Source organism: Cnephaeus nilssonii (assembly GCF_951640355.1).
Source record: "Cnephaeus nilssonii genome assembly, chromosome: 9".
Classification (NCBI taxonomy): Eukaryota; Metazoa; Chordata; class Mammalia; order Chiroptera; family Vespertilionidae; genus Cnephaeus; species Cnephaeus nilssonii.
The window spans coordinates 80,902,367-81,133,336 of record NC_137080.1 but is presented as its reverse complement, the minus strand read 5'-3'; the positions used below and the strand labels follow the sequence as shown (position 1 = coordinate 81,133,336).

General features: G+C 41.4%; 2 protein-coding genes and 3 pseudogenes across 6 annotated transcripts; 2 read left to right on the top strand and 3 right to left on the bottom strand.

The window, feature by feature from the left end:
* Nucleotides 1-24,275: 24,275 nt before the first annotated feature.
* Nucleotides 24,276-26,312, bottom strand: LOC307105734 (EEF1A lysine methyltransferase 2-like; annotated as a pseudogene). The gene is made up of 2 exons: nucleotides 26,290-26,312; nucleotides 24,276-24,960 (listed from the first exon to the last, which is right to left on the bottom strand). The product of its transcript is annotated as an EEF1A lysine methyltransferase 2-like (transcript).
* Nucleotides 26,313-46,876: 20,564 nt separating this feature from the next.
* Nucleotides 46,877-47,348, top strand: LOC307105804 (large ribosomal subunit protein uL15-like; annotated as a pseudogene). The gene has a single exon. The product of its transcript is annotated as a large ribosomal subunit protein uL15-like (transcript).
* A 26,069-nt stretch (nucleotides 47,349-73,417) lies between these two features.
* Nucleotides 73,418-183,021, top strand: CD2AP (CD2 associated protein). The gene is made up of 18 exons (XM_079780212.1): nucleotides 73,418-73,914; nucleotides 89,934-90,094; nucleotides 101,040-101,193; nucleotides 119,414-119,514; nucleotides 122,424-122,544; nucleotides 129,888-130,075; nucleotides 136,337-136,415; nucleotides 136,807-136,901; nucleotides 137,905-138,009; nucleotides 139,980-140,016; nucleotides 141,715-141,777; nucleotides 156,002-156,167; nucleotides 156,533-156,675; nucleotides 164,274-164,386; nucleotides 165,084-165,185; nucleotides 167,456-167,637; nucleotides 172,412-172,475; nucleotides 177,674-183,021. Exons 1-18 carry the CDS (start codon nucleotides 73,911-73,913, stop codon nucleotides 177,713-177,715), a joined length of 1,920 nt encoding a protein of 639 aa, XP_079636338.1. The 5' UTR covers nucleotides 73,418-73,910; the 3' UTR covers nucleotides 177,716-183,021.
* Nucleotides 77,999-82,487, bottom strand: LOC307105386 (small ribosomal subunit protein eS10-like; annotated as a pseudogene). The gene is made up of 2 exons: nucleotides 82,473-82,487; nucleotides 77,999-81,764 (listed from the first exon to the last, which is right to left on the bottom strand). The product of its transcript is annotated as a small ribosomal subunit protein eS10-like (transcript).
* A 24,691-nt stretch (nucleotides 183,022-207,712) lies between the features above and the next one.
* On the bottom strand, nucleotides 207,713-213,489 carry LOC307104931 (uncharacterized protein C6orf141). Of its 2 annotated transcripts, none has more exons than XM_079780215.1 (2): nucleotides 210,456-213,489; nucleotides 207,713-208,122 (listed from the first exon to the last, which is right to left on the bottom strand). In XM_079780215.1, exon 1 carries the CDS (start codon nucleotides 213,010-213,012, stop codon nucleotides 212,338-212,340), a length of 675 nt encoding a protein of 224 aa, XP_079636341.1. In that variant the 5' UTR covers nucleotides 213,013-213,489; the 3' UTR covers nucleotides 207,713-208,122; nucleotides 210,456-212,337. The 2 variants fall into 2 exon arrangements, with proteins under 2 accessions (XP_079636341.1, XP_079636342.1); XM_079780216.1 differs by having other exon boundaries at nucleotides 212,157-213,489.
* Between the last annotated feature and the right edge of the window lie 17,481 nt (nucleotides 213,490-230,970).

The window sequence follows — 230,970 nt, the reverse complement described above, 5'->3', positions numbered from 1 at the left end:
CTTGGATTAGGCAAGCAGAAATTAATGAAGCTTACTGACGTCAAAGGTATAGTCCTGTGGGAAGGTGTGGTGCTCTCACGCCCATTTCACAGACCAGGCAAACAGAGGACTAGGGAAAGAACCAGACCTACTCAAAACAAATAGGTGGGAAGATGAGCCTAATACTTTGTCTCATTGCCTCATCATTATACCTGTTCACATAGATTACCTTTGAGATAATGTTATTATTCTAAAACTTGATATCTAGAGGTACATTTCAGAACTTTTCCAGAAGGGCCTGAGTATGTGCCCTGACCGGGTATTGAACCTGACCTCCTGGTTCATAGGTCCATGCTCACCCACTGAGCTACACCGGTTGGGCACATGTTTCATTATTCATTGTTTCAACAAATGTTTGTTGAGTCTCTGCTATGTACAACGTACTCCATTGCAAGATGAGGATTCAGCAGAGAATAGGTTAGACAGTCCCTGCCTTTATGGAGCTTATAGTCCAGGTGAGATTACAGATACTATTCAAGTCATTACTGGGACATTAACTTTGACTTGACTTGGGGTGGTGAACACACAACACAGTGTGCAGATGATATATTGCAGAATTGTGCACCAGAAACCTGTATCATTTTGTTGACCAGTGTCACCCAATAAATCCAATTTAAAAAAATAATATAAAATTTAATTTTTAAAAAGAAACGCTAAGATAGCCACACCTGGTTGAATTGGAGTGGAGGGGTGTTATAATCATTTAGAAAAAAAACAAGAATGTTGAGAGCCACAAATCTAGAAAATCTAATTGACCTGGACTTGATCTAGATTTTTAGACATCTGCATCCAATGCTGTGTCCAAATGTGGGAAAATTAGGTTCAATTTATATAATCTTAATTGATAGGCTGTGTGAAGAATGTAGCTACAAAATACATGAAAGAGCTGGGCTATTAATTTGTTGTGTTGGGTCAGGACTCCAGGGCCTGCTCAGAGTGGCAGAGCACAGCTGAGCTCAGTAGGTGAAGGGAACAGCACATGCCACTTAACCTGACAGCCGAACACCGTGCTTACCCTTCTCACTTCCTATCTGCTGAGGTAATTAAGTGGTGCCCATCTGCCACTCTCCAGCCACTCAGAAAAAGACGGTAAACAGAATGAAAATATGGGATAGAAACTCCACCTAGACTTGCTTCTTCTATTTTCTACTCTGAAAATATGGGATAGAAACTCCACCTAGACTTGCCTCTTCTATTTTCTACCCAGTGGGCCTCCTAACCTTAGGCATAGCTTGACTGAGTGAAGCGTTTCCTGGCACCCTACCAAATGAATTTGGCTATGAAAGTGACTCAGATCATAAACCACCTAAGTCCTAGAATGCTCTAATCCAATCCTGGTCTATCTTTCAGAACACAGACCAAGTATTTCCTTGTAGACTTTTCTGACTATTCTACCAAGTCCACGTTGATCTCTTCGAATTCATAATCCTTCCAATGAGTTCAGGTGAGTCCTTTATTCTGACTTTCCATTTATGAATTGGTCAAGGAAGCAAAAGTGGTCATAATTTGTCAGTATTTGCTAAGGGTGGATCATTAGGATCGTTTTTATAAAATTAATCCTCACCCTGACTGGCAGCTAGACAACCGCCCACATCACAAACAATAGCCGTTGATGAATGAGGATCTGGCAGGGCACTACCAGTTTACAATGGAGGAAAATAAGATTAACAATAATGACAAAATCAGAATAAAAAGCTGATTAGAATACCAAAAGATTAAGAAAGGCCCTTAAAGCCCGGACAGTGTGCTCAGTGGTTGAGCGTTGACCTATGAGCGAGGAGGTCATAGTTAGATTCTCAGTCAGGCACATGCCCGGGTTGTGGGCTCGATCCCCAGGAGGGGGTGTGCAGGAGGCAGCCGATCAATGATTCTCTCTCATCAATGATGTTTCTATCTCTCTCTCCCTCTTCCTTCCTCTCTGCAATCAATATATATATATATATTTTTTAAGTCCTTAACAAAATTGTGGCAACTCAATTATTTTTTTAAAAAGAGACTCTAGTGAGTGCATTAGTTTCCTATGGCTGCTGTAACAACCCACCACAAGCTGGGTATCTTTAAATAACAGATATTTATTTTCTCATTGCTCTGTAGGCAAGAAACCTGAAATCAAGGTGTCTGCAGGGCCACATTCTTCCAGCAACTATACGGCAGAATTTGTTCTTTGTCTTTTCCAACTTGGAGTAGCTGTCGGCATTTCTTGACTTGTGACCACACCACTCATTGACTTCTTGGTTATCTGTGTCTTCTCTTCCGTGTTTTTCTCTTATAAGAGTATGTGTGACTGCATTTAGGATTCAATTGGCTAATGCATGATAAGCTCCCCTTTCAAGATCCTTAACTTAATCACATCTTTTGCCATATAAGATAATAATCATAGGCTCTAAGGATTAGGACATAGACGTATCTCTTGGGGCCCACCATTCAATTTACTATAGCAGAGATTTTCAATCGGTGTGCTGCAATAATTTTTTAAAATATATTTTTACTGACTTCAGAGAGGAAGGAAGAGGGAGAGAGATATAAAAACATCAATGATGAGAGAGATTCATCGAACAGCTGCCTCCTGCACACCCCTTACTGGGGATCAAGCCTGCAACCAGGGTATGTGCCCTTGACCAGAATCAAACCTGGGACCATTCAGTCCGCGGGCAGAAATTCTATCCACTTAGCCAAACCGGCTGGGGCTGCAAGCATTTTTAAAACATGCATTATCTGACTATTTAATCAGGGGCACTGACCTCTTTCCCCTTAGATTGTTAAATTTTAAAAAATGACATCAGCCAAACAACAATAGCCATCCAGCGTGAATGCCCTGTCTTGCTTGAACCATAAATATATAGGTCATATAATAGAGTTTCATCATATTGGTCACATCAATTCTTGATACCAGAAATCTTTATATACAAGAATAGATACCTGATTTTTTAAAAAGTCACTTTGGAGCAAAAAGGTAATTACTATTATTATTATATTTGTAAGTCAATCAAATGTATATGTATTTTTTGTCAGATCAGCAAAAAATATATAATTTATTCTTTGGTGTGCTGCAGAATTTCACTGATTAGTTTACATGTGCCATGAAATAGTTATATATATCATGAAGATACAGAGGACAGCAAGATGAACAAGATCATTTCCCTCATGGATTTATAGTTTTATATCTGGTAACCAGTAATTACATTATGGTAACTAGTAACCATTTTTTTTCCCCAACATAACATAAATAATCAACAATTCAGGGGGTCCATGTTTCCATCATCTGCTGTAAATCCCCTTACAAGGTTCTGTTAATCTTGCCTATGTTTAGTGATCTATGGTTGTAAAGTTTATATAATGAATTAGCTGAGCCATGCTTGGAGGCCTTCAAAGTCTAGCATACTATGTAGCCAAACTTCTAACTAGTCCTTTAAATCATGACTAGTCAATTGCTTGGATGGAAATAACAAAAGCTGATTAGACAAAGATATGTGTTAATTATCAAAAGGAAATTGAAAACGTAAAACACAAATGAAGGCAAAGCTTTCTTGGCCCTAGAGAAACGCGTCATTTAAATCACAAAGAACACATGCAGGAGTACCAACCTAGAACTCCAGCTCTGATGAAAAATATACAATTAAGAGTGAAAGGCAGAAGTCAACAAATATTTAGTTGGAGCTCATTCAATGCCAGTTTTTGTTCTAGGCACAGAGGATAATGCAATGAACTAGGCCATGTCCCTGCCCTTGTGAGTCTTATGTCCCCATGCGAGACAGAGACAATGAGCAAATTAGCAAATACACATGGAATACAATGCCAGGTGCTGTGATGGAAAATCAAGTAGGGTAAAGGAATATAATTGGCTGGGGGTACTATCTTATATAAGGAAGCCAGGAAAGAAGGGAGCAATGAAGTATGAAGTATGACGCATGAGAATATCTGGGAGAAGAGAGTTCCAAGGGGAGACACAGGCAATAAAGCATAGTTGGCATTCCAAGGACCAGGACTAAGGCATTGAGAACAGAGGGGAGTGAAAGGGGAGCATTTGCTATGAGGCCAGATTTTGTAGGGATTCCATCTGAAGGCCACCAGACACCAGGAGCGGCATGTGGGAGGCCTGGTTCCCTTGCATCCCTTCTCCAGTTCTTCCAAAAGGTATTGTTTTGACAGTCAGTCTGAGGAAAGAGCAGACATCAAACACATGGATCATAGTCTACCATTAATGGAGTTAATTACAGGAGCACCACTGGAGAGTTTGGTTTCCAAGTGTGGATATTATCCTCCCCCACTTTCTTGTCTCCAAACACCTGCACTGGTAGGCGGCGGAACAGAGACAGACATCAACCTTGCTGAGTTTTCCTTCTGTTCCAAGTTCCTACTTCTCAGTAGGCAATTAATATCTAGGGCTATTCTCATAATTCATTTACTTGGGGATTTAGATTAATTTTAAACAACAGTGACTTGCTGTATGACATTCCTATTTGTTTTTATTCTTATAAGCATTTAATTGAGCCAAACTAATGACATATGCTGGAGATTAAGATCTCAGATGCTCCAGAGATGGACAGTTTTGCTGTTTCTTGTCTGCATTTGACATTAAGGAGGGAACATAAGGAAGACTGGAGAAAGCAAGGCAGGGGATTGGATTGCAGGATAGTTAACAGGGTCATGTGCTATCTTGAGGGTGGTTACAGTTTATTTCAAAGGTGTGTTAACCTAGGTGCACAGAAACAATGGACAGGGCTTGCTTGAGACGAAGATAATAAACCTTTTACTAAAAAGTTATATGTCTGGGGTGTGACTAACCACCATGACCTGCCTAGTTAGGAATTTAGATCAGATCACATTGTCAGGGTACTTTCTGTAGAACCCTATTTTCATCCACATTACCATTTGACATTCCCATTTGAAAGATAGGAAAATTAAGTTTCAGAGAAGCTGGTCACCATGTCCACTGCCAACTAACAGGACTATGGAAAAGAAGTCTCGCTTCACAGTATTCATAGTTCCCATCCCAGGAGCTCCAGACACCTCTCCAAGACACTGCCAGGAGTTACAGTAGATCTACGCATGCTTCACTCAGGGAGAGGCTGACAACTGGAATTACTTTAGGAAATGCTGATGAAATAGAAAATTCACTCAAAAGAAGTTTTGAGAAAAACGTCTTAGGGTTTCTTTTTATATATAAGTGAGTTTTCACCCTATCAGACCCAACAACCTCCTTTTAGAATAAATATTATGTAATGTCTTTTTCCCTACTCTAAAATGAAATTCACAGATGATATAACCTGCAGGTTGTTTGTAAAATAGAGATATGTTCTAGAACCAATAATTATAAACAGATTTTTCAGCTACAACAATGTCCTTGGGGACGTATGCAAGCTGGGTAGGACTTTGAAAATTTGTTATAAAACATGGGTCAGCTCCTCTTAATGAGGAAATATACTACACAGTGAGCATCCCAGATCCTTGCCCACTCTGCCAGTAAGTAGTGTATCGTTCATTATTACTTCCAAATTTCCAAAACTCCCACTAGGAAGCATACTATTTCACACCAAAGTCCTTACCTTTTGAACATTAGCATATTTGATCTATACAAGAAAGCTGGGATATTTACCATTAGCTATCTGTAGTGTCGATTAAATGGTAGCCCCTCAAAGATGTGTCAGTGTCCTAACCCCTCAAGCCTGTAATGTGAGTTTATTTGGAAAAGGAATCTTTGCTGATGTAATTAAATTAGGGACCTTGATTTGACGTCACTCTGGGCTATATACGTGGGGCCCTAAATCCAATGACAACTGTGCTTATGAGGGACAGCAAAGGACACAGATAGGAGGAGAAGGCCATGTGACAACAGGCAGAGATTGGAGCTATGCTGCCACAAGTCAAGGAATGCCAAGAGACAAGTATGGATTCTATCTTAGCGTCCTTAGAGGAAACACAGCCTGTTAACACCTTGATTTTACACTTCTGGCCTCCTGAACTGTGGAGAACAAATTTCTGTTGTTATAAGCCACAAAGTTTGTGGTAATTTGCTATAGCAGCTCTAGGAAACTAATATCTTATGGGTACCTCTTCTTTGGAGATAGGTCCTAAAAATAACTTTAGAGTGTTAGATTCTGAGACTGGACAACGAATTCACATTCTTTATTCTCCAGAAGGACCTCCTGTGCTGCTTCAGCAATAAATAATTCCTCCTATAGAATTGTGTAGCAATGGGAAGGGTTGAAAACTTCTCTCGTCTCATTTCACAGATGAGGAAGCTGAGGCCCAGAATGGCAAAGGTCATGCAGCTGTTGATGGCTGAGCAGCGAATGGAAGCAAGTTCCTTTGACTTCCAGAACACAGCTCCATCTGCAGCACCAGCCTGCCTTCTCCGCGGAAAGCTGGCTACTGTTGATGTCAGACATTTGGCACTTAGCCCTGCTCTCTCACAGCCTGTGCTCAGAACCCTGCTCTGTAACTTCAATTCAGGCTCACTGGGCGCGCATCCTTCTTTTGTATCTCCTTTACCAACACAGTGGTCTAAACATGCTATCATTAAGACATCACTTTGATTGAAGACTTTCTGTTCTCTGGATCCCTACCCCTTTCCAGCATCCTCTTGCATCACTTTCTTCCTCACACCATGTGCTCTATGACCACCAACCTTCTCTTTATTCCTCTACCGTGCCACATTTATCCTTTTCTCGGAGCCTTAATGTGAACAGATTTATCGGTGCCTTTCCCAAGTGGAGGTTTCAATCAGCATCCTAGAAAAAGTATGACAGGAACCAAGCAAAGGGAAACAGAGGGGAGAAAACAGTAATTCCCAGAGCTAACTTCATAAAGCCCTGGCTACTCAGGCTTTATTCATAGGAACTCAAGCTTATCCTCACACCTGCCAAGGAGGTTGACACATCTCTCCTATTTAAAATGTGAGAAAATTAAGGCAGAAAGGTTAAATAACATGTCCTGAGTAAATAGTCAGGAGGAAAGAGACCTGGGATTCAAATGCCTGTGGTCCAGCCTGTTCTTAGGGTACGTGAAAATTTGCCCTCAGTGCAACTGCAGCCACAATAGGAACAACCGATCATATCTTATATGCATTAGGGGTTTTGTAGTTATACCTAGAGAACTGATGCAGGAAGATTCATGCAAGAATGGGCCTTACTGTGGCCCGGAGCCGCCTTTCCGCCTTCCCACGCTGCCCAGAGGAACGGAGCGACTGGGGTGGTGTGGAATGCCTGCATCGTCGCCATGGTCATGATGCAAGCGTCCCGCCCCGCCTCCAGCTGCTTGGCGCCTGCATATGCAAATTAACCCTCCATCTTTGTTGGGTTAATTTGCATACTCACTCTTGATTGGCTGGTGGGCGTCCCGAAGGTATGGTCAATTTGCTTCTTACTCTTTTATTAGTGTAGATAGTTATAATCTCAAATTATCAAAATTTGTGCAAAAATAAATGTAATCATCCTCTTTCTACAGATGAAGAAACTGAGGGTTTGAAATGGCTTGCTTTAAGCCACCCCACTGGTAAATGGTATAATTGACATTCCTAATCTGACCTCTAGTTGCTGCCAACTTTGCTTATCAAGTCAAGCTGATAAATCACTAAGTGGGAACATGAAGGGCTGTGCTTATACTATTCTATGTGTGGCACTCAGGTCCCATAACCAGGAACAGAGCATGCCATGTAGACAGTGTGTGTGTGGGGCGGTGTGATTAGCAAGTAAAAGCTCAAATACACTGTGACCCCTTTACAGAATCACCTGTACAACATAAGACAAAGCTCCCACGCCTTTGATTCTCCCTTTGAAGTCTTGGTTTCCTCTTTACTAAAGCCAGAACCATGGAAGAGGCTGTCAACTTGATGGTGATCATGGTGGTGGTGGTGGTAGTGGTGGTGGTGGTGATGACAATGATGTCAATACGTTTAAGAATCTCATTTGGAAAAAATCTTTCACACTTAGCCCATTGGCACAAAGCTCTCTGGCTTGTAGAATTGGCATCTGCAAGATTAAATGGGAAGAAATTAATACAGGATTAGTCCTATTGAATTTCTTCAACTTCAACCTCCAAAAGGCACTTGTCTATATCATGTAAATAATAAAAAACTAAAGAATGTCATTAGAGAATTGATTAAGGCTATGTTTTGTAAGGATTATTCTGTAGTCAATATAGATTACAGGAGTGCCATAAACTTTGGTAACTTCATGCAAACACTCCCAAATTAATCTTTCTTAAGCACAGATCCAAAAAAAGGAGCACTCATTGAAAATGTGAAGGTCATCAAGGAGAGAAGGTAGAGGGAGCAGAGCAAAGGGCTGAGATAAGAACCTTGAAAAATGCGAGCCTTTAAAGGGTTGGGGGAATAAGAGCCAGGTGGGGTGAGAAACAGAAAAGTCCAGGCTCATAGATTCCCAGGGTGTTAAGAATTTTCAAGAAGGAGGCTATGGTCAGTACATGGAATTCAGGAATGTGTAGGTGGTATTTAGAAGTTGGAAGGTGACAGTGACAAAGTTGGAAAGAAGTTGATGACCTGATACCCTGTATGTCAGGGGACAAAGATTATCAACCACAAAGGTAGAAGTTAGTACAACAATTATCCGGAAATAGCACTAAAGAATAACAAAAATCAGAGCCTTTTTTCTGGATTCAGAAGTTTAGGATAAAAGAACAAAGAAACAACAACTACTTGAGGGGGTTATAAGATAGAAGAAATAAGGTTTAAAATAACATAAAAAAATAGAAAGGGGAAGCAATAGAGACTGATCAGATCAAAGTGTAAAGGATTTACTGATAATAGTTTTAGGGTTGCAGAAATTACAAAGCAAATAGCTGGCATTCACTGAATAAATTACCTTTGAGTCAAGTCAACCCAAAGGAGATACAAAAGTTACTATATGTCATCGGTTATTATCTGCCAGCAGAGAAAATCTAGCATATGTATGAATATATAAATATCAGGTCTGTTTATCTTTCCATATCAAAGTTAATTTAATGTTTCAAGTCATCTTCAGTTATTGCTTTGTTTCCCAAACTTTGGGCATTTGCATGTCACCAGTATAGACTATTATACAATTGACTTCTATATATGCTATAAATTATACACTGTAATTATAAAATTTACAGTGTACATTGTTATAATTATAATATATAGTAAATATGTTATCTATATGTTATAACATGTACATTATCATTATACATTTACAATATGCATTGTTGTCTACAATTGCTTTATACAATTTACCGCTACATGTGTTATAACCTATAGTATTGTTAGTTTTTAAAAAATTTTTAATGAGAAAAAATAGTTATATTTACTCACATATTTACCATTTCTAAATGTTTCATTTCAACTCCTCAGAGAAAGAGAAGAAGGAAAATAAAAAAGATAAGACTGAAATCAATAAAACAGAACAGTGGAAAAAATCAATAAGACAAAAAAAGGTAACTCTTTGGAAAGTTCAATAAAATTAATAAACTTGAAGCCTAATGAGGAATAAAAGAGAAGTAAATTATTAATATCAAAAAAATGAGAGGAAACATAGTGACAGATTCTATAGATTTTAAAATGATAATAAAGATAATATTAATGCAACATTATGGCAATACATTTTACAGCTTTGATAAAATGGACACATTTATTGGAAGATATATGCTGCTTAAGCTTAATCAAGAAGAAATATATTACCTGAATAGCCTATATTAAAGATATTGTACTTGCAATGAAAAACTTTCCTACATTCTTCACCAAAGAAGATATACAGATGGCAAATAAACATATGAAAAGGTTCTCCACATCATATGTCATCAGAGAAATGTAAATTAAAACAATGAGATATCACTACACACCTACTAGAATAGCCAAAATCCAGAATACTGATAATTCCAAATGCTAGCAAGAATGTGGAGCAATAGGAACTTATTCATTGCTGGTGAAGATGCAAAATGATACAGCCACTTTGGAAGACAGTTTGGCAGTTTCTTACAAAACTAAAGATACTCTTATCATACATTTCAGCAATTGCGCTTCTTGATAATTAACCCAAAGGAGTTACAAAAGTTATGTCCACACAAAAACCTGCACATGAGTGTTTATAGCAGCTTTATTCATAATTGCCAAAGTTTGGAAGCAACCAAGATGTCCTTCAATAGGTGAATGGATAATGATACATGATACATCCAGATAATAAAATATTATTCAACACTAAAAACATATGAGCTATCAGGCTATAAGAAGACATGGAGGAACCATAAGTACATATTTCTAAGTGAAAGAAGTCCATATGAAAATGCTACATACTGTTTGATTCCACCTATAAGACATTCTGGAAAAGGCAAAACTATAGAGACAGTAAAAAAATCAGCGGTTGCCAGGGGTTAGAGGGAGAGCAGGTGAATAGATCAAAAGAGCTCTTTCTCACAATAAAGGACTTAGGTTTGCTGAAGTGAATATAAAGAGACATAAAACATAGTTCTGCCCAAACTGGTTTGGCTCAATGGATAGAGTGTCTGCCTGTGGACTGAAGGGTCCGGGTTTGATTCCGGTCAAGGGCACATGCCCATGCCAGGTTGCGGGCTCGATTCCCTGTAGGAGGAGTGCAAGAGGCAGCCAATCAATGATTCTCTTTCATCATTATGTTTCTATCTCTGTCTCCTTCTCCCTTTCTCTCTGAAATCAATAATATATATATATATATATATATATATATATATATATATATATATATATATATATCTTTTTCTGCCATTATGAGATTTATTTTCTAATCATGGAAAAAGGAAAAATATTCAGCCCTAGCCTGGTGGCTCAGTTGATTGGAGTGTCAGCCATACACCAAAAGGTTGCAGGTTTGATTCCCAGTCAGGGCACTTACCTCGGTTTTGGGGTCAATCCCAGTTTAGGCACATAAGGGAGGCAACCAATTGATGTTTCTCTCTCACATCAATGTTTTTCTCTCTCTTTCTTTCTTTCCTTCTCTCTCTCTCTCTCTCTCTCTCTCTCTCTCTCTCTCTCTCTCCCTTCCTCTCTCTAAAAATAAATAAAAACATATGCTCAGGTGAGGGTTTAAAAATAAAAAGGAAAAATACTAAATATGATAGATATATTTATACATGCACACAACAGTATGTAACAGCATCTACTGTGCAATGGTTAATTTTATGGTCAACTGGATCATGGGATGCCTAGATATTCAGCTAAACATTATGTCCGAGTGTGTGTGAGAGGGTATTTCCAGATCAAATTAGTATCTGAGTTAGTGGACTCAGTAAATTGGTTTGCCCTCCCCAGGGTGGGTGGGCATCACCTAATCTGCTGAGGGCCTGAACAGAACAGAGAGGTGGAGAAAGGATTTAATTCGTCTTTTCCTGCCCAATTGAGCTGGAACATCAATCTTCTCATGCCCTTGGTTGTCCTGGTTTTCAGGCCTTCGAACTCAGACCAAATTGTACCACTGGCTTTCCTGGGTCTCTGGCTTGCAGACTGTGAGACTTCTCAGACCCCATGGGCCAATTCCTTACAACAAATCTACTCCTGTAGATAGCCTATTGATTTTGTTTCTCAGGAGGACCCTAACTAATATCCACTAATAGCCAAGTAGTTTGTTTAGATGCTAAGTGCAAAACTGGTTCAGAGGGTGAACATTACAATGAATTGAGTTGTACAAGAAGGGCTACCAGATTCTAAAAATTAACAGAAGAGTGAATTTTTAGGAATTTTGTTCAGTGAGAATTTTGTGTCTCCTATGTGACAGATTATAACTAAGTCTGCTAGTAAGTGGTGAAGCCCAGATTTAAGTTCATGGTTGTCTGATTCCCTTGTTTATGCCCTTTTACATAAGCAGAGTTATTTAAACTCATCTATGTCCTTTCTAGTCCATTCTATGCCCTTTCTACTCCATATTGGATATTCTTTTGTTTTAAATATATATTTCACTCTTTAAAACTCCCATATTCACTTAACAGTAGACCACATCACCCCCAAATGGGGAAGTAATTGTTCTTCAGAGCATACCCTATTCACATCCGTGGGCCGCTGCAGAGGATGCCGGAGGCCAGCTCCCCCTAGAACATGTTGGCAGTAAGTGTCCAGCTGTCGGCCTGGACGCTCGCCAGGTCCTGCCTCCTTGATCTCTGTAGCCTGTTCCCATCCATATTATGGTGAGAGGATGGCCCCTGGGCATGTTCTCCCTCACAGCTAAAAATCAAAGTCACTGTGGTTCCTCTGGATTCCAGCTTCCCACACTGCTATCCACCTGGATAAAAGCAAAAGAAGTTGCTAGGATAACAGGAAATGAGCAGAGGCATCTACGAGTGGGAGTATGGCGTGCCATCATGGCCGTATTTTTAGGTTGGTAACTTAATGCTAAAAGGGATATCCTCTTGAGCTATGTTGCTTGTACCGACACCAGGAAAACAGTCATGGTCTGGGTAAGCACCTGGAGAAACAGGAATCTTTGCCATGGACGTGGTTTGCTCGAGCTGAAAATTTTGGCATAATTAAAACAAAAACAGAACTTTATTTAAAAATAGCTAACTTCATCAAGTATTACTAAGTTATACTAAGTCTGTTGACCAAAGTTTAAGAATAGAAACAACTAGACTCAGCCAGGTTGTTGTCCTGAATAACAAAAAGGTTGTAGGTTTGATTCCCAACCAATGAACATATCTAGGTTTTGGGTTTGATCACCAATCACTGGAGGCAACCGCTTTCTCTCTCCCTTCCTCTCTCTCTAAATTAATAAACATATCCTCAGGTGATAATTGGAAAAAAAAGAATAGAAACAAATACTTATTTGTACCCAGCCAGTGTGGCTCAGTGGTTGATCATGGACCCATGAACCAGGAGGTCACAGTTCGATTCCCAGTCAGGACACATACCTGGTTTGTGGACTCGATCCCCAGTCAGGGAGTGCAGGAGGCAGTTGATCTATGATTCTCTCTCATTATTGATGTTTCTATCTCTCTCTTCCTCTTCCTTCCTCTCTCTGTAGTCAATAAAAATATATTAAAAAAACATTTACTTGGTCTTTTATTCACTTATTCTTACTAAATTCTTATGATCCTAAATCATTTTGCCCAGTCTTCTTTTCTCCGTAGTTTCCAAAGAGAAACCCTTAAACTTTTGTTGTCACTCACTTGACTCCATTCTCAGAATTTTGTCTGTTCATCCTTCAACTCTGTGGAAATTGGGGAGTAAAAACTCAGATTCTATGGAGAATGGCAATAAGCCAGACCTCCATCTCTTCCTCCCTTAGCCGGCAGGAAACTTGCTGGGATAAAGACATTGCCTCTTTATGTGCCTCTGTCTTATCCTGTTCTTCGTGTTCCTTTTAATGACAGAAGGTTAAGAGCTAATAGACACGTGGAACCTGTAATGGAATGCATTAGATCATCTTCCCTCTCCAAGATTTCCTGACAGTGGCACTTTGGGAAGAATCAAATGACTTCTCTTGCCTTAGATTTCTAGATGCCATTAAGAGTTTATTGGTCATATAAATACTATATGTTCCTTTGCTGACAAGTTTGGGCCTAGCAACCTACTTTCACATATCAACAAATATAGTTACTGTTTTATTATTATCACTAATGACCCAGTGCACGAAATTTGTGCATGGGAGGGGGGTTCCCTCAGCCCAGCCTGCACCCTCTCCAATTGGGGACCCCTTGGGAATCCCTTGTGGGATCAAGCCTAAACTGGCAGTCAGACATCCTCTCACAATCTGGGACCACTGGCTCCTAACCACTCACCTGCCTGCCTGATCACCCCTAACTGCCTCTGCCTGCCTGCTTGATTGCCCCTAACCCCTCTGCCTGCCTGCCTGATGGCCCCTAACCTCTCTGCCTGCCTGCCTGATCTCCCCTAACTGCCTCTGCCTGCCTGCCTGATTGCCCCTAACTGCCCTTCCCTGCTGGCCTGATCTCGCCCCCAACTGCCCTCCCCTGCCGACCTGGTTGCCCCTAACTGCCTCTGCCTGCCTGAACTCACCCCCAACTGCCCTCTTCTGCCAGTCAATTTGGTTCTGATTGGTCAGTTTCTATGCCAGTCAATGTCAAAAGCTCTGCCTCCTAGGCAGCCATTGGCTCCTCACAGTTCACCCAGATTTGGTTCTGATTGGTCAGTTTCTATGCCAGTCAGTGTCTCCGGGCCTATCTCTGGGCCTGATCAGAGAGGCGGGGCTGATCAGCAGCCCCCGTGGAGGCCCAGAGAGAAACTGAGGTTCAGCTGCTGACGAAGCCCTAAAGAAAGAAAGAGGCAACAGCTGATCAACATGGGGGCTGCAGATCAGACCCTGCCTCTCTCTCTTGGCCTCTATCCAGGCCTGATCTGCAGCCCCCTCGGCAGTCAGTGCTGGGTCACTGCGCCTGCATCAGCGGTAGTCAGTGCTGGGTCATCACGGCAACCAAGCATGGACTGTAGGGATAACTTACAGTGTCCAGCTGAGCCTTCGGTAATTTGGGACATTACGGACCCTGGGTTTTTATGTATTAGGAATTATTATTATTTTAATCTTCACCTGAGGATTTTTTCCCCCCATTGATTTTTAGAGAGAGTGGAAGGGGGGGGGAGGGGGAGAGAGAGAGAAACATTGACGTGAGAGAGACACATCAATTGGTTGCCTCCCACACTCACCCCAGCCAGGGCTGGGATTGAACCTGCCACTGAGGTAAATGCCCTTGACCAGGAATTAAACCTGTGACTCTTTGGTCCAAGGGCCGACACCCTAACCACTGAACAAACTGGCCAGGGATAAAATCAAGTTGACACCAGGGATACCCTTTTAGAAGATAATTGAAGTAAAGTTTAACAAAGTGTCTTTAAAAAAAAAAAAAAGTAACAGAGATGTCAGGAGTTTCTTTTTGCTGCCAAGTAGTTCCTTAGTAAATTGCCCTGAATTGTAAATCTGCATGCATATATGCAAGAATTAAGTAATATTTCCCCAGATTCCCTGAGTTTATGCTCTCCACCAACATCCACCCATATGTTTCCACACAAATGTCATTCATACCCAAACATTCAGTGACTCCAGAAACTATAAGCAAGGCCACATGGTGAACTGTGAAGATGACCAGTTCAACAGGACAGATCTCACGCTATACGGAAACCTGTACCAGCTGCTGGGAAAATAAATATCCTGCAACTCACTGTAAAAGTGGAGAGGTTCCATGATGAGAGTGTCTGGGTATGTCTGTGTGAAAGGAGCCTTAAGGCTCCTTTGTTAGACTGGATTACTTAGATAATAGGGTGTGTCTTCTTCTGGCTGTGAAACATTACATGAAATATGCAAATATACTTCTAGGAGTATTTAAACATGTTTTTGGAAAAGACCAGGCTATTGAGACATTGGTGCAGATTATCTTAGCTGTCCCTTTGGAAAGAGGGGAGAAGAGGCTGAGAAAGGGCAGCAGAAGAGACGGGGTCAGCTACGGAAGGTCTGGAAGAGAGGGATTTAGAATCATCTGAAAACTGGACTCTTCACAGAAAGGCCAGGCAACGATGAGGCAGGAAGGGATGCCTGTATTAGCCAGGTCCCCAGAGACAGGCACCCAACTCAATTTAGTTTAAGAGGGGAAATAAAAGGGAAATGTATTAGCTTTGTTACCACATTGTGGCATATCTGACGCTCTTTGGTGTTCAATAAATGCTGCCTTCAGAGTTAATGCTCTCTTATTGATGTCTCTGGTTGCTATAGAGCCTTTACTCCAGAGTTCTGTGTAAGACTATGGGCATTATACCTTGTTCATAATTAGATTATGCTCTAGGGACCTATGGATGAAAGTAAGCCTGTCTCAAATGTCATGTTTCAGAATCCTAACTATAAAAATCTATAATTGACTGCCTCCTTAGGAACAAAGAGAATGATGGCTTGTCTGCCCCAAGAAGGATATGCTAGAGGAACACAAAGAATTGTTGCTGCTGGGAAATGAGATTTTTTTTCAATGAGCTGGGGAAAACTGATGGTATGGCTCATGGGAGTAAACTCTGTGAATATAAAAACCAAGCTGGGGACGAGGCCAATCAGTGCTTATACAGAGCACTCTGAAACTAATGTTGGCTCCCTCAGGATGCTGGGAAGTTTGAAGGTAATTACCTGTGACACTCAGCCTTTCCTTGGGACACAATTTTAAACAACTGACCTAATTTCTGAGTTGAGTGAATGCCAACATTGAATTTCTGCTCAGTTGGAACCAATTTCATTTCTAGCCATCTCTCAAGTGAGTTGGCAGTACTTGCTTCGAATTCTTTATTCTACTTATGCAGAAGTAATTTGGGGTCATGTTTAAGTCTTTCTCCTTTGGGCTGGGAAGTGGTGAGGGAGGCAGTGTATGGCATTGAGGTCCCTATTTACCTCTTTGGCTACGTGGCTGCTTGGGTTTCTTCTTCCACTGAAGTCCTGTTCACTTAATATGGTGAACAAGTCTGTACTTGGGTTCACCTCAATTCCATGAGCAGTTGTTGAGGAATCATCATGGGTTTGGGTACTCTGTTAAATGCTGGAGTGGCAGGTCTGGAGGAGGAACAGTATGGTTTAAAGAGAATGTGTGATTCCCCTGGCTGGTTTGGCTCAGTGGATAGAGCGTCAGCCCTCAGACTGAAGGGACCTGGGTTATATTTTGGTCAAGAGCAAATACCTCAGTTGCAGGCTCAATCCCCGATCCTGGTTGGGACATGGGTGGGAGGCAACCAATTTATGTGTCTCTCTTACATTGATGTTTCTCTCTCTCTGTCTCTCCTCCTCCATCCCACTCTCCCTAAAAATTAATGGAAAATATCCAAAGGTGAGGATTTAAAAGAATTCTCTCTGAAAAGAGTGTGTGATGGAGGAAAGATTCCTGGCACTGGAGTCAGACTGTCTTCTAGCCCTGGCTTCCCTACCTACCAGGAAGAAGAACTTGGGCAAGTTATATACACACTGTGAAGTCAGGGTCATAATTCCAAATTTGAGAAAATTGTATCTTTAAACAAACTCAAAATCATATATCCTATCTAATAAAGAGGAACTATGCTAATTGACCCTCAAACCATCACAAAGATGGCGGCGCCTACGGCCAATAAGGAGGGAATATGCTAATTGACTGTCCCACCCTCAAAGATGGCGGCTCCCACAGCCAATAAGGAGGGAATATGCTAATTGACTGCCATGCCCTCAAAGATGGCGGCATCCACAGCCACAAGATGGTGGTGCCCAACCACCCAGGGCTGGCCCGAGGTGCAGGCAAGCCTCGGGTGGCAGCTGCCCAGCCGCCCAGGGCCACCCGAAGCTCAGGTAACCAGGGCCAGCCGTGGCTTGTGCTACTGGCAGTGACAGCATCAGAGGTTTGATGGGGCGTCGCCTTCCCCTGATCACCGGGTGGCCTCCTGCCCTTGAGGGCTCCCAGACTGTGAGAGGGGGCAGGCCTGGCTGAGGGACACCTCCTCCAGTGCATGAATTTTCATGCACCGGGCCTCTAGTATTTCTATAATAGCAGAGCCTATAATCTTTAAAAAATTTTTAAAAGCACATCACAATGCCTGCCTAGATGTTCCCATCATCTATCATCCAAGCCTCGGTGCTCACCTAATTAGGAAATGTGGGGTGTTTGGTTCTCTCTGTGGTGCCTAGTTTAAATTCCACTGCATTCTAGCCCACATGAAATCAACATAAAAATTGAGAGCTGTTTGAATCTCTGAGATGAGGCAACTGTGGCTTTTCTATTTGAAGGAACAGTGTCATTGCTCCTCTATTAAATACCAAAAAAAGGAAAGTTTTCCCCCCTCTCCCTCATGAATTATGAAATCAAAAGGGAAAGCCATGCCCAAAATTTGACAGGTGAATAGTCTGTTTTCCTAATACAATTGCTCCTAGTAGTTGTAATAATAAATAGATGTGCATGCAATAGTAATACACACATATATAATTTATATGTATGTATATGTAAAAAAGGAATATGTGTGTGTAATGGTATACTGACATAGCAACCATAATCAGTGGCCAATCTATGTCACTTCTAGAGAATAGCTTTTTGTGCCTGGAAGGTCTTCTAAGGTCAGTGATCCTCTAAATATAAAACAGAGCACGTGAAACCCCACCTAGGGTTGTTCCCAGCTCCAGGAAACAGGTGACATGGGAGGGAAACTAAGATATTTAAGGCATCCACTGTCCTCCACAAGTGAGCATTTCTGGTTTTCTGAGTTGAAGATGTGGATATTTTCAACCTTTTAATTCTAGGCTGCCTTGCGCCTGTCTCCTCTGGTGGGGCCTGTTTTATCCCAGGAAAACAGTCTTTGACAGGCCACTTCCTCACAGCTCACCTGATGCACACCAGTTGGCCTGTCTTTGCCTGATGTCAACACATTTAAAGGTGCACAAATGGCCATTTTACTCCTAAAGTGTCCATTGAAGACTAATTTTATCTTAATTTGATAATACCAGTCTCTTTTAAAACCAGTTTCTGGCCAGTGAAACACTTGAGTCAAACAACTGTGTAATCAAATTCTTCCCATATCCGGCAAGCATAGCTTGATGATTTTAATGAGTGATAATTTTGTTGATCTTAATCCTCTCACCTGGAGATATTTTTCCATTGCCTTTTTTTTTTTTTAGAGAGAGAGAGAGAATGGAAGGGAGCGGGGGAGACAGAGAGAGAGAAACATCAATGTGAGAAAGACACATCGATTGGTTGCAGGGCCCGGGATAGAGCCTGAAACCGATGCTCCCTTTTTAAGGAAGTAGATTAATTGAAGGTGGGGAAAGTGTGGGTGTATAACCAGAAAATTGCCCTTGACTGGAATCAAACCTGGGACCCTTGGGTCCAAAGGTCGACGCTCTATCCAATGAACCAAACCAGCTAGGGCTGATCATTTTTTTAACTATTTCATACAGACAGATTTTTTCCCCCCTAAGTCATTTACGATGCCAAGATTTCAGATAGATATTGATCCTCCCAGCAGCTTTGGCAGACCATACATTTCCTTTCCAAGGCGAGCTTATGTTGGCTATATTTTCATAGTGTTGCTGATACAATGCTCCCTTTTTAAGGAAGTAGATTAATTGAAGGTGGGAAAAGTGTGGGTGTGTAACCAGAAAGTTGTTCTCTTTTTATAGAACTATTGAGTCATTTGGAAGACACTGTAGAAAGCATCTAGGTCTCCTCTGTAAAAGGAGGGGCTGAATTGGATTCCCCTTGTGTCTTCCCCCACTTTAGCATCCTGTGAGTCTATCACCCACTCGACTTTGAACTCCTGGAGAACACCACCAGGCCTTAATCACCTCCGTATTTCCAAAGGCCTAACACCCAAAAGGGCCTCTTTACTTATTTGTTAATGGATTAATTATCTTGCCTTTTTATGTGGTTCATTCTAATACCTTCTGAACAGAGCAAGAATCAAATATTTCCAGGAATGGCTCACAATATAAGATTTTCCCATTTTGTATTTTGTTCCTATGCTGTAAGGCACATACACATATACCACTATCAGTGATGGTGATTTTGGTTGAGGTGAGTCAGTTCATTAACTCACACAAAAATATTTGCAGAACACCTACCAGGTACTGGGACCAAGGTGCTGAACTAGACTCAGTTCCCTCCTTCCTGGCACGTAGAGTATGATGAAGAAGACAGGCAGGTAAGTGTAAAATAATACAAGTGCTATGAAGGCTAAGCACAAGGAGCTGTGGGAACAGAGGAATGCAGGGAAGGTTTCCCAGAGGAAATAATAAACAAAATCAACCCTTACCGTTAAATAGGAGTTAGCCAAGTACAAGTGAGGAGAAGGGGGGGTGGCACTGGAGGAACTGAGAACTATTGGTTGCTGAGATAGTGTTTATTTAGACGACAATAAAGGACTTTGGAAAGAGTTCAAGCAGAGGCGTGATATGACCGGAATTGTGTTTTAATTGCACTTAGAGAATTAGAAAGGGACAAGATCCGGAGCTAGACATGTAGGAAGCTTTGGGAGGAGTGGCAGTGAAGGTGAAGAGAGTGGCCGTGGATGTGAAAAGAATTAAATGAATTCTGGAAATAACCAGGAAGATAGAGAATGGAGGTATATTTGTGCGTGTTGGAGGGTGATGTAGGAAATAAGGAGTCGAGTCTGATTCTTGCTTGGAGAACCGGGTGGATGGTGTGCCCCTCACGGGAGTAGACACGCCTGCTAAGGCTGCCGCACTCTGGGAGGGGAGGGAGGGGATGATGAATTCCACGGGCTAGCCAAGGGACATCCCACAGGAGAGGCCTGCTAGCCTGTGCGTTATGTGGAACTAAACCTCAGGAGAGAGTTCTGGGTTGAAATTATAGAATTGATAATCATCAATACATGGATAGAATCTGAAGGTATTAGAATGAATATCCTGGGGAGGAGAAGAGGTGCTGAGGAACCCCAAGAAATGCCAGGCTTTAAGGCATTTATTTTGCTTGCTGATTAGTATCACCTGCTTAGTCCTCACTGCTAAGGGCCAGGTTCAGTCTAGGTCATAAAGGACCCCACAAGGCCCTTTCCACTGTGGCCCCAACCAGGAGCTCTGTGGAGGGCAAAGCCAGGCCCTGAGCACTCAAGGACGCCTCACATAAATTATCAAGTTCGCAGTCAAAATGATTTGCAAATATTGCTTGCTCATGTGGGTGTGGAGAAGAGGAAATATGATTATGAAGTATACGGGAGCTAAGGCATGTTCCTGAGCTTAATGTAAGAATGCTTTTTGTAGATTGCATTGAGCATGACAGACAGAAGGTCCGATGTCATAAAAATCCATCCAGGATGGAGATCCCCGTGTTCGTCACTGAGCTACCCCTGGGGAGGGGTGTGGAGCAGAAGCAACACAAGTCTCTGCTTTCACCATCTTCCCAAATCACAGGCACAACTTGATCAAGGACGAGGAGCAGATGGAGCAGAGGGCAGCTGTGATGGTATTGGCAAGAAGGAGGTCTGCAAAGAGCCACAACCCAAAGGAGCACTTGCATCCTTGATAACAAACGAAATCAAGAGCTTTCGGCATAGTACCTGAGTCACACAGTTGGCCCTCTGTACCCGTGGGTTTCACATCAGCTGATTCAACCAACTGCAGATCCAAAATATTAGGCTTAGATGTTGCTGTACCAAAAATGTACAGACTTTATTTTTTTGTCACTATTCCCTAAACAATACTGTGTAACAACTATTTTCATATCATTTACATTGTATTTGGTGTTATAAGCAATCTAGAGATGATTTCAGTATATGGGAGGATGTGTATAGGTTACATGTGAAAACTATGCCAGCTTATTTAAGGGACTTGAGCATCTGCAGATTTTGGCATCCGTGGGAAGTTGTGGAACAATTCCCGGTGGATACTGAGGAACAACTATAGACGTATGATGTCCCAGCCATCATAAGTGCTGGTCTCATAAGTATGTCTGTAAACTAACTGGTTTAGGCAGAAATCCATAACTAAGCAAATAGTCGTTTATTTTATAATTTTATAAAACCCTGGAAAGATTATAGTTATTTTTTAAATTTCTTTTTGTTTTGTTTTGTTTCACATAAACTGACGTATCCCAGAGCTATTTAAAAATCCCATCTGTTGAAACCTTCCAAGCTGGTTGTCTACTTCAGGACAAATATTTTGATTTACTAAGGAGCTTAAATCAGATAAGACATCCTGGGGGATGTGGAACCATCTAAAAATTGTTATCTTAAGAGATTTAGTTATTTTTTTAGCCTTACATCTGCTACAAACTTCATGTCTTAAAAACTTAACTTTTTGCAGGCACTCCAGTTCTGAGGATACAGTGAATCCCTGGGATTAGACCTCTTGGTAAAAATAGACATGTGGATTAGTGGCAGATAACAGGGTACCCAAAATGAAATCACACATCCTGCTTAAAATCCTACCAACACTGTGGACTCTCTGAACTTTGACAGGAAACTGGATATTATACATTGGCCCAAGATGACTTTATGAACAAAAATCCACCAGTTTTCATTTCCTTTGTAGTGGGGTGTTTTAACTAAAGGGAATCTCTATTTTGTTTAAATTATTTTTATTGTGGTATAATTGACATATAACATTGTATTTGCTTTAGGTGTACAACGATGATTTGATAGTTGTGCATTTTGCAAAATGATGACCACAATAAGTCTAGTTAACATCTGCCACCCTACATAGCTGCAAATAATTTCTTTCATGTGATGAGCACTTTTAAGATCTATTCTTTTAGCAACTTCCGGAAAAGCAATCCAGCATTGTTACCTATGGTCATCATGCTCCACATTACATTCCCATGGCTTATCAGTTTTATAACTGGATGTCTGCACCTTTTGACCTCCACCCATGTTGCCCACCCCTCACCCCACCCCTACCTCTGCCTCCAGCAACCACCAGTCTGTTCTCTGTATCAATGAGTATTGGATGTTTGTTATAGTTCAAGCACTTTACATCTATCAACTCATCCAATCCTCACAACAGATCTAGAAAATGAGCACCATGGCCCTGGACAGCAGCACAGTGGTTAGAGCGCCGGCAGGTTTGATTCCCAGTCAAGGGCACTACCTGGGTTGGAGGTTCCATCCTCACACACCCCGCCCCCCCCCCCCCCCCCCCCCGGATGCATGCAGGAGGCAACCAATTGATTTGTCTCTCTCACATCGATGTTTCTCTCTCTTTCCTTCCCCTCCTCCCCCTTTCCTTCCACTCTTTCTAAAAATCAATGGAAAACATATCTTCGGGTGAGGATTAACAACAACAAAAAGACCCAATTCCTAAGGGAAAACTAACCCTCCAAGCTCTGTCTTACAGGTGGCCCGTCTTCCTTTCCCTTGGGGGCAGGGTGGGAAAGGAGAGTTACTTCAAATAAAGGCCAAGTTTCTTTGGGGCCTGATTGAAACATTCTAGAATGAGATTGTGGTGATGGTTGAATAACTTTGTAAATTTACTAAAAATCATTGACTTGTGCACTTAAATGAGTGAGTTTTATTTCTGTAAATTTCAATAAATTTGTTTTAATAAAAAACAAACCTACAATCAGCAAAGTCTCTCTATTCCTGCACTGAGCTCTGATCTCTCTCATCCCTTACAGAAGTCATTTGTGTTAGTTCTTGGTTTATCTTACCAGTTTTCCGTTGACAAATATCAGCAAACACATCTGTATAAGTAATATTTTAATTGATTTTAAAATGTTGCCTTAAATACTGGTGATGGAGGAAAACAAATCTAATCTAATCCCTTTAAAGCTTATGGGGATTCTGAAAGAAGGGCAATTCTGGGCGCCACAAAAGTTTTAGACTTTGTTACATTGGTTTCAGTGTGTCTAATAATGCCTGAAAAATACAAATTTTATTAACTTTAGTGAGAGGTTCACAGATTAAGGGGGAGGGGGAATGAAAAAAGAGAGATTTTGGAAATGACAAAACTGCGTTGTGGGAAAACAGAAAGAATAGCAATAGTTGGAGGTTGCTGTAGTAAAGGTAGGGGGTGGGAGGAGAGAGAGAGAGAGAGAGAGAGAGAGAGAGAGAGAGAGAGAGAGAGAGAGAGAGATTATCTTTAGTGGCATTTGCTGAGCAGTGAGTTGTGAATATCTGAAAGCAAGTCTGGTATATTACAAGTTTTCCTGACTGAAAAAGAAGGCAGTCTTGCGTTTGGTAGTTCCCCAAGATAGCCACTAGGTGGCAAAATCGATCCAAGACAGTTGTCGTCTGTAAAAGGAACTGCTGAGCAGGAGGTATAAGTGTACAATAGTTAAACATACAATACACTTTTAAAATATATATGTGTTTTTATTGATTTTTTTAGAGAGAGAGGAAGGGAAAGGGAGAGAAGATAGAAACATCGATAATAGAGAAACATTGATGGGCTGCCTCCTGCATACCTCCTACTGGGGATTGAGCCCCCAACAGGGCATATGCCCTGGTGGGAAATCAAACAAACAACCTCTTGGTGCATTGAAAGATGCTCAATCCACTGAGCCACGCTGGCCAAGCCACTTTTTAAAAAATATATACTTTAATTTTTATTTATTTATTTATTTATTTATTTTCTGTAGATCCATTTACTGCTTTAAAGTTGTCAACTGTTCGGCAGGTACAAGAAAGTGTTTTTAATCAAGAAGAAAAATATTTACATTGCTAATACAAAGAACATTTGGAATTACTCCTGGCTGGCCTCAGGCCTGCCGCCCACACACCCAGGACCTGTGTCCGCACCATGTGCATCCTGTGTACTGACTGAGCAGTTAGCTGCACCTGCATTTTCTGCCGCTTTTACTTTGATGTGGGGTTTCTTTAAAAGCGCTCTGAGTTTGTCCAGCGAAAAACCTCACGTTTTTTGGAAAACCAATGCAGCCACACTGTTTTCCAGACCGGCCTCCAAAGCTGAACGTGGGTGTTGGCAACACTTCGAAAAGTTCAAATCCTTCATGGAACTGGAACTCGTTCAGCAGCTCTTCCTTGGTCCAATTACAGGAGGTTATTAGAAAAAAGCCTTTCACTTTCAACACCCTGGAGAGAGAGTTCACATATTCCTTCCTCTTCTCAACGGCACTGTCAGGATTCAGGCTTATAGCGTCAAAAGTCCCTTTGTCAATGCAGACGTGAAAGTCAGACAGCTCTGTGGGAAGATTCAGGAAGTCTCCTACCTTCAACGTAATGTTAGATAACCCTTCTTTCTCTATAATACTTCTTTCTCTATAACACTTCCTGAAAGCTGTATTGCAGAAGGCGAGTAATCAATGCCAGTAATATTGGAGAAACCGAGCTTTGCAAGTTCAACCAGGAGAGCACCATTTCCGGTTCCAATATCAAGCACCGAAGCATCCAGTGGCATCTTGTGTTTCTGCATCCACCTTACGAGTCGATTCATACTCTCCTCCCCAAACCAGATTTCTTCTGTGTCTCCATATTCTTGGAAAGTGTGCAGTTCTCGCTCATACACAGCATCCCAATGCTCTCGGGTCGACCCGGCGAAGCCGCCCGCTCCGGGACTGCCCTCCCAGGATGGCGCCCTACTTTAATTTTTAAAGCAATTTTAGGTTCACAGCAATATTGAGCAGAGGTAGATAGATTTCCCATATAACCTGTGTCCCTACGCATGCACTGCCTTGCCTGTCGCCAACATCCCCCCTCAGAATGATGTCTGTTAAAACTGGTGAATCTATATTGGAACATCATTATCACCCAAAGTCCTTACTTACATTAGGGTTCACTCTTGGTGTTGAACATTCTATGGGTTTGGACAAATGTATAACGACGTATATATACTATTATAATACATACAGTAGTCTCACTGCCCTAAAAATCCCTGTGTTCTGCCCATTCATCCCTCCCCACTCCCACCCCAAACCCTTGGCAACCACTGATCACTTTACTGTCTCCATAGTTTTGCCTTTTCCAGAATATCATATTTGGGATCATACAGTCTGTAGTCTTTCCAGGTTGGCTTCTTGCACTTAGTAATATGCATCTAAGTTTCCTCCACGTCTTTTCATGGCTTAACAGCTCATACAGTATCCTTCTAAGCCAAGTATTCATGCCGCAGGAAGGGCAAGTGTACATTTATGCATGTATAAATCCAAGAATACAAGCCAGGCAGGTAACTGAAAAGCAAAATTTCCTCAATGGGTAACATTCATGTCTCCTCTCACTAACTCTTCCAGCTGAGGAATTCCTTTACATAAAAATGGGTTTGGGCCTGACCAGTGTGACTCAGTGGTTGAACCTATGAACCAGGAGGTTGTGGTTCAATTCCTGGTCAGGGCACATGCCCAGGTTAAGGGCTCGATCCCCAGCGGAGGGCATGCAGGAGGAAGTGATCACTGATTCTCTCTCATCATTGATGTTTCTATCTGTCTCCCTTCCTCTCTGAAATCAATAAAAATATATATTTTTTACAAATGGGTTTGGCCCTGACCGGTTTGGCTCAGTGGATAGAGCATTGGCCTGCAGACTGAAGGGTCCCAGGTTTGATTCCAGTCAAGGTCATGTACCTTGGTTGCGGGCACATCCCCAGTAGGAGGTGTGCAGGAGGCAGCTGATCGATGTTTCTCTCTCGTCGATGTTTCTAACTCTGTAAAAATAAGTAAATAAATAAATAAAATGTATTTTTTTTTAAAGAAATGGGTTTGGCCCCCCAAGGGAGAAATGGTAAAACATTAGATCTTCAGACAAAACCTATTTAAACTGTACATTTACTGTCAGCATCTCAGAACCCAGCTCTCACATTTAAAAGTGTTTCCAGGTTTTGATTTCAACTTAATATCCCAAGAGACTTCTTGTCTCCCCACTTTCTCAGATAGCGATGATTTCTTCAGCTTTAAGCCAGCGAGGCCACTTACTGTGGATGTTGTGGCTCCTTCATGCATCCCATCTCATTGGGACGGGACCATCTTCAGTGGTGTCTCCTGGAAGATTCTAATCCTGCCAGTGTCCCACACACCAGAAAAATTTATTTGACCCATAACCACCTTGAAATCACACAACCTTTTGAAGGTTTTCCAAGGACTTTTTGTTTAGTGAGGTTTGGTTTTACCGTTAAATGTAACAGGAAACAGGAAAGGGATGGAAACAGCAAAGAGAGAAAGTTGCAAAGTTGCAAACAATTCCACACACACACACACACAAAGTCTCACAAGGAGAGTTGTCCCTGGTGGTCATTGAAACATAAATGAAATTAAGCTTTGACCATTCTCTAGACAACTTAGCTTTGTCCTCCAAGAGATTTTTTCACTATCTTTGCCTCCCCTTCCTCCCACAGGAAGAGCTGGAGATACATGTGGACATTTTCGGATATAAAAATAACTACATGAGATTTAAGAGCATTCAGAAGAACACTGCGATTTTTCACCCAAGTTTTCCTTCTGTAGAAGGCTGTTGGGTGCTCTTCCGTACTTGAGCAGGGGATGAGGAGCAAATTGGGAAGCGAAGACTTGGACTGACGCTAAGGATGTAGACAGTTCAAAGTCAGAGTTACAGGGGCTGCTGGGGTGCCTGGTAAATGCTTCCCACCCAGTAAGTCCTAAAGTATGTTATTAAACATCTTCCTAATCAAGAAACCTCTTCCAATTCAAATGAATTAATGTAATCCCATTTGAATTAGTAATAAAAGTCTGAATTAAATACATTGAGGCAGATACTGTCAGTGCCTCAGCCTTCACTATGTCCGGCTGCCAGCATTAGGGTCCCTTTGCCCAAGGACTTTATCTAGACACTGGAGCTCACTCTGCTGCACCTGGCTCACATAGACATCTAGGGAGCAGGCCTTAAAAATGACTGATGGAAACTGGGAGAACAATATTCCATTGCTTCACTTCATCAGGGAGTTGGCTCTGAAGTTTGTGTTATACTGGATCCCAAGTCCCCAGCTGGATTAAGTCCCAGTTGTTCATAGTGGTAACTGTATCGATAACACAAATCATCTGGATTGCTTTTTCTTCCTGGCCTCTCTCTCTTTTCTTAATATAATTTTGTACTTATTTCAGAGAAGAAGGGAGAGAGAGGTAGAAACATCAATGGTGAGAGAGAATCTTTGTCAGCTGCCTCCTACACACCCCACGCTGGGGATCGAGCTCACAACCCGGCACGTGCCCCGACCAGGAATCGAGCCGTGACCTTCTGGTTCATAGGTCGATGCTCAACCACTGAGCCAGGCCAATCAAGCTTCCTTGCCTCTCTTCCCCACTTACTAATATTTCTTAGTTTCCCAAGTAAACCACATACACTTTTTGGTTATTGTTGACACTATTACAGATTTCCACCACCACCCCTTTGCCCACCTCCACCCAGCCCTTGCCCCACCCTGGCCTGCCCACACTGCTGTCTGTGTCCGTGGGCTATGTATATATGTTCATTGGCTAACCTCTTCACCTTCTTTCATCCAGTACCTCCTGTCCCCTCCCTTCTGAGATCTGTCAGGCTGTTCCATGCGTCCGTGTCTTTGGACCTATTTTGTTCATCAGTTTATTTTGTTCATTAGATTCCACATATTAGTGAGATCATATGGTATCTGTCTTTCTCTGGCTGGCTTATTTCACTTAGCACCATGGTTGGCAAACTGCGGCTCGCGAGCCACATGCGGCTCTTTGGCCCCTGGAGTGTGGCTCTTCCACAAAATACCACGGCCTGGGCAAGTCTATTTTGAAGAAGTGGCGTTAGAAGAAGTTTAAGTTTAAAATATTTGGCTCTCAAGAGAAATTTCAATCGTTGTACTGTTGATATTTGGCTCTGTTGACTAATGAGTTTGCCGACCACTGACTTAGCATAACAATCTCCAAGTCCATTCATGCCATTGCAAAGGGTAAGAGTTTCTTCTTTTTTATAGTCAAGTAGTATTCCATTGTGTAAACATACCACAGCTTTTTAAAATATATATATATGTATTTTTTATTGATTTCAGAAAGGAAGGAGAGATAGAAACATCAATTATGAGAGATAATAACCAATCAGCTGCCTCTTGCACGCCCCTTACTGGGGATTGAGCCCTCAACCCAGGTATGTCACCTAACCCGGAATTGAACTGTGACCTCCTGGTTCATAGGTTGTTGTTCAACCACTAAGCCATGCCTGGCAGGTATACCACAGCTTTTCTATCCACTCAACTGCTGATGGGCACTTGGGCTGTTTCCAGATCTTGGTTATTATAAATTAGCTTCTATGAAGATAGAAGTGTATATATATTTTCTGATTGGTATTTTGGGATTCTTAGGATGTATTCCCACAAGTGTTATCACTGGGTCAAAAGCAGTTCATTTTTAATTTTTTGAGGAAACTCCATACCATTTTCCACAGTGGCTGCACCAGTCTGCATTCCCACCAGCAGTGTACCAGGGTTCCTTTTTCTCCACATCCTCTCCAGTACTTGTTGTTTGTTGACTTATTTATTTATTTATCCATTCTGGCAGGTGTGAGGTACTGCCTCATTGTACTTTTAATTTGTATCTCTCTGATTATTAGTGATGTTGAGCATTATTTCACATATCTACTGGCCATCTCTGTGTCCTCTTTGGAGAAGTGTCTACTCATAAGGTTCTTTGCCCATTTTTTAATTGGATTGTTTGTCTTCCTGGTGTTGAGTTATATAAGTTCTTTATATATTTTGGAGATTAATTCCCTATCAGATGTATCATTGGCGAGTATGTTCTTCCATACAGTGGGCTCCCTTTTCATTTTGTTGGTTTCTTTTGCTGTAGAGAAGCTTTTTAGTTTGATGTAATAAAAAACATAGTGTTATAGTTTTATGTTTAGGTCTTTGATTAATTTTTAGTTAAGTTCTTAAAAGTACATATTTAAAAGTTTTTTTTAAATGATTTTTTAGAGAAAGAAAGGAAGGGAGAGAGAGAGAGTTAGAGAAACATCGATTTGTTGTTCCACTTACCTATGCATTCATTGGTTGACGCATATGTGCCCTGACCAGAGATCAAAACTATAATCTTGGCCTATCGGGACAATGCTTTAACCAACTGAGCTATTCAGCCAGGGAGTTATTTCACTGTATTTTTTTATGTAGTATAGGTAAGGGTCTAACTTAATTTTTTGATAAATAATGTGGTAAATATTTTTAAAAATAAGTCTCAATTATTATGAATTAATATGAATAGTTTTACTAAAGGAAAGGGAGGACCATTTATTATCTTTAATAGTCCTCCTAAATTCTGTTTACATTGTGGATTTCTGGTCAATTGCCCATAATTGTAAGAGAACTAATTCAATGGCCAGTACAGAGAGATAATTCTGAACTCTAGGTATTTGTTTGTTTGTTTAACATTTTTATTGTTTTCAGAGAGGAAGGGAGAGGGAGAGAGCAATAGAAACATCAATGATGAGAGAAAAATTATTAATTGGCTGCCTCCTACATGCCCCCCGACTGGGGATCGAGCCCACAACCCGGTCATGTGCCCTGACTGGGAATCGAACTGTAACCTCCTGGTTCATAGATCAATGCTCAACCATTAAGACCCACTGGCTGGGATCTGACTGGTACACAAATGAGTGGTTAACGTCAATATCTCTTTTCTGACTTTAGACGGGCAAATTGATTGTGATATTAAAGAAATAAGGACATACTTTATAAAAGATAGAAAGAAGCCAAATTAGATGACATCCATTCCCAGTTGAAAGCAGGCTTAACAATAACTTGAGATCAACAGAAGCATCCAGACAGAACCTGTTTCATCCCATTACATACACAAATGTACCCAATTTTATCCCAAATAGAATACTTCAGGCTACCAACAGAACCGCTGGCAGAGTCCCTCGTGGTATGCCAGTGTGTGAGGTAGGTTCTCAGGGAGTCACCAGGTATGGGTGAGTGGTGTTCACAGAGTTGATACGATTCAAATCCAGCTCCAGTGCTGGGTCTACGGCCTCTCAGGAGAAGTCTCAGGGTGCCCCAGGGCCAGCGCCATCCTCCTGGTGCCTACAGACCTTTGTGGCGGAGAGGGGCCCCAGGGAGTCATCAAGGTGAGGCCAGTAGTATTCATTAGGCCAGTGGTTGGCAAACTCATTAGTCAACAGAGCCAAATATCAACAGTACAATGATTGAAATTTCTTTTGAGAGCCAAATTTTTTAAACTTAAACTTCTTCTAACGTCACTTCTTCAAAATAGACTCGCCCAGGCCGTGGTATTTTGTAGAAGAGCCACACTCAAGGGGCCAAAGAGCCGCATGTGGCTCGCGAGCCGCAGTTTGCCGACCACGGCATTAGGCTAAAACAGACTGAGATGTGGCCATGTGGAGGGATGGTGCTGCACAGCCACCGTGGTGCCCAGTTGTGGTGCACGGAGTAGGGGGGCGGGGGGGAGAATGGTCCTTGCTCTAGAGCCACACAACTCAGTCTCTCCCTGTGCATCTCTGTCACCCCCTGAGTCTGCCTGGTCCTCATCAAGAGCCTTCCAAGAAAGGCTGCAATGGGCGCTGGCCCAAAGATCAAAGTTGTCTCGGATTTGATTCCCAATCAAGGGCCCTGGTCAGGGTGCATGTGGGAAGCAACCAATCCATTTGTCTCTCTCACACCTATGTTTTCTCTCTCTCCCCCCTCCCTTCCACTCTTTCTAAGCATCCATGGAAAAAATATCCTCAGGTGAAGATTAACAACATCAAAAAAGACTGCCCAGGCTTCCCATGGCTAGTTGATGCCTCGACAGATCACAAGCTTGGCAGAGCCAGCCACAGGGTGTGGGATGGGGTCTGTGGATCTCTGAGGCCGACTCAATGTAGAGGCGAGTGCTTGAACCCAGGAAGATGGCCATCTGGGGGCAGCTTGGGAGAGGGACTCAGCACAGGGGCAATGGTGCTGTCCCCCTAGGCCTCTCTCGAAGCCATGCCACCCAATGTCTCCCTGTATGACTCTAGTCTGTTCTGAGCCACTGTCCTTTAGGGTGAGTGCCCGGGAACACGATTTTCTGTGCTGGCCCTTTAGGAGGGCACCTGGGTCTCTGGCAGACTCCTCTCTCTCCCTGGTGGGCAGGATCCCCGCTGATTTTCACAGCCAGATGGTATGTGAGCTCCTCTTCCGGGGGCTGGTGTTGCGGGCTGGGGAGCCCAGCAGGGGGTTGAAATCCCAGGCTCCTCCAGGGGAACCTTTGCAGCTGGGATATCCCTCCAGACTCTCACTAACCACATGTGGGTGCTAGGCCAGCCTTTTTCTCATCTCCACCCTTCCTGCCAGTCTTGACATGGCTTCTTCCATATGTTCTTAATGGTAATGCTTCTGTTCAGCTCGTCTTCAGCTGGTTATTCAGGTTGATTCTTCTATAGCTTAGTTGTCATTCTGAGTTGGTCCTAGGAGAAGGTGAGAGTAACGTCCACCTACTCCTCTGACACCTTGGATTCCCCCCAAACCACCTTATTTTAAACTTCAAATCATTCCTATGTCTTGTGAAAAACAAAACAAAACACTATAAAACACATTTAATTTTTAGAACTTTGGGAAAAGAGCTTTACAAAACTAGTTTGGTTTTTTAAATCCTAAAGAAGGGAACAAAAAGCTTAGAAAACTGCCTTTCTGCATTAATAGGAAATACTAAAATATGTTTTCTAAGCCTAAGGTACCTTATGAAAAATGTGTATTACAACGAATCACTAACAGGAAGATAACAATTTTAAAAATTTAAGTAGAAGGTCAAAAATAAACATTTCAGAACTGCACATGTTTAGTTTAACCAAAGTTGTCTCCTCATTAGCCGTTCTCTCAGTTCAAAAAGTTAAGAACAATAACGTTTCCTGCAAAGGAAATAAAGGGACAGGTCCATGAAGGCAATTCACTTTTTAAGCGTCTTTTCTACATTAAGTATTACTAGGCTTTGCATCCAATTAAAGAAGAGGAAATCCCCCAATTATCAGGGTCTTTGAAAGCACTTTGGCTGTTATTGTTTCTTGTGCTGAAATAGTTTGGGTCTGAATAAGCCTGGAAAACCCTCCTTCCCAGTGGGTAATCATTAACCAGCTTATCAAATCCCAATCATTTACAGTTAGATCACACGGACTCTCCCTTCCCAGAACCACAGCAAGTGGGGGGAAAAACGGAAGGAGGCAAATACTAGTAAAAAGCAAACTTAATTTCTTCTCATTTTCTAGAACTGGATAACTTCAGCTTTCTTCATCTTTTTCAAGAAATAGCCCAAATGATTGTACAATTAGGAATCACACTATTTTTAAACAATAATAAGCTTCTCTTAGAGATCCTATGCCCAAATTGGATAAAAGACAGAACAAAAATAAACCAACACATATGTATTAGCTATGGTACTTAGTATAGTATGCTCAACTATGTTGCCAAAATTTTATACTCTGTTAGCTGCATTTGGCTCAAAGCTTTGTACAGTACAGCTCAGCTTCAGTATCTCCCGCTTTTGATCTTTGCAAATATTTTATCAACAAGCTGAAAAAACAAACAGCATCCCTGCCTCCAGCCCTCATCTTTCTCCTTCGTGTTTTGTCTGCTTTGCTCTGTCCTGTTAACGAGCAAGCAGGTGAGATTCTTGACCTCTCCTTCTCCACCTCCACCCTCCACCAGCCCCGAAGCTGGAGGGCAGGTAGGAAGCAGCGTAGCTTCCAGGTATGATATCCGGTGCTCAATTAATCAGAACATCGGGATTAAAATATTTAGAATCGCCTGGAAATCACTTGTGTGTGGCTGAGACACCAACCTTATGAATTCTGAGTCATCTGGCTGGAATGGAATCCAGGGCAAATATGTTCACACCCACCCAATTTATCTCCACCTCTGGAAATTATCTTGAATAAAGCAGGCATTTTTCACTACATTGGCCCTTGGGCTTGCCCTCCTGGGAACAAATCTTTCTCGGTGGGAAGGATCAGACGTATTTGCCAAGAAAGCCGCACCACCAGGAAGCCTGAAGGCAGGCCCGGTGCTCCTGCAGTCCACCCACTCTGTCGTAGGAAACATGTAGTAGCTAAGCTCTAACTTAGAGTCTCTTTCAACCTGTTCAGCTGAATTGCAAAATGTAAGCTATGTTTCTTGGTGAGGAATTGACATACAGGAAGCTGGCATGCATAACTAACGCGCTATTATTTATGTGCAGAAACCTGCTTACTCTGACATTTCCGTAGCCCTTGGGCCCTGGTGAGAACAGCCCTCTACCATTTTATTTCTGAACCGTCTCTCGGTGGCATAACTGAACGTGTGCTCAAGGAATAAAATGCATTATAATGTTCATTTGAATGAGTAAAATAACATATATAATAGAATTATACTAAAAGCAAAGCCTATGCATTATTTATCATTATTTTAAAATTGCTTCCTCCATTGAGTTCATTGCCTGTCAATTTAAATATATGTATGTACACTTAGCAACTACTTTTACTGATTCTTACCCTTAGTTTGGTATTACTATCTCAGTTCTAAGAGGTATTTAAATTAAAGGGGGGGAAAAGTGTGTGTGAAGGTAAAAAGATCAATGAAATTATACAAATAATCCATTATACAGGACCAAAACTGGAATATGTTTTCCTCCTTCATTTTGCTTCTTAGCACAAACTAATCAAGGTAATTCATTACCCAAAGTACAATAAAACCACACACTCCATTCAAGGGGCATTTACTATTCTCCATTGCTGGTTATGCTCTCCCTCATCCCTCCCCAAAATGTAACATCGCTGTCATTCATATGGCATTTCTTTGCATTTTTAAAAATTTATTTATTGTCTAAAGTTTTACATATGTCTCTTTTTTCCCCGCTTGACCCTCCCCCTCCAGCCCCCACCGCCCCAGTGTCTGTGTCCATTGATTATGCTAATATGCATGCATACAAGTCCTTTGGTTGCTTTCTAACCACCCCCCTCCCCTGCCATTTGTCTCTGGATTTATTCTTGTTCATCAAATTATGTTGATCATTATATCCCACATATGAGTGAGATCATGTGATATTTATTTTTCTCTGACTGGCTTATTTTGCTTAGCATAATGCTCTCCAGTTCCATCCATGCTGTTGTAAATGGTAAAAGTTCCTTCCTTTTTATAGTGGCATAGTATTCCATTGTGTAGATGTACCACAGTTTTTTAATCCACTCATCTGCTGATGGGCATTTCTTTGCATTTGATAGCTGGGCCTGATTGGCTTCGCACATGGTTTTCTCTTCATGTTTACACAGTGGCAGCCTGGGAAAAATCCTTATTGTTAATGCTATTAAACTACACTGGAGCTTACTGCAAGGTGGCTTTGGGTCTGATGAAAGTCCGTGTATCATGTGTTCTGTACCAAGACCCATTGTTGAAAGACCTCGCTACATGTAGCTCAGCGTGTGCCCGAAGAACATATTAAAGAGAAGTTCCCTGAACGACTTATAAACTCATTTTGAGAACTGAATGTGCACCTCACCTAACCTCATCATGGAAAGGGAAGCAAAACTTTGCTAGGTATAAATTTCCTCATTTGTCACATAAGGGAGCTGGGCTAAATGACCTTAAGGTCATTTGAGCTCTGTGAATGCTTATTCTTACTCTGTCATATTTTAAGACCTTACAGCCACTGAATGGGATATATCTTTAGAGATTTATTTTACATATTTGCTCCTAATGAGATTTCTCCCTTTCAGAGAGCTTTTTTTGTTTTGCTTTTTGTTTTTTTAATCCTCTCCAGAGGATATTTTTCCCATTGATTTTTAGAGAGAGTTGGTGCGGTGGTGGGGGGAGAGAAACATCAACATGAGAGACACACATTGATTGGTTGCCTCCCACATGCACCCTGACCTGGGCCGGCAGGGAACCAGAAACCCAGGTACGTGCCTTTGATCGGAAATCAAAACCGAGACTCTTCGTTGCACGGCCCAATGCTCTAACCACTGAACAACACTAACCAGGACTTCAGAAGAGCTTTTAATTTCTCACCTCTCAACCTTCTTACCAAGGTTAGTTAGGAATTGCTTTACATTAAGTAGATGGTGGGACAGCTCATTTATTATAAGATAAAATAGAACCCAGGCCCAGAAGTTAAATGTCTTTCTTTGGCCCTAGCCAGTTTGGCTCAGTGGATAGATTGGCCCTAGCTGTTTTGGCTCAGTGAATAGAGCGTCGGCCTGCAGACTGAAGGGTTCCAGGTTCGATTTCAGTCAAGGGCATATGCCCAGGTTGCAGGCTTGATCCCCAATATAGGGGGTGCAGGAGGCAGCTGATCAATGACTCTATCTTATCATTGATGTTTCTATCTCTCCCTCTCTGTTCCTCTCTGAAATCAATAAAAATATATTTTTTTAAAAAAATGTCTTTTTTTGGCCTTCTGAAAAGGTCAGTTACAGTCCAAATGTGCAATAGATTCCAAGTCCAGTGTGGGAGGTTCTGTTTTTATTAGGAAATACGCTGCTCAGATAATTATTCTCCTTTATTTAGTGACTAGTGAACTGGATCCGGCTGGTCATTTCTATTTCCTGTTAAATGAAAATGCAAGAACTATGCCCCAGCATGAGTCAGTCTAAAATGTTTACTGAGTAAAAAATAGCTACAGCTCTCAAAGGCAGGAGTATGAGGAAATAGGGTGGAAATAAAAGATACATATCTCTTCTGGGCAACTTTCAATCTTATAGAAAAAAATAGAGATACATACTTTGGTTTCCTCTGAACTTTTGAAATTCACACAAAGCATAGTATTGACATTATACAAAACCAATACTGTGTGGCTGTGTGTGGTTATTGAGTAAGTGAGACAGGTTGTGGTGAGGAAGAACCCTTTTTCTGGAGCAGAATGAGTTTTCAAGTGAGGGAAGGACATGGTTCGGTGGGAGAAGGATGAGCCATCTGGGGCAGAACGATGGTACGTGTTACGGCTCCTCCATAGTGAGAGCAGGCAAAGAATAATAGGCAATTCAATTTAAAAGAGATAATAACTTTGCCTTCCCATACTTGGTATCTTAGTAACTCTCATTCAGGTACTCATATAGGAAGTATGGAGTGGCTATGACATAACATTCTTTGTGCTGGGTATTATATAATCCTATCTAATAATAGAGTAACATGTAAATTACCATCACTCCGCTATGCCTACGATTGGGCGGCGGGAGGCGGGGGGGCGGGACTCGGGGTGGCCTATCTGGCCATTGAGAGGCACGGATCCGCTGCCACTGAGGGGGGCTACCCTGCTGTTGAGAGGTGCAGGGGGCAGGACTCCCGCCCCCTGTGCCTCTCAACGGCCAGATCCGCGGCCACTAAGGGGGCCTGCCTCGGACACCCAGCTGCGCCTCTCAACGGCAGGGTAGCCAGCTGTCCGCGGCAGCCCCCCTCAGCGGCTGTTGAGAGGCACAGGGGGCAGGAGTCCCACCCCCTGCGCCTCTCAACAGCAGGGTAGCCCCCCTCAGTGGCAGCGGATCCGTGCCTCTCAACAGCAGGATAGCCCCCCTCGGCAGCCGCGGACCATCAAAAGTGGGGGAGCTGGGTGCCTGTCTGCTCTGGCACCAGCGGACAGGCACCCAGCTCCACCGCAAAAAGCAAAAGCGTGTAGGGGACCCTACACGTGCATGATTCAATCATGCACTGGGCCTCTAGTTACATATAAATGTCACTACTATGATGATGAGCTCCAAATAAGTACCCTCCCTTTCCAACACTTCCAAGCTCTTTTTATGAGGCCAGCATTATCCTAATTCCAAAACCAGATAAAGACACAACAAAAAAAGAGAGAGAATTACAAGCCAATATCCCTGATGATTATAGATACTAAAATCCTCAACAAAATATTAGCAAATCAGATCCAGCAATATATTAAAAAGATCATCCACCATGACCACGTGGGATTTATCCCAGGTATGTAAGTACCCTCCCTGTCCAGCTCCATTCTTGTCATTTCGCTGCACATTGGCTTAACCGATGCACCATGCCACCGAGGGGGAGCAGAGTTTGCTTCCCCCAAATATGCCTTTTGGGGGGTATTGGTTATTTTAAGCTGGTTACTTTCAAGAAACGGAAGACGCAGGAGAAACCTTTGACCTTTCCCCTAACTGCCTTGAAGAACTCAGCTAGAGGACCTTCTCCGGGAAGGGTGCTGCCGTCAGAGGTCACTGGACTTGCATGTGAACTACTCTGTGATAGACAGGGAGACTTAGCAAGGCCCCTTCCATCAAAGCCCTCTGGGTCCCACTGTTAGAGCTGGCTCAGCAAACGTTTGTTTACCAAACATTTGGTTTTCCAGCTCCAGGTTTATAACCTTTCTCCCCTTTGAAGTCCAAACCACAATGCCCTTTTCTTCTTAGCTCAACACGGCTTATGAACCTTAACTGCCTGACTTGTCCCAGGGGCCCCATATTCTTATGGAACCTGCACATGTACATACGTCATTAAATTTGGTTCTTTTCTCTGGTTAATCTGTCACAGGTCATTTTGATTATTAGACCAGTCAGAAGACGTAGGAGGGAAAAGAGGGGCCATTTTCCCCACACACACCCCAACCACCACCACTGTATCAGTCTTTCCGGTGTAATTCCTCCCAGAATCCCAGGGAATGGCTAATTAGCACTTCAGGTTCAGGTCTGCTGTTCTAAGCCTGGAGATTGAAGTTACTTCTTTAGGCCATTGTTTTCACCATTCTCCCCTCTTGTGTATACAATGTGAGGCTTGTGTTCTGGAATCTCAAGGTGTACTCCAAGTCTATCCCCTATCTCAAAAGACAGCATCCTTCAACTACTGCTCTTCATTTTTTTTGTGTGCCATTTCTGCCCTCTCACACATGGTCTCACAGTTCCTTTTAACCCTTTAGCTCCTATATAAGTTAGGGGATGTGCTCAAATGTATACAACAAAAACCCAGGGCCCTGGCCAAGTAGCTCAGTTGGTTAGAGAATCGTCCAGTATATCCAAGTTGCAGGTTAGATCCCCAGTTAGGGCACATTGAAGAAGCAACCAAATGATTACATAAATACATGGAAAAAACAAATTGATATCTCTCTCCACCACTCTTCCTCTCTCTCTCTCTTTTCAAATCAATTTTTTAAAAAACAATCCGTACATGAATATTTTGTTTAGTTAATCCTCATCAGAGGATGTTTCTTTCCATTGATTTTTTTTAGAGAGTGTGGAAGGGAGGGAGGGTGAGAGAGACAACTAGATTGGTTGCCTCAGATGGATTGTTTGCCTCCCACGCATTCCCCAACCTGCAACACAGGTACGTGCCCTTGACTGGAATGGAACCTGATACTCTTCTCAATCGTTGCTCTAACCACTTAGCAACACAGGCCAAGGCTGTGCATGAGTGTTTTAGTAGGTCTATTCCTAATAACCACAAACTGAAAACAATCCAAAAGTCCTTCAATGAGTGAATGTCTCAAGAAGCTGTGGTACATCCACAAAATAAAATAATACAGCAACTGCCGAAACCGGTTTGGCCCAGTGGATAGAGCATCGGCCTGCAGACTGAAGGGTCCCAGGTTCGATTCCGGTCAAGGGCATGTACCTTGGTTGCGGGCACATCCCCAGTAGGGGGTGTGCAGGAGGCAGCTAATCGATGTTTCTCTCTCATCGATGTTTCTAACTCTCTATCCCTCTCCCTTCCTCTCTGTAAAAAATCAATAAAATATATTTTTAAAAATAATACAGCAACATAAAGGAATAAACTATTGAAACATGCAGCAATTTGGATGAATCTCAACAGCAGCATGCTAGATGAAAAAAAAAAAGCCAGTTTTAAAAGCTTATGGACTATACAAACACATTTATATCTTTCTCAAAAGGATAAAACTATGCAGTTGAAGGATAGATCAGGAATTGCCAGTATAGAGATGGGAGGTGATATAACTATGAAAGAATAGCATGGGAAACTTTTGGGGGATAATGAAACTTTTCTGTATCTTAATTATGGTGGTGGTTATACTAATCTGTACAATATGTCAAAATTCATACAACTGTACACTTAAAAAGTTTATTTTTAATATGTCATTACTGTAACAAATACTCTTAACACAGACAATTCAATGGATGGGAGTAGAAAGTAGTGAATTAGCCATAAGCAATTTGCATGACAGAATGCCATGGGCATCTGCCAGGATGTCACAATGAGAATGGAGAAGTTTGGCTGGCCTAGAGAGTTGGGTCAGTGGAGGTCTAAGAGATCCTCTACTGTACTTTCATAATTTCACTCTTTCTTTAATAAATCTATTCTGGTTGTTTGAAATCTCTAAATTAAAAAACGTCAGTGTAAATGTTCTTTTTTTTTTTTAAGTTACATGATTAAGCATGTTTTCTCCCTCTTGTGTTTTTGTTTTGTTTTTATCAATCCTCACCCAAGAATATTTTTTCCATTGATTTTCAGAGAGAATAAAAGGAAGGGGGAGAGACAGAGAAAGAGGAACATCGATGTGAGAGAGACACATCGATTAGTTGCCTCTGGCACATGCCCCAACCAGGGCTGGGGATTGAGCTTGCAACCGAGGTAGGGGCGTGCCCTTGGCCAGAATCGAACCTATAACCCTTCAGTCCATGGGCCAATGCTGTAGCCACTGAGCCAAATCAGCTGGGGCTCCTTCTCCTTTTGATTACTGAAAATCAAAAACACTTTTTCCGAGCACATGAACTTTCATATGTACTTTCCACAAGAGCTATCTCAAAGTTCTCAGTTCCTCTTCACTACCCTCACTTAACGTGGGTGACCTCTCTTACCCTCCTCAGGGAGGATGGCATCTGTAGTGTTAGGATGACTAAGATCTCCATTGACTGGGAGCAACCTGCCAACCCTGATGGTCACTCTCACAGGGGCTCGCTGATTTCACAAATGGATGACACACGACAGAATGAAATAGTAAATCTGTGGGAGCATTCACTTGCACTCAAAACATAATTTTGGATACAGGCTCTGCTGAGGCCAGACCTTGAGAATGTTCCTTTTGAGACAAATCAAGAGATACCTGTCATTGAAACTCTAGCTAACTTTCCACCTCAATATTTCCCTGAGTCCATCATCTTTTCCTTCTACAAAAATCTCAAAGAAAACGTGGACCCTTCTTAAAGGATAATAACCCCCCTCTGTTGTGATTCTATGAAGTTCTTGTAGTCAAATCTCCTTCTTTTTTCAATGGAACACATTTTTCTATGCTCCAAAACCAGTTATTCTTCTTTAATCATTTCTATGATCATTTAGATCATCTTATTGAGAAATATGGGGATATATTTTCATACCTCATCTGTAGACATCTGTTTAATCATTCTATTCCTTATAGTTGTTACTAGAAGCCCGGTGCACGAAATTCGTGCACGGCGGGGGTTGTCCCTCAGCCCAGCCTGTACCCTCTCCAATCTGGGACTCCTGGAGGGATGTCCGACTGCCTGTTTAGGCCGGGCCTAAACAGGCAGTCGGACATCCCTCTCACAATCCAGGACTGCTGGCTCCCAACTGCTTGCCTGCCTGCCTTCCTGATTGCCCCTAACCGCTTCTGCCTGCCAGCCTGATCACCCCCTAACCACTCCGCTGCCAGCCTGGTTGATGCTTAACTGCTCCCCTGCCAGCCTGTTTGCCCCCAACTTCCCTCCTCTGCCGGCCTGGTCACCCCTAACTGCCCTCTCCTGCAGGGTTGATCACCTCCAACTGCCCTCCCTTGAAAGCCTGGTCCCTCTCAACTGCCCTCCCTTGCAGGCTGGGTGCCTCCCAACTGCCCTCTCCTGCTGGCCATCTTGTGGTGGCCATCTTGTGTCCACATGGGGGCAGGATCTTTAACCACATGGAGGCAGCTATATTGTGTGTTGCAGTGATGATCAATCTGTATATTACTCTTTTCTTAGATAGGATAGAGGCCTGGTGCACGGGTGGGGGCCAGCTGGTTTGCCCTGAAGGGTGTCCCGGATCAGGGTGGGGTTCCCTTGGGGCGTGGATCGGCCTGAGCGAGGGGCCTGTGGTGGTTTGCAGGCCGGCCACGCCCCTTGGCAACCCAAGCAGAGGCCCTGGTATCTGGAATTTATTTTCCTTCTACAATTGAAACTTTGTAGCCTTAAGCAGGTGAGCCCGGCCAGGGTGTGCGGAAAGCTTTGCTTCCCCTGTTGCCGCCAGCAACCCTGGCCTGCTCTCTCAAGCTCCATTCTGCCGCCATTTGTTTGAATTTGTTTACCTTCTATATTTGAAACTTTGTAGCTTGAGTGGAGGCTTAGGCCTGCAACGGCTATGGAAAGCTTGGCTTGCTCTGTTACCTGGGAAACCGTGCTCACTGTGGCTGTAGCCATCTTGGATTGGGGTTAATTTGCATACTCGCTCTGATTGGCTGGTGGGCGTGGTTTGGCTGGTGGGTGTGGCTTATGTAGCAGAGTGATGGTTAATTTGCATATTACCATTTTATTAGAGAGGATTGCTTTACCTGGAAACTTTTCTGATCAATAGGTAGCAATCCCATCTAGGTCGAATGTGCTATTAAGAGTGTTTCTGTCTACATAAACCAACACATGGGAATCTTGTGCCATTTGAGATATATAGAAGAGGAGAACAAGGTATACAGAACACAGTGCAGCGTGAAATGCCCCTGAAGATCCTCGTATTGAAAGTTTCCTCGCAGGACCATGGTACTTAAAGCATAAGGTTGAGAAATCAGTGAGCACCAGAGCATGACCGTGGCATTTCTTCTTTTTCTGTAGAACCATTTGAGGTTGTGACCCTTCATGAGAGGAAGCCACAGGAAAAAGTCTTGGGCTGGGGAAATAGAAAGAGGCCACAAGAAATGCCCACTGTCTTAACGATTTTCAGCTGTCCCAAGTCTGGCCTAAAAGGAACCCAATATTAGTCTGTTAGGAGGTCAGACATGGAGCCTGTCTGGCCACAGATGGATCCTATGAAATGACTGAAAGCCACCGAACCTGTCTTCTCCCACACTTTACACCCACTCAAAAGCTCTCCTTGGCTGTCAGGGCCTTGAGCTGCTCAGATTCAAGTCTGAGTTCATGCAGAAGATATAACATTACCTAAAGAAGGACATCGGGTAAATAACATGAGAATAACAAGAAAATTCTGATGTACATGCTATGTGCCAGTTTTTATATTAGGCATATTTCACAGAGATAGCTAAATGTCAACACTAGCTAACTGTAACGGAACAGCTTTCTGAAAAATAGAGAAGGTAACTTTGCTTCTGAGTGGTGACCTTGATAATTTACATATGTATTCTTACCCCCACTTGCCAAGCTTCCTTCAGAAAAAAATTTCTTCTACATAATTCCCTTTCTTCAACTCTCCTTCCCCCTTCTTTAAAGGAATGACAGCACTATGTGGACCGTGACTGTCATGACTAAGGCAAATGAAGGGTTGATTCCTCAAAATACTTCTTATGCCTGTTCTTGGGACTACACATCGCTAGACACTAGGGCTACAATCTACAAGGATCTGCAGGTCCTGTCCTTCTGAAGCTCAACTCCTATAATAGTCCTTTTCTACCTTTTTTCGTTATTCCCCTCCATCAATGAAACTTTTTAGTGTTTTTACTTAACCACCTCCACCATGAAATGTTAATACCACAGACATACTGTGTATCTGTTTGTGTACTGTCTATGTATATATATATATTAAAAAACTAAGATTTTTTTTTTCCCTTTCAAGAACCATGTTGTATCCTATTGGGGGTGATATTATCCTTGTGAAAAATGCACGCTCTAGGAGAAAGACAGATAATTAGCAAATAAGTAAGAAAAGTAATTGTGATAAATAAAATGAAGGAAAATAAAGGGGCTAAAAACTGGGGCATGCTTACTTTGTACCCAGTTGCTTGCACCACTGACGGAGAAAAAGGAAACAGTTTATCTGCAGCCTCTCCTTATCTCTATTTCTTCTCTATCTCAGTTGTTCTGGGAACACAGGGCTGCGTCCTTGCACCTGTGCAACCACATGCCTGCAGGCAAGCTCCCGAGGCCCGTCTTGCCTGGAGCCCAGCTGCTTAAGTCCCCCATCTGAAAAACTTGAAAGGGAAAGCACGGCTGAATGTACTCCATGGTGTAAAAATAATTTCTCTCTTGCAATTTTTCAGACAAATTCCGGTGAAGTGGTGCTGCCTCCCTTAAACAAGCTCTGCCAGGAATCCAAGCTGCTTGGTCATTTGTTTCTGTGCAACTCTGAATGGGCCATTGTTCCTTCGCGTGGGGTGAGACTATCAACGATAAATTTAACTTGCCATGGTGGTGGGGGAACAAAGCATACATCTCTGCACCATGCTCTCTCAAAGAGGTGTGCTTCAGCAAAAATAATGAAGGCAGGATAGCTGAATGCTGGAAAGCAACATAATGCTCTGGTTTTAGAGTCCAGACCACTGTTGGTGAGTTGACAGGCAATTGAAACACGCTGAGACTCAGTTTACCCATGTTCGTTGCAGCATGATTCACAGTAGCCAAGACGTGGAAACAACCTAAGTGTCCTTCAGTGGATGGCAGAAGGAGATGAGACTATGGGTGAGCACACAATGCAACATACAGATGATGTACAATGCTATGTATATAATTTAATTTAAAAAAGAGTCTACCCATATGTAAGAGGAGAATAATGACACTAACGTATTGGGTTGTAATAAGGACTAATGAAAGTAATATGTATAAACAATTTGGCATAATACTTAGAGCATAGTAAGCCCTCTATAAATAGTTGCTCTTGTTATAACTGTTTCTGTAGGCCAACCATATTTTTTGTTTTGGTAATCATTCCTTCTTTTTGCTATTTTTGAGAATGAAAAGTTAAAATTGGGTTAAAATCAAAGCAAGATCTCTGGTATTTAGTGTGGTATTTATAGGCATTGGCCTAACATGCCTCTCAGATACACTTGCCCTTCAGTTATATTTGTCGATACTCTTCTAAGTCAATTTATTACTTTATTTTCCTACTTTGGCTGTTAAATTACACTTTATAAATGTAATTTTTGCTACCCTTCATCCAGCACAATGAGATGGTGAATTAACAGTGGTAGATCTGCTAACTTTAGTTTTTACAGAGACTTATTCTGTAAAAATTTTAGTCCTAGAAAGTTCAAAAGCACAGTTCCTCCTTGAACCTGTATCAGCTTCGAGATCTCTACCTTGATTATGAGCATCGCATTCCTGATCATTATCTATGCTAATCCTCAGACTCTCTTCTCATGCACAGTCCAGTTTCTTAACACATCCAGGCAATATTTCTGTTCTGTGTTCCTGCCTTTTCATTCCTTTTCCAAAACCTATCAAATTATATTTCCTCAAGAGAGGTGTTGTTCCCACAGGCCAGACAAATGCTCAAGCACTGTGGAAGGGACATTCATCATGTCTGGGGCCACCCCACATGTTTAAACACCCTTTTGATGTTTCGGGAATTTCCCATAGCTCTTAGCCTGTTTAGCAAGGGCTCATGGATTTGGCCAGGAGCAAAACCTGGTTGTGTGGGGCTTGAAGCTAATACAATTATGGGACTCTTTAAGAAAAAAAGCAACAAAATTATAAATTTAAAATTAGGTTACAAATTAAGTACTTATTTAGATTTAGAAAAAAATAAAACAAATTATAAATTTTTAAAAGCTGACCAGTATTACAACCATCACAAACCTAGGGGGGGAAAAAGTAATGTTAAGCCCGGTTGGCTTGGATCAGTGATTGAGCATCGAACCTATGAACCAAGAGGTCACTGGTTTGATTCCCAGTCAGGGCACGTGCCTGGGTTGTGGCCTCAATCCCCAATGGGGGGTGTGCAGGAGGCAGCCAATCAATGATTCTCTCCTCAGTGATGTTTCAATCTCTCCATCTCCCTTCCTCTGAAAATCAATTTAAAAAATATATTTTTTAAGGTAATGTTAAAAGTAATTATCTAATACGCCTCTTTAATACTTTCCTTTTTTATTTTAGCTGTGTACTCTCTGTGTCTTCACATACAATGATTTTGTATTATTTTTTAAAATTCTTTATTGTTTAAAGTATTACATATTTCTCCTTTTCTCCCCCATTGACCTCTCCCCGGACACTCCCACTCCCCAGCACAGTAATATTTTTTATTAAAAAAATATATATATGCTTTCTTCTTTCCTTTAACAAGGTTGGTCTTTTTTATATATATATATATTATTGATACCAGTAGTTTAGTAAAGTTTCTTTAAACTTTCACAGCTTATGATTGATAATATGTAAATTTAGTAAGTGGGACAGGGAAGGCGGATTTGTAGTTATAGTATCTTTTGTAAATTTTCCCAAACTTATGACATTTCTAGGACTCTTCCAGGTCTGGGGGGGAAGGGGTATGCAATTGAGGGGTCCTGAAGCTCCCCCTTCATTAGCTCTATGGCACCTCCATCTCTGCATGCACTTAGCCTTCACCAATCATTCATAACCATAAAGATTCCACACCAGAGTGGAATAACTGGGGAAGCAGGAGCCCTTACAATCTTCCATTAAAAGAATTTTTTAACCCTGGCCAGTGAGCTCAATGGTTAGAGCATTGACCCATGTGCTGAAGGTCTCATGTTCAATTCCCAGTCAAGGGCACATACCTCAGTTGCAGGTTCGGTCCCTGCCCTGGTTGGGCCCGTGGGGGCGGCAACCAATGGATGTCTCTCTCTCTCTCTCTCTCTCTCACATCGATGTTTCTTTCTTTTGCTCTCTCTCTCCTCCCCCCGCCCCTAGCCCTCATTTCCACTCTCTCTAAAAAGCAATGGGAAAAAAAAATCCTCTGGTGAGGATTTTAAAAATAATTTTTAAAGAGTTTTTATTGATTTTTTTTTTTCTTGAGAGAAAGAGAGAAGGGGAGAGGGGGAGAGAGAAACAACAACGTGAGAGCAAAACATTGATCAGCTGCTTCCTGCACCACCCCCACCAGGGATCGAACCCGCAACCTGGACATGTGCTCCAACCAGGAATCGAACCCGCAACTCCTCAGTGCACAGGACAAGACCCAACGAACTGAGCCACACAGACCAGGGCCTTACAAACTTCCATTTCACAAGAATGACCACAGGGGCTCACTCTTCCAGAACCTCCTTGGGGACATTTCTTGGGTCCAGTCCCCCCAGTCGCTGGCCGGGGCTGTGGCGCCGTGCTGAGCCCCAGTGCTGCTCTCTCCCCTCCGCAGCCCTCACAGCATGATGGGGGCGTGATCCTGGCTGCAGAGCCTCTCGCCTGACTCCCCAGCCCTCGTGGAGATTCCAGGAGATACCAGACGTCCTTTATTAAATTAAAATTTTGTTTTCCTGCCAAAACTGGCTAGAGTAGTTTCTGTTTGCAACCGCGAACCCTCGCTGATACATGTGGGAGTGGCTCTGGGACTCGACAGGGCTAAGGCCCGGGCTGAGGCATCGGGAGATGGTGGAATAACCCAAGGATGGAAACGTGAATCAGAGCGGAGTGCACGGGAGAAAACTAGGGTCCAAACACCAGAGAAGTAAGGATGAAGGCCAAATGCTTGGGGCCCGGAGTTGAAGGTAAAAGTCAGGGAGCCAAGAATCTTAATTGATGAGAAGAGGTGAGGCAAAGGAGATTGGGGGCGGGGAAGCAAAGAGGTCTTGCATCTGGGCCACAATCATGCCATCCAGACTGAGGAAGACCGGGAAACTTCTGGGCCACGTGAGCCACAGCCATGGCCTCATCGCAAGCACGGGAAGGGGGGTGAGGGGGGTGAGGGGGGTGGGAGGGGGGGCAGGTAATGCTGGTGGCTTGCATCATCACAGGATGAACTTCGACAAATATCACCCAGGCTACTTTGGGGAAGCTGGTGGGAGGCATCACCGCTTACTAGTAAAGAGGAAACAGAGCTTCTGCCCAACTGTCAACCTTGATAAACTGTGCACCCTGGTCAGTGAGCAGACACGGGTAAATGCTGCCAAAAACAAGACTGGAGCCGCTCCTTCCATGGATGTGGTGCCATCGGCAACTACAAAGTTCTGGGCAAGGGAAAGCTCCAAGGCAGCCTGTCATTGTGAAGGCCAAGTTCTTCAGCAGAAGAGCTGAGGAGAAGATTAAGGGTGTTGGTGGGGCCTGTGTGCTGGTAGCTTGAAGCCACATGGAGGGAAGTTCATTAAAATGCCCACAAGTTAAAAAAAAAAAAAAAAGGCAAAGAAGGGTAGGTCAAGATTCCATTTGCTGGGCTGGAAGAGAGACCAAAGTGAGAGGAAAGGCTTGGCATGCTCCAGTTAAAGAGAGAGAGCAGGTGTGGGGTTCCTATCTTACGGGCTTTTATCTGGAAGTTTCAGGGGAGTATTTCAATAGAATATTCATCGGCCTCCCAGGTGTGCCACCTCAAGGTCGTGGTCCACACTGATTGGTTGGCACCAGAATAGGGGGGTCATTAGTCAGTGCAGCTGGTCTGTCAGCCATGGCATAGCTCTGTCTGATTTTGCTGCTTCTCAGGGTCTGGAGCTGAAACACAGGGGTTAACGCTTAGGGAGTGGTCATGCAAGGGCTTGTCCTTTTGCCTGTTGCTAGGCATCTGGAGCTCTCTGCCCTGGTAACCCTCTGCACCTGACTTATCCTTCCTACTCTGCTCACGCCTATCTGACTACCTACTACAACAGGGTATCTCAAGTGTGACCTGACCAGTTCATAGCACAGTGAGAATATTACTTGGCATGATCTGGAACCTATACTTCTATTTTTACAGTACAGGATAGCCATATCAGACTTTGACTAATTTTAAGCTTGTGATTAACTAAAATCTTCAGAGTTTTTGAAGAACAACCTACCTTCAGGTCACAAGTTCCTTTCATACTCGAAGCTAAATGCAAATGCTTACACTTCTCTCTGTTATGTTTCAACTAATTTATTTAAGCCCAGAATTTTACTTTACCAAAACAACTTTCGGCCTTGGTTTTAATAATTTTTAAAAAGACACGGGGGAGGGGAGGGGAAGTGGTGGAGGGGTGGTGGAGGGGGAGGGAAGGAGAGTAATGGGAGTGACCCTATGCAATAACTTCAGAACATTCTCCTTAATCTTATTTAATTGCAAAATAAACACCTCCCACAGTGGTCTCTAATGCAGGCCAACATTTGTGAGTATGTGGAGAAAAAAAATTAACTTTTATACTTTGCCTCTGCTAATCATAGCCATGTAAGTAATTAAACTTCAACAAAGTAATTGAATAATAGAAATATATTTTTTAGAGGTCAACTTAAGGAAAATGAAAAAGATGGCATTCCTTTAATCTCTCAAATAGAAGAAATTCTCCTGTGTTTTAATTAAACACTGTATTCTTCCACCATCAGCACTGCCCCAAAACTTGATTATCAACAATATTCTTGCTCAATTGCACAAATTTAAGAAATTTAAAATTTCAGAGTTTGTGCAGATAAAATTATATTTTTCTTTGAGAACATGTAAAATAAACAAAACAATATAAGTTTAAAACCTTTAACTGAGGTTCTTCTGGAAAACTGCTCCATAGAGAAGCCATTAGTAATGTTTTTATTATTGGAAATTTATAGGAAATATTCTTGGGAGGCTTCCATTTTCCCTTATCAATGTAAATCCTACATACACCAAATGTATGTTTAGAGGGAAAGATATTAAAAATAAAGGGAAACTTCTTCAACGCTATTTCTATAAAGTAAAATAACTTTAGTAGAGTGAAGAAGAAAAATTCTGATAAAATTTATTTTGAAATCTCTGCCACATTTTACAAGGAAATGAGATTAAAGTCTAAACCAACAAGAATATTATAAGAAGCTTACGCGATTCATGGAGTCTAGGGCCAATATTTTTTTAACATTAAGGACTATCTGGGACATTGAATTTATACTTAAAATAGGTTTTAAAACATTCTAACCCAAGGTCCAAACAAAAATAACCCATGAAATCAGTCTTGGGATTTCAATGCCAATAAAGTTAGAAGATAGGGAAGGTGGGACTGGGCATTGAAATGGGACCCATTTGAGCCAAGGAGAGAGGGTTTTTGGTAACCTCTAGGAAAAGAATAGTTCTTGTCTAAAGAGAGCAGCAGGAGAGATACTCTTTTTTCTTCTGGAAAACAGGGATGTGAAGCTTGTACATTCTGCATCCATTCTGTCATCAAGAGGGATGCTACCTTGAGAATGAGCCAGTACTCAGAGATGAGCATAGCCAGGAGGATTGTGAAAACAGGAGCTGCAGTTACTTAATTAAACCAACCTCAGAGCCTGCTCAACCTCTGAACTTCAGTTGTGTGAGCCAATAAATCTGAGCTATGTTACCCACCCCTTCATTTTACCGAGAGAGACTGCATCCTCTTTGAATTTAAGTGACTTGTCTGATGAAGCAGAGCACAGATTAGAAGGCCTGGGGTGGGGAGGAAGGGATGGGAGTGGACTGGAGGGAGTCGATGGGGGAAAAAGCGGGACATATGTAATATTTTCAACAATAAAGAATTTAAAGAAGAAGAAAAAAGAACATAAATTAAATAACTCAAAACAATTTTCTTTCCTTACCTCAGCCAGATTAAATATTGAGGGTACATACATAATTGATAGGAACATTAAGAAGTATACAAGTGAAGTGTTTCATGATCAGGATGAAGAAAACATTCCCACTTATCTGATCAATCCAGGAAAACTAAAGAGAGAATGGGAAGTATCGGAAAGGAGAAGAGATCTAAAAATGAGCCTTTTGCCCTAGCTGGTTTGGCTCAGTGCATAGAGCGTCAGCCCACGAACTGAAGGGTCCCAGGTGTGATTCCGGTCCAGAGCACATACCTTTGGATGCCAGCTCTATCCCAGCCCTGGTCGGGGCGCTTGCAGGAGCCAACCAATCAATGTGTCTCTCACACTGATATTTCTCTCTGTGTCTCTCCCCGTCCCTTACACTCTCTCTAAAAATCAACGGAAAAATATCCTCGGATGAGGATTAACCAAAAAATAAAAATAAATAAAAACGAGCCTTTTTTTATTAGTAAGTCAACTCTTATGTCTCAACTTTAGTCTCTTTAGTAGGCACTCTGCCCTACCCAACATTTACCCCCTCTATTTCTTTCATTGCCCTCCTGATTATGGGTCTCAAGATTTCTGTGCTGCTCCAAACATTTTTCCACCTGGGCATAACCCACCTGCACCTCTGCCCAGTTTTGAATACCTGAGCTCCTATATTTGTATCCTCTCCTATAATCTGTAAATGATAATTACATTTTCAAAGTAGCTTCCATATTTTTAAGTGGTTAAGACATATGTTTTATGAAAATGCACTGTGTTAATTTTCTATATAAAGAAATCTCATTAACCAGTTGATAAGCAGAAACTGTACCATATTTGGCCCCTTTAAATTTTATTTTGTTGGAGAGAGAGAGAGAGAGAGAGAGAGAGAGAGAGAGAGAGAGAGAGAAACATCGATTTGTTGTTTCACTTATTTATGCATTCATTGGTTGCTTCTTGTATGTTCCCTGACTGAGGATAGAACCCGAAAGCTTGGTGTATTGGGATGAAGCTCTAACCAACTGAGCTATCCAGCCAGGGCCATATTTGGCCACTTTAAACTTCGTGGCAGTTTCAAGCCTCTCTATCTCACTGAGAATAACATTTCTATTCCAGAAAGTGGGTAATGTCACACTGAGATACTATCAATTTATACATTCTAGGTCATGCTTTTGTGATTAAAGTTTTTTTCTTTTAAGTCTTGGCAAATTAAATTATGAATTGGGATGATCAATCAAATTTAAATTTTATTTTTAACAAGCATACTATAATTATAATGAGAGCAGGAAAATCTCTTCAGAGCTTAGAACTGTGCCTGGCATATAGTACATGACAAATAAATATTCACTGAATAAATATTTGAATGAATGATTTCTTTTTGTTCCTTTTGTTTTTGTTTCTAATTTTTGTGTTCGCTTGTGTGTTTACTCCCTTGACCCAAATGAACGATTTTGACACAATTTTGTGATATATTTATGCATTTCAAGTTACTGAATAATTTTATTTTAAAAATTACCTCTTGGGTCATTTTAATATCAAATCTTTAAAGTTTCACATCAATATATATGCTAGGAAATGGTAAGCTGTGCTATCAAGTTGTTGGGCTATACATGTGATGTTGTTATTTGAACCTGTCGATTAGTAATAGAGTTGGACAGACATCACAGAGAGCCTTGACTTAACGGGATATGCTTATGCAAGGAACCATAGAAGGTAGCCTTTCCTCCCTGGGAGGGTGCATAACAATTAGTGTTACAATTCATCTACTAGTAAATTGCTACATGTCCTCATCCACACGTGGGTATGTCACTTTCTTGCCACCCATCCGTATGCTGTAGCTCAAATCAATAACATCAATCTTGGTTTTTATACTTGTCATGGATAGAGCATGATACCTTTGTCTTCTGAATGTTTCCAAGTTTGCTGTGGGGTAACACTATTGAGTATTTAAGGAAAGCAGAAGTTGAAAGTACAGTTCTACACTAGAAAAATATGAGAAATTTTGTTTGTCTTTTAATAAATCGGGCATAGTCCAAATCCTGCTGCTGTTTTCATTTTGATAGTTTATATTCTTCCCATGGTTAATTCTTTTTGTTGTTGTTCTTCTTCTTTTAATGATTTCAAATTTTAAATTGCTTGTTACCTTAAAGTACAATTGGCATTATATCTAAATGTATGGCCATATCCTCATTATTCAGGAAAAATGGAAAAGGTATCATTTTATTCGTGTCCAATTATACCTTTCTAGAAACTATAGTCCAGTGGTCGGCAAACTCATTAGTCAACAGAGCCAAATATCAACAGTACAATGATTGAAATTTCTTTTGAGAGCCAAATTTTTTAAACTTAAACTTCTTCTAATGCCACTTCTTCAGAATAGACTCTCCCAGGCCGTGGTATTTTGTGGAAGAGCCACACTTAAGGGGCCAAAGAGCCGCATGTGGCTCGCGAGCCGCGGTTTGCCGACCACTGCTCTAGTCTAAAACTTGGGTATGAATATCCTAGAAATTATGGTCCAGAATTTCTTCATTCATAATTTAAAATCCTAAGTATCCAGAACACCAACCTTTGAAGTAAGCCATGAGTAGTCACTGATGCACAAGTTGATTTTGTATTTTAACATACTTTGCCTTCTTTTTTCATGAAAGAAACAAAATCATTCCTGAAACAAATGTTAACCACTTGATCAAAGGCTGAAAAGGAAAATGCATCTAAGTCTCATTCAACAGTGTCCATGCTTCATTGCCCCTAGCTCTGCCTGCTTTCCCTAATTTTGTGTATCCAGGACCACATTTGCACAGATATTTGAAGACAAGGTTTACAAAGAACGTATCCTGTTTTTTAAGAGAAGCTAGCAAGGATTAAAAAGCGTGCCACTTGGCAGCCGATCACCTATCATTTTTCCCCCTTCATGCTCAGTGTTCACATAACAAGGTGAATTTAATCTCCTAGCCAAGTTTTACTAACTGCGGTGGTGAGCTCTTTCTGACCTTTGCTGTTCTAAGAACTATAGTCATGGAATCATTTCCTTACTAAATTACATGGTAAACAAGTTATCTTCCGTTTTAGGCTATCAAGGAGACTGACAAGTTATTATGTATTCCACTTGTTTTCCCAGGGCAATGATTTTCTGCTCAAACCACCATTGTTGTTTCTGATCACTGAGCTCCAAGATGTTAAATGAGACCAGAAGAGTGTCAATGACATTTGGGAACCCAACAACGGGCCACTAGAAGCCCTTGAAAGTGGGTATTAATTTTCCTATAGACTAGAAAATAGCACTTGAAAAGAAATTTCTATCCAGGAGCATGAAAACACAAGCAAACAACTTTTCATTTGTGGCCTCCTTACTGGCTGCCGATTTAGGATTGAGTGAACATGCCAGAAGCTGCCAGCCAGGTCTTATGACTCACAGACACATGATGCTTCTGCTTGGGAGCACCGACAGGTGGATACAGACCTCACCTGTTCACCAACTTTGTTCTGAGATTTCAAATAGGTCGCCCACTAGTTGGTGGAAAATGATTCCATCTGCATTTTTTTTTTTCAACAAATGCTTGAAGACTCCAAGTAACTTTGAAAAAGGAAGAGAACAAACCTTAAAATCAAATAAGTTGTGTGACGGCAGCCTTAGTGTGAAGATTTTTCTTTTAGGGGTGATTTAGGTCATAGTTCTTACCTTCTTTGTACCTCAAAATGGAGTATTCCTACAACAAACTGCTGCTGGGCTCCATCCCTAGAGACTCTAAATCATTGATCCAACAATCCCACTTCTAGAAGGGAGGCAGAAGAGATTTCACTTTCATTTTGTAACTTTTATATACTGTTCGAGTGTTTCCATGCTTATATCGATTTTTTTTATTTTAAAACTTAATTTGAAAAGCATTTGTGCTCAATGTGGCCTTTCCTGGCCAAACCCCACTGCTAGTGGTTCTAGTTCTTCTAGGTACTAAAAATACCTACCCAGACAAACATCTATCTGTAGCTTTCAATACATTGGACTGGCGTTCTAAATTCTTACAATAAAAAGAATGGATTTGAAAGTCTGGCTCTGCCAATGAATAAATTTAGGCAAGGTCTATAACCTCTGAGCCTCAGATGGATCGACTGTGTGATGGGTACTTTGATTCTGTACTTAGTTCTCAAGGTTGAGTGGATATTAAATGATACGATGCATGTAAATCAGTTTTATGTAGTAGGTGTTCAATAATGGTTTCTAGCCATTATCCACCCTAACCCCCATTCCCACCCCAACAATAAAAGGTAGTTTATGAATTCATTGATTCAGGTCATTTTTTCTTTTCTTTTTTTAAAAAACCCTTCCTTTTATTTATTTAGTTAGTTTTATTGAGTTCAGAGAGAGAGGAAGGGAGAGGGAGAGAGAGATAGAAACATCAATGATGAAAGAGAATCATTGATCAGCTGCCGCCTGCATGCCCAACCCGGGCGTGTGCCCTGACCAGGAATTGAACCCTGACCTCCTAGTTCATAGGTCGATGCTCAACCACTAGCCACACTGGCCCGGCACATATGGCTCTTTTAATTACAAGTGTAGAAAATACACAAACATTTCTTAAACAGAGTATCCCGTCTGAACCCAAAGGCAAATATGAGTTATTATATAAGATTTTTTCCCCAGTTATAAAATGCTCTCTGATTCCTTTCTGTTAGCTTTTCCTCATCACCTGCCATTTGTAGACCTATCTTTTTTCATTGGTGTTTGTTTACATACAACCCCAGCTTTTACAGCTTCACAAAACCCAAGTAATGTTTCCGCGGGTGGTGTGTTTTTAGATAGGGGACAGATGGATTTGGGGTATGAATGAGTCTTTGTTTTGTGGTGTTGATAGGAGCGTTTCATGCCTGCCAGGTAGACACACAGTTCAGGGACTGAAATGAAACAAGGAAACAGATAGGTTATACTAACATACTATGTGGTCTGTATCTGGGGCTTTATAGTTTTCCCCTATACTTTCCCTCATGGAACCAGTTTAATGTTGTTATTCCCCATTCTCCCCCCGTGGGGTGGACCAGCATCGGCATCACCTGGACGCTTGGTAGAAATGCAGAATCTCAGCTGCCCCTCCCCCAGTTGCTGAGTCAGAATCTGCGTTTCAGTAATAGCCCCACGAGTACTTTTTACTTTTATACTGGGCATTACAGTCACCCTCTACGCATAGTCCCACGGCGCCATTTCTCTGGTCTCCCCTGAGAAAAGGCCTGAGCCATCTGCAGGTCTGGACGCCTCGGTCCCCGGTGAGCGGCCCTTCTCCTGTTTCCCACAGTTCTTCCTGCTAAACGTTTGAGATCGCATCTGACAGTGTGTGCAATGTTGTCCTTGGTGGAATCAGATTTCTGGTCACAGGTCAGCTCACTGCTTGGAGCAGTTTCTTCCGCCACACCCAGTGAATTCTCCAGGGAGTCGGTGCGGGGTGGAGGGGCCATGCAGATTTCTGGGGCCCGCCTGCTTGTATTGGTAATAACGAGAGCAGCAGAGAATTGTCTTCCTGGTTCTAGTCAGTGATTAACTTTCTTTCTTTCTTTCTTTCTTTTTTTTTATTTTTTTTTTTGTAGTGATTAACATTTGAAGGCAACTCTTCTACCGCTAGCCTAAGTGTGTGAGTGGTGTGTGTGTGTGTGTGTGAGTGTGTGTGTGTGTGTGTGTGTGTGTGTGTAAGCCATAGAGGACCTGCTTTAAGTGTTTTCACACAGAGTTACACTCCCCTTTTCCTTATCAATCAATGGCCCAGTTTCAAAGGGTTGTGACTACTATCATTGAGTCAGTAGTAATATGAGTAAATTCCAGGGATCTTCTGTACAAATTAGTGCCTGTGTTGTTAACAATAAGGTATTGTGTACTTAAAAATGTGTTGAGACGATAGATGTTACCACAAGAAAGAAAAAAAAAAAAAAGGAGGGACAGGGACATAAGGAAACTTTTGGAGGCAATTCATATGTGTATTACCTGGATTGTGGTGATGATAACACGAGTGTGTACGTATGTCCAGACTCACCATTAAATTATATACGAGTATTATGTGCAGGTTTTTTTTGTGTGTGTGTTTTTTGGTTTTTGGTTTTTTGTATGCCAATTATACCTCCATAAAGCTGGGAGTGGGGAAATAATAAAGTCCTGTTCTCTCAGAAATCTCTCAATTGCCATAGAAGGGAAATTGGCCTACGGTTTCCCTGATGGGGCCCTGTAGTGATGTAGGGCTGACTAAACTTATCTGTGTAGCCTGTGGGAGTCCACAGGCCAATACAGTGGGAAGTGCCCAGAGGGTTCAACAATCTGATTGCAGTTATGCCCGTCTGCCACATTTCTAAGAGAGGAAGCCTCAGGTTACCATATCTACTCACTTCCTTTTGAAGTCATATGTGTTCCTTTAATATTACTAAGAATGAGCACAGATCACTATGTATGTTGGAAACCTGTTTTCAACAGATTTCATCAAGACCTTCATAATGGTTTGGGTGATTATTGAATGCATATGTCCAGCAGGCTTGCCCTCTCTTAAATTTCAGTTCTTCATTTCAACAGACTGCCCAGACTCTGCTACTTGAAAGACCATCTCCAACTACCAACCCCAGTGCTGTATAAATCAACTCATTTTTCTTCCCCAGATAAAATACCACTTCCTCTGGATTCCCCATTTTGGTCCCCACTTCTTTAAATAAATCCTTTTTATACTCTTTCAAGCTCAGCATTATATGTAATTTACTCCTCAAAACATTTTTATAAAAGTTTAATAGATTTTATTTTTGTAAGATGATCCTATAGAACTAGAGAACTGTTCGGTTTTGGCATCATGCCTGTAATCTTTTACAGGTACTAACAGTGGAATTGTGGTTCTTGGCTATGGAGTTCAGCCCAAATGGTTAGCCTTATTCAAGTGATGGGTAACTGAAAGTAAGTCTTTTGTGTATATCTTTGTTAACGAGTCACACTAAGAAAGGGGTAAGTAACAAGTGAGAGCAAAATGCAAGGTCAATAAAATATATAGAGATTACTTTTTACCTATCACTCATGTAAAAAAAAATATAAAACTAAATTCCAATAATGATCAATTATTGCTTCACCTATGTTCTTCCTCCACTAGACCAAATAGAAAATATTTATTTCACCAAGTACTGGTGTGGTTACCCTGGTCTGTGGACCAGCTGTATCAGCATGATTGGAGATATTTTTATTTATTTTTAAGTTTACTTGGCTTCATTTTGCCCTATACCATTTAAAATTTATTTAATTGTGAATAACCAACATGTGCAAAGTACCAACTTCAGTGGTTACAAAGGATATACAATAGATATAAAGTGTCCCTCCCATCCCATCCTGCAGCCACTCAGCTGCCCTCCTGAGCTACATCCACTATACCAGCTTCTTGTGTTTCCTTACAGAAATATACCAGTGTGCTTCCAGCAGATATTTGGTTCATTTGTTTAATATCCATTCTCAACTTCCTGTCGGTATGCCTTCTGGTGTTGCAGACACTAGAAAGCTAAAAATAACATCTCCCAGACTCCACTATAACCAGAGTTCCTGCAGTGATTTAGGTTCCTCTAAACAGATACACTGTATGACACTCGATTTTGAAACGGAGCTATATGAGTAGAGAGACAGGGCAAGCGACAACCACTTTGCTGGTAGGATCATGGCAGACGCTGCAAGATCAGCAGTGCAGTCTGGATTCCCAATTTAGCAGAGGCAGCTTTCTAATTGTAGTGGAGCTGATAGCTTTTACAGACAACGACCCCACCCACAGCTTCCAGATTCCATAGACACGTGTACCTGATTACATGTCAGCTCTCTGGTGGCCTAGTTCTGCACTGTGCTCTTTGGAAATGACTCCTGGAAGTTTAAATGAAGTCTAGTTAGTTATTCAACCAACAGTTCTAATGCCATCGAAACAGGTTCTTTTCTGCTTAACCTAGCTAGAGTAGATTATGCTCTCTGCAACTGAATGTTGATTTGTAACATGTCCGTAAATGTATATGCTGCAGTAGGCAGAATAATGGCCCATCCAAAATGTCCATGTCCTAATCCTTGGCACCTGTGCATAGACCAAAGGGAATTGGATGGAATTAATGTTGCTAATCAACTGATGCTAAAATAGGGAGAGTGTTTTAAATTTATTCAGTGGGCCCAATGTAATTACAAGGATTTTTAAAAGTAAGAGAGGCAAAGAAAATAGTCAGAGGAGGTATGACTACTGAAGAATGATCAGAGAGATGCAAAGTTGCTGGATTTGAGGATAGAGACAGGAGCCACTAGTCAAGGAATGAACTAACTTGAGAGTAAAAATTAATATCAAGAAAGACTTTGGGCCCTGGCCGGTTTGGCTCAGTGGATCAAGCGTCGGCCTGTGGACTGAAGGGTCCCACGTTCGATGCCAAACAAGGACATGTACCTTGGTTGCAGGCTCGATTCCTGGCCTTCATTGCGGCCCAACACAATTAATGTGTCTCTCTCGCATCCATGTTTCTCTCTCTCTGTCTCTCTCCCTCCCTTCAAATCTCTTTTAAAATCAATGGGAAAAATATCCTTGGGTAAGGATTAACAACAACCACCATATATATATATATAATGAAAGCCTTTGGGAAGAAGGCTTTTATGGCACACTGTATCCTTTGTGTGCCATAAATGTTTATAAAGTTTTAAATAGCAATAGAAGGAATAAAAAAGAGATAGTCTTTTTAAATTACAATTTTTGTAGAAGTGTTGGAAATGCTGACAGTCACAGCATTAAAGAAAATGTTTATGAAGTATATTAATTTTTTTTTTTTGCTGGTCATTTACTATTTGCCTTTATTATTATTTTTTAATTTCTTTATTGATTAAGGTGTCACATATTTGTCCTCATCCCCCCATTCCCATCCCACACCTCTCCCCATGGATGCTCCAACCCCCTGTTGAACTTAACCATTGGTTAGGCTCATATGCATGCACACAAGACCTTTGGTTGATCTCTCCCCACTCCCCCCACCCTCCCCTATCCTCCCTCTGAGGCCCGATAGTCCGATCGATGCCTCCTTGTTTCTGGTTCTGTTCTTGTTCATCAGTCTATGTTGTTCATCATTTCCCCTAGATGAGCGAAATCATGTGTCACTAGAGATATACTTATAAGAACTGAATGTGAGACGAGCAATAATAGTTATGCTGACAGGCAAATGAATCAGTCTGTAGTGAGTTTCTTTCTGGACCAACAGTTCTTTTGAGACCCAATATCAATGTCCACCAGTTCCTTATGTGTACATGTCGGCATTGACCCCTCAGCTCTGGATGGTGGACAAATGGTGGTAATGTAGGTCCGACTCCCTCTGGTTTGGTCTCGGCCGGACCCAGGGGCACGGCTTCACCCGGACCCAGGGGCACGTGGCCTCACCCGGACCCAGGGGGTGCGTGGCCTCACCTGGACCCAGGTGCGCGTGGCTTCACCCGGACCCGGGACCCAGCCTCACCCGGATCCAGGGGCACACGGCCTCACCCGGACCCGGGATCCAGCTTCACCCGGACCCAGGGGCGAGTGGCCTCTTCCAGACCCAGGGGCGCGTGGCCTCACCCGGACCTAGGTGTGCGCGGCCTCACCCGGACCCGGGATCCAGCTTCACCCGGACCCAGGGGCGCGTGGCCTTACCCGGACCCAGGGGCGCGTGGTCTCACCCGGGCCCGGGACCCAGCCTCACCCGGATCCAGGGGCACCTGGCCTCACCCGGACCCGGGATCTAGCTTCCCCCGGACCCAGGGGCGCGTGGCCTCACCCGGACCCAGGGGCCCGTGGCCTCTCCCAGACCCAGGGTGAAGTATATTAATTTTTTTTATTCATTTACAATTAAACAATTGATCTTTCAAGATAAATTCTCTTTTTAAAAATATATTTTATTGAATTTTTACAGAGAGGAAGGGAGAAGGAGAGAGAGTTAGAAACATCGATCAGCTGCCTCCTGCACACTCCCTACTGGGGATGTGCCCGCAACCAAGGTACATGCCCTTGACCGGAATCAAACCTGGGACCCTTCAGTCCACAGGCTGACGCTCTATCCACTGAGTCAAACTGGTTAGGGCACAAGATAAATTATTGTTTGGGAATTCTTTCCATTTTGTGAAAATAAATTAAAGTCAGGCTGTCAATTCCACCATTTCAATATTCTATGAAGAGGAAAAACTTCAAAATCACATACAATGGTATCCATATTAAATTATCTTCATTCAGACATAGTGAAGACTTTGAAAAAAATGAAAAATAACAAACACAATTTTACCACTAATCAAACAATAAAACAAGATTTTAAAAATGCTCTGAGGAGATAATTCCATATACTTTAAAGCTATGGAGACATTGTCCTAGTCCATTACCAATGGAGAAGGAAGAAAACTTGAAAACTTTGTGGTTGGCTAAAAGTAACTTGCCTACCCACTGATTACTGTTAAAATGAGCATATATTTAGCATCATAAAATATGCATAACAATGACCACAGGAGCAACTGAGCTGGCACGAGCACTGGTACATTATTGTTCCTTCTCTATAAGGTCAAACTTAAAAATCTGACTTCTAAATTTTTAAATAAGATAATAATTTTTAATGAAAAATTCAGATTTATTCTTGTATGCCAGAAATTCAGTCTGTGACCAGCTCTGATCACGAGTTCTGATAACGATTGATTTTAATACTCAATCAGTTGGAATTTAGCTAAAATGTGCATTTGGTGTACTTTTTTCTGCTCAGCCAGGTTTAGAAACCACTTATTCACTTAATGTTTACATGTACCAAGTCCTGACTAAATGGGCAATAGAAAGATAAATATCTGAATAGAGTTACACAAGACAATTTATTAACTATGTTAGCCGGTCTGGAGCTTGTGTTTGATATTGACTCATTCTTGCAGGGGCAAAGCCCTTCTGTAAACATTTAAAACAGTTCACATTCTGAGGCTGTGTAACTAGGGTAAGGGGGGTTATTTAGCACAATTTTACAATAAAACATTAAGAATTAGTGAACTAGGCCCAGCTGGTGTGGCTCAGTGGTTGAGTGTTGACCCATAAACCAAGAGATCATCGGTTCAATTCCTGGTCAGGCCACATGCTTGGGTTTCAGGCTCAATCCTCACTAGGGGGCCTGCAGGAGGCAGTCAATTGAGACTGATGTTTCTCTATCATCAATGTTTCTATTTCTCTATTCCTCTCCCTTTCTCTCTCTCTAAAAATCAATAAAAACATATTTTAATAAAATAAATAGTGAAATACTAACATAGGTAAGATAGATCAGAGTCCAGAAATTGATCAAATACATGCAGAATTAAGATTTGATAAAGATGGCATTGCAAATCCATAGGAGAAATATAGCTGACTGATCTCAATTATGAATAGCTAATTATTGAAGGAAAAATGAATCTGAATTTCAATCTTACTCTATACACCCCAAATCAATATCACTCTAAATATAAAATGTGAACTTATAACATGACTAGAAATTTATAGTTTATAAAAATTCAGGCCCTGATCAGTTTGGCTCAGTGGATAGAGTGTCGGCCTGCAGACTCAAGGGTCCCAGGTTCGATTCCAGTCAAGGGCATGTACCTTGGTTGTGGGCACAACCCCAGTGCGGGGTGTGCAGGAGGCAGCTGATTGATGTTTCTCTCTCATCAATGTTTCTAACTCTCTCTCCCTCTCCCTTCCTCTCTGTAAAAACATCAATAAAATATATATATTTTTTAATTCAGCAAGCAGAACACCTCTGATACATACTTTTGTGATTGTATATTATTTATCAGTAAACATTTTAAAACTATTTAAAAGTTAAATTACATGCAAATTTAAACTTCCAGAATGGCATAAAAGCACCATAAAAACACACACACAAAAGCCCGGCTGGTGTGGTTCAGTGGTTGAGCATCAACCTATGAACCAGAAGATCACAGTTTGATTCCCCATCAGGGCGCCTGCTCAGGTTTCTGGCTCAATCCCCAGTGTAGGGCATACAGGAGGCAGCCGATTAATGATTCTCTCTCATCATTGATATTTCTTTCTCTCTATCTCCCTCTCCCATCCTCTCTGAAATCAATCAAAATATATTTTTAAAAAAGAAAAGAAAAGGAAAGAAAGGAAAGGAAAGGAAAGGAAAGGAAAGGAAAGGAAAGGAAAGGAAAGGAAAGGAAAGGAAAGGAAAGGAAAGGAAAGGAAAGGAAATTCATCCTGAGTCATGGTTAAAAATTCTCCTTCCTAAATGAATGAATGAATGAGTAAATAGAGATTTTTCCCTCAGCCTCTTGTGGCTGGCATTTCTCTCAATAAATTTGTTTCGAAAGTTCCTCTTTCTCAGGGTTCTCCCCCCACAGATGAAACTGTCCCTATGTGCTTTCAATTCCTGTCTCTACAGTGTCTCTCATGAAGTTCCTTTCCCTTTCATTCCTTTGGTTTAAGTGGTATTCAAATGCAATCATTAATTAATACTTTCATTTGGGAAAGAGATCTGTATGTGAGCTTATATTAGAAACTAGAAGCCTGGTGCACGAAATTCGTGCACGGCGGGGGGTTGTCCCTCAGCCCAGCCTGTACCCTCTCCAATCTGGGACTCCTGGAGGGATGTCCGACTGCCCGTTTAGGCCCGATCCCACCGGGATCGGGCCTAAATGGGCAGTCGGACATCCCTCTCACAATCCAGGACTGCTGGCTCCCAACTGCTTGCCTGCCTGCCTTCCTGATTGCCCCTAACCGCTTCCCCGGTGGGATCGGGCCTAAACGGGCAGTCGGACATCCCTCTCACAATCCAGGACTGCTGGCTCCCAACTGCTTGCCTGCCTGCCTTCCTGATTGCCCCTAACCGCTTCTGCCTGCCAGCCTGATCACCCCCTAACCACTCCGCTGCCAGCCTGGTTGATGCTTAACTGCTCCCCTGCCAGCCTGTTTGCCCCCAACTTCCCTCCTCTGCCAGCCTGGTCACCCCTAACTGCCCTCTCCTGCAGGGTTGATCACCTCCAACTGCCCTCCCTTGCAGGCTTGGTCCCTCTCAACTGCCCTCCCTTGCAGGCCGGGTGCCTCCCAACTGCCCTCTCCTGCTGGCCATCTTGTAGTGGCCATGTTGTGTCCACATGGGGGCAGGATCTTTGACCACATGGGGGCAGCTATATTGTGTGTTGCAGTGATGATCAATCTGTATATTACTCTTTTATTAGATAGGATAGAGGCCTGGTACAGGGGTGGGGGCCAGCTGGTTTGCCCTGAAGGGTGTCACAGATAAAGGTGGGGGTTCCCTTGGGGTGTGGGGCGGCCTGAGCGAGGGGCCTGTGGTGGTTTGCAGGCCGGCCACGCCCCCTGGCAACCCAAGCAGAGGCCCTGGTATCTGGAATTTATTTTTCTTCTACAATTGAAACTTTGTAGCCTGGGGCGGCAGCCATTTCTGGGGTGGCAGCCATTTCTGTGGCAGTTAATTCATCTTCTACAATTGAAACTTTGTAGCCTTAAGTGGGTGAGCCTGGCCAGGGTGTGCAGAAAGCTTTGCTTCCCCTGTTGCCACCGGCAACCCTGGCCTGCTCTCTCAAGCTCCATTCTGCCGCCATTTGTTTGAATTTGTTTACCTTCTATAATTGAAACTTTGTAGCTTGAGTGGAGGCTTAGGCCTGCAACGGCTATGGAAAGCTTGGCTTACTCTGTTACCTGGGAAACCTTGCTCTCTGTGGCTGTAGCCATCTTGGATTGGGGTTAATTTGAATACGCGCCCTGATTGGCTGGTGGGCGTGGCTTGGCTGGTGGGTGTGGCTTATGTAGCGGAGTGATGGCTAATTTGCATATTACCATTTTATTAGAGAGGATGGTAATTCCTCTAAGACTGTTTTTCTTGGCAAAGTATCCCTTTCCTGGGCCTTAGAAACCTGCTGGCCTTTTAACAAAACTGCTGTGTGGTGATCACAGCATCTTTCTCTTTTGCAAATGTTTTACTTAATTGTTTAATCGGATTCTGAAACATTGAACTCATCTCTTAATCCTGGATTCTCGTTTGTTACCTGATCTGAGGTAAAACGGTGCACACGGGTGAGTGACTAATTTCCTTACCAGCAAGTCATGACTCTTTAATATGTTTTGAGCACAACTTTTTAGTGTTATAATAACCTGGAGTTCTACATCCTTTATATACTTTTTAAGGGTGGGAGGTGACATTTGAAGAACAAGGGGGGATTCCACGGTGGAAAGAGAGCATGTACATGTGTAGAAACACTAGGATGTGTCTATGCTGAGGTCGGACCCTGACATTTTTAGGCTAGAACTGATTATAAATCTTTTATCTTTTCTTTTCTTTTTAATCCTCACCTGAGGATTAAACTGAGGCATTACCTGTCAGGAGTGGCTGCTCTGATGTGGACCGTAAAATAGATGATTGTTCCAGCATTTCTTTCTATCAGCATTTATTTCACTACTTTCTCCCACCTCCTACCCCATAATTCTTAGAAAAAAATATGATGTAATAAATGAATGTGTTTCTCTAAACATATTTCTTCAGATTTTTTGACATGATATTTCTAATAAAATTCAGGTATGCAAAAATGAACTTAAAATTATTATTTAATTGTTTAGGAAGATCTGTCTTCACTATAAAAGATAAGGGGGCATTTAGCTAAGCATATGTCTTAGGTAATCTTGGCTTACCACTCCAAGAAGAGTTTACCACAAGGTGACAAATATTTCATTTATAAGACAGTATTCATAAGAAGAATCTGATCCAAGCACTGAAATAATATTCTTTGATTTGAAATCTTGAGGATACAGAAATAATTTTACAGTGTCTTTCTATTGATAAATGTGATACATAATTATTGAGAGCCTCCTACATGTTAATAACTGGCAAAAATGCAAAGATAGGGAGGACATAGTCCCAATTTTCAAGGCCATCACTATCATGACAGGAAATGAAAGTTGTATGAAAATGACTATACTACATGAGAAAATACATCAAATGTCCTAGGAGAGGTATAAACACAGTGTTTATGAGGAAATGAGCCAAAGAAGGCATGTGAGAAATAACAGAGATGATTTATATTGTGTACTTGAGAAATACAACTTCCTCCTTTAGACCATAAGCTTCATGAAGGTAGGGAGCATGTCTCCTTCATACACCCATCTTCTACAGTACCTGGCACAGAGTAGGTCCTCGATGAATGCTTAATGGTGGGAAAGAAATTAGCCTCAAGTATCTACTCTGTGTTAGGTCTTTTTCTGGTTGATCTTCATAACAAGCCACTGAAGGAGAATTCCTTTAGGTGCTCCTCCTACCCCTTTCTCTCTTTTCCCCACCTTCTCTTTAAACAAAATGAGGAGGGAGCTGAAATCATGGCTCAAGGAGCAAATGGACTTGAGTTCGGCTGGAACATTAGCTGTAGAATTAGTGCTGCATTCAAGCATAGGCTCTGCTACTTAATAGTTATGTGATCTTAGGCAGGGTAATTACTGGTTTCAGTTTCCTGCTCTTTAAAAAGTCGTTTAAAAAAACCCACAATAACACAAAAAACGACTCATAGAATTGTAATGAGGATCATATTAGATGAGGTCTATGAAGTGTGTAGTTCAGTGCTCAAGACTTAAAATGGTCAGATCGTGTTAGCTGTTAATCACGCTGCTTTGATGCTAATGTAAAACAAGAAGTAGTATGAGCTACTTCACTGATTTACTTTAAGGACTACATTGAGATTATGTGCTATTAATGTGTAAAAACCTTTGTTACCTTATAATAGATTCAGTAAGGTCCAAGATTATTCTGTGAGAAGATTTGTGGTGGTGAAGGAGAGTTAGGAGATCAAAGAGGCTGCAAGTGTAGAGGTTACTAGACCGGGCAAACTGGATTGAGGATCAAAGGACAGTGTTAAAGAGTAGAGACATGCTGTAAGATAGCGAAAAAGGGTGGGAAGGAAGAATGAAAAAAGGAGGAAGAGGATACAATCTAGGAAATTAAGAGTGAAGAAAAGGAATAAAGTATAACGTATAAAGTTATGAGGATCCAAATAAGAGATATGACTGTTCAGAGAACAAAAGGAGCCATCTTGAGGTTGAAGAAGAATCAATTGTGTAGACCAGGTGTGGGGAGCGTCCGGCCTGAGGACCGTATAATCATTTGGTCTGGCCCTGCCAAGGCATTAGGGGCGAGTTAATTAAATATTTGATCAAATATAGCAGGCTAACTTTTAAGTTGATAAATTTGTATGGACCTTGAATGTTGTTATAAATATTCAAATGGCCCTTGGCAGAAAGAAAGGTTCCCCATCCCTGGTGTAGACAGAGTATGCAGAAGATCATTTAGAATGCCTCCATTTACCCGGTTGTAAACTGGAGGTATTAGCATAAGCTTCAGGAATAAGGAAGTTGTACTGTACTAGGTTTCACTTGAATTCACCCTCAGATATTTAAGGAGATCAGAGAAAAGGCAAAACTGGGCAAGGAGGTGTGGGCTGACAAGGAGGTTGAGGAGACCTGCTTAGGAGCCACATATACAATGTGGTACACAGTAGGGAGAGGGGTGAGATGTGGCCCGGAACCAGCAGAACGGAATGTGAAGTCTCAGGAATATGCAGAGAAGAACATCTTGGGTTATGAGCTTCTTTTGCTTTGGCAGGCATTTGATTTGAGGCATCAAAATAGTGGCAGAGCACGCAGTTTAAAGGCTCCAGTGTCAGATGGGACATAACCCACATTGTCATCTGTGCAGTTGAGGGAGTTACAGGGTTTGTAATAAAGTTTCCACTTCTTGTTTCAGAAGCACAGAAATATAATAATTTGAGGAGTGCCTTTTGGTGTCACATTAGGCCAGATGTAGAAATGATAGTATAGTGCCCAAAGGATAATGATTATAGATGGAATCCTCTGTTGAGTATTCTCTTGGGTTATTTTTTATTTATTTCTTTTTTTGTCATCTGTACAAATTCACAAAGGAAGAAAACACACATTACTAATATTTTTGTTTTTAAAAAGGCTATTTTGGGCTATTAACTTGTGATATGTTCAAGTATCTTCTGAATATTGGGCAACAGGTCATTTGTATTTACAGCTTAAAATTTGCAAAGTGATCTAAATAAGAATAGCGAAAATTCATGACTAAAATGAGAATGTGCCTAGTTTGGTAGTTGTGCCATGATGATTCTAAATGCAGACTCTCTGCATGAGGTGAATTTTACTTCAATAAGCATAAGTTCAGCCCTAACCAGTTTGGCTCAGTGGATAGAGCATTGGCCTGCGGACTGAAGGGTCCTGGGTTCGATTCCTGTCAAGGGCATGTACCTGGGTTGCGGGCACATCCCCAGTGGGAGGTGTGCAGGAGGCAGCTGATCGATTTTTCTCTCTCATCGATGTTTCTAGCTCACTATCCCTCTCCCTTCCTCTCTGTAAAAAAATCAATAAAATATATTTTTAAAAATAAGCGTAAGTTCAAAACAGTTAATCATATCTTAAACTTCTTAGCTGGAAATCACATTCCTTAAAAGCAGAGGTTGTGTTTGCTGTGTTGAATCTCAGAATACATAGTGCCTTGTATATTATATTAGCTTAAATATTTTTATATTAGTAAAAACATATTTACTAATTGATCAAGAGTATGGGTGTTTAGTCAATGCTTATTGAACCAAATGTTTCATAACTACATTTTTGAAAGGTATGATTTTTTTTCCTGTGACTGTAGACATGGTTGAAAGAGCAAATCCATTACCTACTTAAAATTTTTCATTAACTACCTATAACTTCTAGAATAACATCACAAATCATTCCCATAACACCTGGGGCCCTCTGTGTTAGACTCTCATTCCCTGAGCCTGGCCCCCCAAAAGGCATCCTAGGGCTTTGATGGTACACCTGCCTGTTGTCCTGGCTGTCTGAATACACTTCCTTATCCTTATTGGGCAACTCCAATGTCCCTCAAAGACTCTCCAATACTTCCTGTTTTGGAGGCAGGGACTGTATTTTCTATCTCTATATTTATCACCGAGCAGGTGCTGATCTATACTGGGTGATCAGTTAATGTTTGTGGAGTTGAATGAATGTGTATGCATGACTGGAAATTCTTTACATAATATTGTGTGTATCATTGAATTGCCTGATATTTGAAAACGCAAATGTATTTGAGATTGCTTAAAATACTGACACTTCATCAGAGTCTAGCTTTAACATTTTGAAAAAGTAATCCTTCTTGAAAGAGACTCTCCTTGAGAACCTACAAAGCTCTGTGACTTACCTGTCATATATCAACTCTATAATGACACTACAATCAGAATAAAGTGCCAATACCATTATTAAAAAGGTCCTTTCAGTTGGCAAAATGGTGAGACATTTGGCTGGCCTCATCATGTTTTTAATTAAACGTTTTCTTAATGTGCAATAATGAAAAGTGCTGGGAGTGGTTATCTGTTTGAGCACATCCACAAAATTGCTAGCAGAGTAGCAGGATTTTGTTCCAAGATGATGGGTCAGTCTGAGTGGGGCTATTTTCCAGCTTTAATGACACCACAGTATAGGCATTGTGTTTGAGATTATTATTTTCTGCAATTGGTTTCTAAAGAATGATTCTTTAAATTCAGATTATACATTGATGTAATTTGTGCTTAAGTACAGTATACCATAAACTAGCCAAGCCAAAACAAGATAATTAAAAAAAATGTCTAGGAAATATCATACTGTGAAACTAAGAATAAAGACACAAAAAACAATTAGTTACCTGTATATAGTTATAAGATTTGAGCTAAAAGAGTGTTTTAAAAATAACACATTTGAATTGATATTTAATTGAATTTTCTTCAGAATGATCTTCCTGGTTAGAATAGTTTTTACCAGAAGGAAAGAAAGTAGACAATGTTTTCAATATATTTATCTTCTGATAAATGTCTAAGGAAATATTAGTAAGAAATGATGGCAGTTTAACATGATTAGGTTGGTGTGAAATTGTATCATTTTCACAGAGATTGTAATATTCTCTTTGATACCAGATTGACACATTAGCAGATTTTTTTAAAAAAGAGAGAGTATTTGTCTATTTGTCTGGGAATACAAAGAAGATTGAGGCCAGATGAATGGAAAAAAATCTAATCTATACTAATAATAGAGGGATATGCAAATTGTCTGGGATGCCATCACAGTAACAGTAATGACCAGCAGGCTGCCTGGGGCAACCAGGCTGGCAGGGGGGGTTAGTGAGGGACAACCAAACAGCTGAACAGCAGGCTGTGTGGGGCAACCAGGCCAGCAGAGGGGGGCGTTTGGGGGTGACCAAGCCAGCAGGGGGGGGGGCAGTAAGGGGCAACCAGGCTGGCAGGCAGAGGTGGTTAGGGGTGATCAGGCTGGTGTGTGTGTGGGAGGCAGTTAGGGGCAATTAGGAAGGCAGGCAGGTGAGCAGTTAGCAGCCAGCAGTCCCAGATTGTGAGAGGGATGTCCGAGGGGTCCTGGATTCGAGAGGGTACAGGCTGGGCTGAGGGGACCCCCCACCCCCCGTGCACGAATTTTGTGTACCGGGCCTCTAGTTCATTATAAGATAACAATAAAGGAAATAAAGGCCAAAGGAAAAATAAACTGTTTTTAGCTGAAAGGAATTTGAGGTTAAATCTAAAATGTGTGATAAATATGAGATTATCTTCTCACCATATTTTCTGATAGTTATTGCTGAGGAAACCAGCATTTTGAGCTTAATAAAGTGCTAGCTATATAAAAGTGTATAAAATACTAGAGGCCTGGTGCATGGATTCGTGCACTGGTGGGGTCCCTTGGTGTGGCCTGTGGGGATCGGGCAAGACTGGCAGTCCAACGCTGCCTGCTGCTCTTGTCTGCTGCTCCCACTCCCACTCCCGCTCACGCTGACCCCACTGCACCTGCTGTGTGCTGGTGCCCATCAGTCCCGATCCAGAGGCTCGCACTGCTGCAGCAGCACTCACCAGCCGTGAGCCCTGCATCTGGCACCCGTTGGTCAGCTGAGCAGCGTTCCACTGTGGGAGTGCACTGACCACCAGGGGGCAGCTCCTGCATTGAGCGTCTGCTCCCTGGTGGTCAGTGCGCATCATAGCAACCGGTCGTTCGGTCATTCGGTCGCTTAGGCTTTTATATATATAGGTAGTGCATACTTTGTAGATCTCATTGGGGAGGTAAGACAAGATGAAAAGAACTCCATGGAGTAATTAATAGGTAATATTTGCCTGAAACTTGGAATTTGTAATGTAGTTTTACATACCATTTTGTAAATTTAAAAAATACATTTCTGATTTCATTCTTCTTTTGGCGTTTCCTTTGGCTTTACCTGTAGAAGATAGGATTAACTCTAGGATTGTGATTATTTTATAGCTTTACTTCAGTTTTTTTTTTTTAATTTTCATTTATTTATTTTTTCTGTTAATCCTCACCCGAGGATATTTTACCATTGATTTTTTAATTTTTTTTATTTTTTTTTTTAGGGAGAGTGGAAGAAAGAGGGAAAGACAGAGAGAAACGTGGATGTGAGAGAAACACATTGATTGGTTGCCTCCTGCAGGTGTTCCAACAAGGCCAGGGCCAGGCCAGGGAGGAGCCCGCAACCCGGCTAGGGCACTTTACTTCAGTTTTCTCAACCTTTCTTATGGGTCCTATTCCCCTGATCCTGACAATTCTTTTATGATCCAATATTTCAGCAATACCTCCTGGGATACTGTCCTCTGAATTTGCAATGATTTTGCTTATTTTAATTTTCTAACATCTAAAGTACATGACTTATTATGGAAATAATACAGATTCTGACATTTCTAGGCTAGAACTGATTGTAAATGTTTTATCTTTTCTTTTCTTTTTTAAATCCTCACCCAAGGATATGCTTTAGAGAGAGAGAGAGAGAGAGAGAGAGAGAGAGAGAGAGAGAGAGAGAGAGGAAGAGAGATTAGTTGCCCCTTGAACACACCCCAACTGAGGATTGAACCTGAAACCTAGGTATGTGCCCTGACTGGGAATCGAACCAACCACCTTTTGTTCTACAGGAGACACTTCGCCAGGGCTAAATGTTTTTTGTTAAAAAATATTTTCATTGAGCCAAAACCGGTTTGGCTCAGTGGATGGAGCGTCGGCCTGCGGACTGAAGGGTCCCAGGTTCGATTCCGGTCAGGGGCATGTACATTGGTTGCGGGCACATCCCACGCAGGGCGTGTGCAGGAGGCAGCTGGTTGATGTTTCTCTCTCATCGATGTTTCTAGCTTTCTATCCCTCTCCCTTCCTCTCTGTAAAAAATCAATAAAATATATTTAAAAAAATATTTTCATTGATTTCAGAGAGGAAGGAAGAGGGAGAGAGATAGAAACATCAATGATGAGAGAGAATCATTGATCAGCTGCCTTCTGCATGTCCCACACTGGGGATCCAGCCCGCAACCCGGGCATCAGAATCCAACTGTTACCTCCTGGGTTCATAAGTCAATGCTTAACTACTGAGCCACGCCAGCTGGGGGCAGGGCTAAATGTTTTATCTGGTTGTCAGATCATATGACCTGACTTCTGGTTAAGAAAATATGGTCACCTTATCTCTTTGTGGCCTCCACTCCTTACCTCTCATTTAGTCACTAAAACCTTTAACTGACTTTTAACTTTTCTGTTACATATTCTATATATTCAGAATATATAGTTATATATTATATTCTGAAATTACACTTTTAAAGGTAACCTTATTGTCAAATCTAGTGGTCTTTTTTCCAGAGGTTAGTTTTCATTAACCTCTATTCAATTCTATTCATTTGCCTTTCTTCTTGAAATGTCTAGGATTCTAGAGACCTGGGAATTTAGTTCTTTTCCAATATACTATTATTCTTTGTCTCCTTTCATGAATTTTCTTTTGCCTCCCACCATCCCATTCTTCTAAATCTGAAATTGTTTACTTTCTTATGGGCAGCTGGAGCCGCATAGATTTCTTTAAGGCTCAGGAATATTCTTTTTGTATGTCCACTTCGTCTTACTTCTAGGACTCCTCCAGGCCGAAATTATTGCCTTCTCCCAAGCTTTAGTTCTATTTATACCTTCTTCCTGAAACTTGCCTTGCCCATAGTAATTTATTTTCCTTTAAATTCTCAGGCATTTGACCCTCCCTACCCCATACTATTAATAAACTGTGTTAATGTGTCACTTCCTAGTTAGAGTGCAAAATCTTTGAGGATAAGGGCTGTACTTCAGGTTTTGTTTTGTTTTGTTTTTGGTTTGCTTGGTAGAGGACAATGAACATAATTCTCAAATATTTGATTGAAAAAGGCACAATACTTTCTATGGTTTCAATACAACACAACTAACACGTACATCTTGTTTAGGTGTGCATATTAAATTATTTTCTTTTCTTCTTTCTGGCTTCTGATTATAACTGGCAATTCTTTTTATAAAGGTACCATATGCAACATTTTAGAAGTCATAACGGAATTAAAAGTTCGCAAAAGCCGGCCTATAGGAGACAGCGGGAATGGATATTTACAAGGCTGCTACATTGTGCCAGACACTGCTTTGCATTGTGAATATTTTTTTCAAAAGACTCAAGAAACTGAAGTCCAGGGAGGTTAGTTAATTTATCCAAGATTCCACAAAAAGTAAATGGCTGTGCTGAGTTTCAGAAACCTAGGTCTGTCTGGTTTCAAAGGGCAAGGCAGTTTTACTATTGGATGATTGTTAGAATTAAATGACATTCTTTTTTTAAAAAAAACTATGCACAGTAGTTGGCATTCAACAAATGTTGCTGTCACACACTTCTGTCTGGGGGTTGGGTATACTTAAACAAGAAGGGGAAAAAGTTGGCTGAATTAATTATACTTTCCCCCTCCTGTTAGTTTTCCTTAACCTCTATTGAGAGTTTCTAATTCTAAGAAAGATTGTTTGAGCCCAGCCTCTGTGGCTCTGTAGTTGAGCGTGGACCCATGCACCAGGTTAGTCAGAGGTTGTGCTTGGATTCTGGTGAGGGCACATGCCGGCTGGATTCCCTGTTGGGGGCATGCAGGAGGCAGCCAATGGGTGTTTCTCTCTTTCCCTTACTCTCTCTGAAATCAATAAAAATTTTCCATAAACACAAAAACAAACAAAAAAACACACTGGGATTTAGTGAAGGTGTAACTGCAACCAATGTTTCATTAAAAAAAAAAAAAGAAACACTATTTGATTACAATAATCTTTTGCCCTTCTTCATGCTGCGGATAGAAAAATATACCTGGCAATATTTCAAATTATGAATATCATGTAACAAATTATACTTATAAAAGAAAAAAGGGATTTAAAAATTGTCTTATAGGAAGCCACTCAATTATTCCTGTAAAATATAATTTATTTTGTGCTTCGGGTTTTTTTTTCCCCCATGAAGAAATGCGGCTTCGCAAGGAACTTTGCAAGGTAAATTGCGGAGTCCTGGTAGCAGCCGGGCCTGGGAAGGTGGAAAGCCAGGGGATCGCTACCTCGCCGCCTCTTTTCCTTGAGGTCCCCCAGAGCCTCAGCTCTGCAGCCCCGCCTCGCCGCCGCGGAAAGTGGGGCAACCAGGCTCACTTTGCCGGTCAGCAAACTCTTTGTATTCATCCGAGGCGCCCAACCAAACCAAACCCCTCCCAGCTGTCCCCAACTTGAGCGCGGAGGGTTAACCGCAGTCCCTCCGGCTTCCTCCGACATCCGCCCGCCGCACCTGGATGCGGGCGGCGCGCGACCTCCGGCCGTGACGTCACCGCACCTGGCACGGGCCCGCGGGCCGGGTGGCGAGCCGGCACCCGGCGGGGCGGGAGGGCCAGGGAGTGCGAGGGAATCTCGCGAGATTTGCCTCCTCCCGGGCCCAGCTCCCGACACCTTCCCGGCCTCGGTCCGCGTCTCCACCTCAGTCTTGGGCGTCGCGCTCGCACTGAACGGCGCGCATTGAAGGGGAGGCGCGGGGCGGGCTCCTCGGCTCGGCGGGTAGGAGCCAGCGGCCTAGAGGAGCCGGCCGGTCCCATCCCCCGGCGGGAGCCACGCCGGGTGGGAAAGCCGCTGTGTGGGCGGGCGGGGGCGGGCCAGGCGCCAGGAGCCGCCGCCGCCTCCCCCTCGCCGGCCGCGCCGACGGGACTGTCCGGGGAGCGCCGCGGGCAGATGGAGGCACCTCCTCGCCCCGCCTGAGCTCAGGAGGGGCAAGAGCGGGGCGCAGGGCCCGCCTCCGGCCGCCAGAGCGGCGGCGCGAGCAGCTGGAGGAGGAGCGGCAGCGCCGGGCTTCTCCCCGCGGGGGCCCCCAGCATGGGTAAGAAACGGGGGCGCTCCCCACCGGCCGCCGGCCCAGCCCGGCCCGGCCCATTCGGGAGGGCGGTGTCCCGGCTTGGTCTCCGCGCGGAAGGGACGGGGGGCGGCCACACCGAGCCTTCCCCCCGCCCCTGCGTCCTGCCGGCCACCTTGCTCTCCCCGGGGAGAGGGTAGTCGGAGGGCTCGCGGGTGCGCCTCGCGCCCCCCTTCCCGCCTTTTCCTGCTCGGGGAAAGGTGAGGGGGGAACGGGGCGCCCGGGCGCGTCTCCTCGCCCACCACCCCGCTTGGCTCAGCTCGAGCTGCCCTCTCCCCCCGGTCCCTTCCTCTCCCCCCAGGGGGAAGGGTGATCGAAAAACCGGACAAAGTTACCCTTTCAACTTCTTGATCTTCTGCGAGGCTTTTACAGTTCACTTTTGGTTGGGAAAGGCAATCCCCTCGGTTAAAAACTCGCCAGGGATGCCTCAGGGACCGGGAAGCTTGAGTATTTGCTCCGTGTCTACCTAAGCGAGCCTGTTGGCATTTAAATATTAAATCCCCGAGGACTGGGTTGGTTGGGGTTTGGTAGGATTTGTGTGTTGAGCCCTTTGAGAAGCAGTTTCCTGTTTGGGAATCTAGACTTCCTTGCTAGAGGAGGGAAAAGGACAAGGCCTTATATGTTACTTACTGTATGCTTTCAAAGTTTTGTTCGGATCTAGGGAGAGCAGTGCGCGGTGCAGCCGGGTGTGAAAGGGAGTGTTGCTGAGCTGTGGAGCAACTCTGCTGATAACCAAGTGCCGCGATCTCCCTCGGTCCTTTAAAAATCAAAAACAGTTTGAAAGAGAACTGCTTTAAAAAAAAAGAAAATCAAAGTGTGCCACCTTAAAGCATACGTTGGCGTCACCATAAGGCATAAGCATATTCTGCTGTCAGCGTAATCTTGATTTGGGTCTTGGACAGTAAATGAAAGAGAGTGCTGTCACTTCTTGCTGTTGAGGAGAGTTGGAAACTGCTTCCTACGGACACACTATTAACCTAAGTGAATAATTTATGAAACTAACAAATGATTTAGAAGCAGGACATCTACAAAATCCTGCTGATGTGGCTCCTCCTTGCCCACACATTGCTTTGTGGGAAATGCTCGAAGCATAGTGTTGATAGGCACTCACCTTGCTCTTCTGTGTTTTCCGAGGCCTGCCACTTTCATGTTCCCCCACCTCCCTCTAACTTTCAGGTGACTTTTGTACACAAAGTGCTCTTAAACCCAGAAACAGTAAAACCTTTGGTATTTGGAACTTTCAGATGAATTCCTTTCTAATGGTTTGGTTGAGCTTATTGGGTCATTGAGGGATTATTCCTTTAAGCACCAAATTATAAAATCACTTTAATTGCTTTGAATGAAAATCATACTGAAATCAAATATGTCATTCTTTTCTGTCTTGAGTGGGAGATGCAGAATGTAATTAATCTTCTTGATGACTTAGGGTCATAGTTTCAGGTCTGTCAGGTACTGTCATGCCTTGAGTATCTGTTGATTGTATATAGGCGTGTTGATCAGATTCCTTTACATTTTGATGTTATTTAAGTACTTTTCTGCTTTGCTGTTGGGTGTGCTTGTCAGTGAGATCAATGTCCCCCGTCCCAACTCTGTTCTCTTAAATTTTCTACAAGTGTGGAGATCATGCTCATATTTGTAGTTCTGTATAAAGGAAAAATAAAGTAGACCCTTAGGTAGTGTGTGAGATCCTCTCTTGAGAAAAGGAAATGAGTATCAATACTTGGGTATTGGAGTATCTATTTTGATTGTCCAGAGGTCTTTTCTTAGTGACTTTTTCATTGTGTTCTGGTTAGATGAGTTGCCAAATTATCTTGGTAAAGTGAGATTGCTGCATACTTTCACTTTGACAACCCAGAATGTGTTTCTGGAAGGTTGATTTATTGGGGCATATGTCGTTAATTTTTAAAGGTATTTGCCAGACATTTCCATATGAATGTATACTTTAAATTTATTGGTCCTGTAGTAATCATATTAAAATTATTAAAATCATTTAAAGGGCGCTTCCTCTTATAATAGAAATCTCATTTGCTTGGTTATCAGCAATCTTTTTTTATTCCTCAGGCTTTAGGATATTTTTTACATTAATTCTAAAGAGGGTGGAAGGGAGGGGGAGGGGGAAAAGAGAGAGAAGGGAGGGAGAGAGAGAAACATTGATGTGACAGAGATATGTCCATTGGCTGCCTTCCACATGTGCCTCCTGCACACCCTGATTGGGGCGGGATTGGACCTGCAACCCAGGTACGTGCCCTTGATGGGAAAGTGAACCCTCGGGTGTGCAGGCTGGTGCTCTAACCTTTGAACATGCCCACTAGGGTAGCAGTCTTTATTTCTTAAGCTTTCAGATGACAGCTTAAAATATTTACATGGTATTTTATTTGGTTTGTCACAAAATGAAAAAATCTTTAATTTCTTTGTTTTGAATTTGAAAACATTTAATATAAAAAAATTATAAAACATGGATTGCTTTTGGTTCATTCCATATTACCAATCAAAAATACGTACAAGCCCTAGCATGTGTGGCTCAGCTGGTTGAGTGTCATCCCATGCACCAAGATGCATGCGTCCAGGAAGCAGCCCATCGATGTTTTTCTCATGGAATTCTCTCTCTTTTTCCCTTCCTCTCTAAAATTAATCAAAACATATTTTAAAAAATAAAACAATGCCAGTGTTCTAAAAAATTTTTTAAAAAATAATACAGCATGTGTTGTTGTTTTTTAAAAAATACCTTCAAATTTTTATTGCTACATAATCCAAATTTGTTATTTTTTTCTCCCTTCCTTAATCATGGAACATCCTCCCCTATTAATTGTATTTTAAGTGTGATAACTGTTTAATTTTCTAATGTATATGAAGAAATGGTGTTTTGTCAAGGGCCTGAAGGTAGGCAAGGAAAGAGCTGTAATGATTCTTGATTTGGATGAAAATAGGACAGAACTGCAAATCTGCTTCCTAGGTAAACTGGTAAAGCAAGTTGTGAGAGATCTGAAAGTTTTAGTTTGTGTTCTGAAAAGAAAGGGTGAATAAAACCTAATATATGACTGAAAGTTAGGTAAATTGGGTAATCATGATGATTGAGCTATGACTTGCTTAGTTGAAGAATTTGATATCCACTACTACTAGGCAGATTGACCTCAAATAGAACTTACGTCTTTTTAGATGGGGGAGAAAACTGGTCTGGAAAGTCTGGATGGAGGTTCGTCCATATATATCTACTGCGGGGGCCTGATGCGGCGGGGGCCAGGCATGGCGGGGATCTCCCTTTTCCGCGTCCCGCGCAGAAAGAGAGATGAACGAACCGGTTCTAAGTGGAGGCGGGCAGGGATTGAGAAATATTAGAAATAAAGAGAGGAGACACAGAGATAGATTTGAAAGCTGGGGCTGGGTGGATCTTTCTGTGCCTGGCTGAGGCCACAGAACAGATCCAGACTGCAAAGCTGAGGCTTTATTTATAATCAGGGACAAACAAGGCAATTAACAATGTTCTTGTAAGTTTCACTTGTTTTGGCAGCACTTGCTGCCCCTCCCACAGCCCACTAGCTACCCAGGAAGGATCTAGGGATCAGTTACAGGATCAGGCTTAATTATGCTGGGAGGGTTCTGCCTTCCAAAGGAACTTGTTTGTGACCCTGCCACAGGTCAGTCAGAGGCTTAACCCTATAACCGCTCCCTACATCTACAGTCAGCTTGTCAGCATGAGGGATATGTGTAGCAAAAGGTAGTGTGTAGACAGATAGATGGAGCAGGACAGCTTGGTGAGGGAGTGGGGTGGTTGTTGGTAGCAGGCACTAAGTAGCAGTTCAGATTGGTATCTTGGGGGAAAGGGAAGGATGTGGGGTTTGGTAGTATATAGGCCTTGAAGACCTAGCCACAGGGAAGCAAAACCAGAGAGAGTCCAGGTTTCTTGTGAGAGATACAAGGTAGATATTTGTTTCCAGGATGAGCTTGGTTATTGGAATTATTTAAGATAGAGGCACGGTGCACGAATTCTTGCACCAGTGGGGTCCCTCGGCCTGGCCTGCAGGATTAGGCTGAAACCGGCTCTCTGACATCCCCCGAGAGGTCCCAGATTGTGAGAGGGCGCAGGCCAGGCCGAGGGACCCCATGGGTGCATGATCAGGGTCAGGGAGGGATGCAGGAGGTTGGCCAACAAGGGAGGGACCGCGGGAGGGCTCCAGGGCCTGTCCGGCACATCTCACTCAGTCCCGATCGGCCAGACCCCAGCAGCAAGCTAACCTACCGGTCGAAGCGTCTGCCCCCTGGTGGTCAGTGCATGTTGTATCGAGCTGTTGAGTGGCCTTAGCATATCATTAGCATATTATGCTTTGATTGGTTGAACCGACAACCAGACACTTAGCATATTAGGCTTTTATTATATAGGATGAGCCAAGCAGTAAAACTGACAGGATGTTGGACTCCTGTATTTTTTGTCTTGGGACCACATTAGTTGTCTATTAGTAGTTGGATCTATAAACATGATATAAATGGTCCTAGATAAGTGGAATGAAATGAGATCATCTATCTAAATGTTTGAGGATATTCCCTGGTCACAATTTAGCATTCCCTTTGTGCATTTGGTCCCAGGACTTAATGCCTGCTTTTTCTTTGCTGCTGTCTATTTTTCACATGAGTCAACTCCTTTCAGACCCAGTGCAAAGCAGATTACAAAGTTTCAGCATACCCTTCCGTTTCAGAAATAAGCACACAATCTTTAATAGTGTCAAGTATTCATAACTGCCAACATAATAAACAAGCAAGTAGGCATAAGAAACTTGAAAGTACTAATTGTTGTTCCCTTGATTTCACTGAAGTGGTGTTGACTGGGTATTAGAAAGACCTATTTGGTGTTTTTTTTGGTAGTATGTGCTTGTCCTTTTCAGTCCTTCCCCACGTCATTTCTTCCAGCTTTCTTTAGGTTTATGTTAAATGTTCAAACTTAATAGAGTAATTTATTACCATTATTAAGCAGATAGAATCTCTTTCATAATCTTACTGGGGCTTTTCTGTCCTGAGACCTTGCTATATGTAATACTTATATTTTTCAGTCATAACTTTGGCTTTTAGCCCAAGTGAGGTAGGCCTTTTCCTTTGGGCTTCAAATGTTTCCTCCTTTGGAGTAAATTGACATTACTTCTGGTTTGTTTTGGATTTTGTTTTAATTTCTGAAGGTCTCAGGTGTCTGGGTGTTCCACTCTCTCACCGTTTTCATTCAGCCAAAAATATAACTTACTAGTTGTTTGTATATAAAGGAGCTATTACTCTAAGAAGAAACTCTCCTTTTAAAAAAGTAATTATTCTAAATTTATATCTAGCCTAAGATGTTGATCTAGTGTCAGATATGGCAGTGTTATGGATTCATTCTTTCCTAAAACCTACTTGTGCTATGTCAGTCCTTCCCAATGCCTCCAAGTAGACTTTCATCTCATAATCTTTCAATTTTTTTATACTTTGTTAAACTTCCCATCATGATCACATTCTATTTCTCAACTTATTTATAAGACAGATGACTGAGATGGAATCCTAAATTCCAGTGTCTATTTTAGTGCCACTTAGTTCAGGTTCTTTTTTGATGGTTCAGTGTTCAGGTAATTGCAAGAGAGTGACTGTGTGGCATCTAACCACTAGGAGTTTCTAGTAGAAAAATACTTTAAGCATAGTAACATAACAAACAGTTACCACCAACACTGAGAGAAAGTTTCTATCACATCATTAAGGAAAGGAGCATTCGATGAGAGATTAATGAAGAAGAATTTGTGTTGTTATGAGCAATGTGATTAATGCCATGCTAGACATTAAGGGACTTAGGACAAATTTAAATTTTTGGTGCATCAAATGGTTTACAGAAGTATTGGGGGGTTGGGTATATTATTAGAATAATCTAGATTTTTAAAAAAATTTTCCACAACCCCTGAAAACTGATATAAATGCTTTTGCCTCTCTTTCCCTCCATTTGTTGATGAGTGTCATGAATGTACGGGGATAGTTTACAGTGTTGAGATAGGAATAAAACTTAACAGGTGAATCATTAGAAATCCAAACAAGAGAGGAAATATATGGTACATTAACATATGCCAAGTCAGATATGTTAAAATGTACTAGGAGTAACATAAGGAAGATGAGGATATAGATTCCTACATTGAAAGATAAGTAGGATTTGTTCATCTCTCTTTAGTTTGACCAGCCACATAGTGAGTACTTGGCATAGCCAAGATATCTTTTTTTTTCTACTCCTGTCACTGAATCTCTAGAGTGAAGCATACCTTTAGTTGAACTGATGTCTTTAAGATCCTTATACTTAACTATTCAAACTGTCTTAACTTTCTTAGTATCCATCAGTGCCCCAGAACTGAAGCCAAAAATTTACCCAACATCTAGACTGACTTTATTAACTATAACAATGTCATTCCTAGAGTATTAATTTATCATGATCATTATAATAATCAAGTGCCAAATTATTTGTTTTGGATCATAAGTTTAGAAGTTTATATATTTGTGAAATTAAGACTACATATTCATAATGTTTTTAGGAAACATTTAAAGTTGGTCTTTCAAATGTATAATCTTTCTGTATTTTGTAACTTAATTTATTGAGAAATGTGTTTTACTGATATCAAAGTTTTTGTATTAGATTTCCATTAAAATTTCTGCTCTGCTGCAGTGGGTTGTGCTCTGATGAGTATTTTATCTTGCTATATTGGAGTGTGTATGTGTGTTTGTGCACTTGTATGTGCTATTTAAGATGAAGATTCCATTTTACTTACCTACTAATTAGACCATTCTTATCAAGCACACTTTCTGAAGCAATTTAAGAAAATTACTTTAAATAATGAAAATAGGTCTGTTGAGAGTTCAGAATTTTCAGAATGAATGTCAAATGGAAATGTAAAACCTTTGCCAAGAAAATTTCCTAAATTTCTTATCCTGTATAATCCCATATAATAAAAGGCTAATATGCTAAGTGTCCGACCATCTGATCAACCAGTTGCTATGATGGGCACTGACCACCAGGGAGCAGATGATCTGACCAATAGGTTAGCTTGCTGCTGGGGTCCGGCCAATCCGGACTGGGCGAGACAGGCCGGACATGCCCTGGAGCCCTCCCGCAGTCCCTTCCCCGCCCCAATTGTGCACCAGTGGGGTCCCTTGGCCTGGCCTGCGCCCTCTCACAATCTGGACCCCTCAGGGGATGTCGAAGAGCCAGTTCCGGCCTGATCCCCGCAGGCCAGGTAGAGGGACCCCACCGATGCACGAATTTGTGCACCGGGTGCACTGGGCCTCTAATAGTCTATAAAATTCAGTTGAACTTACTTATTTTTAAATTTTATTTATTTTTTAAAATTTTTAAATATTCAACACAAAATAATCCCTCCAACTTACTGAGGTGATTGACCACGTCCACAACGAAATCCTGGAATTTGGCTGCTAACCCAGCCCCAGCCTCAGCTTTCTTGTTAGCACCAGCAGGCACAGCACTCCTTCTGTAGTCTGTAGATGTCTCTGTTGGCTTCCTCTCATGTGACTCTTGCAGGTTGCATATCCTCCAGACCTTTGAGTCTTGGCCTGTGAGTCTCAGGCCAGCTATAGGCAAAGTGGCAGGCAAAATCTCGGGGCAGGGTGGAGATAACCAGGGAAATACTGGATGCCCTCATTGGTAAGGTAGCAGTAATAGTGTCTCCAGGCAAACATTGTGATTTGAGAGACTGCATGACCTTCATGACATGAAGATTAGGCACATTCTTGTCTGCAAGCTGGGAGTATTTAAGCATGTGAACATCATTCTTCGCCACCATCACTTCCTCCTTAAAAAGGAGTTCATAGTCCTAGCCGGTTTGGCTCAGTGGATAGAGTGTTGTTGGCCTGTGCACTGAAGTTTCCTGAGTTGGATTCCTGTTAAGGGCACGTACCTCGGTTGCAGGCTTCTCCCCAGCCCAGCCCTGGTTGGGGCGCGTGCAGGAGGCAACCAATTGATGTGTTTCTCTCACATCGATATTTCTCTCTCTCTCTTTCCCTCTCTGTTCCACTCTCCCTAAAAATCAATGGGAAAAATATCCTCAGGTGAGGGTAAAAAAAAAAAAATATATATATAAAATAAATATATTTTTTTAAAAAAGGAGTTCATAAATGGCAATCTGGTTTTTTTGGGCATTAACTTTGCAATGACTGTAGTGTCTGGGGCCAGAGCTGAAAAGAAAGGGACCAAAAACCCAATTGAATTTATAATTTAGAAGCTCATAGTTTAAAGCCAAAATAAAAACTCTTTTTTTAAAAATATTTTTTTATTGATTTCAGAGGAAGGGAGAGGGAGAGAGACATAGAAACATCAGTGATGAGAGAGAATCATTGATCGGCTGCCTCCTGCACGCTCCACACTGGGGATTGAGTCCTGCAACCCGGGCATGTACCCTGACCAGGAATTGGGAATCCGTGACCTCCTGGTCCATAGGTCAATGCTCAACCACTGAGCCATGCCAGCCAGGCTAAAATCAAAACTCTTATTGTTCTCTTTATTTCATATGTAATGACCTTACTTGCTCTGAGCTCATTGATGCCAGAAACTACATCACTTGTTTTATTCTATTTAAAAAATTTAACACCCTTAATAAATAACAAAAAATTGAGAGCCTACTATGTGTTCACTAAGTCAATATTACTTTCACTAATTTCAATAGTACTTTAATTTGAAATAGTTGGGAAGAGGGGATCAATTTAATGAATAATACAAAATTTAAATATATCGAAATATGTCCACCTAAACCAGATTAACAGAATGCTGCCTAAGTGGAGCTCCTGTTTCAAGTTGGTGGATGAGGTGTATCATTTTAAAAAGAAACTCTTTAATCCTTTCTGTCTGACTCACTGTGGCTCTTTAGTCCTTTTAGTAGAAAGTCAGTGATCTGGGACAGTGGTCAGCAAACCGCGGCTCGCGAGCCACATGCGGCTCTTTGGCCCCTTGAGTGTTGCTCTTCCACAAAATACCACGGCCTGGGTGAGTCTATTTTGAAGTGGCGTTAGAAGAAGTTTAAGTTTAAAAAATTTGGCTCTCAAAAGAAATTTCAATCGTACTGTTGATACTTGGCTCTGTTGACTAATGAGTTTGCCGACCACTAATCTGGGATATTAAGCATCTTGTAAGGTGGATCTGCTGATTGCCTACTCCATGTATGTTACATTGATGTTACATCTAGTAAGTAAAGTAAAAATTACTGATTTTGCAGATGAGACATTTCTATATGACTATTTTATCATGTTAAACAAATTTAGGCATAAGAATTAATTTGCTTAAAAATGTTTGTCTAATAACTTGAACAGTGTTGGTTGAACTGTAAAATTATATTATCTTCAGTGGGTGCTGCAAAGCAAGTGTACATATGTTCTTTGAAGTATACTGAATTGATAAATTACATACCAATAAGTTTGCTAGTAGCTATGTTAAACAAAAAGGAATAGGTGAAATTAGTACATTATTTCAAAATATATGTAATATGTTATTAATGAGATAGTTTACTTTTTTTCCCCTGGTTTTGAAATCTGGTGTGTATTTTATAAAACATCTTGGTTTGGACTATTCACAGTTCAGGTACTCAGTATACACCTGTGCTCGTGGTTAGCAGCTGAACAGTGCAGTTTTAGTTTTAGAGTGTAAACTTTATAGATTTGTGTGAATCTAAGAAGCATTTATGAAAATATTTTTAAAGTATTATACAATTTTAAATTATTATAAGGAATTGTACTGTTTTATGGTTTGTTAATGATAAGCCGTTTTTGTCCTTATTTGATTAATCCTGCATTAAATATTTAATTAATGATAATTTATTATAATTAAATAGCAAGTATATTTTGTAATGGAAAAAATGTTCAATTTAGTGTATTACATATAATAGGCCTGGAGTTTATTTCATTCTGTTTTCTAAATAAAATGTGGTTTTGGGCACTTGGCCTATTTGTGTGAGAGAATTTGAGGCCTTTGAATGGCATTTGGATTGTTACTTGAAAGTATAATTTGGCCTTAATAATAAGAGAGCTGTTCTTTCAGTTTAGAATGCTTATCTTTAGAAATAAGTAAGATTAAGAGTCACATTTTACAAATAAATGAATGCTGTTGGCCAAAAGCTCAAAAGGAGAACACAAATAATTATTGGAGTATGTTAGTCCTCAGAAATGATATGGGAAAACATTCAGAAGCCTGTCAGTTGTAAACATAAAATTTTGGCCCAGCCAGCATGGCTCAGTGGTTGAGTGTTGACCTATGACCAGGAGGTCACAGTTCGATTTCGGTCAGGATAAATGCCCAGGTTGCGGGCTCGATCCCCATTGTGGGGTGTGCAGGAGCAGCAGATCTATGGTTCTCTCTCTTCATTGATGTTTCTCTCCCTTACCCTACCTCTCTAAAATCAATAAAAGTATATTTAAAAATTTTTGAACAGATCTTTCTGATGGAATTGTTACAGCTAAAGGGTTTGTATCTTTTATTAGCTTTTCAGTGAGCTCTATGATATGAAAAAATTCTGAAGGACTGTTAATAGCTATTACGTGATTTCTTCCCCACAATCAAACATTTCTACTTCTTTTTAATCAGTCATAGCCCATATTAATTGTATTTTCCCCAGAAAAATAGTTAGAATTTTATCTTCTTAGTAAATACTTTGGTTTAAATTTGGTAAATGTTTCTTTAAGTCTTTATCAGCAAAGACAAAAGCACTCAAAATAAAAAGGTGGGCAAGATTCTTGAAGAACTTCTATTAATATTTCTTTCATGGCAGGTCTGCTGGCAATGAGTTCTTGTTTTTGTTTGAGTAAAATATTTATTTCTCTTTCACTTTTGAAGGCTAATTTCACTGGAAATAAGCTAAATTTGTAGTTATTTTTCTTTCAATGCTTTAAATAGTTTACTTCACTCCCTTCTTGCTTGAGTGTCTGAAGAGAAAGAAGCTGATGGAATTTTTATCCTTGTTCCTCTCTAGGCTTTTATCTTGCGGTTTCTTTCAAGATTTTTCTCTGTCTTGGATTTTCTGTAGTTTGAATATGGAATACATAGGTGTAGACTTTCCTACATTTATCCTATTTTGTGTTCTCTGAGCTTCCTGGATATGTAGCTTGGTGTATGTTATTAATTTTGGAAATTTTTCTGGTATTCCAATTACAGATATGTTATATCTTTTGAAATAACTTTACAGTTCTTGGATGTTCTGTTGTTGTTTTTTTGCTATTGTAGTTGTTTGTTTTTTATTTTATTTTTTGCTATTGTAGTTGTTTGTTTGCTATTGTAGTTGTTTGTTTTTTTAATTACTTTTTTCTCTTTGCATTTTTTGGGGAAATTTCTATTGACCTATCTTCAAGCTTACTGATTCTGTCCATGACAGTGTCTAGTCTGCTGTTGAACCTACCAATGACATCCTTTATTTCAGTTACAGAGTTTTTTATTTCTTGTATTTCCTCGTGATTATTCATCTGCTTACCTTACTAACTGTGCTTGCATATTGTTGTTTTTTCCATTTTCACTAGTAACATAATAGCATAGTTGTATTACATTCCCTGTCTGGCTTTGGCTGGTGTGGCTCAGTTGGTTGAGTGTCATCCCATGCACCAACAGGCTGCTGTTTGGATTTCTGGTCAGGACACATTCCCAAGTTTTGGGTTTGATCCCCAGTAGGGGGCGTGCAGGAGGCAGCCGATCGATGTTTCTCTCTCATTGATTTTTCTCTCTCCCTTTCCCTTCCTCTCTCTAAAATCAACAAAAACATATTAAAAATAATAATAAATCCCCTGTCTGATTCCAAAAAATATTTGAGTCCAGCTCTGATGCTTGCTTTGCATTTGTGTCTTTTCTTGCCTTTTAAACGAATGATGTGGCACGACAAGTATGGCTCAGTGGTTGAGTGTCTACCTCTGAACCAGGAGGTCACGGTTCAATCCCCGTCAGGTCCCATGCCCAGGTTATGGGTTCGATCCCCAGTGTGGGGCATGCAGGAGCAGCCAAACAATGATTCTCTCTCATCATTGATGTTTCTATCTCTCTCTCTCCCCCTCTCCCTTCCTTTGAATTCAATAAAAAATAAATAAAAGCATGATGTGTAATTTTTTGTTGACAGTTGGACATGATGTATTAGGCAGTAGTTGCTGAGGTAAATAGGTCTTTAGTGTAAGGCTTTATATTAATTTAGCTAGGGATTGTACTTTAATATTTGCTCTAGCTATAGGTGCCAGAGGCTTCACATTCCTTTAGTGTCCTTGTTATTGTCTCTCTTGCTGTATTTGGGTTTTTCTAAGAACTCTTTCTAGATAGTATCTGCATTGTGCAGCTCTTTCAGCATTAATTAACTCTTATACTGGAACTCCATTGGTATGGTGGTAAGGTGTAGGAGAGAGGAAGCATCCTATAATCTTAGAATTAAATCTCAAACTTAGTGGATCTGTGTCCTGGGACAGTGACCATTACAAGCCTTTCTTTAGTTTTCTTCCCTTCTACCCCCAACACAGAAGAGAAGGGACTGGAATCTGAGAAATGCCCTTTCCACAGGTGGGAAAGTCCCTGATAAGATCTTTTCCTTGGAGCATAGGTCTTTGTTATGGAGAATGCTCTGGTTCTTGGTTATTACACAGTGATTACTTTTTCCTTCCCCTTTGCCAGAACTACAAAGACATATCTATGGGCTCTTCAGGGTGAAAACAGGATGGGGTTCCTGGAAGTAAAGCCCACAAAAGTGTGGGGTTCTCCTAAGACTACAGTCCTCAGAAGTTTCCCACTCTCATGATATTCCACACCAGCCTCCAGGAATTCATTGAAATTACCATTAAAGTATTTGTGATGGATTGACTTTTTGTCCCTCAAACAGTAATGGTCAAGTTCTAATTCTTGGTAAGTATGAATGCGACATTATTAGAAAGTAGAATCTTTGAAGATGTAACTAAGGATCTGAACATGATGTCATCCTAGGTTTAGGATTGGCCATTAATCCAAAGACTGATGCCCTTATTAAGAGTAAGGAGAGGGAGATCTCAGACAGAGATATATTAGGGGAAGGCCATATGCAGATGGAGGCAGAGGTTGGAATTAGGCAAACCAAGGAATTCCAGAGATTGCTGGCAGCTCCCAGAAGCCACGATAGAGGTATGGAGCAGTTCTTCCATGGAGTCTTAAGAAAGTTCCAGCCCTGCTGGATAACCTGATTTTGTGCTCTGGCCTCCAGAGCAGTAATTGAGAGAACAGTGTTGTATTTTAACTCACCTAGTTTGTGTCACTTTGTTACAACAGCTTTGGGAGACTGGTAACAGTGTTTCTCCCAGTTTATGGCTCTAGTGGTTTCTACTGGATGTGATCTAGTAGGTGATGGCTGTGACTCTCTGAATATGTCTATCTTTCCATATCTTGAAGTGGTGGTTTGCTCTGTGTCCTCATTTCTCTGATGGGTTCAAAGAAAGTCATTGATTTTCAGTTTGTTTAGCTTTTTTCCTTGTAAGGATGAGAAGGATGAGAGTGACAACTTCCAAGCTTTTTACATGTTGGAGCTAAATTAAGTCACGTATTTTTTAAAAATATATTTATTGACTTAGGAAGGGAGAGAGAGAAAGAGACATTGATGTGAGAGAGAAACATCTATCAGTTGCCTTCTGTATGCACCCCTACTGGGAATTGGACCTGCAACCTTTTGGTGCACAGGATGATGTTCCAACCAACCAAGCCACATTGGCCAGGGCCATCTTAGAATACTTTTTCTCCTGATTTTTGTACTGCTGCTGTTATTTTAATCTTTTTATATTTTAATTTTCTTTCTATTATTATGTTATATGTCATAACATATTTCAGTTGTACATGATTCGATATTTGTATATATTGCAAAATAACCACCACAGTAAGTCTAGGGTAAACATTTGTTACCTATATACGTAGTTACAAATTTTTTTCTTGTAATGAGAATTTTTAAGTTTTACTCTCTTAGCATCTTTCAGATATGCAGTACAGTATTACTTTAGTCACCATGCTGTATATCATTTAATTATTTTATAATTGGAAATTTGTACCTTTTGACCACCTTCACCCATTCCCTCTTCTCCCAGCAACCACCAATCTGTTCTCCATCTGTGAGTTATTTTTTAAAAATTATTTTTTATTTTTTAAGATTTCTCATGTGAGATCTTACGATATTTGGGTATTTTATCTTTCTCTGTCTGACTTATCTCACTTAGCATAATGCCCTCAAGTTCCATCCATGTTGATGCAGATAGCAATATATCCTTCTGTTTATGGTTGAATAGTATTCTGTTGTGTATATATATCACTTTAAAAAAATCCATTTATTCAATGGAAGGTTAGGTTGTTTTTATATCTCTGCTATTGTAAATAATGCTGCATTGAACATGGTTGTGCATATATCTCTTCAAGTTAGTTTTTTGTCTTCTTTGGATAAATTCCCAAAAGTGGATTTGTTCAATCATATGATAGGTAGTTCTGTATTTAATTTTTGAGGAACTCTATATTGTTTTCCATAGTAGCTGTACCAATTTATATTCCTACCAACAGTGCACAATTTGGATTGCTTTCTTCACACTTTAAAAATAAACTGAACCTGGCCAGTATGGCTCAGTGGTTGACCAGGATCTGAAGGCTGAGAGTAGAGGAGGCTGCAGAAGAAAAGTTTGATGCTAGCAGCGGTTCATGAGGTTTAAGGAAAGAAGCCATCTGATGTAGAAGCTTCAGCAATTTATCCAGAGATCTAGCTAAGATAATTAATGAAGGGTGGTTATATAAACAACAGATTTTTAATGTACATGAAGCAGCCTTGTATTGGAAGAAGATGCTATCTAGGATTTTAATAGCTAGAGAGGAGAAGTCCTTGCCTGGCTTTAAAGGACTGACTTATTAGGGGCTAACAGTAGCTGGTAACTTTAAGTTGAATCAGTGCTCATTTACTACTATGAAAATGCTAGGGCCCCTAAGAATTATGCCAAATCTATTCTGTCCATGCTGTATAAAAGGAACAACAAAACCTGGATGACAGCATATCTTTTTACAATATGTTTTACTGAATATTTTTAGCCCACTGCTGAAACTTACTGCTCAGAAAAAAAAGATTCCTTTTAAACTATTGACAATGCACCTCATCACCCAAGACTTCTGATGGAGATGTATGAAGACATTAATGTTTTTATGCCTCTCGATACAACATACATCCTGTAGCCTGTGGGTCAAGGAGTCATTTTGACTTTCAAGTCTTATTATTTAAAAATGGCTATAGCTGCCATGGATAGTGATTCCTCTGATGGAACTGGGCAAAGGAATTTTAAAACCTTTTGGAAAGGATTCACCATTTTAGATGTCATTCTTCAAAGGATAGGGTACAGAAGCATTGTCAGTTTGGGGAATAGCCTACAGCTTTCAGGTGTTTGGCTAACAGGGGGCAATAAAATGCCCTGAGCTGTCTGGCAGCAAGCGATTATCCTATTCAGGTTTGGGGGAAGTGCCGTTTAGCCATTTCCAACAGGTAAACTACATATGTGGCTCAGCCATTGTTGAGTCCACCAAGCTTCACCAACCTTTTGATGAAACTCTTGTAATTATTACATTCTGAAATTGGTTCCCAGCAAGGGAGCCCGATTCTGGACTGTGTCACCTGAGAACCACCTTGTCGCAATCTGGGACCTCTCAGGGGATGTCAGAGAGCCAGTTTCAGCCCGATCCCTGCAGGCCAGGCCAAGGGACCCCACCGGTGCACAAGTCCATGCACCAGGCCTCTAGTCTGACTAAAAGAACAACTGATGGCATGAATTATACATTGTATTGAATCTACTACTTAAAACTCATACTATGTTTTATATAAGGTAATCAAGAAATTTACGAATATAGCCAAATATTTAAAACCACCAAGGTAAGCCTTAATGATATCTTTGTAATATTCATTATTGTTGCTAAACAGGTTCCTTAGTTTAGTAATAGGTTTAATAGTATTTTATGAATTAAGTTTTAGACATTAATCTATTGTTTCTTTTTTTAGTTGACTATATTGTGGAGTATGACTATGATGCTGTACATGATGATGAATTAACTATTCGAGTTGGGGAGATCATCAGGAATGTGAAAAAACTACAGGAGGAAGGATGGCTAGAAGGAGAACTAAATGGGAGAAGAGGAATGTTTCCTGATAATTTTGTTAAGGTAAGTATTTTCAGTTAAAACATCTATCTTTTGCTTTATAGAATTTAACCTTTAGCATTATATCTTAACTAGAGGCCTGGTGCACAAATTCGTGCACTGGTGGGGTCCCTCAGCCTGGCCTGCGTCCTCTTGGCAATCCGGGACCCCTCGGGGGATGTCAGACTGCTGGTTTCAGCCTGATCCCCAGCATTCCAACATCCCCTGAGGGATGTAGTAGTGTGTCAAGTGGCAGGCAGCTGGGGAGGAGCCGGAGCCCAGGCCGGGTGCTGTGCCGCTCCCGCTCATCCCAGCTCTGCTGTGCCTGCTGCTGCTGCTGCTCAGTAAGCTTGCTCTTTTGTTGAATGTCTGCCCCCTGGTGGTCAGTGCGCATCATAGTGACCAGTTAATCAGTCGACCGGTTGAACAGTCAATATGTAAAAGTTGCTTAGGCTTTTATATATATAGATGTTACATATAAGTATAACCACAATGTTTTAGATAAATTTTTACTCTGCAGAATTTAAAAAACAAGTACCTCTGTAATGGATGTCATTGTTTCTTAGTGTCTTGGTAGATAACAAGACTGTGTTTTTCTGTATGTCTGTATGTATCTACCTGTCTGTCTTTTTAAATAAATAGTAGTTTGCATTTGGGTAGCACTTCATAATTTACAAAGAAGTGTTACCGTGAAATTCTTATTTGAGCCTTCAAAAGTCTTGTGAAATAAGTGGGATATAATAAAGAGGTAATATGCAGATTAACCCTCATGCCCTCACAAGATGGCTGCCTAGGACCAGGCCAGCAGGGGGGTTATTGAGGGATGACCAAACAACTGAAAAAGCAGGCTGCGTGGGGCGACCAGGCTGACAGGGGGATTAGTGAGGGACGACCAAACACTGAACAGCAGGCTGTGTGGGGCAACCAGGCCGGCAGGTGGGCTGTCAGAGGCGACCAGGTCGGCGGGGGTGGGCAGTTGGGGGCGATCAGGCCAGCAGGGGGGTGCAGTTAAGGACAACCAGGCAGGCGAGCAATTAGGAGCCAGCGGTCCAGGATTGTGAGAGGGATGTCCGACTGCTGTCCGGCAGTCAGACATCTCCCGAGGGGTCCCGGATTGGAGAGGGTGCAGGCTGGGCTGAGGGGATCCCCACACCCCCCCCCCCCTGCACAAATTTCGTGCACCGGGCCACTAGTTTTTCATAACAAGACACTGTGGTTGGGCCACAGAAATATTTGTTGTGGGCCACATGCAACCCGCGGGCCATGAGTTTGACATGGTTGCTCTAGAGCATTCATTTCTTCCTATGTAAGAGTGTGATATTCCACCTGTTTGGGTTATTGGTAGGAATTTGATTATGTGTCTTGCATGTAGATATATGATGGAATTTATTATTTCATCCATTTTGGAAAGGGGAAATGGGAGAAGAAAATCAGCTAAATTGTTAATTTAATCAACATATATGTAGTTTTTTTTGTGTGTTCTTTTTAGTGCCTGTAATAGTCCAGGTACTATTAAATGTTAATAATAAAAATAGGTAAATGAGGTAGAACTTTACTAATTGCCCTTTAGAAAAAGTGAATAGTTTTAAAGGAAGGACAAAAATAATGAAGAAAGTAATTAAAATGAGAAAATATGGAACAAGCAGTTAGCCTGGTTAGCCTATGTGCCTAGGGCCTTGGTCAGCAAACTGCGGCTCGCGAGCCACATGTGGCTCTTTGGCCCCTTGAGTGTGGCTCTTCCACAAAATACCACGGCCTGGGCGAGTCTATTTTGAAGAAGTGGTGTTAGAAGAAGTTTAAGTTTAAAAAATTTGGCTCTCAAAAGAAATTTCAATCGTTGTACTATTGATATCTGGCTCTGTTGACTAATGAGTTTGCTGACCACTGGCTTAGGGAAATCATCTTGTCTCGGTGGTGGTAGTAGCGATAGAACAGATTAAGTTTATTTAAAAGTGGACCAAGTGGATGAAAAACTAGACACTAAAAAAAGCTTTTGGTGTGTTAGGATTTGGGTAAGCTCTAGTTCCTTAGGATAACACTAATTGTGACAGGTCTTTTCTGTGTAGCTAGTCTTATATTTATAGAAAAATAACCTGGTGGAAATTATCTTTTTTTGTTGTTATTGAGTCCTTTGGGGGAAAAAAGTTTGTTTTTTGAAGATGAGGGGGCTAAGATAAAATGCCTTTAGAAGGTTGCCTCAGTTATAAGAAGAGAAAGCAGACATCGGTGGTAAAAATATTTTTAAAAAAATCAGAATATTGGTTGAGGACCTGGGATCAAAATCTAAACTTTATTTAACTAAAGGAGAACCTGTGCTGGGGAAAAAAAAAGTTACCTCCAATTCCAATTCCCTACTTGGTCTCCATTGACACTTGGAGCGGGAGGAGCTTCTTGTTAATTCTGAGTGAGCAGGAGTTCAGGCTCTAGTAGCCTCTACTGATACCCTCCTTGCTGGAGGGGCAGGTGTGCCTCAGTGTTGCCTTGTGGCCTGCCTTCACAGTAGGTGGGAGAGGAGGGCTCATTCCTACCTGGTTGGGAGGGGAATTCTGGCTCTCCATTTGGCCTTCTCTGATACTACCCTGGCTGGGGATATGGGGGAGGGGTGATAGTTGGGGTATCTCATTACAGCCTGCTAAGGATGGAAATGTAGGCTCCCTACTTGGCCTTTGCTGGTATGGGTGAGGAAGGGGCTGTATTTTTTTCCCCTGTGATTATTTGACTGCAGTGTAGTGGCTATTGTCTAAGAGCTTTCTGTCTTGCTAGACTATCCTTTCCTTGGTCCTTTGGCTAAAGAGAGAAAGCTTTTCTTGGAGTTTTTTTTTCTCTCTGCCTATTGGCATTTCCAGGTTGCCAGCTTCTCCAGTACTCAGTCTGGAATATATGAGGCAAAAAGAAAATCCAGTGAACTCAGCAGGTTCAGAGGAACCTGGTCTCTTTGGCTTGTGTTACCTTCTTTCCTCCACTTTTCACAATACTTTTATCTATTTTTAAAAATATGTAATATCTAGAGTTTTTAACTGTACTTAATTGGAAGAATAGGGAAAAATACATCTATCTGTAAGGGGAAAGCAAGATGATGATGCCTTTAGGTAGAGATTGTAATGTACATCCTTAACAGTCTAAAATCTCACAATCTAGAAGAGTTTCTTCTTTTTGAAGTGGTGTAGGAGTAGTGTTTTCTTAAGCCATTGTTATAAAGTGCTAAGAAAGATGTAATATTAGCTATTAACACAAGAATAGACTAGCATTCAGTAAAAAGGTAATAAGCATAGTTGATACCTTTATTTTCTTTTATGACTTGCTTCTGAAGATTAAGATAACACATGAAAGTAGGTGATAGTGCAGTTGACTATAGGCATTTAATAAATGTTAGTGAACTCTGCTCCTTGAGTTTCATATATGATAGAGTGCATAGTCTGATGACCTGAGTAAATGAGTCAGAGGAAGCTGGGGAGGGAAGAGGGTTGGGCATCAATGTAGAAGGCACATTGGGTAGTTTTACAAGTATTGGAACACAGAAGGTCATGGGGGAAAGCAGAGAAATATCAGTGAAATAAGATATCAAAAGAAGTCAGCAGAAACATTAGTTGTATTTAAAGCGTGTTAGGACAGTAGTTTTGGATTGGGCATGCCAGCTTCCAAGCAGCTTTCTTGTGGGCTTTATACTGATCTTGGAGGTGCTACAAGTTTTTATAGGATCTGTTACTGTTATGGTGATTTTACTTTAGTGTTTTAAAAAACAAGTGGATATGTTTACAGAAGATGTCTCAGGTGTTGGTAAGTGAATTATTATATTTAACATTTTTAAATGCAAGTTTGATCCCCTTTGAAGAGTCCTTGGAACTTTATAAAGTATTTTAGGCTTTTTAATATAATAAGAAACAAAAGTCATTCACATGTGCTACAGGAAGCTGACAAGTAAATAAAAATCATTTGGATATGTTTTGACCTAAATTTCTAGCAGGTTTTTTTTTTTTCACATTTAGGAAAAAGATTTAAATTATCGAATCTGCTTTTTTTAAGATTAAAAAATAGGCAGTTTGACAACTTATCTTGCATTTTAAAATGTTATTTTATTTCTAGATTATATAGGTTACAGATGTATTTAAAAATCTTTTAAAAGGCTTCCTTCAAAATACTAAGTAGCAAAATGGGGAATAAGGTGATCTGATATACATGGCTACTTTGGAAAGGGTCTTAAAGATTTTTTTGTTTTTTAAATACAACTTCTTTTTCTGGAAGAGTGCTGATATTGTGTTTTAATCTTATGGTATTCCACTGTTTCAACAAGAGGAATTATTATTTGAGTGAAGGAAGTGACAATTTTATTTTATTTTTTAAATCCCTTACTTTGTGAAAACTATTAATTTGCTTAGATAAACCTCAGTGATCTTGTTGAGCAGTACGAGATTTGTTGGTAGCTTTAATAAAATAGTTCAGAAAGCTAGCTTTAAATCAGGAGAAGAACACTTGGTGTTTGATTTATTTTCATAAATCAGAAACACAGGAGAGGAGAAAACAACTCTGTAGATGATAGAATATTAAATGGAAGACAATTTTTATTTGCTTATTGGGAATTACAATAAAAATAGCAGATATAATGCAAAAGTTGTGTATAGTTATTCATGACACTTCATAGTACATTTTCTGTTACATATTGTAAAACATTAACTATACTTTACACACTGATTAGAGCAATTTGTTTTGTGACTTGGGTTACTTTTGATAATATTTTGAATCCCATATGTACTATATTTACTGAGAGAAATAGTTTAATACAGGTAAGTGTTAGGAAAAGAGGTATAAGGATTTAGATTTTGTAATGTGTGTTCACACACCTAAGATCTTTCTAAATGCTCTAAAACAATTTGACTTACAGTGCTATTATTTGTGGGCACACCAAGTTTTTTTTTAATTAAAAACTAGAGACCCGGTGCATGAAATTCATGCACAGATAGGGTCCCTAGGCCTGGCCAGCGATCAGGGCAAATCAGTTTCCCCGCCTCCTCCTTCCCTCGCCGCCCACGTGCTGCCACCACGCGGTTCCCTGCCTCCCGAGCTCCCTGCCTGCTCCTTTCCTCGCTCCCTCAGTGCCCTGCCACTGCTGCTGGTCACCTGCCATGTTCCGCGCCAACTCCCTGGTGGTCAGCGCACATCATAGCGAGCAATTGAACTCCCAGTCTGCCAGTAGAACTCCTGAGGGGACAATTTGCATATTAGTTTTTTATTATATAGGATAAGTAATACAGCCCTAGTTGGTTTGGCTCAGTGGATAGAGCGTTGGCCTATAGACTGAAGGGTCTCAGATTCGATTCCGGCCAAGGGCACATGCCTGGGTTGCGGGCTCAATCCCCAGTGGGAGGCAGGAGGCAGCCAATCAATGATTCTCATCATTGATGTTTCTCTCTCTCTCTCCCCCTCTCCCTTCCTTTCTGAAATCAATAAAAGAAATTACTTTTGAAATAAAATAAGTAATACATGCTGAAACAAAATTCAAGCAGTATGGAAGTATTTATTGGGAAAAAATACATTTCTTAAAACCCTCCTTTAAAAACCTCCTTTTACATTTAGGAATTTGGTAGATATTTATTTTATAGACTGTTATCTCCTATTTTTCACACCATAAATTTCAAGTTGAGACATTGTGATATAAATCATGTTAGTGTTTACCAGGGACTTACCTGGAAAGTTAAAATCTAAGTTTTTTCCCTTAAACAGTTAATATATTTTGTTTCTGCAAAAAGTATTTCAAGCTGTAATGATTTAAACCAGGAAAGTTTGATTGGCAGAACGTGGGCTTCTGGGATATCTCCTGGTTTTGCTTTTTATTAGGTCAGTACTCATTGCCTGCTTGTCACTGTCATCTGTGGCCTCAAGGGAGTCTAGGAGCCTTGAGAGAAGGATCTACATGTAGGCTTGGTGTCTTTTGAGTCATAGACTAGCCCTCATCCCCTGCTGTTCTTATCCTAAAACTCCTTTATCCTAGTGCTGAAAACACAAATAGCATTTTTTTAAACAAATAGCACTTTTTTAAAAAATTAATAAAAAGGGTGACCATTATAAACTATTGAGGTATTTTCAGTTCATTTCGATCAGTGTGGTATGTCTGAAAGAATATGGGTAGGAGAAGAGTGCTTTATTTAGTGTTTTTTCTAATCTACTTCACTTGGCTGTCATTAGCATTCTTGTGATAGGAAAAGGAAAGGAGTAGGATGCCAATAAGTGTACATAAGTCCTCCCACCCCTTTTCCTACTCTTCCCTTTTACAAATGGGGGAGGGACAGTTGAAATAGGGAGGCCCTTTGTCCAAATTGAAGAGACAATGGTTTCATGGAGAATAGCTTATTTGGGGAAGGAGAAAAGTAAGTTTAGAAACTTTCAAAATGGCCTTCCTACATTATATTTTTACTGTTTTTCTTGATAATTCTGATATGCTAGCATTCAGAAGTACAAATAGATTTCATAGTAAGATTTTTAAGAATGGGGTTAATTATCTTGGTAGCTTGAACAGCATATGGTACCAAATAAACATTTAATGTTATTTTCCTTATTATTAATGTCACTTTTCCATACATTCTGATTTATGCTTCAGTAAAGTTAGAGGTCACATTCAGGATTTCCAACACTTTTTGCAAATCCTGAATGTAAACTTTAAAATAATTATGTATATTCCTTAATTTAATTTTATTTATTATTTATTTATTTATTTATTATTATTTTTTAAATTTCTGTATTGATTAAGGTATCACATATTTGTCCTCATCCCCCCATTCCCATCCCACACCCCTCCCCATGCATGCCCCCACCCCCCTGTTGTCCTTAACCAGTGGTTAAGCTCATATACATGTACACAAGTCCTTTGGTTGATCTCTCCCCTATATCCCCACCCTCCCCTCCCCTCCCTCTGAGGCCCGACAGTCTGATCCATTCCTCCTTGTTTCTGGGTCTGTTCTTGTTCATCAGTCTATGTTGTTCATCATTTCCCCTAGATGAGTGAGATCATGTGCTACTAGAAATACACTTATAAGAACCAAAAATGAGACAAGCAATAATGGTTATGCTGAAAGGCAAATGAATCAGTGTGTAGTGAGTTTCTTTCTGGGCCAACAGTTCTTTTGAGACCCAATTTCAATGTCAAACAGTTCCTTATGTGCTCATGTCAGCAATGATATTTCAGTTCTGGATGCTGGACAAATGGTGGTAATGCAGGTCCGACCCTCTCTGGTTTGGTCCTGGGCAACCTGCAGTGACGCACAGCTGCTGACTGCTAGTATGGCAATGCGACGTCAGCGTCTTCCATCTCTGGACTGCTTCTCTTCTGTCTTCATGGCTGGAGTAGTCCTGTCAATTCCTCTCTGTTGCCGGAATCCACATGGTCTCGGAGTTGTTTTCTGAAAATATACAAACATATTCTCGACCAAAAGTTAATAAAGGAATATTTCCTGTAAATTTGACTTGGGATCCTTTTTCATTTTTTGCCCAAATGATTTTCCTCTGGCTTGTTTTGACACCATGTGTGTTTTTCATGGGTGTCTTGCTTTTAGCCTTACAATTAATTTTCTAAAGTACAAATTTTCTAGATGTAATTTACTTACAGGATATTTTTCCTTACATGATATTCTTCTACTGTCCCCCCTTTTTTTGATTTAAATATTAGGAGGCTTTTGAAAATTTTTAAATGTAGTCTTGATAGCTTTTAAATTTTATTTTTTGCACTATAATATGACTGCTTTAGGTTCATTACATGTTATGCAATTTTATCATGAGATGAACTACCAATAAAAATTTTAGTTAACACTTTAGGAACTGTTTTTTGTCCACTACTATTAATTTTTCTAGAATATTCACTTGTTTCAATTAACCAATTTAAATTAGCCTGAAAACTTGACTACTATTTTACTGTCAAATTTATTACTCTAACAACAATCTTATTTTACCCTATAAATATTAGTGGAAAGGATTATTTGCCTTCTTGAGTAGGCCCTGAGCATTCCTGGTGGTAGGCTGGATTTAGATATCAAAAACCCACTTCCTCTCACAATGGGTTCAAGACAACTCAAACAATTCTTGTTGCAGTGAGAGGGCAGCTGCTGTCCGCCAAGTCTCTGTCTGTTACCCGGGTCCCGATTTGAGCTGGGCATGGGACGTTAAGTAGCCATTGGGGCAGGAGACTTCCTTCAGAAGGGGTGAGGGTTCAGGCCCCTGCTAAGTTAGGGGGGTGAGGGTCTGTGCCCCACCTCTGTTGACCCCCAAGTTCTCTCCTGATGGCCCCTCTGCGACTGTGCCTGTCTTAGGTTGTTCCTTCCCTGAGGAATCTTACCCGTCTTTGGCTAACCATATTCCTTAATTTTAATTAACATAAACACATCTGTAACTGTATAGGAATTTAGTGATTAGATATCCTCTCTTTCATTTAAGAAAAAAGAAGCTCTTACCTAGTTTTTATTCTTTGTGACCTTTGATTTTATAATATGGAACTTAAGTGATTTCTATTTTCAAATCATGATCATGGCACTGGCCATGATCAGAAAACCAACTTATTGTATAGATATACTAGAAGCCCGGTGCACGAAATTCGTGCACGGCGGGGGGTTGTCCCTCAGCCCAGCCTGTACCCTCTCCAATCTGGGACTCCTGGAGGGATGTCCGACTGCCCGTTTAGGCCCGATCCTGGTGGGATCGGGCCTAAACGGGCAGTCGGACATCCCTCTCACAATCCAGGACTGCTGGCTCCCAACTGTTTGCCTGCCTGCCTTCCTGATTGCCCCTAACCGCTTCTGCCTGCCAGCCTGATCACCCCCTAACCACTCTGCTGCCAGCCTGGTTGATGCTTAACTGCTCCCCTGCCAGCCTGTTTGCCCCCAACTTCCCTCCTCTGCCAGCCTGGTCACCCCTAACTGCCCTCTCCTGCAGGGTTGATCACCTCCAACTACCCTTCCTTGCAAGCCTGGTCCCTCTCAACTGCCCTCCCTTGCAGGCCGGGTGCCTCCCAACTGCCCTCCCCTGCTGGCCATCTTGTGGTGGCCATCTTGTGTCCACATGGGGGCAGGATCTTTGACCACATGGGGGCAGCTATATTGTGTGTTGCAGTGATGATCAATCTGTATATTACTCTTTTATTAGATAAGATAGAGGCCTGGTGCACAGGTGGGGGCTAGCTGGTTTGCCGTGAAGGGTGTCCCGGATCAGGGTGGGGTTCCCTTGGGGTGTGGGGCGGCCTGAGCGAGGGGCCTGTGGTGGTTTGCAGGCCAGCCACACCCCCTGGCAACGCAAGCGGAGGCCCTGGTATCTGGAATTTATTTTCCTTCTACAATTGAAACTTTGTAGCCTGGAGCAGAGCCAAGCCTAGGGCTCCCTCCGAGGCCTGAAGCCATTTGTGTTGGGGTTATAATTGAAACTTTGTTGCCTTAAGCGGGTGGGCCCGGCCAGGGTGTGCGGAAAGCTTTGCTTCCCCTGTTGCCGCTGGCAACCCTGGCCTGTTCTCTCAAGCTCCATTCTGCCGCCATTTGTTTGAATTTGTTTACCTTCTATAATTGAAACTTTGTAGCTTGAGTGGAGGCTTAGGCCTGCAACGGCTATGGAAAGCTTGGCTTAGTCTGTTACCTGGGAAACCTTGCTCTCTGTGGCTGTAGCCATCTTGGTTTGGGTTAATTTGCATACTCACCCTGATTGGCTGGTGGGCGTGGCTTGGCCTGGCTGATGGGCATGGCTTATGTAGTGGAGTGATGGTTAATTTGCATATTACCATTTTATTAGAGAGGATTGCAACATGAAGGAGAGGTTGTGAATTTTGGATTGATAATCTTTCAAGTTACCTGGTTTTGCTTAGTGCAGTCACAGTTAAGTATCTTTGATTACCTTAATAGGTGAAGAATAACTATATTCTCTCCCATCTTTTTAGCTTCCTCATTTGCTTATATTTCTCATGTTCCTTTAGTTCTACTTTTTACTTCCTTTAATTTTTACTTTTTACCCCTTATGAAATAAAATAAATCAGTATAATACATTCTTATCTGAAATTATCCCTATCGTGTATTTTTTCTTGGCCAATTTTGGATTGAAAAAATTGGATTACTTGTTATGTAAGAGGCTTTCCTCATTTGTGGAATGAGATTCAGAGTTTTTCTGAGTGTACTTTGTCAAGACATGATACTCTCTGAGTGAGGACTTTTTTTTTTTACTGGATCTCCTGAAGTCATTTTCAAAATCAGGAAAAAAAGTGAAGTTGGTAGAGAATGGATGCTATGGGATTAATATGTATTTTATTTACTGGCTAATTAAGTAAAGGCAGTAAAGGGAAAAGAAGGAAGAAACACTAGAAGCCTTACTAATAAATAAATACTCAATAAAACCGCTGTTGAAGATGATAGCCAAAGAGTAATTTGGGGGCACTAGGTGTCCAGGAACTAGAAAAGAGAGTTAGGTTAGTACAGTAGTCGGCAAACCACGGCTCGCGAGCCACATGCGGCTCTTTGGCCCCTTGAGTGTGGCTCTTCCACAAAATACTCTGCCTGCCTGCCTGATTGCCCCTAACCACTCTGCCTGCCTGATCACCCCTAATTGCTTGCCGGCCTACCTGACCACCCCTAACTGCTCACCTGCCTGCCTGATTGCCCCTAACCACTCTGCCTGCCTACCTGATTGCCTCTAACTGCTCGCCTGCCTGCCTGATCGCCCCTAACCACTCTGCCTGCCTGCCTGATCACCCCTAACTACTCTGCCTGCCTGATCACCCCTAACCACTTGCCTGCCTGCCTGATCGCCCCTAACCATTTTGACTGCCTGACTCAGCCCCTGCTGGGGCAGTTTCGTCCGGAAGGACGTCCGGAAAGTCATTTGGCTGTCCAGTCTAATCAGCATATTACACTTTTATTATTATAGATCACTTACCTGTGTTTTGGCATTTTACAATAGAGAATTTAATAAAATATAACTTAATTTGCCTATTTCCTAATTTTCCCTTTTATAGGAAATTAAGAGAGAAACAGAATCCAAGGATGACAATTTGCCCATCAGACGGGAAAGGCATGGGAATGTAGCAAGTCTTGTACAACGAATAAGCACCTATGGACTTCCAGCTGGAGGAATTCAGCCACATCCACCAACTAAAAACATTAAAAAAAGTATGTACATAATTCCTTTACTTTTAAATTGAATCAAAATAGAAGGATGTCTTGTAGCTGTTCATAAATTATGTTATGAAAAATTAGCTCAGTCTTTTGCAGCTGAGTGGAGAAACTTCCCACTTACTCTCATGTTACCAGTTACTGGCCCATGTATATTCAGTTCTTTATATCAGTTGCTGACAACTATGTGTGGGAGTTGTTTTCTTATTATTGTTATAGGCTCTGTTGACTTGTTAACACTTTGCCTTAAATTTATTTTAATATCATTTATTTACTGAAATGCTTAAGTGTCTGCTTATCCTTAAGCAGTATAGGTAGATGCAAGAATTTTGATAGTATGTTTCTTTAGTGGTTAGACATCTGAACATAAATATTCAGTTTTCCAAGGTGATTGCCCCAAGAGAGTGCCTTTTAAATATTTGGTACTCTGCAAATGTTAGAACAGTTTAGCATAGAGGGACAGCACCACATTTGAAATCAGACATGAGTTGGAGTCCATCTTATTACCTTAGAATAGATCATTTAAACCAGTGGTGGGGAACCTTTTTTCTGCCAAGGGCCATTTGGATATTTATAATATTATTTGCAGGCCATACAAAATTATCAACTTAAAAATCAGCCTGCTATATTTGGTCAAACATTTAATTAATTCACCCCTAATGCCTTGGCAGGGCCAGACCAAGTGATTTCTTGGGCCTTATACAGCCCAAGATGTTCCCCACCCTGAAACTCTTGAGTTTTATTTTGTTGCTGGTGAGAAAGTGTTAGAAAAAGATGGATAATATTGCTGTTCTCAAAGAGCTTGACATCTTGAGAAAGACTGTACCAAAAAGTATTAAACATGTACAAAGAAGTGCAACATTTATGGGAGCAGATAACATTTTAACGTAGTAAAACCGGAAACTCCTTGAGAGATTGATTACTAATTACTTTGTTCAATTTAATTTAATAAGTAGTAAATTAGTGTTCAACCACATTTATCTTAGTGTCTTTGATATTGTGGTCTTCAAATCTCTTGCAGTACCAAGTACTCTACTGTAAACAAATTATATTTACATACATTTCACAAATGTAAGAGAAATGTATGACTTTTATAGTCTCCTTATATCTCAACTTTTTACTTTCTATGCTACTGTCTGAAGTTTAGAGAAACCTGTACTTTCTGGGTTATATTACCCTTTGATTACTTTCATAAAATAAAACCAAATTTTCATAAAAATGCAACAGATTTTATGACACTGAGACAGATCAATAAAAGGGTTCTATGTGTTCTTTGTATCCCAGTAAATGCAACGTACAAACCATGTTTAGATATCACCTGTACTCTTTTCAGTGCACTAGCTGAAGATGGAGAGTTTCAGTAGTTTTAATTGTCCTGAATTCTGAAATTCTGTTTGTTTGGAGATTGAGGACAATTAACGGAGTGTCCACATCCTACAGGTGAAGCTCTATGTAGAATTTCTGTGCACAAGGAGAATTTTCAGGCCCACAGAAGGACTATTTATAACTTAAGCCTACTCTAAAATTCACTTACCACTTTCTTTAGCTTTACTGAGCTATAAAGAGACAAGTTTCTTCTTAAGTGAAGGCTAAACAAAGGGCTTTAAAGTTATGAGTATTTTATTTTATCTGCTAATAGGAAAAGACACACTAAGTTTTATCTTCCTCATATGGGTCGTAATTCCTTTTTTTTTTTTTTTTGTAAGAAAGAAAAAAACACACATTATGTCATTGGTGCCAGGAAGCTTAGGTTTTTTCCTAAGGATCTTCTATAACTAGTTTTTAAGTTCCTGTGCCAGAAGGACTAAATTGGTCATTTGGTGCTAGCTAACATTTAAAACAGGATGCAGGTTATTTTTGCTTTCAGATTACTTTTCCAGGAAAAGCAAGCTTATGTGTGTGTTTTTTTTAAATCTGATTTTTGTTATTGTTAGTTTGCATCAATCACAAAATAGACTAGTTTTAAAAAGTGGTTCATTGCAATCTATATATATATATAAAAGCTTAAGCAACTATTACGGCTGAATGACCGAACAACCAGAACGACTGGTTGCTATGACTCACACTGACCACCCCGATTGCCTGATCAGGGCCTGCTGGCCAACCTCCTGATGGGGAATGGGGAATCAGGGGTGGGTGGCAGGAGGCACCAGGCTAAGGTGGGTGCGGCCGGGGGGCAGGGCCAGCAGCTGGCAGCCAGGGGAAGGATGGCCCTGGCCAGCTAACCTCCTGGTCCCTGAAGGCTTTTAAAAAACCTCTTTCTGGGGAGGCTTTTCTTTTCTCCCAGAAGCATGCAATTTAAAGGTGCTAGCCGTGGAGCTGCCTGCTGCAGAGCCACCCAATCTCTCCCTACACCCAGTTGGATTGAGTCTGGCGCAGCGGGGCAGAACACCTTGAACTGCTGCCCACAGGCTGCCTCGGAGCTGGACCACCCGGCCCCCAGCACGCTCTCCACCTGGAGGCGTCCAGCTGCAGACCTCCGACCCCATTAACTGGATTAATGGTGGGGTGGAAAGCAACCCAGGAGGGTGAGGAAATGAAATTTGGGGCGATACCACGGGTGCAGTCCCCATGACCTTCCCCTCCCAGGATAATGCTGTGCTCCCTAACTTCCCATGCGCCAAGAGATAAATGTGGATTCACAAAGAGGCAAGCCCCCAAGGAGCTTCAGCTGGGGGGATGAGAGGAGTTACTCACTTCTTACACCCCCACCCTTTGCTTTAAGGCTGCATTCTTCTTCCCTAATACATGTTGCTTGAAGTACATGATGGTTTGTGTTTAGACATGTGATAAATATGGGGAAAGCTAAGTTTTGTGCTTTAGAACAAAAGAGTCTGGAGTCTTTGGGGGTGTGTGTGTGTCTCACACACACACACACACACTCACACAGTCGCTCCTTCCTCCCCTCTTCCCTGGCATGGCAAATCTTCACGCAGAAAGTTAACCCTAGCTCCTCAGAACCCACCCTTGCTGGAGTGGCCTCTGTTTTGTTTTGTTTTTTTTTCTCTCACAAGGTTTTTTTTTCTAACCTCTAAACTGGCCATTGGACATCCCCTGAGGGGTACCGGATTGCGAGAAGGCACAGGCCGGGCTGAGGGACACCCCCCTCCTGCTCCCCTCCTACACACACACACACACACGAATTTCGTGCACTGGGCCTCTAGTGTTAAATAACAGTTTACACTGCTAACCAATAAAATGTAATTAAAAAAAAATCACACCTTAAGCCCTGGCCACTGTGGCTAAATGGTTAGAGTGTTGACCTGCACACCAAAGAGTCGCGGGTTTGATTCCCGGTCAAGGGCACATACCTGGGTTGTGGGTTCACTCTCCACCTCTGGTCTGGGCATATGCAAGAGGCAACCAGTTGCTCTGTCTCTCTCACATCGATGTTTCTCTCCCTGCACTTCTCCCCTTCACTCTCTGAAAAGCAATGGAACCCTGGTCGGTTTGGCTCAGTGGATAGTTGACCTGCGCACCAAAGGGTCAAAGGTTTGATTCTAGTTAAGGGCCCGTACCTCATTTGCAGGCTAGAATCCTGGCCTTGGTCAGGGCGTATTTGGGAAGCAACCAATCAATGTGTCTCTTTCACTTGAATGTTTCTCTCTCTCTTCCTCTCCTTCTTCCCCTCCCCCTCCCTTCCACTCTCTCTGAAAATCAATGGAAAAGTATCCGCGGGTGAGCATTAACAACAACAACAAGAAAAATCGATGGAAAAAATATCCTCACGTGAGGATAACAAAAAAAACCACAACCCTTAAAACCAATTTGTAAAAGTTTATAGTGATAAACATTGCAGAGTGAATATTCTATTTAAATCTTGTGTGCCAAGACAAGTGAATTGGATGTGTTGAATTTTGAATAAGCAACTAAGGACAAGCTCAAATAGATAATATGATGTTAAATATCTGGAAGCTACTTGTTAGCTACTTTTTTAAATAGTCTCTAAAGCCAAAAAAGTATTGGCTTTTTTGTGAAGTCTAGTCATGAAGCTATTGAAACTTTTCTTTGTGCCCTGCCTGGTGTGGCTCAGTTGGTTGAGTGTCATCTTATGCACCAAGAGGTTGCCAGTTTTGTTTTGTTTTTTAATATATTTTATTGATTTTTTACAGAGAGGAAGGGAGAGGGATAGAGGGTTAGAAATATCGATGGGAGAGAAACATCGATCAGCTGCCTCCTGCACACTCCCCACTGGGTGTGTGCCCGCAACCAAGGTACATGCCCTTGACCGGAATCAAACCTGGGAGCCTTCAGTCCGCAGGCCGACGCTCTATCCACTGAGCCAATCTGGTTAGGGCAAGAGGTTGCCAGTTTGATTCTGGTCATGGCACATGTCAGGGTTGTGGGCTCCATCCCCAGTAGGGGCCTGCAGAAGGCAGCTGATTGATGTTTCTCTCTCATCAATGTTTCTCTGTGTGTCTCCCTCTCCCTCTAAAAAAAAAAAAAAAAATCAATAAAAACATATTTAAAAATAGAAAAAGAAACTGCGTGTAAGTTAAGCATGATAACTTCTTCAGTCAAACAAACAGGTATTTTCTAGAACTAGTATTGAATAATGTTTTCCAGGACAAAGTTGACTGTTATAAGTTGCTGAAGTTATAGAAGAGCAAAACAGATACAAGTCTCACATTACTTCTGAGATCCTTGTAAAATCAGGCACAAAGATAGTGGATGGTGTAGAGTATTTTACTTAGAGAGTAAAGATTTGACATCTTTCAGCATCACAACTCTGTCTAACATTAATTGTGGAATATTAGTAGATATTTCACTTTATATGTGGAAGAAATGGGTGTCAGATGAGAATCTACACTTAGCATGTGTGAGGGAAGGTTATCAGTGCTTGTAAATTTCTATTCCTTATTAATGGGAACTCATGCTACAGAAGTGCTTTTTTTGCATGTAAACAGATACATTGAGGTTGATAGTGATAGATCACTAGTAGCTGTGCTGAAAGAAATGATGTTGCTACATGAAAAATTAGTTGACTAGAATGCCAATCTACACATTGTTTCATTCCCAGTAAACAGTTGGTAGTAAATGGTATGCCTCCTGATTTTGAGTAAGCACTGGAGAAAGTAATGAAAATTCTGAATACTATCAAAATATGGTCACTGACAATACATCTTGCAGTTTACATTTTTAAAAAAATGAGCATATTAGTTCAGGCTCTGCTCTTTGACACTAAAATATTCTGACTCATAAGGAGAAAAAGACCCATTCAGATGACTCCTCCCCATCTACAGCCTCTCAGACGAATGGGGTAGGGTGTTCTGTCTCTTTTTTTACATCATATTTTATTTATCTCTCATTGAACCCTTCCACCCTGCTCTTACCTGCTTCCCAGGCCTTCACTGCACTGTCGTCTGTGTCCATGAGTTATGTTGCACTATTATCTGGTCCATGGGTTATGCATATCCTATCTAATAAAAGAGTAATATGCAAATTAACCATCACCCCGCTATACCCACAAGCCACGCCCACCAGCCAATCAGAGCGAGTATGCAAATTAACCTCAACCAAGATGGCTGCGGCCACAGAGAGCAGGAGGAAGGCTTGGGTTTCCCTGGCAATGGAGGAAGCCAAGCTTTCCACACACCCTGGTGGGCCCAGGCCTCCACTCAAGGGTACAAAGTTTCAATTATAGAAGGTAAATAAATTCCAACAGAAATGGCGGCAGCCACGGAGCTGGAAGAGCAGGAGGCTAGGGTTGCCCTGGGTGATGGAGGAAGCCAAGCTTCTGTAGCCTTGGCCGGCTCAGGCCTTCACTCCAGGCTACAAAGTTTCAATAATAGAAGATACATAAATTCCAACATAAATGGCTGCTGCCATGGAGCGAGCAGGAGGCTTGGCTCCGCTCCAGGCTACAAAGTTTCAATTGTAGAAGATAAATAAATTCCAGATACCAGGGCCTCCGCTTGGGTCACCTGGGGGCGTGGCTGGCCTGAAAACCACCACAGGCCCCTCACCCAGGCCGCCCCACGCCCCAAGGGAACCCCCACCCTGATCCGGGACACCCTTCAGGGCAAACCAGCTGGCCTTCCACCCATGCATCAGGCCTCTATCCTATCTAATAAAAGGGTAATATGCAGATTGACCATCATTCCAACTCACAAGATGGCTGCCCTCATGTGGTCAAAGATCCTGCCCCCATGTGGACACAAGATGGCCACCACAAGATGGCCAGCAGAGGAGGGCAGTTGGGAGGCACCAGGCCTGCAAGGGAGGACAGTTGGGGGCGATCAAGCCTGCAGGGAAGGGCAGTTAGGAGTGACCAGGCCAGCAGAGGAGGCAAGTTGGGGGCAAACAGGCTGGCAGGGGAGCAGTTAGACATCAATCAGGCTGGCATGGGAGTGGTTAGGGGGTGATCAGGCTGGCAGGCAGAAGTGGTTAGGGGCAATCAGGAAGGCAGGCAGGCGAGCAGTTGGGAGCCAGCAGTCCTGTATTGTGAGAGGGATCCCAGATTGGAGAGGGTGCAGGCTGGGCTGAGGGACACCCCACCCCCCAACCCGTGCACGAATTTCGTGCACTGGGCCTCTAGTATGCATATAAGTTGTTTGGTTAATCTTTTCCCTACCCTCCCTCCCAACTTTCTATTTTATTTTGAAAATTTTAAAATTTTATGGAAACGTTGAAAGAATAATTGTGCAGTGAACATGGTATGCTCTGCACCTAAATTTGCTGTTTACATTTTGTCAAATTAGCTTTATATCTGTATGTATAAATAAACAAATACCTATTTTCAGCTGAGTCAGTTGAAAGTATATTGTAGACATGATACTGCATCCCTAATCATAAGAGTTTTTGCTTCATAATGGTGATAATGATAATATTTTATAAGATTTTGATTGTCTCAAATAAGGTGGTATATCTCAGCAATATAGCTAGAATCTTGAACAGCTTGAATCTTTCTTTAATGGCCTAGGTCAGTGGTCGGCAAACTGCGGCTTGCAAGCCACATGCGGCTCTTTGGCCCCTTGAGTGTGGCTCTTCCACAAAATACCACGGCCTGGGCGAGTCTATTTTGAAGAAGTGGCGTTAGAAGAAGTTTAAGTTTAAAAAATTTGGCTCTCAAAAGAAATTTCAATTGTTGTACTGTTGATATTTGGCTCTGTTGACTAATGAGTTTGCTGACCACTGGCCTAGGTGTTGTGATTTTTTATTAGATGAGGGTAAGAAAGAATTTTGCAGAAGATTCACCATATACATAACAAATAACTCAATCCATGTGTTTCTTAACTTTTGATGGTTTTCTTTGGGGGTTATGGAGTTCCAGGTAGAATTGCTACCTTTGTTAGACCGCTGGAGAGAAGCAAGTACATAGTATTTTCAGTGAATGAGGACCCAACATGACTGGACTGCATGAACTATGTTAAAGAACTGTTGTCTGTAAAGAAGACAACATAATGATATAGTAGAAAGATAAAAGACTTGAGTCAGAACTAGATGTAATTCTAGTTTTGCCTCTCTTTAGCTCTGCGGTCTTGGACAGGTTAATCTCTGAGTTTCTGTTTCTCATTGGTAAAATGATGATAATACATTTTCTTTCTTCTTCTTCTTTTTTTTTTTTTAATCCTCACCCGAGGACACTATCCATTGATTTTTAGAGAGAGTGGGAGAAAGAGGGAAGGACAGAGAGAAACATCGATGTGAGAGAAACACATCGACTGGTTGCCTCCTACACATGCCCCAACCAGGGCTCAGGCCACGGAGGAACCTGCGACCGAGGTACATGCCTTCGAACGGAATCGAACCTGAGACCCTGCACTCCGCAGGCCATTGCTCTATCCACTGAGCCAAACTGGCCAGGGCTGATAATACATTTTTCATGGTCTGCTGTGTGGAAGATGTTTGTGAAAGACTTAGAATAGTAGTGGTACATAAAAGTCATGGAATATGTCCCTGCCTTTGTTGTATCGCCTTTATTCTCTTCCTTGTTAATAGTTTTATTTATTAACTAGTGAGTAAGCACTGGATTAATTAGAGGAAATAATTTAATATTGCTATTTTCCCTTTCTCTATAATAGAAGTGTCAGAGATGAAAGAAAATTAGTAAAATGTATATGAAAACCTTCCTCCTGTCATAGTCTGGGGCTCACAATGGGACCCAGAGTCAAGTCCCCGCCCACCCACATGTACCTCAAAATCACGTGAGATGCAGACCTGGCCGGCCCCCCTCCCCTCATTGGGCTAGATCCAGACCTGGCCAGTCCCACCCTTGTCAAGCCCCGCCAGGTAGCGGGGCACAGCCTCAGGCCCCCGGCCCAGCACCGGCAGGGGGGTGCAGCCTCAGGTCCCCCGTCACGCCCTTCTGGGCGGGGGCGCGGCCTGAGTTCCCCTGACCTAGCACTGGGGGTGCACCTTGAGGTCCCCTGTCAAGCCCCACCTGGTGGGGGGCGCGGCCTGAGGTCCCCCGGCCTGCCGCTGGGGCGGGGGGAGCAGCCTGAGGTCCCCTAGCCCAGCACCAGGATGGGAAGCGCACCTTGAGGTCCCACGCCAAGCCCTGCTGGGCGGGGGGCATGGCCTCAGGTCCCCTGGCCTGGCACTGGGGCGGGGGAGTGCGGCCTGAGGTCCCCCAGCCTGATGCCAGGGCCGGGGGCGCAGCCTGAGGTTCCCTGTCAAGCCCCACCGGGTAAGGGAGGGCATAGCCTCAGGTCCCTGCTGATTGCTTGTTAAGGCTCCTTATGGGAACATGGCCTCAGCTGTGGGTACAGCCATCTTTGTGACAGATTTATGGTCAATTAGCATATTCCCTCTTTATTAGATAGGATTGTCAATTTAAAAAACTTTCTTGACATTGTAGATATGAAAAGCTATGTGGAAATAACTTGTGATAAGAAAATACTGGTTACTACTTTCAGATAGTATTATGCAAAGTAAAATAAGCCAGTTAAAGAAAGAAAAGTACCATATGATATCACTTATATGTAGAATCTAATGAACAAAATAAACTAAGAAAGTGGAGACAAACTCATGTATACAGAAAACAGACTGGCAGCTCCCAGAGGCGAGTGGTTGGGGGCTGGGTGAGAAGTGCCAGGGGATTAAGCAAAGCAAAAAATAAGAAGGAAGACTCATGGACACAGACAACAGTATAGAGAGGGAAGTGGGGGAGAAAGGAGGTAAAAGAGGGTAAAGGGGGTATAAATGATGATGAAAGGAGACTTGACTTGGCATGGTAAACACACACAACAGTATACAAATTAATGTATAATTGTCTACCTGAAACCTATCTAATTTCACTAACAATGTCACCCCAATAAATTCATTTAAAAAAGAGAGCACTGGCTGGTTAGCTCAGTTGGTTATAGTGTTGCCCCGATATGCCAAGATTGCTGGTTTGATCCCTGGTCATAATACATATAAGAATCCGCCAGTGGGAATTCCAAGATGGAGCAGATTAAGTGGAAGCTACACTGACATTCCCCCCGCCCCCCCACTCCCAGTACCAAACTGGAATTACAACTGAAATATAGAAAAACCATCCTGAATTACCAATTGAAGCCTAGCTGGGAAGAACCCTTATAACCAAATATGGAAAGTGGAGACCGCATAAAGACTGGTAGGAAGGGCAGAGGCGTTTGAGGGCTGGCTGGGCTTCAGTAGACAGCAGCTGAAATTTCGGCAGGATATCTCAGCTGCAGGGGGCTGAGGGATTCCCTATTGAGAACTCTGGGGTCTAAACCCCAAGATGGGCCCAGAACACCAGAACTGAGAAATGTGCCCACATAACATCTGGTTGTGAAAAGCAGCAGGGTTTCTATCTGCCAGGGAGAGATGGCTAGAAATGCAGACACCCTCTTAAAGGGCCAGTGTACAAAATTTTGTGTGCAGCCACTCACCTTGGGTTCCAGCAGATGGAGGATAGAGTGGACTAGAGCTGTGTAAGGAGAATTTACAGTTGGTGGCTCTGGGAATATTCTATATATATAAAAGGCTAAGTTGACGTGCGAATGCGCGATACATATAAAGCTCTCACTGGCACCAATCGCACGCATGTGTTTCAATCTGTCATTGTCCATTGTGAATTTGGTTGACACTTCTATTATAGAGAAAGGATGAGTAGTGATATTAAAATATTTCTTCTAATTAATTTCCTTTCAATGTGCACAAATTCATGCACCGGGCCTCTAGTCAATAATAGCCTTACATGTAAATGGATTAAATGCTCCAATCAAAAGACATAGAGCAGCTAAGTGGATACAAAAACATGACCCAGTTATATGCCGTCTACAAGAGACTCACCTCAGAACAGCAGAACAAAAGACTCATACAGGATGAGAAAATGTGCCATGCAGATGGAAAAGAAAAAAAAAGCTGGGGTAGTAATACTCATATCTGACAAAATAGACTTCAAAATGAAGGCCATCAGAAGAGACAATAAAGGTCACTACATAATAGTAAAGGGATTGATCCAAGGGAATGTAAACCTGGTAAACATATATGCACCCAATATAAGAGCACCTAAATATATTTAAAACAAACTTCTGGAGGACTTTAAGGGAGAGATTCACAGCAATACAGTCATAGTAGGGGACTTTTAACACCCCACTGACTTCACTAGATCTTCCAGACAAAGCATCAACAAGACAACAGTGACTTTAAATGACATACTAGGTCAGATGGATGTAATTGACATTTACAGAACATTTCATCCCAAATCTGCAGAATAAACATTCTTCTCAAGTGCTCATGGGACATTTTCAATGATAGACCACATGTTAGAACCAAAAAAAGTCTCTACAAGTTCAAGAGAATTGAAATTATATCAGGTGTCTTCATGGATCACAATGGCATAAAATTAGAAATCAACTACAGTAAAAACAGTCAAAAACATTCAAACAAATGGAGGCTAAATAGCATGTTATTAAACAATGAATGGGTTACCAATGAGATCAAGAAAGAAATTTAAAAAATTCCTGGAAACAAATGAAAATGAAGATACAACCCAAAATCTCTGGGAACACAGTAAAAGCAGTCCTGAGAGGCAAGTTTATAGCACTACAGGCCTACCTCAAAAAACAAGAAGAAAAAAAAAGTAGTTAACCCTACAACTTAAAGAATTAGAGAATAAGAAAAGCACAGAGTAAGTAGAAGGAAGGAAATAGTAACATCACAGTGGAAATAACATCGAGACTAAACAAGAACAATATAAAAGATCAATGAAACGAAGAGCTGGTTCTTGAAAAGACAAACAAAATTGATGAACCTTTAGCCAGACTCATCAAGAAACAAAGGGGGCAAAAAAGAAAGAAACAGAGAGGACCCAAATAAAATCAGAAACAAAAGAGGTGTAGTAACAGCTGACATCACAGAAATATAAAGGATTGTAAGAAAATACTATGAACAACTATATACCAACAAGATGGACACATGGGCGAAATGGACAAATTCTGAGAAAAATACAATCTTCCAAAATTGAATCAGAAGAAGCAGAAAGCCTGAGTAGGCCAGTAATAACAGATGAAAGGGAAGCAGTAATAAAAAAACAAAAACACACACAAAAAAAAACTCCTAGCAAAGAAAAGCCCTGATCCGGATGGCTTCATTAGGGGAATTTTACCAAACATTCAAAGAATTAATACATATCCTCCTCAAACTATTCAAAAAGATCCAAGTGAAGGGAGCTCTTTTTATGAGGCCACATTATCCTAATTCCAAAACCAGAAAAAGACACTACAAAGAAAGAATTATAGGCCAATATCCCTGATAAATATAGATGCTAAAATCCTGAATAAAATGTTAGTAAATTGGATCCAGCAAATATTAAAAAGATCATACACCATGACCAAGTGGGATTTATTCTAGTGATGCAAGCTAGTACAATATTTGCAAATCAATAAATGTGATACATCACATAAACAACTTGAAAGACAAATCACATTATATCAATAGATGCAGAAAAAGCATTCGACAAAATTCAACACCCATTTTTGATAAAGCTCTCAGCAAAATGGGAATAGAGGGATCATACCTCAGTATAATAAAGGCCAGGTACTTGCAAGAAAACCCTAAAGATTCCACCAAAAAACTAAACTTACAGCCAACATCCTACTCAATAGGCAAAAACTAAAATCATTTCTCCTAAGAGCAGGAATGAGACAAGGATGTCTGCTTTCACCACACTTATTCAACATGGTTGTGGAAGTCCTGGCCACAGTGATCAGACAAGAAGAAAATGTAAAAAGCATCTAAATTGAAAAGGAGGAAGTAAAACTCATTATTCACAGATGACATGGTATTTTACATAGAAAACCCTAAAGATTCCACCAAAAAACTAAAGATTTAATAAATGAATTTAGCAATGTTGCAGGATACAAAATTTCCCCCCAGAAACCGATGGCATTTAAAAATTATATATATATATATATATATATATATATATATATATATATATATATATATATATTTTATTGATTTTTACAGAGAGGAATGGAGAGGGCTAGAGAGTTAGAAACATCGATGAGAGAGCAAGATTGATCAGCTTCCTCCTGCACACCGCCTACTGGGGATGTGCCCCAAACCAAGGTACATGCCCTTGACCGGAATTGAACCTGGGACCCTTCAGTCCGCAGGCTGACGCTCTATCCACTGAGCCAAACCGGTTAGGGCTCGATGGCATTTTTATATACTAATAATATACTCTCAGAATAAAAACTAAAAAAAAAAAAATCCCATTTACCATTGCAACAACAACAACAAAAAGATTTTTAGGAATAAACTTAACCAAGTAGGTAGAAGACCTCTATTGGGAAAACTACAGGATGTTGAAAAAGGGGATAGAGGAAGATACAAACTAATGGAAAAATTACTGTGTTTTTGGATTGGTAGAATTAACATGATTAAAATGACCATACTACCCAAAGCAGTCTATAGATTCAATGCAATTCTGATTCAAATACCAACAGCATATTTCACAGATTGGGAACAAATACTCCAAAAATTTACCTGGAACTGAAAAAGACTTCCAGTAGCCACAGCAATCTTAAGAAAGAAGAGCAAAGTTTGGAATCACAATACCAGATACCAAGTTTTACTACAGAACCACTGTAATCTAAACAGCCTGGTATTGGCCCAAGAAAAGGCATCATATAGATTAGTGGAGCAGAACAGAGAACCCATAAGTTGACCCTAGCTATTATGCTCAATTAATATTTGACGAAGCAAGAGCACACAATGGAGTAAAGATAATCTCTTCAATAAATGATGCTGGGAAAATTGGCAGGTACATGCAAAAAAAAAAAAAAAAGAAGAAGAAGAAAGAAAGAAACTAGTCCACCAACTTACACCATACACAAGAATAAGCTCAAAATGGAGAAAAGACTTAAATGTTGGTCATGAATCAAAAATCCTAGAAGGAACCATAGGCAGGAAAATTTCAGACATCTCTTGCAGCACTGTGTTTGCCAGTACATCTCCTAGGGCAAGGGAAACTAAGAGGAAATAAATTGTACTACATCAAAATAAAAAGCTTCTGCACTACAAAAGAAACCATCAACAAAATGAAAAGGGAGTCCTAACTTGTTTGGCTCAGTGAATAGGGCGTCAGCCTGCGTACTGAAGGGTCAAACAGTTGAATTTAAAAATGGGCAAAGGACCTACTAAATAGACACTTGTCCAAAGAGGGCATACAGATAGATGACCAAGAGACATTTAAAAAAATGCTCAGTTACTAATCATCAAAGATGCAAATTAAAACAACAATGAAGTATCATATGTGTCAGAATGGCTACCATCAACAAATGATGTGTCATTGGAAACCAAGACTAAGATCACCCACACTCTCATATTCCCACTTACTATCTACAAATATGAAAGTTGGACAGTGAAAAGGGCGGAGAGAAAATTAAATCAATTCTTTTGAAATATGATGTTGCAGGAGAGCTGTATAATACCCTGAACCACCAGAAAGATGAACATGTGGCTCCTAGATCAAATTAAGCCTGAAACATTGCTGGGGTCAAAAATGACAAAACTGAAGCTGTACTATTTTGGGCACATCATAAGAAGGCAGTTACTTCAGCTCTGACATTCTGTGGATCTATGAAATTATCAACACAGGACATTTGAAAAAGACATAGGAAGATATTAATAAGTGGAAGAATATACTGTGTTCATGGAACGGTAGAATTAACATCAATGAAATGTCCACACTGTCCAAGGCAATCTATAGATTCAATGCAATCCCTCTTAAAATACCAACAGCACATTTCACAGATCTAGAACAAATACTCCAAAAATTTATGTGGAACCAAAAAAAGTCCCTGAATAGCCACAGCGATCTTGAGAAAGAAGAACAAAGTTAGAGGGATCACAATACCACATAAGTTATTCTACAAAGCCACTGTATTCTGAACAGCCTGGCAATGGCATAATAACAGGCATATAGATCAATGGAACAGAACAGAGAACCTAGAAATCAATCCAAGTCATTACACTCAATATTTGACAAAGGAGGCAAGAGCATACAGTGGAGTAAAGTCAGTCTCGTCAATAAATGGTGCTAGGAAATTGTACAGGTACATGCATAAAAATGAAACTAGACCACCAACTTACACCATATACAAGAATAAACTCAAAATAGATAAAAGACTTAAATGTAAGTTGTGAAACCATAAAAATCTAGAAGAAACCATAGGCAGTCAAATCTCAGACATCTCTCGTTGCAGATTTTTTACTGTAAATGCTAGGCTCGTTATAAAAGTAAGATCAGTTTAAAAATGATTTTTGTTGTTATCCTCACCTGAGGATATTTTTTCCTTATTTTTTAGAAAGAGTGGAAGGGAGGGGGAGAGACAGAAACATCGATGTGAGAGAGACACATCAATTGGTTGCCTCCCATATGGGACAGGGATTGATCTTGCAACCAAGCTACGTGCTCTTGATTGGAATCAAACCCACGAACCTTCATTCCGCAGGCTGACTCTCTAACCACTGAGTAAACTAGCCAGGGCTAAAAATGTTTTGTCATGAAAAGAACCATTCCTTTAGGAAAGGGGAAAACTATTCCTGAAATGTAACTGTTTCTTTTTTTTTTTTTTAATTCTTTATTGTTTAACCCTTTGCACTCGCTTGCTTTTTCCTCGATTCCTTTATTCTACTCGGGATTTAATTTTTTAAATGCCCCAGATTTTACAAAGCGCGGCAGTAGAATAAAAAACTGGAGTTTCTTTTCATACAAACTTATTTATTTGGATTTTTTTATATTTCAAATTATTGATACATTCAATACAATTCTACATACGAGCTGCTACCTATGCTAACCGTGTCGAGTCACACTCGACATCCGAGTGCAAAATTAAAGTATTACATAAGTCTCCTTTTTCCCTCATTGACCTCTTCCCAGCCGCCCCCACCCCCCAGACATGCTCTCATCCCCCTACTGTCTGTGTCCATTGGTTATGCTCATATGCATGCATACAAGTCCTTTGGTTGTTCTCTTACTCCCTCATCCCCCGCCTTCCCTCATGTGTTGGACAGTCTGTTCGATGCTTCTATGACACTTGTTCTATTTTTGTTCATCAGTTTATGTTGTTCATTATATTCCACAAATTAGTGAGATCACGTGATATTTATCTTTCTCTGACTGGCTTATTTCGCTTAGCATAATGCTCTCCAGTTCCATCCATGCTGTTGCAAATGGTAAGAATTCCTTCTTTTTTTACAGCAGTATAGTATTCCATTGTGTAGATGTACCACAGTTTTCTGATCCACTCATCTGCTGATGGGCACTTAGGCTGTTTCCAAATCTTAGCTATTGTAAATTGTGCTGCTATGAATATAGGGGTGCATATATCCTTTCTGTTTCTGTTTTCTTGGGATATATTCCTAGAAGTGGGATTACTGGGTCAAATGGAAGTTTCATTTTTAATTTTTTGAGGAAATGCCATACTGTTTTCCACAATGGCTGCACCAGTCTGCATTCCCACCAGCAGTGCAAGAGGGTTCCTTTTCCTCCGCATCCTCGCCAGCACTTGTGGTCGTAACTGTTTCTTATTTGATATTATAGATTCTTCTATCTACCTGATTGTCATGTCTGTTTTGCACCTCTTCACAGTGTTGGTTATGATGTTCTTTTGTTGTTTTGATGGTTCAATTGGATTTACTTTTTGTGTTGATAATTTCATAGATACATAGAATGTGAGAGCTAAAGTAACTGCCTTCTCATGATGTGCCCAAAGTAGTACAGCTTCAGCTTTGTTGTTTTTGCCCCCAGCATAGTAATCCATGGTGTAAATGTACCACAGCTTTTTTATCCACTCATCTGCTGATGGACACGTGGGCTGTTTCCAGTCTTAACTCTTGCACATTGCGCTGCTATGAACATAGAGGTGTGCATGTATTCTGTCTGATTGGTGTTTCGGGTTTCTTAGGATATATTTCTAGAAGTAGGACCACTGGGTCAAATGCCTGTCACATTTTTAAATTTTTGAGGAAACTCCATACTGTTTTCCATAGTGGCTGCATCATTCTGCATTCCCACCAGCAATGTACTAGGGTTCCCTTTTCTCCACATCCTCACTACCACTTGTTTTTCATGATTTCTCTGAATTCTTCCATTACGACTCTTCCAAGTCTTAGCCTCCTCTTGATTTCTTTGAGTAGCAAGAAGCAGTCCTTTAATTAACCATACCTGGTCACCTACCCATAGCTGCTTTAATGATTCACTGTTAAAGATGGGATTGATTCTGAGCTCCCAGTTATTAAGAGTTTGAAAGAAGTTGAGAACCACAAACCTGGATGGTTATAAATTATCATTATTTGTCTGAATAAATGAACTTTATTTGAAAAGCTAATGCAAAAAATTTTTTAAAATATATGTTTTTAACCTTTTGCACTCGGATGTCGAGTGTGACTCGACATGGTTAGCATTAGAATAAAGGAATCGAGAAAAAAGCAAGCGAGTGCAAAGGGTTAATGATTTTTTAGAGAGAGGAAGTGAGAGGGAGAGATAAAATCATCGATGAGAGAGAAACATCATTGATCAGCTGCCTCCTGCATGCCCGCTACCGGGGATTGAGCCCACATGTGCCCTACTGGAATTATCCAGTGACCTCTTGGTTCATAGGTCAATGCTCCACCACTGAGCCACACCAGCTGGGCTAACAATAAAACTATTTTTATCTTTTCCTATACGAGTTTGATTTCTATCTGTCAAGATAAAGTACATTGTAGACTTGTGTATTTTATCTCTTTTTAAATAGGTACTCTTAAATTAGTGCATTTTAAGTATTCCTAGGATTTGATCAGGATGTAGTCTGAAAATCACTGGCTTGGAGGACTTGCATGTGATACATTTTTTGTGCCAATAGTATCTTTTATTATCTGTACTAGAGGCCTGGTGCATGAAAATTCATGCACTGGAGGGGACTCCCTCAGCCTGGCCTGTCCCCTTTCACAGTCTGGAAGCCCTCAGGGGCGGGAGGCGACCTGGCAATCAGGGGAAGGCGATGCTCCCATCACACCTCTGCTGCTGCCACTGCTGGCAGCGCAAGCCTTGGCTGGTCTTGGTTACCTGAGCCTTGGGCGGCCCTGGGCAGCTGTGCAACTGCCATCTGAGGCTTGCCTGTGCCTCAGGTGTTGGCTGGGCAGCCGCCAGCCGAGGCTTGCCTGCACTTCAGGCAGGCCCTGGGCAGCTGGGGTCTGAGGGGACTGGGGAACTCCGGAGGCAGGCACGCAGAGCAGCTGGACCCGCCTGGGGCGGGCCCGGCCATGCCACGCGCCTGCCGCCCCACCGGGGCTGAGGTGACTGGGCGCTGCCATCGTGTGGCTGTGGGTGCTGCCATCTCTGAGGGCATGGCAGTCAATTAGCATATTCCTTCCTTATTGGCTGTGGGTGCCACCATCTTTGTGAGGGCATGATGATCAATTTGCATATTCCCTCTTTATTGGATAGGATTTTTAGTCTCAAAAGTGGCATTTGGCATTTTACTTTTGTGTAATCAGTGGGATCAATTGTATAAATGATTTCATTGCTGTGATCCTTATATATTATTTATAGTTGGTTTGAATTTATTTGGGGCTGAATAGATTGTAACGTGGGGGCAAGGTGGAAAGCCAACAAGAACTGATTGTGGTTAGTTGCTTAGAATGCTTACATGTTCTGTTTTTGTTCACGTATATAAATACTCTAACAACGAACATAGTATGTAAATAAAGGTGCTGTTGCTTATTTTAATGATCTTTCTTAACCTAATTTTTTTAATATTACTTTTTTTAGAGATCAAGAAGCGGCAATGTAAGGTTCTCTTTGAGTACATTCCACAAAATGATGATGAACTGGAGTTGAAAGTGGGAGATATTATTGATATTAATGACGAGGTAAGGAAAACGTGTTAGAGATAAAGCAGCAATAGGAATTGATGCTCTGGGTATCATAAAAATGCTTTGTAAGGATATTAAAGTTTTTCAATTTTTTGCAAGTTTATTGGTTTTCTTTTTTAATAAATTTTTAAGATACAGACTTCAAAATGAATCTTTAATGACTTAATATCTCATTGTCTTATACGTAGAAATAAAATTTCACCCATCCTTGCTATATCAAATGTTTGTGTACTGTATTTGTTGACTTTAGGAAGTCAAAACCTTGTTAAACTAAAAATTAATGTAATATGAGTGGTTAAGAATATAAATAAACCTTGCCTTTGATTCTGAATTGACTTTAGGTACAAAGCAGTAAAATAGAAGGAATTTTGCCTTTTACATAGCAAAGGAATACTAAAGTAGAATCTTTAAAAAGCTTTGCATTGTTTGAATTATCACATTGAAATATTGCCCAAAAACATGTTTCCCTCATTTTAATGATTTGGAATGATATTTAAAAATATTTTAGCCCTAGCCAGTTTGGCTCAGTGGATAGAGCGTTGGCCCTTGGACTTAAGGGTCCCAGGTTGGATTCCGGTCAAGGGCACATACCTCGGTTGCAGGCTCTATCCCTGGCCCTGGTCAGGGGCATGTGCGGGAGGCAACCAGTTGATGTGTCTAACATTGATGTTTCTCTCTCTGTCTCTTCCCCCTTCCTTCCACAAAAATTCAGTGGAAAAATATCCTCAGGGGAGGTTTAATGACAACAACAAAAATAATAATTTCACATCTTTGCTTTTACCATTAAAGGAATATTCAAGTTTTACTTGGCAGTTGAAATTCTCATTTTCAGAGTATATGTTTTCATATCATATAGTGCCACAGGGATTGATATTGTGTCCTAACATGTAATGTAGTTTATCACTTAGGTTTATGTTAAGTTCAGTGTGTTTATACAAAGGGCAATTCTGTTTTATTTCTACTAGTTGGCAATGATAATATTTATTGAACCTATATTATGCCTGAAAAAATGTTTCATATGTATTATTTCCTTTAAAATTTTAAACAACCTAGAGATAGGCATTTTTATCCCAGTTTTACATATGAAGAGATTGAGTCATAGAAGATAAGTGATTGGCTGTTCCATTTACTGTTGTGGTAAAGTCAGGTTCATGTGTGTGTGGGTCTGGAATTCAGATAGGGCACAGTAAGGATGACTTGTGTCTGTTCTTTGATGTCTTGGGGCCTCCTGGAAAGATTCAAGGTTGAGTGCTTATGGAATCATGAGAAGGCCTCTTCACTCACATGTCTGGTGCTTAGAAGACTTGAAGGTTAGGACTGCCTATGGAGAGTCTTTATGTAGCTTCTCCATCAGGCTTGACTTTTTTACTGTAGTCGGGGGAGGTCTCACGATAGTTGGACTTAATACAAAGCAGTTCAGAGCTCTTAAAGTGTAAGCATTTCAGCAAACATAACCTTTTATAATCTAACTTTCACCACATTCTGTTGGTTACAAGCAAGATTGAAGGGGGTGGGGACAAAGGCCACCACTTCTTGGTGGGAGGACTGTATCAAGTTTATTTTGTAGGTTAGCATATGGGGTAGATCTTGTTTCAGACAGCTTTGCCCAAGTGCATATGCCTGGCATGCAGAGAAACTGGAATCTGAATCCACACAGTTTATTTTTGAATCAGTGTTCTTTACCACCATACTACCTACCTCTTAAGAATTCCTTAATTAATAGGAACTATTAATAGGGTTATTTACCTAACTACCCAGTTGCTGCCAATTTGGGATTCCAGGTGTAGATAATAGTTTTTTTGATGTTTTCCTCTTTGTTGTGTCTGTTCAGTTTGGTCTACTTTCACAATTGAGTCCCCCTGAAAATGCTCAGGTTTTAAATTTTAGTTTATTTCTGAGCATTGTCTTCTCCTTATGTGCCTCTTAGTACCTAGTAGTTATAATGCACCAAGCCAACTTTCCCTTCTTTTGGGTGTATGGATGCCTTCGAGCAGGGATCCCAAGTTAATCTTTCAGCACTCACTCCTGCAATCAGGTAAAGAGATCGGCTACTCAAAATTATTCATCAACAGAATCAGGTGTCTTTATTGTTGGTATTTTTTTCTAGTCTTTTTAAAAAAAATCTAAGTATAGTAAAGAAAAGGGTTCACTTTAACCAAACAGCTTGTTTCAAAATCTAATAAGGGATTGATTTTACTAGTGATATTCCCTTTAATGTGTTCCTATACATAATATTAAAAATTAACCTGAAAAAAATACTATTAAGTAACTTCATGAAAATTTAGTATCCTTGTTAGTGAATATAAATTATTCTAAAGAGTTTGGTTTCTGAAGATATTTTTGGTTGTGGTGGAGGGAGTGATTAGTAGAGCCTGAAATCTTGACTTTTTAAAAGTAAATGATTCTTTTTCATACTTGGGTTAAGACTTGCTATTCAAGTAAAAGGCTGAGGAATTTCATGTGTTAATTAGGAGGGCATATTCTAATATTCATCAAACTTTTTCCAAATCAAAAATTTACAAATACTTAAATATTATGTCATAATTACAAACCAAGGCTCAGTAGTCTTTAAAAGAGTAACATTCCAGAAGAAAACTATTTTCTTGCTATTAATACATTATTCTTGGTTATCTGATACTTTCATGAAAATTATTTCTTTATAGATTACAATTTCAAGTTCTCATAGCAAATGTTTCAAAGTGCTGTTGATATGGTTAATCCAATCCATTTAGATTTAATCTACTTAAATATATTTTCCCATTGTATTTTTTTATAGGTTTAAAGGAATTATTTTGCCTTACTAACTTTGTGCTCATTCACTTCTGTAGCTTAAATTTTCCCATAGGGGGAAGATTTTCATTTAGGAGAAAATTTTTTTAAAAATTTTGAGTTGTGAACTCTTTCAGGTAGAAGAAGGCTGGTGGAGTGGAACCCTGAACAATAAGTTGGGACTGTTTCCCTCAAATTTTGTGAAAGAATTAGAGATAACAGATGATGGTGAAACTCATGAAGCCCAGGAGGATTCAGGTAAACTCTAAAAATGTTTAATAGATTTAAATAAACTTATATATCATCTAGTGTTTATACTAGAGGCCCGGTGCACAAAATTCGTGCATGGGGGGAGGAGGGGAGGGAGTGTCCCTCAGCCCAACCTGCACCCTATCCAATCTGGGACCCCTCGAGGGATGTCCGACTACCCTCTCACAATCCAGGACTGCTGGCTCCCAACCGCTTGCCTGCCTGATTGCCCCTAACCACTTCTGCCTACCAGCCTGATCACCCCCTAACCACTCCCCTGCCAGCCTGTTTGATGTCTAACTGCGCCTCTGCTGGCCCAATTGCCCCTAACTGTCCTCCCCTGCAGGCCTGATTGCCCCCAATTGCCCTCCCCTGCTGGCCCGGTCACCCCTACCTGCCCTCCCCTGCTGGCCTGGTCACCCCCAACTGCCCTTCCCTGCCAGCCTGGTTGCTCCTAACTGCTCTCCCCTGCTGGCCTGGTTGCCCCCAACTGCCTTCCCCTGTAGGCATGATTCCCCCCAACTGCCCTCTCCTGCAGGCCTGGTTGCCCCCAACTCCCCGCCCCTGCAGGCCTGGTCCCCGCCAACTGTCCCCTCCTGCAGGCCTGGTCCCCCCCAACTGCCTTCCCCTGCAGGCCTGGGTCCCCCGCAACTGTCCTCCCCTGCAGGCCTGATTGCCCCCAACTGCCCTCCCCTGCTGGCCGGTCACCCCTACCTGCCCTCCCCTGCTGGCCTGGTCACCCCCAACTGCCCTCCCCTGCAGGCCTGGTCACCCCCAACTGCCCTTCCCTGCCAGCCTGGTCGCTCCTAACTGCTCTCCCCTGCTGGCCTGGTTGCCCCCAACTGCCTTCCCCTGTAGGCATGATTCCCCCCAACTGCCCTCTCCTGCAGGCCTGGTTGCCCCCAACTCCCCGCCCCTGCAGGCCTGGTCCCCGCCAACTGTCCCCTCCTGCAGGCCTGGTCCCCCCCCAACTGCCTTCCCTTGCAGGCCTGGGTCCCCCCCAACTGTCCTCCCCTGCAGGCCTGATTGCCCCCAACTGCCCTCCCCTGCTGGCCCGGTCACCCCTACCTGCCCTCCCCTGCTGACCTGGTCACCCCCAACTGCCCTCCCCTGCAGGCCTGGTCGCCCCCAACTGCCCTTCCCTGCCAGCCTGGTCGCTTCTAACTGCTCTCCCCTGCTGGCCTGGTTGCCCCCAACTGCCTTCCCCTGTAGGCATGATTCCCCCCAACTGCCCTCTCCTGCAGGCCTGGTTGCCCCCAACTCCCCACCCCTGCAGGCCTGGTCCCCCCCAACTGCCTTCCCCTGCAGGCCTGGGTCCCCCCCAACTGTCCTCTCCTGTAGGCCTGGTCCCCCCCAACTGCCCTCCCCTGTAGGCATGGTTCCCCCCATCTTCCCTCCCCTGCAGGCCTGGTCCCCCCCAACTGCCCTCCCCTGTAGGCCTGGTTGCCCCCAACTCCCCTCCCCTGCAGGCCTGGTCCCCCCCAGCTGCCCTCCTCTGCCAGCCCGGTCACCCCTAACTGCCCTCCCCTGCAGGCCTGGTCCCCCCCAACTGCCTTCCCCTGCAGGCCTGGGTCCCCCCCAGCTGTCCTCCCCTGCAGGCCCGGTCCCCCCAGCTGTCCTCCCCTGCAGGCCCATTTCCCCCCAACTGCCCTCCCCTATAGGCCTGGTCGCCCCAACTGCCCTCCTCTGCCAGCCCGCTCACCCCTAACTGCCCTCCCCTGCAGGCCTGGTCCCTTCCAACTGTCCTCTCCTGCTGATCTGATCGCCCACAACTGCCCTCCCCTGCTGGCCATCTTGTGGTGGCCATCTTGTGTGTTGGAGTGATGGTCAATTTGCATATTACCTCTTTATTATATAGGATTTTTAGAAACTCTTTTCTTACTTTTGAACTGTGAGTTTTGGTTTATCTACTTTAAGAAAAAACCCCACTAACAACAACTTATGACAGGGTCTCAAAATGAGCGAAGTAGGCAAAATAACTTAATGTTTTTTTCCTTTGATGTCTGCTTTAGCCGGAAGTAAACCTGTAGTACTGTACTCTGATTGTGAAGTGATAATACTTATGTTATTGTATTTCTTCCTACTTAAGATATGCTTACATACAGTTTTTTTAAATACATATTTTTATTGATTTTAGAGAGGAAGGGAGAGGGAGAGAAAGAAACATCAATGAAAAGAATCATTGATTGCCTGCCTCCTGCATGCCCCTCATTGGGAATCGAGCCTGTAACCCAAGTATGTGCCCTGATGGATGAATCAAACCATGACCTCCTGGTTCATTGGTGGATGCTCAACCACTGAGCCACACTGGCCAGGCTTTACATATAGTTTTGATCTGATTTTGCAAATATCCTATCCACAATTTTAGAAATTCCTCAAGTCAAAGATGCTGAAGTCAGTCTTCAGTGTGGATACTGATTCCATTGAAAGGCAGAAAATCTTTGAGATAGGAATAAATAGAGGAGTCATAACAAATAGACTTAGTATTTTATGTTACACTTATTTGAGAATGTTCGGTACCAGTTCTGAAGTCAAAACTTATGTTTTAAGGATGTATAGTTACCATTAAAGAACAAACAAGTACTGAAAACATCTGGCTTAAATTTAATGGTACATTTACTCCTTAGCAGACTGTCCCCTGATTTACTTCTGTTCCATATTGGTATTTCTTATGTTTTATAGTTATTGGGTTCTCTGATATTTGTTCTTAACATTAGAATTTGGTATTAAAACTGATCATGAAATGATTTTTATAATGCTATATAAATTGAGCCCTTAAAATATGTACAAAATTTAAAGTTCATGTGGGACCACTAGCAAAAGAAATCAAATTTAAATTTGGATGTAAATAATTGTAAATATTTTGGGCATTTTTCTCGCATTGTTTAGCCTTATTTGAATTTTGGTAACCTTGCAGTTATATCTGTTAAAAATACACTTCCTTGCTTGTTTAACCTGTTTACAATAACAAGCATTCTAAATGTGGAGCTTTGTGATTATGGGGTGGTAAGTCAGCAGTTTAAGTGCACTATAATTCCTTTTTTTTTAAACTTTTAAGTTTTAGACAGAGGGTATTTGTTTGAATATTGCTTTAAATGCCAGGAAGTGAGTGTGCTATAAAGATTTTAGAACTTTAGTGATAAAAGTATATAATCTTTTAAGTTTTAATTTAAGAGTTTGATCTTATTCATTAAAGAATTGACCTTCACTCTTCTTGTGTCCTAACAAAGTGTAATAGCCTCTGTTTATAATCAGTATTTTGACAGTCTTTTTAGGTAGTAGTGTGTATTTCTAATAGCTGTTATAGGAATTATAGTTGACTATATATTTGAAATGTTATTTTTTACTTATAGTATTATAATGCCATATCCACCACAATTTGATTATTTTACATAGTTTCTCCTTACCCTCTTTTCATTTAGTAGAGCTCTTCTGTTCTTTTAATCAATAAACTGAAATAAATGGGGTAATGTTCTTGGTTTCACCAGTTAAACTCTGGCTGTCATGTTAAGGAGATAATTCTGATTCTAAACAAAAGCTAGACAATATTTCCTGATCCTTCAGGGTAATTTATTTTTATACCCTCAGTTTTTATTGAAGGACCATAGAATAAAAGTTATAAGAGCCACTATTACATTTTTATAGGAATGTGGTAAATTCATAATTTGTTCTGTTCTGATTGGTTTCTATATAAAATCTCAAGATAAAAATCTTTTTTAGTATTTTCATGAAAATTAAATTCTCAAGGGAAGTGTTATACTTCCATTTTTATAATGAATATATGTAACCTTTTTTGTTTAGAGTGCCCTTTTGCCACTTACAGATTCCACTTATTTGCTAACACTTGCTTTCAATTTCCCCCCTTATTCTATAAAGCCTGTAACTATATCTGCTGGAATTTTTCTCCCTTGTATATATAATCTTTTCCCCATCCTAAACCTATCAAAATCTCCATTTATGTCTAATAAGTATCTTAAACTTAAGATGGTCAAAACTGGTCATCTGTTCTTTTCTTGGCACCCAAATCTGCTCTATACAGTCTTTTTTATCCAAGTTAATGACAACTCCATCTCTCTTTTACTTAGACCAGTGGTCGGCAAACCGTGGCTCGCGAGCCACATGCGGCTCTTTGGCCCCTTGAGTGTGGCTCTTTCACAAAATACCACGGCCTGAGCGAGTCTATTTTGAAGAAGTGGCATTAGAAGAAGTTTAAGTTTAAAAAATTTGGCTCTTAAAAGAAATTTCAATCATTGTACTGTTGATATTTGGCTCTGTTGACTAATGAGTTTGCTGACCACTGACTTAGACCAAAGACTTGGATTCACCTTTTACTCTTCTTTTTAATCTCACACTCTACTTGTCACCTACTAAATAAATGTGCAGAATCTGTTTTCATTTACTATCTCCACTGCTGCTACCCTGGTGTAAGTTGTATTTTGCTGTATATTTGTAGCGGCCTGTTCTTGCCATTTCCCTTCTGAACATTCAAGTGTTCACCTCTAGTAGTTACGCGTTTTAGGAAGTCAGGAACATTTTGGTCTCATAGCCTTTATACTTGCTGTATATCTTTGAGAATGTTCTTTGAGATCTCCTTATGGCCTTTGGTCTGATTTCAGTAGTCTGCTCAGAAGTCACCTTTTCAGTTAGGCCTTTCCTGATAGCTCTGGATAAAACAGCCAAAAGCTCCCATCCTCCACTCTAATTTCCTTTTCTTCTTTGATAATATTTGTTATTGCTCCTTATTAATTTTCTTATTGTTTGTCTACCCCTGTGTTAAATATACATTATGTTTTGTTCATTGCTGCATACCCAGTTTCTAGAACATTGGCACATTGATAGCTCAATGAATGAATGGTCTTTTGTGGTTTACAGAGAACTTTTCAAACACTTTGTCATGTTAAAGTCTCATAACTTTGGAGGAGATTAGTTCACTCCTATTTTAAAGGTGAAGATATTGTAACTCTGAGATAATTTATCCATGGAGTGGTAAAAATCACAATTGGAATTCTGTTCTGATCTTTTTAATTCACTATGCTATTTTAGCATGTGAAGGTATGGATATTAGATGATTCTCACTCTTTTATCGCTTTTGTTTGCCAGTTGTCTTTTAATTTTAAAAAATCATGCCTGTAGAATTGTCTTCTTATGTACTTTTATTCCTATGCAAGTTATGGGCAGTAATATCAGTGGCATTTCCTATGGAGTCAATGTATTCTTAAATCTAAATTTAAAAGTCAAAGCCAGTGAAGGAAAATTCCTAATATAAATACTACTATTTAATTAATTCAAAATTCATATATTTGTTTATTCAATATATTGAGTGCTTATTGGTGAGCATATTATGCAAGGTTCTGAGGATACAGTAGTGAGCAACATAGGCAAGATTCTTCTCCATATTTGAAGCTTTTGGTCCTTTGGGAAAGAAGACTTAAACGAGTGATTATAATTCCACATGAGAACTGTTTGTGACAGGAAACTTTAGGGTGCTATAGATATATGTTAGAGAAACCAAATTTAGCAGGATATGAGGGAATGTGCCCTAGAGGAAGTTACAGATTGAGATCCCAAAATAGGTGGGAGATCCCTAGGCAAGTTTATGTCAGAGGATAAAGAAAGAGCATAGTATTTTCAAGATCCTGAAAGAGATTCAATTCAGAGGGATTGCAGAGTGTATAGTTGTATGTGGTGAGTGTTGAGGCTGGAGAAATTATTGGGTCAGGTTTAAGAAAGCATTGCAAAAATGCTAAATCCAGGCACCAAGAATGAAATGATTAGATTGTTTTTAGATAGATTGGTTTGGTTGCATTCTTGAAAGTGGTTTAGAGAAGAGTAAAGACTAGATAAAGGAGATTGGCTAAGAATGTTTTGATAATTAAGGTAGAAATAGTATCAGCTTAAACTAGAGGAGTGATCATAGGAATGAAGAAACATGGGTAGAATAGGAGCTAAATAGGTGATATAAAGAACTGCACCGTGTGATGATGGGAAATGTGAATGATTGAGAAGGAAGAGCCAGTGGCTACCAGGTTTGGGGCTCAAGAAGCTTTGTTATTGAATCATTATACTAAAATGTTTAAAATGGTTTTGGGGTCATCTAGAATTACATTCAAATGTTGGCTTTGTTACCGTGGTCTTGGGAAAGTTCTTAACATCTCTTTGCCTAGTTTACTTATTTTCAAAATGAGGAGTAATAGTGCTAATGTTAAGCCTATGGGTAGTTATACAAATTAGATATAATTCATGTATAGTGCTTAGAAAGTGCCTGGTACAGATTAAGCCAGGAGTAAATGGTACTACCATTTTAATTATTCCTCATTTATTTCTTACTGTTAAATATCAATGAGCTGATAATCACAGATTTTTAGGGAAATGATTTTTTAATTTTCTTTGATGATTGACTTTAGAACTTAATTTCTTAGATTATAAGGCCCTTTGAGAATCTGTTATGAGCTGTGCTTTTACCCAGAAAAATGAACTGAAAAAATACCCACACAGTTTTCCTTGGGATTGGTCATGGACTCATTGAGGCCTCTGAATAAGAACCTTTGCTACTGAGGAAGCATGTAGAAACAACTTTCTTACCCATATAACATTAGGCTTTCTTTAATATTTTTACCATTATAATGTAAAATTTCATGGACTTACATTACTTTATCCATGAGTTAAAAGGACAGATCTTGAACTGTTGACTTTTTAAGATAAAAATTTTCTAATATTACCAGTTTTTGTATTTGGAAACTTACCCTAACTTTGATTAGATTAATACACTTTTAAAAATGATTAACTTTATCTCTTTTAATGCTTCAGTCTTACATTTCATATCTTTGCCCAAAGCTGTAAATTTAAAAAATATATATATTTGTTGATTTCAGAGAGGAAGGGAGAGGGAGAGAGAGATAGGAACGTTAATGGTGAGAGAGAATCATTGATTGGCTGCCTCCTGCACACCCCACCCTGGGGATTGAGCCCATAACTCCTACATGTGCCCTGCCTGGCAATCGAACCCTGACTTCCTGGTTCATGGGTTAATGCTCAACCACTGAGCCACACTGGCTGGGCACAGAGCTGTAAATTTGACATGCTCTTGTTAAGGATTTTGTATATTATGATTTCTTGGATTTCTTAATTAGCATTTCACTAATTGAAAATACCTAAATTGTTATTGTTTCACACAACATCCAGAAAAATATCAGGATAAAGTACATCTTACTCTTTTGAATATGTTAGTACTCAGTAATTTAATTTATTATTTTTATTTGACATTTTTTATTAGGAGGCATAGAATGTAAACAGTATGGAAGGGGAGTATCAAGATTTTCATGTCATTCTTCAAAAACGAATTATTCTTTCAGAAACTGTTTGGACTGGGCCCACCTTGTCTTTCCCGTCTCAGGGGAATGGGAATGAAACTTCGCCTGGATCAGTGACACAGCCAAAGAAAATTCGAGGGATTGGGTTTGGAGATATTTTTAAAGAAGGCTCTGTGAAACTTAGGACAAGAGCATCCAGTAGTGAAACTGAAGAGAAAAAATCAGAAAAGGTAATATCGATAAACTTTACTTAGATTAATATTATCATTTCTCTCATTAAGCATTTTTTAAAATCACTTTGCAACTCGTAAATTTTTTTTTTTTGGGGGGGGGGATCGCTGGTCATTGGTTAAGAAGACTGGGACTCTTCAAGTTTACAGTGATTAATGTTTACATTTGATTTTTATGAAATTAGAATGTTTTGTGGTAAATTTAACACAAACTCTCCTTAGTGGAAGCCTTAGAGTTTTAGTTATCACAGTTTAAAAATAGAAAAGGCAAGTCTTTTTTTTTTCCTTTTAAAACTAAAATTACATATTTAATTTGAAGTAGGCCTCAAATGGACCATTTTAAAATGGCTTTAAAATGAGATATGAAGTGTATTAGGCACTGCTTAACTTTTCTCTGGCATTGTAAAATAGGTCAAAGTGAATTTAACATACATTATAAGCTCTAATAAGAGATTTAAAACTAAATCTTTATTTTTTGGGGAAAATAGCTACAATCTGAAGGGCATTTATTTCAAAGCTGTCGTTCCTGGTGTTAATTAATATCTAGTAGCTTCAGATCAAGTACTTGTTTCAGATAGATGTTTACGGCATTGTTTCCTTTTTAGTTCTCATTTGTATGTCTATTTAACTCTTAAGAGTTTAAAATATTTCACTCTTTACTTGCCTTGTTTAGCTGTATTTCACTTTAAGACTGTTTTGGTTGGTGAAATATATATTTAAGTTTTCTCCTAACATGTTTAATTTCAACTTTTTTTTTTTCTTTCTTTCTTAGCTTGTTACATATTTTCTCATGTAATTGTGATTTGGGTTCAGGAAAGAACACTTGTATTTTGTATCTTATCTTCTCCTAGCTATGAGACTTCTAGCCTTAAGATTATGGGGCCTAATTGATTCTTGGTTTTCAAGATAAAGATTGGAATTCTTGTGGATTTTGGAGTGGCACTGTAGCCATTACAGCTAGGAATGTTGGAGAGGCAATGTCTGCATTGGAGAGCCATTAGAATAGATGATATGGGGCTTCTTTCCAACTCTACAGTTTAGGATTATATTGAAACACTTCATTTGATTAATGATGACACTAACATTTTTTAATTATTAAGAATATTTTTATTAAACAAAGTAAAACTGCAAAAATAAATATGTGCCTTTTCCCTAAAGGCCACTGTTTCAAAGTGCCATTTTATCCCTGGCTTGAGAATCGTCTATTTTGCTTTGGAAGGTCTTTCAGGAAAACTTGAACACTCTTGTCAGGTGGGAGTAGTAAAGGTGAATATGTATGCAAAACATTAGCAATGGCATTTAGAAGATGATGCCCAGGACCACCAGTTGCAGGTCCAGGTGGATTAATAAGAGAAACAGCTGTAGAACAGGGATTCACACCTGTTTTTGGGTGTGGCTCCTCGGGAAGGTTGAATAGTGGCACATTTTTAGCTTGTTTTATCTTTCCGGTTGAATCTCAAGGCTTCATATCACAAAGCGGAGTGTTTTGCTGTTGGAAAAGCTGAATGAAATTTTGCTTCTAGATATTTAACAAAAAGTTCTGAAAAAGAACCTTCATGCACAACTGCTGTATTGGTTTCAGAGCTGAATCAGTTTGTTCACGTTTTCTTTCTGGTTCAGAGGTGGCAGCAATTGAATCAATCTCTGGTGATCTTTCTCTCTTTCTCGGTGGTTCTAATTGTTGCTCCTTTTTCCTGCATTGATTTTCTCAGCCCTTGAAGCCCTTCTGGGAGCAATTTAGAAGACTCACTGAGTTCATCAGATTTCATTGCCTTCAGAGAGACTGCATTCTGTGGTCATTGACCCAGTGGAGGGCTGTGGTGAAATAAGCTCAGACTGACCTAAAAGAGCAGAGCTACCTTACACTGAGCTGAATTAATGCTGATTCCTTTTCCAAACGTTGGTTGTTTTCAATGAGATTGTTACCTTGGTTTAAGCTACTCCGTCTCATTATTTTATTTTCAGCAGCAGACAGTGCTTGTTGCACTCAGTGATTCTTCCACAAATGTACTTTGGGGAAAAACTTTTTTCTTTTTTGTCACACTATTTTGCTTTGTAACATCAGGCTTCAATTCACATTCTTCAGCTGTTTTCCTTTTCCTCATTCTTCTCGTCTTGTTCTCTTCTTGAAACATCTCTCATTTTGTACAGAAAGTAATTTTTTCTTGAGGGATTTAATTCTGATTTAAAGTCCTTTGGTCTTTTTCGTGAACTGTTTTGTTGGTGTTTTTTTTTTTCTGTTTGTAGAATTTGAATAGATTTTTGCATATCATGAATTTTAGATTTTGTGATATTTAGAGAACTTTCTCAGATTCCCCAGCCACCCTGCTGTAACAGATTTTAAAGTTATTCAATTTTTTCTTCATATTCATTTATTTATGATACCTATCCCTTACTTATTCTACTTTTTGTTTGTAAACATTCTGCAGTATTGCCATTTCAAATTGATGTTCATCAGTATACTTGTTTTGCTTCTGTTTAAGTTTCTTGACGGTTTATTGGAATTTGTAGAATTCATGGTGATCATAGATTTTGGCTGTGGAAGTCTGAACAAAGCACCTCCAATGACTAACTTCAGCCTCAAGTATTACAGATTTATTTGACAGTTTATTTCCTTGTGATGAAATCAGGTTAGGAAAGTCCATGTCATCTCCATTGTAAGTTGAACCATGAAGGTTGATGTCATCACCACTGAAGGTGATGCAGGGGTGATGGTACAAGGCCAGCTCCAGATTTCTCACTGAGTGGCTGACTGCAGCTTCTGCACCTTGTTCTTTAACACGACCTGTCTTCCTTCCAGAAGTTTGATTTCCAAGTCTTTTTGTTGTAGTTGATGTCAGAAAAGAGCATTTTTGTTGCTTTATTTGAAGCTCTCACGTTTCATACTCCTGTTCTAGTCACCACAGAGAGTTTCAGGTCTCTCATTCTCTGCTCTTGAAATTGCCTGAGTGGCTTCCACCTCCTTCTTCTTAGAGTCAAGTGTTTCTTCCTCTCTTTTTAAAAAATATATTTTTATTAACTTCAGAGAGGAAGAGAGAGATGGAAACATCAATGATAAGAGAGAAGCATTGATTGGCTACCTCGTGCATGCCCCACACTGGGGATCTAGCCCGAAACCTGGGCATGTGCCCTGACTGGGAATCGAACCGTGACCTCCTGGCTCATAGGTCGATGTTCAACCATCTGAGCCACGCCAGCCAGGCTCTTCCTCTTCTTTTTTATTTTATTATTTCATCAACACCTCTTTTGTGAAGTTAGAGATATGTCTCTGAATGGAGCCACAGTGCTGCCCACTTGCCCCAGGGAATGGCCTTAGCCAGAGCCAAGGCCACCAAACATAGGACTGACCTGATCCGCCTGCTAAAGGGGGCTCCTCTGTCCCAGTGACTATTTCCACTCCACAAACATAGACTCTACTGTCACTATGGCCACTACGAAGGCATTGCCTTTAAACACTCCCTACACGAAGGCAAACAGAAAATACACATTCCCTTCGACTTTTTTGTCACACAGCTCATGTTGTCCTGCAGCTTGTGATTTCCACACCATTTTTATTTTTTATTTTTATGTTTACATTTGGGGTAGAATTCACACAGTGACACATTCATCTTAAGAGCACAAATGGGTGATATTGGATAGATATCTGTGCCTACGTATTGAATCCTACACTATTGATGTTTTAATTGCCATTTATAATGTCCACTACTCCAGAGTTGTGATTGTGATAGTAGTTTCAGGGTCACCCTACATGATGGGCTTGCGAGGCTTGCTTAGATCACTGACCTAGGAATTGATAAAGTAGGGAGCACATTTGCTATGTTTGTAGATGACACCAGATTGGAAGATATGGTGGTTAGAATTGGGAGGAATTAAAGTGAGTGTCTTAAAATTTAAACAGAACAGCCCTGGCCGGGTGGGTTTGATTCTCATTCAGGACACATACCTAGATTGTTGGTTCGATCCCTGGTCAGGGCATGTATGAGAGGCAAACCCTTTTTTTTATTTTTACATTTTTAAAAATATATTTTTATTGATTTCAGAGAGGAAGGGAGAGGGAAAAAGAGAGATAGAAACATCAATGATGAGAGAGAGTCATTGATTGGCTGCCTCCTGCATATCCCCTACTGGGGATCAAGCCCGCAAACCAGACATGTGCCCTTGACTGGAATCGAACCTGGGACCCTTCAGTCCACAGGCCGACGCTCTATCCACTGAGCCAAACCAGTTAGGGCAAGGCAAACCTATTGATGTTTTTGTCTCACATAGATGTTTCTCTCTCTGCCTCCCTCCCCCTTCCTCTCTCTAAAGTCAGTGGGTAAGTTAGCATTGTGTTCAGATTTTTAACTGAAGCAATGAAATCTAAGGTCAAATAGAATGTTATTTCTGGCAATAGGACTCAAGGAATTGGTATAAAATGGCAAAGGACTTAACTGTAGTAAATTATAGTGGAAAATTGTCTACTAGACTATAGTTATATTAAGACTATAGTTATAATGACCTTAATGGTATTTTCATTTCAATAGGAGCAATGAAGTACCAAGACTCTTATTTTTTTTTTTTTTTTTTTTTAACCTCTGTCTCATTGTAAGGAAGTTTAATGATGTTTAAGAGCTCACTTTCTGGAGTTATACTTTCTGGGTTTCAATCTGGGTTCTACTAAATTACTCTTCTCATGGTCGGATTATGTAACTGTTTCCTAGTCTATAAAAGGAATAAATGATAGTGCCTGCCTTATGCAGTGTGTTCTGCAGACTAAGTTACAATGAATGTAAAGTTCTTAGCTCAGGGATTGGCCCATAGTAAGTATTTAAATGCTGTTGTTTATTTTAGAGGTTCTAAAATTAGGGTAATGTGTTACGGGTATCAGAATATTTTTTATCATAAAACCAAGAAGTTTTAAAAATTAGATGTTCTGAGCTATCATTTCAGTCACTTTTGAAATCTTTCTCTTTCATATGGCAGAATTTTCAGTCACGTTACTGAGTACTATTAGTGAAAACTGGATACCTGTAAATGGAAACTTTGTTTAACAGCGTTTTCTTTTCTTTCTTTTTTTTTTTACTTTTTTTTATTGAGGTATTATATGTGTACATATCTTACCATTACCCCCCCACCCCACACCCACACATGCCCTCACCCCCCAGAGTTTTGCATCCATTGTTTATGCTTATATGCATGCATACAAGTCCTTCGTTTGATTTCTTATCTCCCCCCCCTCCCTAACTTTCCCCCTGTAATATGAAAGTCTGTTTGTTGCTTTACTGTCTCTGTATCTATCTTTTTGTTCATCAGTTTATAATGTTCTTTATTATCCATAAATGAGTGAGATCATGTGGTATTTTTCTTTCATTGACTGGCTTATTTCACTTAGTATAATATTCTCCAATTCCATCCAGGTTGCTTCAAATGATGAGAATTCCTTCTTTTTTATGGCAGCATAGTATTCCATTGTGTAGATGTACCACAGTTTTCTGATCCAGTCATCTGCTGACGGGCACCTAGGCTGTTTCCAAATCTTAGCTATTGTAAATTGTGCTGCTATGAACATAGGGGTGCATATATCCTTTCTGATTGGTGTTTCTAGTTTCTTCGGATATATTCCCAGGAGTGGGATTACTGGGTCAAATGGGAGTTCCATTTTCAGTTTTTTGAGGAAACTCCATACTGTTCTCCACAGTGGCTGCACCAGTCTGCATTCCCACCAGCAGTGCACGAGGGTTCCTTTTTCTCCGCATCCTCGCCAACACTTGTCGTTTGTTGATTTGTTGATGATAGCCATTCTGACAGGTGTGAGATGGTACCTCATTGTTGTTTTGATTTGCATCTCTCGGATAATAAGTGACTTTGAGCATGTTTTCATGTGTCTCTTGGCCTTCCTTCTGTCTTCTTTTGAAAATATTCTGTTTAGGTCCGTTGCCCATTTTTTTATTGGATCATTTATCTTCCTTTTATTAAGTTGCATAAGCTGCCTGTAGATGTTGGAGATTAAACCTTTATCAGTGCTAGCATTTGCAAATATGTTCTCCCTTGCAGTGGGCTTTCTTGTTGTTTTGTTGATGGTTTCTTTTGCTGTAAAAAAGCTTTTTATTTTGATGTAGTCCCATTTGTTAATTTTCTCTTTAGCTTCCATTGCCCTAGGGGCAGTGCCAGTGAAGAAGTTCTTTTGGCATATATCTGAGATTTTGTTGCCTGTGGATTCCTCTAAACAGCGTTTTCTTTATTCTAACTTAAAATAGTTGATTTCATCCTTTTCTGTTGTAGCCCTCAATCATACAATCACTAGGATCCAGAACTCAGAACACGGAGATAACAAAATCAGACACTGAAGGTAAAACAAAATGTAAGTGTTTCAATAAAATCTTCATATTAGGAATGAAACATATTCAGAATTTTATTATTATATTTGTTGAAGGCATTTGTCAACACCATACCACTTGATCATTGTATTAAATCCTGCTAGCTATAGGTATCATGAGGTCAAAGATTTTAATATGCTTTGTTCACTGATGTTCTACCCTGACAGAACTGTGCCTAGAGCATAGCAGGAACTTTGTAAGCAGTTGAATGAATGATTAATGAAATTGTTACTTAATTTCACATATGGTATTGGCTGAAATTATTAAATTCATTTTTATAGTTTCTAGTATACATTTCTTTGCACTAGATAGAAACAACTATTTGTGGAAAGAATCAATGTATATAAGTTATATTATTTACATTCTTTATTTTAGCTAAGGAATATTGTAGAGCATTATTTGCCTATGAAGGTACTAATGAAGATGAACTTACTTTTAAAGAGGGGGACATAATCCACTTGATAAGTAAGGTAAGATCTTTCTCTGGTTTGAAAATCATGTGTAATTTATTCATAGAAACATTTTTTCAGTATTCTTATATTCCCCCTGGCAGCGCGCTTGCGTGCGTGCGTGCGTGCGTGCGTGTGTGTGTGTGTGTGTGTGTGTGTGTGTGTATTTAGGAAACTTTGTCTTTGTTATAATTGATATTATTGGGATTTATTTTTACTGTCATGTTGCGTTTTTCTTTAACCTTAACCCACCTTCAGGTTTCTGTTCTTACTTTCTCTTTTACCTCATCCCATTTTATTTGAACCTACTGTTTGTTGTATTGTTTCTAATATATATTAAAAAAAAAACCCACAAGGAATAATGAGGAAACAATTTAAATGTCCCTCAACATGTAAAAATTATACAGTGAAAAGTTGTGCAGCTAAACAGTATTATTGGGATGTAGGCAAATCCTATAATTAGTCTTTGTAAGAGAGCAAAATTATAAATATTTTGTTTTTGGTGTAATATCTTTGAATCATTTTTGAAATTTATTTCTATTGTTTTAAATTAATGACCAGCTGGTTCACTGTATGCCATTTTGAATATTCATACAGTTTGGACTAATTTCTCATGGAAGGATGGCATTTGGACGGAATTGAAGAAGAGCTTGTTAATTTCTAAACCAAATGAATAATGTGATTGATATTAAGTATTAAAATGTTAGGAAGAATGTTTAGTAAGATACAGTTTGGAAATTCATATTCTCTTTTTCACCCTCCTCTCCTACTTTTCTTTTTCCTTTCTCCTCCCCAAGAATTTTTTATCCTTGTAAATTAAATTTAAAACACTTAACTTATAAACCCAACTTTATAACTACTGCTAGAAGCAATATTGAGGAATATACTTTATTAGGATGATCTCATGATGTGTTTAGGTATTTCTTTCTCTTGTAAAAATAATGGGATTCAATAATTTCTATAATTTTTTACTTATTTAAAGATAACCCTTATTATCTTAATTATTCTTCATGTTGAATTTTAGGAGACTGGAGAAACTGGCTGGTGGAAGGGTGAACTTAATGGTAAAGAAGGAGTATTTCCGGACAATTTTGCTGTTCAGATAAATGAACTGGATAAGGACTTTCCAGTAAGCTTTATTTTTCAATGATGATATAGTATAAAGAACCTTTTATCAGTATTTTTTAAAAAACAGGATTTTTACATTGTTACTGAATACTGTTATGAGGATATTTTAGATTCATATCTTCAAGTAACTTATTTGAATTATAGTAAAAACAAAACAATATTTCAGTTCTGTGCTTTATTCCTGGTTTTCTTTCCCCACTGATAATATTGGAGAGTAACCTTTGACTCATTACTTTTTTTTATTTTTAATATTTTCTATTGATTTCGGAGGGGAAGGGAGAGGGAGAGAGAGAGAGAAACATTAATGATGAGAGAGAATCATTGATCGGCCGCCTCCTGCATTCCCCCCGCTAGGGAACGAGCCTGCAACCTAGGCATGTGCCCTGACTGGGAATCAAACCGAGATCTCCTCGTTCATAGGTGAATGCTCAACCTCTGAGCCATACCAGCTGGGCTTATTACTTTATTATAATTAAGTGGGAAGGGAGTCAGAGGTGGTGGAGATGGGAAAAGCAGTGGGGGGAGAGGGATACCTGTAATAATGTCAACATTAAAAGTTTTTTTTAAAGGACAGAAAAGTAACACACACACATCTTTTAATGTGGAAACAGATACCCTTAATAAATTATTAAAAAAAATATTACATGCAGTGGAAAAAGAAAAAGACAGAAAGCTGGCCATACTAGTTAGATAAATTAGCACTTAGCTGGAAGGCATTATATTTTTATTTAATTTGTTGAGAATAAGGCAATGTAGATCTTACTGTTCCTCTGTCAGTTCATTTTTTGGTAGGATAAAAAGCAGTCTTTGCCTCCTTGTAGGATTTAATATATCTATTTTATTTCTCACGGTGAATAAAGTGAATCTGAGTTTCATCAGTCATCTTTTGTTTTTGTGCACCTTGATCCCTTCTTCCCCCCATGGAGTGATGGACCTAATTGAGTTTTAAAAATATATAGGGAGAAAGGGAGTTAGAGTGCAGATACACAGCAAGGCAGTCTACCACATTTGATTTAAGCAATGCAGAACTCTCTGATCTTTTCAGTCTTTCATTTAGTTAAGTAAATTACCAGAGGTTACTCTGTGGAGGCTCACACTGTTTGAGACCCTTCCTTAGCTGGATTTGATTCACTATTGATTCAGCCTCCAGTGTGCTTTATTTTTATACTTTTTTTTCCTGCTTACTGAATTTAGGGAGAGAAAGAAACATCAATTTGTTGTTCGATTAATTTATGCATTTATTGGTTGATCCTTGTATGTGCCCTGACTAAGGATTGAACTTGCAACCTTAGTGGAGATAATGCTCTAATCCACTGAACTACCTAGCCAGGGCCTTTTCTTAATGAATACCTTTTTTTTTTTTTTTTGGTCTTTTATTGGATGCTTATACCCTGTTGATTATTAGTTATTTTAAATTTGGAAAAACCAAATTCACATACTTAGAAAGGTGCCTCGAGTTTTTTAACTTATTAGGTAAATCCTTCTAAATCTAAGAGAATTTTAATAAATTAAGGAAAGACATACCTTTGCTGTTGTCTTCTTTTTGAGTGTTCTGAAGAATCAAGAATGAAAGCTACATATATTTACTAGCTGCTCTTTTTTGTTGTTTAAACAATGAGTATTTCTTTCCCTTCCCCTGCCACCCCTCCCCACCCAAGTGTCAACTGCTACACACAGTGAAATGGTACATAGGACTCTTAAACTACCGGAGGCAGGACAGAACAGTTTTGCTCTTCAAGAATTTGTAGGTTTATCTAACACTGATAAATTTTGAATTTTGATCAAGGAGGTATTATAATAGAATAAAATTTTCTCCATGACCTTTTGTGTCGTTGTTAGGATTTTATTTTATAATTTGCAGGTAGGGGTTGAGAGATGTTCATATAATTTTGATTTTTAATGATCAGAATTTATTTTAAGTATATTTAATATGTAAGTATTTAACTGTTTTCACCATTATTATTTTAATAGAAACCAAAGAAACCACCACCTCCTGCTAAGGGTCCAGGTATGTAAGAAAACTGTTTTTTAGTTTGCTATTCTCATATCTTTAAATTCTAAAATGGTGAAATTTGGTTTTATGTACACCATTTATTTTTATTAGCAAAAAAAGTATGTGCTCTGTATCAATTTTTAGAAATATATAGAAACTGAGTGTTCACATGCATTAATATCTGTTAGTATTTTTCAACAGATATTAAACAAGGTATATGAAATAGGAATGTTGAAAAATAATTTATATAGTTTAGTTCTATGTCATTTTTATTAAGAGAATTGACTAAGTTAACCCTTTGCACTCGCTTGCTTTTTTCTCAATTCCTGCTACCGATGCTAACCGTGTCGAGTCACACTCGACATCTGAGTGCAAAAGGTTAAGATCTGCTGAAAAACTTAATATATATTGACCTGACAAATTATTTTTTCTGTCTATTCAGATGAAATCCATTTTTTTAAGTCTCAAACAAATACTGATTTTTTATGTACTCTTCCTTAAGAGAGTGTGTTAGGGATTAAAGAAACTAGAAGAGTTTATTTTTTAAAACTGTTGAATTAAACAAACCTAGAAGAATTTTCCAGAGTTGATGTTTTATAATCTGGGTCTTTGTCTATGTCTGTGAATTTCAAAGCATCCAACTTCTGATGTTGATAAATACAGTACAATTTTTTTCTGAAAGATCTGCTCTTTTTAGAATAATGCAAGTCCTTTCCTGCTCAATAGTTTTAGCTTTTTATCTGCTGACCTAATCCCAGACCATGGAAAACACAAAAATAACTTTTATATAAGATAGTGTTGGAGGCTTTTTAGACACTAGTTAAATTGGTCCTACAAAGTTAATTAAAATCTTCTATGTATATAAAAGGCTAATATGCCAAGTGTCCCCTTGGGAGTTCAGCCAGGAGTTCGATCGCTCCCTATGACGTTCACTGACCACCAGGGGGCGGTGCGGAATGAAGGAAGGACCTGGCCGGCAGCTGGAAGGCCCCGATCGGCCCTGATTGCCGGCCAGGCCTAGGGAACCTACCTGTGCACAAGTTTTGTGCACCGGGCCTCTAGTTATCCATAGATATAATAGAGAAATATGCTAATTAACTGGGACACCATAACGGGTCAACTGGACAGAAGGAGGTTGGGAGCGGGGCGGCAGGGGCCTCCATGCGTCTGCGCTGGGGAAGGGCCTGATCAGCAGCAGCCGCGGCTGCTTCCAGGGCCGGAGAGGGAGGCAGGGCCAGACCGGCAGCGGCCACGGCTGCTGCGGGGCCTGGAGAGCGAAGCAGGGCCGGACCGACGACTTGAGGGTGGGCGACACCGCACGATTTCGAATCACGCGCTGGGCTCCTAGTATAAAATAAAACACTTTAATTCCACAGTTGCAGTAGCAGCATTTCAAGTCTCAACAGTCAATATCAGACAGCACAGCAATAGAATATTTCCATCATTGTAGTTCTCTGGACAATGGTGGTGTAGAGGACATGAATACCTTCATTTGACAAAAAAAAGAACTGAGATTACAGAGTTATTACTTACTCATGCTAACAGTGGGAGGTTTAGCATTAAATTGAGCCTAGTGATTCTGCTTTATTGTTCTTTCTGTTGAACCATGTTTTCATCTGATATTATTTCTAAATGAACCCTTACTTTACTAAAATTGTTTTTGTGCTCTAAAATGATTTTTTTTAAGGTATGAACTTTGTTTTTTTCCCTTAGCCCCAAAGCCTGAGCTGATATCTACAGAGAAAAAGTATTTTCCTGTAAAGCCTGAAGAAAGAGGTGTGCTTAATATTTCCACTTCAAAAAAATATAGCTTTCTTTTGTTGTCGCTCCACACTGAGCCATTTACATTGATATTTAATAAATGTTTAGTATTTACTTTGCAATGTTTAGTGTTTTCTGAGAGGAATAGTTTGTCAAGATCCATAAGAAGTTAAGATTTTACTCAAACTGACCCCAATTTATATCCATTAAAATGTTAAACCATTTTTTAGTAAGGGTATAGTATTTATTCATAGTTATTTCAAATAATGTATAAGAAAACTAAGCATAAACATTCATACTTTTATTATTTTTATATTGCCCCAGTTGAGAAACATTTTTAAAATATATCTTAGGGTTATTTAAAACATGGAATTGATTAATTATGTATTGTTTAATTTTCACTTCACTTGTCATGTAATCTTGAACATTATTTAGGATACCTGTATGTATTTTGTTAAAAAACATTACTTCAACTCAGCCAGTGTGGCTCAGTGGTTGTGCATCCACTTATGAACCAGGAGGTCCCAGTCAGGACACATGTCCAGGTTGCAGGCTCAATCCACAGTGTGGGTCATGCAGGAGGCAGCCGATCAATGATTCTCTCTCATCATTGATGTTTCTATTCCCCCTCCTTCTCTAATATCAATAAAAATATATTTTATTTTATTTATTTTTATTTTTTATTTTTTTTTAATTTCTTTATTGATTAAGGTATCACATATTTGTCCTCGTCCCCCCATTCCCATCCCACACCCCCCTCCCCACACATGCCCCCACCCCCCTGTTGTCCTTAACCGCTGGTTAGGCTCATATGCCTGCACGCAAGTCCTTTGGTTGATCTCTCCCTTTACCCCCACCCTTCCTTACCCTCCCCCTGAGGCCCGACAGTCTGATCCATGCCTCCTTGTTTCTGGGTCTGTTCTTGTTCATCAGTCTATGTTGTTCATTATTTCCCCTAGATGAGTGAGATCATGTGCTATTAGAAATACACTTATAAGAACCGAAAATGAGACAAGCAATAATGGTTATGGTGACAGGCAAGTGAATCAGTGTGTAGTGAGTTTCTTTCTGGGCCAACAGTTCTTTTGAGACCCAATTTCAATGTCCAACAGTTCCTTATGTGTACATGTCAGCACTGACATTTCAGTTCTGGATAGTGGACAAATGGTGGTAATGCAGGTCCGACTCTGTCCGGTTTGGTCCTGGGCAATCTGCAGTGATGCACAGCTGCTAACTGCTAGTATGGGAAGGCCACATCCGCGTCTTCCGTCTCTGGACTGCTTCTCTTCTGTCTTCATGGCTGGAGTAGTCCTGTCGATTCCTCTCTTGCTGGAATCCACATGGTCTCGGAGTTGTTTTCTGAAAATATACAAACATATTCTCGACCAAAGGTTAATAAAGGAATATTTTCTATAAATTTGACTGGGGATCCTTTTTCAATTTTTGCCCAAATGATTTTCCTCTGGCTTGTTTTGTCACCTTGTGTGTTTTTCATGGGTGTCTTGCTTTTAGTCTTACAATTAATTTTCTAAAGTATTAATTTTCTAGATGTAATTTACTTACAGGATATTTTTCCTTACATGGTATTCCTCTACTATCCCCTCCTTTTTTGATTTAAATGTTAGGAGGCTTTTGAAAATTTTATAATGTATTCTTGATGGCTTTTAAATTTTAATTTTTTGCACTATAATATTACTGTTTTAGGTTCATTATATGGTGCACACTTTTATCATGAGATGAAGTACCAATAAAAATTTTAGTTGACTCTTTAGGAACACCTTTTTGTCTGATACAATTAATTTTTCAACTCAGCCAGTGTGGCTCAGTGGTTGTGCATCCACCTATGAACCAGGAGGTCCCAGTCAGGACACATGTCCAGGTTGCAGGCTCAATCCACAGTGTGGGTCATGCAGGAGGCAGCCGATCAATGATTCTCTCTCATCATTGATGTTTCTATTCCCCCTCCTTCTCTAATATCAATAAAAATATATTTTTTAAAAAAAAAAGCAAAAAACATTACTTCATTACTTACTTTGTATGGTTACTATTAGTTTGTAGAATATAACTCCTTTGTACAGAAAGATCTGGAATGGTTATGGTTATAGCTAGTAGATGAGGCTATATGTACCTGCAAAAACATGAATACTGTTTTAGAATGGTTTTGTTTCTACTGCCTTTCTTTGTTTCTTACCTAACGTGTGACTGACCTCTTTTAACTGATTTCTCCTACTTTAGTTCCTTGTCTTGCTTATATTTTACATCTTTACAGAATTCATTTTTTTAGTAGACTATTTTTTAAAACAGTTTTTTTTTAATTTATTGATTTGAGAGAGAGAAAGAGAATTGATTTGTTGTTCTACTTATTTATGCATTCATTGATTGATACTTGTATGTGCCCTGTCTTGGGATTGAACCTGAAACCTTGGCTTATTGGGGCAATGCTCTAACCAACTGAGCAACCCATCCAGGGCTTAGAACAGTTTTAGAGTTAAGCAAAATTGAATAGAAGGCACAGAGTTCCCATATACTAATTACCTGCACACATGTACAAACTTCCCCACTATCAACATCTCCACCAGAGTGGTACGGTACTACATTTGTTATAATCATTTCACCTCCATTGACACATCATTGCCATCCAAAGATTATAGTTTTCATTAGGGTTCATTCCTGGTGTACATTTTACAAATTTTGACAAATGTGTAATTTGGTAAATGTACATTTTTTAAAAATATATTTTTATTGATTTCAGAGAGGAAGGGAGAGGGAGAGAGAGATAGAAACATCAATGATGAGAGAGAATCATTGATTGGCTGCCTCCTGCACGCTCCCCACTGGGTATCGAGCCCGCAACCTGGGCATATGCCCTGACCAGGAATCGAACCGGCGACCTCTTGGTTCCTGGGTCGATGCTCAACCACTGACCTACACCCGGCTGGGCATGTACATTTTTAATATCATACAAAATAGTCTCGCTGCCCTAAAAATCCTGTGGGAGAGGCCTTTTCATTTCTTCCTGCTCCAAATTCCTGACAGCCACTGATCTTTTCATTTTCTCCATAGTTTTGCTTTTTTCAGAATGTCATATAGTTATAATCATACAGTGTGTAGTTTTTCACATTGGCTTCTTTTACTTTGTAATATGTCTTTAAAGTTCCTTCAAGTCTTTCAGAGTTTAATTGCTCATTTCTTTTTAGTGCTGATTAATATTCTATTATCCGGGGCTGTTTACCTACTAAAGGGTTGCTTCCAGCTTTGGCAGTTATGAATAAAGCTGCCCTTCACATCTCCTTGCAGGTTTTTGTGTATATATATGTTTTCATTACACCAGGTTAAATACCAAGGAGTGTGATTGTTAGATCATATGGTAAGAGTACACTGAGTGGCCAGATTATTATGATCTCTGAACGCATAATAATCTGGCTACTCAGTGTATATCCTATATCAGGGGTCCTCAAACTTTTTAAACAGGGGGCCAGTTCACTGTCCCTCAGACCGTTGGAGGGCCGGACTATAGTTTAAAAAAAACTATGAACAAATTCCTATGCACACTGCACATATCTTATTTTGAAGTAAAAAAACAAAACGGCAAAAACACCCGCATGTGGCCCGCGGGCCGTAGTTTGAGGATGCCTGTCCTATATAATAAAAGGCTAATATGCAAATTGTCCCCTCCACCAGGAGTTCAACCAGCAGGCAGGCTGGCCAACCCCCTATGTCCCCTCCCCCTGGCCAGGCTGGCTGGACCACACCCATGCACGAATTCATGCACCAGGCCTCTAATATACAAACACACACACACACACACACACACATATATATTCTGAGTGGCCAGATTATTATGCATTCAGAGATCATAATAATCTGGCCACTCGGTATATGTTTTGTTTTATAAGAAACCACTAAACTGTCTTCCAAAGTGTGTACCATTTTGCATTCCCACCAACAGTGATTGAGAGCTTCTATTGCTCAATATTCTGTCCAGTATTTGGTATTGTTGAGAACTGATTCCAAATTATATATATATATATTTTAAAAATATATATATTTTATTGATTTTTTACAGAGAAGAAGGGAGAGAGATAGTTAGAAACACCGATGAGAGAGAAACATGATCAGCTGCTTCCTGCACATCTCCTACTGGGGATGTGCCCGCAACCCAGGTACATGCCCTTGAACCTGGGACCTTTCAGTCCGCAGTCCGACGCTCTATCCACTGAGCCAAACCAGTTAGGGCCCAAATTATATTTTTGTTACCATCTTCTACTACTGTTTTCACTCACTAAATGCAACAACCAAAATCTTTTCCCTGAATATGTTATGCATCTTCATAGCTTTATCTCTTATTCAGTAATTGAGTTTTGTGTGTGTAATGCAAAGCGCTGAGGTTTGGCAAAACCTCAGGGTAACGCTTGCCGATTTTAAAGAAATAACCTGGAGGACTGGCTGTGAAAGAAATGGATTTATTAGGACTACTGGTACGTGCACACCGGGGTTGGCCATGCGGTAAAGCTTTTCCCACTGCACCGGCTACCACTTGTGAAGTTGAGCCATTAAGTCCCATCTGGCCTACAGATAGGCCACACAGGGGGCGGGCGGCCAGTACTATTGTTTTGCTGCCAACCAGACTTTGCCAACACAAGATATTATAGAGCAAAGAAAAAAGAGAAAAACAGAGCCTGCAAGGGGAGGAAGACAGCCACTGTGTGAGATCAAAATACTAGCTGTTTTCTTGATTGAGGAGCTGGCTCATCTCCCAAGGTCTCACAGTCCACTTACTGATGACCTTCACTATATTCCCACAGGGTGGGAGGGGGAGAGGGAGCATGGGAAGGGGCCCATGTTCCCATTTACCATAAAATGTGTAAGATTTCTGTATTCCTTTTTTTTTACATTTGAGAATTTTATTTATGATGTAAAAGTAATTTATCCTATATAATAAAAGGATAATATGCAAATCGACCAAGTGGCAGAACGACCAGTTGCTATTACGCGCACTGACCACCAGGGGGCGGGCAGACAACGCAGGAGCTGCCCCCAGTGTTCAGTGCGTTCCCACAGGGGGAGCGCCGCTTAGCCAGAAGCTGGGCTCACAGCTGGCGAGCACAGTGGCAGTGGCGGGAGCCTCTCTTGCCTTCCCAGCAGTGCTAAGAATGTCCGACTGATGGCTTAGGGGGAGCAGGCCTAAGCTGTCAGTTGGACATCCCCCGAAGGCTCCTGGACTAAGAGAGGTACAGGCAAGGCTGATGGACCTCCCTTCCCCACCCTGAGTGCACAAAGTTCATGCACCGGGACTCTAGTACTTAATAAAAGCATTTCTTTCTTTCTTTTTTTTATTGATTTTAGAGAGGAAGGGAAAGGAAGAGGGGGATAGAAACATCAATGATGAGAGAGAATCATTGATCGGCTGCCTCCTGCATACCCCCAACTGGGGATCGAGCCTGCAACCCAGACATGTGCCCTTGGCCAGAATCAAACCTGGCACCCTTCAGTCCGCAGGCCCACGCTCTATCCATTGAGCCAAACCAACCAGAGCAATAAAAGCATTTCTTAATCTCAGATTAGTTTTTTGTGGTATCACTATTATTAGGTCTGATTTTTGGATCAGTTCATTATAGTACTTGGTTATAATATCTGTCCCTCATGAAACTCATGTACAGATATGTAGAAGTGTGTTGCTGCTTTCATCTACATTATAATATTCCTTTTATAGTCCTCTCCATCAAATAGCAGTTTGTTAAAATTCAGATACTGACTTCCCATATTTTCTGAGATCAGAGAGTTGATGTTATAAACAAAATCAAAGATACTGCTTTTTTACATTTATTTCCTCAGAATCCTGACCACAATGAAGTAGCAAAGACTGAATTTTCCCTCCTGAGTTAAACAACTAGGAAACGACAAAATATTTGACAGTTTCAGATACTGAACAACAAGTAGCATAGGATTGTTATACTGAGAAAAATTTTCACTGAAACAAGTAAGGCAAGCCCTGAAATTATTGCCAGCTTATTGTCTAGAAGCATCTTATAAGCAACAGAAAAGAGGAAGCAGACAGAGCTTAGTTTTTCTGCGGAGTTGAGGAGATTGGAGTTTAGGTAGGCCAAGGCAGCTACAGTGTGGGGGCAGAGTGCCAGATGGCTGTAACTGCATAAGAGAGAGCACTCAGAGGTCCTGTAGAACTTACCATGAGGCTTGCTTTGGCTGAGTACTGAATTACACACATGTGTAAGAGAACTTGGATAGCTGGAGAAATAAGTGCTGAAAAGCATTTGGTGAAGCAATTTCTGGAACTCACAAAAATTTTGTTCCTACAAGCCATAGTGGAAAGAACTAACAAGGCATTAGATAGAATTTCTAAAAGATTATCTCACCTTAGACTAAAGGCTTCTCTGCACCTAGCTTGGAAACAGATGAAACTAATTTTAGAACAAAATTCAATAGAATGTTAAAAAAAAAACAACCTACAGGCATACCTTTTTTATTATTATTATTGTCCTTGGCTTTATTGTGTTTTACAGATGTTGTGTTCTTTTACAAATGGAAGGCAAACTCCTCCACCAGCAAAGATTACAGTTTGCTTTATTGTGATACTTGCTTTATTGTGGCAGTTTGGAACTGAACCCACAATATCACCAAAGAGTATAAAATTCACAATGTCCATTATCTGATTTTTAAAAAATTTACCAGATATGGGGGAAAAAACAGGAGAAAATAGTGACCAATAACTCAAAGAAAAATCATTCCATTTAAGGAGACCCAGAAATGATAAGACATAATGGAAAAAGCAGCAAGGACCTTAAAAGAGCTATTGTAAATGTATCCAGTGTATTCAAGAAAGTGGAAGAAATTTGAACATGATGGTGACAGAAATGGAAAATATAAAAAGAAACCCCAAATTGAACTTTGTGGGTGAAGTATACAATATCTGAAATGAAAACCACTGGATGGAATTACCAGGAGATTGGAGAATAGAGAAGAAAATATTAATGAATTGGAAGATAAAGCAATAGAAACCATCTAAAATGTATAGAAAAGACTAGGGGGGAAAATGAACAGAGCATCAGTGACCTGAGAGACAATATCAGTTGGTTTTACTTATTGATAAAATAAGTAATGGAGAGAAAGTGGGGACAGGAAAAAATATTTGAAGAAGTAGTAGTTGAAAAAATTTTAGATCTGGTGAAAACTATAATCCAAGAAGCTTAATGAATGCCAAGCAGAAGAAACGTAAAAGAAACCACCTTAAGACATATCATAATACATTTGACTAAAGCAGTGACAAAGAAGAGCATAAAATTGGAAAGAAAATAACTGTCAACCTTGAGTTGTCGCCCAGCAAAAATACCTTTCAGGAAATGGAGGCAAAATAAAAACTTTAACACAAAATCTGAGGGAACGCATACCCAGCAGACTGTATGCTACATAGAAAATGTTAAAAGTTATTTTTTGGAGAAGGAAAATGATGCCATGTAGACATTTGGATGTACACCAAGTAATGAGGGAAGCCAGAAATGGTAAATCTATACTGATAAAAGGGTAATATGCTAATTAGGGTGGATGTCTTCCAGACGACCATCTGGATGTCCTTATGGACAAAGCTGCAGCGGCTGCCCGAGGCTCAGGCAAGCCTTGGATGGTGGCTGCCACTGCAAGGGCCAGCCCGAGGCTCAGGCAGCCATGGTGGCCGTCAGTGGCAGCAGCAGCGGGGTGATGGGGGTGGCACCTTACCCTGATCGGCCAGTTTGCCTCCAGCAGAGGGAGGCCAGACTGCGGCTTAGGCTGGGGGCTGAAGCAGAGGCAGTTAGGGGTGATCAGGCCAGCAGAGGGGCAAGGTAGGGGTGATCAAGCCGGCAGGGGGGCAAGGTAGGGGCGATCAGGCCAGCAGGCATGCAGGGGCAGTTAGGGGCGATCAGGCAGGCAGGCAGAGGGGTTAGGGGCCATCAGGCAGGCAGGCAATTAGGAGCCAGCAGTCCCGGATTGTGAGACGGACATCCCCCAAGGGGTCCCAGATTGGAAAGGGTGCAGACCGGCTGAGGGACACCCCCCCATGCACGAATTTTGTGCACCGGGCCTCTAGTATGTAAATAAATAGAAAAGACATTTGTTCTCTTAAAGTCTTAATACCAAAATTTCACTGAAAAGATTTTTTCTTTTTTAAGAGAGTGAAAGGGAGAGAGGGAGGTAGGTAGAGAAGCATCTATGTGAGAGATACATTTATTGGTTGCCTCTTGCACACACTTCGACCGGTGTCAGGATTAAACCTGCAACTAAAACACTTGCCCTTGACTGGGAATTAAACCCATGGCTCGTTGATGGGCAGGCCGATGCTCTAATCACTGTGCAACACAAGTCAGGGCTTCACTGAAAAGATTTTAAAACTTATTTTAATGTGTGGGTTTCAAAGTTTACTTGCAACTATAAGAATTGTTTTATAAGTGAAATAAGACTAATGTATAACAAGAGACAAAACTCTTAATATTTTTCAAAATGTTTTTATTAACTTGACATGACTTTGATAGATTTGTTGCAAAGAATAGGGAAAATGGACTAGGGAAGAGAGCCAGTTTCAATCTGATATTAAATATTGGTATAGGTTAATTAACCCTTTTTAAATAAAAATAGGCATACGTTAAAGTTCTGTCCTTGTTCCACAGTCAACAGAGCAAGCCATTTCAAGCCATGCCAAGTGCCACGTTAGGAGCCTTAGCTTTCTGACAGGAAATACAGTATATTTCACCAGTAAGTGTGTTCCTGACTTTTATCTCTCATGATCCTAATTGCAGAGAAGATATTTTTTGAAAAGCTCTGCTGTGTTGGGGAGGGAGGAAAAGGAGCCACTAGAAGACATGCATCTGATCATCCTACATTTGACTCTTAAGTGAGGATGTTTTTTTCCTTGGGATACTTTTTCAAATCTTAAGAATGGAGTTTAAATCTTCACTGTCTACTCCTTACCCCAAGACACCATGTGTATCTTCTCAGACCTACGTAGCAGTTTTATGCCGCTGATTTTCTCAGAGGTACCTTGAATGCCAGTAATGCTGTGGCTCAGAAGACTAGTACTATCAGCACTTTGGAGTTTAACCTTTTGCACTCAGATGTCGAGTGTGACTCGACACGGTTAGCATCGGTAGCAGGAATCGAGAAAAAAGCAAGCGAGTGCAAAGGGTTAAGTTTTTCTCTTGCTTTTTGGAAAAGCTTTCCTAGATATACCTATCAGTAGTTTATTTCATTCTTGGTGTACTTTCTCATTGTTGGCATGAAATATGTATGACAGGAAGGGATGAACTGATGTTATTTTGGGGTGCCAGGCAGGGAGGTGTATGATAGGATACAACAAAAGCTTTATCCTATATAATAAAAGGGTAATATGCAAATTGACCAAACGGCGGAACGACTGGTCGCTATGATGCGCACTGACCACTAGGGTCAGATGCTCAATGTAGGATCTGCCCCCTAGTGGTCAGTGTGCTCCACAGGGGGAGCACCGCTCAGCTACAAGCTGGGCTGAGGGCTGCTGAGCGCAGCAGCGGTGGCGGAAGCCTCTCCCACCTCCACGGCAGTGCTAAGGATGTCCGATAAGCCCTCAGTAGGACATCCCCTGAGGGCTCCCAGACTGCTAAAGGGTGTAGGCCGGGCTGAGGGCCCCCCTCGCCCCCGAGTACACCTCCCCAAGGCCCCAGGCACATCCACAGCAAGAACAGAATAGGCTGCTGAAGCCTTGCCTGTTTCCACATTTTTATTATTAGAGGCAGTGAATCTGCTCGCTTTTCCTTGAGCAGCATTTCTTCTCTGTTTGAGAAGTTGGGGTTAGCCTTCTTATTTTTCAGTTGATTCTAAACAGAACAGAACCAGACTCATTTAAGGTCATTTATTATTGGAGGTGTCTTTTAATCTGTGACACAATCTGTAGTACATACTAGTAGACATTGAGTTGAGAGCTGTGGCAGGACTCTATTGTATTTTATATTTAACATGCTTACCAAAAAGGAAATGATACTTATCTCTAATGTTTTACAAAGAACATTTTGATAACTAATTTCTTTCTCCAGATTGAACCTAAAAATAATCTTGACCTCTTAGGAAGTGTCAAGCTATATTCTTCATTTATGAGCATACCTGAAACAGACTTAACGAATGCTAACATATAATATAAATTCAATCAGTTATGTATGAGGCAACTTGCTTCTGCTGATTACTAGGAAGATTTAAAAGTTTCTTTTTTAAAATATTCTGACCATTGCTAGTTGAATAGTTAATAGACATTAACTACTGTATTGTGATTATACAGAGACTTGGAAAATGAGCAGAATGTGTTGGCTAGGAAAGCAAAGGTGATTGTACAGAAAGAGAATATGAAAAGAATGAGCGAAACCATAGCATATTCAGGAAATGGCTACGGGCACCTAGGAGGAGTTTTGAGGAACTAAGCTAGAAAGGTAGCTTTGGTACAGTTGTCCTCAATCCTGGTCACATGTGAGAATACTTGGGTATCTAAAAAATATGTTGATGCCTAGGTTCCTCTACAGAATTTTATAGAGTAGGACAGTTAGGGGCAACTAGGTTGGCAAGGGAGGGCAGTTAGGGGCAATTGGGCTGGCAGGGGAGCAGTTAGGCATTGATCAGGCTGGCAGGGGAGTGGTTAGGTGGTGATCAGACTGGCAGGCAGCAGCGGTTAGGGGCAATCAGGTAGGCAGGCAGGCAGGCAGGCAAGCGGTTGGGAGCCAGCAGTCCTGGATTGTGAGAGGGATGTCTGACTGCCCGTTTAGGCCCGATCCCACCGGGGTCCCAGATTGGAGAGTGTACAGGCTAGGCTGAGGGACACACACACACCCCTGCATGAATTTCGTGCACTGGGCCTCTATAATAATAAAAGTGTAATATGCTAATTAGACTGGACAGCCAGACAACCTTCCGGACGAAGCTGGGGCTGCGAGGGCCAAGCACCTTGCACAAATTTTGTGCATCGGGCCTCTAGTTTGTTTATATCTTATCCTGCTCCAAAAAGGATTTAAAGTAGTGATAAGGGTTTCAGAATTTAAATAGTGTATGTGTATTTTCCTTCGAATATGTGTATGTTATATATAACACATCAACTTAATGTGTTTGAATGCATCCTATTGCATTTGGGAGAAATATCCAGTTTATAATATTTTTTCTCAAAAGCAGACTTTCTTGATTACTTTAGCCTTAGCCTAGCCTTGCAAGTTCTGAGTGAACTGGCTTCTGTTGACTTTTCTAATATTTCTCATAATTTTCTTGATCACTGTGTGTAGTACAGGCCCCCACTATATCATGTTTATAGAATACCAGTAATTTTTTTTTCATAATTACATGGTATAGTACTCTTTCCCTGGAATCCTATCTCTCTTATACTCCTTTCAGAAACTTTTTATGGCTATTCCTTTTTATTTGCCAGGTTTCAGTTATAATATTCAGCTATGTCACCTTGAATTAGTTTTTTTTAATTACTCTTATCTAAAAGTACATATAACTCATTGTCGTATGTCACCTATTAGTTTAGTTTTTTTTTTTCCTCACGTGACTAAACTTCATAAGGGCACAGGTTTAGGGAGTGTGTGTGTGTGTGTGTGTGTGTGTGTGTCTAAACCTTATTTGACATTGGTTCTTTTGTTCCTTGTACAGTAGGTATATAATGTATATGGATACCCAGTACAATATTTATTGTATAATTTAAACACTGGTGTGACCTGTTTAGATATATGTTTTTCTGAAACTTTGTTCTCATGCTATTTAGGTAGATGTAGTGATGGTATGGATAAAAAAAGTTGGACGATTTAAAAGCAAAGAAAATAAAATCCTCATTCAAACTTACGTAAACAATAGGGAGACAGTCTTAGGTAATTAGAAGTCCAGAAGTAGGGGTCATCCGACCTCCCTCACCCCGAACTCTATAATTTATCATGAACTTGGATTATCTCTCTCTCTCTCCATTCTGCCGGCCTTAGTGTCTACTTTATCTTCTAAATTGGTTCCCCTTGTGTGGTTACAACAATGTTGACAGTGACAGGGTAACATGGCATTTTTCTAAAGGAGACACACAAATGGCTTACAAGCACATGACAAGATGTTCAATGTCATTAGTCATTAGGGAAATGAAAACTAAACCACAACGAGCTACCACTTCACATTTACAGGGATGGCTATAATATTAAAAATGGAAAAAGCAATATTAGCAAGGATGTGCTGAAATTAAACCCCTCGTATATTGCTGATATGAATATAAAATGTTACAGTTGCTGTGAAAATTTTTGGTAGTTCCTTGAAAAGTTAAACAAAATTACCATATGTTTCAGCCATTCCTCTTAGATATATACCAAAAAGAATTGGAAACATGTATTCAAACAAATACTTGTACACAGATGTTCATAGCAGCACAATTCACAATAGCCAAAAGGTGGAAACAACCCAAATGTCTTTCAATAAATGAATGGATTGTGCTATATTCATGGATACTATTCAGTCAGAAAAAGAAAGAAAATAGTGACACCTGCTATAATGAGGATGAACCTCAAAAACATTATTATGCTACATGAACTAAGCCAGACATAAAAGGTCACGTACTGTATGATTCCGTGTATATATAGAATAAGTAAATCTATAGAGGTAGAAGGCAGCTTGGTGGTTTCCAGGGTCTGGGTAGAGAGAAAAGGGAGTAAATGATTAAGGAGAACAGTTTTCTTTTGGGAGATCGAAGGGTTTTAGAGGTAGGTAGACGTGGTGGTTGTAAAACATTGTGAATATACTAAATGGCCCTGACTTGTTCACTTTAAAATGGTTAATTTTATGTAAGTTTTACCTGAATTAAAATCTAGTACACAAATACATTGCCCATCATATATTAATTATATAGTGTGTCCCCAAAAAATGTGTACACATTTTAAAAGCAGCTAACTCACTTACTTTTCATTCCTTTCAAGGTTTAACTAATTTGAAATAATGGGTGAAGCCAGACTAAGCTTTGAACAAAGAAAATTTATCCTAAAGTGCCACTAGACTTTTTTTTTTTTTATGGGGATACATAAAAAATAAAGTTTACGGTACAAAACCAGCAACAGTCGACGAATTGAGGGTGCACAAATACCAAAGGAAATGATTCTTGATGTCTGTGATTTCATTGCTTCGTGTTATCAGCAGTGCCTGGATCAGAATGGTCATCAGTTTGAAAACAGACATTGACAAAAAAATTTCTGTAAATTTTTTAAATTTTTGAAAATGGACTCTATATTAATAAACACTGACTTTATAATCATTCAAATTATGTACTAGTATACATTTTTGGGACATCCTGTATAATAAATCAGTATACTATAGTTGATTTAATCACAGATATACCAGGGATGATGAGTCTTATTTTTGTTACATTTGCTTTCCATGAATATTATCTGTTAAAAGAAGTATGTATATTCAATTAATCAGTGAACTTCTATTTGCTGTCCTTTAACATTTTCCTGATTTTTTTATTAAACATCTATTTAACTGTTTTATAGAAATTTAAGTTTGGATGACCAGGATTTTAATAGACTAAGCTATATTTCAAATGATCCAAGGAAGTGTGTTAATACCATGCACTTTTAGTGATAAAATTGTTTTTCTTAACATTCTTTAAAAATGTCCTCAATGTTGTTTTGTCCAAAAAATATTTTCACATTTATTTCATAGAGTTAGTAAATGAAATGTTAATAAAATTTCTAATACCAAGGTGAGAATTATAAATATAGCATGTAATTTTCTTATCTTTGCTTAATCAGCCTAGCATCAGTTTCTCTTAACATTTGATTTTTTTTTCTTTGTCATTGTGATTATTTCAAAATAATTATGTTAAATGGCACTAGGATTCCTACTCATTTTCAGCTCCCTCTACTTTATTTTTACTAAGTGATATGATGGACTTAAGTCTAGATAATCTTGTTCTCAGCTTAGCGTAAAATTATATTTGAGTGGAATACCACCCCTAAGAGCAAAGGATGCTGAGAAGACAATAAGAACCAGGCAGCATTTATATATTAGAGTTTATTTGGGGGCCCTCCACCCCACCAAAGTAAACTTTTTTTTTAGATATTTAGGCTTATTATAACTTTAAAACATAAAACAGTGTGCACGCGCTCTGTTTCACACTTTTCCAGCCTGGCATTAGCTTTAAGCCATAGAAAAACCTAAACAGTTCCCATGGTTAACTATTTTGTTAACTTGTTAACTATTTTTAAATAATCAGATGAGAAATCCATTCTGGACCAGAAACCTTCTAAACCAGCTGCTCCACAAGTTCCACCCAAGAAGCCTACTCCACCTACCAAAGCCAATAATTTATTGAGATCTTCTGGAACAGTGTACCCAAAGCGACCTGAGAAACCAGTTCCTCCACTACCACCTGTAGCCAGGTAAGTTTTAAGTTAGTTTATTAATTTACCTGCCTTTGACATGACTGCCTTTCTAAATCTCAAAGAAAATTTTAAAGTATTTGGCTTCCATGTTTTTTCTATAGATTTTAATAATTCTCTATTAAATATTAATCTTATATTCATACTTATATTCAGTGAATATACTCATATTAAACTGTTTTTACATTTCTGATTTTATTGGGATTAGTTTTAAGGTAGAAGTCAATATTTATGGAAATCATTTTATAGAACAGAAAGAAAAATCAGTGTTATAACATCTTTAGTGTCATTAAATTAAAATGTTACAAAATGGTCATATTTCACATACAAGTGATTTTTGCCTCTGTTTGATTTTCTCATTTCAGAATTAATGGGGAAGTGCCTGCCATTTCATCAAAATTTGAAACTGAGCCAGTATCAAAACCAAAGTTAGATTCTGAACAGTCACCCCTTAGACCAAAATCAGTAGATCTAGATTCATTTACAGTTAGGAGCTTTAAAGAAACAGGTAAGTTAACATGTAGAAAGTTGGTACATTTTAAAAGTTGCCAATATAGTTTTCAGAAACGATTTAAATAAATTTGTATATACAATATGTGTGTGGACAGATACAGTGGAATTTAATTAAAATTTGTTTTAAATCTATGAAGCCAAAATAGAAAAACATAAAAGAAGATAAATGAGCAGAATATTTATGATTCACATAAACTTTCTTATTGGTCAGAGGACTGAGATGGCAATTAAGAGTTCATCCATTTATCATTCTGTCTCTTCAGAATAGAATGACCACACCACCTAAGTCACACAGATCTGAAGATGTTTTAGTTTTAGAAGATTAAAAATAAAGAGGTGATATAGACTTTAATGCCAGCACTAGATTACATTTAAGAATATTATTTTCTACTTAATACCAATATACTTTTCTATTCAGACAATAGGCTTTTTGTGACTTACTCTCTTTCTACATATCAGCAGGCTTTACTTCTTTAGGTAAATGTTGTTCATTAAGTTTTAGACTGATTTTTTCAGCCTATTAATCATCTTTATTAGTTTCTAGTCTTTTATCCATTTTAGTTCTAAAATGGAACACTTGCAACAGAGGAAGTCTTGATACAAGTCAAAGGTGTCACTATTAAAGCGTTGTACACTTGTGGTAATGGTTTTTGTATAGTACTTTGAATTTGTTTTTAGTTTTTATACATTTTCAAAGCACTTTCTCATATATGTTCTTATTTTATCTTTACAGTAATTGTAAGAGGCAAATACTAATTTTTCTATGGTACATCTAAACAGAGTAAGCTAAAGGTACATCAGATGTTCAAGATCATATAAACCAGAAGGGAACTTTTTAAATCACCTTTATACTAAACGCTCTGTGAAATATTTTTTTAAATTTTAATATTTTAAATATATTTTTAGTTTCGGTGTTAATGTAAACTCAAGGTCAGTTACACTTAGATTTTTTTTTTGGTCACTATATTGGAAAATGTACTATTTATTAACTTTCAAAATTCTTCAGATGATTTTATTTGTCTTTCCTCTTCAGTTTGCCAATACCAAAGCTCTGACCTAACATGGCCTCCCACAATTTTTTAATTTGAGTGTCTTATCGATCCTTTTATCATGTATTTTGGATCCTGCCTGTTCTGGATGAAGCCATATTCATTAATAATTTCTGGAATTTGAGATGTTGGTTATATTTTAGAGGCATTCACTCAAATATGTTCAGTATGTTTTATCTGATGAAAATTATTCATATTCACTGTTAGTTAAATAAAATAAAATTCTCTGTTTTTCAAAATACTCCTTTCTGTTGAGGTTAGTGGTGAAAATATGATTCTACCAGTTCTTACTTGTTTTCTGTTTGATGTAAAAGACAGCTGGAAATGTGTTTTTAAAAGTCATAGTTGGAGAAATAAAGATTAAGTGCACAGTTTTAACTCTGGAAATCAAAACTCCATGGACATTACCTTTTTAATTTCCACAATTATCTTCAATCTTTATCAGAAGTCTTAAAATATTAATGAGTCATTTTGGGAGCTGAAGAAGTAATATTTAGAGCTTCTGTATTCTGCATTTTTTTGTTACTTTGTATCATTCTTTCATATTTTTCATCATTTGGTTGTCTCAAGGTCATAAAAATTGCAAAAAAATTTTTTTTAAGTAAATAAAAACCATTTTTAGTTTTCCAAACTTTTTCTATATACGATCACCAGTAAATTTTGTTTCCTTTGCTACATTTCTAATAAAAATGATGTGTAATAGTGTGAAAGTATTGGTGGTTGAAAAGTTCTACTTTTTGCCTTGTTTTTGGTCCCAATTCTTACCTTACATCCATAGCCATTATTCAGTCTTCATTAAGAACCAAAGAGGCTTTGTGGAACAGGGTTTTGAAATTTTCTGATTTCTTTCTTTATCAAATGAATAAGGGAGTAACTTAGAGATGCTGATATTTATATATGGTCAAGAAACTAACAGCTGACTTTCAAGCTGCTGTCCTTTATTCTTTCAGGGATAAAATATCAGGCTGCCCTAGGTGTACCACACTTATACCCTGTAAAGTTCAGAAAATATAAATTTTGGAAATTGAGCTCATCTTAAGTGGCAGATATTTACTAAGAAGTGTTCTCTCTTCAGTACTGTTGTAGGCATAAGTAGTGTATCAACGTAAAAGGCATAGCTGCTGATAGTAGCTTATGGTCTCGACCATAACTCAGGCTATTCCTTATTTTCTTTTTATTAAAATATCAGATGTTCTTAGTACGTGTAGTTAAAGGTGTTTTACCTCTTCTTCAGAAACTATGTTCTGCATCAAATACAGCCTCAAATTTGGCATATTTTAAATTATATTTTTGACTCAGTTTGAAGTTTTAAAATTTTTAAGCAGCATATCAATATAGCCCTTTAACAAGTTTTAGACGGTTTTAAAAAATACGAAAATCTTAGAGTTTCATTATGATGTAAAGTAATAAATAATTTCAAGTGAAATGACAGAGTAGAAAGTACACTGACCTTGCTATTAAAAAATGTGGGTTGTAAATTATTAGCTGATGGTCATTATTGGCATATTTCTTCTATAAATCTATTTTCTTGCTTAAGTAACAATTAGCCCAAAATTTCTATGATACTTACTAAAATGCCTGACATGGAAGTTGGTGTAAAAAGTTATTTCCTTTCTGCTCCCCTCCTCCATTGTTAATCTCCTATCTCCTTCTGTTTCTGCTCCTATCTAGGAAGGATGTAAATTCCTGATCCTCCTCTCAGATAGGATTTTCCTGTATATAATCCTGTATATAAAGGCATATAAAACACATGTATGTATATAAGTACAGACTCTGACTTTTGTACATGTAAGGAAAACATTCCTAGAGCAGCCAATTAGGTTTTATTTTTCTTTTGAAAAGTTTATATATATCCTCATATATGATATAAAATAGTACTACAAATTGTAGAGCTGTTACAACCATGTTTTAATTGCTTTTTCAAACACTTCATTCAAAAATTGGTTTGGATAATCTCGCTGCCACTACTGGTTAATAATAAACTTTATGTGATCTAAATAGTTAATTTTCCAGACAGTTTACAATTAGTTTTAAAATAGAAAATTTAGTGGTAATGTAATTATGTCAAAAGCACAGATGATGTATTCTTAGAGTGTAGCATTTTATCCTTTTTTTGTTGTTAATCCGCACTCCATGATATTTTTTTCATTGATTTTTCGATAGACGCGAAGAGAGGGGGAAAGATAGAGAGAGAGGGAGAGAGAGTGAGGGAGAGAGAGATGTAAGAGAGACACAGTGATTGATTGCCTCCTGCACATGCCCAACTGGGGCTGGGGATCAAAATTGCAACCCTTTTGTATCCAGGGCCACTCTCTAACCACTGAGATTGAGATACACGGGCCACGGTGTATTTTATCTTTTTAAATTGCTTTTCTGTGGTAAATTCTTCTTGGGTTAAAACTTGTATTTTCTAATAATTTCCTTGATGTCATTCTAGAGAGTATAAGATAATATTGCATTTTCATTTATATATATGAGATTTCAAGTGTTATAATAAGTTGCATTTTTATATTGAAATATTTTAAAAGAATATAGTTTTTATTAGATCATAGAATTAAAATTTTCTCATATTTACTATATGCTGAAGACTAAAACTTGACTAAAAGGTAGTTTAATTTTAGTAACAGCTATATTAATGAGTTGTTAATATATTGATTTATTACTCTGACCACTTATTTTAGTATTAAAACATCCTTTTAGAAACTGTCTTGGTGTTCAATGAGTAATAAAAAAAATGCTTTTTAAAAAAATATATATTGAAGTTTATACCCATAATAATTTTCCCTTTGAAAAACAAAAGAAAAAAATCTAAAATCCAGGACACATCTTATGTAAGTTTAGATTATTTGTTATAGGTATATGCTAAATATTGAACTGATTCTATTCGTTCTACAACTGTTCCTTTTTCCTGCTTTGTAAAATAATTTTTTTGGTTTAGTCTTTTTTCTAGACATTTCTATCCTTGACTTTTCTTTCCAGATTTTGTTTCCTAGCCTGTTTGCCATGTTTCCCTTCTTACGTGTCAGAAAATTATTCTACCTTTCTCCATTTTGGTAAGATAACAATTTATAAAAGAAATCAAAATATTCTATTCAGTATAAATAGGTGGTGCACATTGATTTTTTTTTTTTTTTGTAACTTTACTAAAAGTGTACATGTTTGTCTGTCTATTCTAACCCTTTGGTTTTCCATTTTAAAATAAAATGAAATTCATGTTGGAAAAATTTTCCTGGTCAGTTTAAGATATTTTTTGATAAAAGTTTTTTTGTTTACTTGAAAACAATAAAAATCAGTTCACTTTCTCCCTCAATTTGATATTTCATTGTGATTTTTAAAAACTCCATGTCTTCTTAGGCAGTATTTAGAAATTTAAATGGCTGGCAGAGTGACAATATAATTGCAAGAGTTAAGTGGTTGTCATGCCTTTTATGCCACATGGACAGTCTAAATCTATTGTTATTACTCAAGGAAATTGAAAAGTGTTTAATATATCATGAGTCCAAGATGTGCACTCTTTCATTTTACTAACCGAATGGCTTCAATGGAGGACCTGAGAGAGTTTTAGAATAGTAAAATCATTTATCTTGGTGTTGTAGCCCAAAATTGGACACATAAAAGGCCTTTTTTTACATGAGCATGATGTATAATTTACCTTTTATTTACCCTTTCAGTTTCATTTATCTTCATCTCTTTCTATGCTTTTCTGTTTATTTCTTTTTCTTTCTGCAAGTTGCTTCAATATGCATTTGAAAATAATCTCTAGGGACCAAAATGATTGGATTGTACTTTTCAAGGTGGTTTTTTTTTTTTAGGTTATCAATAAACATCAGTGTAAAAAATATTTTTTCACCCTTTAAACTACAGTATATTTTTAACATTTAAAAAATATTGATTGACTTTGTTGGTGACATTTGCAGATAAAGTGATACACACACACACACACACAAACACAATGTATAATGACTTTTACATTAAATCCACTGTGTTTATTATGATTTGTTTTATTTTATGATTACTTATAGACAATTATTTTACTCAAGACAATAATTAAACCAAGCACATTAGATTGCTTGTTGTGACCTGTTAACCTAGTGACTAGATGTAAAATAGAATCCAGAATAGAATCCCAGAATGTGAAGGTGGAGAGGAATAAAGTGGTCAACAGACATTTAAAGATGTCACAGATTGCATATTGCCAAAGAGTGATACCTAACTTCCTCTGCCTTACCCCTTTTTTCTTCATCCTTTAAAAAAATCTAAATGAATTACTTTGAATATGAAAATGGATGAATAAGCTGAGGGCAGTAATGATTAGAATCTTTAGATTCTTTTATAAAATAGTACTAGAGGCCCAGTGCATGATTTAATCATGCACCTGGTGCACCAGCGGGCTGTCCGCCGGTGCCCCAGGCCTTCCGAAAGCCTCCGGCGCTGCGGAGGCTTTCGAAAGGCCTTGCGCCGGAGCAGACAGGCGGCCAGGTCCCCCGCTTTGGCCTTTGATCGCGGGGGACCTGTCCGGCTGGCTGTCCGCAGGCGCCCCAGGCCTTCCGAAAGCCTCCGGCGCTGCGGAGGCTTTCGAAAGGCCTTGCGCCGGAGCAGACAGGCGGCCAGGTCCCCCGCTTTGGCCTTTGATCGCGGGGGACCTGTCCGGCTGGCTGTCCGCAGGCGCCCAAGGCCTTCCGAAAGCCTCCGGCGCTGCGGAGGCTTTCGAAAGGCCTTGCGCCGGAGCAGACAGGCGGCCAGGTCCCCCGCTTTGGCCTTTGATCGCGGGGGACCTGTCCGGCTGGCTGTCCGCAGGCGCCCCAGGCCTTCCGAAAGCCTCCGGCGCTGCGGAGGCTTTCGAAAGGCCTTGCGCCGGAGCAGACAGGCGGCCAGGTCCCCCGCTTTGGCCTTTGATCGCGGGGGACCTGTCCGGCTGGCTGTCCGCAGGCGCCCAAGGCCTTCCGAAAGCCTCCGGCGCTGTGGAGGCTTTCGAAAGGCCTTGCGCCGGAGCAGACAGGCGGCCAGGTCCCCCGCTTTGGCCTTTGATCGCGGGGGACCTGTCCGGCTGTCTGCCGGCACCCCAGGCCTTCCGAAAGCCTCCGGCAGCCATGGTACAGATGCTGAGCTCGCGCGCCAGAGGCGCCGCGAGCTCAGCGTCCTTCTGGCCCAATCAGCTACCCCAGCCACCCTGAGTCCCGCCCCCTGCGCCTCCTGCTGGCCCAATCGTGGGCGTAGCGGAGTGATGGTAATTTACATATTACCATTTTATTATGTAGGATAACTGAGGTGGGGCATCTAAATATTTGACAGAAAGTGTATAAACATTCAGGTAACGATAACATGAAGAATGATTATATACCTGGAAGACTAGACCAAAGAAATCTGCCATTTCAAGAATCTTGACTGTGGTTAATATCCCTAGTTTATAATTTGGGCTTAAGGAAGATAATATTGACAGTGGAAGTATCTGGAATTACCCTTAAGATTTTTTTATACTTCTAGATACCTGTGCTTCAAAATTAAAGACCAGCTCCTTTAGGAAGGTTTTTTGGATCATGTAGAAAAAGGCATTGTACACTGTTGTTTCAGAAATACGAATTACTAGATTACTCTTTACGCCTGTTACTGGATCGAAGGTCAGCTAGCCTTTGATGGTGGGGAAACAAGTGGATGATCTCTGTAGGATTTTTCCTTGATCTCCCATATGCCTTAGATTTATAACCACCTTGTAACTTCTAAACATAGTGATGTCTCAGCAGAAGTGCAGTAAACTATAAACAGTGTGCATCCCAGCTATAGTATACTGTGTACATACATACATATATCAAACACATTAAATTGTGCTTTCACTTTACATTGAGAAAAGCAACTGGAAAGCAACAGTGTGGGTCCCAGATATAGTTGAGTCCTTAAAATTTGAATATCAGGATACTACCTGAAGTTTAAAACAAAATTTTTGTTTTTATTATGTGATACAGTAATTATGAGTTGAAATAAATTATTTTTTATAAGGAAGAACTTAAGATGATAGCTTTTTTTTTTGTAATTGATTTTTTACAGAGAGGAAGGGAGAGGGAATAGAGAGCTAGAAACATCGATGAGAGAGAAACATCGATCAGCTGCCTCTTGCACACCCCCTACTGGGGATGTGCCCGTAACCAAGGTACATGCCCTTAACCGGAATCGAACCTGGGACCCTTCAGTCCGCAGGCTGACGCTCTATCCACTGAGCCAAACCAGTTTCGGCCAAGATGATAGCTTTTTTTATGCAACAACAGCTTGTGACAAGTACAGATTTATATCTTTCAAGAACTTTTTGCTCTGGTCTAAGTATATTAAAAGCATGAACTTTATATTGTTACTAAAGTCTTATGCTATAAATGTATCAGGTGAAGAGGATGTTTGTTTTCTAAGGGTGAGTGTTGTTTTCTAAATGCATATGAAAAGCACAGGTCAACTTGTGAGTCCTTTAATTTAAAGTTTGCTAAAAATCCAGAAATATTTTTTACTTTTCAAAATGCACAGTTATCTCTTAGTGTATACATTGAATTTTATTCTCCAGATATTGTGAATTTTGATGACATAGCTTCCTCAGAAAACTTACTACATCTCACTGCAAACAGACCGAAGATGCCTGGAAGAAGGTTGCCTGGCCGCTTCAATGGCGGGCATTCTGTGAGTTACACTTACTGTTGTAAAACGAGGAATTTAGCAGCTCCAGAGTCCTTCTGAAGATAAGATTGAGGGAGGCTCTATAGCTTTACTAAAGTTTAAAAAACAGGAAGATAGCTGTTGCACTCAAGTGGTACATGGTTGTATTTAAGGAGATGTGGGGAATGTGTCCTGCTCATTTAAAGAGCTGGAAATGGAAGATTCCAGAATCAGAAATAGAGTGTCCTGAGACCATAACCACAGAGCACTCAAAAGAGGACAACGGTGTATTGTATAATCTGCCTGACCAACAACAATAATTAGAGTTGAGTGGTACATATACATTTTAGGAAAGATGGAAAACATCTTTCTCCTTGAAGTAGGAAGTGATTTATGTAGTACTAATCCTGGTATATAAATGTGGAACTTCCTTTTATGCTTTTTATACATTACCTGGGATACTAGTAATACTTTAGTACTAATATATTAGTTTTTAAGTACGTATCTTTAACTAGAGAAAATTTTCACCACTGAGAGGGAACCTGTTTTTCCCTCAAGCTATTCAAGTGTCTTATTCAGCTTGAAATTATGTAACATCCTGTTAATAATAATGGAACATTAGGTGCTGAGAACAGAGATAAAAGTTATTTATTTTATTATCAAGTACTAACTTTTCCTGCTTTGGTGTTTTCTGTTTCTTGATTTTAAAAAAATCATGTAGCCAACTCAAAGCCCAGAAAAAATCTTGAAGTCACCCAAAGAAGAAGATAGTGCCAACATAAAGCCATCTGAATTTAAAAGGGATTCTTGCAACTCTCCAAAGGTGAGGTGTGGTCCAAGATTTATATACTGTATAAGATTATTTTTAAACGTCATAGCTGTGTAATTTGAAGTGTCCTTTAAGAAATATCTCTTCTGCCAAGAAATAAAATAATACCTGCTAAAAAATTGAATTGTTAAAGTTGTCACACTATTCTCTGCAGATCTTTTTTTTTAGAAGACCTCACATTTATTTTAAATGAGTAATATAAGAATGTTATATTTACTGCTTGTTAAGGCATATCTATACATTTATTTTACTTTCATGAAACATAAACTCATTAGGGCAGAAGCATTCACGTGTTTACTTCTTATCTAGCTTGATGCTTGGTACCGTAATAAGCACTGGAATGAGTGGTAGAATATATGGTTTCTCCCATCTATTTTATGATGTTAAGACCTTTTTCTAAACGTTTGCCATCCTATCTATCCTATCTAATAAAGAGGGAATATGCTAATGGGCCCTCACACCATCACAAAGATGGCGGCGCTCACAGCCAATAAGGAGGAAATATGCTAATTGACTGCCCTGCCCTCAAAGATGGTGGTGCTGCCCTGACTGGTTTGGCTCAGTGGATGGAGCGTCGGCCTGCAGACTGAAGGGTCCCAGGTTCGATTCTGGTCAAGGGCATGTACCTTGGTTGTGGGCACATCCTCAGTGGGGGGTGTGCAGGAGGCAGCTGATCGATGTCTCTCTCTCATCGATATTTCTAACTCTATCCCTCTCCCTTCCTCTCTGTAAAAAATCAATAAAAATATATTTAAAAAATAAAACAAAGATGCGGTGCCCACAGCCAATAAGGAGGGAATATGCTAATTGACTGCTCCCCCTCAAAGATGGCAGCGCCTACAGCCGATAAGGAGGGAATATGCTAATTGACTGTCACGCCTTCAAAGATGGCGGCGCCCAGTCCCCTCAACCCCGCTGGGGCAAGCATGTACATGGCAAGGCCGGGCCCTGCCACTCCATGCCTGCCTCCGGAGTCCCCCAGTCCCCTCAGCCTCCCAGCCACCCAGCACTGGCCCGAGGCTCAGGTAACCAGGGCCAGCCAAGGCTTGCGCTGCTGGCAGTGGCAGCAGCAGAGGTGTGATGGGGAGTCGCCTTCCCCTGATCGCCGGGTCGCCTCCCACCCCTGAGGGCTCCTGGACTGTGAGAGGGGGTAGGCTGGGCTGAGGGACGCCCCCTCCAGTGCATGAATTTTCATGCACCGGGCCTCTAGTTTTTATTTAAAGGAGTATTACCACTATGGAATCATATTTAAGAAGGTCATCTTTCTTCCTTACATTCATTCCAGGGCATTTGGCTGCTCTTCCAGTATATCAGATACAAATAATCAGGTTCTCAGAGCTGTTAGCAGTCCATTGAAATTTTATTTGCTGTTATTTTAGTGAAATAGTAAAAAAGGTTGTCAGACCATGTATTCATTTTAATGCCTCTATATGTACTTAATAATTACTTGTAAGCGAAGCTCTTTGGGTATTCTAAATAATAATTTTAATATGGAGGATCAAAACAATATTGTAATGGTGATACAGTATTCTCCCATTATCTGTGGTGATTCTGTTTCCAGACCCCCCAGCATATATAATTTTATTTTTAATACGTACATGCATACAGACCTTTTTCCTTTGGGGAAGCATCAATGGCTTCTCTTTAGTGTATCAATTGCCAGGACAAGTTGATCTGATAACCAAGATGGCTACTAAGTGACTAACAGTCAAGTAGTCTGTATGCCTCTTGGACACCAGGACAAACAGATGATTCACATTCTGGCAGGACAGAACGAGACAACTCGAGATTTAATCACACTACTCAGAATGGCCTGCAATTTAATACAGGAATTGTTATCTCTGGAATTGTTTATTTAATATTTTAAGACGGAAAAGAAATATTTTCAGACCGAGGTTGACTGCAGGTAACTGAAATGGCATAAAGGGAAGCTGCAGATAAGGGAGGGACTGTATATTCTTGCTTCTAGATAGTCCACTAGGCAAACTATTCATGATGTAAACCTGATGTATTTTCTTTTTTTTTTTTTTAAGAAAACAAAATCCTTGATATTTATCACAAAAATACCTTAGTGATTTGCAAGTTCATTCTTTAGTGTAGTGTTTTCCAGTTGTGAACACCAGACTGCTTTTAGTATTCCAAATTTACTATATATCTTGCCATATTGCTTTATTCATCTCCTTGCTATAAAAACCTTTTGGACTTAAATGTAATATTAAATCTGAATACAAATAAAATCACAATAATTTCTATTGTATTTTCAGCCATCTCTGTACCTTTCAACACCTTCAAGTCCTTCAAAACCAAATGCAGCTAGTTTTTTAACTCCATTAGAAATCAAAGCTAAATTAGAAGCAGACGATGGGAAAAAAAATTCCCTGGATGAAATTAAAGCTGAGATGATTGAGCTGCTGTGCATTGTGGAAGCACTGAAAAAGGAGCACGGGTAAGGAGCCCTTGTTTGTGTCCTTGAATACTACTTGACACTTGTGTAAAGAGTTCTTCCAAATCAGATGAAGTACAGATGTAGTATTCCAAGTTATTGGTATCAAGTATGTTTTCAAAGAAATTTCCATTAATAGTGCTTATCTCCTCTTGGCAAAAAACTTGAATTAGAAAACTTGTCCAAGTAGCCCAATTATAGGAAAGGTACAAACATACCTATCATTTAAAGCTAGAAATTTACTGGCCAAACTCAGGAGTTAATTAAACTTAAAAAATTAGGAAAACCATATTGTATGTTGGATCTGGGTATATCTTTTTGTATGTTTATTTCTCAGAGGACTTTGATCGCTGTTTCTGCTAGAGTCAAGCTGCATGTTTATAAAACAAATGGGTTGGGATAGTGGTCTCTAAGACCCATCTGTTACCTCTGAAAGTTTTTGATAATGGTATATGTTGACACATACCCTCAGTGAAAGTTAAGAATGTTTTCAACAAAAGGCCAGTAGTTAGATCAAAGATCAGCTATCTAACTGAAGTGAGGGTAGAAGGTCAGGTGCTCTTTTCCTTTCTCACTATCTCCTGTAGCCCCTACAAGTATTTCCTGGAATCTGGAATCTGGTATAAAAGTCCCCACCAGATACCATGTTACCTCTGAGCTTGAATGTACCATTTCTCCCCCAATACTCAGTTGGCATTGGGTTCTTTAATAAAAACAATATTAAGATGAATAATAGAATGTATTTGTAGTTTGCAGAGCATTTTTGTAAACATCTCTTGGATACAAATAAAAATTTATCTTGAGCGACTACTTAAATAATACTTTATGCATATATAATCATATAGGGAGAGTATTTGTAATTTGATATATGATGGCTCTTTCTTGAATCCTTTAGTTTATCTCTTCTGAGTTCAGCAATTTTTTCACAGATTCTGTAATATGTACATTATTAACTGTAGGTTATTTCATCTAGGAAATATTACTGAGTACCACCCATGTACCCAAGAACCCTCCTGATTTGTTGATTTTGACATTTTACATTTTTGATACCAGGTGTGCTTAATGAACTAATAATTACATATACAAATTTCCTGTAGATGCTCTTAAATTAGCTGTAAAATGAATAAAATATTTATGAAGTATATTTATTTTTAAACATGACGTATTTTAGAAGTCTTTACTTCCTCTGGAAAAATGAAATGAATGGCAGTGACTTAAACTGAAGAAGAGCATCACAGGAGAGTATATATACATATATATCCCATATATGTATATATATTGATACAGAGAAATACTGTACAGTGTACAGTGATAAAAATAAATGAATTATGGCTACATGTGTCAACATGAATTAATCTAAGAAATGTTGGGTCGGGAAAAGTAAATTAGAGACATGTAGTATTATTTTATTTATGTAAAGTTGAAAAACATACAACAGCAAATAGTATTTTGTTTCATGATACATTTGTATGCATAACAGAATTAGAAAAAAGAAAAAGAACAATCCTATATAATAAAAGCCTAATATGCAAATTGACCCGAACAAAAATCACTCGAACAAACAAGATGGCTGCCCCCATGTGGTCAAAGATGGCCGCCCCCATGTGGACACAAGATGGTCATCAGGGGAGGGCAGTTGTGGGCAATCAGGCCTGCAAGGGAGGGCAGTTGGGGGTGACCGGGCTGGCAGAGGAGGGCATTTGGGGGCAACCAGGCCGACAGGGGAGTGGTTAGGGGGTGTTCAGGCTGGCAGGCAGAAGCAGTTAGGGGCAATCAGGCAGGCAGGCAGGTGAGTGGTTGGGAGCCAGCAGTCCTGGATTGTGAGAAGGATGTCCGACGGCCCGTTTAGGCCCGATCCCACTGCCTCCCCCTCCCCCCGTGCACGCATTTTGTGCACCGGGCCTCTAGTAAATACTATAAAACTCATCCTATAAAGGGGAGGGGAGAAATGGGATTGATGGGGGGGGGCACTTTTGGGTATCAGAGGTACTGTATTACATATTTTATTTCCTAAGCTTACTTGGAGTTCTTAGCTTTTTGCTTTGTTAATTATATCTTTACTAGAAGCCCGGTGCACGAAATTCGTGCACAGGGGAGGGGTGTCCCTCAGCCCAGCCTACACCCTCTCTAATCTGGGACCCCTCAAGAGATGTCCAACTGCCCGTTTAGGCCCGATCCCGATGGGATCGGGCCTAAACGGGCAGTCAGACATCCCTCTCACAATCCAGGACTGCTGGCTCCCAACTGCTCGCCTGCCTGCCTTCCTGATTGCCCCTAACCACTTCTGCCTGCCAGCCTGATCACCCCCTAACCACTCCGCTGCCAGCCTGATTGATGCCTAACTGCTCCCCTGCCAGCCTGTTTGCCCCCAACTTCCCTCCTCTGCCGGCCTGGTCAACCCTAACTGCCCTCCCCTGCAGGGTTGATCGCCTCCAACTGCCCTCCCTTGCAGGCCTGGTCCCTCTCAACTGTCCTCCCTTGCAAGCCTGGTGCCTCCCAACTGCCCTCCCCTGCTGGCCATCTTGTGGTGGCCATCTTGTGTCCACACGGGGGTAGGATCTTTGACCACATGGGGGCAGCCATATTGTGTGTTGGAGTGATGGTCAATCTGCATATTACTCTTATTAGATAGGATAGAGGCCTGGTGCACGGGTGGGGACCAGCTGGTTTGCCCTGAAGGGTGTCCTGGATCAGGGTGGGGGTTCCCTTGTTGTGTGGGGAGGCCTGAGTGAGGGGCCTGTGGTGGTTTGCAGGCCAGCCACGCCCCTTGGCGACCCAAGCAGAGGCCTTGGTATCTGGAATTTATTTACCTTCTACAATTGAAACTTTGTAGCTTGGAGCGGAACCAAGCCTTCTGCTCGCTCTGTGGATGCAACCATTTCTGTTGGGACTTATGTATCTAATATAATTGAGACTTTGTAGCCTTAAGCGGAGGCCTGGGCTGGCCAGGGCTGCAGAAGCTTAGCTTCCTCCATTGCCGGGGGCAACCCTTGCCTCCGCTCTTTCCAGCTCAGTGGCTGCCGCCATTTGTTTGAAGTTGTTTACCTTCTATAATTGAAACTTTGTAGCCTTGAGTGGAGGCCTAGGCCAGCAAGGGCAGGTGGAAAGCTTGTCTTCCTCTGTTGCCAGGGAAACCCAAGCCTCCCTCCTGCTCTCTGTGGCTGCAGCCATCTTGGTTGGGTTTATTTGCATATTTGCTCCTGATTGGCTGGTAAGCATGGCTTATGTGTGTGGCAAAGGTATGGTCAATTTGCATATTATTATTTTATTAGGTATGATTAGGTAGTATAGTTTATAAAAACATAAATAGACTTGATACATTCTGTATTAAAACCTCAAATGCATAGAACAAGTCATTAAAAAACTGAGGGAGATTGTCATGCAAAGAGTGATGGAGGAATACATCAGTAGTTTAATTTTTCAATAGAAAAGTTACAGGACAAGATGTGTAGTTTGGTCTTATTCTTGTAAAGAGAAAACAATGCTATGTAAAAAGCTTATATTTGTAAATCTGTTTTTGAAAGGCAATAAAGATGTGAAAGTGGTACTAAATTATCAAAACAAAAGGCAAATAGAATAATGTAAGTATTATAAGTATAGATATAGAGAACAGGATAAATATTCTAGGAGTAGATCCTAACTTAGATATAAATTAAATGTATAATAAATGCAGAATAATTAGACAAAAGAAGCATTATTTTATTTAATGAAAACTATCGAAATAAGAAGTTAAATAGCTTAGAAGTACATTTTATATCACATATCAAACTTAACTCGAGATAAATATGAGTTAAATATTTTAAAAAGTAGTAGAAAATTTAATCACAATATAGCTTTATAATCATTGAAACCACAGAAGAAATTAGTTTTGACATTATATAATTTAAAACTTCCTTTTTTTTCTCATATATTCTTCATGAAAATTTTCACAGTTTTCTCAAGCTATTTCTACAATACTCTTGAAGATAATTTTCCTAGTATATCAAGAGGCTGATAATGTCCACACTATTTGGTTTAGAAATTTGATCTATTGATGTGTTCATGATGTGTTCATAAAGTTCCTATTCCTCCCATTTCTTTGTTCCCCCCAAAACCAACTATAGCCAAATAAAAAACCTGAATATTTGAATACTGAACAGCATTCATCAGAAATATGAAAATTTTAGCAACATGGAAATGTTGTGTAAAATACTTTATGAAAAAGACACATATACAATATATACTGAGATGTGTGGAAGGAAAAATGACTATAAAGAGGTAGATAGAACATAGCAAAATGAACACATGAGTTAAAGAAGAGGGATTGTTGGCTGAAGTTATTTTGTATATTTGGTTTTGGGATTTTAATGTAACATTTAATTTAAAAAATAGAGAAGAGAAATGATTATCTTATTTAATAAACTATAATTTGCCTTATACTGGGGCATATTTTGACATTTGTTTTACCAAATTGTTTAGGCCTGGGAAATGCATGTTAACTGAATGTGGGAGATTGCTTCTAAAAACAAGTTACTATTTATTTTGTCATGAGCTGTTCTGTATTCACTTAAAATTTTTTTTTTATTCTCAGGTACTTGTGCCATGTTTTGTTGAGTATTACCTCTTATACTGAACCATTCCACATAGAAATTTTTGAAATTTTTCTCAATTAACATGGCTCTTTCCTTTAAAAAGTTTCCCCATGTTGTGGGATGTCAGGCAACACAGAGACTGGTAACATTTGTCAAATATATATTTTAATTGAAAGCCTCAACAGTAATAAAGACTTTGTTTTTAGGAAAGAACTGGAAAAACTACGAAAAGATTTGGAAGAAGAGAAGGCAATGAGAAGTAATCTAGAGGTAACTCATTTCTGCCAGCCTTGAGATTGCAGGCAGGACAAAGTAGATGTGTTTTTTTCCATCCCAACTTGGTGATTGATTCCACTACAGTGATGCTATCCTACTTCAGCTGGACACTCCCTGCTGCTTGTAGCCATTTAATTAACCTCTTGTTGACTCCCTGTGTGAGTTGACTCCCTCCTTGTTGACATTCCATTGTGTGATTGAGGGCATGCTGTTTGTGCACTACCTCTCATTGGCGGTGCATGAGGCACGTGGGTAAAGCATGGTTCTGGCCTCTTAAGAGTGTCTACTTCTAGATCTTTTGCACTCAACATTGCTTCTTACTGAAGCTAAGTTCTCTTTTTTTTTCAACTTACTTTTGCTGGGGGCAAAGCTGGTGGTGGTGGTGGTAATGGGATGGCTATTGATTTGCTGACTTGAATTTCTCACTGAGAGTTTATAACTGTAATGTCATTGTCTTCACTGTGCTGATGACTGACAATTTCACTTGTTTTCTTTGTCTTCCTTAACTTTTTCCCCATCCTCACTGACTTTGGCCTTCATTTGTCTTTTTTTCTGCATATGTCAGAGAAAGTGTGTCCTGCCTTTTTTCAGAGGCTCATTCCATTCTCTATTTATACTTTTCCCGACTTTTCCCTTGCCTCATTACACTTACCCATTTCTTCTGTTAGCACTGAGACATGGAGAGGACGTGGACTTGCCATTAAAAACTTGAGCTCCTCTTTTGGCTTCTACTCATGACTTCCAGTTCTAAACCATGGGTCAGTCAGGCTTAACGCTTCCTGTACATTATCTCATTGGACGCACATAACAACTTGTAGGATTATTCTCATTTTAAGGATGAAGAAACAGGATTAGAATGATTAAGTCACCAGTGGAGCTGAAATTGTTAACAAAAGCAGCCAGACTTCAGAACCTTTCCTCATAGGGATTAAGTTACACAGTTTGAACTTGAGGAAGTCACTTATCCTTATTTGGTTTTGGTTGTTGAGGTGTTATATGTGAAGGTATTTAGTCAATTATCCAAACTCTGTTCTTACTCTTATATGATACTAGACGATCGGGGCTGGGGAGGGACCACGGGAGGACTCCAGGACGTGTTCAGCCTGTCTCGCCCAATCCCAATCAGTCGGACCCCAGCAGCAAGCTAACCTACCGGTCAGAGCATCTGCCCTCTGGTGGTCAGTGCATGTCTTAGCGACTAGTCAAACAAATGGTTGGACACTTAGCATATTAGGCTTTTATATATTTAGATATCCCCTTTACTGGCTCTTCCATGAAAACACTTTTTTTTTTTTTCTAAGTAAAACAAAGAAAAGCCCCTTTCATGTCCAGATACCCTCTGGATCTACTGTAGTTTTCTCTTTTCATTTGGGATTCATTTATTGAAGAAGAAAAAAAAAAAGCATGTGTTAGCAGTCTCTAATTCTTCACCTTTAATTCAGTCCTGGCATTGAATTCACCCCTGGCATTTTTGGTTTACTGATGGCAACTCCAAAGTGTCTGCAGTTTCCACGGCATTTCCCATTTTGACATTGCCACTCTTTCAAGGATTTGCTTGGTTTTTATGATCCTGCATTTTTTATCTTTAACTTTCCCGTCTGCTTCCTTTCTTGTGGCGTAAGTGAGGTGCTCCCTCAGTACTGTCCTTGATCCTCCTTTCTGTGCATTCCCTCTTGCTTCTCTGAGCCCATGAATATCGTGATTAGCTCTAGTGCATCGCCATCTAAATCTAATCCTTCCTGTCCCATCTTCTATCTTGTGTTTCTAGCTATTAGTTTTCCTGGATGTTCCACTTGAATGTAGACTTAGCATGACCCCTATGAAATTTATCATCTTTCTTTCCTACTCTTGTGATTCTTTGTTTCTGTCAATGGTTTTGTTGCCCTTCTAGGCATTTGGACATGGTACTTCTGTTCTCTTCTGATTCTATTCCATTCAGGCCTGTTAGCTTCACATCCTAACCTTCATCTCCTTATTCCCACTATTTCTCATGCTCTTTATCTTCTGTTTGGTTTGGTGAAGTTTCTCTCATTCTTATCTCAAATTTCCTTACTCAGTACTTTTCAGAACTTTCTCTTAATTGCTGAATAAAGTTTAACCTTCTCGACTCGGCATATGTCTTTTATGACCTGATCCTAGTTTATCTCTCTTTCCTCACTTGCTGATCCTCCATAGTCCCTTACAGTTAATCATCTGAACTTTTATGCCTGTTGTATTTTCCTTTGGTCTCATCTTCTCATGCCCAAGTTCTATAGATTCTCAGGGCCCAGCTCAGTCACCTTAAGTTGGTACAAGTCTTTTCTGATTAAGATTAATTTATGTTTCTCCAAGTTCATATACTTTAGTTTTATAAGAGATTAATTTTATCTTATCATTGTTGCATTATGTACTTCTTTTTGCCTACCTTTTAGCTAAAAGACTGTTGGAGACAGGATCTATGTCTGTTTCATCTTTGCCCATAGCTTCTAGCACAGTGCTGTGTACATATTAGATAGCTAGCCAACTTTTGTCAAATGGATAAATGTTAGAGGATAGATGCTAAAAAGGTCTTAAATTCCCAGTGTGTAACATGTAGAAATTGAGAAATTTTAAAATGTTTTTCTTGATTTTTATTCCTTACATTTTATACATACACATTTATATTCATATATGAAAATAAGAAAATAGGTAACAGGAACTAATACAGTGTTGAGTCTCAATTTATGATTTGTCAAAAAAAATTACAAAAATCAAATGAACTGTTGAGGTTGTTGTTTTTAATTGATTTGAGAGAGAGAGAGAGAGAGAGAGAGAGAGAGAGAGAGAGAGAGAGATGTTGATTTGTTGTTCACTTATTTATTAGTTGCTTCTTGTATGTGCCCTGACCGGAAATTCAACCTGCAACCTTGGTGTATTGGAGTGACGCTGTAACCAACTGAGCTACCCGGCCAGGGCCTGAACTGTTTGTTTTTTGAAGAAAGTTCTTTGACTCAATATTTTTAGCCAAATCAGCTATTAGCCGCTCAGTGACTTGTACTGTTTGTTTTTTTTCCCTAATGGGGAAAATTTTGACTTTTATTTGTAAAAGCATTCTTCTTTAGGCATTTGAGTTTTAGAATCATCTGTTTAGAGGAGAAATTTTATTTCCTCAATAATTAAAAGTAGTACTTTGAGCTACTATGAAGTTATCATTATATAGGACTATATATGAATAATGAACATAAAAGAACTAGACGACAGAAACTACAGCAATATAAGTATTTGCCTAATATCTAAACTTATGCACTCTTTCAGGAGTATTACTGACTGCATTTGGGATTATTTTTTCCACCCCCTACTCTCTCTTCCATCAGTGTTTTTTTTCTCCTATTTCTGTGTATCCTCTCCCATTAAAATTGGTATGGTTGGTTAATGTATCTTTGGACTAGAGACAATAATAGCATATTAGGCAGACCATTGAGCAATTTTGTCTTCTTCTATTAAACATGTTTTTATTGACTTCAGAGAGGAAGGGAGAGGGAGAGAGAAACATCAGTGATGAGAGAGAATCATTAATCGACTGCCTCCTGCCCATCCCACCCCCCCCCCACCCCCTCCTTGGGGATCGATCCCACAACCCAGGCATGCGCCCTGACCGGGAATCAAACTGTGACCTCCTGATGCTCAACCACTGAGCCACATGGGTTGGGCAACAAACCATTCTTGAATGGTTAGAATCCCTTGGAGATATTGAATTACAGTTTTTTACTGACAAAAAACGCTCATCATATATAATAAAAGCCTAATATGCTAAGTGTCTGGTTGTCTGGTTAGCCATTCAACCAATCAAAATAATATGCTAATAATATGCTAAGGCCACTCAACCGCTCACTATAATGTGCACTGACAACCAGGGGCAGACAGTCCACTGGTCAGCCAGTTATGATGTACACTGACCACCAGGGGGCAGACAGTTGATGGGTCAACCAGTTCCTATGACGTGCACTGACCACCAGGGGGCAGACGCTCTGCTATGGTCCGGCTAATTGGGACTGAGCAAGATGGGCCGGACACGCCCTGGAGCCCTCCCGTGGTCCCTCCCCTGCTGGCCAACCTCCCGTGTCCCTCCCCAGCCCCGATCGTGCACTCCATAGGGTTCCTTGGCCTGGCCTGCACCCTCTCACAATCCGGGACCCTTAGGGGATGTTGAAGAGCTGGTTTTAGCCCTATCCCACAGGCCAGGCCGAGGGACCCCACTGGTGCACGAGTTCATGCATTGGGCCTCTAGTTGTTTAATAATGAACTATTTGTCAGAGGTTAGTCATAGCATGTATGGACTTTTGGGTAGAGGGATGATGCTATCAGGAGATGGTGAGGCCTAAATATTTCCACATGCCAAGAAAGGTCAAAGATGATCAAAATATATCAACGTAAAGAGAATATAAAAATGGTGCTTTAGGGCCTTAGACTTTATCAGTACAAGTTCTCTGTTACTTACTAGCACGGAACCATTGGCATGGTATTTAATCTCTTTGAGCCTCAACTTAGTTAGTTGTAATATATCAAAATTACATAACTGTAGTTATTGTGATAATTTAATGAAGTTTTCAAATTTTCTTAAGTTTCTGAATTGTGAACTTCTGTTAATGGAAGGATAGAGTCTGCCTACAGGTCAAAATATTTCCAATACATTGAATCTTAAATGCATTTCTGGGGTTTAAAGATAACAATCTAGAAGATGTTATTTGCAGATACAGAAATTGAGACCAAGTGAGGTTAAGTGATTTACCAATATCACATTGGTTGTACATGAAAAAGAGAACTAAACTGGTGCTTTATGTATATATTTTTATTATTTTTTTGCTGTTCTGTACTGACCCTTTTGTTTAGTTAAAGGTCTGTATATAAATTCTTAATTTGGTTTCAAAGATCCTTGTTCTTTGTGGAGCTGATTTTCTTAAAGTTCTTCTAAATGTTCACATGGCTTAACCTTTTTCTGGCTGAAACAACTGTAGTTGCCTTTGTGTTGTTGTTGCCTGTCATTTAGGAACTTGCATGGTGACATTTTCTTCTGTTGAACTTTGTAAACACCATTGGAAATTGGATTTAGACTGGAAATCAGCATCTGTAGGCTTGAAAGTATGACCAGATCTTAATGACATATGATAAAATGAAAAAACTTGACTAGGGTAAAGATATTGTCTCTGCTGCTCAATTTATGTTTTGTATTTTAGGTAGAAATAGAGAAGCTGAAAAAAGCTGTCCTGTCTTCTTGAAGAGGCACAGACCCAGTATTTATAATGAAATGGGGACTCAGAGGCAACACTATGAACTTCAATTGACTGGTTACTTAAAAATAACAAATGCTGATGTTGTGGTAAAGAAATACGAGTATATGAACTATAATATCTATAGAAAAGTAGGGGGAGGGTGAATTTTTTTTATATATTTTGCTTTGCCAATATGAGGGGGAAAAGAGGCCTTACTTCTTATGTGCTGGGATTGCAAACTTCTTTTTAGTTTGCTTGAAAATACTACTGAATCTGTGTAAAAAGGAAAATTCACAATAGTTTTTTTTATTGAAACGTATTATTTTTAAAGAGATCTATACTATAAATATGGTGATATCTTTACAAATAATCTGTAAAATATACTATTTGAGAGGGACAAATTAGCTTTATAGTAACTATAGTCACTACGTTATACTTAGGGGATATGTACTTTGTGTGTATATATATATATATAAATATGTATTTTTTCTTTCACTTTTAGCTTCTTACCCAGGATGACACTGTTGTGCCTGTTTGTTTGCAGTGCTGTTTATATTCTGGGCGATGTAATAGGAGTTTTCTAGCTGTATCCAGATTACTCACCCATGCATATAGTAATATCTAATGAATTAATCAAAATAATTTCTTCTGCTTTTAGAATATTTCATATTGCTTGCACTATAGGATTTATAAAAGGAATTTAGTTAAGATATATTGGATTGTTAAATATATTTTGAAAATACGAGCTATATTTTAAATTCATTGGGTGTAAAGAACTAAAAATGTCAATTTAACCCTTAACGTATTGTGCCTAGAAACTATAGCACATACATGATATGCAAACACCAGCTTTATTGCTGTGCTTTTCTGCTAATTTTACAGGCTTCTCTGTTACCCATTTCATAATCTTGTGGTTTAATCCTTTATTGCCCCTTCCTCTGATTGTTAATAATTGTAAACAAAACTCAAAACTTTCAGAAGTTCAGTGTGAGGTTTCATACTTTGACAAGTTATCATTATGTAAATGCTAGATTTTACCATGTTTAATTGACCTAATAGACTAAACTAAGTGGTGGAGATATTTTGGACTGTGATTTAGGAAGCAACTTCATAAAGAGAAGTTAATATATCATTAAATTGTACTTATTTAAAACCAAATATAGTTGACCATATCAAAAATGCATTTTCACAAAATGGATGAATTAGCAGTTCCCTCAGAGTCATTTATGAACAGTTGGATATTTTAAAGTGTTATATGTGTAGTCTGAAAATGTCCGTTTTTATAATAAAAGTGGAAATTTGACATTCTTCATTTGCAAAATAATTTAGATTTTAAGGTTTTTTAATTGCAAATGACTTAGATTTTGAGTACCCTCTATCATGCTTCCTCTTTGTGTTATTTTAAAGCACCAAACCAATATTTTTCCTTTAAAGTTTTGATCTTATAATTCTGAAATCTTGTATTAATTTTGTCACATTTCAAATAAAATAACTAAAGCTGAAAATAGTAGAAATTCCAATTCATAATTACTTCATATTAGATTCACAACTTACATGAGTGTGTGGAGCAAACCTGATTGTGTTGAATATGTATGTTTTAACTCTTAAAAGTCCTTGGGCTCTTCTGATGAGGTTCATTACTGAACAAAATTGTTTACTCCTGTTCTAAAGTTTTTAAATGACTTGTCAAATGAATGACTTCCTTCTTGTTAAATAAGTTACACATTATTTTCTTTTACTGAAAGTCCTCAAGTAGAAATATAAACAGTGTGTCCTAGAAATCATCCTCAGCTTTCTGTCTGAAAAAAAATCTGTAAGTGACCCCTCCTCCCCCTAATAATGGGGTGGGGAAGTTTCCAGCAGACTTCAGGCTATTGTTAAAGTTTCTGTTGGTCATTTTCTCACTAGCACATAAAGGCAAGATGGTCATGAGTCCAGAAATACATTTCAAGTGTTTGCTTATAAACTTCCTCAATCGGAATAGAAAAATAATTAAAGTACTGTCTCTGTTTTTCTACCTTTGACCAAAAAGTAGAGAAAACCAAACTCATACTCAAAGGGAAAACTGGTTACTTAAATCTAGTAATTTACCAGTATTTGTCCTTAATATGGGAATTTTGTTAATTCCTATTCAATAAAGTTTATAACACAAAATGGTGTGTAATCATAACAGCCTTTACTTGGGGGTAAATCATTATTATTTGCTCTGAGAGCATAAATGACAGACGGGTGAGTAGCACAGAATCTATCTTTGCCAAGTTATTTGTGAATGTATCATTCAGGTTGCTGTTCTTTGAAACACACAATATTACTAATTTCCTAATTGTGCTTCAATATTAGAAATAGTAAGTGTGTGCACGCATGTGTGACCACAAAGCTCCTTTACAGAACTTAATTCTGAAGCTTCTTCGGAAAATCTAAGTCTGAAGATAGGAGAAAGGAAAGTGGGCCTGGAGTAACAGATAATTCTTTGTTATATGCTTCTTACTGTGATCATTGAAACCAAACTCAAGTGCTCTCTAGGTGTTGGTAAACATTTTATGCTTGCATTTAAACTTGAAATGTATAAGCAGAATGAGACAATCAGTTGAAACCAGAAATGAGAAGTGTTACAAACTTCATGGCCTTGTTTTGCTATAGCAATAAAATGACCAAGTGCAATGACTTGATTTAATAAAATCATCTTTTAGAAGTTGCTGCTATGAATATTTTTAACCATGAAATTTTCCCTTGTTTTAGCCCAACTTGCCTTTAGTAACTATTGCCTACATAACTATTATGTAATGTAATGCAGTTTGGTGGTGTGGTATGCTAACATTCCGTGGAGGGTGGGAAAAAATATATATATAAAAACTCAGAAACTCAAAACTCACTGACTTGTTTACAGGTGCTGTAAAAAAAAAAAAAAGCATGCTTCTCCTTTAAAAAGAAAAATTAATAATAAAAAATACTATTGCCAATTGTGTAGTCTCTTGGTTATTTTTTAATTAACTTCAGCATATGCTTAGTGCAGAGTACAGTGAAAATTATTTTATATTTCTTTCAGTTTTGTAAATAAAAGAAACAATATAAATAGTAAAATGAAAGCATTAAAAGTTCTAGATCTGTGTGATGTTTACTAAACATTTGTGAGTCTGTTTTTTCACCTAGAACTGTGAGATAATGTTTTCTATGTCACAGGAATATTGGGGGAATTTGAATGATTTATATAAATTACCTTATAGAGTGCTTGGCATGGAGTTTTTTTTTAATGGGAACCTCTCCAAACTCTTCTCAAAAGCATTTTACAGAGATGGATACGGTTAAGAGAAAGGAGGCCTAGTACTGCCTTTTGGGGGAAATAGCCCTTTCATTTGTATTTTCACAACAGAGCTGCTTCCATCTCACAGATCCCACCTTTCTGGCCACCCAGTGATTGGCAGAAGGGGAGAGGACTGTGCCCAAATTGTGTTATTGACTTAGAGATTTTCTGCAGTTACATTCTGCCACCTGGAAAAAGCTGATTTGAAAGAACCTGCTTAATAAAGCATACAGAGATGCAAACAATCCACAAGGATTTTTAAACTGATTACAAATCATTCCTGAGCCCCAGCTACACATGCATTGCTAGGTTCCCTAAGCATAAACATGCTCATCAACGTGGGTTTCTGAACTTACAACTGGAAATCCTGGTAAATACGACACAGAGTCCGGAAGACATCAGGACTATGTACTCTTGTTGAAAATATGCCACGTACATGGCTCCAGGCTTTCTAGAAATGCACTGTGAGACCTGAATCTCAGAAAAGGAGTAAGACGCCACTGTGAAGCTCCCAGGCCTTGGTGCAACACAGTTCAGCTCAGTTTGGGGGGGAAAGTCAAGATCACTGGAATGGCTGGCAGCTGAGGTAGAAATGGGGGGAGTGGAAGTGGGGGGCGGCGGTGCTGTGCCTGCCCTGAGCGTAGTCAGAAGGTGATCCTGAGCCTGCCTTCTCTGTGCCACATCCTGGCGCTGTGCGCGGGGTCCACCGCTGTTGCGCGCCTGGCGCGTGACCGGCCACCCCACTAGCCCTGCTCTCAGCCGGGCACGTGCCAGCCACAGCTGTTGCCCAACCGCTACTGCGGCTCCCGTGGGATGGCGGGGAGCCGGCTGGGTGCGGCGAGTTGAAGTGGCGGAGCCAGGGACATCGCTGCGAGTGGCGGTGCTATGCCTGCTCTAGCACCCATTGCCTGACCCCTGCCAGTGACCAGGCAGGATGGCAGGGGTTCAGGGCGGGGGGAGGGGGGGGCACGCAGGTGCAGGTGTGGAAGCACAGAACGGGACGGCTCGGGTGCGGTGCTGTGCCTGCTCTAGTACGTGCTCAGCTGGCCGGCTACGTTGCTCCCGTCCCCCTCCCTCACCCCCGCGCCACGAATTTTCTGACTGAGTGGCTGACTGCAGCTTCTGCAACTTATTGTTTAGAACCATCTGTCTTCCTCTCAGAAGTTTGATGTCTAAGTCTTTGTAAGCCGCAGTAGCCTGAGGGTTGATGTCATCACCAGTGAAGGTGATGCAGGGGTGATGGTACAACCCAGCTCCAGAATTTCCTGATCGAGTGGCTGACTGCAGCTTCTGCACCTTATGCCTTAGCTCTGTCTGTCTTCCTCTCAGAAGTTCGATCTCCAAGTCTTTCTGTTGAAGTCTGTCAGCAAGGAGCAGTTTGCTGCTGCCTTTGGAGCTCTGACGCTTCATGCTTCTGTTCTAGTCACCACAGAGAGTTCCAGGTCCCTCATTCTCTGCTCTTGACATTGCCGGAGTGGCTTCCACCTCCTTCCTCTCAGAGTCAGGTGTCTTCCTCTTTTTCTGATCCTCCACCAGCCCCTCTTCTGTGAAGTTAGAGCTGTGTCTGAAGGAAGCCGCTCAGCCGCCCACTTGCCCCAGGGAATGGCCATCCCTGCGGGTCATAGGACTGACCTGGTGGCTCTGCCCGAAGCGTCCAGCGCCATCGGACAACCCGGCCAACTGTGCAGGAATCACTATGTGGGCGGAGCTGAGGATCAGAGCGCAATGAGCTGTTGCTGGGCAACGCCTGAGTGGGGGCTTCCAGGTGGGGCACCTGGGGAGGGGCTCTTCTCCAGTGACACCTTCCTGAGGGCCTCTTTGTTCCCTCTGTCTCAGAAAACACACCTTGCCTTCGGCTTTCTTGTCACACAGCTCATGGTGTCCTGCAGCCTGTGATTTCCACGCCGCCATTTATTTTACATTTGAGGTAGAATTCGCACAGTGATGCGCATCCATGTTTAGAGCACAGGTGGGCACCATCGATAACAACCCCCGGCTCCAGAGCTGGCGTTAGTGAGAGTGGTCTCAGTCCCTGTGATGGGCTTGAGGCTCGCTCTGATCACTGACTGATTCAGGACTTGATAAACTGGTAAACATTTGCTATGTTTGCAGGTGACATCAGATTGGAAGATAGGTGGTTAGAATTGGAAAGCTTAGCAAGGAGTAAGACTTGGGGCAGAGTCAGTAGAAACTAAGGGATACTTTTGGTTTTGGTTTTGTTTAAAGAAGGAAGCTATTTGAACATATTTGAATGTTAATGGAATGATGCCTTGTGGAGGGAGAAAGTGATGAAGCAGGGAGTAGGAAGTCTTAAGGAATGCTGTCCTTGAAGTGTGGGGAGAAGGGGAAAGCTCCTGGGAAGGGACGGGTTTTGACAGGAAGACAGACAGTTCCTCTAAGATGACAGGAGGGACGCATGCAGGTAGGTATGTGGGTCTGAAGGTGCGAGTGGATAGAGTTTACATCGGATGGTATCTGTTTTCTCTGCAAAATGGCAAGTGACGTTGATAATGTGAGTGGGGAGAAGTTCTACCAGCACTTTGAAGAGATCAAATGTATGCCTCGGTCATCCAGGATCGTGGAAAAATGAGCCTGCCAGTGAATCACAGCAGGATTGCCCAACTGCATGGAGGGCTCTGGAATTCTGTATTAATTTAAAAAACACCCAAACGACCATGTTTTATATTGGTCAAATCTAAGGCGTACGCTGAAATTGGAATACCTTCTAATATTGTTCCAGTTTTCTAGCGTTGTTTCAGAGTTTGTCAGCATTTTTTTAAACCAATGGTCCATAAAACAATGAGCATCTTGCTGAAACCGGTTTGGCTCAGTGGATAGAGCGGACTGAAAGTTCCCAGGTTCGATTCCGGTCAAGGGCATGTACCTTGGTTGCGGGCACATCCCCGGTAGGGGGTGTGCAGGAGGCAGCTGATCGATGTTTCTCTATCATCGATGTTTCTAGCTCTCTATCCCTCTCCCTTCCTCTCTGTAAAAAGTCAATAAAATATATTTTTAAAAAAAACAAAACAATGAGCATCTTATAATCAATGAAATATGGTAATTGTGTCTTTGCCAAGTTCAGCTGCCTGTGTGAAGTCATGGAAAAGGCATTTTTTTCAGGATCAGGTTTCAAAAACAAGATGAATAGATAACAGCTTGACAATAGCTGCCTATCCCAAAGAGGCCTATTTGAGCCCACTCGCATTATTTATTTATTTATATTTTATTGATTTTTTACAGAGAAGAAGGGAGAGGGATAGAGAGTTAGAAACATCGATGAGAGAGAAACATCGATCAGCTGCCTCCTGCACACCTCCTATTGGGGATGTGCCCGCAACCAAGGTACATGCCCTTGACCGGAATCGAACCCGGGACCCTTCAGTCCACAGGCTGACGCTCTATCCACTGAGCCAAACCGGTCAGGGCCCCACTCGCATTTTTAAAAAAATATTTATTGTTGAAAGTATCCCCAGGGTGGAGCCATCAGTGTGGGCCACACTGATGGAAACTCAGAGGTGGCTACCAGTCAGCCCTATGATGGGGGAGGTCCCAGCACAGGAAAAATGACCCCTGTGCGATCCCTGTGTGGGAGAAAGCTGCCCCTGAGTTCCTGCCTGTATGTCCCTGGACTCCCCCAGAGCCGCCACCTGGTGCTGGAGTTTAGGGGAAGTGAAACTGTAAGTTCATATGTGGACCCTTTAAGAAGAACACCTGGGACTCCAGCAGTTTACATGTCACTCAGCCACAATCCCCGCTGGTTTTTAGAGCCCACATTTACAGGGACTTCTCTTTCCAGCTCTGGAACCCTGGGCTGGGGGGCTGGTGTGCAGCTGGCACCCCCGCTTCTTACAGGGGGCTTTGGCGATATCCCTCCCAATTAAAAAATGTCGCACATGGGTGTCAGACCAGCCGTTGCGGGTCTTTGCCCCCTCCTACCAGGAAGAATATGCTTTCTTCTTTACTTCTCTAGTTGTAGGACTTCCAGTCAGCCAGATGTCAGGTGGTTCTAGATGATGATTGTTCTGTTTTTTAGTTGTAATTTTGATGTGGTTGTGGGAGGCGGTGAGTACAGGCGTTTAGCTATGCTGCCATCTTGGTTCTCTGAGCCCACTCACATTTTATGTATTTCCAACCTCATTCTAAGCCTATTCTCCTGAGGTGATCAGCTCTATGTTACTGGAAGTGTTTCATTTAGACGTTGGGTCTACAATGCCAATCTCTGTGATCTTTTGCCAATTTAAGACTCTATCATAAAAATTTCTTGTAAGTTTAACTCTCATGAAATGATAGTTCAGAATTCCTTTGCCAAGGTGTCCAGTGTTGGATGCTCAGAAGTTGTATCTTCAGTAGAAAGGTGGTTATTGAAGAAGGGATCCAGAAAGCATGTGTATCCATTCATAAAATATTATTTGCCTATTATATGCCAAGCAGTCTGTTAGGTTTGGGGGAAATAAAGTAATAAAATCTGGGTCTCTGACCTATAGGAGCTCACAATTTGTTGTGACATGGACAAGAACCAGAGTTGTCACCAGAGGTATTCATTCCTCTGAGCACTTAGATAGCACATTTATTGAGCTCCCTCAAGGTGTCAGGCACTAATCTAGGTCCTGGAAATACAGCAGTAATGAAATTGACTAAATTCCTGCCCCCATAATCCATGGGGAATACAATTAACCAATAACCTTTCCAAGCATGATCATTTTGACCAGTTACATAGGTAAAAAGTAAGTGGAATGTGAGAGAGAGAATGACTGGGGTGCTGCTATTGATAAGGTGTTAGAAGTATCAATTAAGCTACTTTGGCCACAAGTAATAGAAGACCTCACTGTGGCACAAGTCTTAGGAGCATTGATTTTTTATTTTAAAAGCACAGATTTTTTTGATCCCAAGGTGGGCTTAGTCATTTAGTGGTGTCATTAAGGACCAAGGCTTTTCATCCTTTTGTTCCCCTACCTTCAACATTTTGGCATTTTCCTCAGGCTTGATGCTTCATGGTTGCAAGATGGTTGCTGTAGCTGCAGATATTACATTCTTTTACAGATTTGAAAGCCAGAAACAAGAAAGAAATAGGAGAAGAGGGTCAAGGTAACCTTTTTTCTAGAGTTGGTCTCTCATTTTATCAGGAAAAAAATTTTCCTAGCAGCTCAGTCCTCTCCAGCCAACTTCTCCCTAAAATTCATCGAACACAAATGGTCACATTTCTATATCTAATTCGCTGACCAGAAAAGAAAAGTGGCCACAATGGGTGAAAAAAATCATTATGAATCATTAAATGTAGACTTTTGGCAACAAAGAAGATAGAATGACCGTGGGTAGGTAAATGGTGGCTGCCAAATTAGGGAACGCTTCTCTGAAGAGGTGACATTTGAACTCAATTCTAAATGACTAGAGGCCCGATGCACAAAGATTCGTGCAAGAACGGGCCTTCCTTCCCCTGGCTGCCGGCACCGCCTTCGCTCTGGCCAAAGCCGCCTTTCCACCTTCCCACACTGCCCAGAGGCCTGGAGCAGCTGGGGTGGTGCAGAACACCTGTGCCATCGCCATGGCGATGACACAAGCTTCCCGCCCCGACCCCAGCCGTTGGCGCCTGCATATGCAAATTAACCTGCCATCTTTGTTGGGTTAATTTGCATACTCCTGATTGGCTGGTGGGTGTCTCGAAGGTACAGTCAATTTGCATCTTACTCTTTTATTAGTGTAGATGAGCTGATAGTTGCTAAAGGGGTGGGGATGGGGGGGAAGGGAATAAAAATAAGTGATGAGATGGTGTCAGTCTCGTGTACCATGTACCATGGTGGTCTGGGCCAGGGTGGTTGGTCATGGAAGGTGAGACAGTGGAGGAGACACTTGAAGACAAGGATGAGTCAGCCGGGGAAGCTCTGGGTAGAGGTGGGCGGAGTCCGTTCAGGCTGCAGTGGAGGCCAATGGAAAAGAAAAGGGATGTGAACCAATTTGACATTAGGCTAGAGCAAGATGGACAAGACAGGGCAGATTTCCACCCTGGTGAAGATGAAGTCAGAGGGGAAGATTCAGCTTCCAGCATTACAGTATGAGCGATAGGGGAATGTGTGCAGAAGGAAGGGTACTCAGTTTCACCTCAGGCTTTGGAGGAGACTTTCTCAGGAGACAGTTGGGTTGAACCATGATTGAGGACAAAGAGTTGGCCAGCAAATGAGATGGAAGGTTGACCTAGGCATAAGACATACTGTGCGCAAAGGCTTGAAGACGTGAAATGACACAGTGAAACCTCCAGTGCAGAAGCCTATGCAGGGCCTGGCATCCTGAACAGGGAAGAGACAAGGCAGAGCAGGGCCCCGGGGCAGGATTCTAGGAGGAGTGGAGCCCGGTGACCAGGGCCAGGCCATCCCAGGCCTGCTCTGTGACCACAAGGACAGGGAGACAGGAGTGTGTCTGATGAGTTAGATCAGTGGTCAGCAAACCCATTAGTCAACAGAGCCAAATATCAACAGGACAACGATTGAAATTTCTTTTGAGAGCCAAATTTTTTAAACTTAAACTTCTTCTAATGCCACGTCTTCAAAATAGACTCGCCCAGGCCGTGGTATTTTGTGGAAGAGCCACACTCAAGGGGCCCAAGAGCTGCATGTGGCTCGCGAGCCTCTGTTTGCCAACCACTGAGTTAGATCATCTAGGAGGCAGGGGGCTGTCTAGCCAGGTTGGGAAGGCAGAGTGAGAACTGAGAACAAAGGCTCGGAGGCTGGAGAGAGCTGGCATTTCCCAGACTGCGGAGCTGTGTGTGTGTGTGTGTGTGTGGTGGTGGGGATGGGGTGGGAGGTAGGGATGACAGGACAGAAGTTCCATGGGGCCCAGGAGCTTAGATTCCATCCAGTGGGCAAAAGGAAGCCTTTGAGGCTACAGCGAATCCCTCTTGGGAAGACCCAGGACTCAGCGCTCTGGGCAGGAGGGAGTCCCCTGGATGAAAGAGGACGGCGCTGACTGGACCAAGCCCTGCACAGACCACTTCCACCCACTTGGACCCTGGGATCTGTCGCTCCCCCGTCATACGGGACAGGAGGACAGGAGTGATGTTCATCCACCATTTAGGAATGAAGGACTTCTGCTCCTGGCGTCCTCGGCCTTCTGCGCCTGCCCCATCTCCAGGCACTGGTGAAGGCTGCCATCCTAGGGTGCGGGGACCAGAGGAGACTTACCCCCAGCTTCAGGGCCATCAGGGGCCCCAGAGCTCTGCGGACTCGGACACACCACAGGCCATTCAGGGCGGCCACATCCCAAAGTTGACCCAGCTCCTCGTCATTGAGCTGCCGCTGTGACAGGGACAAGGTGCTGTCCTGCTCTTTCCAGAGCAGTGAGCCCCCTTCCAGAAGTGGGTGTTGTCATCTCTCTGAAATGACCACTTTATTTATTTATTTATTTATTTATTTATTTATTTATTTATTTATTTATTTTTGAAATGACCACTTTAGCAGCCCCAGGTGCCTCAGCCCCAGTCCCCACACAATGGACCACAACTACTGCCTCGCACCCGGCTGGGGGCTGTGGCAACACCAGCAAGAACAGACACCCCCCACCCCTCCGAGGAGCAGTGCAGTCACCCCCAGGCCTACCACTGCCATTTCACCCCTGGTAAGTACTGTGTGTGTGTGTTTTTTAATGAATATTATTTTTTAAATTGTATTTATTTTGAAATTAAATTTAGTGGGCCCTGGCCGGGTTGTTTAGTTGGTTGAAGCGTTGTCCGGTGCACAAAAGGGTGCGGGTTAAATTCCTGGTCGGGCATGTACCCAGGTTTCAGATTCGATCCCTGGTCATGCTGCGTACCAGAGGCAACCGACTGATTGGTGTTTCTTCCTTCTCTCTCTCTATCTCTCTCTCTCTCTCTCTTCCACCCATCCCTCTCTCAAATCAATAAAAATATCCTCTAAAGGTGAGAATTTTAACAAGTTTGTATTTCTTTCTCTTGCTGATGGGTCTGGCTAGGACTCCAGAGCTATTTTGAATAAGAGTTGTGAGAGTGGGCATCCTTGTCTTATTCCTGATTTTAGGGGAAAAGCTCTCAGTTTTCCACCATTGAGTATGATATTGGCTGAGGGATTGTCATATATGGTCTTAAATTATGTTGAGGAACTTTTCTTCTATATCCATTTTCTTGAGTGTTTTGATCATAAATGGATGTTGTATCTTACCAAATGCTTTTTCTGCATCTGCATCTATTGATAAGATCATATGATTTTTATCCTTTCTTTTGTTAATGTGGTGTATTTCATTGATAGATTTGTTTATGTTGAACCATCCTTGTGCCCCTGGAATGAACTCCACTTGATCGTGCTGAAATATTTTTAAAATGTATTGTTGTACTCAATTTGCTTACAAATTGTATCTTGTTTAGGATTTTTGCATCTGTATTCATCAGAGATACTGGTCTGTAGCTTTCTTTTCTAATGTTATCCTTGCAATTTAGTAACAGGGTTATATTGGCCTCATAAAATGTTAGGAAGTATTTCCTCTTCTTAAAAATTTGGAAGAGTTTGAGAAGGATGGGTATCCTCTCTTCTTTGAACATTTGGTAGAATTCACTGGTGAGGCCCACTGGTCCTGGATTTTTATTTTTTGGGAGGTTTTTGATGGTGTTTCAATTTCCTCATTGCTGATTGGTCTACTTAGATTTTTCATTTCTTCATGATTCAGTCTAGGAGGAAGGGTATTATATATTTCTAGGAACTTATCCATTTCTTCTAGATTATTGAATTTGGTAACATATAGTCTTTCATAGTATTCTAGTATGATCCTTTATATATCTGTGATGTCTGTAGTAACTTCTCTCTCATTTCTGATTTTGTTTACATGGGTCTTTTATTTTTTCCTTTGTGAGTCTAGCCAGGGGTTTGTCACTTTCATTAACCTTTTCAAAGAACCAGCTCTTTGTTTATTAATTTTTTTGTATAGTCTTATGGTTCTCTATTTCATTTAATTCTGGTCTAGTTTTTATTATTTTCTTTCTTCTGCTGACTTTGGGTTGCTTTTCTTCTTCTTTTTCTAGTTCTTTAAGATGTAATGTTATGTTGTTAACTTGGGATTTCTCTTGTTCCTTGAGATAGGCCTGCAATGATATCTCCACATATTTGTGAGTTTCGTTAGTTCCTATTTGCAGTTGATTTCGAATTTCAAAGAGAATATGCTTGGTGGTATAATTTCAAAATTCTTGAATTTGTTGAGGCTAGTTTTGTGACCTAGCTTATGGCCTATGGGAGTGTTCCATGTGCACTGGAGAAGAATGTGTATAATCTGATGTTCTGGGATGAAAGGCTCTGTAGATGTCAATTGTGTCCAGTTGGTCTAGTGTGTCATTTAAGGCCAATATTTGTTGATTTTCTGTTTGGATGATCTGTCAAGAGCTGTCTATGGAGTGTTAAGGTCCCCCACTATGACTGTGCTTTGGTCGGTTTCTCCTTTTAATTCTGTTAGTAGTTGCTTTACACATTTTGGTGCTCCATGATTGGGTGCATATTTAAGAAGTGTTATGTCTTCTTGATGTAGTGTTCCCTTTATCCTTATAAAATGTCCATCTTTGTCTCTCATTAATTTCGTTATCTTGAAAGCTATTTTGTTAGATATAAGTATGGCTACACCTGCTTTTCTGTGGATGTTATTTGCTTGGTGAATCATTTTCCACCCTTTTACTTTGAATCTACCTTTGTCTTTGCAGCTTAGATGTGTCTCCTGAAGGCAGCCATATGTTTGGGGTTTTGTTGTTTTTTTTGTTTGTTTTTTTTTTATCCAATCTTCTCTGTGCCTCTTGGATGTGAGGGCGATCTGGCTGCGACATCTGTCACCCCATTGATCGCCAGGGTTGATTCGGCTGATCTGGCTGGCTAGGCGGGTGTCCCCCTCCTCCCTCACCGATCCATGTGCGTCCCTCCCGAAGCTGCGCGCTCGGTCGAAGAGGACGACCTTCCCCCCAGAGGAGAGGACCCGTCTTCGGTCAAGGGTATACGAGTAGCTGCGCTCCCCTGCTAGAACCTCCAAACAAGCTCTCAAGGTCTCTGTGCCTCTTTATTGGTGAATTCAGTCCATTTACATTTAGGGTAATTATTGATGTATGAGGATTCCTCTAGCCATTTTATCTTTTGTTTTCTGGTAGCTTTGTGCCTCTATTTGTTCTTTTCCTTTGTGTTTTGTCTGCTATTTTTGTTTGATGGTGTTCCATACTTCTTTCTTCTGTTTCCTCTTTTCTATGCCAAGTGTCTCAGTTTTGTCTTTGTGTGTGTGTAGTTACCATTAGATTTATAAAAAAGAAAATTTCACATATACAGTAGTCCTTTTTATTTTGAATGATCTGGCCTCCACCCTCCTTTGCAAATTCAGACTTTTATCCCTTCCCTTTTATGTTTTTGTTGTCAGAAATTATCCCTGTTTATGCTGTAAGTCTGATGGCGGTCATACTCATAGTGTTATGACCTTTTGTTCTTTGTTTCAGGTAGAATAACGTCTTTGAGTATTTCCTGCAATGGAAGTCTTCTGGTGACAAATTCCCCCAGCTTCTGTATGTCTGGAAAAGTCTTTATTTCTCCTACATACTTACAGGTAACCTTATTGGATATATTTTTCATGGCTGGTAATTTCTCTCTTTCAGTAATTTGAATATTTGGTTCCACACTCTTCTGACTTGTAGAGTTTCCACTGAGAAGTCCGATGATAACCTGATTGGCTTTTCTTTGTTGGTTGCTTCCTTCTTTTCCCTGGCTACCTTGAGAATTCTTTCTTTGTCATTAATTTTTTGACAATTTTAATGCAATATGCCTTAGAGAAGGCCTCTTGGGATATTGAGTTATTCTCCAGAATTTCTGTTTGGTTCTTTTTTTTTAAAAAATCCTAACCGAGGATATTTTCCATTGATTTTTAGAAAAAATGGAAGGGAGGGAGGGAGGGAGAGAGAGAGGGAGAGAGAGAGGGAGAGAGAGAGATGTGAGAGAGACACATCAATTGGGTGCCTCCCACACGCGTTCTGGGGATCCAACCTGCAACCCAGGTACATGCCCTTGACCGGGAATCGAACCACGACCCTTCAGTGCACAGGCCGGCGCTCTAGCCACTAGGAAATACCAACCAGGGCTCTGTTTGGTTCTTTTTAAAGTTTCAATCTGTTTGGTAAAGTACTCATTTTGTTCATTAATTTGTTTTCTGAAAGCATTAACTTGCCTGTCTGTATTTTCTCTCATCTTGAGTATTTTCAGAACTGCGATCTTGAATTCTGTCACTTATATATTTCCATGTCCTTAAGCATGTTTTCTGGAGATTCATATTCTTTCTGAGCTGCCTGGCTACCTTGTTTATTCTTGGTAATTGATGGGTTCCTTGTCTGGGCACTTCTCTAGCAGATTAATACAAAGGTGTCTTTCTATTATTTTCCAGTAGGTGGTGCCAAATAACAAGTTTTTAGCTCTGTGAAATCCCAGCGAGTCCCTGCAGCCAGATGCTGCTAATCAGTGCAACAGAGATGTCTGGGGATGGGATAGGCGGGAGGAACTGGACAGTTTCTTTGTCATTTTGCCCTTCAGTAATGGCGACCTCAGACCTCCCTGGGGTCCCCCCTGAGCCCGGACCCTGGCACCGGTCACAGAGTGCACCCTTTGCTCAGGGAAAAATGTGATTCTGTAGTACCAGTTCGCAGGTTTGCAGATAATGTGCTGCAATTCCAGGAGGCTGCAGGCCAGCAGGGCTTTATGCGCTGTTCCTCTGCCTGGAATGCGCACTACCCAACAACCGCAGCGGCACCCTGGTGCTGTGTCCTTGCCCAAGTCTCCGGGTCAGCCGCGGCTCAGGCTGCTCACTCCTGCAGGAGTGCCCACCAAATCTCTCTGCTCCTCCCTGCTGAAGGAAGCTCCGGCCACAACCGAATTCCTGCCCTCTCCGGACTGAGCCCCTCCGAGGGCTCTGGGCCATAGGGCTGCGTCCCTGAATCATCTCAGCCTTTCTCCCTTCTCACCTCCACTCTCAGCCCTTCTCCCTTCTTGCCTCCCCCATGTGTTCCCATGTGACCACCTGTGGATGTTTCAATGGGCGGATCTCTGATCCCTCAGGTGCCTTTGTGGGTTGCTTTCGTTGAGTAGCTAGCTGTTCAAATTGTTGAAACTTCCAGAAGAGAGATCAAGGGGCTCTCTCATGCAGCCATTCCTGGGACTTCACTTCAGTACTGTTTTTATTCTTGCCCATTGTTATTCTTACTGACAAACTTCAACTGACTCTCAGTTTAATGAACTGATATTCTGTAATTTTTCCCATTCCTCACCCCGACTCTGAAATGTTACTGGAATTTTTGTGGATGATTTACTCAATAACTTAATTGTTTAGATTACAAGGCCCTTTGAGAATCTGGTACGAGCTGTGCTTCTTTTACCCAGAAAAATGAACTGAAAAAATGCCCACACAGTTTTCCCTGGGGCTGTTCATGGACTCATTGAGGCCTCTGAATAAGAACCTTTGCTACTGAGCAAGAGTGTAGAAACAACTTTCTTACTCCTCTAATGTTCAAGTTTTAGAAATATTTTTTACCATTATAATGTAAAATTTCATGGACTGCTTCAAATTTAGGCTTACATCACTTTATCCATGATTTAAAATGACAGATCTTGAGCTGTTGACTTTTTAAATTAAAAAACATTTGCTAATATTATCAGTACTCATATTTGGAAACTCACCCTAACTTTGATCAGATTGAGTCAACTTTTTAAAATGGTCAGCTTTACCTCTTTAATGCTTCAGTCTCCTATTTCATATTTTCTTTGTCCAAAGCTGTAAATTGGACCAGCTGCCATAAGGATCTTATATAATATGACTTCTTGGATTTCTTAATTAGCATTTACTAATTAAAAATACCTAAATTGTTCTTGTTTTACACAGCATCCCCAAAAACATTGGTATAAAGTGCATCTTACTCTTTTGGATATGTAATTACTCATTTAATTTAATTTATTATTTTTATTTGACATTTTTTATTAGGAGGCATAGAATAGAAACACTATGGAAGGAGGAGTATCAAGATTTTCAGGATGTTAGGTGTCATTCTTCAAAAACAAATTATTCTTGCCCTAGCCAGTTTGGCTCAGTGGATGGAGTGCTGGCCTGCAAACTGGAGGGTCCAGGGTTCAATTCCAATCAAGGACACTTACTCCACTCAACCCGGGCCCCAGATTGGGGTACATGCAGGAGGCAACCAATCGATGTGTCACATCGCTATTTCTCTCTCCCCTTGCCCTTCCACTCTCTCTAAAAATTAATGGAAAAATATCCTTGGTGAGGATTAATTAAAAACAAAAACAAGTTATTCTTTCAGAAACTGTTTGGACTGGGCCCACCTTGTCTTTCCCCTCTCGGGGGAATGGAATGAAACTGCACTCGGATCGGTGACACAGCCAAAGGAAATTCGAGGGATTGGGTTTGGAGATATTTTTAAAGAAGGCTCTGTGACACTTAGGACAAGAGCATCCAGTAGTGAAACAGAAGAGAAAAATCAGAAAAGGTAATATTGATAAATTTTACTTAAATTAACTCCATTTCTCATTAAGCATTTTTTAAAATATAAAAAGTCATATTGACTGCAGCTTCTGCACCTTATGCCTTAGCTCTGTCTGTCTTCCTCTCAGAAGTTTGATCTCCAAGTCTTTCTGTTGTAGTCTGTCAGCAAGGAGCAGTTTGCTGCTGCCTTTGGAGCTCTGACGCTTCATGCTTCTGTTCTAGTCACCACAGAGAGTTCCAGGTCCCTCATTCTCTGCTCTTGACATTGCCGGAGTGGCTTCCACCTCCTTCCTCTCAGAGTCAGGTGTCTTCCTCTTTTCCTGACCCTCCATCAGCCCCTCTTCTGTGAAGTTAGAGCTGTGTCTGAAGGAAGCCGCTCAGCCGCCCACTTGCCCCAGGGAATGGCCATCCCTGCGGGTCATAGGACTGACCTGGTGGCTCTGCCCGAAGCGTCCAGCGCCATCGGACAACCCGGCCAACTGTCCAGGAATCACTATGTGGGCGGAGCTGAGGATCAGAGCGCAATGAGCTGTTGCTAGGCAACGCCTGAGTGGGGGCTTCCAGGTGGGGCACCTGGGGAGGGGCTCTTCTCCAGTGACACCTTCCTGAGGGCCTCTCTGTTTCCTCTGTCTCAGAAAACACACCTTGCCTTCGGCTTTGTCACACGGCTCATGGTGTCCTGCAGCCTGTGATTTCCACGCCGCCATTTATTTTACATTTGAGGTAGAATTCGCACAGTGATGCGCATCCATGTTTAGAGCACAGGTGGGCACCATCGATAACAACCCCCGGCTCCAGAGCTGGCGTTAGTGAGAGTGGTCTCAGTCCCTGTGATGGGCTTGAGGCTCGCTCTGATCACTGATCCAGGAGTTGATAAATTGGTAAACATTTGCTATGTTTGCAGGTGACATCAGATTGGAAGATAGGTGATTAGAATTGGGAGAAATTAAAGTGAATATCTTAAAAGTTATACAGAACACACAAGGATAGGTAAGTTAGCAGAATGTTCAGATTTTTAACTAACAGTGGAAAATTGTCTACTAGAGTAGTTATAATAAGGGTTATAATGTTCCCCAAATATTTTCATTTCAATAGGAACAATGAAGTACCAAGACACACTCTCTATCTCTCTCTCTTTCTCTCTCTCTCTCTCTCTCTCTCTCTCTCTCTCTCTCTCTCTCTCTTACCTTTGTCTCATTGTAAGGAAGTTTAATGATGTTTAAGAGCTCACTTTCTGGAGTTATACTTTCTGGGTTTCAATCTGGGTTCTACTAAATTACTCTTCTCATGGTCGGATTATGTAACTGTTTCCTAGTCTATAAAAGGAATAAATGATAGTGCCTGCCTTATGCAGGGTGTTCTGCAGACTAAGTTACAATGAATGTAAAGTTTTAGCTCAGGGATTGGCCCATAATAAGCTTTCAAATGCTGTTGTTATTTTAGAGGTTCTAAAATTAGGGTAATGTGTTATGGGTACCAGAGTATTTTCTGTCATAAAACTGGGAATTTTTAAAAGTTGGGCGTTCTGAGCTAACATTTAAGTCGCTTTTAAGATCTTTGTTTCAATGGAGAGTTTTCAGTCACATTACTAACCTGGCCCTAAGTACCCCTAGGGAAAGCTGCATAACTGTAATTGGAGACTTTGTTTAACAGTATTATCTTCATTCTAGCTTAAAATAGCTGATCTCATTCTCCTCTATTCTAGCCCTTAATTGTACCATACAGTCACTATGATCTAGAATTCAGAGTGTGGAGATAACAAAATCAGATACTGAAGTAAAATTAAAGGTAAGTTTTTCAATAAAATTTTTATACTAGGAATGAAAAATCTATAATAATAAAATCTATTATAATAAAAGCATAATATGCTAATTAGACCAGACAGCCGAACGACCTTCCAGATGTCCTTCCGGACCAAGCCGGGGCTGAGAGGGCTGAGGCAGCCCCTGCCATTGCATCGGGCCTCTAGTATATTAACCTTTTGCACTTGGATGTCGAGTGTGACTCGACACGGTTAGCATTTTATAGAGATTAAAATTTCTCTTTGAATGTATCAATAATTTGAAATATTAAAAAATCCAAATAAATAAGTTTGTATGAAAAGAAACTCCAGTTTTTTATTCTACTGCCGCCCTTTGTAAAATCTGGGGTATTTAAAAAATTAAATCCCGAGTAGAATAAAGGAATCGAGAAAAAAGCAAGCGAGTGCAAAGGGTTAATAGATTTGTTGGGGACATTTGTCAACACTGCACTACTGAGATGGGATAGTAAGAAGCAAGGAAAATTCCTGGGCAAGTGGAATAGAGAAACTGAGACTGGATAAGTAAACAAGGCCAAATAACTTGAGCAGTTTACAGCTAGTAAATCTCAAGACCTTATCTTCCCTAACCTAGGGCACTTGAGAGCAAATGGTTTATACCTCTCCTCCCTCAGCAGAGAGTACCTAGCTTAAATCACCCTGGCCTGGGAAAATAGAGAACAAAGGCCCAATTAATGCCATTTAAGCCCAAAGATGGATGAAGTCAGGGGAACAAATAACAAAAACACAATGAGAAGCTGACACCCAAGATGAAAGTGCAGCAATGAAACTGCCCAGAGAATAATCCTAAACTCCCCTATGCCCTCATTTTGATGCATCAGCATATTAAAAATGCACTTGGAAAGCTGATGAATATTCTACTGAAACCCTGAGTCTCCCCGACAGAAGATTAAAACCCTCAAGACAAAGAATACCAGTGAGGGCTCTCTCTCTCTGGAGCACACCCATGCCTTTTCTCGGGCAGGAACTTTTCACTTTCTTTTTCCTAAACACTAAGGAAAAGACTTGCAACCAAAGGAGCAGCAGGCAGCAACAGCTTGTCCGGGACTACCCCCTACACCTGTCTCCAAGCCCCCTCTTTCTCTGACTTCCCAGTGAGCTAACAGCAGCCCTGCCTAGGCTCTCTCCTGTTGCCTTTTCTATCCTAAGCCCTTCCTTTGTTTCACTGTCCCCAGCTTTAATACACATACCCTTAAAATCACCTGAACTTGTGTTGTGGAATCTTTCCTACATGAAGTCAAGAATCCACACAGTACCCTCTAGCCTGAAGCAGACCCACTGGTCCCCATCTGGTAATACCAGGACCTATAACCAAGATAACTCTACCCAGTAAAGCTACCATTTAGAATCGAAGGACAGATAAAGAGTTGCCCACACAAGAAAAAGCCAAAGGAGTTTATCAAACCAGTATTATATAAAAATGTAGAAAAAAAGGATAAAAAATATGAATAAAATGGCAATAAATATATACCATCAACAATTGAATCTAAAAAACAAAATAAACAAGCAGAATAGAAACAGACACATAGATACAGAGAACATTTTGATGGTTGCCAGATGAGAGGGAGTTTGAGAGGATGAGTGAAAAAGTGAAGGGATAAAGAAGTACAAATTGGTTGTTACAGAATCATCATGGGGGTGTAAAGTACAGCATAGGGCAGTGATGGTGAACTTATGACATGCGTGTCAGCACTGACACGCGTAGCCATTTCTGATGACACGCGGCTGCATGCCGAGGATGAAACATTTGCAACTAGAGTCTTGGAGTTAGTTTTTTCCTCCAAGTGACACACTACCTGAGTTATGCTGTTTTTTGGCGAAGGTTGACACACCAAGCTCAAAAGGTTGCCCATCGCTGGCATAGGGAATATAGCCAATAATCCTAATATATAAAAAGCCAGGGGCCGTCACGACCTAAATGACCGGATGGACGACCAAACAACAGGCTGCTGGCGGGAGGGAGCTCCCTCCCGGCCCTGGCCTGGGTGCGGCGGCAGCAGGAGGGAGCTCTGGGCCCCGGCTGGGGCGCAGCAGAACTCTGGGTCTCGTGCGATTGGGGGCGTTGCCGGCCTTCAAACCGGACCCTAACAGGAGGGAGGAGGGAGCCCCATTCCTCATAGAATCAGCCATTGGACATCTTGCTGTCAGCAGCCTGCCAGCCAGGAATCCCATTCCCCTACACCCTGGACCCTGATTGGACACTGGCCTCCCATTAAAATTAATTTGAAGACAGTTTCCCGTGAGGCCAGCATTTGCGATGACGATTAATAAATCACAAAGACAAACTCTAGATGGAGTAGGAACATTCCTACCTGAACCCATTTTCACACATGGTCAGTTATATGTTGCTTTCTCTCGAGTTCGAAGAGCTTGTGATATTAAAGTTAAAGTTGTAGATACTTCATCACAAGGGAAATTTGTTAAGCACTCTGAAAGTGTTTTCACTCTTAATGTGGTATACAGGGAGATATTAGAATAAGTTTAATCAATTTATCAGTCATTGTTTGTATCAGTGTTGTTTTGACATCATGTTTTTGTTGTTTTTTATCATGTCTTTGTTGTTGTTATATCATGTTGTGATTGTTTATTAATAAATTTATATATTCTTTTCATATACATTTTACTAATTTTCTTCCATCTCTGACACTTCTATTATAGAGAAAGGGCAAATAGCAATATTAAAATATTTCCTCTAATTAATTCCCTTTTAATGGGCACAAATATCGTGCACCGGGCCACTAGTATTCTAATAACTATGTATGGTGTCAGATGGGTACTAGATTTATCAGAATGATCACCTAGTAAGTTCGGTAATGTCTAATCATTGAGGTATATACCTGACAGAAATATAATAATGTATGTCATCTTTAATTGAAAAATAAAAATGATTTACTTTAAAGCATTACTTTAATTATTTATCTCCATGTTACAGAAATCTTTTGAACTTAAATGAATACAAATAAAATCAGAAAAATCTTTTCATCTACCTTTCAATACTGTCAAATGTCTCAAGTGCTTCTAAACCAAATGTGTTTTTAAAAAGAGCAATAAAAATGTGAGAGTGATACTAAGTTATCAGATCAAAAAGCAATTAATTAGAATAATGTAACATTATTGTAAGTATAGATAAAGAGAGCAGGATAAATATTCTAGGTGTAGATCCTAATTTAGATATAAATGAAATATATATTAAATCCAGAATCTATCTAATAATAGAGTAGTATGCAAATCATCACTCCGCTACACTCACAAAGCCACGCCCACCAGCCACGCCCAGCCATGCCCACCATCCAATCAGCGTGAGTATGCAATTAAACTGAAAACATGGCGGCAGCCCCGCCCCCCAGCATCTCCCGGTCTCTGGGAGTCTGAGAAGTCAGGCGCCAGCGCCTGAGGCTGGCTGCAGCCACGGAGACCAAGAAGCCGCCCGCCCCATGATCCCTGGCTGCAGCCAGCCTCAGAAGCCTCAGGTCCGCCTGCCCAACGCCCTGGGGAAATGGAGAAACCAGGCCCTGCGCCTGAGGCTGGTTGTGGCCGGGAGACGAAGAAGCCGCCCGCCCCATGATTTCAGACTGCAGCCAGCCTCAGGTCTGCCCACCCCATGTCCTGGGGAGACGGAAAAACCGGGCCCCAGCGCCTGAGGCTGGCTGCAGCCACGGAGACCAAGAAGCTGCCTGCCCCTTGATCTCAGGCCTCAGCCAGCTGGAGAAGTGGTTCACCCCATGTCCTGGGGGAGACAAGAAACCAGGTGCCAGTGCCTGAGGCTGGCTGCAGCCGGGAGATGGAGAAGCCGCCCACCCTGCGGTCCTGGGCACCAGTACCTGCAGCTGGCTGTGGCCTGGGAGACAGAGAAGCCGCCCACCCTGCAGTCCTGGGCACCAGCACCTGCGGCTGGCTGTGGCCTGGGAGACAGAGAAGCTGCCCACCCTGTGGTCCTGGGCATCAGTAACTGCGGCTGGCTGTGGCCTGGGAGACAGTGAAGCTGCCCACCCTGCGGTCCAGGTGCCAGCACCTGCAGCTGGCTACAGCCTGGTAGATGGAGAAGCCGCCCACCCTGCGGTCCTGGGCGCCAGCACTTGCAGCTGCAGCACAGGCGAAGCCCCCTGTCCACCATCCCCTGAGGCTGCAGCCAGCCTGGGTGCCTATGGCTGACCAAAGGGAGGGAAGCCCAGATCCTGGGTGCCTGTGGTCAGCTGGAGGAGGGAATCCTAGGTACCAGGTGCGGGCCGAGGCAGAGGTGGTTAGGGGCAATCAAGCCAGCAGGGGAGCAGTTAGGGACAATCAGGCTGGTAGGCAGAAGCAATTAGGGGCAATCAGGCAGGCAGGTGAGCGGTTAGGAGCCAGCAGTTCTGAATTGTGAGAGGGATGTCCAACTGCTGGTTATCCCATGAGGGGTCCCAGATTGGAGAGGGTGCAGGCCAGGCTGAGGGACACCCTCCCCGCTGCCCCCGTGCACGAATTTCGTGCACCGGGCCTCTAGTAATAGAATAATTGGACAAAGGAAGCATTAGTTTATTTAGTAATAACCTTTTATAAAACGGAAGTTAAATAGCTTAGAAGTACATTTTATATCACATAGGAAAATAAGCTCTAGATAAATTTGAGTTAAATACTACTTAACTATAATCAGTTAAAACTGAAAATTTACTCCCAATATAGAATTTTAAAATTTTTTCTTCCATTCTCATATATTCCTTCTCCATGAGAGTTTTCACAGATTTCTCAAGCTATTTCTACAATACTCTTGAAGATAATTTTACTAGTATATTGACTGAAAATGCCCACACTTTTTATTTAGAAACTTAATCTACTGATGTGTTAAGTAAACTTCCGATTCCTCCCATTTCCTTTGTCCCTCTCCACAAACCAACTAACCAAACAAAAAACTGGTTGTTTGAATACGAACAGCAGATGTCAGAATTATGAAAATTTTAGCAGCATGGAATGTCTTAAACTATTTTGTAAAAAGACACAATATAAAATATATACTTAGAGCTATGGGGGGGTGGGGAGAGGAGGGGTGACTCTATAAAGAGGTAGATGCAACACTGAAAAATGAACACATGAGTTAAAAAGAGGGATTGTTGGCTAAAGTTTTTTGTTTATTGGTTTGGTTTGGGGATTTTAATGTAACGTTTGGCTCAGTGGATGGAGCGTCGGCCTGTGGACTGGAGGGTCCCAGGTTCGATTCTAGTCAAGGACACATGCCTGGGTTTCAGGCTCAATCCCCAGTAGGGGACGTGCAGGAGGCAGCCAATCAATGATTCCCTCTCATCATTGATATTTCTATCTCTCTTTCTCTCTCCCCTCCTCTCTGAAATTAATAAAAAATATATATTAAAATTAAAAAAAAAGTTTTCCCCATGTTCTGGGACATCAGACAACACAGAAACTGGTAACATTAGTCCATTTATTAAGAGTTAACAGTAGTAGCCCTGGCTGTGTAGCTCAGTTGGTTAGAGCATTGTTCTGATATGCCAAGGTTATAGGTTCGATCCCTGGTCAGGGCACATACGGGAAGCAACCAATGAATGCATAAATACACAACAAGTTGATGTTTCTCTCTTTTTAAAATCAATGAATAAATAAAAAATTTAAAAATGTTTTGAAAGCCTCAACAGTAATAAAGACTTTGTTTTTTAGGAAAGAACTGAGAAAACTATGGAAAGATTTGGAAAGAAGGCAATGAGAAGTAATCTAGAGGTAACTCATTTCTGCCAGCCTTCAGATTGCAGGCAGCATAAAGTAGACGTGTTTTTTCCATCCCAACTTGGTGATTACTTCCACTACAGTGATGCTATCCTACTTCAGCTGGACACTCCCTGCTGCTTGTAGCCATTTAATTAACCTCTTGTTGACTCCCAGTCACATTCCATTGTGTGATTGCCAAGTTGAATTCAGGATATAATTTTGCCACTTGCCCATGGACCTAGTGGGCCTTCAAAATAAATCTTCACAAGATTTTTTTGAAAGAAGGACATGAGCCTAATGATGATCCAGTGGGCACACAAATTAGCTTTGACACTCGGGGTTTTGTGCCTGGGGCAGGTTGTGCAACAAACCAGCTTTAAGATGAAGTTTATGAACTCAGTAACCTCAGTGATCACTGAGGAACACTCTGCTCAGGTGGACTCTGTACAGATCTCACTCTACTCTCAGTAAGGTGCCATCAATCCATTAGATAGCATCTTGGGTGCCACATTCAGGGCTGAACTATGTCAAAGCATAGTAAAAGGAACTACTTGCCATGCTGCATTCTGGACGTTTCTAAGAAATAAATGAAAAATATGTGATAATCTCCCCCCACCCCCAAAGAAAATACTGTGACTGGGTCTTCTGGTTACCAACTCTGTCTTTTAAGATAATCCTGTAATTAATGATTAAGTATATAGATGGACAGTGTCCACACCACATATAATAAGTGGGGAGGAAACAAAGAAGAGTATTAGTTAAAAACCTTGGGTTGTGTTTGACATGATTTCTTGTGTTGTATGCCTTCTGCTCTTTTTTTAAAAAAAATTATCTACACTAATAAAAGAGTAACATGCAAATTGACTGTACCTTTGCGACATCCACCAGCCAATCAGGAGTGAGTATGAAAATCAACCCCAAAATATGGCAGATTTAATTTGCATATGCATGGTGACAACACAGGTGTTCCTCACTGCCCCAGCCGCTCTGGGCCTCTGGGCAGCGTGGGAAGGTGGAAAGGCAGCTCTGGGCCAGAGCAAAAAGGCGGCTCCGGCCCGAGCGAAGGCGGTGCCGGCATCCAGGGGAAGGAAGGCCAATTCTTGCATGAATCTTCGTGCATCAGGCCTTTAGTTATTATATAAAAGACCAGGCCCTGGCCAGGTAGCTCAGTTGGAGCATCCTCCCGATGCGCCAGGTTTGCAGTTTGATCCCCTGGTCAGGGTGCATACAGGGATCAACCAATGAATGCATACGTGGGTGGAACAACAAATGGATGTTTCTCTCTCTCTCCCTTCCTCTCTCTCTAAAAAAATCAATCAATAAATTAAAAAACTAAAAGACTAAAGCCTGGTTAGAATGAAAAGTGAACTAAACAACAATAATCACAGCTAAGTTTGAATATTTCTTGTATGCCAGGCATTGTATTTTTAACATACTCCTAGAGGAAAACCCTACGAGATTGATACTATTTGTCATGTTGTAGAACTCTGACCTACAACCTCTGGAGCAACTATAGCCTCTGCTGCCATCAGCCCAGAGAGATTAGGATGTGGTTAATGCCAGCTTCCCTCTTTGATTGCCAGCTTCCCTATTTGATTGCCAGCTTCCCTATTTGACTGCACCCTTCCAACTCAGGACCCACTGGAGAAAGCCCCAAACAAACCATATAAGAAGCCCCTCTACATAGTCGACCTCCAGCTTCCCCATACTATCAGAGCATACACGAAGCCTTCCTTTTTTCACTATTGTCAAAGGAAAATTGCACCAGAGTTAAACAGGTAAGACTTTATTCAAGACTACGCAATGGGAGAGAGTGAACTCAACCCCTTTGAAACAAAAGGTGGGAGGGTTTTGAGGCACTGGAGTGAGCTCGTGGAAGAGTACTGGAAAGCCATTAGGGGAGGCTGGTCAGTGTCAGTAAGCCATCTGTTTGCTAACTAATGCTTAAGAAGGTTGGGCCCCTGTGTGGTTAGGGGTATGGGCTTTCTTTCTTTTTAAAAATACATTTTATTGATTTTTTACTGAGAGGAAGAGAGAGGGATAGAGAGTTAGAAACATTGATCAGAGAGAAACATCGATTAGCTGCCTCCTGCACACCCCCTACTGGGGATGTGCCTGCAACCAAGGTACATGCCCTTGACCGGAATCGAACCTGGGACCCTTCAATCCGCAGGCCAATGCTCTACCCACTGAGCCAAACCGGTTAGGGCTAGGGGTAGGATCTTTCTTGATTACCTTTCAAAGGGATGGCTCCCAGGACCTTAAGAAAGACACTCCTAGGTTGTAGACACTCTAAGAGGTTGGGAGAATTACATCTCAAAGGGCAGAGAAAGAATTTATACTTGCAAGTTTTCTCAAGTAAGTGCTGTAGGAAAAAGGGAGGTCAGGGGCCTACAGACTGAGACACCGGCCTAACTTTAAGTCAAGCTGAGGATAATGTGGTCACTTCAGTCACCTAGAGTTTTCCCACGGCCCTGCCTGCCTTTGCACCAGTGATGCCGACCGACTCCCTTCCTATGTCAGGCTCTGGATATTTTTGTCCTTGGTGGTGAAGGCTGCAGTCTCCTACCAGCTCTCAGAAGTCCATTTTGCATGGATTTAGAATGTAAAGTTAAAGCCTTGCTTTGAAGTAACCAAATCTTGTTTTGTTACCTACTGTCTGCCTGAAGCCTGAGAGCTGGTTATAATTCCTTATGTCTTCCCAAAGTACACGGAACTCTCTCTTTTCTTATCTGGAGAAGCTACAAAGCCTTTTGCTCGAACAAAAGAGGAAAGTAGAGCTGTAAGATGTCCAGATGTTCAGCAGTCACAGCCTTTGTTTTCTTATCTGAATCAGTTGATTAAAATTCAGGTTCCACCTTTCCCCCACCTCCTAGCAATTTACCACAAGTGCTGACAAGTCCTGGCTGGCCTGCTGAACTGTGGCAACTGCGCTCTCATTAGTAGCTTGTTGTCCTCCTTCCCTAAGGGTGTTTTTGTTTGTGTGTATTGTTTCACATGCTTAGATAATGAAAGAACCACATTTCTGAAATACAGTCATGTGCCGCAGAAAGATATTCCGTCAAGAGGGACCACATATAAGTTGGTGGTCCTGTAAGGTTATTATGGAGCAGAAAACGCCTATCGGCTGGTGACTGGGTAACCATCCTGAAGTCATACTGCAAAGCATTACTCACGGGTTTGTGATGTTGCTCATGCAATCAAACCTCTTGTACTGCCAACTGCACAAAAGTACAGCACATACAATTATGTCCACTACATAATATTTGATAATGATAATACGGACTATGTTACTTATTTTTGTGTTTACTATACTTCTTAAATTTTTTTTAATGTATTTTATTGATTTTTTACAGAGAGGAAGGGAGAGGGATAGAGAGTTAGAAATATCGATGAGAGAGAAACATCGATCAGCTGCCTCCTGAACACCCCCTACTGGGGATGTGCCCACAACCAAGGTACATGCCCTTGACCGGAATCGAACCTGGGACCTTTCAGTCCACAGGCCGACGCTCTATCCACTGAGCCAAACCGGTTTCAGCTTAAATTTTTTTGTTAATCCTCATCCGGGTATATTTTTCCCATTGGTTTTTAGAGAGTGGAAGGGGGCAGGGGGAGGGGGGAGAGAGAAAAACATCGGTGTGAGAGAGACACATTGATTGGTTGCCTCCCGCATGCACCTGCCCCAACAGGGGCCAGGGATTGCACCTGCAACCGAGGTACATGCCCTCGACCCTTTAGTCCATGGGCCGACACTCTAAACACTGAGCTAAACTGGCTATGGTTATATACTATACTTTTTATCATTATTTTATAGCATGCTCTTTCTACTTATAATGAAAAGCCTCATCATATATCTTGTGTTTAGCATGTCTCTTGATTGCATTATTTTCTCTTGTGCTTGACTTCGTCTCATTTTGATTTATAAATGTAGTGTAGCCTGAGTGTACAGCGCTGTTAAAAGCTACAATAGTGTACAGTATTGTCCTAGGCCCGTGGTCGGCAAACTGTGGCTCGCGAGCCACATGCGGCTCTTTGGCCCCTTGAATGTGGCTCTTCCACAAAATACCACGGCCTGGGCGAGTCTATTTTGAAGAAGTGGCGTTAGAAGAAGTTTAAGTTTAAAAAATTTGGCTCTCAAAAGAAATTTCAATCATTGTACTGTTGACATTTGGCTCTGTTGACTAATGAGTTTGCCGACCACTGGTCTAGGCTTTTGCACTCACTCACCATTCATTCTGATTCACCCAGGGCCAATTCCAGTCCTGCAAGCTCCATTCATGGTGAGTGCCCTATACAGGTGTACCATCTTTTATATTTTATACTGTATATTTATTGTTCTATGTTTAGATACACAAATACCTAGCATTGTGTTACAACTGCCGACAGCATTCAGTACTGTAACAAGTTGCACAGGTGTGCAGCCTGGGAGCAATAGGCTGTACCACAGAGCCCCGGTGTGTAGTATGCTGACCATGTAGGTTTGTGAGCACACTTTATGACGTTCACACAAACATGAAAATGCCTACAATGCGAAAATGCATTTTCTCAGAACGTATGTATCTGTCTTTAAGCCCCACATGGCTGTAGTTCTAACTCCCATCATCAATCAATGTTTTATTAGGAAAAAATTTAGAATAATAAGGCCTTTTTAAAAATTACAAGGCTTTTTAGAGCTTTCTTTGCCAAGTCACAAATCAGTATCTACCAGACTTCACTTTTTTGTAATCTCTGAATGTTTTCATAATTCTATAAAGTATTATTTACACAGCATTGTTAACCAGGGGGAATGAATACAGGAAAAAAATGAAAACTTTTTGCAAGTGACAAAGTGGGATACAGAAATACATACATTGTAATGTCAATCTCTAACATTTAGAGATTACAAAGGAGTGAAGTCTGGTATATATTGATTTGTGACTTCTCAAACTTTAATGTGAATCACCTAGGGATTTGGTCAGCTGCATATTCTGATTCGGCAGATCGGGGGTGGGGCCTGACATGCCACACTTCTAAACTTTCTTGAGAATGTCCAGGCTGCAGGCTCACAGACTACACCTTGAGAAGCATCAGCATACATTAGTTTGGGAAAAAGATAATACTCAGATTTGATATACATATAGTTTATGCTCAGAAAAGTGTACATATACATATATAAAAACAGAATGAAAGCAAAAAAACCAGTCTGGAAACATACCAACTATGAAGAGATGTGGGGTCATGGGTAAGTTTGTTTTCTTTTATTCTATTTTTCTTTTCCCTAGCAAAGTATTTCCTCAAATTTTTCTGCAGTGGACATACTTTTTATTTTCATAGAAAGCTTTCTCTCTCTTTCTCAGTAGCAAGTCATATATTTAATCTCAAAAGGGATGGAGGTTGTGGATAGAGGTTCTGAGAGAGGTTGACACTTGCCTGACCCAAGGTGGTTATGTGACTATGATACTGTCTTATGGTCTCTCTCTCTCTCTCTTTTTTTTGTGTGTGTGATAGAAATCTTTTTTTTTCTTTTTATTTTATTGTTTAAAGTATTACATATAGTAGTACATATATCTCCTTCTTCCCCCCATAGACCTTTCCCCAGCCTCCCCTATCCCGTCACATGCCCTCATTCCACCCCCGCCCCCAGTGTCTTGTGCCCATTTGTTGTGCTTATATGCATGCATACAAGTCCTTCGGTTGATCTCTTCCCCCGCCCCCCTCCCCAACACTCCCCAGCCTTCCCGCTGTAATTTGACAGTCTGTTCGGTGCTTTACTGCCTCTGTGTCTATCTTTTTGTTCATCAGGTTATAATGTTCTTTATTTTCCATAAATGAGTGAGATCATGTGGTATTTTTCTTTCATTGCCTGGCTTATTTCACTTAACATAATCTTGAGCGGCCAGGTGGCTTCGGGAAGTCCTTGCTGGGATTCATCCACCTAAGACAATTTTAGAGGATCACATTTTTCGGTGAGGTGGAGGTGAGACCCAAGAGTCAAGACCCAGCCATTCTCAGAGACATCTTAGCACTGATGATGGCCACGTTTCACTTGATTCACTCCCAGGACTCTGTGAATGGCAAGACTCACCGGCTCCTCCCAGGACAAAGTTCTGCTGGGATCAGGAAAACCTGTGAAGCAAATTCAACAGCACTTCAACTTCCTACTTTTCCTATCAGCGAGACATCTGTCTAAAGGAAATCTGTAAGTACATTGCAGGCATTTAACAGGGAGGTTGGTAAGCGCTTTAAAAAGAATTTTTACTTAAAAAGAGTTAAAAATAACCTCAACATATTTGGATGAAAGTGTTGGGGGGAGGTGCACTATTTGGGGTGCTCCATTAGACATGGTTGTCATTAGTTTTATTTTTTAAATTTATTTTTATTGTTACTATGACAGGTGTCCCCATTTCTCCCCACCTCATCCTTTGCCCACCTCCACCCAGCCCTCGCGCCCCCTTCCCTCTGGCCATCACCACACTGTTGTTTGTGTCTATGGGTTATGCGTATACAGGCATCCTTGGGTTACGTCGTTTCATGGTTACATCGCCATCTCCCATTTATTTATATAAAAAAAGTAGTTCCGTCATTTTGATGTATGTACATATGTGCTCTATGTTTTTATTATTTATTTACCACAAGTAAAGGTCAGGAATTGTTATCTTTTAGATTTTTTTTACTGTTTCACTTCATTGCTGCTGTGTTTGTGCTCCATGTGAGTGACGTAGGTGCTTATGTAGGTGGGTTCCGACTTTCAGCGAAAATCGCTACGTCCCGCCGTAGGAACGGATCTCTGATGTAACCCGAGGACCTGCTGTATGTTCTTGGGCTGATCCCTTCAGTCATTAGGCAGTTGTATTTACTTGTACCAAGTTTAGGAAATGGGAGTCACATAAAAAACTCACCTCCCTGAGAGGGAGGCTTAGCCATTGCTTATAGCCACTGTTTGGTTAATCACATATTGCTTTGTTCTTTGCAGCTGGCTGCACTTATCAGGTTGGGTTCCTGTCAAGCTCATCGTATTGACAGCTCTTCCTACAAAATACTGTGCTCCATTTTAACATTCAGCAAGAACAGCATTTAGAAAGAACTGCCCAGACCTTGAGACCCTTATCCTAACAAATGGAGTTTAGCTGACTTGAATGAATACATTTTAAAAGAAAGGAGATACTGTAAAATGGAAACTTAATTGTGCCCATTCTGCTTTTCTCTTACAACAGAGCATCAGATTTTGAGTCCCAGAGGGAAAACAAACAAACCTGACAGGTCCTAAAGAAAGAATTCAAAGCTCCTACCAGCCCCCAGGAACTAAGCAGTGTGTGAAACCCCTTCAAAGACACAAGCATGGTGCACAGTAGGTCTCTGAACCTTAGGGTAAATCTTTATTACAAAGATGAGGTCATTTCTAAGGAATTTAAGGAATGTATTTACTGATACTTTAAGTGTTGGAAAAAGCTAGAAATAAGTCTTCTTTCAGCAATGGAGAAAAGAGTGAATAAAAACCACTGGTTTTGAGTTCGATATTTCTTGGGCTGTATGCCTTCAGCTTATTTTATTAAACAAAAGACTGACGCCTGATTAGGATGAAAGTGAACTAAAAATAACAATAACACGAATGCCCGGCTGGTGTTGCTCAGCAGTAGAGTGTGGACCCAGGAATCAGGAGGTCACCAGTTCGATTCCTGGTCAGGGCACATGCCAGGGTTGCAGGCTCGATCCCCAGTGAGGGCCTGCAGGAGGCAGCTGATCAATGATGTTCCTCTCTCATCGATGTTTCTATCTCTCTATCCCTCTCTATTCCTCTATCTCTAAAAATCAATAAGAACATACTTTAAAAAAATAACACTAATAATAATAATAATGGCTAACTTTGAGCATTCACTACATGCCAAGCATAGTTCTAAGTATTTTTCTTTTTTTAAAAAAATATATTTTATTGATTTTTTACAGAGAGGCAGAGAGGAATAGAGAGTTAGAAACACCGATGAGAGAGAAACATCCATCAGCTGCCTCCTGCACACCTCCCACTGGGGATGTGCCCGCAACCAAGGCACATGTCCTTGACCGGAATCGAACCTGGGATCCTTCAGTCTGCAGGCCAACGCTCTATCCACTGAGCCAAACCGGTCAGGGCTGTCCTAAGCATTTTTCATTTAACTTAATCCTAGGGGGAAAAACCCTTTGAGGTTGACAGAATCTATTATCCCTATTTAACAAATAAGGACACAGGCACACAGAGATCAAGCTGAACTCCACAGAGAAGGCAACCAAATGATGCTGTTTTTGATCAATGTTAAAAAGGCTTTTCTTGTTGACTAGTCAATGCTCTATCACGTGGGGCATACGATGACTCACAACCAAATTTACTAACTCAGGTTTGAAATCTATCAGCCAAGGTTAACCTCATAGTCAGGCAGGGTTGTTGCGGGTGGCGGTGGGGGGACGAGATATGGGATCTTTATTACCTTTTCTACCCACCAGGCACTTTTGAACACAGAGGAGCTCAGGTCCTGAATTCCTCTCTCAAGTGAGGGGCTCATGGGCCTGAGAACTGTTAGTGGTGACTCTTCAGCCAACAGGCCCTGCAGGACTCAGGGACATCAAGGTGACTCTAGTACTTCTCATGAACGTGAGTTGGAAAACCCAAGATCACGTTGACTCCCTAGAAGTAAGACCTGCTAGAGGCCATTCCCAGCCTTTAGGCGAGAGATGACCCTATCCTTGCCTACCTTAGTGCAGTTGGTTTTATCTGGAATTACTGAAATAGCATCTAGATATAAGGAAAGTGCATGCTAGTTTGCATTTACATCCTATTTACCCATAAATGCTTCACCATTTCAGTAGAAATTTTGCCCTGAATATCCTGACCACATGCCAGGGACTGCTACACATCCAAGAGTGAAAGCCCTTTATAGTTTGAATTTTATGACCGGTCATACAAGGTTCAGCAAACAATGGCCCACAGGTCAAATCAGGCCATCACCGTTTTGTACGGCGAGTGTGCTAACAATGTCTTTTCATTTTTAAATAGATGAAAAGAAATGATAAGAATAATATTTCATGACATTGGGAAATTATATGGAATTCAAATTTTCGTGTCCATGAATAGTTTTATTGGGGGCACAGCCACCTGTATTATTTGGTAAGAAGATGCTTTACTAGCTGTGTGACCTACACAAGCCACATGACCTCTAGGCCTCGGCTGGCTCAGCTATAAAATAGGGACATACTTTACCAATCTTGTCTGCCAGGAGGCAAGACGTGGATCAGAGGATATTTGAGGGCATTTCAAGCTCTAAACTGAAAACAAGGGGCAGAGGGGGAGGAGCCCGTAAGGTAGGGGACACTGTGAACACCTTATCCCTCAAAAGCGAAGTCCCCTTGTCTGGTTAATTCTTTCAGTAACCAAATACCTGCCCTTCAGTCCTGCCAGTCAGCAGTCTATTTCCAGAGAGGGTGCCCGGCTCCTCAGATTCCCAAACTACGTCACGCTACTAAAGGGATAATAAAGATGGAATTTAATAAAAAGAGGAATAAGTAAAATAAAAATGAATTCTTTCCATAGCACCAGAAGAAATATGTGTTCAACAGCATCAGGAGAGAAGTATTTTCAATACGGTCTTGACTACATATCTTATTAATAAAATAACCATGGACAAGGAAAATAAATATAGTCATTTTATGGCAAACTATACATTTCCACCTTTAGATCAGAAGATTTATCTGGGTATTTTAAACATGAAGATAATTAAAATTTTCAGATGAAAAGCATTTTTACTGGACTAAAGTAGACACTTTGGGGTAAAGCTCTTTTAAGCGGCATTTCACGGTGGGAGCTCCAGTCCCAGCTCCTCTGTGTCCTTCCTAACACCTAAATGTGAAAGAAGAAAAAAGTGCACACCAGCAGAAAGTCAACGCTGTTTGCTTGCTGCTCTGTTTTACTTTTTCAGCCTTTAAAACGTTCTGCTTTGAAGTCTTAAAGAGAAAGCGGGTTAGCAGAAAACAGGTGAGTGAGAGGTATTGCAAAATGGGAATTAACAACAGATTTTTCTTATTTCAAAAGTCCCACATTCTGTTAATTTCAAAATACCCACTCCTCCTGCATGACGCGGGTCGCTAAGACCCTCACAGTAATTAAGTCACCAAAGAGGTAGGACGTTGCTTACAGTTCTCCCTTCGGTCCGGCGCCGCCCGCTGCCCTCCGAGCGCCGCCGCCGCGCCAGCCTCCCGGCCAGTCCGCGCTGTCGGTCCATTGCGGGCGGGGGTTCCGCGCAGAGCGTTTTCGGTTCTCGAGGATTTTCGCTCCTCCCGCAGCCCGGCACCGCGCTCCGGCTCCTGCTCCCGGGTTCACCTCCTCGGGGAATCAGGGCCTCGTGGCCGAGAAAAGACCGTCTCTCCGCAGCGTGGGCTCGGGGCGCCTCTCCCCGCGCCCAGGGGTCCCTGCGCCCCACAACCCGCTTCGCCGCTGGTGCGGAAGGTGACCACGGTCATGGCGCGCTCCTCGGTGCGCGTGGCCAGGCAGCCCCTCGCCCACTCGGTCAGCTGGACCTCCTGCGTCGCCCGGTAGTCCTCCACCCGCACCAGCACGCGCTGGGGCGGCGCCGCGCTGCCCCGCGGCCGGGCGGCGGGGGGAGCGTCCGCGCGGCGGCCCGGAGCCCGCTTTTCCCGAGGTAAGCGAGGAGAAGGGCACCCCCGGCCCTCCCCGCCCGCCCCCTCCTCCCGCGCCGGGTCCCCGCGAGGCCGCAGCCCTCGCTCTGGGTGAAGAAGGAAGAGCACTTTCTCTCGGACCCAGGACTCAGAGTCCAGATCCTCCCCGGCCCCGCGGGCCTCGGGGGCGCCGCCCGCGCTTCCGCTCGCCCCCGCCGCCGCCGCTGCGGGACCCGGGGTGCCCGCTTCCAGGGGGGCCCCGTGCCCCACCTCGCGCGGCAAGAGCCCGGCTCGCCCCAGGCGGAGGGGGGCGTGCGCGAGGGGCGCAGCTCCGCGGAGCCGCGGGGCCCCCATCCCGGCCGGAGGGTCATTCATTCGCCGGCTCCTTCCCCGGTTCGCGCAGCAAACTCCGTCCGAGCCCCGGAAAGCGCGGGGCCGGCCGCCCGGGTGTGGTCACGCCGCCCCCGCCCCGCCCCCGGGGCGTCCCGCCCGCGGAGCTGGGGGTGATCGTCTCGGGCGAACCTGGGACAGGACCCGCCCCCTCCCTCCTCTCCCCTCTCGCCTCCTCCCGCGGCGTGCAGCCCTTTAAAGACCGAAAGCCTGACCTCCCGAGGTCGTGGCTCCGGCTCTGCCCCCTCTTTCCTCGCACCTCCGTCCGGCTCTCCGCGCTCCCCCGGAGCCAGGGGCCGGACACCCCGCTCTGCGCACCTCTGCGTTGGCCAACGGAGTATCTCCCGGGACGCGCCTCCTGGTGCAGGAACAAGGAAGTTCCCTGAAAGCTATCGGACCTAATCAAATTCCTCTGAAAAAGGGCTCCCGTCCACTCGGGACCCACCCCACCCTGCTGCCTAGGCGACCGGATGTCGCTCCAAGGGTCAGACTGGGAAAGGGGGCGCCGGTGGGAAAAGGGCCTTGGTTGGCTGGTCTCCCTTCGGAAAGCCTGGTCTGTGGGACGGGGTCGCACCTGTCTCCCTTCTGGTGAGAATCAGCGTGCTTCCCAGGAAGGGCCTTGGTGCCTTTGACCAAACGGAAACAAAGCGCTAAACGAACTTCTTGATTTAAAATGTGTTCATGTCGTTCCCCCCCCCCCCCCCCCCGTCACCCTTCCCTCCTCTCCTCGCCCCCCACTCCACGTCCCTCTCCCCCAGTCCCCTCTCTTTAACGCCAGAGGTTGAAAATAGATGTGTCTCCGTGTGTTCTTGGCATCTACTTATTGCGAGCCCGCCTGCCACACTAATCTTTGCAGGAGGTTTAACGGGAAAGCTAGCTAACAGGAAAATGGGAGCTTAGTGTGTGATGTCCTGTCCATTCTTAGTATCAGGTACTTGTTTTGTTAGAAACTGCTCAGTTTTCCTCTCTGCCTTAGAAAAATGACTGCAGTGGTAGAAATGTTTGCCCGTATATGAAGGACCAAGTAGCCTGCCAGGTCTTAGAATGAAGAAAAGTGTGGTAGGAGTGAGACTACGTGGGTCGGATCTGGCGGATTTGAGGCCTGGCCTTGGGCTGGTTTCTGGTAAATCATAGCTCACTGAAGTTTTTGAGGGTTTTAGATTTAAAACTCATTTACTCTTTGCAACCAACTAAGGAAGGAGTGATAGTGTTGTAATGAACTGGTTATGAATCGCAGGAACGGAGCCAAGGGAAGGCCAGACACTATAGGCTTGCCTATTGGGCAGCTTCACCAGGAAGCTACACCTGTACACTCCCCGGGGGTCCAACAAAGGGGAGCTAGCGCATGCCCAGTAAAGTTGGGGTAACATAAGGAAGGTGCTTGCTGTCAAAAAGGTCGTTGGCCAGAGTGGGCGTGGCCACTGCAAGGGCAGGACATTGGGGATATTTTAATCCCCTGAATTAAGGAGTACATGCTCTTCGTTCCTCTTGCTGCTCTGGGGACTTTTGTGATTTTTGGCTTGTGGGGCTCCCTTGTGCTCCCCCACATGGCCCATGGTCATGCGGCCCCACACAAAATGAATTAATGGACTGCAACTAGCCATGGTCATGTGGCCCCACACACAATGGACTAATGGACTGTAACTAGCCATGGTCATGCGGCCCCACACACAATGGACTAATGGACTGCAGCTAATGGGCTCCAACATGGAAAGGGAACTCTGGACTCTGATCTGCTTCTAGCTTTGTGGAAAGGATATAATTCCATGGAAATAGCATTCTACCATATCTCATCCTCTGCAAATGCTTATCCCAGTGGTACTCCAAGAAACCCACTTGTACCGATAACAGAAGTGTTACTCCAGTCTCCTTGAAAACTTGGAAGGACAGGGAGGTTATGTATTTGCCCAAGGTCAAGCACTAATAAAGAGTGGAGCCAGAAATTACCTGCCTATTTTAAGCCTATGACTTCATGTTCTTTCCTGTTCATTTACTTGACCAGTAATTACTGAGTGTGTGCTGAATGTCAGCCGCTATTCTAGGTGACGGGGACGTGGGGGGGCGGGGGGAGGGACAGACCAAATTGCTTGTCCTCTTGAAGTATTCTTCTTTATATGTAGTAACATAACTCAAGTTCTCTATCCAGAAATAAGAGATAATAAATGAACTTTGATGTACATGAAAATCACCTGCAAATTAATGCCCTAACCTACTCTCAGATTCTGTTCTTATAAGTTTGGGGTAGGGTTTAGAATATGGGGTTTTAGCAAGACCCTCAGTAATTCTGATCCTAGTAGTCCCTGGACAACTTTATGAGAAACATCACCAAAAATCAGCTTAGATAAACTCAAGGCCTTTTTTTTTTTTCTGCTTTCAATTGGCAACAAGAACAATGCATTTTCCTTCTTTACAGGAATATTGGGGAAATTCCAATGAAGAGGTCTGTATTCTGAGGGAAGCCTAATGTAAACCACAAGATTTATTGCTTCCAATATTTCAGTATTCAGCATTTCGATATTGGAGAATGAGAAAAACCCATTAGTTGAGAAATGAGAGACACCCATCACAGAGCACCTGCATTTCCAGATGTCAAGAAGTTGTATGTAAATGCATAGAAGAACACGAGGAGGAAATGCTAAGTAAATTGAGCTTCAATGAGACAAAGCCTAAAAAGAATGTAAACCAGAGAAACAGGTGGCTTTCCTCCAGGGTGGTGGTATCTGCTGTGCTTTACTGTCTCCAAGTGCCTAAAAGGCTGAGAAAGGTTGTAAAGGACCCCACTGGCTCTCTGAATTGCTTATTATAGTTTCGGGCCGGCCAGGTAGTAACATAACTTATATCCCTGAGGCCCGAAAAGTCACAGCAGACACTGCACCCTGGTAGTGTCAGGGGAAGCCTGTCATTTGGAAGTGGCCCAACCTCCCAAGGCCCTGGCCCTCTCGTTTGCCTATTAGATTCAGACGTTATTTTAAATTCTTCTACTATCCTCTCATTCTCAGTTATTCTAGTGCCTTTGCCTGTAGGAGGCTTACCCCCTACTTGCAGGCCTCTGGCTTTGTTTTATAGCCATGGTGATATTTTATGGCTTTCTTCTCCTATCAGATCTAAAATTCTTGACTTGGGAGACTGGCCTAGTAAACAGTTTTTTTTTCACTTGTGGAAAAGTAAAAATAAAGCATCCCTGCGGGCAGCCAGGCCGTGTTGGTGCCAATGGCACTTAGTGAACACTCACACAGATAAACATTGTCCATGTAAAGGACACGCTGTGACCAGAGACCAGGCCACTGCAAAACCATGAAAAAGATCCAGCATCTCCTCCTCCCACTCCCCTATGGCTAACGTGCTTGGCCCTGCTGCGTGACCAGTGATCCGCTCTTCTGCTCCTGCTTGAATTGTCTGGTTTGCCAGATAAAAATCGCCAAGGCACCCTTCCTCTGCATTGCCCCCCTCCTTGACGAGATCTAGTCAAGACCAGCTCCCGCTTCCTTAGAATCAGCTCACTTGAGTCTGAATCCTCTGAGATGTGCCTCCCAACTCCACTTCATGACACGTCCCAGAATTTCTCAGAGGTGCATTCTGACCTGCTGAAGCGTCTGGCTGAAGCGAGATACATCAGCCTAATTAGATTTTTAGTGCAGGTGTGTTCCTGCTGGCCTTTGGCTGCCGTGGCTGTGGTTTACCATTTGCTCATTTGGAAAGTTTATAGGGCCACGCCCTGAAGTGGAATAGGAATATTGTTGGGGCAAGGAGAGGCTGGGGTGAAAAGGGAGGGCAAAAACTGCCGCCAGAATGGATTTCTAGGGGTTTGGCTACAAGCAGCTTGGGGTGGCTCTGGCATTAGGAAATGAATCAATACCTCTCTTGAATCAGTACATTAATCAAACAAAGTAATACGGTAAGAGGGCTTCACTTTTAAAACTCAGGAAATGCAAAGAGTTGTGGCAAATGGAATGGCCAGGAAATGTTTATTTCAGCGTATTGGCTACCGTTCGCATTTCTACACCTGGGCTGAAAGTTTCCGTGACACTTGTACCGGGGCCCTCGGCACACTGGCAGAGTGAGAGCTTATCCGTGCCTTCGGCCACGGCATTCACAATTCAGACGAGAGTCTTTCAGCAAAGACTCTGTGGCTCACTTACTCCTACTGGGTCTGATGGTAAATAAATTTGTTCAGATAATGTTTTTCATCTTTAGAAATAAATGAGCCTGTCCCCTTTATGGGGAAATATCAGGATTTTCTCGAGGATAGCTGTTCATGAAGCTCAGGCCTCCCTTAAGCAAATAAATCAGACCAGGTGCAGGCAGGTGTATTGTTTTACGCTGCCCTGTCGGAAAGGACTAATGGGTCACTAGATAATGGAGCTGCTTTATTGTTTGCTAGATAAGCCTCCACCACAAATAACTCTTTTTTTTTTTTTTTGCTAAGTAAATGCAAGAATTCCTGTTTGGAGGAATTTACAATCACATTGGGGAGATAAAAACCAATAGACATGAAACAGCCAAATTTTGCAATCTGAATGAACTTGAACTACCTCGTTACTTTTCATACTTGATTACACATTGGAATCACCTGGAGAGTATTTAAAAATAAAAGTTATCTTTGCCCTGGCCGGCCGGCTCAGTTGGTTGGAGCGCCGTGGTCCCGTACACCAAAGAGTGGTGGGTTCGATTCCCCTTCACGGCGTGTAAGGGAGGTTACCAATCTCTCTCTCTCTCTTCCTTCCTCTCTCTATTAAAAAAAAAAAAAAGTATTATCTGGTCCACTCTAAGAGATTTGGTTCCGTTGGCCTGGGGCAGCTTGGGGCACTGGCCAGTTGATGAATACCTTCCCAGCTGATTCTAACAGCCACCAAGTAGGAGAAGCACTGGAGTAGATTATCTTTAAGACTATGACACCAGGAGAAGGAAAATTAAGAACAATATGTATATTAGGCGCCACAATTACTGAAAAGAAGTAAAAGAAATCCAGTCCAGGGGGGCGGGGGAATAGGTGACAGCTAGAGCAGTTAAAAGCTTCATGGAATGAGTGGAATTCTATCTGTGCTGGTTCGGGTAGGTACTCTGGTTGGAAGCTGCATGATGTTGGGTTAAAAGACAAAAATACTAAGTTTGCCAGTTAACTGTGATGGGGACCAGAGTTTGCCATTGCAAAATATGTCTTTTGCCTGGCCGGCGTGGCTCAGTGGTTGAGCATCGATCTATGAACCAGGAGGTCACGGTTTGATTCCTGGTCAGGGCACATGCCCAGGTTGCGGGCTCGATCCCCACTGTGGGGCGTGCAGGAGGCAGCAAATCAGTGATTCTCTCCCATTATTGATATTTCTGTCTCTCCCCCTCTCCCTTCCTCTCTGAAATCAATAAAAACATTAAAAAAAAGAAAAAGTTTTTTTTTTAATGTTTTCATTGATTTCAGAGAGGAAGGGAGAGGGGGAGAGACAGAAATATCAATAATGAGAGAGAATATGCCTTTAGGGATATTGATTAATTTAAGCTGGTTATTTTTAAGAAACAAAAGACTCAGAAAGAACCTTACCTGCCTAAAGGAATACCTGATTGAAGGAAGGGGGCTATTCACCTTCGCTATTCACCCTAGCACACTCACCTTAGCACACTCACCGTAGCACACTCAACCTTGCACACTCACCTAGCATATAAACTGTGTGGCAGACACGGAGAGATCTGGCAAAGCCTGCTTGTTGGATTCCTCTGTGTGCCCCACTGTTTCCAGGTAGCCCAGCAAGAATTTGTCTGTCACATGCTTGCTCTTTCTCATCTGCCTGTGAACTGCCTACTTGCCCTTTGAAATCCCAGACCCCTGCCCCCCTCTCCTTACTCCAGAAAGGCCAATAAGCTTCAACTGCCCAGTGTGTCCTGGGGGCTCATACTCTTATGCTACCACCATATGCACGCATGTGATAAAGTTGGAGGTTTTCTCCTGTTAATCTGTCTCATGTTAATTTGATTATGATTCTGGCCAGAAGAATTTATAAAGGTGGGAGAAAAAATTATTTTTCCACCCATGGCAACTGCAAAAGATGGCTCACGTGGCACTCAGTAATAGCTGCTTAAATGAGGTTTTAAAATTGTCAGTCAGTGTCAGCTGCCTGCATTACCCCAAGTTTTAAAGTATATTCATCATCGTCCTCTCCTGGTAGAGGCCAGGATGTAAGCCCGGGCCCTCTCCTTGAGTATGATGACTAAGTGACTTATTAAACAGGAAATGGCATCATTAGTGACTGAGTCAGCATTTAGTGATAAGAAAGAACCAGTGCTCTTTACCCTACACTCATCTTCAGCATAAACAAAAGTCCAGCAGCAGCAGCAGGTAATGTTATTTCAGAGATCATTTTATCTGTGACTCAACATGGGTGTATTAATATTCATTAAATATGTTAAATAAAATAATCACTTGGGTAGTAAAATAAAGGTCATGATCTTAATACCCAGTCTTGATTAGGTTATAATGAAAAATTTTAAGGGGCAAGGTACTTTTTCTTTCCATTGCATTATTATATTAATCAGTGTGCATGTATGTGATCAGGTGGGGATGACAGCTGTGGAAATCCTTTGTAAGACTTCATTTCCCAAGTAGCTCAGGGTTATAATGTGCTAACATTATAGCAACGAAGGAAAGAGTGGGTGGAAAAGAATGAGTCTCTTGTTTAGCAAGTTTGCAAACTAGTTGATCTGGAATGTCCATGAACTCTAAGAAACTGTTAGTAATAATCCCTCTTTTCCTCTTACACATACTTCATAATTCACCCCTCAAGGGCAAGGCTTAGCCAAAATGGTATAATACATTGACTTGGCCCCACTGTCTCTCTCAACTTACTCCTCTTTCTCAACTTTTATATTAAGGACACTCTTATGTTATTTTCTTATTTTCCATACTATAAATTAATTAAGAAATGTATGGAATCTAGTCCTTCTTTAGTTTAATACTCCTAATAGCTATCCCTTTCCTCTGACCATAATTTGTGTCTCTTCTACTGTTTTTCTGAGCTTTCTTCTCCTCAAACCCTCTCCCCCCCCCCCCTTTTTTTTTTGCAGTTCCTTCCCTACTTATGTGATATAGTGCAGAATTTAAGAGTGTAAGTGGTGGAGCCAAACTCCCTGGATTTACTTTCTACCCAGCCATTTATTAGCTGCATGGCTTTAGGCAGCGTACTTTCTTTGTCTTAGTTGACTCATCTGAAAAGTGAGGTTAAGAATAGCACCAATGCCTGTCTTCTAATACACTGATCCAGTCCTCAGCTTTTCCTAATCTGCTGTGTATTCCTTCCAGTGTGATCTTTATTAGTGCTATGTCAGCCTATATTTCTGACTGTTCATTTTCATAGTTACTACTAGAGGCCCAGTGCATGATTGAATCATGCACGTGTAGGGGGGAGCTGGGTGCCTGTCCGCTGGTGCACCAGGCCTTTCAGAAGCGCGGCGGAGGCTTCTGAAAGGCCTGGTGCCTGAGCGGACAGGCACCCAGCTCCCCCGCTTTTGATGGTCCGCTGCGGGATGTGAGCTCGCTGCTCCAGAGTCCCCTTCTGTGCTGCAGCACAGCCATGGCGCAGACGCTGAGCTCGAGCCGCCGCTGGCGACACGAGCTCAGCGTCCCACCGGCCCAATCAGCCACCCCAGCCACCCCGAGTCCCGCCCCCCTGCGCCTCCTGGCCAATCGCGGGCATAGTGAAGGTACAGTCAATTTGCATATTTGTCTATTATTAGGTAGGATATCTTTTCTCATGCTGTTGAGCATCTTTACCATCATTATTCTAAACTCTATATCAGGTAAATTACTTATCTCCATTTCATTTCTATTTCTTCTGGAGAATTCTCTTGTTCTTTCATTTAGGGGGGTGTTTTTGTCCGCCCATTTTGGCTGTCTGTTTGGGTTTGTGACTAAGTATTAGGTATATCTGCTACGCCTCTCAATCTCCAGTATTGGATAGTGTCAAATGCTGTTTCTGACTAATGAGATCAGGCAAATACCCAAAGCCTCCAGAGACCAGCCTCTGCCTGTAGACTGATTGGATTAACTCTTAAGTAGCACTCAGACAATCATCCTCAGGTGTGGTGAGAGATGTTCCAATAGGGTGGGGCAATTGCTGCTGCCTGGAGGCTAATTGTCATTCTCAGTCTCTTAATGGGCCTCAGAGACTCCACACCAGGGGACAACTGTCTCCCCCCTTAGACAAAAGCTGCCTGCATAGCAAAAGTCTGCCAGAGAAAGATAGCCTCCTAAGCGTGAAGGAATGACTCAGCACAGAAAAGCGTGGTGTCTGCCTTCTGAGCTCTAACTTCAGGATCATATTTTGGTAATTTAGTTGTAATTATAGTTTGGTTCTGGGAACTTGTCTGTATAGCATCCACTTACTCTGTGGCAATATTTAATCTTCCTTCTTATGGGCATTCAGAGAACAACACCCTAGTGAGGGATTTGGTTCAATAGTGTCCCCTGGTGGGCATTCTGAGAAGAACACCATAGTAAGGGATTAGACTCAATAGCACCTTCTTTCATGCTTTTTTTTTTTTTTTTAATTTCTTTATTGATTAAGGTGTCACATATTTGTCCTCATCCCCCCATTCCCATCCCACACCCCTCCCCCTGGATGCCCCAACCCTCTGTTGAACTTAAGCATTGGTTAGGCTCATATGCATGCACACAAGACCTTTGGTTGATCTCTCCCCCCTCCCCCCACCCTCCCCTATCCTCCCTCTGAGGCCCGATAGTGCGATCGATGCCTCCTTGTCTCTGGTTCTGTTCTTGTTCATCAGTCTATGTTGTTCATCATTTCCCCTAGATGAGCGAAATCATGTGTCACTATAGATATAAGAATTGAATGTGCGACGAGCAATAATAGTTATGCTGACAGGCAAATGAATCAGTCTGTAGTGAGTTTCTTTCTGGACCAACAGTTCTTTTGAGACCCAATATCAATGTCCACCGGTTCCCTATGAGTACCTGTCGGCACTGACCCCTCAGCTCTGGATGGTGGACAAATGGTGGTAATGCAGGTCCGACTCCCTCTGGTTTGGTCTCGGCTGGACCCAGGGGCACTGCTTCACCCGGATCCAGGGGCCCACGGCCTCGCCCGGACCCGGGGCCGAGGGCTCACCCGGCTCCAGGGGCCCGCGGCCTCGCCCGGACCCGGGGCCCAGGGCTCACCCGGCTCCAGGGGCCCGCGGCCTCGCCCGGACCCGGGGCCCAGGGCTCACCCGGCTCCAGGGGCCCGCGGCCTCGCCCGGACCCGGGGCCCAGGGCTCACCCGGCTCCAGGGGCCCGCGGCCTCGCCCGGACCCGGGGCCCAGGGCTCACCCGGCTCCAGGGGCCCGCGGCCTCGCCCGGACCCGGGGCCCAGGGCTCACCCGGCTCCAGGGGCCCGCGGCCTCGCCCGGACCCGGGGCCCAGGGCTCACCCGGCTCCAGGGGCCCGCGGCCTCGCCCCGACCCGGGGCCCAGGGCTCACCCGGCTCCAGGGGCCCGCGGCCTCGCCCCGACCCGGGGCCCAGGGCTCACCCGGCTCCAGGGGCCCGCGGCCTCGCCCCGACCCGGGGCCCAGGGCTCACCCGGCTCCAGGGGCCCGCGGCCTCGCCCCGACCCGGGGCCCAGGGCTCACCCGGCTCCAGGGGCCCGCGGCCTCGCCCGGACCCGGGGCCCAGGGCTCACCCGGCTCCAGGGGCCCGCGGCCTCGCCCGGACCCGGGGCCCAGGGCTCACCCGGCTCCAGGGGCCCGCGGCCTCGCCCGGACCCGGGGCCCAGGGCTCACCCGGCTCCAGGGGCCCGCGGCCTCGCCCGGACCCGGGGCCCAGGGCTCACCCGGCTCCAGGGGCGCACGGCCTCGCCCGGACCCAGGATTCAGCCTCACCCGGACCCAGGGGCGCACGGCCTCGCCCGGACCCAGGATTCAGCTTCACCCGGACCCAGGGGCGCATGGCCTCGCCCGGACCCAGGGGCACGTGGCCTCACCCGGACCCGGGGCCCAGCCTCACCCTGACCCAGTTCCCAGCCTCACCCATACCCAGGGGCACGCGGCTTCACCCGGATCCGGGACCCAGCGGGGTTTCGTCTTCTTGATCCCAATTCCTGTTGGTCAATTCCCTCTCAGCAATTCCTTCGGCCATTTTCTCAGAGTTCCAGGGCTACACTACATTGGAGACCCAGAAATGAGGGCATCTAGTGGTCGGTGTGAGATGACACCAGACTTCGACCACTCCCATAAGGGACACATTCAAGAGGCAGACGCAGTGAGCGCCGAAGCCTTGCTGCACCAAGACCCGGCACATAGGCGTGTCTTCCGCACAGCAACTCTTCCTTTATAGTCACAGAGGGTCCGCACGGCCAATAGGCCTGGAGGACAATTCCTCCCAGTGACACCAACAACAATCAAGACTTAACTATACAAACAAGGACCAAGATGGAGGCATAGGGCAGAAGCCTGATTGCTGCCTACCACAACGGTTTTGAGACTACAACGGGAGAGCAGAGCAGACACCATCCAGAACCACCGGAGGGCTAACTGAGCGGATGCTATACAACTAGAATAAAAGAGAGGGGTACACGGGATGAAGCTGATGCCGGTGACCCAAAGACCACACTTTAAAAACTACGGCTCAGGCGACACAGTGGCGGCCTGGAACGTGCTCGGCGCAGTTCCCCCGGCGGTCTCCGGCTGAGGGGAAGGCTTCACTCGCTGCCGAGCACGGACAGACGAGCCCCTGGGAGACATGGGGCGGGAGACTACGCGCTTGCTGACCTCCGAGTCCTTCAAGAATCTCAACACCCTGGAAGCGGCCAGGTGCGCACGCTCGGCGACCGGCTACCGCTGCAGACCCAAGGGCCGACGCAGCCACCCCGGACCAGCCCGCCGCAGCGCACCGGGCACACCGGAGCTTCGCCGAGCCCGCCGCCCAACGAGTTCTGCGGTGGCTGCCCTGGAACTCTTTCATGCTTTTGGAGACCGGCACTCTAGTAAGGGATTAGGTTCAATAGTGTCAAAAAAAAAAAAAAAAAAAGAATAGCACCAATGCTATAGGTTGTTGGGGTGGAGTTTTTAAGTCCCAAGAGCAGTACCTGCCCCATAATAAATGCCATTTCCTCTAGAATAAATAAAGGCGGGATATTTTTTAAATTTTGTGCACTGCAATGTAACTATCACTGCTGCATCCCCAATACTTAGATCAGTGCCAGACATCATTGTTGAATTAATCAGTTTTCTATTTCTACTATATTTGTCTTTCAGTTCTTTTCTTTGGAGCCCGGCTTCCTCTTTCTTTCCTTCTTGAGACCTCTTTGTTTCAAGTTCTGCATTCTTTGCCTCTCATGGTTTCATAATCTGTTGCTGACCTAAATTGTCTCCTGCCTTGCTGAAACCGGTTTGGCTCAGTGGATAGAGCGTCGGCCTGCGGACTGAGAGTCCCAGGTTCGATTCCATTCAAGGGCATGTACCTTGGTTGTGGGCGCGTCCCCAGTGGGGCTTGTGCGGGAGGCAGCTCATCGATGTCTCTCTCATCGATGTTTCTAACTCTCTGTCCCTCTCCCTTCCTCTCTGTAAAAGATCAATAAAATATATTAAAAACAAACAAACAAACAAACAAACAAAAAACAGGACTGTCAAGTCATGCAATTGAAAATTAATTAAATAAATAAATAAATAAATAAATAAATAAATAAATAAATAAAATTGTCTCCTGCCTGGGTTTAAGGTATTTTGGTTTTCTTAAATCCTATACTCACCCCTACTGGGGAACAAACCTGCAACCTTTTGGTGTATGGGACAACACTCCAACCAATGGAGCCACCAGACCAGAGCTGGGTTTAAGTTTTTTTATTGGAATAAAATATAGCACTTCAATATTTATTAAAAATTATTAGTCATGCCCAGCCAGCATGGCTCAGTGGTTGAGTGTCGACCTATGGGCCAGGAGGTCACAGTTCAATTCCTGGTCAGAGCGTATGCCTGGGTTGCGGGCTTGATCCCCAGTGTGGGGCATGCAGGAGGCAGCTGATCAGTGATTCTCTGTCATCATTGATGTTTCTATCTCTCCCTTCCTCTCTGAAATCAATTAAAAAAATTATTAATCATGAGGTTACCAATGAAAAGATAAAGCAGAACTCATTGCAGGAAAAGTGAGAATAAAATAACATTTAAAATAAAATATTTTACATTAAAATTTTTAAAAAGTCCTCACCTGAGGATATTTTTTCCCATTGATTTTTTTTAGAGAGTTGAAAGGGCAGGGAGAGGAGAGAAAGAAGAAAGAAACATCGATGTGAGAGAGACACATTGATTGGTTGCCTCCCCCACGGGCTCTGACCAGATCAGGGATTGAACCTGAAACCCAGGTACAAGCCCTTGACAGGAATCAAACCCGAGACCTTCCAGTTTGCGGGCCGACCCTGTAACCACTGAGCTACGCCGGCCAGGGATACATTAAATTTGTGGTGATTTGTGTATGTCATTTGTACACAGTTTGAGCCTGTAAATCTGCAACCTTTACCAATAGTTTTATTTTTATTCAAACATAAAAATAGTTGAAAGAACAGTATAATAAATAGCTGCTGTACCCTTCACCTAGATCAACTAATGGACAGACAGACAAATGTGAAAAGTATGGATGTATGTATTTATTTATATCTTGGATCAGTTTGGAGGTTATTCTGGTATAGGGTATGAGGTATGAATCCAACTTTTTTATTTCAAATTGTTACCTAGTTATCTCATTGCTGTTTATTTAAAATACCATCTTTGCTCAGTGGTTAGAGCATCGGCCCTCAGACTGAAGGGCCTCGAATTCGATTCCCTGTCAAGGGCATGTACCTCCATTTCAGGTTCAGTCCTCAGCCCCAGTTGGGGCTCGAGTGGGAGGCAACCAGTTGATGTGTCTCTCTCATATGGATGCTTCTCTCTCTCCCCCCCTCTCCCTCCTCCCTTCCACTCTCTAAAATTCAATGGAAAAAATATCCTCATTCCTGGAGTGAGGATTAAAATAATAATAATACAATGCCATCTTTACCCCAGGGATTTGAAATACCACTTTGGTTTCATTTAAACTTCCGTAAGTACTTGTAATTCTGGACCTTTCTTTTCTGTCTCATTGGTTGGGTAATCATGTAGCATTGCTCTACTTTAAATGATGTAATCCTTATAGTATGTTTTAATATTGATAGGTTAATCTCTCCTTTTACACTGTTTGGTTTTTCTTTCAGAATTTGTGTTGCTATCTTTATGTATTTATTTTCCTCAAAAGCCCTAGAATAAATCTGTGTAGGCTCAGGGATCTGCTGCAAAGAAATAGTGCAAAATGCAGCAAAAATTCTGATGTAACAACAAGAAACAATTCAAGGCCCTCTCTTTGGGAAAGAATCTGGAACTAAAATCTGACCTCTGCTGTTCACTGCAATAACTGCATGGCATTAACTAAACGTCTGACAGTCTTATAAGCAGTGCCTTTCAATAGTGTTTAAAACCTAGAGCATATTTTTCCTCAGAGAAACATAGATTTGTTAGCGAAGAGAAAGCTGCAAATAATTCAGTATGAGGATGTTAGCTGTTCTTATACTTTTTTAAACACAAGGGCAGGAATAAGGGAAAATGAAAAAAAAAAAATTCATCCCAGAAAAAGACAAGTTCACTCAACAAGTGGACAGAATTGGAACAGGGCTGGGAACATACATGACGCCAGCACTGCTGAGGCAGGAGCGGGTGATCAGGAGAGGCTGGGAGGGGCTATCCTCTCCCCGTCTCATTCTTCAGGGACGGTAAGTGTCAACATTAGAAAAAGCAAAGGGCCGCAGCAGTTGGGTTTTATAGTTGGGGCGAAGAGTTCCATCAGATTGAGAAACGTGGGCTATTAGAAATTGGGAAAAGGGAACCAGGCTGTTCGTTCTGGCTATAGAACACACCTCCTTCTGTATTCTATCCCTTTATTATTTTCTTTATCCCCTTTGAAATAATTGTAATGCAATCGTCCCAGGCTGGAAGGAAGAAGTAATCTTTGCAGTTAGTGCTCTGCTATTCCGTCTGTTATAGGCACCTCCCACCGACACCAGAGAAATATTACTAGACAGGCTAGCCCCCTGAGTCCATAGAGAGAGCTGTCCCCAACCTCGATCCTTGTCTTCTCATATAAATGAATGTATAGGAGAGACCTTGACTGCGTTGTGAAAAGCCAACTTATTAAAGCAGTTAAAGCATGCGCCTTTATTGAAAAAGCAAAGCAAGCAAACCTACACGTCTGGCTTAGGAAGCACAGACGGGCTCTCAGCTAACCTGAAGAGCAGGTTGGGTGGGGGTCCAAGGCGTTATGTACCCTCCTGTCTATAGGCTTCAAACTTCCTCTGCTGACTATTTTGATACAGATTCATTCTCAAGGTCCCTTTTTTAAAAATTTTGTTGTGGCCTTCCCAGAATTCACAGAAAGCACCTGGCAACTTTATCTTGCCAAGCCTTGAGGCTGCTGGCTTCTCTGCTTAGGGAGTAAAACTGCCTGTTTTTCCTTTCCCCTTTCCCCCTCCCTCTCTGCATTCTCTCATTAAATGTTTTTTGTTTTGTTTTGTTTTGTTTTTTTTAATCATTTGTTCTCTGCCCCTGGCTGGAGAAGATAATGGCTTGTTAATTACAAGCTGGCTGCAAAGTACCCACACTGTTGGCCTTGTTTTTCCTTTCCTGTCTCAGTTTCCCTATTCCTCCTGCCCTGGAATCCGGTTACACATCTGCTGTTTTCCGCTCAGTTTTATTGTGCCCTGCCCCTAGTGTTGCCTGAAGTGAGGGACAGTTGATAACAAAACTTTAGGGATTGTTATGGACAACTTAAGGAAATTTAATTCATAGTGATTTCATTTCTTTCTCAAAATTCAAACCACCAAACAAATTTTTTGATTAAAAAGGCAAAACGAAGAGAATCAAAACTGGTGACATTAGATGGGATTCTCTTTTAGACGATGCACAAGTATGCAACACCCCCCCCCCCTCCCCCGCGCAATGACACTGCCTTATCTGGCTCCCAAAGAGTGAGCAGGTTGAATTCTCAATTGTTCTGTATGTTTCCCCTCAGTGGGTCTGGGGCAGAGTGAATAGTCATTCTTGCTCAAAAACACAGACACTTAACCTGCCGAACCTGGTCAACATCCACCCCGAGCTGAGCATGCTCATTGTATCGGCTCCTTTTGTAACCCGACGACCGAGGGGTCCGGGCTGCCTGTCACCACCTGAGCCAGTTTAAGAGACAGGGTTGAATCATAGATGAGCGTTTATTCCAATACTGCCGGCAGTATGGGAGAGCAGCAGGCCACCCACAAAAAACTGCTCTGACCCCCCTTGCCAGTTGGCTGGTTATACACACACGAGGGAGAAGATAGTTACGTGCAGCTGCGAGCCACAAATCTAACATGGACAGGGGAGGGGAGGGTCTGCAAACCAGCCTTCCGGAGCTCCAAGTCTGATACCAAGGTGGCTCATCTTCTATGATGTTACAAACAGCCTGGTCCTGGGACCTGAGAGTGGTCAGTGTTCCTGAGAAAAACTCCCGGAGCGGGGCAGGGTCCAGGTGATAACCGGAACGGTGAGCTGAGGTGTTTTCCGGGGTTGTGTCTCATGACGCCAAAGAATGAGCTACGCGGACCAGAAGGCTTAAGCACAGCGAGGGAAATTTATTACAAGCAGGTTCCGACTCCCCGCAGGGGAGCGGGGCCCACGAATGGGCTGCCCGTGAAAGCCTGTGGTCCAGGGTATGTATTTGCGACAGGCCTGCTCTGTGCCTACCTGTGCCGTCACCTGATGGATTCCCTCAATTGTTCTTGCCCAGCAACGGACCTATGTGTTCTTTCCCTGTTTCTCTGTGTTCTTTCTCTGTTCTTACGCTGAACTTTCTGTTTCTATGTGCTCATACACCTTGTTTGCTGCAGGCCCTCCCTTGGTTTCCCATGCCTCCCACTTTGAGTCCAGAAGCATTTTATTATTTCTGCTTGGTTGGGTCCTGTGGTTAGGCCGGCTCAGACTGCCGGGTCTGCCCCTGCCTGTGCCCTGCCTTTGTTTCCCACTGGACCCTGCCCTGTCTGCCTGCGTTTCAAGTTAACCCTCTCACAGGCACAGCAACCAAACCAAAGCCTGTCCTGGCCTTGGTCTGTTCTCAAATGTAGTTCTTCTCTGAGTAATGGACCCATTGAGGCATCTTATCTTTTTACAGCCTTGTTTCATCCGCCAGTTTCCCAGAGTCTGTAAGAAAACTTCTCATCTATAGTTAGTAAGGTGGATAATTATCAAACAACTGTGGCTCTGTTCTCATCACATGTCCTTCCCCACTCCCACTCTCATCATCGTATCCAGCCATGACCACACCGTGAAATGCTTACTGCCTCTTCTTACCAAGCGCTCCTGTCTTCCCAGGAAAAGCCATTAGACTGCTTTCAGAAGTATCTACCTCTCTGCTTACTCATTCCTTACCTTCACAGTTGAATCTTAAATAGATGGTGCGTAACTTTCTATTTACCTATCTGCTTACTCCCTCCTTATCTTCACAGTTGAATTTAAAATAGGTGATTCATAACTTTCTGTAATTGCTTTGCATTGCTTTGCATTTAAGCATCATCACATACATATTTTCCATGTCAGCAGTCTTCGTTTTCTAGTGTCCCGTAGAGTTCCGTCCAATGGTTGTACTATATTTAATCCGTGAGTTACTTACACTATTTAGTTCATTTTCAGTCTTTACAATTTGCATACTTGTTTTTATACCAGTAGGATAAACTTTAAGAAGGAGAATTGTTGGGTCAAAATCCAATTTCCCCCTCTCCTGTTTTCTGTTCATGGATGTGACATTTTGCAGAGTAACATACATACTGAGAAGTGCATAATGATTCTGCAGCTTAATGAGCTTTCACAGAGTGAACACACCTGGTGACCCACCAGGTCAAGAATCGGAATATCACCAGAAACCAGAAGCCGCATCTCACCTCCCTTCTAGATCCTGTCCTTCCGAAGGGCCCCTACTGCATGACTTCTCAGCTGGAGATTAGTTTTGTCTGGTTTTGAACTTTATATGAACGGAATCATACAGTGTGGATCCTTGTTTCAGGCTTCTGGGTCCATGTCTAAAACATTTGATAGGGCAATGGAAAAGTTTCATCTCCTTCGTATTCTTGGCCTCCATGTAATATGACACGATGGACCATCCCCCAGTCTTGAATTTTGTCTCCTTTCTCTTCTGTGATAGTCATCTCCTGGCTTCCCTCTTATCTTCCCGCTGTTCCTTCTCCCATTCCAGAGCCTCCCTGTCATTCAACCTTAAATCACTGTGCGTGCGAGTTCCAGCCCAAGGCCATTTCAGCCAGATGCGTGCATGGCTTTGTTACCATCTGTGTGCCTAGGCCCTACATGCATATTTCTACCGCAGACAACTTCTCTGAGACTCAGATATCCAACTTGATCTCATTATTTGCATATTTCAAAACTCAACAACCCAAAACTGAACAGTTCCTCTGCTCTTCTGGTATTTCCTGTCTCAGGGGAAAACACCACCAGCCACAGGGTTCCCAACAGTGAAATCAGGACTCATCCTGATGCTTCTCTCTCATCACACCCGGCAGCCACTACGTGCGGACAGCTTCTCCTCCTAAATAGCTCTGGTAAATGGCTCCCTTCTCATCGTCATCGCTGCCAGCATTCAAATCCAAGCTAAACTTAATCCAAGCTATTGCAATAGTTTTCCCAAACTGATTTCCAGACAGACTGATACTTTGCTTAAGACTCTTCACCAGTTTACACGTTATACTGAAAAAGTTACTGACATCAGCACTTTATCAGACTGTCTGCTGATCTGGCTCCTTACTACTCTGAGTCTCTCTCTTCTCCTTATTCAGAAATTGCTCCACAGAGTCCTTAACAGGTCAGAAACAGGATTGAAATTTGGGCAATTATGTCTAACTAGAGGCCCGTTGCATGAAATTCGTGCA

Excerpts from the sequence above, each read along its gene's own strand:
- CD2AP (XM_079780212.1), top strand. Across the intron at positions 101,194-119,413 it reads AACTAAAAACATTAAAAAAA|AGATCAAGAAGCGGCAATGT; the intron begins GTATGTACATAA and ends TACTTTTTTTAG. Across the intron at positions 140,017-141,714 it reads ACCTCCTGCTAAGGGTCCAG|CCCCAAAGCCTGAGCTGATA; the intron begins GTATGTAAGAAA and ends TTTTTCCCTTAG.
- LOC307104931 (XM_079780215.1), bottom strand. The coding sequence starts at position 213,012 with ATGAATGACCCTCCGGCCGGGATGGGGGCCCCGCGGCTCCGCGGAGCT.